The 280585-nt window shown below is 28.0% G+C and overlaps 2 protein-coding genes across 4 annotated transcripts; one reads left to right on the top strand and one right to left on the bottom strand.

The window, feature by feature from the left end:
• The first annotated feature begins 41926 nt into the window (after positions 1-41926).
• Positions 41927-165964, top strand: LOC129963506 (protein lin-28 homolog). The gene is made up of 4 exons (XM_056077933.1): positions 41927-42207; positions 119226-119353; positions 155913-156085; positions 165290-165964. The coding sequence occupies exons 1-4, from the start codon at positions 42114-42116 to the stop codon at positions 165525-165527; spliced, it is 633 nt and encodes a 210-aa protein (XP_055933908.1). The 5' UTR covers positions 41927-42113; the 3' UTR covers positions 165528-165964.
• Positions 165965-186296: 20332 nt separating this feature from the next.
• LOC129962509 (PR domain zinc finger protein 1-like) lies at positions 186297-269593 on the bottom strand. 3 transcript variants are annotated; one of them, XM_056076254.1, is made up of 7 exons: positions 269236-269593; positions 240259-240363; positions 207866-207934; positions 205120-205298; positions 192233-192352; positions 189737-189989; positions 186297-188694 (listed from the first exon to the last, which is right to left on the bottom strand). In XM_056076254.1, the coding sequence occupies exons 4-7, from the start codon at positions 205288-205290 to the stop codon at positions 186527-186529; spliced, it is 2712 nt and encodes a 903-aa protein (XP_055932229.1). In that variant the 5' UTR covers positions 205291-205298; positions 207866-207934; positions 240259-240363; positions 269236-269593; the 3' UTR covers positions 186297-186526. The 3 variants fall into 3 exon arrangements, with proteins under 3 accessions (XP_055932229.1, XP_055932230.1, XP_055932228.1); XM_056076255.1 differs by having other exon boundaries at positions 205120-205291; XM_056076253.1 differs by having other exon boundaries at positions 205120-205315; positions 207867-207934.
• Between the last annotated feature and the right edge of the window lie 10992 nt (positions 269594-280585).

Below are 280585 nucleotides of genomic sequence, written 5' to 3'. Positions count from 1 at the left end.
TTAGAACCAACGTTTCTTTCTTTGTAAACATTTTGATAATCAATTTCATTTTGTATTCAAACACCATACAAATATAGAGTGTAAATTTTAAGCTAAAGGATCTGCAAAACAATTTTGATTCATTAGAAAATTTTCATTAAAATAAAGTTGCATCTAAAAATGACTAAGCTAAGAAAAATAGACAATTTTTTAAGTTATAAAGAAGAAATTTAAAAAAAATATTTAACAGTTTTAATAAATACTACTTAATTAGTAAATAAACAGAAAATTATTTTAATAATTATAAGAAATAATTAAATTGATAATTAAAATTTAATAATTGATATAAGAAATAAATAAATAGTTCACAAACAATATAACATCACACAAAATACAACAACTGTGTAATAAAACTTCAAAATAAAAATTATAATTCACATCTGAGATATATAATTTTTTTAATGAGAAAATTTTATTTTAATTGAGTACATGATATAGAAATAAAGACTTCTAGTGAATGAAGCCCTTAATTAACAATTAATTAAGTTAAATTATGTACTTACGATCTATGACAGTCAAGATACGATGTATTTGACTGCCGAAAATAATTACGAGGGAGATAAAATTCAAGTTATAGAAGATGCTTTAATATTGTGCTAAAGTATTTTCAAGCAATCCGAGAAAGAATACGAACTATCGACGAATTCGAAGTAAAAACTTTGAATTAATCCAGTTTCAATGCGCAGTAATTTATATTTGTTGCTACATAAAAATATTGTGGTTTTATTTTAAATTTATAAGTATATTGTTTCAAACAAAACTTCTCTACCTTTAAAAATTAAAATAAAATCATAAAGGATGAAAAGCATTAAAGTATTAATATACAGACAGTATCAATACGCTTAAATTTATAAGTATATTGTTTCAAACAAAATGTTCTCTGCTTTTAAAAATTTAAAAAAAAGGATAATAAAAGTTTAGGGGGTTATTTACAATACTTTTTACATTTATTAAATGAGAAGAAGTAAAAAAAAAAATCATTTTTTTAAAATTACAGCTAAAAAAATCCTAAAATCTTAAATTTTTGAACATCTTTCTTAAAACGAAGGTTACAAAATTATATTTGTCAAATTAAGTTTAATCAAAGCCTTGTTCTCTGAACTATGGTTATTAGTCTTTTACGTGAAAAATGTCATTTTAAGAATTTTTTTAAATTTATTTTTATCGAAAAGGCAATGAAATAAGAAAGAATATTTTTTTCAACCAGGCCTTTTCCGAAATATATATCCTAGAAACGTTCATAATTTGCATGGTATGTTTTTAATGTCTACATTATTTAACGAAATTGAATTTATTGTATAACATTTTACTATACAATAAGGCTTACTTTAAAAAATAATGTAGGCAATATAATCTATTGTTTGCTTTATGGCATTCTTCATCTATTTGAGTTAATAACAAATATCAACAATTCATTTTTTTTTTCTCTTTGCTCTAAATCTCTGAACATCTTTTGATGCAATAGTGAATTTAATCATATGCTATCATTTTCAAACAGATTAGTTCTTTCTATAAATAACTGAGACATTAAAAAAACACTTCATTCCAATAATTTCTTAAATTATAAGATTTCAGAATAAAATGAAGGAAAAGATATGTTCATATGCATCATAAAAGATATAAAACTACTAATATTATTTTTTCTGTTTAATTTGAGAAGAAAATACTGAGCATAATAAAAAAATGTTTAATCATTATTTTTATTTATTTATCGTGATTTTATTTAAAATAATATTTTTATTTGGATAATAATTTTTGAATTATAGAGACACTGAACAACATCGAAAGAGTATATAATGGTTCCCCTTCCCCATCTTCTTAAAATTCCAATCTGTAAGCATTCATAATCAAAAATAATATATCACTGTAACATTATAAAATGCTTGACTGACCAAAAAATGCGCAGAATTTTTTAAAAAAATTTTTTATCTTGGTATTTTAAATTATTAAAAATTATCAAAATAATCCCTCCCCCTACTATTTAAAAGTGAATGACGTATTTTTATTCTCATTTCATAACGAAATATTGTAATGCAAGCTTATTGGAAATAAGATTTTTTTTCATGCTTTGGTATTCAGTTTTGTTTTTGTGCAGTACCAAATACGATGTCTAATCTTTTGATATTCTCATCCTGATGTGTGGAAGTTAAAACTGTGACAAGAATGAAGTTTCTGGTTTGAAGTAAGGAATTTTCAATCACACAGAAAAACACTTATTTTTCAGAAACACTTCGTATTGCTTTTTGGATGATTATATTTTTTTAAAAAGAAAAAAGAGATTTTGGGGAAAATAATTTTTGAAACTCTATCTTGTTGCCAAAAATTTGTATCTTTTAATGTATATGTACAAATTTTTTTAATTATTTAGCATTAATTATTTATAATATAGTAATTAGATAATCAAGTTACTGGAATTAAAGTATTAAATAAAGATAAAAAAAAACAAAGGTAGAACAATTCCAACAAAGGTAGAGTAAGTCCAATTTTTAATATTTAGAAAGTAATTTATTTATGCAAATAAATTATTAGATAAAATTTTTCTAAATTTGTCAGAAACTAACATTTTTTCCATTAAAAAAAACATAATGATGTAACTCTCTCTATAATTATCGAAAGTTCTGTTTCAACTTAACCCTACGATGCACGATTCTTTGGATTTCAAATTAAGAAATATTTTTGGCAAGTGAAGTTTAGATACGAAATCAGAAAATACGCTACAAAATCAAACTAGAATTTTGAAAAAATTTTCGGTCAAAGCGAATTATCTTTTTAAAACTCTGCTTTCTATTTTACAATCTATCCTAAACTTCTATTAAAAAAATTCTTTAAAAAGTTTCTATTAAAAAAAAACTATAAATAGAATTTGATGCAGTATGCAGCGAAGGGTTCAATTTTGTTAATAACGTTAGAATTATGTACTTTTTATGAGTGATCTTTTTACGAATTAACGAGAATAGCTTTCTTAGAATTTATTCACTTATATTCACTTTCTAAAATTCAAAAACAAATAAACTCTACTAATTACTTAGAAATGTTTAAAATCCTTTAAAAAAACTTCTATCTATCTATTATGTGATGAACAAGAGAGCATGCTTAGAATATATTTTATGTATTAGAGACGTAGCAATGGTAAGGAAATCCATAACTTACCTTTTAGGAAAAATAAAGTTTATATGTAAAATCCAATAAATTATTTACAAAATTTCTATTTGTTCTCAAAACCTGTTCTCAAATAACTGTCAAAATAATTTATTTTTCTATTAATATTATTTCCTGTAACTCGCTCATAATTATACAATCTAAAGAAAAGGCCTGCTATTGGACATAATTAAATGTTATCAGAAATTATCTTCTCATTGCTCTCAACGAAAATGTTCAAAATTTGAAGAATAAATAAAAAAGAAATGATTTAATATGTCGTTTTTTTTAATTTTCGATTAAATTATTCAATGGAAATAGTAAACTTTTAAAAACTTAATAATAAGATAAATTAATGCAAAAATAAAAAGTAAATAAATTTTAGTAAACACTGTAGAAATAACAAATGAAGTTACTTAAATGTTATTTATTTTCAAGAAGTAATTCGTTTGTATATATTGAAACCAATGTGAAGACAGTTTCTTAATTCTATCTGTTATTTATAACGACTTTTAATTCAATTATTATTTTTAATAATAGGTTTGGCTACTATTTTTAGTATATGTTCCGTTATGAAAACAAATATTCAAAACACAGTCACTATATAAAAACATCTAACATTCATAATCATTATGAGTGCGCACGATTTTCTTTCATCAGACCTTATTTAGATTGTTTAAATACACGAACATATACTGTCTTAGGAATGGAAATTAAACTGTATGGTACAATAATTTCATAATGTTGCAATAAAAGCGTTTTTTCTCCCGTTTTTTTATTAAAGGCCTGCTTTTAGCTGCTTAGAATCGTGCTAATTTTCTTAAGAAAGAAAAAAATTAAGTATAAATCCTCTGTCACAATTATAGCGAATACAGTTTTCTTGGATAAGTAAAGTCAGTTCGTGATCTCTGAATATAAATCGAATGTGTCGAATCAGTTAAATTTTAAAGTCCTTGCACACTATCCATGAGGAAAAAGATGATGTGTTGTCACAGTATTGCATAAAGCAGTCAAATGCAGATTACAATATATTTGTCTTGTGACTGTATTCCACCTGAATTAATCTATTCGTTTGCTTATGATATTGCAATTACTTCTGGTATTTCAATTACATTTCCTAAAAAGAATATTAAAAATTATAAAATAATTAAAGTTTTGAAAAAAGCCTGTGACATTTCGAAAAGCATCTTTAATCCCGAATCTTAACTTCGTTTTGAAGTCACAATCTGTAAACAAATATGATCTTATAAATATATAATCTAGAACTGATCAAAAAATAAATATCAAATAGAAATCTGTTCTAAAGAGAGTCTGAAAAAGATAATCCAATAGAAGCTTCTTATACACGAGTTTTCTCCATCCTTTTTCAGTTAATTTCTCTAAAAATAATCGGCGATTCAAAATGGCTGCCTCGAAACACTCCTCATCTCTGCGAATGAAAAGCTGGAGGGGGTGGACGGAGCGGTTTGGGAGGAACGCGACAAGGAAGGGTAGGTGAGCAAAATCGAAATTAAAGCGATACCCAAAGTATCCAATGGGAAGCTCAAGATAAAAGGGAGGAGAGATGCTGATGAATCAACCCCGAATTCATGTGTTGGGTGGGGGACGACCAATCGATATGACACCATCGACAACAGTCCTAGTATAGCCCAATCACGATACGGAGGGATTCCGAAGGGGGGGGGGAGATTTATTGAAAGGATTTCCATGACGAAGGGAGGGAGTGGAGAATTTTTGCGCTAGAGATAAAAGAGGGAGTTTGATGGGAAATTTCTCTCCCTTCCCATGTCTCTGTCTTCCTATAGCCATTTTCGTTTTTATATTAGGTTACCGGGAAAGGCGACTTTATCACTGAAATAAATGATTTCCTCCAAAAAAATTGTTCTCTAGATGACATGAGAAAATATCAATTTATATTAATTTATCTGACAGAAAATAAAAAGAATTATAAATCAATTATTCAAGGTATTAAATTTATTCAACGAAATATACAGTTTAAAAATTTAATCCTATCGAGCCACTCACCACGAGCATTTTTTAATGAATTCATTTTAATATCAATTAGTGCTTAGCTGTAAAAAAATAAGTCATCTGAATTAAAATTTAAGAAAATGTTCATTTAAAACGTATGATTGCAATAAATTACTTATTTTAAAATAATTTGTTATTTAAAAGAAAATTAAAACATCGAAAGCAACTATTAGTAAAAACATGCGATAATAGTCTCAAGGCATAATCCTTTTTTTCATATATCCATTATAATACATTATTGGATATAAATATTTTAAAAACATATTGATATAGTGTTCTTTAAAATTTAACTGAAATTTTTCCTGGCTTTATTTAACACTGAATATTGGATCTTTTCTTTAAATTTATTTTTAATTTGAAGATTAAAAGCCTATAACATATTTTTTATCTATATTATTTTGATAATGAGAAATATTGCAAAGATTAGTATGCACAGATTTTTTTTCATAAAGAATATTATATAAAAAAATGTTATTTTTTTAAGACCGAAATTTTATTTTGAGCAAATTAAATTTTTTTGGATGTTTTTATGCATGCTCATTATTATGATTAGAATCAGAAAAAGGTTTTTATTTTCAAACTGTAGACATTTCAAGCCTAACGACAACAAAACAAGAAAAGAAAGCAGTATTCAAAATTAAATCACAGTTTTTTTCATTACGATCAAGTATAAATTATGGAAATTGATCATTTTGTTTTTGATGCATGTAGTTGGTTTCACTGTAGTATATCAGAATCATTGGAGAATGAAAGGAAGTGATTGCTATTAAAAATTGAAACCACTTGAGATACAGGAAAAAATTCAAACAAAAATTTACAAATATTTTTAAAACTCTTATAAATGTATCAGATTTTTTTTTTTTTTTTTTTTTCCTATATGTAGCTTGCTTTTTTTTCCACATTTTGTCTGCAACTTTGCCAAAGAGACAGCTTTACAGGTTTTAAATGTGTGATTTCTTTAAAGTAGAATTAGACATGTTTGCTTTTCAAATAAAAGCAGCAATGATTCTGTAAATTTTGCGAAAAGAATATTGGTCTCTTTTTTTTTTTCCTTCTTTTTTCTACAAAATTTCCAGTACAATTTGTTACTGTGCACCATGGATTATAACAAACGATTTATTTTTATTAACCTAACGACATTTCTTTTAAGGAATAATGTCCTTCTGTGCTTCACATATCGTGTATCTGTAAAGACTGTTTTACAGGGTTAGAGGTGATGGTTTTTTTTTTTTTTTAAATCTTATTCTGATTTGTACTACACTTTTAACATATTTTTTAACAAACATTTATTGTTGCAAAATTTAAAGAAACATTTTTAAAAACTTAAGAAGTTTTCAATTCTTTTTTTAAAAAAAATCATTTTACAGAAGTAATATTTACTGTCTTACTAAACTGTAAGCGCAATACGCATGCAGAATATTAACCACGTTATATCCTTGAAGAACTTCGAACAAATTTTAATATAATTAAGTTAATTTAAAATTCCCAATGTCATATAATATCAACATGATATTAGATTGCATCTTACTTTTGGAAATAATTTGTTTTAAATTTTTATATGGAATCATAAAAAAATAAGTAAGTTTAAGACATAACTTTTTTAAATCTGTATTTTTATGAATCCTGGAATCATTTGGCGAAATTCAAAATGTTCTTAAAAAATCTAACAGCTTTTAATTGCTCAACAAATATGGTAATTAATCGACTGCTAAATGTAACAATCTTCTAAAAATTTATTAATATTTTTTTATTTAATCACACATATAGTAACATTATTCAAACAAAATGATAGCAAAAACGTTGAAAAGGGCTTAATTGCCATAGTCTTCATAAGCACCATCACACACTGAAGGGGAGCCATGAAAAATCTTCTTTCGTTCTTTTATTTATTTATTTACTTTTTTATTTCTGAAAAACGTAATTTTGATTTTAATATTTCTTTTTTAATTTCTTGAAGTTTTCCCTTAACTAATATTTAATTTTTCTTTATTTTTCAAATTTATTTCCCTGCAAATCTTTTAGAATGAAAATGTGAGTATAAAACTCTATAAAACTATAAAAAGGCACTCGAGAAATAAAAGTTTTATATACAGAACTCTGTCACTACTGGACCTAAAAAAAGATTCGGTTACAAAATAAAATATTAATTAAAAACAAATTTAAGCATTTCGTTCTATTTTACAAAAATTATTCAATTTGAAATTAATAAATTATTACAAATTATTTGAATGACAAAAAAAAAAAAAAAAAAAAAAAAAAAGACAAAGTGATACAATTTAGATTTCAGTTCTGGCAACGAAGAGAATGCCGCCAAAACGTTCCTCCTGGCAACCATTTCGTTAAAGCATTCATTGGAAAGTGAGGAAAGAGAACGGCACTAATTAGAGTCTACGCTTCGAGTAACTGAAGCTAAGCGGATATTTTCTTTCTTCTTATAAAAGGATTTAGGCTTTTCCTTCGAACAATGGAAGCGTGAAATTGAAAAGGCCCGCCTCAGATCGATTGCATGATCGATAGGTAGCCGCGAAACTAATATCTTTTCGTGAAGCATTTTTTAGAGAGTTATTAGTACTTTGATTAATTTTTAAGAGCTATGTTCCATAATACGGTTTTATAAATATTAATCAAAGAAAAGAATTATAAGATAAGGAAACATTTTACAATTAAAAAAATATTATAAAGATGTGGAAATTGAAGAAAGATGAGGTATTTCTGATATGTTTCAGATTATCACTAGATGAAATACTAAAATATCCTTTAAAAGCGGAGATTCTGACAAAAAAAACAGGGTATTACCCTTTCACTTTTAATATAATTAAGAGATCTGTAGTCTCTTTCGTTTGCCCATCAGGTTGCCCAATCTTGATTTCTTTTTAGTTCTCTTGTAGATATTGTATATTGCTCTATTGTATTATCCGATCAAATTTCGAGTAATACAATAAACAAGCCATTAAAACTAATTTCAGTGTAATTAGAAGACAGATTAATTAGTTCACTTGACGATTAAAATCTTTATTACAATTTTATAAAAAAAGTGATGAAGAGTTACTTAATAATATACGTATATACTATATAATCAATTTACTAGAGCCTCAAGCACAATTAAACTGGATCAATTAATTTGAGTTAATTGATCCAGTTTAATTGCTTTCACAAAATGAAAATAAGAATAACAGGAATATTATTGATTTTAACTATTGAATTGGCTATCCAAAATAGGTCTTTATAGGTCAAAATAGGTCCCGTTTTCCCCCCTCAAGATTTCATCCGAGTATGTTATCGAATAAGAGGGTGGTGGTGGAGGGAAGAAATGCCAGTTCCTTATATTAAATTACGAAGACATTTATTTGAGTGGAAAGTTCAAATTAATGCTGTTAGTGTTACGCAGACTTGTAAAATGAGCTGTCAAACAAGCGGATAGACTAATTAGGACACGATTATGTTTTAAGTATAAATTATTTTGAGTAAATTTTTTTGGATTTCATTTAAGTGCGCAACACATAATTACGCCTTTAAAATATTGGTAAAAATTTCAGATCGCTTTATTTTTGAAAAATTCGATTTCCTCAAAATGAGCAAAGTCATCAAAAATGCCGATTTGGAGTTTTTTATCAATCAGAATTCCTGGATAGAAAAGAAGTCCAGTTATAAAAGTGTTATTCTAAGATTTTAAATCATGCTATATAATGGCACAACTGTCAATTTTCCAAAAAAGAAAAAAAAAAAAAATGCTGAAAATTATATTTGAAAAAGAAAAAGAAAAAAAAGTCGTACTTTGTGATGACAGATTTTCGAAAAATATTACATAGTAGTTCTGGAAGAGTAACGGCTATTAAAAAATGAATTCATACTTGATAAATGAAACATAATTTTAACGCCAAAATTTGCTCCTTTTCTCTCCTTATTTTTTAATACTACAATTTATTTCTACAGGGCCTTCTTATTATTTATTTATTGAAAAAAAATAAGAAGAATGTCGATTCCCTTCAATGTAATATATCTTCAAGGGAAATTCCAAAAATTTCCCTCAAATAAAAAACAAATTAAATTTATAAAAAATATATATATTCTTAAATTTACTTCTAATCTAATTTAACTATCACAACGCTCTGCAACTCATTTTATAGGTTTGCTTAATAACAACAATTTATTCATTTAAACTTTCTTTTTGAGTAATTAAATTAAACTCAATTAATAACTTAATTAAAAGCAGGGAATTATTATTTTTAATCAGGGGATTTCCTCAGAAACATAATTTTTATTTATTTAGTTCAATAAATAACTACATTAAACATAAATATAGACGTGTAAAAATTTCATAAACAAAAGTATTTCATTATCAGACATTCTAAATAAAATATACAATAACTTCCATAGAAAATTAATGTGCTTTAAGGAGCATTTTTTTTTTCAGGATGACAATGAGGAATAAGACGAATGTAAGAATAATGAAAAAATTTTCCCCTTTTTGCTTAAAACTTAATAAAAATCTTTAAACTTAATAAAATTATCTTTGTTTAAGAGTGTTTACTTAAACTTAAATAAACTCACATTTCAGCATTATGACTAAGAATGATAAAGTCCTCAATAATCATGGAGAAGTGTTTATTGTAATTAATATTTACTCAACGATTCATTTAAGAAGATTTAAATATCCTTTTTTTTTTCAACCCATTTAAATTCTAATTCCTTTTCATTTTTATTTTACTTTGAATGAACATTATAAGGAAAATCCATTACTTACAATAACACTGTATGTTTAATGTCTTTAAAATACAATTTAATTTAATTTGCTTCTTTTTTTTAAGTATTTTGCATATTATTCATTCATAGAGAAAATATTGTAAGCATTTAAAAATATTGTAATTATTGTGGAACTTCTATGTTTTAATTCATCCCGAATCTAATATAAAGCGTTTGTTGAAATTAATTGTGTTTTTCTTTATATCGACCCTCGTGTATGCATACTCGATAAATCAAAAACATATTGAAAGTAAATCAAGTTTATATGTAGTATCAATATTAAAATTGTAGATTTGTATCGAATTTTGAGCCAACTTCATCCTCAGTAACAGATTCTTTCTTCACTATAAACTTGGTTTTTCATCAAAATATAAACACACTTGCACGCATAATAACCCTGCATATTGCAGTTTATAGCCAAGGAGAATATAAACATCTGAAATCATTGCGTCTATACTTCACTTGATAGATCCTATAAAATATTAACTTTTAATAATATTTGTTTGAAATGTTATATTTCTTTATAATTTTTTATAATAATTAAATGTTTATATTTATAAGTAAAGAAATTACTGTAATAATTATCTAATAAAGTATCAATAATTTTAGTTATTTTCATAGTTAAATATTAATTTCATAATAAATTTAATTTCACAATAAATTTAATTACAAATTTCATTAGTTTAGCTATTTTTTTATATAATATTAAAATGGAAGTAAATAAAAAAGTTACTAAGCTAATAAAAAATGAGTAACAATATAAATTATTAACACGCCAATTAAAATAAAAAAAATGTTGAATGTGAAAGTGTAGAGGACTGGATATAAAAAAAAGGGGAAATGCCTAGGATCGCTAAATACCTAACGTCACTGGTTTTGGTCACTGTCAAATCCCTTTGCATACATTTTCGATGGAAGTTGGAGAACATTTATTGTTTTAGATTCATCGTCAAGTCTTTTATTCAAGTATAATTTCTTTAAAGTAATTCAACCTAGTCTTATGCTTGATTTGTAATTAAAATATGTCTCTCATTTCACTGATGATATTTTAAATTTCACACAAGCATTTTATAAATTACTATGTCAGCATGAAAGGGTGGTGAGATACTCCTTAACGCTAAGACCGATATACACAAAAGAAAGAGAGAGAGAAAGAGAAATTATTATTTCTGAAGTTTGAGTAGGTTATTATCAAAATTTAAAGATGTAGCAAAAGAAATTTAGTTTCTTCTAAATTATATATGTTCTTTTATCTGTGAGTCACATTTGTCAATAAAGAAGGTCTGAATTTGCTATCAGACTACTTAAATACCAAATTTATGTAAATTATGTAACTTAAACCATTATTATGTAATACTTCGACAAAAATTACAGAAATAAATGGCGTTGAGTGAAAATACTTTGTAAATGACTATAGAGGATTATTTTTCACGTATTTATATATTCTCATTACTGAACTTGCGGTTAATACAATTTACAGTAGTTATTCTAGGCAACTATTTAAATATATGACAATAATAAATGAGCTACGAAATACTTTTTTTATAAATATATTAAACTTTTAAATATTTGCATGGTATATAAAAATGTTCCATGGTCTCGAAAAAGTATTCCAATTTGTTATAAAATATTCGTTTGGATGTTCATTGTCACCTAATCTTGTATTTCCTGAAAAATATCTTGCCTGCCTAAATTTCCTGTCGGTAAGTTTAAAATCAATCTGCAGCCGTCAAACCCGTGCGGGTGTTGTTAACAGATGGCCAGAGACATTCACCCGTTACCCCCCTTGGAAAACAAACCCCTCTTGCTAGCTAGGAAAAGAGCCAAAAGGATGTTGGTAGCCTTCTACTTGCGATCTTCCATCCCCCCTTTCATGCTGCCCACCCCCAATCCCTTTTGTTGACCTTTCTTTGGAAGAGCCGGAGCAGCTGGACGAGACTGCATGTCGGGCACCGGTACTTCCCAAGCAGCTCGGCCGGACTCGCAGAAGCAATCTCTCGGCTGTTTCCTCCTCGAATGTTGCATTATAACGAAAAACTTGTAGATGATAAGAGCGGTTGGTTGATAAATTAGTTCTATTTTTGAAGGTATGTGGCTATGTTCAGGATTAGTTTTTGAAAAATTTTATAAAATATAATTTTGGAACAAAATAGATTGAAAAAAATTGTTATGGAACAAAAATATATAAACCAAAAAAAAAAAAAAAAAAATGCGTTTCGAAAATTGGAAGAGAATTTTTTTCTTGATATAAGTATAAAGCAAGAACTTTCTAACTCAGAAGTTTATCGAATGATGCATTCAAAAATAGCCACATTTGACGACCAGCTTGTTCGTTCAGAGTTTTTAATTTTTAGGTTACTTAACTCTTCATATAAAATGTATTTAAAAATTAATGCGTTATTTGATAAGACTGAAAAACATGACTTTAATTGAATCAAACTATTACAAATTAATCAGAGTGAAAGTTAAAAGTACATAACTATGAAATAAAAGGACAAATGAAAATCATACTTTATGCCTAAGGAAAGGAAATTTTTTTATCTTTATTTTAACTCTGGAAGAAGCACGCGATTTAATCTCTCGACGCATGACTTAGAATTTCATTATAGCATTAAAAACTTTTTGACAGATTGTGTATCCAGTCAAATTTTAAAGAATATCAAAAATAAGGGGGGAGGGGAACTGTGCTTAAATAAAACTGATATAATTTTTTTCTAAGTTTTAAGATAATACGAAAAGATATGGACATCAATTTCCGTAGATAAGTTATAGTGGTTATCGGTCTAGCAATAGTGAAGTCTATGTTTGCACTCGATTTAACCGTTAGTTTAGCACCTGTCATCTTACTTTCATTTTCATCTTCTTTCCTCCGTTTGAATGGAGGTTTGGTGACATGATAAGTCCTCTTCCGATAATTTCTAATAATATTTTGCCATTACTTTAAGCGGACCGTTGTATTAAGTGTTTAATGGAGTAGTGTGAAATTTTGTAAGATAGTTTGTTTACACTGACTATCGCCATTCGACAATAAGCAATCAGAACGATTTTTGTATCGTGGCCGTTAGAAATAGAGAGAGATCTTGTAAAAACGTAAGAAGCATATTGTTAAAATATATTAAGAATTATATTTCTGAGCTAAGAAATAATCTGTATTTCTCTCCAATTTTTAAATATTGCGATTTAACTAGAAAATAACATTATTTTTTCATTTTGTTCACACCATGAAGCATAAAAACAATTAAAAACCTTTTTGAATAACAGATTGCTTATTTTGTCCTTTAGGAACTACGAAATATATTGTGAAATTAATGAATGTAGTTTGAAAAAAATTTATTTGTCAGTGTTTGCATAAGCGTATTTTATCAAAATTTGAAATTTGAGAAAATAATCTTTAAAGATATAATAGAATCTAAGTTACGAAAATACAGATTCGATGTAACTTTACAAAGAATATATGCAGAAACAAAATACAAAAGGTTTTTATAAAAAAGATTAAAATTATTTAATGAAAATACTTTCGACATTTTCGCAAAAAAATTGATTTTTTATTGTTGTTATCAACTTAATAATTAAATAATAATTCAGCTTTCTATTTACCTTCTCCAGTCGAAAAATTTTTGCCTATGTAATCAATATGTCAGAATATCGAATACATAAATGCGCCAGTTTATACAACTACTAAACAATATAAATATATATATACACATAACAAAAATATGAAAATAAAACAAAGCACAAAAATGAAACATAAATAAACAATAAATTTAAGAAAAATTAATACTTGTGTTTGATATATTGAAATATATGGTATGATTTTCCTTTTATATGCCTGTAAGTTTGATTTGGGAAAATCGAACAGAAGCAGTCGATGAAGTTTCTCTTCTTTACAACTAACCACCTTTAGAGTGCCGATTCATAGCTTCAACTGTGTAATGGTTAAAAATAGCGGTTGATTTTACCCCTTTATCTTTTTTGCTTGCAGTCTCATTAAATATTGAAGCTCATTCTCTCTTTTACATGACTCTTGTAACTCTGTTGCCATTAAGAGAAGGCAAAGAAAAAGTAAAACAATAAATAAAAATGAGACAATCACTAGTGTCTCGTTTCAAAGCTTCAACCATGTAATTGTTAAAAATAGTGGTTCATTTACCCATTCACCTTTTTTGTTGCAGTCACTTTCCCCCTTTTACATGACTCTTGTAACTCTGTTACCATTAAAAAAAGGGGAGCAAATAAAAAGTAAATACATAAATAATAGTGAGGCAATCACTATTGTCTCATTTCATAGCTTCAGTTGTTTAAAGGTTAAAAACAACGCTTGATTAACCCACTCATCTTTTTATTGCTTGCAGTCTCGTTAAATTTTGAAGCTCACATTCTCCCTTTTATATAATTCTTGTCAATTTGTTACCATTAAGAAAGTACCAAGAAAAGTAAATCAATAAATAATAGTGAGGCAATCACTACGGTCTCGTTTCATAGCTTCAGTTGTTTAAAGGTTAAAAATAGCAGTTGTTTTACCCATTCATCTTGCTTGCAGTTCTCGTTAAATTTTGAAGCTCACATTCTACCTTTTAAAAGACTCTTGTTACCATTAAGAAAGGGCCAAGAATAAGTAAATCGATAAACAAAAGCGAGACAATCACCCTTCATGCTAGGAAACGAGTCGACGGTGCATGCTGTCAAACGGCGGGTTGTAACCGGACGCTGGCTAAAAGGTAGGGGGAATCAATGTTTCAGAGGAGGAAGATTTATTCTCCGCTTCGAGTTGCCGTCACCAAGTCATCCGCCATCTTGAAAGCAGCAAAAGGATCGATAGTCTCCACCCCTACCGATTACAGGATGACTCTTCTGTCTCCTCCTACTCCATCATCGACTCTTTCTTTCCGCCTTCCCGCTGCACTTGAAATGCGAACCTGCAATGCCTCTGAGGAGAAACTGGGGAATTGCGGCGAGCACTTCCTCCGGAATGCTTCATCCATTTTCTTGTAGGGTTCCTTTTTTTAATGAATATGATTTATATAAATGTTTTATAAATTCTAAAGTTGAAATTTCTGATGGATTTGAGGAAACAATTTAAATTTTTAAAATTGATGCCGCCATTGAATTGAATGACATTTTAAGAGGAGATAAGTCTCTTTGAATAAAGTTAAATTTTCGCAAATTGCTTATGTTGAGATTAGCAAATTTTTCAATGATTAAAATTCATCCCATTTTACAGGACGTAAAATGACAGCTGAATATTTAAGCAAATTCAAACATTCCAACAACTCATATTTCTAGTGAGATTTTGCAATAAACAACAAATAATATTTAAACATTAGCTAAATATATATATATTTTTTTCTAAACAGAAAAATTCAGAACTTTAAAAATGTTAAATTTATCTTATATTCAATAAGAGATGATTATCTCAATGTACAAAAACTTGTAGGTTTTTTTTTTCCATTACATCATATATATAAATCTAAATTGCTTCACCTTGCCTTTTTTTGTGACTTAACCAATTTTGTAATAATTCACATCATATATTTTAATCATCACTAGCTTTTCATTGTTTGGAGATAAGGTTTAGCCAGAACTATTTTTTTATATAAATTTCATTACAATTGGCTTTTGTATTCAAGAAACATATTTTTCAATCATATGCAGATAAAAAAATTTAAGATATTTTCAAATAAATTAAAGAATTACATACTTTCTATAATAGATGATATTGTTTCTTTTTTCATAAAAATTTTAAGAAATATCAGATTTTAAATTAACAAACGCAATTTGCCCTTTTTTAGAAAATTTCCTTTTCTATAACAAAAGATCAATAGGTTTTAATAATTATTAATAACGATCAGAAATGACACTTAAATGCAGTTTCGAAAAGCCTCTATCATGTTTGCAAACTTTTCCCGATTTGTTTTCAAGCAGTATGAGATCTTAAGTCTACAATGCAATTGCTCCAATATTTGATTTTCGTTGAAAAGATGTAGCGAAGCTATGCTATTAAAATTTTTGTAAATTTCATCGAAATAGTTTTTCATTTCAACAAGTTTTACTACTTCCAACGCTTTCTTTGCCGGCGTCCTGGCATAGTGGTAGCGCGTCTTCTCCGTGATCTGGGCGTCCCGGTTTGGGCATGGTTGTTATTCCGTTGTTCTATCTGTGAGATGTGTGAATGTGCCCTCCTGTAAAAAGGGGTTGTGCAAGCGAATGAGTGATGCGTTAGTAGCTAAGTCGTACTCTTGGCCCTAGTTGACGCTACTATAAAAACAAGAGACGCTTCCCCTCAGACTTAAACCGGCTGTTTTCGAACAGCGGACTTGTCTGTGGCAAGTGCCATAAGAAACAACAACAACAACGCTTTCTTTGACGTCTCCAGGACTTTTAAGAGATTGTAATGGAGAAAATATTCAAATGCTTGCATTTTCTATCTTCCAGCAACTTATCCCGTAATCACCACGAGTTGAAAGTTGGAATATGTTTCATCTACTGCTGCATTCCATTCTTCTTTCCTTAACCCTCCCCCTTTTTTTTCAATATTTAAAATAATTATAGTAATAGCTTGTGAACTATCTGTCAGATAATTCAAAATGATAAAAAAAAATATTACTGTCAAAAATAAATAGATAACCGTTGTTTTTAATATAATCCCTTCCTTGAATGCATTTTTAAAAACCCTGCTGGGAATTACCTCCTATTTTTGTATTTTAATTTGAAATCCAGACAGATGCCTTCTAATGTATCTACATTAATTAAAATTTAATTATTTCGATTATGCATGAGTGAAATGCTGCTTTGAAAGTAGTTATGATGAAGGCTTATTTTCTTAAACGGTGTGATTTAACTAGACTAATCTATTTAGGAAAGATATTGGTAAAATAAATAATAATAATAATAAACAGAAGTGATAGCAATAACTCGTTAAATGTGTATTATTAGTTCAAAGTTTATTTTATTTCTATAGCCTTATTAACTTCATTCATAAAAAAAAGTAGTGATAGAAATAACTTTTTAAATATGTATCATTAGTACAAGACATATTTTATTTTTAAAGCATCGTTAATTATACAAAAAATAATCGGAAATATTTCTGCAATTACGTTCATAAGAAGCATTTTTTTTTTTTTTTTTTTTTGCAAAGCGACTGATATTTTATACTAAATTGAGAAATTTTATAAAAGTTTCATTTCTTGGGATACCATGTTGTTTTATGTTATTTTCTAAATTGAAAAACTAACTAATATTGTCAACATTGTGCTTATAGTACAATAATATATGAAATTTTTTTATATATAATTAATCAAAAGCATTTCTATTGGTTTATTTATGAAAATAAAACCGATTTTGATTGCAATTTGTATATTGAACCAAACTTATTTTACATTTGTTTCTCAAAAATATCTCCTTTTACTCCAAGATGCTATGCATCATATTTGTTTCTTTATTGTTTTGGTAAATTCAAACTGCTTCTCAGAAAGAGCTGATTATCACACGCCCTGAGCCTGCTGAACTTGAAACCGCAGACGTTTCACTAAACTACTCTCGGCTGTCAGCGTGAGGGCGTACAGAGTACCAGAGATATGAAGAGCGCGGTCTGAGTCAGCAGTTGTTTACCAAACAGAGAGTGGCACGCGCCTTCTTTGAGGGGCTAGGGGGATTGCGCGCGACTTCAGGTGTTCCGAGCGAATATCGCGGGGGCGGATTGTGCGAAAGGGGGCAAGGGGGAGTCTTTGTTGGATGGGCTGTTATTTCCGAAATAAACAAATCCCGCTGCATCCATAAAAAATAAGGCTGAGCTACATATGGCTATTTATCGCTAGTCTGAATTCAATTTAGCAGAAGAAGAGTAAATTTAATTGGTTTATTTTGCAAGGAATCTGTTAGAAACGATCAAATTAGAAAATTTAGAAAATGAAGGAGAATAAATAAATCTCAATCTTAAGAACATATTGGTAAGATGTTAATTTTGTTTTATTTTGATCCTTTTCACTTTTTAATCATATTCGCACACTTGATTCTGCAATTTACTTCTTGGCATGCATTTATATTTTGCAATTTATAAAGTTAATTTCAGTGTCATTTTTTAAAAAAATTGATTTCTTTTTATTATTTTATTTGTAATGCTCTCGATGCAATTTGATTTGTTTTATTACAATAAAAATATGCAAAATTCATATAAAAATTAATGAGAAAATAATATTCGTGATCCAACTATTTATTTTATGATAAAGCGATTAACAAATATTAAATATTTACTTAGTTCTCCTCGTTGAATTTTTGATATGCAGAAAAGATCTTGAGGAATTATTAACTAAATATGCTTATTCTAGTTGCTGAGCCTTCATCCTAGATATTTGATTATTACTTATACTTGTTACTGAGTTCCCCCCTTCTTGATGTTTGATTATTACTTACTTTCTTTTAATGAAAATCAATCCATATATTTTTGATTCACGCATTTTTAAGAAAAACAGGGAAAGACATTATTTGCACTATCTGATTTCAAAATTGAAAACAACGGAACGTGTCTTCTTTAGATAAGAATGACTATGAACATTATTAGATAAATCAATCAATAGATAGATTAGTTTGCATAATTACGTGTATCGGAGGTGAACTACTACAGTTTTAGTACTTTATTGGTGAGCAGAGAAAAACTTCAAAGTGCAATATATTGTAATGCGCAATTTAATTTTTGAGAGGGATTAGCTTTCAGTCCGTTCGTTCTATAGGTGCAATTTGTAAGTCAGAAGATGCTGTCGGAATAATGCAAATATGATAAAAACGTAAAAATTAGCCAAATTGGACTGAAGATAGTTTACTTCTGAGAATAGAGAATTGAATTCCAGATTTCTGCCAAACGCTTTTGACAAAAAAAGGAATGTAATGAGTTATGAAATTAATAGAAAGTAATTTAAATAATCATCTCATTTAATTTCAAACTGTTATTCAGAAATGATATCGAAATTTATATCTAGTATTCGTAGAATAAAGAAACTTAGAACAAAATTATAGGCATCCATGTGTCTATTTAGTAAAAGGCCCAGTTTCTTCATTTCTGATAAAATAACACACACACACACACAAAAAAAATCAATCAAAAAATATTTTTTAGAAATGCATTTTGGATAATATTCTATCTATTCAGCTTATATTCTGCTGCAGGCAATTTTTATTTTCTAATGAAACACAAAGAATTAATTAAGTTTCGCGTCTCAAATCACCCAATTTTAAATTACAGTCTTCAGGACAATTTCTTTCTTTCTTTCTTTCTTTTTTTTCTTTTTCTTTTTCTTTTCTTTTTTTTTTTTTTTTTTTTTTGCAAGAATTTAACATTAAGCTAAGTGCTTGCTTTTACTTAAGTTTAAGAAAAAACATTATTTATTTTTGTATAATATTTAGCAACAACAACAATAACAAAACACTCTGAAAGAATGGCCGAAACTTACTATTAGTTTGCATTCCTAAAATTAGGGATTTAAAAAGTGAAGAAAATATATAAATTTAAAACTTTTAATATTTTTATATTGAAATTTTTATTTGTGCTCCTCTAAAATAAGTTATAACTATCTATAAAACTGCTAGTTCAAGACTTTAAAAAGTACTATTTTCTTTGTTTTATATTGATCTCAATCAACATTTATTTTATCAAAATTAATATGATTCAAGGAAGATACATTAAAGATTTAGGTTTAAAATCAATTTACACGTTGGCGAGAACTTTTGACGAATTTTTTTTCTATATCCCACATTGTGATCAAATTTGAACAATAATTCGGTAGGGAGCTGCTAGTATGATTCGAGCCAGGCACGCATAGGAGAAAAAAATATATATTTCTTTGTGTATTCTTCTTTTGATGGGTAAATAAAAAAGAAAACATCACTGAAAACTGGGGCAGTTTTCTTATGAGTTTTCCACACCTATTTTCTATAGGGGAGAAGCGTGGGCGTGAGGCTTAGTGTGTGTTAGTCCTGTTTAGGCTCTTTTAAATCGAGGCGTTTGCTATTCTTTTGTCGGACTTGTTTGCTTAAGAAGCTTTCTCTGTGACCTACAATTCTTTTATGTTTTTTTCCCTGGGTTCCCCCACCCCCTTTTCTCTAACGGTATAACGCCTACTCCGAGGACAAATCACGCATAATATAGGTGAGCTTGTTATTCTTTGGGTGTATAACACTGATTTTTATTCCTTTATTGAAGATTCTGCACCTTTTTTCCAATGCAAATTTTGAGGCCCGCAGAGGGTGGAAAGACTAATCAATCATAACAACAAAACAGTACTGTGAAAATTATTTTGATATATCATTGGATGTTGGCGTTTAATATGATTAATTAGGAAAAGGTAAGTGTATCTTAAAAGATGATAACTTTATTTTAGAGTTTGACGAGGAAGAAAAATGAAAATCAAAGAATTTTACTAAATTTATATCATTATTCCGTTATCAACTGATGCTGTTTTATGTTTTCTTCATAATATAAATTCTATTTCAATATTAAGGATTCATAAGATTGCAACGTTACTATTTTAAAATGTTCTAATTTAAACATTCCAGGATAAAAAAAAAAGATAAAGTTAGAAAAGTACTTAATTTTGGAAGAATATATATATATATATATATATATATATATATATATATATATATATATATATATATATATATATATATATATATATATATATATATATATATATATATATATATATTTAAGGAACTATTGTTACATATGGTTTTCATTTCAAACAGTATTATTTATCAATTCTTTGCATGATGAGCGATATCAGCCTAAACTGTGTATATATATATATCTTTTGAATATCATAAAGATTAACAAGAATAGTATCAATCAGTGAAAAAGAGAGAATTTCATATAAGAATTAAATCATGTGAATAAGTGAAAAAATTTGGAAGATACTTTTAAGACCAATTCCGTCTTATCGTTCTCCAATATATATGTTGAACTTTTGATTGCATAACATTTTCTGCTCATTATAGGTAAAACAATGGTACGTTGATATAGTAGTGCCTGTGTATTGAATGTAATCTGCTCTTCGGGCCATTTTTTCTCCCAACTTTAAACAATGAGTTTCGATGAGTACAGCTAACAGTGAGTTTCAGTGAGTACAGTTAACAATGAATTTCGATGAATATATAGTAAACAATGAGTTTCAATGAGTACAGTTAACAATGAATTTCGATGAGTATATAGTAAACAATGAGTTTCGATGAGCATATAGTAAACAATGAGTTTCGATGAGTATATAGTAAATAATGTGTTTCGATGAGTACAGTTAACAATGAGTTTCAGAATCAAACGCTGTTTTTTTCTGAACTCATTGTCAACTGTATCCATTTTCAACGAAAAAATCTTTTGTATCGATCGATGAGGTTTTCTTATTTATTAGTATAAATGCCCAATGTTATTAATTAATTTGTTTTATAATATTTAATTAAAATGTATATGCATTTTTGAATTCTTTTTAAATGCACTGAATTTTTTACATTATGTACATCAAAAGATTAAAAAAAATGTATGATAATATATTAGACATAAAAAAAATAGAAGGAAGATAGAAATTAACGGAAAGGTGAAAAATAATATTACATCATTTAATTTCACTCTAATTAAACTGAAAAATGATTACATTTCATGCTCCAATTTAAGCATATTCTTCCAAAATTAATTTAAATACTGCATATAAAAAATAAAGTTAGGAGATTCGTATTATTATCTGCCAAAAACAGTAAAAAAAAAAGGAATTAGAATAAACAAATTGAATAAATTAATAAATTGATCAATTTAATTTTTTTGTCTTTATCTAATTCCTATTTTATTAAGGTCATAATGGTGAAATATACAGGCGATATAAACAGATTTAAAAAAAAGCTTGTGTTTGACAAAGTACAAAATACAGTTAGAAAATTCAAAGCTTGAATAATACCTTTTTTCTAATTACACATACTTTACTGAGACCATTTACATATACAAAACAAAATAATTCAGAAATGGCCCAGAGAGAATGAAAAGGAAAAAAAAAAAAAAACTATATCATCCCCCATCTGGAGCCATCTTCGAAATAGCGCTGTTTGAGTAATGTTAAGTACGTCTCTTATGACACGAAAAAAAAGCAAACCTGTCATTTAGGAGACACGCACGCAACGGCCGCTCTCCTCCTTCCTTGCTTTCCCTTTTCGCACCCATTCGCCTTATCAGAGCAATCTAATCGGAAAAATTGTGTCACTATTCATAAAGCAGATCAGCTGTTTTTGACGTCTTACTCATTTGCCCAAAAAAATCAACCTGATCTGCTCATCACCTGCGTTGATAGGCGGAATAAATATAATTACTGCCTTTATTCTTATGTAATGTATTTTGATATGAAATAATTGGCATGCAATCTTGAGGGATGAAAAAAATGTAAGGTTCTAAAAAGGGTATCTGAATAGTAATATTAATGATATTATTATATATAAACAAGCGGAATTCTCCTATCGGTTTTGTCGATAGCTTCCATTAACGATGTTATGGAACTGTAAGATAAAACAAATGAAATGGCTAGCTTCGTAGCATAGAGAAAATAATTAAGTATGCATATTGTATCTTTGCTTTTGACCTATTGAGCATAAAATTTTTGAAGCTATCAATATTGATACGAAGATTGCATATCATATTTCAATTACCCAGATCGTGGGTTTTGAGTTATCATATTCTCATGTATATGAATAAACCCGACAGAAATAGTTAATGAATTATTTCAAAATTTGATGCAAATGTACAATTCTAGTGATTGAGTTATGTATTCATTTATTTAATTCAGTTGTTGTGCTATCATGTTCACATTAATTTGCTTTAGACATATTTCATACGAATTTTGACGCAGATTTACAATTTTAATGTAAAGACCACATACAAAATTTTATTCATCTAGCAAATTCTATTTTGTTTTTTATACAAAATGTTGTTCTTCTAGCAAATTCCATTTATTATGTTTATACGCATGTGGATTAATTTCAAAAATGTTATTTTTGGTCTCAGAGGAGTGAAACAAAGGGAATCATTAAAGTCTCGAATGTCAATGTTTTAGCAATTACAATATTTTCTTTTTAAACTTCGTTTTATAGAAAATAAAATTTTACCAAAAGAGTAGGAAGTGACTCTTTATGGATATGAATGGAAATAAGAAATCTTTTAAAAAATAAAGTGATATCTGTTGCTATTAAGGTACATCAGAGTCAAAATTATATTTTTTATTTTCCTCAACTTAATTTTATTTTACATTTGCAAAATTTCTTATCTTTTATCTATAAATACAGGAAATTGTTTTGAAGCAGAGAAAATTACATTCAGAAAAGCAAGAATCATTTGTTTTTGCCATCGGCATCGAACAAAATATTTTATCTTTTTGCTTTCATTTTTCTTATTCTTGTGTTATTTGTTAAAATTTTTATAACTCATGTACTAAAAACGTAAGTAAAATGAATATTTTCCACATTAATTCAGTTGGCGTAACATTTATCCTCATTAGCATTTTTTAATTCTATAAATCATTTTATATGCCCAGCAATAATATAATATTCCAAAATTAATGTTTATAAACAATACAAAAAGCATATAATAAATAATAATACATAATAACAATATAAAACAATATAATGTTGAAAGTTATCATTATTATTAGAAATTGGTTCACTTTACTTTAAATTGCACATAATTATCCCGGGAAAAAAGATATTTGATATGAGTAAATTCCAGAAGTACAACAAATTTCGCTATGTTGAGGTTAAGTTCATTCTTTTCACTTAAAGATTGACTTTTTCCAGCTTTGAGATGAATTTGAAGGAAACTTCATATCTATGAAATACAAATGGCTTTATTCTGTTTATTTACGTTTTATTTATTTTTCTTTTTGTCTCATTAATTATGCCCATAGTAGTAACACTGCATGTAAAATTGCAACAAGAAAATCTGATAAACCAAAAGAGAATATTAAGGCAGCGGGAATGTGAAAAAGCAAAGGAAGAAATGTCAGTTCCATTGCTCAAAACAAGTTTTTGTTCTCATTGTTACATATTAATATTTTATATGCATAGTGTATTGTTGAATTGATGTTGTTTTTGAATATTTTGAAATTTTAACCATTTTATGCTTCTTTTGAGAACAGCGCCAATCATCTCAACTTTTTCCGGTTAAAATTTCAGAATAAAATTCAATTATTTAACGTTCCAAAAAATTTTTATTTTCTGATAATGGTGATCAAAAGGTAATACCGAAAAAAATCGTTTGTTTAAAAAAGCACAGATAAATACATACATCTGATACATTCTGTACAATACATACACAATATTCATACTCGTGTATACATACATACACAAAAACATTTTGATTATGTCTATAGCGGTTAAGCAGTAAAGAGAATCTGGTTTAGCATTTAAAAATACTCGTGAAAAACACAATATCAAATATTTTAGCTTTCTAAAATAATTTTCTTTAATTTATTTAACTGATATTATCACTAATAAATTTCAGAATAATCATAGATTATTTTTATTTTTAATTAATGATTTATTGAATTATAATTGCTTATTTAATTTAATTTTATAATTTAAACTGATGTAAGAATGATAAAAATATAATTTCAAACTTCTTTTAAAGAATATTACTTACATGGAATGTCTCGATAGAAGATCTCGAAAAAAAGTTAGTTAAATCGCATACAATCAATTATCTGCAGAAAAATTAAACACATCTGCGAGTTCTTTCCGATTTGATTTATATTTATCTCGAATCACCAAACGATATATTTAAAAACGCTGAGTTGTTTTCGATATGCATTTATATATGAGCATTTTTTTTAGATATTAATATAATTTTTATTTCGAATTTGCAAACGATTTTTCGAAAATGCTGAGTTACTTCCAATATGTATTTATTATTTTGAAAGTTTAGATAACTAAAGAAACGTCTGCTCTCATTCAACAAAACTAATATGTTAGATATAAATTTATATATTTAAAACAATTCCATAGCTATTAAAAGTAAATTTATTCCTTTACCATTGCGGTTATGAGCAAACTCAACTAAATTCTGAAATTTCATTAAAACATATGTTTACGAAAGTATTAAAAGAAGACTAAAAATAAGAGTTTTAAAAAAGCTGCAGTTCTAATCCCCATTTTATTCAACAAATAAATTCATAGATGTTATTAATCATTTTTTAAATTAAATTTTAAAAAAAATATTGCATGAAAATTTTAATGAACTATTTTCTATAATTAAATTATTTTTACTGTTTTCAGATATCACCTAAGAAATGGTTTCCCATATTGACCATAAGACCAATTTAAATACACTTTCTCAGATTTGTAACGACACTTAAAATACAAATCTCAAGAGACAAAAATAAATAAATAATAATAATTGTATGTAGAATGCTATAAAATTTCTCAAACTAATGAAAGTAGATAAAAACTAACATTTTTCCAAGCATCATCTTTCATATAGTGATTCTTTGAATGGTATGGAACGATAGCGATATTCTTTAACAATATGTAGCATTTTCAAAAATAGAAATTTGATTTTTTTTTTTTTTTTTTGAATTCCAAAACTAGCTATGATTTTTTTAAAAAAAAGAAAGGATGTTGATATGATTGTAAAATTTTATTTTAAGTACTTTGATTTAAAATTAAAAAAACAAAAAAAATCATTTTTATGACTGATGTAGAACATTCGTTCGTCATTAATTCTATCGTTGGAAATCTCTACATTGTATAGCATTTACTTTTTTGATTTCTAACAATGAAAAAATCTGCAGAACACAATAAAACTGAAAAATACTAGGGCTCACTATTTACAAACCAATTCTGCTGAATTACTTCATCTATGATAATTTCCCAACTATGCCATATGTTACTCGAGCAATAATTATACTGCTAAACCAATTTCATCTTCGAATGTGAATGAATATCCCATATGGTGACATGCTGGCGGTACATACTAACAGAATGCTGCACAAAGGGAGATACAAACAAAAATAAGTAATACTAAGAACTAGGAAACAATACATCAAATAGAAACAATTTTTCAATTTAGGTATTATTTCCGTTGCTTTTCAGGCTGTAGGAAGAGAGCGAGAGAGACATAGCTAGAGAAAAAAAAAGAGGGGTGGCTGAGTAAGTGGTTGTTTACGAAATGCAGTAACCGAATCTCTCAAGGTTGAGTAATTTCATTCACTGTTTACAGGATGTTCTCGATCCAGTGTCTACTGGAGCTTGCAAAATAAGTCAATCATTTGAGGGGCCTGGCCCATGAATGTCCATTATATCGCTCACTGTCCACGGCTTCTGTTCACTTAACAATGTATCTGTTTCTCTCTTCAATCTTTTTAGTCACTTACAGCAATGTGAATGCTTTAGGTTTACTTATTTATTATTATTTTTTGTTAGTTAATAAATTACGCAGTGGTGAAAAATGGGAGAATTTCTCACTAGAACTACCGCATTTGACAAATTAGACAAGAACTTCAGACTTTTTCTCTACCTATGGCAAGAAGTTTTCATTTTGTAAAAAAATCTAGCTTATATATATATATATATATATATATATATATATATATATATATATATATATATATATATATATATATATATATATATATATATATATATATATATATATATATATATATATATATATATATATATATATATATATATATATATATATATATATGTAGGGATAGAGACCGATAGAGATATATTGTAATTGCTTCAAACCGGTTTAAATTAGTTATGACTTAAAAAATAATAATGTTCTCACATGATAACTTAAAATTTGAGATCGTACATTTCATTAAAAATTTTTAAAAAAATCAGTAATCATTTTTTTTTTTTTTTGCCAATGTGCATTTCTTGCGAAAGTTTCTGCAGTATTGTAAATTATATCGAATTTGGATACCAATTAACACAAGCTGAATCAATAGCGTTCAACCATTCACTCGCTTTGTTTCTTAGCTTTTCGCATTCACGTGATACAGTGTAACGCAAAGCGCCAAAATAATTTTGAAATCTATTTTTTGTGGAGAAAAAGTGTAACATAAAGAGCGCTTGGATGTTAGATGACATATGCATTTATTTTTGACGCGTGGCGTTAAAGGTTAACAGTCTTGATAATAATTTCAATATGTTTCTAGATTTGTAGCAGACCTGAATAAATTTTTATGATTTGAGACAGAATTATTTGAGAGAAAATATTAAAAGACGAAATTAATGTTCAAAAATATTCAGATTCTTTTCTGCATCAACTTTGTCTTCTTGAAAAGGTAGAATTTGTAAATTCAGAAGAGACATCAGTCATAAAATGACTGCAAAAAAACGATTCTGGCTCATTTCTTTTTTCTTTATTATGGTTGTTCCATCTGCTTAGTTTTATATCTTTTGAAATTATTCGAAGCCTTTAATATATATATATATATATATATATATATATATATATATATATATATATATATATATATATATATATATATATATATATATATATATATATATATATATATATATATATATATATATATATATATATATATATATATATATATATAGCATTGGAAAACAGTATTGTAAAAATAGATATCCAAATTATATTTGGGAGTTGGCTCACAAATGTATAATTATGTCCATTGAAAAGAAAAAGAAATGAATTGAAGCTAATCAATTGCAGAACTGATATATATATATATATATATATATATATATATATATATATATATATATATATATATATATATATATATATATATATATATATATATATATATATATATATATATATATATATATATATATATATATATATATCAGTTCTGCAATTGATTAGCTTCAATTCATTTCTTTTTCTTTTCAATGGACATAATTATACATTTGTGAGCCAACTCCCAAATATAATTTGGATATCTATTTTTACAATAGTGATATTGTAAAAATCACTGTGCTCCCTAGTGATATTGTGATATTTAACAATGCTGCATTTTACAAAAGTAATTGTTGACTTGTTAACAGTCAACTGTAGGATGTGGTTCGATTTTACACGACATACTGGATACCGATATAATTCTCATTTGTGAATTCCAAGTTCAAAGAATGGTGACTGATTTCCGATTGCATGATAATTTTGTTTAGTTCGCATTTTTTCAACAATACTTATTCTGAACATTCTCCATAAGAACGTAAATGGGTTTTCTGTCATATATATAGACACAACTTGCAAAAGATTAGTTAACATATATATAAAAAAGGACTATTTTACTTAAGAAAGAGAAGCAAATGTATATAAGACGAATAGAGTTAAATGCCATAATTTATGAGAGTAATCCGCTTTGAAATGATTCAGTATAAAGAATACACATTCAGTTCATACGCAGTTGAAATAGAATAGAATGCATACTATTTCTATAAATTAAAACATTAATTTCCAGATCTGGCTTGCATCTGCCTCTTTCATATGACGTATTTCAGCTAGGAAAATTTTATTAATCATCAAAAATTGAAGTTTTTTTCTGCTTAATGAAACAGAATAATGCCAGTTCAGACCATATTTTTCATGAATTCTTCTGAGCACTAGAAATGGAAAACGTTTCAACTTTCATATTTTGATCATCACTCTTTGAGGGCGTAAAATGTAGCTTCTATTAACACGATTTAAAATGCCTTATGTTTATATTAATAAAATAGAAGATTTCAAATATTTTTGATAATAAAAGTTATTTATTTCAAATCTTTAGCATTAACCCTCTTGAATTTTTAATAATTTGAATAGTTTCATAATACAGTAAAAAATATTTAACTTGAATATTTTATATTCATATTCTCTGGTGAGTTTTTTATTCATATAATGTTAAAATATCATTAGTAATTCTCATTTGGGTTGTAATGAATTTGAAATTGAAAAAAATTGCTTTTATATCTAAGTTATTTTTGTTAATCCAATGAATCGTTTCTTGTTTCTGCAATGTTTATAAACTAATAACTTTTGGAACCTTTGATTCACTAGAGAAATTTACTATTGTATTATATTCAATAATGATAACAATAACAAAAAAATAAATACATAAATAAACAGAAAAAAAAAATTCTAACTAAAAAAATCCTTTGAATACGTTTTATGTTCATTGTATTGGTTATGTTTATATTTTATTTAAAATACAGCATGCTTATTTTATAAAATTAATTAATATATATTTAAATTATCATTTTTAAAATTTTAAAATAATTTTTTAATTTGAACTATAACTTTTAAAATTAATGAAAAAGTTTAATTATAACTATTTAGTTTTATTTATTTATGGTACTTACCATTTATGTATTGACTATACTTAAATTATTAAAATTGTAAAAAGATATTTAAACATTGTTAATTTAAAAAATTATTGTTTTTCTCTTACTGCATTCAGTTTTAGACTCATTTTCAAGGTTTCCTTTAATTCTAATTCTTAGTTAAAATGAATATTAATTGTAATCTCGTCAATCCTACTATATACTGATATATTATGTATTCTAATATTTACTATCCATCTTATTAAAAAAAAGGAGAATTTTTTCTCCCAAAATATATTAAAAATGCAATGAAATATATATTTTTTAATTTATGAATTAACTCAAATCTTAACCTATTAAATAAGGTAAAATTCTGTTAGTATCAAAACTGAAAAAGGAAAAAAAAAAAAAAAAAAAAAAAAGCTGGAATAGCTGTATTAGCGATATCAGGGAACAAGGCATTAAGTAAAGCAAGAAAAGGGTATCTAAGAAAGAAACGATACTAAAGAAAAAGAATAAACTATTCCCCTCCTTTTCTTTTGTTCGAAGAATAGAATGTCTCAAATACGAGAATTAGGAGGCTGAACGCAGTGGGGGTATAAAATAGATCGCACGTGTAGCTGACAGCGAAAGAAAGATGCTGGTTACATTGAAGAGATGCGCTCTCCAACCAGATTAGGCACCAATTAGGGTTGCCGTTTCCAAAATGTCAATAAAATCGCCAAAGAGATGCCAAGGAATTTCAGAAACCATTTTAAGATAACTGAAAAACTGTTCAAAATTGTGCAAAAACAAAATAGGCCGGCATTTCAAAACAAAATAACACTATAGGATCATTTCTTATGTTATCTAAAATATTAGTTTCAAATAAGGAATTGAAATTTAATTTTACGGGATTTTTGATTATTGAACATTTCAACATTTCATGTCTTTGAAACTTCATTTAAATTTATTAAGCATCAAAGATACTTTTGCTGTTTAGCTTCCCAAAAGAACAAAAGAAACTGAATAAAAATTCAATCGATTTGAATTTTGATCAATTTTTAATCTAAAAATCACTAAATTCCCTATTTTTAGAAAAATAGATTTTTGAAGACTAGAAAACTTTCTAAAGACTAAATGAAAGGGCATATAATATGTTTTCATTTATGCTACACTCGTATGCTTGTATTGTAAGCCTTCAACAATTATTAAGGGAATCCTATTTCTTCCCTAAATATATGAAGTTCTTTCAGATTAAAGTGAGTTCTTTTATAAATTTTGTTTAAAATTAAAAATTTGTACAGATTCGCAAACAATTGAAGCTATCTTAATACATTTTCCCTCTCTTTTTCTTTTTGTTTAAAATTAAAAGCTGCAAGTTTGTTTTAAAAATTTGTTTATGTTATTTAAAAAAAAAAAAAACTTTCTTAGAATTATTTCATAATGGATAAAAATAAAATCAAAACCTAAATACGTATACAACTGCAAGAATTGCTCGTCTATTTGTTCCTCATTCTGGTATACAGTACTGGATTTAGATTTTATGAGGCTTTATGCTATTTGAGATACGGGGCCTTTTATAAGTCCATTTAATAAACCATTAAGTAATAATAAGTAACTCATTAATATAAGTCCGTTTAATAGACATTTTCTCAAATATGAAATATCAATCGCTTTGTACTTTATTTGAAAGTCCCTGAGAAAATAGGGCTGCTAAGCGAAAGCTTGTGTAGCTTAAACATAAATCTAGTTGCTTGTAAATATTACAAACCACCAGAAAAAAGAAAGCACTTTTGTTGCCAAATCATTCTAATTTCAAGTGAATTTATTCTAAAATACATTTCCACACACTCACATTATCCAAAAATATTATTTTATGCTTGATTTTAATTCATCTTTCTTCCCCAGTTTTTTTCAAAAAGGAATCGCAACAGATCCCAGCTTAGTTTCATCTCGGATCCGAGAAAGCTGAATTATTCTGAATACTGTCCAAAAGCAGCATCACAATATGCGGTCAGCTGTTCCATAGAGAGCACCGGGACTTCAGTTATTGCATTAGTATCAATTGGGAACAGTCCATCTGCACTTGCACGGACCCTCTTCCATTCTACCCCGCACGTCAACTAGAATTGGCACTGCTCTTCCATGGGAGAGTGTTGAATGTCAGGCGAAAACAAAAGGAAAAGGCGTTGCTGTTTTTTTAGACAACAGTATCTTCTCGCGTTTCCTTCTAGTACTAATTTCTCTTGTCTTCGGAAAGATAATTATTTCTTGGAATCCAACAAAATTTAATGCAGTTTATTGCCAGGTTGCACACTAAGTTGACAAAAAGACGAAATAGTCAACTTAGTACGCGTATTGAACTAGTTTTGAATTTGGTAAAGATTCATTGTCGGAGTTAATTAATTTGTTTTGAAGATGGTATGCCAATATTTTATCTTCATTATCAATGTAATAGAATGTTATAAATTTTATTCTTAATGCGAATGTAATTTAATTTCCTGAAATTTTTTCTCTAGCTCTGAAATACATCGAGACATGTATTACGTCAACAGTTAGTGATTCGACCTCTCATACTTTCCATAAGATACTAAATTGAAATATTGTCTTTGAATTTAAGGGTGCATACTATAATTACTGATGTCAATTATAGTTCATTTTAATGCAATAATAATGCTCATTTTTGTAATGTAATATTTATTTTTAATGCTTTAATATGAATGCAATAGAATGTAGCAATTTTTTTTAATGCGAATCTAATTTTCTAAAACATTTCATATAGCTCTGAAAAACGTAGAAATTGTATTACGTCAACATTTAATGAAAATCATTAGCGACAGCTCTTAATTTTCCATAAGATACCATATTGAAATGAAATATTATCACTTAAATTAAAAATATTATAGTTCTTACGTTAACAGTGCTATAGATACCGATGTTAAAGGTTCTATAGTCACTGCTAGTAGGGTTATTATTGTTAATGATTATTTTTCAAGCATGCGTACTGAAAGTTGGCAATAACATTACAACAAAAATGACATTGTTTACTTTTAATGCAATGTTCGTTTTTAATGCTTCAATATAAATGCAGTAGAATGTAACAAACTTTATTTTCAATTCGAATGTGATTTAATTTCCTCAAACTTTTTTTGTAGCTCTGAAAAACGTAGAGACATGTATTACATCATCCGTTAGAGATTCGACGACTCATAAATAATCAGTTTTAAATAAAATATTGTTACTGATATTAAAGTTATTATAGTTACTGATGTTAAATGTACTATAATAACTGATATTAGGGTTATCATGATTAGTGATCCTATTTCAAGCATGCGTACTGAAAGCATAGAACAATATTGCAATATAAATTACATTATTTATTTTTAAAAAGTTTTACACCGATTTTAGAATTTTTATTTCTTATATACGAAGCACACATAGAGAAAATATCATAATCCCCAAATAATTTTTGCTCAAATTTTCGATGAATCTCTTTCTTTTCAGACTTTCCCGAGTTAAAAGAAAAACACAACTTTGGAATTATATATGTTTCTCCATCTGTCTGTGAAAGCTATAACAAAAGAAAACATTGTAGTAATCAAGAAATTCGAACTTAATATTTTGACGAAGCCCCACTTTTCAGATATTCCTGATTAGGAGAAACACATTTTTGAGATTATGCCAGTCTGTAAACATAAAAATGCTTTGAGCTAGGCAAATGAAATGTATTATGCTGATTTTACACCACATTTGCTAGTTTCTGTCAAATTTTGAAAGAAATCTAACCAGAAGAAGCTCGTCTGTCCTTACCTGCGTTACCACGGAAAGGGGTTGCAGTAGCTTCTGAGGGTAAAGATCCCTGAGCACCCGAGGGCAGAAGTCTGACTTCTAGCTCATGAAACTCACACACGTTCGCTTGCACAACCCCTTTTTACAGGGAGGCACATTCACACACCTCACAGATAGAACACAGATGAAGAACAACCATGCCTGAACTGGGTTTCGAGCCCGGGACGCCTAGAACACAGAGAAAACGTGGAATGATAAATGCTTTAATTTAAAATTTTGGTATTATGTGAATTCATTTTTGATCCTATTTAAATCTAAATTTTTGTATTTTTTCTTAATTTAATATATATATTCTTCATCAACTTTTTTTTTTTTTTTTTTTTGATATCCTGTTTTTGTCTACGTCCTTTATTGATGTAGCATGGTCAAATCTACGGTCTATTTTCAGTTGCGAGAAATCACCGCTCTTTTGTTCAAGCGCCAAGAGGCTTTGATTTCATCAAAATAGGGATGAATGAAAAACGGAGTAGGAATTGTTTACATTTTATTGAATAAAATAAAAAAAAAACTGATTATCAACGAATTTTGCTAGTTTAGTTATCGTGGATAATTCGGATAAATGAACTAAGCATATGAACAATAAATAACGAACTTGGAATGAAAGTAAAATAATACGCTCAAAACAACAAGCGCTGAAGAAAGAACTGAAAACAAATACATCTTAAGAAACGAATATCAAAGAGAAATGTGCTCATTCTTCTAATTCGTATTGAAAAATACATGAGGCGTTTCCAATTTAGGTAATATAAAATCTTCAAAGATTATAATTTATTCATTTTTATGCTGATTTTGAAAATTTTGGACTTAGGAAGAAACTTTTTTCCCAATCATCAAGTTTGACTTAATGATTATTTTACTAGCTAAATAGCTAGTAAAATAATGATAGCTAAATAATGATAAAATAATGATAAATAATTAAAATATCGTCTTTGAATTGACTATTTCGCTTAGCTTTAGCCTGACTATTTCGATTTCATAAAATTTTATTTAATTTTATTTATTAAAATTTTTCATTTAATTTAAAAAGTGATCTATAATAATATTAGATCAAAATTTTTCTTTCTAAATGGAAAGTTCCTACTACCACAATCAAAATATCAACATTTTGCTTGTTTGCAAATTATTGAGTTTGACTGATTGTTTTCGTTGGAACTATTCTTAGCAGTTTATTGATTGACACAACATCCATTTCTTCGATCATCAAGTCTTGTCTTGTAATCTTCTTTATGATCTAAGTAAACATTGATCGGAGATTATGAAGCCCTTACTTTATAGCTTTAATTTTACTATTTAAATTTCAAGGAATGAACATTTAATTTAATAATTTATATATAGTAATATTAAATAAAAAATTTCATTGTAAACGTAAGTTCCTATTCCTACAATCAATATATATATATATTGCTTGTTTGCAAATCATTGAATTTGACTGATTCCTCTCCCTGGAACTATTCCAACCCGTTTCCATTATTTATGGATTGACAGAGAGTCATTTTCTTCGATCATCAAGTCTTGTCTTGTAATTTTCTTTATGCTCCAATTGATCATTGATCGGAGACGGTATAGCCAAACCTGCCCATATTCATAAAAAAAAGACTGGAAAGCCATTAATATTATGAAGAAATAATGTGCTAATTGTACTTTGAATTCAGCAAGAAAAATCTCATAATTTTTTTATTTCTCGTTTGCTTTAGCTTTAACGAAAAGTTTGAACCTTGCAGAGAGACTTTCTGCTTGTACGCAGAAAATCTGACAAAATCTGAGTAAATTAATAATAAGTAAGACACAAGTGATTTGTTTCTATAATATATTTTTAATATAACTTATTTTCGAAGCTGATAGTTAATGCAAATATATAGAAAAAAAATGTTTTGAATGCTAATTGTGTGATAGATGCGTTAGAAATGTGTTTGCATGAGGATAGAACTGTTTATAGAGCAAAATATATTTAAATAATTTTAGAAATGCGTTTTAATTCATCAAGAATACAATATGGAGAAGATCCTTAATGTTACAAAGCTTTGAGAAGGCTTGAAACATAAATAAAACTTCTATAATAATTATAACATGATTAAAAAATTTTATTAATGAAATTATGATAATTTTATTTTAGCTTTTACTTATAAATGACATTTGATTCGTGATAAACAGTTTGTTGATGCCGACCGAAAATTAAAAAGATGAATTACTTTAAGAGCAAGGACGGTTAAATTTTGTAAAGAAGATATATAATATAAATTTCTTTTAGCAATATAAATTTCGGGACCCATTTTATTTTTCCAAACCTGATTTTTTTATTGATTTTAATTATATATATATATATATATATATATATATATATATATATATATATATATATATATATATATCAGTATTTTGTAGGTAAAAATTTTAAGTGTAATCTAAAATAAAATAAGCAAAAAATATATAACTAAAGGCTTAAATGCACAATTTCCGAGAGTTGTAAACTTATGAATCAGCCATCCATTAAAAAAAAAAAAAGGCTGTATTGATACGTAAATGAAAATTAAAACGATAAAAAATAATGAAAGGAATAATATTCTATAATTTAAGCGATTGTTTCTTTTAAATTGAACAGTTTAGAACACAAGGTCCCTATAAATCAAAAGAAGCACAAACTAAGATTAACCTGAAAATACTACAATAAAAATCTAGGATTCTCGGAGGGAGGAGGCATAGTCAGCTGCCTATTTGGCTATCCGGCCTTGTTTAAAAGTTGCCATTTACATTTGTTTTGCCGGGATAGATAGCCTGGTTGGTAGGGCGTTGGGTTAGCATCTCTTAGGTTGTGAGTGCGAACCCCGCCGGCCGAAGACTCTCCGTGTGTATGGTGACTGGCGCATGTATAAATCTGTCATGGTCACAAAGTCCTCCATATCGAGAGTAATTCCACTGGGGGTACTGGTTCAGAGGTGATCTTTCTTTGATTCAGGTCTAAATTACGATCTGTGGATGAGTGAATGAAATGCATGAATGAAGTCCGTCCCATAAAAAAAGGTTGTGGCGCGTGAGTAGACGTACTCTTGTCCCTAGATGGCCCTACTGAAAAAGAGAGACGCTCTCTCGGCTTAAAATCGCTGACCTCGTCTACGAAAAGTGCCATTAGAAACAACAACAACACATTTATCTGCATTTAACCTTTTTTTTTTGTTTTAGTTGAAATCAGCTGCATTTTGTCCAGTCTTATCACCGTTTTCGCATATTTTGCCAGTCTGTTGAATAATTAATCCTGATTTGGTTATTCGATCTCAACATTGTCCTATCTCTAAAAAAAACTTAGTAGATTGTTCAAATTGATATTAGTTCAAGCAGTCACTGTATCAGATAAGATACAAAAATTAGACAAATCCCTCTAAAATTTTCATTTCAGAATTTTTGCATTCTTTGTGCAAATGACCTTAATGTTCAATGCTTCAATGTTAATTTTTACAACCAACGTTTTTCTTTTTAATCTTTAATATATTCACCAAAAGATTGTTGACCCTATCAAGAGACTTTTGTTATTGCCAATGGATCACCTTTTGTTTGTCATAGTTGGGGAAACAGGGAGATTTTTGTTTCGTAGATCGAGTACAGTCCATAGGAAATGTAATGCGACAATTTTTATCGTTGTCGATTGAATGTTATTAAACAGAATCTGGGCTATAATACCTTTAATCTCCATTCCATTCCGTTAAACTATTGCGGTGACAAAGTTTACATTGCAATAATTGACTTGATTGGAAGCAATATTAGTATCTATAAATTCAGAAGGATTTGAATTTAAAGTACAAGAAAGAAATGATAACGAAAATGGAGGCAAAAAACACTTGTTTTATGTGTAAGTATTTCGTTTGTGTTGTATTTGTTTTATGTATAAGTTGTATACATCTGTAATTGTATTTTGAGGAAACTTGTGTTTTAAAAGGAACAATAATGAGAAGAAATAAGGGAAAGGAAAAATTAAGCTGTTATTCTGCAGTTTCAAAAAAAAAAAGTTACATAATACAATTCATTAAATTTATCAAATATAAGTAATGAAATTTGGAAACTGAAAATTACTTCTAAATTAAGGAATCACATTTAAGAATTGAGAGAAATTTGGTAGTTTAAGATGAATAAAAGGTTCTTCATTCTAAGATTTCTTCGAAATTAAATTCCAGTGAAGTTTAGTTTATTCAATTTCTTTTCATACAAAAAAGTCAGTAATTTGAAAATTTCTGTAATACTTTTAATTTCCAGGTTAAAATTTTTTTTAAAAATATATATTTATATTCAGAACTTTATTTGATTAGTTCGAATTTGAAACTAGGAACTATTATTTTTATTTCATTGCTTAAATACCTAATAATTTGTATCCTTGGTGAATAAAAAAGATTAAGTTTTGTAATTCATTCGAGATTTTTGATGCATAATGTGTTCCCGTAAAAAAAAGAAAAAAGAACTAATTACACTTATAATTGTGCTATTTATTTCGAGCTTTATTGCATAAATGTTCAATTCCAATTGTTTATTAAGATATCTTACTTATTTAATGAAATTTATATTTTCAAAGTTATTATAAAATTTTCACTATAATTGCAGTCATTTTATTTCTTAAACCACTTTAGTACTTACTGCTTATGTATAACAATCTACTATTTTTTTAAAAGGATCAAACGTTAGTTACAAATATTTATTGTCGTAAAAATTGCTGCTTTCTTTTACTGTACTTTTTTGTAAGACGTTTTCTTGATCCAAATTTTTGGATAAATCCGATTTTCACAATGTTACCAACTTCAAAGTAACAAAATTTTGCAATATCTCGAAATTTTAATGTGCGTTATTGATGAAAGCAAAAACCAATTTATCAAACAATTAACAGTCTCTTTTTGCTGTCATATTTTCTGAGACGATCTCGATGTTCATCATTTTTGACAAAAGTCCTCGGTGAGTTTCATTGATCTCGTCCAGAATCCATTACCTATGTTTGTGACTCAAATATGGCCAACGTTTCTATCCCTGCCTCCCCCCGGAACAGGACATGGGTCAGGCCTCCTATTTTTGGAAATTCTCTCCCCTGACCATCATCACTTCCCCTGTCTTCCCCCTTTCTATTTTTCCACCTTCAGACCACCGAAAAATCCCTGCAGGGCTTGTCGGGGAAGCAAAACAGCGGAGTGACCTTCACACAGGTTTCTGTTGACCCCCATCATGTCTGTCTCTGGAACCGCAACCGAAAACCGGACTGGTTACCTTTCTTTTTTTGGTGCATTTTCTAGTTTTCAAAGTAGTGCAAATTTTTACAGCAAGGTGAATTAGTCGTCTGGTGCTTGATTAAATTGTTTAAGCTATTTTTTAATGTTATTACAGAATTAAGTATTATCACAATAAAAATTAAAAATAAAATTTGAAAGATTTAGAAATTTCATAAAATATTTGAATTTTTTAGGTGATAAAGCCATTTTTCGCGTTTATAAAATATTTCTATCACTGATTAAGAGCTGTGAAATAACTGTATGGTACATTACTTTATTTAAACAAGCAAATGACTTGAAAATGGCGACCTCATAGTATGTGATTTTTTTAAATTTTTTTTTGAAAGGGGTCCTACTTTTCACACGTACACACATATATATAACCTTAAAGTAGGCGATATGGCCAACATTTTGTGAAAAAAAAATATACTGGGACACCAATGTCGTATAAATAAATAATGAATTTTGACTGTTTTCTTAGCCACTTTCGATGATTAGCATATTTGTCAGGAATATTGGTTATATTTGACTTCAGTTAAATTGTTTAAATACTATTTCATGGCATGCTTCCCTCAAATTATCAGGCATTAGAACCATATAATTTAATAGTCTTCATTTTAATAAGCATGTTCATTGTGCCCCGGAATTTTCATAATGGAATCAGTCCCGTGATATCCCAGCATTGTTAAATATGTAAATATCCGATTCATCAAATGTTCACGGTATTGCAAATTCATTTTTTATTTGTCTTGTAAACTGCACAAATATTCAACGGAATCCTTAGCTTCAAAAATGGAAAAAAATCTAGCTAATAAGTAGTTTGATAAACAAGGAAAATGGTTTGAATTTCAGGTCAAGGTATTCTGTTGCTGGATATTAGACAACATAATTTTTTTTTAAAAATTTGCCAAAATAAAAAAATAATAATCTTTGACTATTGATTTTTTTTTAATTTTGAAATTGTGTAAAATTTATTTTTATGCAATAATATTTTTAGAAGTTGCCGCAAAAAAAAATCAAAATTTCTCTAAATTTTTTATTATTTATAATTTCAGAAAAAAAAAATGCCCAGTCTTGCGCATTTTCACTATTCTAACTATATATGTGCTAAATGTGGGAATTGTGCCTCAAACGATCTGGCTTGCAGATCATCAATACACACATATACAAAAATTCCTCTTTAATCGGGCCGCGGTGGCCTGGTGGTAAGGTCTCGGCTTCGGAACCGGAGGGTTTCAGGTTCGTGACCCGATTCCACCTAAGAACCGTCGTGTAAGGGGGTCAGTTGCACGTTAAATCCGTCCTGACCAAACGTCCTCTCGTGGTGTGTTGTGGAGAGGGGGGTGCCAGCTCAGGCGTCACCCTCGTCATCTGACTGCGGTTCAAAATGACGAGGTCCGTCCCAAAATAGCCCTAGTGTTGCTTCAAAACGGGACGTTAATATAACCAATCCAATCTCTTTAATATTAATAGAATTTATGCTTTATGATATTAGATTAATTGTTCCCAAACTGTTTAAACATTTGAAGTCCAAATGTGATTATGAAGCATTAAATTGAGATTTCTTCTTAAGATGGTTAAAAGTTCGATCAATATTTTGGGGCGCAAATATCAGAATATTCTATAAAATTCGGCAATGCGAATAATGTGTAATGTATCACCAAAATATTAGACAGAAATAGATATTTTTTATTTGAAATTTCTTCTCCGATCATAAGATTTTCTACTTTTCATATATTATTCCTTAAGTTAGCAATAGTACGTGATTTTTTTTTAATTTTTTATTGACAGTTTATTAAATTTATTTCTGTCGAAATCAGACACTATCAGGCAAATTGTTAGGCTCCAATGTGAGTTTTCTGTTCCAAAGTTCTGGTGATTTGACGCAATAGAACTTGGTATCTTCCCAAATGAAAAACAGAGATAGAGGCGAATTAAGCAGAATATCGAACGCTCATATAATTGGAGGCGGGGAAGCGATGTAGATATTTAAGTTTCATTTCTAGTTAAAGGGGAGTTTGACTTTGCAGTCCGTCTGTCAGATCTAATTATCATTAATTACTTTTGGAAAGGTGAGGAAAGAATGCGTGAAAATTAAAGTTAAGTTAATTAAGGTTGGCAGAATTTTGAATTTTTTAAAATAATTTAATTTAGAAAATTCATTTTTTTAATGAAAACATGTATTTTATTTTAAATGATACGAATAAAAAAATTTCTAATGATTTTTTAAACTAAACAGGCAAGGAGCACTTTTGTAAAGAAGTTACTGATATGTATATTACATTAGGTATCCATTATCACAAAATTGTGTACTGATACATGAAGAACAAATAATGTATCAGGGATTTGTTCCTATGAGAAAAACAGGGAAAAATCCTATAGAAAAAAATTCTAGTCTTCCCAAATTATAATCAAATTAACAGTTTGTTTTCTAGCTTGGAGGAATATTAGAAATTTTAAATATTTATTCGATAATTTTTAGTTGTTAATCCTAAAATAGGGTTTGAAAAATTTCAACCAAAAATAATAAAGTGGGTTGTCATACATACAAATGCACTAAAAATTAACCTTTTTTAAATATAAAGATAAAGTAATAAACTTGGAAATTTGAAAAATGCTGTTCATTACGAAATACTTTTTTTAACAATCTGTGTGATTTTTTTATATCATTTTTGCGGATTATCCATTGTTGCAAATTCCGATTCCGCCGAATAATTAGAAATGACTGTATTAATTGTAGCAATTATTAAATGAAATAGTCGAATATACATCTCAGTACAATAACAATTATTTCAACCTGCAAAATTCCTTCACCTTATTTTCAAAATTTAATTTAACATTTTTTTTTTTTTGAAAACCCATAATACCTTTACTTGAAATTTAACTTTGTGACAAAATTTTCATTTGCAACATTTTTTTTCACTTTGTATTTTAGAAATAAAGATATTTTGCTCTCTTTAAAATCTATTAATAAAATCCTAACTATTTTTACTTTATATTTAAATAAATGATATTTGCTTTAAAAAAAAATTTAATTTCGAGTTAAAAGAACATTTGAACAACACAAAATACAAATGCTAAATAGAGGAGTATTCAGACGAAAAGGGGTTGAAATATTAACACAAAAAGAAAAATCTATCAAGCCTTCCCCCTACCATCCTCCTTAAATAAGCATCTCAATTCACTTCTTCTCAACCTGTTACCAGAAACGGTACACTTCACGAAACCCTCAAAGCGGGAAAAGAAACGCCGAAAGAAAAGAGAAAAAAAAAGAAGAAAGAAACTCCTCAAATAAAATAAATAAAACAGAATAAAGAAAAGTAACGGGGCCTTAAAGTAAAGAAAGAAACACCCCAGCAAGTGGAATTTTCCACTTTCCCTATTTCAACCCGCCCGATCACTCCAACCAATCACGAACGAGCGGCTCATCAACCACTCACAGGACCCTCGCTCCAATGACCTATAGGAAAGTATCACCCCCCTCCGCTCGACCAATCAAAAGGAGGTATGTATCCCCTTCGTTCGTTTCAGCTAGTTGACGAAGATATTTCGGACGAGGGACACTTCACGTTCTAAAAATACTGGATTTTCCGGTCGTTCAGAGAGAACCGTTAGAAAATACTTTTTAAACGATTTTAATCTGATTGTTTTTTTAAAGTTCGCGATTGGTAATTCATTTTTTAAGACTGCTTCGAGGACTGGAATACGTTGTGAAGCAGAAATGGTCGCATGTGATCATTTTCTGTAACTGCTGTGCTTTGTTTATATTTGTGGATTACTCTAAAAGACAGTATGACTCGCATCAGCTCGTCGAGTCCCACACAGATGAACGGAACAGAAACGGTGCACGAGGTGGTTTTGCCAATGTCCAACGGTAAATCGAGTGGTACGTTTGATTTAATATTATTTGTGTTGTTTTAGTTGCAAGTTTAAATTTATGAAATTTTTAAAATTTCTGTTGTTTTTGTTCTGGTTTTTTAAAAGCAGAAGCATAATTTGGTGATTATTCATTAAATACTTTTTTATGATAATAAAGATAAATAACTAAATAAACAGATGTAAAAAATTATGCTGTTTTAAATTAAGTGACACTTTGACTGTTTTCCAAATACCTATTTGCGACGGCTTCGTTTTTTTACATAAGTTGTTGTAACTAATAATAAATAAAAAAAATTAAGTTGTCTATAAAATTAAATTTTTCATATATAACAATGACAGGATAGACATTAATTTTTAGGAAACTTCACTTTCATTTTTGTATATGTCAACATTTATGATGCTGTAATCGCATAATGAAATTGCATTTTTTTTCCCCAACTGTCATACATTTGTAATTTTTAGTATCTCGCAAATTTATATGCTTTCATTTTTAACATTTTCTTTAACTAATTAACGACATTCTTCGATTTCTACGATATAAGCTCGCTAAAAGAATGATTATTTTATTGTTAAGGTTGCAGTACTAATTTAACTGAATTTCTGTGGTCAAATATTTAAAATTCAAGAATATGAACATCCACTGAAAAATTTCGGATGAACAACTGATGAGATTAAAGATTTAAAAGACCAATTAATAAAATTCCAACTAATTTTTCTAAAATACCATTTAAAGAGTTCGAATTATGTATTTTAAATTATTGATATTATATAAGGCTCTTAAAAATATTTTAACAATTGTTTGATTTCGGGATTTTCAATCTTTGACTTTTGTCCTCAAAATGAGTTAATATACATTTTTATTGTAAAAAATATAATAGAAACCATAGGGGAGGTAAAAAGTATAATAATGAGAGTAATGATAGAGACCGTATAATTAACTGTAATAACTGATAATTTAGTTTTAAAAAAAAACAAGGCATCATATGAAAAGTAATATTTCGCGAAAATAATATTATATGCATAAATTAATTCGAATGTAATTTTTATATCGATTTCCTAAGCAGAACTTATTCTTAGCTGTATATCTTAATAAAAATATATAATGTGATTCTTCAATTAAAAAATAACAGTAGAATCAGAATCTAAATGTTGAGTATTAAATAATACAAGGATAATTTATTTTCTCTTATTATTTTTAATATATATTTATTATATAAGAAAAAATTCGTATAGAGCAGCAATTAAAATTTGTTGCAAAACTGTCTCGATATTGAAAGACAATACATATAAACCCATAAGGATTTTGCATTTCTTGAAACAAGCTAACGAATACTTCATTTTTTTTTTCTTTTTACCTGAAGAAAAGCGCTTAAGCAGTTGGAAATATACTTGCTTAATTGTTGTCATTTCATTTTTTGAACTTCAACTGATTAAAAACTCATTGAATTTAAATGCATCGTTTTAAACTTCCGTATCATGACGAAATCTGATTCTTCGCGATTAAATCAAATCAAATTAACTAAATCAACCAACCATTCAATATATTTTTTTTTCCCATCCATGTTATTTACCATTGGAAAGCGCTCATACAAATCTCGGAAACGACAATCTGAGTTAAATTTGATAAATCAGTGAAGTGCATTTTTATTTTAGAAAATGAGCAGTTTTTTGTAAATTAATTTTCTGAAATAGCCATTATTGTTTTAGAAATCATTAAAAAGTACCTCTGAAACTTGTGAGAAATCATTTTGGTTTTTTACTGATTGCTCAATGTTTGCTTTCAATTGACATAGTAGTAGTAGTATAAATTCAGGGGGAAAACATAGGATAGGTTGTTCATTTATATTTCATACATCTTTAATTTATTTAAAATAAAATATCACGTAACCCATGCACTTAGAACGATCACAAGTAAAATATAATATATCTGCTATGACATTTTCTGTCACCAAAAATGTTCTTGAGACTGAGGAGTGATGAATTTTGGATTTCCCACAAAATACTTTGTTAAAGAGTATTTTGGAAATAATTCAATGGTCTTAAATAAATAAATAAAGCATGATTTTTATGAATCAATTGGAAATGAATCATGAATTTTATTCTGCGCAGATATAAGCCACAAAAATATTAAGTTAAATTTTTAAAGCTGATAATAAATTTGTGAGGATGGTTAGTAAGATTTAATTTAATATTGTTCCAAATTATATATACGTTTTTTTTTTTCTTTTAATAAAACTGATGTGAAGACAAATATTTTTTACTAAATTCGTAATAGGACATCCATTCTTTTTGTATTGACGTTTCTTTTGTTCAATCATGCTTTCAAGAACAAAATAAATCCATTAATTATTGAATTTTGAAACCTATCGTAAAAGACACAATATTAAACAATATTACTTTAACTTATTAGCAAAACAAAACTTTATTTATTTATTTATTTTACCCTCAACATTTTTCTGCTGAAAATGGATTACAAATATGATTGACCTTAGAGTTATATATAATCTGAGTTATAGATTATCGTTATAGATATAGATTATAGTTATAGATTATCTGATTAACAGAATTTTGAAGAATCGCTCTCATAATAGGAATTATAATTACAAACATCTAGGTCAAATCAATGTGCAACTAAACGAAATCAGTACTTATCAAGACGTTCGCAACCATCATCCATTTTATTTTTTTAATTTTTGATTTATTTATTTACTAATTACTGTAATCGACCATTTGGTTCGTCCAGATTAATGGTTGCTAAAAATTTTAATTAAATATTTTATGTAAGTCTTAATGACTGTCTCAGAAACATGTTATTAAATTTAAAATTTTGACAGACATATGACAAGTTATTTTAGAAGCCTTACATTTTTTTTTTTTTTTTTTTTTTTGTTCAACCTGCTGTGCATTTCCTTAATTTTCTACCTATATTTTTTATATATATTTAATTGTTTCACAGAAAAGAGCAATAGTGTTTAAAAGTAGTTACTGTTTTAAGAATTTTTTACCATCACTTGATTTTGAAGTTAAACTTTAATTGCAAGCGTAATTGCAATTTCAAAATTTTTGTTGACAGCATAATTTATATTTAAGCATACTTAGTATAGGAAAATATGCCGAATCTTTATATCTTGATTATCAACAATGGGTAAGACTCCAGAATGAAATATTAATAGCTATAATGAAAACAATTGAACTACAATCCAGCAATTGTTATTAAATATTTTTAAAATAAATTTTAAAAAAACCAATTAAATATGATAAAGTATAGAATAAATTGATATCGTTAAAAAGATGCATTTTTTAAAAATTTTAAATGACGTAAAAATTATTAGTGTTATAATATTTTCTAGTTATCATCAAAAAGGTACTAAAATTTCAAGAGAAATCTTTCTGAGTCCCGCATTCCCACCTTCCAATGCATATATATATATAAACCATGTTTAATAATCCCAGGTCAAACGGTCTGATTGATAGAGCACCAACACTATCACAACCAACAATACAACATCAGTAATAACATCGACATTATTGGTAGACATAATTTATTTTATGCTTTTGAGAAGAGGACCTTAGTTTATCCCTTTCAGAATTACTTTACAAATGCCATTCTATGATATTTATTTCCGATCTAATATTTAATATAAATATTTATATTGTCTATAGTAGTGCTAACACAATTAAAATTTTTATAATTGCAAAGACACAAAATTGTTCCGTGATGGAAAAACAAAAACCATATTTTAACAACTGTGAACTGAATGTATTTATTTGAAATTCCATTAAAGTAGATATTCCATCATACTTATTAGAAATTTAACTATTATCAAAAATTTATCATCGATAACTGAACACTGGAAGAATAATATGAATTCTCCTATAGTCAGTAACAACTCAAGATAAAAGGCTATAAACTGTGAAAGCTGTCAACAACTGTATCACCAAACCGTGCCAGAACAATGTGTTTCTACGTTATTTAAAACTGTAGAAAAGTTCTTTGAGATATCAATCTTTAAAATATAAATTTTATTTATACAAAATAGAGATTATTAATTAGATAATTCTATTAAAATAAATCAATTACTTTTAGAGTGATATTCAGGATTACTCTACTGCGCGGCGGCATATCCAGCAAATCTCTTCGTACAATCAATTTCAACTGTTTTTTTTTAGCTCTACTCATTGCTTATTCGAAATGATATCTGCTCCGCTTTCTATAAGTTGCCTTCATGCATTAACGAACCATATAAATCGCTGATCTCAACGACAGGCCATCTCCTGCTGTTTTGCTCCTCCCATGCTTATGATATTTCAAGCTATGTTTAAAATATCACAACTGAGGAGCAATAAATACTCTATGGAGATTTTGTAAGCTAAAGAGGGAAATTATTATTATTACTTCTGTAAACTATCCTACGACACATAATTTTGATAACATGTTACAGAAATTGAGATAACTGCAGCCCGATATTCATGTAGAACGCTTAATAAATTTAGAAATTCATCATATATAGTAAATTCTGGACTATCCGAGGGATCTGGTGACATGGCAACGGCGGATAATCTGCAAAAAGACGAAAAAATGTAAATCGATACGAAAATGGTTTGAACAATTTATTTAAGGAAAGGGATCCACGCATACAACAATTATGATTCAATAAACAGTATATTTCTTTATGTGCAAGTTCTGCGTTTGCTTTCTTCAGAAAAATAAATAAATGAAATAGTTCTTTTTATTTATTTGGTTGTTGTTGTCAAAACGTCTCTTTTTTTAAAATTTGTAATTGAACTTTTCTTAGCATATGGAATTGAGAATCCTTATGAGATAACAGAGAACTTGGTATACCAAGAATAATTTTTGTCATTTTACTCCAAGGGATATCGTATCTATTCGAAGTTTTAGACATTTTTTTTTTTTTTACTTCTAAAAAAGTAATAAAAAACATGTTAGAATTTCTTTAAAAATTGCAGTTATCTGTTAGCATTCAGTATACAATTAAAAATATATATCAATAAAAGTTTTGAATACAAAATAATTTTTTGTAGCATTCTGCATTTTGTATAAATGCTTATAATTTTATACAAATTACTCATAATATTGAATTTTTATTTAATTTATTTTAATACATTAAGTTCTGAATTTTAAAATTCGATCTTACAGTAAACTTGTGTTATGTGCTGCAGTCTTATAAGACTTAATATCATATAATATGGTTCCAATATATCTCAAAGCAGATGCTCTAATCCTTTTCTTTTTCAATTTTTCACAAAACTATTTAATTATGACTCGATTCTCCAATAGCACAACTTTTACATAAGATGAAATACATTTTTGTCTGTTTGCATTTAAATGAAATTTGCGTCTAAATGAATTCATGTTCTTCGATTAAGAGCTTCATAAAAAGTTAACATTCTAAACAACAAACCGGAGATCAGGCGTGTTCCATAGTCTGATACGAATAAGGTCGCGTATACAAATTAGATTTCTGATATATCATAGAATTTGAAATGTACGAAGGAAATAGATTGAAAATATGAAGTAATGTGTAAAAGATGCGATTATGAAGTTGAAATGGTTTAATAGCAAATATTAAAGCTATTCTCTTCATAAACGGCTGTAAAATTGGCTCCCAACTCGAGCTTCGACGTAAGATTTGACAGAAATTTCGAAGAGACAGCAAATCCATACTAAAATGAAATGTAAGCTTACTGACTTAGAATACAAATCACTGCCTTGGAATTCTAAATGAATTCCAAGCATTGAATTTTTTCGCAGTTGTATTCTAGCGCATTTTTAAAAATGGAGTATCTTGTTAAAGGAAGAAAAGAAGATTTTAAAAGGTTAGGTTAGAATTAGGCATTATTATCTTAGATAATTCCAAAATTATAGAAATAAAAGATGCAATTTTGAAAAGGGTATGCTATGACGAAACACTCCTAAGAAAATTATTAATGACCGTAATAAACAATAGAAAGGAAGGAAAGAAAACAGTTGTTCCTGAGAAAAGAAAAAAGAAAAGAAAGAGAGAACGAGAGAGAGAGAAGAAAAGCTGTCGAAAATGATGAAGTATTGCAAACGAAAGAGTAAAAGAGAAGTCGTTTTAGTTAGAAAAACTTAGATTATGAGAAGTAATTTAAAATATTGATATAAATAAAGTTAATTTATTGAATGATAACGCTGATTTTTCTAAAATAAAACCTAAGAAATCGATTACAGTATGTATTTATCTGCCTTTCTTGCCTAAAATATAACACTGTTGAATGAACAGAATCTAATAAAATGAGGTTCTATACTTCTGGTAACAAAATGTATCTAGATAATGCACCATAAATCTTTAATGCAAATTAGTGATATCTTTTATTTTGAAGACATATTCTCTAGTGTATTTTACGACCAAAGAATATTTTGGTCGAATCTAAAGAACTCCGAGACAGATACCATCGCATTTCGCACTCTTCAGGGTACACATTTTTCTTCTTTCTTTCACGGCCAATTGCGTAGGATCCGTGCATCTCGAGGGAAACGAGCTGGAAGCTGATTAATATGCGCGAACGGCAGTGCGTCTCTCTCTTCAGACTATACGGTGGTCAAGGGCCAAGTAGCTAAGGCAGTTGGTCACTAAGCCGCCTTTATGGTAAGGAGCACGTTGCCTACATTGGGATCTTTTTCGTCGTGTATCATTCAGGTAACATTTGCATTCTTGTTTTGAAAGAGGTATTTTAATCGAATTTGCAGTCAAAAGTTCCTTTATTTATTGAATTCAAAGGTCTTCATTCTCTTTTTTTCCTACATCAAAATCTTTAGATTTAATAGATATATGTAACGTTTTACTCAATTGTTTTATATGCGGATGCGTAATACTGCCTGAGAACGTTTCATTAAATGTATTGTCTTTCAAAATATTCTATATCAAACTACTTCTAGGAAAACATTGTTTGAAAAGGCAACCTTCATTCTTGTTTTATTTTCACGAATAGAAAAATTGTAATATTTGGTAAAAGTGAACTTTGACTTGGGGCTTTAGTGTAAAATAAGATCTCCTTTCAATAGTAGTTAAAAATCAAAATTTTAATTTTTTTTGTGCATGGTCGAGCTAATATATATTTAAAAGAAGAAAAAAAAAATGCATTACATTCAAAAGTGTTTTTGTTTATTCCTCGTTTTTTTTTTTTCTTCTTCTTTTATTTATTTCTCAGAAATAATGTAATATATTACAGAAATGCTGTAAAATCATGCAGAACTCTCTTCCTTGTAAACATTTATCTGCATACTTTTTAAAAATATATATATAAATATACTTCTCTTACCAATTTTGTTCTTTTTAGTTAATTTGAACTGCGCTTTGAAAAAGTATGTCAGATTATTTTTCGGGGCTTGATCAGCTTTATATTTCATTAATTTTATAGCTTTCATATAACTAATTACTTAATATAGCTTTTACAGCAAATTATGGTAGGTAACTACGTTAAAAAGTCAATTTTTTGCGAAAATATGATTTTTTTTAAAAAAAATTTAATATTCTTTACACGTTTTTTTATAAAACCGTTAGAATTTGTTTTTAAAATTTGCTTCTATTTTTTTTTTTTTGAAGTTACATTGATTTTTATATTTGCATTTACATACGTTTTAATGCCTTTTTTTTTTTAACATTTTTAGATGGAATTTTCTAAAATTTTAATATTTGTAGAATTTTCTTACAAAAAACTTCATAAATTAAAATCTAATGCATACTTTTTGTTGAAATTTGGTATAATAATTTCTCAATATGTTTTGTAGTTTCTGAATAAGAGAAAAGGAATCTATTCATTTAAAAATATTATCTTGCTGTTCCTTTCGAAGAAGTTTTAATCAACGTTTGGAATTTGAGACGCTAATAGAACTATGCAAATATGGTATTTGTATTTCAGATATACACGGGACCGTTGTTCTTTTTTTTCTTTGTTGTTTAAAAAAATAATGTAGCTACAATCAATAGCTACATTATTCATTTGATATACAATACAGAAAAGCTACTTAGATTTAAATATCCAAGGCTGCTAGCAAGCACTCTTACGAAATATATGTTGAGCGAAGACATCCAAAACCATTACGAAGTGAGCTAAAGTTTAAAGCATTGAAAAGAAAAACAGAACAATAGATTTTGAAGAAGTGAGTGATATGTTATCAGATAAAAACGATGCAATTCTGCCAAAATGACATTAGAGTCACAAGATTTAGCTGTGAGAGTTACCAGAAATTTATGTATTTGCAGCATATTTGCAATTCAGAAATTTATGTGTTTAAATGCACAGTATATTTGCTCAGACAGCAACGATGCAATGAAGTGACGAAACAGACTTTCTGTTTAGTATTTAAATTTCAATTATTTTTATTTCCATATTGTTTTTGTAATTTTGTGTTACAAATATAAAGACTTCAATTAAAATATTGGCAATTTTATTTAATTTACTTTCAAATCACCCAATTAATTCCTTAGACATATAAATATAAAATCAGAATATTAAGATAACTATTTAAGACTAGATACTAGAGACTAAGATAACTAGAACTATTTAAGATAATTTTCCTTAATAGCATTTATTCCAATATAACTTAATTTTAATAATTAATCTCTTAAAAATTTATATTTTATAATAGTGATCTGAAAAAAAAAAGCTACTTTTTATGTTTATACAGAGGGCACGCCACCTGGAAGGTTCAAATTATAGATCTAATCAAACTTTGTACCATAATGATTAAAAGTTGACGATATTAATAAATTATTTTTATCGATTTTTTTAAAACCAAATTTCGTAAGTTTAATAAGATAAGCCACTTTTAGTTAAGTATGTACAGATCAGTTTTGAGACACATGGTTACTTTTCAAATTTAATTTTAGCGTATTTCCTAAATTCTCAGTTTAATTTTAGCGTAGGAAAACTACAAAATTTCCTAGGAAAATTCATTACCAAATGAGATTAAAAAATGAATATAAATCGAGTAGTTTCGAATACAAATTCAAAAAAAAAAAAAAAAATTTTTTTTTAATGAAATCTACGATCGCAAATTTCAAGTTACGTGAGAACATTATTATTTTGTAAAACATTATTTGTCTTAATTCATTTAAGTCATTAACCAGTTTAAACCGGTTTGAAACAATCCACAATCGGTTCTCTCTCTCTCTCTCTCTCTCTCTCTCTCTCTCTCTCTATATATATATATATATATATATATATATATATATATATATATATATATATATATATATATATATAATTTTTTTAAACTTCCATTTTCAATTTTTCTAGCTGGCAAACAAAATTTTGGAGCTCGACCGATTTTGAGATGAAATAACAGCTATGATGTCATAGTTTTATGTCGACTTTTTAAAAACGCGTCTGCTGTCAAAGAAACATACGTAATAATAAAGCAATACTGGTAAAAGCAGGTCAACCTTTTAAAAAAGACATATGCTTTCAAAGAAGCATATATAATAATAATGCAATACTGGTAAAAACAGGTAAAAAAATATACGCGATTAAAAGATAATGATGAAAATTGCCATTTATGCTTTATTCCTTGCCTACGCGATTTCGAGCTTCAGTATTCTTTGCCTACGTGATTTTGAGCTTCAAAACCCTCTAACCAAAACAGCATCATGTTCTCACTTGATAAAACTATTAGTATTTGGCGAAGCAAATCACTGAAGCTATAAATTTGAGAATGTGCTTAAAAAAGACTTTTTAAAATGCGATTCGTGATCCCAAAGGTATCATAAATCAATCCTAGGGTAAACAAAACTTTCACAATATTTTTTTCACATTTTTTTATATTATTCATCGGCCAAAAAATTATTAACAAAAAAATCATAATATGCAAAGATATTTTTTCTGAATTTACAGAAACGTCGCGTAAAATTAAATGTTTTTTTTTTTTTCGAGAGCTGTCACATTTTTATTTATAAGTATTATATTTTTATTTATAAGGTTTTTTTTATTGACAGTTTTGAGTAGCGAAACAAAATGCATGTTTAACGTGGAAATATTTACTTTGTTAAATAATTTCTCTCATGTAATGACTAAAATGTACAAGAGGAAATGAACAAGATTCCACACTGGAGATTTTTTATTGCCTTAAAACTCTTAATTATTTTCTCTTAAATATTAGTTTAATAATTAATAATCTTTTCTGTGAATTGCTTAAGCCTTGATGTTACATTCCTGTTAACACGCTCACTGTCATGACTCACGCCTTCAATTCATGCCCACTATTTAATTAGATGGACTCTTTTCTATTATCTTCTAACTGTAGTAGAGAAGGGGTCGTCTAATTTAGTAGATGAATTACAGGTGTGAGTCAATGGGCGTGAGCGACAACTAACATGTTAATAAATTCTTATCATTTTGCCCATCCTTTTTTTTAAAGAGAGGCGGGTTTTTTTTAACCTTGATATTTATTATTAAAAATCAGAGTGACAGAAATTCAGTTGGATTTATTGCATTGACTTTTCAAGATATGTTAGAATGATCAAAGCTTACCTTTGAAAATACATCAGGAATGAAAAATTCAAGGTATATAAAGCGTTTTATTTATTGGATTGAATTGGAATTTGATTGCAGTGACATATAATAACTCATTTATCAGTTTTCCTTAATTTGCAGCACATAAGCAGTGTTGGGACAATGTATAAAATAACAAAGTAATGATTTTTTTTATAAAGACATGAAGAAACGGAAGGATTTTTTATAATAAAGTGCTTATTTCCAACATTTTCAAGCACATAAGGAATTTTGCATGTCGATCAAGTGACTGAAGGAGCTATTGATTAGATAGTGAAAAGCGTTATTATTTAAAAAGTAATAATGCTTTTCTAATTTACTCTTTAATCATTTTTGTTAGTACAAAGAGAGAGAGAGAGAGAGAAACAATAAAGTAATAAAATATTAAGTGTTAAATAGAATGCATCCTTTGAATGCCAACGCATCATTTAAATAAATTATGTATATTTATTATTAAATGCTATTAGAAGTGTAGAGTTTCATTTATGCAGTCGAATCATTTACTTATGCAACATTGTATTTTTATTACATATGCACACATATATATAAACGATGCTTATGTAATGTAAAAGGCATCTTTATAAATACAGTTGTAAAATACATACTTTAAATCAGACATAAGGAACCAACTGGTAGTTATTTTATTGCATAGTGGGTATTTCAAACAATAGATAGTATAAGGTGATATATATATATATATATATATACATATTTGAAAATTTTCCTTTTTGAATTGAATTTTGCTATATTCAAAGTGCAAAAGAAGAAGAAGGGGGGGGGGGGGGAGACTATTTAGGAGGAAAGAATCTTAAATATAGAAATCTCTCATTATATTTATTTATATTTCATTAAGCCGAATGTAACTCGTGCTGTAACAGAATTCTCCTTGCACATAAATATTGAAATCTCTCATTATATTTATTTATATTTCACTAAGCCGAATGTAACTCGTGCTGTGACAGAATTCTCCTTGCACATAAATAATCAATTTTGATTATTTGTTTTAAAATTAGAATATTTCACAATTCGATTCAAAAATGAAAATTTAAAAAGGCCCTTAGGAGAATATTACTAATATCAACTCGTGTAAAATGGAATTTTCCTTAAGAGAATCAACAAATATAATAGTAATAATAATAATGATCTCTGAAACGATGCACCTTAGACGAACTTAAAAGTCGATTCCGAGAATTTTTGAAAAAGAAAGGAAAAGGTTGAAAGTCATTGCTTTTCCTCTAAAAGGTTTGCAAGACCTTAAACCAGCTTTCACCATTTCGCAACAATTAACGCGAATCTTTACACAGAATACTAGTCTCTCTCCCCCCTCCCCCAATTCTTTTCCATCCAGGCTAAAAGGAAACAACGTAGAAGCATTTCAACATGACTTTCTATCTGTAAAATAATTTATTCTCCGAACTATAAAGATGTGAAGTGAATGCAAAGTAGCATGAAATAATTACAGATAAGAAATCTGATGCTCGGTATAAATTTAACTAATTCACTTTTAATGATGTATCTGACAAAAGCATCCAGTTATATAACGGTCGATACTGAAAGCTGTAATTAAGTAATTAGTGTCAATTTACACATTCACTGCCTTGAGCGGAATACTTGCAGCATCGAATATACTAATTTAACAAGTGAGCGGGTAGGAGTAGGGAAGCAAGAATGTGCTTAAATATATCAAATATTTTTGGGGTTCTTAAGCGAAGCAAAATCGAATTTAATATCCCAAGTTGGGTGTGTGTTGCTTATTTAAGAGATAAGGGAACATAAATCGTATCACAAGACACTGATAGGTATAACTTAAACATTCATTTTAGTATCAAAATAACTTCATTAATTTATAGAGTGAATCTCTAATTGGGCATAATAAAACGGATAGAGATAGGCATATTTTTTTTTATGTTGGAAGAAGGCTTTAAATAACATAAATAATTAGATTTTAAAAAAATATTTTGAACCAATAAATGAATTACTGAACAAATTCTGAAATTTGAAATTCTTATGCATGGTTCTGTTAATCATAATTTGTAAAACATTCTTTTCACTTAAGATTTTAAAGAAAAAGAAAATTCCATTCGCCACCAACAACAGCTGACGGTAGTGTAATGAATTTTTTCATTTTAAATTGATCAGTGTGCAATTAGAGAAAGTTCAGTATATTGATTAATGGCTTTTTTTAAAGACGAATATTAAAAGGGTATAAAATCAGATTGTGATATTGAAATTTTCCTAAATCGGCAAGGTTCAATCGCAAAAAGTGGGGACTATTTTGATTAAAATTTTAATGGGTCAGAATATAATATGTTATATTGGAAAATATTTTACTAAGAATGATGTACCAGATAAAGAATATGATCATTCCAAATAATAGCTTATTTGGACAGATTTCTTCTCAAATTGTAGGCTTTGAAAGTCACACATGTCTAATCCAATTCTGGATCGTAGTCTGGAATCGCTTTTTATCGAATTATAAACTGAAAAAATACAAGCCTTCTTTCTTTTCTCTGAATCTAACAAACCTTTAACTTTCAAGAAGAAGATAAATAATTTATTTATATCAAATATTTTATTTCCAAACATATTTTAGGACTGGCGGATTCACTCCTCCCCCTTAACTGATTATTTCTAAGGATTCCATTTGTTTTTCAACTCATAGGCATTCAGATTGAGGGTGTTATGCTCGTATGTAGTTATTGATCCGTATAGCTGCATATTAGAATGAGCATATGATTATAAGATGTTAGATAATTAAGCGTTTTAAAGATTATACATGATTTTAATTAATTAAACATCTGATCTTGTAATATTTATTTAAGCTAACATACAATAAACTTTTATTTTAAAGAAATTGCTTACATTGCTACTGATATTTAACCTTTTTTTCTTTCATAGATAATTTTAAAAAATCCGTCTATAATTTATAATATTTTGCTTTGAAAAGATATAAAAAAAACAGATAATTATCAAATTTTAATGGAAGTAGGATGATGATGATAGCTTTCTAAAATATATGAATATAAGTCACATTTCAGATGGCTGAGTTCTTAAGAGCGATTCTATTTTTCTCATTTTGTGCTTTTAGAACTAGATTAGGTAAATATAAATTTATTCCATTTCAAATATATGGATTTACCGCAAGTTCAATGCTGAGCCAAAGCATTTATTGAGGAATAAAAAGGTTTGTCTTACTTCCCTTCGACAAGAAGACATCGAAAAAAATAAACAACTGTTGCGCGAGAAAATTTAAAGAATATCCTTCTTACCCGGAAATAAAAATAATAAAACAAGCAGCTGGATTTATTGTTGCTAATTCATTATTCTTTGCTGTTAAATGATGGGAAAGAGGGAACTAATTATAGTGTAATTCATTCATTAAGATTTAGTATTTAACATATATATATATATATATATATATATATATATATATATATATATTGATTAATATTTTCGAGAGAATATAGGAAAAGTTCAGTATTCTAAATTATATGAATTAAATCCCTTTATTTAAATCTTTTTAATCGTATTATCCATTTTTGTTCCTGTATCAAGAGTCCATATTTCATCCATATATATTTAAAATACATAAATATTTAAGATTGTCATTGGGCACTATAAAATACAGTATTTTAGTTTAATCATACCTAAAGCAAAAAAAGTCCAATTCATGCATTCAATTTTTTTTAAAAAAATCTTGTAATAATGCAAAATTGTTTTGAATCAATACTTTTTCAAAACACGACTTAGTATGATTTTCAGTACATTTTCAAATTGTTGAAACTAAGTTGTAAAAAGAAAGTTGTTATTGAATCGGATTTGAAACGTCAAATAGCTTTGCAAACCAATAATAACAATGGCCATTTAATGATTCTTTTTTATTCTATTCAATTGTGGGTATAATAATAACGTTTTTTAAAATCTGGATTTGACTCATAAATCCGGAATGCAGCGTTCAGCATTAGATTTAAAAAATAGATTCTTCAATTGCAATGTTCGCTCCGGAATATTTATATTACTCATTTATTTCATAATTTTCATTGGGTTTACCGAAAGTGTGGGTGGAGTTTCAAGCTTAGATAATAGGAGAGCTTTGTTAGGATATATAGTCACTGCTAAGTGACTATAAAGTCAAATACTGAATTTTTTTTCCGCCCTTTGTTATAATTAGGATACACCTAAGGCATTTATGGAGACACCCAAAATTGTTGGTCACAAATTTGGGCAAATGTTTTCACAAATAATCTGTCTGATCATTTTTTTTTTATTTGCATGAAAGCGTTTGCTTGAAAACAATGCTTTTCTTATTTTGCAGGACCATGGCTGCATCTAAAGTTAAATCTTGGTTTTAATTTTATTATTCATATTTATTATTGGAAAAATGGCAGTAAAAAGATTGAAATACTAGATTCCTGTTCACAGAGTTTATGTCTTATATATTTATGTGATTGTGGGGAAGTGGTGAATCGAAGAGACGGAAAATGGAAAATGAAATTTATTCTAAAACTGCTGATGTGTTTACACTTTTGTTTAAAAAAAGAGGGCTAAGTAAGAAAAAAAACTAATCCTGAAAAAAAAAATGAAATTTTGATGTAAGAAATTATGGTAGACAGTTTTTATATCAAAAATGCAGATTCCTCTGAAATTTTGGCGAAACAGATTTGCCCGCAGATTTTCATGCCTGTGGATGGAAACGGATAAACAAAAAAAATTTATATTTGTTTATTATTATATGAATTATTGGATTGTATTAAATTTTGGACAGAATCCATTAAAATATTGACTGTCTGTCAATCTTAAAATTCTTGCATTTACGAACGCGATAATTCAGAAGTACAACAAATTCGCTGGGTGAATTTAAATGATTTACATCAAAATAATATATCTGCATCTAATCTCGGATTCAATCAGCCAAAAAATTGCTTTTCTATTTGTTTTTCTCGAACTTTGCACTAAAATTATATATATATATATATATATATATATTGTAAATTAGTATCAAATTTACAGCCCAACTGGGGAATTGTCAGAAGTCCCAAATGTATTCGTGATTTTTTTTTTCATTATTTAGGACCTTAGGCACCCATAGACAATGCAAATTTGAGAATCTTTTTTCCTTCTGAACTTTCAAAACCAAATATTCTTTTATAGCATTTAATTTCAAATCTATATAAGAAGCATTAAGCTGTAAATTTTGACAAATTGAAACCAAAAAAATATTTAATGAGATATTATTTTCCAAAAAGTTTGTTTCAGTACCTAGCGTATAAAAGAAATGCATATCTGTAATTTAAAATTAATTTTAAACAAAATAATAAAAAAAAATTACAGTACTTCTCTTTTTTTAATCTAAATAATATTTAATAATAAAATTGGTCACCTTTTAAAAATTATATAATATATTTTTTTTCAGAATTATAAAATAAGGTAATATAAAACTTGCAAGTAATAATTGATTATAATTTTTATTAGAAAACATTTCGAAATTAATTTAAACAATTCTTGATTTTAATTTGGATAAATGGGCTTTCTGATTTAAAACGTTCAAAAGAAATGAAAGCTTGAAGTTAAGTAACTTTCAAAATATTGTAAAAATATCTCAGAGCTCGTGTTTTCCTAGGCAATTGCCTACTTTGCCTATTTAATAATCCGGCACTAACTATAATACGAAACTAGGCTCAAAATAATTGTGCCGCGAAGTATTAAAAAAAAAAATCGGGCAAAAACCACACAGACTACTCCAGTGTTACTATGTTTCTTTTTTCCCAAGTTCTCCTAAATGTTAAAATGATAGTGTTTCGATGATGTTAATTATGTAAAGATGGCCTTTCTGTTTTATTAATTCCTTGAAAGAATTAGACCGTTAACTTTCTTTGAAAGCTAAATAAATTATATTTCCTTGAAAAAGGAACTGTTGCATATTATGCAAAGACGCTTTTAAAAGTTTAAAACAAATTTCAAGAAAAAAATTATATCGTGTGGTTTTTCCGGAGATACCCGGAGTCTCTAAGTTCAAATAACTAGAACACTTTCAGCTTCCTGCACTTGAAGAGCAGCCTAGTGCACGTGGTTTCTTGAGAAAAGGTCTTTCAGCCGCACCCACCTTTAAAAAGAACCGGGGTCTAGGGGAAATGAGCCCTTCCACGTACTCCATCAATAAGCAGTTAGTTTTGCGCCCGAGGTGTCCTGTCGTAGTTCGGAGAAAACGAAAGTCGGCTTTCCCTTTCACTTGCTGGGGAAAGTAAATCTTCACCTTGAACTTGTAGGCGCCTGTTCTGTGAGAGGGTCATTGACTAAGTTCCTTTCTGTTTCTAAAAATGGTTCTGAAGAAGTTCCAGATGTTTGCTGTGGTTATTGTTCTATAAAGAATAATGGTTTGTTCCTCAGAGAGCAAGCACTTGGCGACTAGAGGTCGTTATTTAATGTCATAATATTTTTACAATGCGAATTACTATTAATTTTCTACTGTTAATAGTCTTGACTATTTATACTTTTGAAGGTAGAAAACAACAACACTGAACATTGTATAGATAGTTACTGTTCCTTTCAGTATCTTGGGACAACCATTTTTCGACGATTCTATCTCTCTAAGGAGTGAGACACGGAAAGTTGTTCGCATTTTCGGAATTTACTTTATTGTTAAATGTAAACATCTAATCTTTTCATATTTCTTCCCAACCCTACTTTATCGAATTAAACTTATCCTAACACATGCGCAAAAAGATCGAAGGTTTTTAGAATCCGTTGGTAAACAATAGATAATGCTATTCGACATTGAATAATAAAAATGAGGTAAAAAAATAAATGAAATGAAATAAAATAACCATTAATAGCTAAAAATATATTCATTACAATAGTTTTTAATTATATTTATTTGAGTTCCTAAATTGTAATATTTTAAATCTCCGTTACTTGTAACATTTAATAGATTCGCATGGACAGTACTTTTATTAAACGTTTTTAAAGCATGTTATTACGTTCAAGATTATTATTATTATTTTAAGTAAAGGAAGTATAAAGCAAAAACTTTTCAGTTCAGAAATTTATTAAATATTTTGATCAGAACCCCGCAAATAAAATAAATATATTATCTAGTTCCTGAATGGAGGAATAAGCCTATCTCTTTCCCGTCTTTGAATATAGGGATTCAACTGATAAAGAACATGAAAATTTATTATTATTATTATTGCATTGTGAATCATTAAAATAATTTGTTAAATCATTCTAAATGAATAAATTGCTTATTTTGTAGTTTAGGAATTGCAAAAAATAGTTTAGGAATAGATAAATTATTAAATCAAATTTAAATTTCAAAATTTATTTAAAACATAAGATTTTACTAAAATTTTAAATTTGAGTGAATAGTACTTAAAGATGCAATATATCATTAAAACGTGAATTATGCAAATATAATAGTTAATCTAACTAATATAATAAGGACTTGGAAACAAATAGTAATAGTTGAATAAACACGTCGAAAGAGAGAGTAATTGAACGAATTTTCTACGAGCGCTTTGTGCGATTGCGGTTTAATAGCGATTAACTGCTTGTGTGCTGCTGTTCGCTGTAAATTCTGTTCTTGTGTATCTTTTGGCTGTGTTTTATTGCGTATTTATATTTTGTAGAATAAAACGTCAGATCCATTATTGAGTTTATTGAATTTTTCACCATACACCCCTGGACAAATTTTTCTATAACAATGCAACACTTTTTGCCAAAATCGAATTGAATGAATGTAAGGTTTTATATTCTTTGTTAGATATAAGAGATTTTTGATTCGTATTCTGGCAGGCTAACTAGAAAAAAAAAAAAAAAAAAAAAAAAAAAAAAACATTTTCTTTTACAACACTTGAATTGCACACTGTCATTTCAATATTATCATCAGTTATCTTGATGAGATATTTGTTTTTTTAAAGCTGTAAAATCCAATGGTTTGAATTGATATCCTTTTGTAAATAATACCCTGAAACAATATGTCATACATAAATAAAATGATACTTGCAGTAAACAGTACACTAAACGACAAAACAGTTGCGATTCATTAACTAATTTATTAGTAGCATGTTCCACATACAATTTCTTGAAAATCACTTATAAGTACTTTTTTTTTTAAAAAAAAATACAACATCTTTCTACTAAAAATTCCTGATGATAAACTTCAAGATGACTACGCACGCTAAAGCAAGTCAATATTACGCAAGAACACTTAAGCAAGAGTGTCATGTAAGCAGGAACTCATGTATGCATGTACGTCGTTGTCTCGCTATATCACAAGAGGGGAATATGAGTCATTATCTTTCCATTTTAAGACGTAAAGGTAATATGAAATTGTACAACAGATTTGGATTTGGCGTCAAGTTTCGGGCCTCGCAGTTCCCAGTGATAATTTGCATTTTGAAAATCTTCAAACCGATGCGATTCCCAGCTTTTAACGAAGTGTCCGACTACGTTAAAAACACTGGTTATCGACCACATTGGCGAAATCTTTTTTTTTTATATTTCTTGTAGTTCTGGCTTTTCTCTTTCCAAAATAGTATTTTCTAGGAAAAGGAAGGTCTGACTTATCATCCAGGAGAATTTTAAAGAAAAATTTTAGCCAAAATATTGTTTAACTTCAATTTTCTCAAACTTTAATTTTCATAAAAATTATTCACCGTTAACATGATATCTCAAAAACTAATAGAGGTATTTACATAAAAATTTCAGCGTGTGTTTTAAATACTGTGGGCAATAAAATGGATCAAAAGTTTTATTGTTGGTGAAAAACTTTTTCATTTATAGGTGTTTTTAGAAAAATTAAGTTGTAAATTTATGGAAAAAATGTATATATACGTATATTTTTACCCATAATTTCTTTGCATCTCAAAATGTTTCTTAGATTTTGGTTCATTTCATTCATCATTATATTCCATAATTTGTTGACAAAGAAAAATAAGATTGCTGCATTACAATTTTGTGTAGAGTGTTAACCGTTCTGGTTAAATTTCATTAAAATGTACTACAAATTTTCCTATTTCTCAAAATATATTATATTTCCAAATAATTTTTTTGTATTTATAGTGTTTATAATTAAAAATACATCTAAAAACCATAAATAGTTTTTAAAAATTCCAATTTTTCAAAAATATTCCTTCGAACGTAGTCGGTTACCTTAGGCTAAGAGTTTTTGAAACTGCCTCGCTATAATCATCTACCATTAAACCTCGGTATAACTTTGGATTAGTGCATTATGAGCACTTTTTCAGCACTATTCCCATGTTTCCAAATAAGCCTGTTTTGGAAATTACATAATGTTCGTGAAATGATGGGCAGATTGCAAAATTATGTTAAGTAACAACTATAAGAAAGAGAAACAGAATGCTTTTAATTACACATACTAAAACTACTAAATTTAACAAATTTTAATGTGAGATCTTTTGATTGAATATAGCATGTTCAAGTGATATTCAGCATGGATTTGCAAGTACACGAGGAGTTACTGACAGAATAGTAATTGTGATATGTTGTTTTAAGACCTGCAAATGACTGTAAGGTGTTTGATAAACACAATGTTTCCATAACACCATATGAAGAAAATTCTAAGGAATTTTATTTTGTAAATCACATAGTATGACTATTCAGTAAGATTTTTTTCATTAAATCCTCATATATTCATACACAGCGCTATCTATTGGATTTTGAGAAATAACAGTACAATGAAATAAGGATACTTGATAAAACTTGATTATAACATGCTACTAGCATCGGAAAATTGCCATCATTTCTCATTATTCTTTTACATAATTTTGCAATGTCTCAGAGAATTCTCGGATATCTGCATATCTTGATTTTTCTACTATAGATAACTTGTACATTAAATGTAGCAACATTAAAATGTTATTAACACTGCCCACCCTGTTACGTTAGAGGGTGTATACATAAATCGATCTGTAGTCTTCAGAGGTGATGATCTTTAATATTAGCTAGTTTGTCCCATTTTTAAAGCTACTTTTAAAGAAGGAGATGAAAAATAATTGCCATCGAATTCTTGTTATGGCGCAATTTCCTTCTGCCTTCTTCAACTTAAAACTGATACATTCTTAACTTCAACTTACTGATACATTCTTAACTTCAACTTACTGATACATTCTTAACTTCAACTTACTGATACATTTTGCCTTCTTCTGATAGATTATCTCAGAATCTGTTTGAATTATCTCGTTCATTTGTATATAGACGTGCTTAAAGAATTATTTGAACAGCATAACTAGATCTAGTCCAATCATTGCTGAAGTATATATATATATAATATGCCAAAGAGTTAATCCCTGCTTATATATATATACTAACTATTACCCGCACCTTCGTTCGTGGAAATTTTGATATGTATGATATATGTATTTGATATGTATTTTTTGTATATGTATGAGAACTGATCTAGGCATCTTGCGCCTCAATCAATACCTAAGCTCCGTTAATGATTAGGTCATTGTGAGTGCCATCCAGCCTATGCACGATATCTTCTGATAAAGCGTCCTTGTATTTATTCCACAACTGGAGGGGGTTTGATAGTCCGCAAGTGCTCACTAAAATTGCAAATAGGTCATTGTGAGCAAAACGACAACACCGCCCATCACCGGCTGGTTGCCGCGGAAGTCCTGCAGGTTGCGGTTTAACGTCTGTAATGCATGCTTGTGCGACGTTGAGCACTCGTCCCATAATATTAACTTGCACTGATGCAAAAGGACTCCCCGGTCGCTGTTTTTGGACGCTGTTTTTGGTCGCTGCTTGCAAGATGAAGCGACAATTTGAAAACGGAATGTGCCGTCCGGCCACCATTAAGCAAAGTTGCAGCAATGCCCGAGGAAGCTACGGCCAGAGCTATATTGCGGTCCTTGTGGAGTTGGGCTAGCAGAAGATTCAAATAAAGTCAGTATTTCTTTAAAATCAAGTAAAGTCTATTTTATTTATCGATCGAGATCGAGATAGCTACAACACATAATTTTTAAACTTTTAATTAAAATAAAAATACAGTTGTCAACAATAAGAACAAACTGCGCATGCGTGAATTTTCAACGCCAATTGGTGTAACGCGAATGCGTGAATTTGCTAACCAGTTGGCGCAACGCAATGCAGATTCTTCTATTCTGTTTTATTTTAATTTAAAAGTACTTCAGAATGAATCCGAAAGATCGATTAATTAACAATGTTTAATTTGAAATGCATCAAACACTAAGAAAATAAAACAGAATCGGAATAATCGGTCGAAAAAATTTTAAACCTAACCTCGTTAGCGTGGGAATAAAAAGATGAAGCCTTACTCATTTGGCAGTGGGGAAATGAAAAGATTTTTGGCGGGAAAGTTAGTTTTTAATTAATAAAAATAAATAGTAGAATAAATAGTAACCTATGTCCTATTCCAGACTATAATCTATTTCTGTGCTAAATTTCATCCAATTCCGTTCAGCCGTTCTGACGTGATTGACTAACAAACAGATGCAAACAAAGAAATGTATCGCATATGCATACCACAGCTCTTGCTATTTGCACATGCGCAGTTTGAGGTTTTCGTGCGTGTACGGAATAATTAAAACCGCAATTATAAAACTCCTTTTTTATTTTGATATGACTTTAATGTACTAAAGCTTTCCCCAATAAATGCTCTACAAAATGGTATAAATATCTCCAATATCTGTTAACTATTTCTCGAGTTTTTGTGGTTCAAACATACAGACGCTTTCAGGAGACTTCATTTTATACTATGTATAGATATATACACGTTTAGATCAATGTGATTAATTGGTTTCTTATAAAAATTGATTAATCAGATTAATTGTAACATATGTATTTGAATGTATCACCTTTTCCTTACTACAGATAAAAGATGATTATGTAAAGAGTGTAAAATTGTTTCAATAACATAAGGCTGATATAACTTACGCCATATTGTTGGAGTAGTGATTTTATAGGGCTACCAGTGAAGGATGAAATTACTTAAAAATCATATCTTAACACATTTGTAATATTATGCACTGACGAAATATCGCATAGTTACCTTCATGTGCATCAGAGCTTTGGCCATAATTTTTTAATAAAATTTCGAACAATTCTGAAAAAATTAAATAGAAATTAGAAAAAAACTCCTGCAAAATGAAAGAAAATGTTATATTTTTGAAAACTATTTGCACGTTAATTCTTATATAGAAATGAAATTTAAAGTTTTCATTAAATGAAATTGTAATAAAATAACTTATCCGTCTCTTACACTTAACTAATATTTTCTTTTATCAGTTTTAATATACACTCGCTAAGTATTTATGCCATTTTTTTTTTCATGAAGTTTCTTTTTAAAGTGTTTTCTCCTTTGCTTATTAATAATAATACTTGATGAATGCATTCAAAATGATTGATATAAAATTCGGAAAGTCTACAAGGAAGTAAAAGAATTTTTTAAAAAAAGATCGGTTGAAAAAAAAATTATAATGTTTAATTATTTTATAAATTTTCAAAAAATTACCGAAGGATTTTTTTTTTTTTTTTGGTTTTCTGCTAAAAGTAAAAATAAAATTTATGCTAGAAATACCTACTTTAATTTATCTCATAAACGTTATAATTTGATTTTTTTATAGAGAGGTAAAAAAAGAAATTAAAAAAAAGATTTGATGAGGAAATATTATTATGTTTAATTATTTTATAAATTAAAAAAAATTATATGTTTTAAAAATTTATGAAAGAAATTTTTTTCTACTAAAAGTAAAAATAAAATATATTCCAGAAATCTTCACTGTAATTCTAGCAAAGGTTAAAAAAAATTTTTTATTGCCCCGCGTTTCGGTAGATGGCGTTGTATATTCATTCTTTTTATTTTGAAACGATACTGACATTTGTAAAGGAAATAAAATAACTAGTTTTCTGTTTGTGCTGCCATCTATTGCTGCGATTTCTAAGCGGTCATTTTTCTGCTCACTAATTTAAAAAATAATCCTAGAAAAATGTGCAAAAAATGAATGCAATTCTTGAATAAAATTAAATAATGAAAAAGGTTGAATATAATTTTAACTGTATAATATATTTTGTATTTTTATGAAGTGATTCGAAAAATTTGTTCACAGATGCCAACAAATAAACATTACAATCTTCTTGGATTCAATGAGACTAGCTGTGATTGGGAAAAGATTTTGTTCTAACAATTCAAAAGAAAATTAACAAAAATTTTAATTGCAACAATAATAAAAAATGAATGACATAAACAGTGTTTTTAGTGTTTCAGGAAAATAAGAATGAAAAAGTTACTTAGAATAAATTTTAATTTATTAGTAATTTTTTTTAACCGAAAAAAAAAATGTGAAAACTTTTTATTTGCATATGAGAAATATTTGAATACTCGATTAGATGTAATATTTTTCTGAAAATGCGTAAACTTCTGAAAAAAAGTAAAAACATAATTTTTTTTTTTTTTTTTTTAGTTGAATGATAAACCTTAAACTTTTTAGAGTAATGATATCCGTAAAAAAATTTAAGAATGGACATCAAGGAGAAAAATGGAAGAATGTTTTTAGTTATTATATGTTTTACATAAATTTCATTTACTATTATGATAAAGGCACAACTTATTTTTATCTTCTCCATAAAAGAATGTATCAGAGAAAGAAAAAGAAAAATTTTAACTTACAAAACAAAAGAGACACTAACATAAGAAGATACGTTAAGTATTATTTTAACAAACTTTATTGTACTTTTACTGGTAGTATGATATATAAATAACGCTTTAGCAAAATATTAAATTATTACATATTTTATTTTAATATTCTTTAAAATTCATATGGCAACGTACTTTTACTAACAGGAACACCCCAGAATAGCGTGATAAGTAGGAGCGATGGAAGTCAGGGTATGTTTGTTAATGAATTGGAGATAAGGGCCTGATAATCAACTGCTTGGGAAAAATTTTTGTAACAGAGAATGCAATTTCCAAAAATAAAAATATAAAAAAATTATATTAAAATGAAAGTTTTGCCTAAAATAGAATTATTTGAATGTCAATGACTTCCAAAAATATGATAACTTTTGCTCTTCCCTGACGTGAAATTTTTTTGTGATAAACACACATATGAATTTCTTTTTCCTTATCTTGTCGATAAAATGCGCTATTTCTTAAAAACGATTGTCTTCAAATTTTTGTCCCCTTTTCAATTAAGATATTTGGTCAGATTTCACAATTTTTATATGCTTTTTTTTTAATAGGACTAAGTTGTCATCTTCTATAGTTGCGATTTGCTGAGGCATCTCTATGTTTAGTTACATTTGCATCTAGTTTCAATTTAATACCAAGATTATTTTGGAAAGAAGGTCTTAATTTTTAACGCTGGACATACGACGAGGACGTCACTAAGCTGGTAACCCTCTGTTCAAGTTTCTCTGTTTCCATTACTATTTCAATGTTAATGAATGCTAATTGAATGTATTTGTGAACATTCAGTATTTTATTATACAAAATGGGACCATTAAAAGAATTTCTGAAACTATCACATCGCCAAATTTGTTGATGGATCCTTTGATATAACTTAAAGTAGCATTCTTTGATCCAAATTCATTTCTGAGGCAAGAAAAGTTTGATTCTTTTCAAAACACGGCTTGATTGTAAAATTCAAGATGTTTATGTTAATGATCTAATTGTAATCCATAGAGTCCACGACTTCCGAATTGTTATCAGTTATTATATTAAAGTCTTCACCGTCATGTTAGGACGTTGATATCTGAACTGACTGTTCTTATACTAACATGAGAGTCTATGAAAAAATAATTCAAAATATTAATTTTAATAATTTTTTTATTTTACTTCATACTTCTAGAGGAAAAAAGGAATCTGTAATTGTAATTACTAAACTATTTTCTAAATATTCTTTCTAAAAATATGCTTGCAATTGGGAAAAGAATGTTTTTGTACTTCTACGAATAAGCCAGCATTACTTTTACATATAGCATAAATCTTAAGCAATTCAAAACATTCCTCATTATCGAACTATGCTCTTCTTTTGGAAATATTAGTATCACCTACACTATTGGGAACAAAGAATTTTATTTATTTATTTATTCGGTATTTTGAGATATCTTAGATATCCATTTCTGAAGTTTCGATTCTATTCTTTATAAAGTCAAAGTTGTAGCTGCCGACCATTTAAAATTAAAACAGTATGTATGGTTACAAAATTTTTTTTTTAGGAACAAGTATTTTAGTATGGTAGTTTTTCTGCATCGAATAAATTCGCATTTATGAAATAAGTGCTTTTATCTTAATTTGTGATAAGCCCCTCTAAATTTAAAAGTATGAATATATTAGCAAATTTTTTTGGATAGAATTTTTGAAACTTCGTGAGTTGATACATGATTATAAGAAAAATATTTTTGTCAGTATCATTTTTTTTATAGTGTGTGTACCGCATAAAAATTTAAACTCAATACAGTTTTCAACAATTGTCCACCTTATTTGATAAAATTTCATAACTGAAAAAATATATATCTAGGTGTAATATTTAGAAAATTAAAGGCTGTTCTACCTTTTTGGGATAATTTGTATGGATGTAATTAATAATAGATACAGTTTATTTGCTTCCTGCAATCTTACTTTAAAATCTCTTTAACACTCTTTTCAATTAAACCTATCTCAAGCATCTTCTTTTTATTTTGCATATAAATATTTTTGAATTGTGATATTGTGAAATAATGCAATAAAGCAAATACTTAAGAATATCAATTAGCTTAATTTTAAACAAATATTTACTATTCTTATTTATAATTGAATTCGTTTTATGTGAATAAATCCTTTTTTTATATCTTATTTCATTACTATCTTTTGTTATTTTTACTCAAATTGTATTGCATAATTAATAAACAATCACAACAAAGACTTATATATATTCAATAGACTTATATTTATTCAATAGACTTATATTTATTCAATAGACTTATATTTATTCAATAGACTTATATTTATTCAATAGACTTATTTATTCAATAGACTTATATTTATTCAATAGACTTATATTTATTCAATAGACTTATATTTATTCAATAGACATATATATTCAATAGACTTATATTTATTCAATAGACTTATATATATTCAATAGACTTATATTTATTCAATAGACTTATATTTATTCAATAGACTTATATTTATTCAATAGACTTATATTTATTCAATAGACTTATATATATTCAATAGAGTTATATTTATTCAATAGACTTATATTTATTCAAAGACTTATATATATATATACTCGAATCCAATTTTTACATCTCCTGTAAGAGAGTAGTGAATAGTTTAGAATATATGTCGGAACTCGGATCATAATGAAGCTATCGCTAAGATTCTTGAATATTCTGGATCCTTCATTTTGTCGTCAAATTCGTCCCCAAGACCGGAGGTCATTGATTCGGCTCCCATTGAGCATACATTACTACATCTGTAAATCCATCTTCCTTACCAGGAGACTTACTAAGCTGGGAAACAATATTACAAATTCCCCGTTCTAGTCGATTTGTAACAACACAAGTAGAATCAAACCATATAATCTGTCGTTGTCTAAGGAAGCCTTCCTACAATAAAACTTTTATGTTGCTAGTTTTTACTTTACTTTTTTCTACTAATTCTACAATTCTAGTTATCAGTATGTTTTTCCAATGGCATTAAATCAGTTATAAACGAAATCAAATCTCTATTTAATTGTGCGTTGTTTTATCTTATGCGTTGCACGAATATTCTATGTAAAATTCTAATTTATTTCCTGTTCACGTGTGTAAACGGCTTCAGAGAACTATCTGAAATTATAAACTCTTATATAATAAAATAATAATAATGTAAATCTAAAAGATATTTTTCCATATGATCATTATATTTATTTTTCTTTTATTAATAAAATTCATTTATTAATATTTTATTTCTTAATACTATGTTGCTTAGCATTTTAAAGTTGTAAAGATATTTGACCTAGTAATAGGAGTTTTTTTCCCTTGTTCGCAGCTGTGTTGGCAACTCTTTTGAATATTTGACAGTTGCTTCTGAAATAAAAAAGCTTGAAATATAATATTTTTCACATGTCAATCTGATTGAAGGCTTCTAGTAAAAAATATTATCAAATACAGTTCCGTTCTTTTTATTCAAAGTGAAAGTTCTGATTTTAGTTAAAAATCAAATATTTCATGCATGAAATCGATAAATGATTTTCAATAACAAATCGTTTTTCTTGCCAAAGGTAGAATAATTTATATGACTGAGATCTTCTCAGAAAAATTCAAGCAGCTTAAGCTCTTCAAGCTCTTGAATTATTAAGTTTAAGCTCCTGAATTATTATTAGCGTATTCAATAATTTAAGAAGAAATTTTTTTTACGGATAATCTTCGATATCAATATCAACATTAAATATGTTGGATTCTACTTTATCCATTTTTTTAGAGTATTGACTAGTTACCTTTGGCGACAAGTTGGTTCACTAACATAAATATTTGTTAAAAATGTGTGTGTGGTTTTTTTTTTTTTTTGCATAATTTGGTTTTAAAGGTTTTTCTAGCAAAATATTTTTATACTCGATAGTATTTTTAATAGACATTTAATTTTTAATTAAATATTTTTTTTATGAATGCTTGATTCTGAAGGTAAGTGCAAGAAAATTTCATTAAATTTTATAAAATTATATTGAAGCATAATTTAGCATTGAAAAATAGGCTGAATTTTCATACTTTGATCATCAACATTGGAAAGAAAGTTTCATAAGAAATATTAACCATAGCAATATTAATAACTCAATCAGCAATAATATGAATAAATATTAATAACAGTAAACAATTTGCATTTCATTTCATTAATGAGACATACTGTAGAACAAAATGTACTAAAAAATACAAAATGTTAAAAAATGAATTAAAAATTAAAAAATATATACGACAAGGAAATTATTATCATTAAAAGGAAAATTTTATGATTTTTAAGATGATATAAAAAAATTTTTCCCGTTGTTATTTTTTTGTAAGCTGAAGTGAAAAGGCAATAAAATTTCGCTTAATTTTTTTATCAATAAAATTTTTTAAAAAAATCTGTCTGAAATGCTTTCTTTTTCTAAAGTTTATATATATGGCAAATTTGATAACCGTAGGTCAAATGATTTTCCCTGTAAAGCCCCAACTCTCATGCACAGACACACACTGATCTTCATTATTAAGAGAAATAAAACTTTTTAGCATACCGCAAATCTAACTGCATATTTCAGTTGCCTCTCCCCTCTTTAAAAATTTTAACATGATTTTATATTCATAACACTGGAGCTTAATGTAATAATTTTTATAGTTAATTATCAGCAAAATACTTTCACGTCAAAAATTTATTTTCAATTTATTTTCAGTTCTTAATACTACATTATACAAAAGTGTATATAAATTTGAAGTATACATAACATGAAATATTAACAGCAATATTAATAACTCATGTAGTAATAATATCAACAAATATTAGTAACAATAAACAATTGGCGTTTCACATTAAGGTTGAAACCTATTGTAGGAAAAAATATAAAAAACATTTTTAAAATTAATTAAATATATATATATATAACTGCATTTTTAATCGATTTATTTCTGCTTTTCTTAAGCATACATATACTAACTTCTTTCTTAATGAAAAATAATAAATATAATCATGAATAAAGATCATTTATAAAAATCATGAATAAAGCTAAAAAGAAATTCTAGTATATAATTCTTATGACAAAATAAGCAACGAACAAACGTTGCTTTAAAAAATAAAATTGCCTTTGAACTATTTAAAATATGTTACACTTAAAATTAAAAAAGCTGTTTTCTAAATAAAAATTTAATTTAATAAAATAAATTATTACTTACCATATTCTGTTAAACTTAAAAAAAAAAACAAAAAAAAAAAAAAAAACATCATTCATTTTACCACGTTAAGCAAATTAATAATTATAAAAATATTCAGCAATAAAATCATCATTTGCTTGCCAATTACGCAATTATTAGTATATCTGAAAAGTTTGTAGACAGTGGCGAATTCAAACTTCATGAGGCTCTAAGCTATTTCAGATGCGGAAATCCTTCATTAATCTAGATATCCTATGTCAATAACAAATACGATTTTCGGAGAGTTAGAGAGTTAAACTAAAATGCAATTGGGAAGTATATTGATAGTAAACCAATAAATATTTATAATAAAATCATTTTTGTTCATAACAAACTTAATAATAAAAATCTGGCCAGAGCAAAAAGAAAATGGAAGCCATAAGCTACAAATTCTCTAATAGCGCACAAATATCGTACAGTATTTTATGACATTGATCAATATTTGCAATATTGTACAATACTGTGGAATATATTGATTATTATCATATAATATCTCACAATATTGTTCAATATTCTGGTATACATTGATTAATATCATATAATGTCACACACTATTGTACTATAATGTGTAATATATTGATTAGTATCATATAATATCGCACAATATTTTACAATATTGATCAATAGACTGTGCTACCTGAATTGTGTAGTTAATGTATATATCAATCACTGTTTGTACCGCAAAATAAATAAATAAATAACGGATGAAGTCAGCGAAAATGATATTTTATTAAATCCGCGACACTGAAATTCTTCTTCCATTTATAATCATTCATACAATTCACTAGAAATATCTAAATACTGAAATGAAAATGCACGAAACGAGAGAATTTCATTCAATTCCATTCCGTGCCAGGTTAAGCCCCTCCGACTTTTTATGCAACTTGAAAGCTGTCCAAACGTTTCCTGTCTCTGAGTTAGTTTTATCTCTGTTATGCAAATCAGTCCAATGAAAACAAGCAATGTTAATGCTACGACGGAAAGGCTTGAATGTAATTGGTTTCTTCCATCTGTCATGTTTGTTAACGTAGTTAGAGCCAACCTTCGAGTGAGATTCGTTGATAACAAAGAGATATTTTTTTCTAAACAAAATTAATATTAAACATATTTTGCTTCTTCTGAATTTAAAAATAATTTTTGTATTACTACTGTGTAACTTGCTAATTTCAATGATAAACTGATGTGAGTGGTCTCACCTAAACTTTTGCGCCTTTTCTGCAGTTAAAGCTTTATTCCCCTCCTCCTCCCAACATAAAATTAAGGTTCTGAGACAAAGACGGGAATGCTTTTCCACGCATTGATAAAAAAATATTTGTGTCATCTTTGGTCTGAATCTAGCCTTTTTTACTGAATATGAATTTTGAACATTTTTTACCGAACAATTAAAACCAAAAATTGATATAAAAGTACAATTGTAAGTGTAGGATCCTATACAGAATTTCGCTGATTTACGTCATTGCATTTTTGAATTATTGAGTTTACATGCATGCAAGAGTACAGGAAGACAGACGGTCAACTCTTTGATATATTTGATTCAAAATTTGATGAGAATCTACATATTAGAAGAATGAGAATCATATGAGAATCTTCACATTAGAAGAATGAGAATCATATAAGAATCTACACATTAGAAGAATGAGAATCATATGAGAATCTACACATTAGAAGAATGAGAATCATATGAGAATTCACACATTAGAAGAATGAGTATCATATGAAAATATACACATTAGAAGAATGAGAATCATATGAGAATCCACACATTAGAAGAATGAGAATCATATGAGAATCCACACATTAGAAGAATGAGAATCATATGAGAATCCACACATTAGAAGAATGAGAATCATATCAGAATCCACACATTAGAAAAAGGAAAATCATACGAGAATCCACACATTAGAAAAAGGAAAATCATATGAGAATCCACACATTAGAAGAATGAGAATCATATGAGAATCCACACATTAGAAGAATGAGAATCCACACATTAGAAGAATGAGAATCATATGAGAATCCACACATTAGAAGAATGAGAATCATATGAGAATCCACACATTAGAAAAAGGAAAATCATATGAGAATCCACACATTAGAAAAAGGAAAATCATATGAGAATCCACACATTAGAAGAATGAGAATCATATGAGAATCCACACATTAGAAGAATGAGAATCATATGAGAATCCACACATTAGAAGAATGAGAATCATATGAGAATCTACACATTAGAAGAATGAGAATCATATGAGAATCCACACATTAGAAGAATGAGAATCATATGAGAATCCACACATTAGAAGAATGAGAATCATATGAGAATCCACACATTAGAAGAATGAGAATCATATGAGAATCCACACATTAGAAGAATGAGAATCATATGAGAATATACACATTAGAAGAATGAGAATCATATGAGAATCTACACATTAGAAGAATGAGAATCATATGAGAATCCACACATTAGAAGAATGAGAATCATATGAGAATCCACACATTAGAAAAAGGAAAATCATATGAGAATCCACACATTAGAAAAAGGAAAATCATATGAGAATCCACACATTAGAAGAATGAGAATCATATGAGAACCCACACATTAGAAGAATGAGAATCATATGAGAATCCACACATTAGAAGAATGAGAATCATATGAGAATCTACACATTAGAAGAATGAGTATCATATGAGAATCTACACATTATAAGAATGAGAATCTACACATGAGAATCTACACATTAAATTTCCATGCCAAATTTTATAAATTTAATTCTACACGTTTTCTAGTTGTAGAGCTCATTTATTAACAGATATCCATAAAAAAAACAGATTTCCTCTGAATGAATTTCGTTCAGATTTTGATTGAAACCTACAAATTTGGTCTAAAATCCATAAGCCAAATTTCATCTGTCTAGCTTGGACGTTTTTAAGTTTTCGTGTTCACAGGCAGGCAAACATAATCCCGAAAATATTTTTCTCTTATTCAAGAAATTCTAAAGCGTGGAGATTTATCAACATCTCCAGCTCGAATTTTTTTGCAGGTTAAAATAATTTCTGTATATTTCATATACGAAGATTTAAAAAGAAGTAGATTTGAAAGCAATTATTTTAATATATGACTATTAACAAATTAATAAAACAAAGCATTGAAAACGCAATAATACCATACAATTTAACATTCATTAAGAATGATAAAATAATTAATAAGAAATGTGGCTATCATGAAAGACAACAATTCATACATATAGCAAAATTATTTAAAAATAATTATATATTATCTATAATTATATATGAATTAATGTTATCCATAGGCACCAATAAAGATCTTATCTCCCTCCCTTATGTTTAGATGTCAGCATTTCCTTACAAAACACCTCCTTGAAATTTGTTTAATTTTCTGCTACAAAACAGACTGAATGATTTTTTTTCTTGCTTAGAAGGTTGTCATTGAATGATATGAAAGTTACTTTAGATGATAGATGCATATTCTGATTGCTTTTTACTTAGATAGACAGGAGAGTTCTAAAAATACGGAACCTGCAGGAAAAGAATGGAGTTAGAAGTAGGATAAAATGAAGCCTATGGGGATTGCTCAGTGTCAACATTTAGGGGTATGGGAGTACGCCAGGTTGTTGACGCTGTGCAAGATAAATAAGTGATGAAATATTTTGTCTTTATTTGCTAAAGATCCCACCATATGACTTAATAAAGAAATGTAAAAGAAAAATTGAAAAATTTTCATTCTAAATTTATTGATTCTAATATTGTCGCTTTTATAAATGAATATTGACCTAATTATTTTTTTTACTGCAAACCATATTTCTTCATTAGAATTTCAAAATATGATCTCATTTATATCGAAGTAATTATAATAATTTACTCTGCAACAAAATTTTGCATTGTAGGAAGAAATGTAAATTGCATATTCGTGTTGAAATATATCGCAATTTATTTCAAGAAATAAATTGCGATAACAGATTTCTGCTACTCATCGACTTAAACCTCTCAGTCTTAAACAATAATCAAGCTACTTATGTCTCAAAAACCAATGGCACCGCGTCAGCTCCTGACATCACTACAATTAACCACCAACATGAACAGCTTACCTCTTGGAATGTTCTTGACAGTGCTGTCAGCTACCACTTCCCTATTCTCACTAGAGTCAACTTGACACTTGAAATGCCTGTGCAAAACAAAAGCTCCTGGAACTTTAGGAAAGCAGACTGGCCTAAATTCACATCTAAACTTGAAGAATTCTGTGACCTTATAAAGCCATGTTCTCTAAACCACATGGTTTCTTCCTTCAACTCTTTTGCACAAAAATCCGCAAAACTTTCCATTCCTCGGGGAAAGAGGAATACCCTTCTGGAAAGATAACCACATTCAGGAGCTTATTTCGGAGAGAGATGCTCTATGTGCAGAGGTTCAGAGCAATAACACTGAAGATAATAGAAGGAAATGCGTCAACAGCTGTCAAAAAGTTGAAGAGGAAATATCCTTGTGCAAACGTCAGAAATGGGGAGACTTTTGTGCTACCTTAGATCCCAGAAAAACATCACAACACTGGAATATCATTAAGACTCTGAATAATCGAGTTTCACAACCACCGCAAAATGCTCAGGAGACGAACTCCATAAACCGCCGTGGAAAACTAGCTTGCACGAATTCTGAAAGTGCCAATATATTAGCTGAATTCTATGCCAACAACAGCAAACTCGCTTTCAGCAAAACAGACAAAGCCACCCGTAAGACCCACAAGAAGACTAATTAAAGGCTCCTTTAAGCCTCCTAAGAACAACATCTTCTCATACATTTTCACAATTGAAGAACTTGACTCTGACCCCTTAAAACTTGATCCAAAGAAAGCTCCAGGCGCCGACCTCATCTTCGGCAGCATGATTCAACACTTCGGCGAAAAAGCCAAGAGAAAGTTACTTGATATCTTTAACCTCTCCTGGATTTCTGGCAAGCTCCCAAAAATTTTGAAAACTTCTATTGTTGTTCCGATTCTGAAGGCGGGCAAAAACGCCTCTGACTGCAAAAGCTACAGGTCTATATCACTCACCAGCACACTGTGCAAGCTTATGGAGCGAATGATTCACTCTAGAATCATGAACTGGTTAATTCGAGGGAGAAATTTACACTTCTATCAGACAGCCCACCGAGCTCATCACAGCACAGTGGATCAGCTCTTTTACCTTTGCCAATCAATTATTGATGGACTACAGAAGAAACCTCATGAAAAAACAGTCGCTGTTTTTCTCGATCTGTCCTCTGCTTTCGACCGTGTTTGGCGACATAAACTCGTCCACATTGCCCATAAAGTCGGCATCGAAGGACATGCACTTGTTCGGATAAATGACTTCTTGAGGAACAGACATTTCTCAGTCAGATTCAATGGAGAACTCTCTAAGACCCGTAGAACATATGCTGGTGTACCACAAAGCTCTGTCTTGAGTCTACTACTCTTTCTTCTCTACATGAACACAATCGATGCCTAAATCCACAAGAGTACCAAGATCGCCCGCTATGCAGATGATATTGCCATCTGGAGCACAAATCATGATCTCAAAACTTCTCAGAAATTCCTAAATTTTCAGTTTGAAAGGCATTGCAACATGGTCTAAAGATCTCAAACTTACTATAAACCCCAATAAGTCTAACTACTGTGTTTTCTCAACTGATAGAAAAAATCGTAGAACCTTTTAACCGGTCCTAAAAATTCAAAACGCTATTATTAAACGCGTTGAAAATCCTAAATACCTGGATCCAAGATCCAGAATTGAGATTTACTAAACATATGAAAACCACGGCGAATAAGGGTCTAAAGAAATTGAACATCCTCCGCAAACTTTGTGGCACAAACTGGGGCTCGAGATCATCAACATTAAAAAATACTTACTGCAGCGTCATCAGGGCAGTACTTGATCATTTCTCCCCCATTTGGGCACATGCGTCTGAATCTGTTAAAGACACTTTGGACTCAGTCCAACATAGAGCATCAAAAATCATCATTGGTGCAATGTCCTCTACTAACAACACCAAGGCTGAACTTGAAAGCGGTCTTGTTTCTCTTGAAAACAGACGGAAACATGCCACTCTAAAATTCACTAAGAAAATCAGAAACCACAATACTCACAGAACTTTTGATATTTGGACAGGTAAGTCAAGGTTTCAGAGATCATCAATGCTGCAATTTGACAGAGACATCAGAAAGGCCATCCATCTTGATCACTCTTCTCTGGACATTACTCAAGAACCACTTTTTCCTTCCAAGCCCTCTTTGAATACTAAAATCAATACTAACCTACAGGAACCATGTTCTAAGAAAAAAACCATCCCAAGTTTTATTACAAAAAGGTGAAGACACTGTTCGTTCACTTTCCAGTGAAAACAGCGCTATAGTCTACACAGATGGTTCCTCTGATATTGACTGTAACAGAGGTGGTGCTGGTATCTCCATCATTTACCCCTCAGGATATAACGTCAAACTCAAAATGCCCACTGACCAAATTGCTTGAAACTTCACAAGCGAATGAATCGCTATTAAAAAGGCTCTTACCCATTTTCGCTCTCATTCTCTAAACGACCCCATAAAAGAAATTGTGATTTTCTCAGACTCAAAATCAGCACTCGAAGCCATACGTAACGGTAAAACAACAATAACGCAAGAAATTAATATCCTTCTCCATTTACTAAATATACCTTGCATTCTCCAGTGGATCCCAGCTCATGTTGGAATTGAGGGGAACGAATGTGTTGATGCCCTTGCAAAGGAAGCACGCGACGAAGACCAATCTCGAGTAGTCACCTGTGCAGATGCGAATGCTGCCGCCAGTCGAAGGATCTACAACCAGCATCTTAGCAAGGCAACAATCCCCGATCTAAACTGCCCAAGAAACCTTTCCTTTGCAATAGCTAGGCTACGTACTGGACATTTCAAAGGCCTGAAGATCTCACGAACCAATATAAAATCCTATCCCATCTGCAAGTACTGTCCCCATTCGCAACTAACTCCAGATCATGTTTTTGACTGCCAGGCCATTATCGGTTCCCTCTTTCAACTTGGAGCACCCCCAATCGAAATCCTCCATAGCCATCGTGCTCCAGAACTTGCAGATCTTGTCATCAAGGCTTTTGGAGGACTCTAATCTTTTGCACTAGCACTGTATGCATAGACACGACAACAGCAACAACAACAGATTTCTGTTAAGGTTTCATATTTCCGCATGCGCATCAGTTACAGATTCCAAAGGAATCTTGTATTTTTATATTAAGTTTTTAGCTAGTTTTTTAAATTGGAAATTGTGGTTTATCTATTCAAACTTCTAAATAAGATTTCATCCACAGAAAAATAATAATCCGTATTAATAATAATTCACACCATAAAACAGATATTATTTTTTAGGGAATGCAAAATGTATTATTTTTTTATGGTGAAATATTCTGACGATAAAAAGATACTATTAATTTTTGTGTAATTTCTATAAACCCTCCACAAGTACATTAATTATAGTCTACAAGATAATCACGCTAAGTTAGTATGAGATTCTATTTCATTTGCGAATGTACGTGTCCATCTGACTTATAAAAAAGTTTTTCTTAATATCTGCTTAGTATTCCAACGAATTTTTGCAATAATTTGAAAGATTTTTAATAGTTTATAAAATGTAATGCGGTTCTTATTATTCATAGCAATGAAGTATGCTAAAGACAGCCTAGATTAACAATAAGAAAGCTTATGCTAATGAAGTGCTAGAGCTTATGCTTAAAATGCCAGAGATTATATAATTTCTTTAAAAGTTTCTGTATGGACATTAATTGTCTGTCAGCAACAACAACAAAAAGGGGTATACAACATGCTAAGATAGTATGCCCTCTCCCTTCTATATGTGCGACTGACCTACAAAAATTGAAGTTGTAGTTGTTTAATATTCCAAACAATTCTTACGACCATATAAAGTTTTTCAAAAGTTTGTAAAGTGTGATGTGGTTTTTAATATTCATAACAATGAAGTACACTGCGGACAACTTTAAATAACAACAAAAACTTCCCAAAAAGAAAACACTTTGCAGTTTCGGTGCACTTTTCAGAGATGTTGGCTTTTCACTCAAACGGGCCGTCCAATAAATCAGTCTTTGAACAAGCAGCATTTTCACGACAAATTGTATCAAATGGGGGAAAAGTGAATAGAAGAGATCGAATATTATTAAAAAAAAACTATGGGGGTAGGAAAAGAAAAAGGGAGTTTTCAGCGAAAGTAGTGCACCCTTGCAACCCCCCTAGTACACCATACGCGGGGCAAGTCTCCATAAGTATCTGTGGGACCCCTACTTGACTACACTTCCATGCACCCCCCCCCTTAGGATTAGTCCCGTGCAATACCCCCCATCGCACGCGACTGTATGACATCATTTGTGACGTAATATGAGGAGGTCAACGAACTTGATGATGGTTTTCTCAGGCCGCTTTGATAATGGCTTGATGAACTGCAAATGTTGACGGGATTGAATTTTACATTTCCAAAATTACACTTTAAAATTGTTTTTGCAGTATTATTTGGCATGTTTTATGGCGTATCACATAAAAATAAAACTTTTTACAAACCTTTTTGCTTTGTTAAGGAAATAATAGTTGATAGTTTTTTTTTTTTTTTTTTTGGATTGTCATTCGTAAATTATTACTATAGTTACATTTCAAGATTTAAAGTCAATGAATTTTCAGTGAAATATAGTTCGTTTAAAACTTTCAGGTTGGACAGTGAACTTCATGCAAGTTCGTAAAAAGTAATAAATAAAAAATAAAACGCAAATAAAATGAAATCACTGCAACTATACCTTCAATTTAGAAACTTGTCATAAAAGTAACAATCAATCTAAAATATGTCACAATCATCTAATGAGTTTCTTAATTTATACTCAGTTTTTTTTTTCACTATTTTATGAAACGAAACTAATAATGCTATATTAATCACTCACTCTACAAATTATTTCAATTTTTTAATTACATGAAGCATTTAATTTGGAATGTTTATTTTATTTTAATTCATATACTAACATAAAATGCACATGATATATTAGGGCGTTTTTACATGACACAAATCATGATATTGTAATTTTTGAATTAAATGATCCTTTGATATAATTGTAGATTTAACCATCGAAAATTCTTTAATTTGATGTTTGAGTCAAGAATGACATTCTATATGAAGATATTAACAAAAAATTTGCATGCGCACAGGCTTTCTCATTGGATGAAAGCTTTTTAACGTAGCAACGCACAAATAAGTGCAACAAATGTTGCACTTACTTTCCATTTACGCTTGAAATAATGTTTATATAAGCCCCTTGACTGTACCCAATGAATATTTGAAATACATTTGCGGTTAGAAAATTATTGTGACTATATTTAAAGATAAATATTATAAAAGAAAATATATTTTAGCAATCAAATGACATCAAAAAGTTAACAATTTTCAATATAGATAAAATATAAAAATTATGACAATAGAAAACAGCATTGATAAGTTTTGAGAACTGTGATTTTAGATATATTTGAAAGATTTGATTGATACCAATATAGAATGTTTAGATCAATTTTAATTTTTGTACGAAAAAAAAAACAATATGAAATTTGTTGTTATTATGAGTTAAAAAACAAAAGAATGTCAAAATATGATAAAGGCACACCCCCCCCCTTCTATTTCTTATATATTCCGTTATGACTTTTAATTTACCATGGAAAATGTTTTATATGCTGTAAAAGTAACGAAACATTCTGTGAAAATATAATTAAATATTTTAAACGTTATAAAAATTCATTGTGAATATCGAAATATTTTGTTCCATATGTTTTTATTATAAATTTTTTTTTCGTTTTTTGTTCACTATGATGCAGTAGAAATTATCCATATATGCTGAATTATGTTTCCCACAAATTCTTTAAGTTTATCTAATTTTGGTTCTATTATTCAAAGTAAAATTTTAATTTATTGTAATTTCGAAACTTTAACCTAAATCATCATTAAAAAAACCTACTTTTGTGTGAGGAAAAGTAGCTTCCAGATTGACTAGCAAATATCACATCTTTACTGCTCTCCGTTTCTGATTGGTTCTTGTGAGACAATTTATAAATATAATAATTTCTAATTATTGTACGTTCGTAAATGACCTATAATTTAAAAGAAGAAAATATGTATTTAGGTAAAACATTCTTTGAGGAAACGGGCATGGAGTTATTAAAAACTTTTATACTTTATAATTTTAAAGAGAAAGTCAATTTATTAAAAATATATTATGAATATTCTTTATCAAAACCATAACGAATATAGCACAGAGAATCAAATAGGTAAACAGAAAGAAGTAAAAAAGAGATAATGGGAAAATATTTCGCACTTATATAAATTCAGAAAGGATTTTGCCGACATAGTATTTTGGTTCTTTGGGAACAAAATAGCCCACACAACGCAGAAATCAAAGTTACAGTGAAGTTGGAGATCGAATGATTAAGAAATTATTTTACGAAAGTACAATAATTTGAAATTATTGTATTTATATATTGTCTCATAAGATTTAGATTTCTGGATTTCACTGGCACAAGAGCCATGATTTTGGCTATGCTGCACCAAACTGTATTTTTCAGAATTAAAATATAAAATTTCAGTTATAAAAACAATATGAAAACTTTTGAGAGAGATGAAGAAAACTTAAATATGTGGATAAAAACCTATTGATTTCAAAAATGCAAAAACATGTGGCTCATAAGAACCAATCAGAAACAGAGAACAATAAAGATATGATATTTTCTACTCAATCTGGAAGCTACTTGTAGTCTTATTTTCTACTCACAAAAAGTAGCTTTTTTTATGATACTTGATTTAGATAAGGTAAAAAAATATAATCAATCATTAGAAAAATCCCAATTTAATTGAATTAAAAATTAATTTAATTGAATTTAAAAAGATAACCATGCAAATCTTCGTATTTCTGATATTTTTCTATATAAATATATCTAATCACGAGAAAATGTTTTGATGGTGTGTAACAATGTAAATATTTCCATTGCTAGTGATCAATCAAATTTATTCATTATTTTGATTTCAATTGCATGACAACAAATTGCATCACTGAAATTAGCGATGCGACCGCATTTGGCTAACAGTTGGTTCACCGATATTAATAGCTAAAAATTTCAATTAAATATTTTGTGTAACTTTATCTTATTAGTTTCTTCAGCAAAATATTTTTAAACTTCAAATTTTGATAAATATATCACTCATCCTATTTTAAAGTTTTACATCATTTTGTTCATCTTAATATGCATTTCCTTAATGCTTAATCTATATCTTTATGCTTCCAATTACATCACAAGACATAAGTGTAGTATTTAAAAATGAGCGCATTTAAAAAATATTTCATCACTGCTTGATTGCGAAATTAAAGTAAAATAAGATTTCAAAAATTTTATCAAAGTCCTGTCTTATGCTTAATCTACTTAACGTATATAAATTAACCGACTATTCATATTTTGACTATCAATATTGAAAAAGAAAAACCAGTATGAAATATTGGCTGTAAATAAATATATTGTGATAAAATGCAGTAAAAATATTTTTCGGAAATTAATCACTCATAGAAAAAAAAATTGCGCCAAAAAATGAATCATTGAAAAGATTATGTTTTTAATTTTAAGATGATATGAAAATTATTTTTGTATTATAATTAATTTGAAAATATCGTTTGCAAAAGATAAAATTTTGCTAAATATTTAATGAACTAAAATTTCAAAAAAAAAAAAAAAATCGTTTATTTATTCTTATTTTATTACTAGCTGGTACCTGGCGCATTGCTGTCGCAGAAGAAATAATTTTCGAAATATAGTTTGAAATTTGAAATAGCTATCTTGTTTAATTAGGAATTATAGAAAGAATTATATTTATTTTCTTGTTTAAGCAATAAGCTGGCAAAGTTTTATCGCAATCAGATGAATGGCACGGCAACGCATACAATACGAACAAACAAAAATTCATTTTTATCTCTATTAGATTAATAGAGATAATCAAGTCTTGAAATAAATTTATAGTAATAGGATTAATGCAACCATTTATAATGAATAAAAAATAAATTAAATTGTATCGAAGGCAACGCTGTGTAATAAGGCTTTTCTCTTTATAATAAAGAGTAAGGACAAGCTATTTTTAATCGGTAAAAAATAATAATAAAAAAATGCAGCATTATAGATTCCCTAGGGAAGAAATTCAAGAACGCCTAAGTGCCAAAACAAACTAAAAAATACGACTTCTTCAGAGCCAGAATGAAAAAGTAAACATTTCAGAAAAACTCACGAATTTGGTGACAAAAATCACTCTACGATCATTAAAGTTCTCAAGTTCCCGTGAGAAGTCCATTACTCGCATAAATAGTCTCATTCATCGAGATGGCTTCTCTAGACGCTGAAAGACGTCCCCCAAATTCGTGTATGACAGCCAGTCGAGCGTCTGAATCCGTCCCATGTTTATCTTGAAGCGCATTCCCAGCACCAAGTTACTGGAATTTTAACAAGGAGAGCCAGTTTTAGATAAATAAAGGACAACAATTCGGTCCTGGAGGTGATTTTTCACAGTCTACCAGAAGTGCCGAGGCGATCCCTCAAAAAATGCGTCCCCGGCTCCAGAGAGGTAGCTGGCTGCTCTTAGGGAGGGTAAATAATGATGGTATTCGATAATGACAAACAAAGCTATAATTTAGGCCAGCCCTGCAGACGAATTTATGACCCAGAAAAATGTAATATCTGTTCTTTTTTGAGAATTTCTGGTCGTTAAAACAGGCAGATTACGAAGTAAGAATTTAAATGATAGAGCAGGAAAATAAATGAGACATTCTTCTTATTAGTTGAAATTAACGAAGACTGAAACAATTTGCAGTCAATTCATTATTCATAAGGTTATCTGCTCCTCTTATCAACATATTCGAAATTTTTTTGAGTAAGATTGATAATTTTAAAAAAATTAAAAACAAACAAACATACAATCTGGATTTTGTTAAATGAAGCGCCGACCTAATCGCCACTTTGGCAATTACTTGCAAATTTCGTTATAAATAATAAAACAAAATTCGTTAATTAGAAATTGGTAAATTACAATATAAAAACTGGAATAAATTCAAAGATATTTTTGTGAAATTGATTTATTTATTTAGGAATTCAAATGATAGGCAAAATAAATAAATGAAAAACATTCATCCCATTAATTAAAATTGTTAAATATTGAAATCAATCCATGATCCATGAAAACTATCTGCTACTATTTTTACATATTATTTTACGGCAAATATTCATGAGAAATTGGAATTGAAAAAAAGAAAAAAGAAGGGGAAAAATGCGTATAGTCTGGCCTCTCTTTGACAAAGATTCATTGTACTACTTATAAAACTCGTTATGAAAGAAATTTATTGCATAAAAATTTATAAATTAAAGTGCAAAAGCGATTTAAAAAAATAAATTTCTTGTTGGGAGTTATATCTCCATTTTATTGACTTAAACATTTATCCTAAACTGAAAAAACAGCTATAATCCTGTCCATTTAAATTTATTATTAAAAAAAAATTCTTGTTTCCAAAACATTTTCACACTTCTGTTTAGATTGAAGCACATCATTTGCAATACTTGCTATTATTTTTGTCTCGCATCAAATGACGGTAGCAGTTTTCTCTTGTAAAGATGTTTTTAAAAGCATTTTCAAATTTATCACTCACTGTAGTGATTTTAAAAAAAATTTGTAAGGTTTTTCAACGTGTCATGATAGAATATGTGGCAATATTTTCAGCATTGTGTACGATATTAGACAATTTCATACCTTCTTCAACATTCGCATGTTTTAGCGATATGTTGTAAAGAGAGAGAAAAAAAATTCAGTATACAGAAATTGCTTTTCGTAATATGGTGATATATATAAAAGGTAAAGATCTTTTAAAGTCAAGATTTCATTGAAATTTTTGTTCAATAGAATTTCGTCGAAGCGGGAATTTATTTAACTCAGATGATGATGAAGAAAAAAAATTAATTTTAATTAAACTTTTGAGTAAGCTAGAAATTTAATTAATTTTATTTGAGACAAAAATTAAGTCGTCATCTTAATATAAAATAAATTCAGAAGATAAAAAGGCCTTAACTCCTCTATTTTGGAGAATTAATCGTAGTTAAAATACGATCTTTACTTAACAAGAATTCAAATAATGGGATAGAAAAATAAATAAATGTTATTCCTTACCAGTAGGTAAGATAATTAAATAAAGAAACAAAGTGAAATAAACATATGATTCATATAATTCAGATAAATTTATTAGACATGATTTTTTTTTTTTTTTTTTTTTTTGCAACAACAACAACAAAATATTCTTAAATTAATGACATTCTAATCCCTATTTCTGATTACCTGTGTTATAAATTAAGCCCAATTTTTAGCTTCTTAATTGCTTTATTTTCTTTATTCATTAATTGATATATTCTATTTTGGGAATGTTTAACTGTTTTCATTCAGTCACAGTCAGAATTAATTCATATTATCTATATTATTCGTTTCTATCGTATCTATCACATGTTATTTGTATTATTCGTTTCTATCGTATCTATCACATGTTATTTGTATTATTCGTTTCTATCGTATCTATCACATTCATGTTATCTGTATTATTCGTTTCTATCGTATCTATCACATTCATGTTATCTGTATTATTCGTTTCTATCGTATCTATCACATTCATGTTATCTGTATTAATCGTTTCTATCGTATCTATCACATTCATGTTATCCGTATTATTCGTTTCTATCGTATCTATCACATTCATGTTACTTGTATTATTCGTTTCTATCGTATCTATCACATTCATGTTATCTGTATTATTCGTTTCTATCGTATCTATCACATTCATGTTATCTGTATTATTCGTATTTACATGTATTAATTCGAATTATAATATTTATAAATGACTTAATTTTAATTTAAAATACTAACATCTGATAGGCACATGAAGACCTGGGCGAAAAGATTTAACGCATAAGATTAGAATTTAATTGTTGCAGCATTATACTTTTCTTATTATTAAAACTTCCAATAGTAGATAAATAGTTGGAAAGTGAAAAGAAAAAGATTTTTCAAAAATTTCGATTTTATACATAAAATAAAGACGAAAATTCATTTGTAACATTTGTTTCAATAAATAATGCATAATCATAAATAACAGTAAGTAATATTTGATGAAATATTAATATTTATAATTATTTTTATAGATATAATTAAATTGAAAATTATAATTAACTTTTGAAAACATGAATTTTTTTTTATGTATATTTTGGTTCCTCGAACGAAAGAATAGCTTATAGTTTCCTTACGATTACTGTATCAGTAAACAAAAATGGTATTTTGTTATGACGTCAAATTAGCAAATTAGAATTGCACACGGTATTTCAACATTATGTTTGTAAAAAGTTTCAAAGAATTGGACAAAAATTCGAATTGCAAATAAATTCGAGTTCTTAAAAAAATTGCTCAAGAGCATCTAAATAAAAAACGGCCTTTTTTTAAAAATACTTTTTATTTTATTTGATTAAGAATACAAGGCTGTGAAAATAATTAGTTAATAAGTAAACAATTTGTTTTCATGTTAATACAGTTATCACTTGATTGTGTATACAAATATTGCAATAAAAATTCTTTATCTTTGGTAGTGGTATGTTAATGCGGAATTTACTTTCTTTGTTATGAAAAATTGTTTACTTTTATTAATCAATTCATTTTCTTTAAATTTTAGAGTAAGTCAATACTGAAAGAGAAAATATACGAAAAATATTACACAAAAAATTAATTTATGTTATTTAGAAGTTATTATATCACAATGAGCCAATTAAATATCGTCTATAATTTCACAATGAAGATTTTTATAAACATACAAGACATAATTCTCCAACGATATTTTTTAATAGAATTTTAACTATGAAATTAATAGAACAAAGAAAAAAAAATGTCGCTGCTTACATTAAATATGAACTATTAGCTTTTTCTTTCGTTCAATTCGGTCAATAAAGTGAATACAATTTCATGAAAATATTGTGTGTCGAGATCTTTTTCTGCTGTTAGAAAAAAACATGTTTGGTAAAGAAATATTTATCTCCCTGAAGTATAAGTATGCAAAAATGAAAAATTCTTATTCATAGTATTTATTTTACAACTAGCAGTTTTTCCTTGAAAGTATGTTTAATCACAAAAACTGTATAATTACAAAAAAAAAAAAAAAAAGATTGAAAAATAGTGAATAATATTATTAAGTTTTGGACTCAGAAGTTAGATCATAGAGAAAAAAAAATTGAGCATTTAATTTTCGTTTTGTTCTGAGTGTTTAATTTTACTATGTGCAAACTATTCCAAATTGGTTAAATTTTCTCAAATCTAAATGTTATTAGTCGATTTAAAAATTAGCAAATAGTATTTAAGTTTCTAATTTAATAGCAAAATATTTTCGAATTACAGAACTCGCATATTTGTTTTTAAATATTTTATATTTTGCAGATAGAAGAGACCGGAGAATTCTGATAAGCATAGCAAGATAAAGAAAGACTTAATATATGTTCATATTACTTATATTTCACCACTTTACAGATAAAAGCGCTTTATGATACTAGGCGCTCAAAATTCGTGCAATAAAGCCACTGCTACCATTTCATTGTTAGTTAAATGACCATGTATTTTGATTAATAAGTAATTTTCAAAGTCTGCAACGTAGGATTTCGTTGATTAGCAAGGAATATATTTAATTATTCTTTGTTGCACATGACTATCTTAGACAATACACCTATAATCACTATTTATCTTTATCTTATTCTTGTTAATTTTACCTAAAAAGTTCTTGAGTTAAATATATCATTGTTTCCAATCGGAGCAAGATGAGACAAATTAATGTTATCTTCGCATTTCCTTAAGTGCTTCTTATTGCTTTCTATTTCATTTTTTATATGTATTTATTACTTATTTCGCAGGATTTTCTTAGATTCATAGACTGTTTCAAATCATATTGTAGGTTGAGTAGACCTACATTTAATATTTTTAACAATCTTACTGTTTGAAGATATGCTAGCTCCAAATGAAACTCATGAAGCATAACAAGAACATTTAAAGCAAAAACAACAACAAAAAAGAGGCAAGGGGTGCCGGATAAAGTCGTTATTAAAAAACTGAAATTTGTTTCCTGACACTCATGACACGAGCTGAAACGTCCTAAGAGAATACAATGCAGTTTTCGCATGTTGTGAGATCTATTTTCACTCTCCATCTGGCAACCAAGCTACAATGTTGCAAAAGCTGTGCAGGGATCAAGAAAGGATGCTTAAACTTAGGAAGGAAATTTGTATTTGCTTTTTGATTGTAAAAATAAACACTGATTTTAAATTTTCTTAATTTGGTATGAGTTAGAGTTTTAAACACAGTAATCTTTTAATTATATATTATTTCAGAAAATGTATTTAATAATATTTACTTAATTAGTGTACTGTTTTATAGTTTCTAAGAATAAAAATATTTTCAATTTTTAATTATTATTACCTTATCTTCTCAAGTCAAAATCATCTTATCCCAGTGCTGCGACATGATGATATTTTGGCATTAGTTTTTTTAACCCAATAAATTAATGCCCATTAAAAGGAAAATTTACCTAACTAAATACAAGAAACTCCCATTCAAATTATATATGAAAAGAAAAATTGAATTACTCAAAATGGTCGATTAATAAAACCGTCATCTCGCCTCTGTACAATAAAACATTGTACATCAAACTTAATTTTAGCTACAGCTATGCTCATCCTACTGATTCCAGCGCCTCAGAGAAGTGGAAAAGAACAATAATCATAAGGTTCATCTACGGAAAAATATTATTGGAACCAAAATATAAAATGCTGCATTATTTTAATACCAAATGAAATACTATTCTTAAAAATCTCTCAACAGTTTAAGGCGCTGATAAGATATTAAAATACAATGACATTTGTGTGATTCTAACGTTTATAATTCGAATTTTTTTCTTTTGTCTTTTGAATGCTGACATAAGATTGAATATTGTTTAGAATTCAACTTTATTCTGATTCTTTGGAAGGCAACTTTAAAAAAAAATAAAAATTGTTTGCATTTTTAATTTGTTTTTGTTGATTAACGGTACTCATATATAAGTGAATGATTTTTAAGTCATTTAATTCACTAAAGAACAACAATAAAAAAAAAGCAATATAAAATGTCTCAATAAAAGTGGAAAAAATACTTGCACACACCTATGGATATGTTAGATGTAAATTTTGCTGTTTATTTTAGCATTTTAATATATAATTGTTGCATTCTTGGTGCTGGGCACTATTTATTTATTGAAATTATTTTTTAAATGATTAAATCACTCTGTCACATTCATTATGACTTTATTTATCAACTTCCGATATTTTCTTACTTTATTACTATTTTTTCTTAATTCAAATTTTTAGATAAATCGAATTTACATTGTGTTCCAAGTCCGCTTTGAATTAACCAAGTTCCAGTAGCGAAATTATTGAAGATTCCAAAAATAATTGAAAAAAGAGCGTATTTTTTTAAAAGCCGTGAATCATTGCCTAAAAACAAAATGCTTGCAAACAGAAGCACTAAAAAATAGTAATACATTAAATTCTTTATCCTCATTATTTTAATTTCTTACTGGCAAATTAATATATTACTCTGAATTTATTCAATATAATATAGAATGGCAATCGGAGGATTTTCTGAGCAGAGAGATAGTGCCAATATCAATCTTCAGTAAGCAGCAAATAAAAAATTGTAACACCTTCATTTTAACGGCCCATCCCAAAACTTATGAATTGAAATCTCGACAAAAAATGGTGACCAACTTTTAATTCTAATTGTTTTCTTTTGGAATTTTATTTTACAATATTAAAAAGGGGGGAAAACACAACAATAATAGTAAGAGTAGTAATATAAGTAGAGAAACGATAAAGGTATTTTTACCAAAGATAATTTATTAAAAGTAATTTTGTTGGTGGCAAAAGATTCTTATAGCAAAAGATTCAATTATATTCAAATCTACTTCATAGACAAGATAATGTACAGAAAAGGCAAGAGGATTAATCTGGGATATTTTTGATACTGCCTAATTGATGATGACTTTAATTTTGTTCGTGCTAACTACTTTTTTTCAATTTTAATTAACGGCGAATCTTTAAAATGATAGATAAATGTATTGTATAACATGACAATGAATTGATTATCAAAATATACGTCATTAATTGGTATCTTTTAATCCTTTATACGAGAACTGAATTAAGTCTATTAAGAGATTATAGTCAAAGTAAATTCCGCCAATGTGCATTTTGTAACTTAAAAAAGCGAGTTTTTAAAAAAAAATTAATTTTAGTTTAATTTATATATAAGCGGTTATTAAGCAATAATTATGATTAAGGATTGAAATTTTTAAAAAAGCAAAAACATTCAAATGCAGGTCACTTTCAAAAGAATTATTTTTGTACCGTATTATTAAAAAATATTAGTTTAAATTTGAAAAGTAATTTTAAACAAAATATAATTTTTTCAACCAATCAAAATGCTCTTATACATAGTTTGACCAGACTTTTTATTTTTATGGCAGTGCAAAACCAATTGGAACAAATTAACCTGCAAACGAATTCAAAAACATTGAAATAAATCCTACGTTTGATATCCTGAAATCAAAACGATTAATATAATAGTAAAAAATGATATTAATTTGAAATAAACTTCTGTCTTTTAAATTAAGTGAAAGCACATAACTAAGTTTCCCTGACAGAAAAATTTGAAGTATCCAAAATTTTAAGACACCTAAGTAATTAATAATTGATAATCCAGGTCTGATGGTACTTGGGATTATTTACCATTTCCCGATTTAAATTTCCAATTTATTTTTAATAACATATATTTTACTGATATCATCTTTATTAATAAGTACTTTGGTTAAACAGAGCAATTCATCAAAATAATTCTTATAAAATCTCACCGATAACCGGCATTGTCATCTGCCGTTGGCGCCCCCACGCTCGTCGCCAAGGGCGCCACAAATGGCAAATTTCTTCCGCCACCTTCCATTCCCAGTGCACAGCGTATCGCGCGCTCAATTCGCGAGGTCTTTACCGATGATGATGACGAGGAGTGAGCCATGATCAGCTGGGATCATGATCGCTCATCAACAGTGAGGAAATGTGCTCGTGAGGCTGCCAAGTGTGCACACTGGAGCGGCCTGAACTGGATGCAGGTGACCAAGTGCAGGAGATACAAACCGACCAAGACAGCCAAGACACACCGCATGCCGCCGGTTTCTTGATACCAGGTAGGCTTAGCTACCCGCAGGTTTTGTTTACGTTTTCTGTAGAGATGCCGGCCATGTGTTTTTAGCCCCTCGAACGTAGGCTTTAGATCATGCAATTATATGTAAAACTCATGATTCTGTACATCATGATTTGTAATGATGAATGATATCATGTAAACCTTCTCAATCGAAGGAATGTGTTTTATCCTGGAAATAGAAGAAATTTTAAAGTAAGAAAAAGAGGAAATTCACGTTTCTTTTGATGTCTCTGGTCTTGATCTATTTCTAAAATTTTTTAAAAAATAATTTATAAAATATGACAAATTCTGGGTTTAAATGAATTGGAAGAAATCATAGAATATATTGATAAGAAGATAATTTATTCTGTAAAAATGTTTTTTTTTTCTTTAAAATAATTCTTTAAAACAATATCGTAAGATAAAGTTTAATTTTCTTTATTCTTTATTATGTAATTTTATAGTACCAATAAGAAAGAAATTCTGTCTTATTTCATAAAGCAATAAAAGTGGTAAATATATATATATATATAAAATCCATTCTTTTCCCTTATTTGACAAATAACAGAAAAGATGCTCCAAATATTTAAATTATTGTATTATTGTATTTATTTCAATATGATTTGTTTTTAATTTAATATACTCTTATTTTAAATGTGAATAGCTAAGCTTCATTTATTTATTATAATAGTTTATTTATTAATTATTATCTACAATTTGATTTTCGTTTTTTAATTTGATTAAATTCAGCTACTATTAAAATTATTTAAAACTTTTTGCCTTTGTCTCAAATACTGAGGTGCTTTCTTTTTTTGTCACCTTTGCGTTTAATATTGTTTATTTTTATTAATCTTATTTTATAAATCTAAGAATGCAATTTTATTACAACATATTTTTTTAAAAAAAATCATAAGTTTAAATATCCTGTTAAGCATCATTCATTACTGGTTATGATCTGCAGAAACTCGATGAAAATTTTTATCTTATTTAAAACTAAAAACGTTTTCTTCCCTTCTAAGTTTTGAGAAGACTTTGCAAATTCTGAATTCGTGATAAAAATAATAATTAATTCTATTTTATTTATTTCATATTTTGATGAGATTATTTAAGATTCGAAACTGTTTTGTCTTATTTAAAACTAAGAATATTTTTTTCTTCTAATTTTTGAGAATTCATGTTCTGAACATTCGAAATTCTTGGTGAAAAATATCTATCTATCTCTATTTTATTTACCTCATATTCTGGTTTACGAAATTATTTAAGATTAAATTTGTTAATCCCATAAGATTACCTCACTTTCATAAAAATTTATTTCATCAAAGTAAGTTTTTTCAGTAGCTATTTAAAAAAGCAGGAAAAGATATGACTAAAATGGAGCGTAAATTTTTGAATTTTTCAATCAAAATTTGTAATAAGGTAAAATATTTTTATTTAAATTCATTGAGAAATACAAAAATATTAGTAATAGAATCAATGCAAAGATAAGAATCAGTAAAGATTGTTTCAAAAATCATGACGAAAATCTAAAGAATATTTTTGCCATTTAAATTAGATAAGTTTGGCTGTAATAAAATGTCAAAATACTTCTTGTAAGAATCATTTTTTTTATTTGCAAAACAAATCTGAAATCCAGATATTCTTATTCGAGACCAGATATTCTTATTCAAGTGTCTGACTTTTATTTAAATAGGAATCAAATGGAAAACAAAATTTATGAAACAATTATTTATCCAGTATCCATTATTTTACCAAACATTTACATAGAGAAATAACAGAATACATAAACAGCATGCTATGGAAGTTTTTGAAAAATACTATTGTATTTCGTTAATTTCTTTTAAAATGCGATTTTATACGATTGAAGTTATTATGAAACGGATTCATAAGATTGATAAGATTTTAATATTTTTCAATTGCAGAATAAATAAAATTGTGTTATGGATAATTTATTAGAAAAGGATTTGAACAAAAATTTGGCCATTGATTTGGTACAATTCTTTTAAAATATGTTTATCATTGGAAATTCTTTTCACTAGTTAAATGTTTTGATACCTTACTTTAGTGCACCTCGGGCTAAACCGATTTAGATCAAATTGACCGGCTACATAATTGTTATTATTTGCAAGTGAAATTTGAAATTATTGACATATTATATTCTAAAATTAAGAGAAGAGTTTTTATTCAATTATTTGTGCTAATATTTATATATAAGGAAAAGAATACAACACTGAAGCACACAATAACTGGATCTTCTTTTTGGATTTTTACTATACGTAACTGATTATCTACAGAAATGGTATGTTTTTAAATAGGAAATTGCACTTTGAACTAACTTAAAGAATTAAATATAAAGGATTTTTTTTTTAATTTCTAGAACTTTTCCTTTTAAAAATGCTTTATGATAAGAATACTTAAAGATGAAAGACTTAGACATGATAAGAATATGATTAGTATACTTATATAATAAACTTAACTTTCATGACTATAAAATGATAGAAAATATACCTTTTTCCCCATAGAATAAAATATTGTAGATGATTGTTTCTAGATATAATGCACATTTTTCTTTTCATATTTGTATTTTTAAATTGTTTTATTACTAAATATACAAGAGAAATTGCTTAGATTCGGGATAAAATCTCTAAAATTTCGCGAAATGATGAACATATTTTTTGTGCAGTAATGAAGCCAGCTAACTTGTAAAGAAATAAGTATTTTGAATTTAATATGATGTATTTAACTGATGTGCAAAAAATGTGATTGTGCAATCAACTCTGCCAAAACAACTGCTTTTTAAAAAAAATTAAAGAGTTAATAATCACCAATTTACAACAAAACAAATAATTGCAATTATGTAACAAAAAATGAGCTGTGTAAAATTGAGAGTATAATTATTTTATGTAGATGAGATTCTGAATTTCAAACATTTAATTTATATTAAGAATGGAAATGGATTAATTTAAAACATTTGGAATGAATGGGGACAATAGACAAATATACAAAGAAAGGAAAATATAAAATATATGCCGAATTGAGGAAAGTAGCATATTTAATATTTTCTCAAATAATAAAAGAATATGAATGAAGAAAACATCTTGTGACATCTTTTAATTCATAAAAATTAAGAATTCTTAAATAAATTAAAAAAATTACAAAATGATACAATTTTCTCTCTCGCTCTCTCTCTTTTAAATATTAGATATTTAAGTTACATAAATTTTAAGAAGGTTTAGGCAAAAAAGAAAAGCGTAAAAAAAAGACATAGAGATTATTTAAAAATCATATATTCCAATAATCCAATTCTAAAGAATTATCTTGCAGAAATCATTCAAGTGTTACGCAATTTTATTAACTTATTTTTAGATATTCCAAGCATGTATTCAGGGACAAACAAATATTGGATAACATGTAGTTAATTAATGTTGCTAATTTATGAGGCAAACAGAAAAGAACTTTCGTTAGAAAAATATTCAGAAACAATTCAGCTCGTTTAAGTGAAAACAATAAAAATTTTTCATTTCATGATTTTATTTTAATATAAAATCAGAAATAGATAATATCATGCAATACAGTAACTTTAAAATATCCATTGCCTAATCTTAGTTATAAATTATTATATTCTGTTACATTTTAACTGTTAAGACAGAGAGCTATTTAAAGTGTAATTGGATATCATAGTTAATTGAGTACAGAATAAAACATCAAGAGTGCATTATAAAATTATAGTCGTAACATGCATATGTATATCACAAAGCTTTTAATTTTTACAAGAGTATTTTTCAAAATGTTTCATTTTAAGTAATTCAAGGAAATACAAATGTATTCTTGTTAGAATAAAATAATTCTGTAAAGATTCCCAAAATTTTTTGTGTTTAGTTTGTTTAATTTTGGGTTTATTTGCATAAGAAAGTTCATTAAAGGCATTTTTTTGCTGAATATATATATATATATATATATATATATATATATATATATATATATATATATATATATATATATATACTTCAGAATAATTCCTATATGGAAGCAAATAGAATCTAACTTATGATATTCTCACAATTAACAAAAGACTAGAAAAAAAATAAATTACAATTTTTTAATTTTTTTATTTTCTGGAAATTACATCTAACTTTTAGCACCAATTTAAAATATTACATTAGAAAATGTTACATTTAAATTATTATTAATGAAGACATAACATTAATTTAATATACAAAGCTGTATTTAGTTCTCATTTTATAACTGAAAATACTGAACAAATAATTTAGTCAGTAAGTTCCAAAACTGGCATAGTCGCTATAATGATGAATTTTGTCAAACATTTATTTATCGTCAAATTAAATCAGATTAATCAATTACAAAGGATAAAAAAACGGGTTTGAATAATTTTTACAAAAAGAGAAAATGATGCGAAGATTAAATTATCAAGATTAAAGTGAATCCAAACGAAAAAGAATTAATTTTAATGAGAGTATCACGTTATCTAAATCATTTTTCAACTAATTATTTTAAATCAAAATAAATTTTAAGACTGCTAATAGATATTTTTAATAGAATTATATTTGTGTAATTGATATTAAATTGAACTTGAAAAAATGATTTTTCAGTTATGCAATTTTGTTGTAATTCTATTCTTAGAATATTTTATTAAGTATATTTTTCTCATTATTCGAAATACAAATAATTATACTATTTCTTTCACAAATCATTTTACATTTCCCTCTTAACTTAATAAATAAATAATCTGGATTTTCTAAGAGGAAATATTTCATTAATTGTTGCCATACCATCAAAACTATTTGATCGTGGGAATTTAAAAAAAATAACATAAGCTGTTAAATTGATAAAAGCATTTTAAATCACGGATTTCGAATTAATGGAAAAAGTTTTCTCGATGCAATTCATTAAGTAATTCGAAAAAGATCGGTGAATATTCACTATTTTCATTTTAATCCTCTGGAAGAAAAATTCGCGCCAAATAAAGTTCGAAGACTTGTCGTTTGGCAGTTATCTAAATTATTCTACAATTAAGAAAAGGCAGACTTAATAAAGGAAAAGAATTCCTTCTTCCAATTCTTGTAACCAGTAATTTAATATGAAGGTATTCTGCAATTCTATATAACGAATTATTATGGTTACATAAAGTTATTTATTTATTATAATTTGACTTGTTATTAATATTCTTTATAAATTAATTAGAGATGTTTGATCTTAAAAATTACCTAATATTTCCTATATAAATTTTTTTATATTTTTTAATCTAATAGTGTATTTTTTATAGGATATTGCAACATTTTTTTTTAAATATTTAAAAAGGTTTTATAAATATTGTGCAATAATTGTGATGAAAACTGTTATCCTTGTAATTTTTCACACACAAAACTTGATTCTAAATTAAAGCAAAAAGTTGTTTGTAAACAACTTGAAATTAAAAACCTTACTAAATTGTATTTGAAATTAATTTTTTTAGCATGTCATATGGATTATTAAATTAATTATGTATATTCATTTTTGTGATCAATCGAACATTATTTAACGTTATTAATATTTAACATAATATTTTAACTGTTCTAGAAATTTATAAACTTTTTATTTCAATTTAATAGCTTGGCAGTAGAACTGTATTTATTGATATAATCCTACAAATTCAGTTTTAATTTTAATTTTTAAAAATTACAAATAATTTGCACCTTATGTTTTAATTATTCTCATTCTGAATTTTTTAATCTTTAATAAAATAGAGCTATTGGATTTTTACAATATTAGCTAACATCTGACTACCTAAAACCTCACTTATAATATTCATTATTTGTGAATTAAATAAATTTGATCATATAGAAGTATTTCCAGATTTCTACTAAGAGTAATTACAGTTGATAAAAAAATTAGCCCAAATTAAAAATATAGATACATTTATTTGCATGTTAATGATTTTCTTTTATCACTATAATTTCTTCCTTAAATATTTGATTCAAGAAACTATAAAACTTTTGTTTGATTTCTGATTGGAATTTCATTTGCATCAGAAAGGATAAATCAGCAAAAATCCGGCAAATGATTGGTATTAAAAACATTTTGAAAATGTTTTTTCATACTTGGTATTTTTTAAAATTAGAACCATGATTGAAAATTAAGCAATTCTTCCCGAAACAGTTTCTTTAAAAGGCAACAGAATTTTAACTACACTAAACACAGCAAAACAGTACCTATCAGCAAGCTATAATTTGAACATCTAATCTACCGGATTAAGCAAATGACTCTTTTCCGCGCATGATCGGTGTCGATACATTGAAACATTTGTATTTTTAATAAGTTTGCCAGTACGGTAATCTAATTATAAAGGACATTTACAGTTATGATAATAAACTTATAGTTGGAATTATCACTGTCACATCTCAGATTTAATTAACTCTTACACGAAAAAAAAATCCCGTTGCTCCAGATTTTCTCAAATCTATTGTGTTATTTTGTTATGTTAATTTATGTAGTTATTTCGCTAAATTACCAAATAAACTACATATTTAAATTCTCATAAATAATAAATGAGATATTTCAATATTAATGCAAAAATTATTAACCACTAAGTATTCTTATGGTTGAATGAAAATGAAATATAAATTTGTTTCCATTAAAATTATCTTAAATCTGAAAAATTTAGGGTTTTGATATTATTTTCTAAAAAAAACAAATTTTTTAATATTTTCTTGAAATTTGAATGTTTTTTTAAAATTTGAAATTTTAAAAATAATTTATGTAAAAGAAAAATTCGAAATTAGTATTCAAAGAATAAAGAAAAGAATCATATTTTTAGGTTTTGTAAGTAATTATACATCTTTTAAAGTTTTGAATTAACGTTTTTCAGAAAACCAAATTTTATTCAGCATTATGTTAAGTTAATAAAATCGTAAGTAGAGTGCTTTATAATCCAAACTAAAAAAAAAAAAAAAAAAAAAAAAAAAAAAAAAAATTGAAACTCTCTACCCAAATGCTCTCATTGTAATCATTTTTTAAAAATTTTAAACAGAATTCTGTGTTCCATATTTGTTAAATAAATATTAATTGTTTTTAAAATTCGTAATTAAAAAATCAAAATTCTGTTACCTAACAGATTGTGATATTGTGAGAACTTGTACTCTCTTTTCTCTTACAATGTTGTGGTGGTGCATTCGCTTTGAAAGCTAAAAATTTTTTTCAAAAAAAAACTCGGGGGTGGTTCATTGTACCCATTGAGGGGTCGTTCACCCCCGAAGCACGTGCAAAAGGATGGCAGACGCTGTGGGGGTGGAACAATAGGGAATCTGTTAGGTCCAGCCTCTACCCCACTGTAGGTTCCGACCCATCTCATTTCCACCCCCATCTTTTGCACTTGGTATTGCAGTACCCCCTGGTCCTTTTCAACAGTAGTATTCGAAATTCGTTTCCGGGTTTTGTTTGATCTGAGCGAAATACAATTAGATTTCTTAAATTCAAATTCGCACTATTTTTTCACACACTGGGACGATGGGAAATTTGGAAAACTAATCAGAAGTTTTGATTCGTTGTCGACGTAAAAGTACTCTGACAAATGCTTTGAATTCTATAAAAATATTTAAAAAATAAGTTACCTTTCGAAATAATTATCAAATATACTAAAATTCTCTACCTGGAATTCTCTGAACTGAACTTAGGAAGTTTTACCTATAACTGTGGGAGGTTTTGCTACTAATCTTATAAAAGTATTTTTAAAATAAGTACACTTTTAAAAATAATTATCAAAAATATCAAAATTCTCTATTTGCAATTCTCCAAACTGAACTTAGGAAGTTTCATCTAAACTTCACAAATACAATTGTGGGAGATTTAGCTATTTTTTTTCAAACTTTGGCAATCTTTCGACCTAAAAGTTCTTGATGCATTGCATTCTGTAAAAGTGCCAAAAAACCTATAATCCTAAGAAAAGCTCACTTAAAAAAATTACCATTCCATAAAATATTAAAATTCTCTATTTTTCTGTTTTCATGCACTGAATGCATAAAGTTTTATTATCAATTGTAGAAGGTTTTGTTTTGCTAATGATTTTTTTTAAATTTTGCTAAATTACTGACGTAAAAGTACTTCCATCGATGTATTTCCACTCTATTAAAAATATTTAGAAAATACATGTACGTAAAAATAATTTTAAAAATTATCCTTCCATTTAATTTAAAAATTTGCTATCGGTTTGTTTCCTATAGTGAATGGATATTTAAAAAATCATTTTGAAAATTACCATTCCATTTAATATAACAGTTTGTTATCGTTTTGTTTCCTACAATGAATGCAAGAAGTTTCATGCAAATTTGTGGGTGGTTTTTGCTAATAATTTTTATGAAAAATGTGACAAATTGTGAATCATAAATAATTTCTTTTACATTTGGAAAATAAAATTCCAATCAAAAACACTTTTCAAAAAAATTGCTACTCTTTTAAATTCTAAAAATCACTTTCTGATAACAAGACTTTTGAATAATGTGAAAAATTTTGCTAATTCATTTGAAATGTCTTTAATTTGTTAAAATGGAAATGCTTTAACTGATGTAATTCACTTCTTTAAAATATCACAAATTTTATTCCCGATAAAATAGATTAAAAATTCGTTTAAACAATAAAATTGGTTATCTTTTTAATTTAATGTTTTTTTTTCCCCTTCACAAACTGAAAGGCCGCATTCCCTCAAGCACATATCAGAAAGTTTAAACGATTCTCTGAGAAATTGTGAAATCTCAGTTAAGGGAATAAATTATCTTTCAATTCAATCCACTTAATACTTTCCAAATGTAAAACGTTGACAAAATTCATATTTTCTACAGTTACAATAATTTAAAAAGTTAAAATTCCGAATCCTTTTTCATCCATGTATATTTTTAGCTTATGCTAAAAATATACATACAATACAAAAGTACAATGTATATTCTTAGCTTACGCTTATTATTGCTTATAAATTGCAAGCCGTCTACACATTGAGCCTCACTGATTCAATATGTATGATTAAAAATCCTGTAAGAGACTCTCTACAGCAGATAATGGGACTTAGAATCACTATATTTGACATAAAATTATTTCTATGATCGCCAACCAAAAAAGGTTTTAAATTACTTACTAATTTCTAATCATATTATTTTTTAATTTTTTTTATCGTAATGTTACACTTTTTTCTAGTAATACAAAGCATGTTAGTGCACTAAAAACATTTTCACATCACTTTTGAATTTAAAAAAAAAAAAAGAGCTTCTTCTCGTAAATGTTTTTTTTTTCACTAAATTTGAATACATTTTCAAAATAATTTTAATCATCTTTCACAACAAAGATTTTCAATGTATTAGTCACTGGATTTATCCTCATAAGCGTAAGGAGGTATTAAATACTTCTTTTGTGTGCATGTTTTCGCTGCTATATGATTAAAAAAGAATTTAAAAGTAAAAAAAAAAAAATTGTGCATAAGTCTACAATATTATATTACGACGTCTCGGACTAGAGATTTAAATTTTTTTTTTTGCATCAAACTTATTTATTTAAAGCTTTTAAAAGGTTTCAAAAAATTTATATTACTAAAGAGAATTATCCTTTTTAAGAACTGCCACTTGATAATGTACTAACATTCATTATCTTTTTTAATTGATACACAATAATGTTCGAAACTACTTAGACTTATGTTATTAACTCCATTAAAATAACTTAAAAGCTTATTCATGATAGAATACAATTTTTACTAAAACATTAATAAACATTAACACTAGTTTCCTAATGCTAATATTTTAATTTTTAAATATTTTTCTAATCCTAATTTTTGAAACACCTTTTCTCTAAAAAAATTATGAGATTCATATGGAATTCATAAAAATATTTTTATTGCGATTCATATTATTTAAATGATTCACGAATTCAAATCTTGATATAATTCGTATTTTTCTATCTTTATAATTGACTTATTGCTGAAATTCCCCGTCTTTTCCATTAATACATTAAAAAAACAAATAGTGATAACTATGGAGTTCCGAAATCAATTTAGAAATTCTTTTAACTTTCTGGAATTTAATTAAACTTAATACAAAAAGTATTTATTTTAATATAATTCGTTTTATTAAAATAATTCGAACAGAATATATTGAAAATGAAATAAAATGTAATTAAAACTGGCGCTAAGACAATATTTTACAGCAATATTTGAAAAAAAAATCTGTATACCAAAAGTGATATGAATATATGAATGAACAAATTTTATTTATACAATGTTAAATTACATGATTATATTACATACATATGAACTAAATTTATAAAATCATATGCGTATAGTCAAATAGATATCTAAAACTTCAATAAAAAAAGCTGCGTGCGATTTACCGTGAAATAAGTTTTTGGACTTTACTAGAAAAAAAAATCGTTATGCTTTTAAGAATTCCAGATTTTTAAGCACAACAAACCCTTAATTTTATCCGACTGGATGGAAATCTTTTAAGTGTAGCAATGGTTGCTAGGCAACGACGTATTTCTTGAGTTAGAATGAATTTTGTTTTATATAATAAGAATTTTTCTTGAAAGCAGAATTTATCTCTTGAACTAATTTTATAGGATTTTGTATAAACGAGTAACTTTTTTTTGTTATGATAAGAAAACTATTTTGCTATAACATTTACTTGAAAGCAGTAAGGATTTTTTTTTTAAATTCTTATGCATCATTAAAGTATTAATTCAGTTTTCTATGTTTGAAAGATTTATAAATCTGTAAATTAGAAATATAATTTAGCTTTCATACTTGTGACATAGTTCCTAATTTTAATTTCTTTTTAATTGAATTATGTTTTAGTAGGGAAATAAATTGCATTCAACTACTTTTATTCAGATTTTCGTTTTAATAATTCAGATTTTTCTGAATTATTTTTTAAAATTTTAAATAGCACTTTTTTTTTTACAATTCTCTGGAATAATCTTATTTGTTAGAAATAATTCCCAATATTTAAAAAAATTATCTTTAGGTTAATAACATAGTTTAATTATTAATTAATTTGTTCCGAATTAATTATAATTTTAAAATTGAAACAAATTGTAAAATTCAAATTCTAGATAAATTTTAAATATCATTTTTTTTTGTTTTTGTTTTTTTACAATTCTCTGGAATAATTTTATTTATTAGAAATGTTTTCCAATGCCGAAAAAAATATCTAATTATCTTTAGTTAATAATATATTTTAATTATTAATTGATTTGATCCGAAATGAATTATATTTTTAAAATTGACAAAAACTCTAAAATTGGAATTCGAGATAAATTTTCTATAAATTCATGCATAAAATGATCTAATAAAATCTTTATCTAAATATTATAAGAGGTAACACTTGTGAATATGCCGCGTAAACATGATATTTTCGAAACTGTTATCTCATTTTCTAGAAAACACGCTGTTATTAAAGAAAAATATCTTTTTGTGTCATCCTGCGCACACAATGCAAAAGCATTACGCCATGTTATCATTTAATGTTTTTTTTTATCTCATTTGAAATTCATTTTTTTTCTTTCAAATTTTTTAAAATTTTAAACAATTACTTGGAATAAATGCATGTTGAATAAAAACACTTAATAATCTGAAATACTATCACCACTGATAACCTTGTGCGACCGCTAAAGCATATTTGTCAAAGAAATGTTTTTTTTAATAAATAGCTTATGTTACAGTTTCACTAAACTGTTATCATCCTTTTATTTGTTCCGCTTATAAAAAAGGTTAGTTCATTATTTTTTAAACAAAATTATATATACATGCAATATTAGTTACATTATCCAAATTGGCATTAAAATAATTTCACATATTGCAGAACTGTAATCGCACCGTTGTACTAAGTACATTTCAACTAAGAAAAGAATACCAACCTTCATATTTTACATTTACATTTAATTTTTTCCCTTTCGTGCAATTTCGCAACAAAACAAATGTTGGAATATAAGATTGAAAAAAGTTTGTGCCTTTTTCTTTGTTAAATTTAACAAAGATTTCCTCAGAATTTTTTTCAAGCTAATTAAAAATATTTTTTTAAAATACATTCAAGTAATACTTTCTTGCATACTGTAGAAGTTTAGTGATACATAGAAAAATTCATAACAATCGAATTTAACTAAAAAATCTTTTACTTTTTTGTATGGCAGTAACAGCATACAAACTTATTAAAATATTTTGCCAATATATTCAATCAATACATGCAGAATGTTTTTATTTAATTATAAAAATAATTTAGATTTTTCATAATTTTTTTATTTATTTCTAAATATAGTTAACCCTTTAATATGATAATAATTAATCATTCTTATAAAGATGTTAATTTTATCAATTGAAAAAATATCCCGAGTTTTTTATTTCATTTATACCTTCAATTTATTCTATTCTAAAGAATTAAAAATGCCTAGTTTTTTTTTATTTACCACCAATATATTTTTCCAATATACTTTCCACCAATATACTGAATTTTTCAAAATCTTTCTATATTTAAAAGATTTTATTTTGAATTTATAAATCACGTAGGAAAAATAGTTATTTCGAACAAGGTTTAGAGCATGGCATCTTAGATCAAAAATTTTTTAAGAGACTTGCAAATTTTTTCTGGGAATTTTTAAAATGAAAGATTAATATGTACTTTTCAATCTAAAAAACGTTTTTTAAAAGAAATAAAAATAATTAATCAATTTTAATTATTTTAGAATATTACAGCTAGTCGTTGAACTATTCTAATGTAAAATTTTATTTCTATTAATTAATTATATTCAGATGATAATTTAAATCTATAAACAGGTTTAATTAAGTAATTTATCATTGAAAGTAAACAAATGAATAATTTTATTCAAGCCATGATTTCATCCATTTTGAAATCATTTTTTTATTGAAATCATTATATCAAATTCAGAATGTTAACAATTTCCATCATTGATTTAAAAAAAAAAATGAGTATTTTTTTTTAAACAAACCACAAAAACGTAAATTTTTAAACTGTCTGTTGCTGTAAACTGTCTGTAAATTTTTAAACTGCATTATTAATTCATTAATGATTAAAAAAATACAAATCAAGTTTGCTTCACATAAATTTATTTTTATCTACTCGTTAAAAGAACTTAACACTTGCGGTGTTTTAATATGTTTATAATTTTTATTTATCAAATAGCTCAGTATATCTCGTCATTTTCAGAACACTGAATTTCGTTGGAAGCAAAACTGAAACCCTTCTATTACACCCCAAGCGCAACTGTGAAACATCATTAGAAAAAAAAAAAAAGAAAAATCTATTCCACTCGCATGCAATTCCAGTGAGAAAAAGATCAATTCTATCTACCACAACCACCAAGCGGAAATACCCTTTCGCACACCCCTTTCCGCACATCTGTCTGTCAAATTTAAATTTTACCGTTTAACTCTTTCCTAAATGGAGTCAGGAAAAGGTCGAAAAGACCGGAAGATGTGGAGGGAGAGAAAAAAAAATCTTAACCTTGAGGCATTGACAGTGGCCATGACCTTCGGTTGCCTCGAACTGCAAGCACGGGGACTGGCATGAGGCAGAGAGGTAAATGACTACTGTACATTGCAATCATAATAATAACCTCTCGCGAGCGCGTGCCCGGGAAGACGTCGGGAAGCATGCCCTCCCCCTTTCTATTCTTCTTCGGGGGCCTTTCAAGATCGCCTTCTTCCGCCTGTGGCATCCCCCAGGTGAAGGAGAGTGAAAGGTGTTGGGGGAAAATGGTTGTTCGGCAGTGAACAGGAAAACGAAAGTGATAAAAAAAAAAAATGCCACCCTGGGTCCAAAAGCGACAGACGCAGATATATATTGAGATTTCGAGAGGGTAATGCGCAAATGTGCCCGCTCTCAACGTCTGTTCACGACAATGCTTCTATTTATAAAGGAGATTTTGAGCAATTTTTACAGACTTACTTGAGTTGTGGTAAGAGAGTTCATTGTAGATCTTAGAAGGGAGCATATTGTGAACATGGGTGCCAAAGAAATTTTTTTTTATAAGTTTGGGAATTGCCACGTTTTTTTAAAGAAACCTCGCATTTTCAATATTTTTTTATATGTATATACATTAAAAAAAATTTTTAGAAAAGGAAAGGAATGTAATGAATATTTTTTTTATATTAAAAGTAGTTTTTAAAACCCATTTTCATTAGTACACCAAAAATATTTTTTTATTACTAACCAATTTTGATTATTAGCTAGTTAGCGAGGATTAATAGTTGCTAAAAATTTTAATGAAATTTGTCGTGTAGCTTGGTTTTTATGACTTCCCAGCAAAATATTTTTAAACTTCAAATTTTAATGGAAATATAACTTGTACTATTTTAGAGCCTTTCTTCCATTTAGCCACTATGTTAAGTTTAAGTTTCTGCTTATTTCTTTATACATAGAATTTGGTCACTGAAAAAGAAAGTAATTGTGCTTGAAAATGGACTATTATTAAGAAAATTTTCCCACTTTTCATTCTGAAGTTAAAAACTTACAAGCTGCCAGCGCAAGAGCATTTTAAAAGTTTTATTAAACCATTATATCGAAATCTATTTAATTTTACCATTTATCGAAATCTATTTAAAATTTTGATCATCATGGTTAAATAAAAATCGGATAAAATTTTAACAGGGACAAAGAAGACAATTTTAGTTTCATTTTAAAATTGAAATTTATTGTTGTAAAGTAGCTTAAAATACTTTTAAAGAATTCATAAAAAAACACAAAAAATTATGCGGCGAAAAAGAAGCATAACTGCAAGGGTAATTATTACAATTTTAAGATGAGGTTTTAAAAAAATGCTGTAGCATTTTTGGAAGTTACAGGCAGAAAAAAGCCAAAACTTCTATTAATTTTAATTCATTAAAATTCTAACTGAAATTTGAAAAAAGTATCTCCAAAATGTACTTTCTCACCTTCCAAATTGCCAAGATTGGTAGTTCTCGTTCCAAGGTTTGGCCTGCAGAATGTTTACACTCACAGATACGCTCATTTATCTTTATTATTTATCGAGATAGAGATTATTATAAATATTATAGACTTTTGAAATCAGCATGCATTGCTTAAGCAAATAATAAACTTATTACCAAGTTCGGTATGGAATCAAAATTTAGTTCAATCAATTGATTAACAAATAATTAAATATCAGTAAATATTAAAATATAGAGAGAATGATAAAATTTTAAAAAATTGGCAATCAGGAAAGAAAAAAAAAACCTTTTACAAACAGGAAATAAGATAAACTAAACGTTCGAACGTACCGCTGGTTTCTACAATTACATGGTGGTAGGCACGGACTTTCTGTAAATGAATAATATGAATGTTTTTTTTTTACCGATATGTATTCTTTCCTTAAAACAAAAAGTGGGAGAGAGATAGAAAGAAGATTTAGAAATATTTTTCTTGATTGATTATAATTATCACTTTTTAACTCTTTTTCATTTAATTTAATCCGACTTCGTAAAGTTGGAATTTTGCTCTCTTTAGAGTTTTACTTTCAGATCTCTCTGCAATAGAGCTCTGAAATTTCATACAACTTTGCATTTCAAATGGTAATGTAATGTTGAAATATTTTCAGAGCTTCTTTAGAAGTCATTTAAATTAAATTTTGTTTTAATTTCAAATTTATATGAATAGAATCTGATAATGAATTTGATAAAAAATATATGATAATATTTCTAATTATGAATCGTGAAGGTTATCAAATTAAAAAAAAATCTCGGAAATTATTCGTTATTGTTATGCTAAAAATTATAAAATAGATTTTTAATAAATAATTTGAAGTTAAACAAATAAATAAACAAACTAAAAAGCACTGAAAGCAAGTCTGTAAGGATATTAAAGTACTACAATAAAAAGCATTGAAAATTCTTAAGCTTTTTTTTAAATGTAAAAATCTATTTAAATGTGACTCATATTCTTATGTAATCATATATTCTTAATTCTTATGTAACTATGCATTTGAAATTTAATTACTAGTTATTCGAGTCATTTTAATTAAATTCTTGATCCATATAACATCAAACAAATAATCCATATATTTGACCAAAAAAAATGACAAAATTTGTAATAATTTATCATGAAATTTATTAAATATTAAAAAGTTGAAAATAGTAATAAAATAAAGTTTAGAAATATTATATTATTAATGAAGTGAGATACAAAAAAAATGATTTTTAACAAAAATTTAGGGATTGGTACTAATTTATAAATACGCTTGATCATTAAAAATAGTATTATAAAGAAGTTAAACAATGAAGAAAGCCCCTCCCCCCAAAAAAAATTAAGGAAAAGAAAAGGAGGATGGAAAAAAAGCCCCCAAATATTTATTAAAAGTGAAAAATGCATTGTAAAACCAGATTAAGAAACTCCAATTTTCTAAGAGAATATTTTTCAGCATCTCACGTTTTTAAAATTTTGTTTTAACCTCCAGATTTTTGGCATAAAAATATTTTCATTTATTATGATCTAATGAAAGCATACTCAAAATATTTTAATTTTATCATCTAAATTTTATAAATCCAGATTGTTAACTGTCGTGTATAAACATAAATCATATTTGCTTAAACAATTTCTTTTATCATACACTAAATGTATTTAGATTGTTATTAGATTTATAAATACGCTCGAACAAGAAATAAAAAAAAAAGAGTAATGTCTTGAAATTAGCGCGCATCAGAATACCTGGCAAGAGGCCAATTTTTGTAAAATGTAAAAAAATGCTTTCATTTATAAAAAAAATTAATTCAACATTTTAATGTTCAAAAAAAGATTGAAAGAGCGGCAGAATTAAAAGCAGTTGAAACTAGTATATCAAAAAGAATAATGTAAAAGCTTTTAAGTAAGAAAAAAATTTATGTTAATTGGTTTTCAATTATAGTTCTTCGACGATAACTTCTAAAAGCAAATTTCAGTTCTGTCACTAACTCAAAATGGATTTAATTTCATAGCTGACTATCTTATTAAAATATGATGATTGCTATTGCTTTAATATGGAAATTAAATTCATAATCAGATTTAAATATACCAAAAATTGTTGTTGATGCTTGATAACCTATTCATTTGACTTTTATATTTTTAATGTTTTGTAGATGATGAACACTCAAATATAGATTTCAATTTAGTGATGGATTTCCAAAATTTTTATTCATGCGATGATGATTACCATATGCCGAACATGGTCAGTAAATTTATAACCGAATTAACATCTCTCCTTAAATTTATCCCAGCATATGATATACTCTAATAATTCTGTTACGTTACGGAGACAGTATTAACTAAGCATGTATGATAAACAAGAAATCATTGAAATAAGAGTATAAAAAGCAGATTTAAAAAAATGCAAAAAAAAAAAATTGTTACATTTTACTTATTTAGTATTATATATAAAAAAAAAAGAAGATTTGTGACAAAGTAGATCAAGTAATTTTTTTTTTTTTTTTGTCATTTTATAACAAATCTTGTAAATTTTCTTTTTTCAGGCCATTCATATAATCTTTAAATATCATCTGAAATTTAATAGACTTATCTTACAATGTTATTTCGATAGCAGTGCTATGGATTTCTTATTCCAATCAATTTTTAAATATATTCGAAGAAGATATAGATACTATTCCCTCCCCCCCCCCTCGTTAAAATGGATGAACGTTGCCATGATGACATTAATATTATTTTAAATTCGACATTTTTCATTCCTTTATATTTTTTAATGCTCAGAATAAACTGTGAAAGACTTTACGCTATATTTGGAAAGGATGAACACCAAGCATTCTTGAGTTATAATATTTAAAAAGGCCTTGTTAGTAGATGTCAAAAATTTCAGTGTTATTATTCTAGTAATTTTATATATGATGATAGGTAAATCAAATATTAAAATATAAGAAGTCATAAAATGATTTTTAAAAAATATAACGCATTAATGAAAAACAGTTATAAGAATTTCTTGATTATGATTAGAAAATAATAAGGAAATTCTTTCAGTTGAGCTGATGATTTCGAACAAAATCAAAAGTAAAGTTCTTCATGTTTGTTTACAACTCGACATGTTACTTGTACAGTGCATACAAAAGTAAACTTTAACTCTATAAAAATGTGAAAATTCAATACTCCATTAATATCTTAATACCCCTTTAATAAATTATTTCATTCGCATTTTGTTACTGATTAACTGATTTTTGATTTAAAGTAAACTTTAAGTGGTAAATAAAATGGTTTGAAAATCAAAAGTAAGTTACATATAAAATTGAATTCACTAGTTTTCCCATGAAAAATAATCAAAATTCAGACACTATACAAATTCAATTCTTTAAATGATATTTTCTTAATTTATGGTCTTAAAAATAAATTTTTATATTATAGCATGTCATGAAATATTAAATAATGAACTGGTTTTCCTCTAATAAAATATTAAAATAAAATCTAATGACTATTCTTTCCTTCAATAGAATAAAAGTATTTGAATTCTACCTAAGATCCGAAAGTAAATTCACATTATAATGAGATTTGAATAATTCGAGTTTTTTAACTCATATTCTTTGGTAGTTTTAATTCCTTATCAAATCTCTTGAATATTTTATTAAAATACTCCATAAAGATAGTTTATTTTAGTTTTATTAAATAAAAAAAGAATTGAAGAAATTATTTTGATTTCTGAAATTACATATTTCGAACCTTGTATCCATCTTGTTTGTTTTATTTTCAGTGAAAATGTATTAAAAAAAAAAAACTGAAAGCAGATTCGAATTATCGTCTGAAACATTTTGCATAAGAGTTTTTTAAATGTGATTCGTCTGTTTTCACATAATTTTTAAAACTAATCATTATTATGGCAAAGGTAAGGAATACACAAAAAATTGTATTCTAAATCATCGCAAAGCGCATGCGCCTTAACATAATTGCTAAAGCAATGAAGTTTTGTTATAAATATACTTTTATTTTATGTAATATCTTAAGAAAATGATTAAAATTAACTAAAAATATTACCAAAATTAATTATTTTATTTAAAAAATTTGAATATGTTTTTTAATAAAAAATATGTTTGGAAAATATTAACTATAATTGTAACTGTTTTAATTGATTTTCAACTAAAAAAAATCTAATTAAAATGAAAAAATAAATAAATAAAAAACCCTTTTCTCTGTGATTATCTACTATCTAAAAAGTTACTGTTCGCCAAATTTGATGCCTATAGATTTCATAGAAAATCTTCACTAATTTAGTATATTTGTTAAATATGGTAGATACTATGTACTGTAGAACAATGTTTATATTTCGCATTCTGCCAGTTACAGAATACCTAACCTATAAGTCCAATCATTTTAAAATATAAAATCTACCATTTGTTTTAAAGCTTTAAACATGTTAAGTGTCAATAATACGATTTATCTCGAAGTTTTATCGCATAATCATTGTGTATAGAGGAATTTTTATCATGTATGGAATTTTATCTAATGCATTAATACATTTATATAAAATATTTTTCACCTAATTAATTTTTCCAGTTACAACGGCTCTCACTTTATGTTCAAAAAATGCTTGATTTTATTTTGCTAGCATTTTTCCTTAAAACTTGTATTGTTAACTAAACATATTTATCTTTAAATTCAGTATTTCCTTAAACGGAATTTTTATATTTACCACATAAATTTGCCAAAATCCAATAAATATATTTACTATAAATTTTTTTGTATTATCAGTTTTATGGATATTTTTCACACTTTAAGGGGCCTTATAGGACCTTTAACGGCTAAAAAGACCTTGAAAGTTGGTCAAATCCGATTCTTCTTAACGTAAGAAAAAAATCTAAACTTAATAGATATTTTACTCCAGTTTTATAAAACATTTAACTTTATACTTATGAATTTTTAAGTCAGAGAAATCATTTTCATTAATTAAAATATATGTAAAAAAAACATGATCAGTATAAATTATCGAAGACAGAATTGGCTTGCGCACAAAGTTTTTCAGAAAAGCAACATATTTTAACAAATATAACACCAATTTACTCCCAAAGAACATAACTTGATAATAATGCAAAGAAATAAATATTTTAATAGATTTATTGGAATTGTTTAATGTTTAATTTTATTAAAACATGATAACGCTTTTTTAAAAGAAATATTTTTAGTATATTAACAAGCACTGAAAAAAAGTATACATAATAATGCTTTAATTGTGCAAGTTCTTTATTATGTGTGTTTAAGCATACCTGGAAAATTTCGTATTGATACGATGGACCATTTTTATTTAACCCTGAGCACATGCTCTGATTAAGTAGTACTGATGGCTTTAAGTAAACATTTCTGAGTGAAAAGTCAACAGTGACCTTCACTCAGAAATGTTCAAATATAATGCTTTTGACTATATCTTTTAAATTAAGTAACGTACACACCAAAGCATGTTCAAAAGAGGTTCGGCTATCAAAAGAAATCCTAAATTTTTTTTTTCGAAAAATTAACATTTTAGAGGTCCTATAGCCCCTTGAAACAAAAAACCAAATTCCGATATTTTCCAAATAAAATTAAATTTATTGAACCAAAATTGCACAAAATTTCATTACAAATGAGAACGTTTCATGTCAAGTTTAAATCTAGCTTTAGAAAGAAAAAAAAAATTAAGAAAAGCGAAAGAAAAAAATAAAGTGACGGGACCCCACACTTTGATTTCTGTTCCTTGAAAACTCGCCCGAAGAAAATGACAGCGGAATAAGAATTTCGTTTCAACAGGAGGAGGACAGATCTTCCCGGACGTGAGTTAAAATTTAAGGTGCTCTTTAAAAAAACTTCAAAACATGTGCGAAAAGTTTGTTATATCAATAAAAAGAGCCACTTTGGCCAGCAATATTTATTCCGGGAGTTTGTTAAGATCTCAGCTACGTTTCCAACTTTTTTTTCTTTTCTTTTTTTTCAAGCAGAAGGCAAAAGATTTTTTTTTTCTTGCTTTTTCAAAAATATTAAGATTTCTCAGATTTAGAAATTTAGTTTCAATCTTCGCAATAAATGATTTTTTCTGATATTGTTGTTCATCGATGAAAATAAGCTAACGGTGTTTTTTTTTTTGTTAAAATTTTTGATGGTTTTTAGAATGGACTTTCGTTTTTATTTTATAAGTATTCATATATGTTTTTTGAAGTTTATTTTCTACTTTTTTTTCCTTAATAAATTGAATTTTTTAAATATTACATTATTTAGGAGCTGATATATTCCTCTGTAAATCGTTGGTTTTTATTTAGTTTATTTATATTAACGTCACACTTTAAAGCAATTACAAGGGCCCTTTTGGGTTGGACCTCGTAATTTTGAACCTCAGTTAGATGACGAAGAGATATCTGAGCTGGCACCCCCCTCTCCAAACATCCACACCATATCAGCGGGGAGATTAGATGTTCGGCCCCAACTGATTTAACGTGCGCCGGACCCACTTATACGATGGTTCTTCGGTGAAATCGGATTTTGATCTTCAAACCCTCCAGTTCCGAAGCTAAGACCTTACCACCAGGCCAGCGCGGGCTGTAGATGGTTGGGTGAAGGATGTGATATGTATTAAGCAAATATTGATCTAAACATTGATAGGGCAATCAATTAAGAGCTAACAAATTGGCATAAGTACCCGTTAATATAGGAATTCTCAAATCTTTCATTATTTATTTTTATTTAAAAAAAATTATGGGATGTTTTTTTTTATAGCTTTGGAATATCTTATTGCACAGGCAACATTTTAAGCTACTTTAAAATCCAAAACGTTAGTTTTTCAGTGACTTCAGCTTTATTTCTGTTCAATTCTTTCTTCAAAGTTTACTAACTTTTTCAAAACAATTTCAAACATATTTTGCAGCAATGTTTTTTATTGTTTGAGCTATTGTATTTATGCCAACGTGTTGCGACGATAACAAATATATATCGTTAAGAATTCGTAATATTGTGTCCTGCGTAACAAGTCTTCTGGTAAAGGAAAGTAATCTTATAGAGATAGTAACAGTTGCTGAATAGATGCCAGGTCTATAACTCCAATCATTTGGCGACGAATTTGGTGACAAAAAGGGAAAATCCAGAATATTCTAAAATTTGGGAATATCCCTGTTAAAACCCGAGTTCTGTTATTTACTTTAGAAGCTTTTTTGCTCTCTCACAGAAATTATAAAAAGCCGTGAGATAGAAATCAGTCTTGGGGGCAGACTCAGTCATCTGAGCTGAGCGCAACCGAGAACTGTCTTTTAAAGATCCCGACACTCGCACTTTTCGACTTTTGTACTTAAGAAGTGATGCACAGAAAAATGATTGGTTATTAAGCTTCCTTATTCCACAAATAACATGCGTTCACCCTATTGCTAAATCTAAATATTTTCTCTTTTTAACTTTCTTCTCCATTTTTTTGTCGAAATAAACACATGACGAGTGCGCAAAAGAGCGGAAGATTTCTGAATCCGAGAATAAACAGTAGTTAATCTCACCGGCTGATTCTCTCTGAGCGCTTTGTGCTATTGTGGTTGTTTATTTTGTCGTTTGTGTGCATATGTTTATTGCACATGCTGTTATGTGTCTGCTTCGTGTTTTTTTTTTTTTTTTTTTTTTTGCTATTGTATATTCGGGTTTTTGTAAAGAATGAAGTGTCGTTATTATTGAGCTTGTTGCGTTTCTCACCGTACAACTCACAGGATAACTTATGGTTGTTTTTTATAAAAATAATTTGTGTGTGTATGCACGTTATTTTTGCTTTGATTAACAATATATTTCATCTACATTTTTTTAAATGTATTAAATCGGATGAATCAAGCATAAAATGTTATCATGCTCTTATACCACAAATGACACGTTTTAGAACATTAGAACCACATCAATAATTCAGAAACCAGATAATAAAGGCAATATATAACCCTTATCTAATTGCTGTTGGTAGCAATATCACTACATGCTCTTTAACTTGAACGCCATTTTAATATTTTCAATCTGGAAATAAAGTTTGTTAGATTTTAAAATTTTAATTTTGTTTTTCAAATTCAAACTTTATAATCAGAATAGAGGAAAAAAATATGTATATATAATGGGATAATCGTCATTGAGGTACATTGCCATTTAATATTTCCTGCCTTCTGCGTTCTATTTTAAGATAATGATAATTTCAAATATTTCATTTCGCTTCAATATAACAGTTTTAACAATTAAGCTAACTCAAATAGGAAATTTTTGTCTTCTATTTGATTTGTATTGAATTTTGCGAAGCATCTATTTTTCTCGCCCGTATACTTAAAAGATTGTAACGTATAAACACTTTTAAACGCGAGGTTTAGTTTTTATTTATAGAGACTAGAATTATCTAGGAAGGCATGAAATTAGAGATTAATTAGCTTTTAATGTGAAGCTTGGCGTATGACGTTTTATTCATTTCAGTGCTGTTTAAGCTTTGGATGGAAATCGAATTCTAATTGGAGTTACGAAAATCTGTGCAAACCTTCTTCTTACAGCTTCTTTGGAAATTTACTAGTCATATTGATAAGGATTTCATATTGACTTAAAAATTTTCTAATGAACTATTTCAAATTGAAAAATGCATCGCCTCATTATTTATTTCATAACGATGAGAATCACAGGATAATTCCAGGACAAAACTGGAATGACAAAATTATTTTTTACCGGATCTACGAGTAAAAATTTATTATGAAAATCTGAAGTGTATCAAATCGATTTATTTTTTATGTATTATTGTGAGGAATTATTAAGCTACTTGCATTTGTTGTCATTTTCTTTAAACAAATATCTTCCCTTAACACATTACATTATCAAATTCAATCACACTTTCATTGCATTCATATAATATTGAAACAAACACATAAAAATAAGTCGCTAAAAAATTTATGGAATTTTACTTTATTAAATTTACAGAATTTATCATTAATAGAACCTGAATTTGTGTATATTCATGAATAATTTTTTCGAAAATTCTGTTGAAAAGATATAATGACGGAGTTAAAAAAAAACGTATGTTGCGCAGATTTGAAAAAAATGTTTAAATGCATTAGTATGGAAATTATCCATTGCACAGAAACAATACAATAAATAAATAATCTTTGAATTAATATAGGACAGAAATGGCTATCTGTACTATTTTGTTAAAATAGAATTAAAAACTTTCATATATATATAGACTTTCATAGATATATATGAAAGTTTTTAATTCCCTCTCCATATATATACCAGACAACTACAATCCGTGAGTTACAAGATTCATCTGATCAAAACTAATAATCCTAATAAAACTAATAATCCTCCACACTTAAGCTCCCCACCCCAAACGAATTTGGTGGGCTATATACATGTTGGCTGAGCATTTCACAAAACAAGCATTTAATTAAATTTTAGAGGTATTAAATGAACTGAAGACCGGACAGCTAAAAATAAGCAAAATATCTCCACTACTAATAAGAGTATGTGTGTGTGTGGGTACTCTACTGAACTGACACTATGACCAAAGTTACCGAATTTGTTATTTTGCAGAATGGAAATTGCACATTTAAAATTTTTTAATTATTTAAAAATTGAGCGAGATTTTGGCATTTCTAAGAGATAACTCCTAAGAAAATGATGGCACACAACTAATTTTTATACAATTTTAAAATTTAAAAAATGTTCATTTTATAATTATACCAATTTAATTGTCCTGTAACGTTTCCCTCAATTTCAGAGAATTTTTGCAAATACTTTTTATTTAATTTATTTTCGATTTGTTTAGTTTAATTCAATAATATATTACATTATTGAAATGAAATTCACTCCATTTTCATTATTCTAATAAATATTTAATCGCATGATTTTCTTCGATTGTTGAAAACTAAAAAAGAAATAATCTGCCTAATATTTATACGATTTACATAAATAATAAAAAAATTACAATTCTAGATAATATCAAGTTTATATCTTCCAGATAGATAATTGATGAACCGGGAAATTACGTTCTTAATGCAGTACAATTAGGATGGCTAAAATTCAACTTTTAAAATTTTGATGGATCATTTTGTTTTATGATCATAAAATAGAATTCCATAAACATTTCAGATTTTAAAAAGGGTTTTTTTTTTTTTTTTTTTTTAGAAGTCATTGCCAAACTTTTAAGTTCTGAAAATTCAAAACTTTCCCAGAGTTGATTTTAATTTATTAATACGTAATAAATACTTATTTTTGTATCTGGGCATGGTACTTTTCCTTTATATTTACATTGATTTCATATAATAAATAGTCCGTTCTGCAATTTCAGTAAAATTTATATTAGACTTATAAACACATAAATGCTAATCAATAGTAACTACTGAATGCAGTGCAGGTGAATACATTAAAAGAAATTTTTTTTTCTCATGTCTCATCTTTTTTCATAGTAAGTTTAACCCACAGTGAGCTTTTATACTGAGATAGGAGTGTTTACTGTCCAGATGTGCAAGTCTTGGTATTCTGTTTGGAACTAAAAAGTAATTATTGGTATCATATCAAATGAATTCCGTTTAAAATTAAGAACTATGGCGCTGATCAGAATCATTTATATTCAAAAGTTAAAAAAGAATAAATAAATAAGGCCCTTCAATTAAAATTCGAACAGCTGAATTTGAATCTCCACTCACAATGCTTGTTTTGGCCCGAGAAATAATTCAAAGCTCTTATAATAACGTGGCGAGAATATTAAATTATCATGTAAGTGATTATTGAGAAAAAGTGTAAAGTATTTATCCTAATCGATTAAAAGCTTCACTTTCTTAGTTCCAAATAAATAAGATTGTAAAAGACAAAATTACTTAAATCTGTAATTTTGTTTTAATTAATAATTACTTAAATTTTTAATTCGGTTTATAATAAACCCTTAGAATAACATCAAATGTTAGATTATTAATATCAACTTTTAACTAAATAAAACTTGGAATACTATAATACTGCAATATAAATTAACACTGTTATTGTATTAACACTGTTAATTTATCTTGCAATATAACATATCACTAACTGTCAGATTTCTATATATTTCTTTACTTTTACTCAGTTATCAGAACTTTTATAAAATCTTACATCTGCTTTAGTGCTATGATGCACAAAAGTAAATGTCGGGTTGCCTTAGTAATGATAGATAAATAAAAACAAATATTGTTCATAAAATTCATAAAAAAATATTAATCTAAAATAATTTATTAAGTTTTTATAATGTGCTGAAATACAAAACTAAATTGATCATCTCATTATAAGAGAGATTTCATACGGCATCAAAATAACCTAAATCTGCTGCTGGGAAAACATTCTGATTCTTTTAATCTGGTTTATGTTGTAAAGTTATATAGTAGAGTTAAAGAATAATTGAATAGAAAGTTAAAGAATATTTTCATCACTTCTTTTTGTACTTTTTTCATTTTTATATTTATATAGCATATTGATTTGGTGCAATATATACTTTCTGTAAGAAACGTAAAAATTATGTTAAATAGCCAATATTATACTTTTCCATGCATCTGATATATATGCAAATAATTTTTTTTCTTAAAAGGAAGTCTATTATATACTGTCTGCTATTCGATTATTTATTGTGCCAATAATATTCGAAGAATTTAATGGCAAAGTATAGTCGAATCAAAGCATTTCTGGTGCTTCAAAGTTGTTTATAATTAGTTTTGAACTGAAAATTGTCTATGTATTTTGCTATCACTATTTGTCACATAAATGTCTTTACTATTCATATATATCTTTAGACTAAAAAGAAACAAATGAGGGGGAAAAAATTAACAGATATCGAAGACAAGAGACGTTAAATTGCATATTGAATCCATCGAAAACACTAATCAAATCCAATCTCTGAACTTATTCTTTGCTTTTCTATGAATAATTAGATATATGTTTGTGCAATCCGAACCCAAATGTCATTTTATGAGTTTCATATGTTTATTATTGTAAATTAGACCTGAGTACATATGGCATATTATGCAAAACTGATGTAAATACCATTTTATTTCTACTATTCTTATACAGTAATTAATTTCAAAGTAACTCAGCATTACAATTCTTTCCGTAATATGTAATGAAAACATTTAACTGTAAAATGTTATGTTTATGTGTATCTCAAAACATATATTTTAGATATGATACTGCATTAAATATCCTCTTTCAACTGTAGTATCCTGCTAACATAAAATTATTCTGAAAAATTGTATTTGTTAAATCTATCTTATATATATGTTACACGATGTTTATTCCAGGGGCATCCTCGGAAGGGGCATCGGCTTCATCTCACAGAAGGAGAGGTAAATGCAAGTGGTTCAATGTCGCTAAAGGCTGGGGCTTCATCACACCTGTGGATGGGGGACCAGACGTCTTCGTGCACCAAGTAAGCACAAATGTTGGCTCCTTTTTTCTTCAAAACCAAACCGATCTTTTAAAGAAAGAAGAATGGAATTTCTTTACAATAATAGTGTTTTTAGAAAACAGTAATAATATAAATGTTTATATATATATATATACACACTATTTTTTATAAGCTCTAAGGAACAGATATGTAGTGTGTGTTTAAGCAATTTAATATTTAAAAAAATAACAAATTTCGGAAAAACGACATCGGGATTTTTTTTATGAACTGCTGATTGCCATTCAAATCAAAAATATTTAAAGCCCCTTTAAACGAAAAAAAAAAAAAAAAAATCAACTGAATTTAATTGGAATTTAAAAATTATCTAGTGTCACCCATGAAAGATTTGAGATTTAAAATTATTAACGAATTCACGTCTACAGCGTATTAAAACAGTTATATAATTTTATATGAAATTCATTTGGAAAAATAGCCTACAATATTCATTCAGTCTTTAAAGGTAATAAATGAAAAAATAACACTTAAGAAATTTAAAAGAAATTTGTTGAAATCTCATCTAAATCAGCATAAATTTTTAAAAGAAATATTGAGTAAATCTTGCATTTAAAAAAATTGTACTGAGTTAACTGAGCTCGACTACTAATATGATTTAACTAAAAATCAGATGCTTTATTTACTCATTTCTCTCTTTAAAATCATGCTGGTTTGCTGCATTTTATTTTGAACTGAGGGGTGTAGTGTCAGAACATTTTTTTAAAAAATAAATATCGCAAACAAAAATTTATATGACAAATTGAACAGTTCTTGAGGAAGGTATCAGAAATAAAGGGATGATATTTCATAGGGGTTGGAAATGATCATTAGTCATTTTGTGGCTGATCAATACAGCTACTCGAGATGACACGATTCTTCAGATATAGTGAAAGGTTTTGAACTAAGAAGAATAATATCTTTAAGAATAGCAAATACACACAAAAAAATGTTAAAAATGGCATATAATTGGTTATTATACCACTATTACAAAATGCAGTCAACTACAAAATGTATCTTATGACAATTTTCGAGTATTTAAATATGATATCTTCATTTACGTCGCTATGTGCAAATAGAAATTGTGATTTGATTTTTATGAAAGAAAAATACGAAGTTTTCCCTTTGGTGAAAATAATAATTGTAGAGGGACGCGACTCTCTATGACTTCATTATGAAGTAGATGAAAATAATAGGCGAGTTTCAGGAACAGTTATTTAATTATTTTCTAAGTTCCACATTTCATTAAATATGATATCTTCATTTACATCACTATGTACAAATAGAAATTGTGATTTGATTTTCATGAAAGAAAATTACGAAGTTTTCCCTTTGGTGAAAATAATAATTGTAGAGGGACGCGACTCTCTATAACTCCATTATGAGGTAGATGAAAATAATAGGCGAGTTTCAGGAACAGTTATTTAATTATTTTCTAAGTTCCACATTTCACAAGATAAAGAAAACACGAACACGAAAACATACGACACTCACTAGAATACAATCTAATATTGACCCCAAGGAGGATCATGGGTAATGTATCTTGATATTAATAAGGCATCGCTGTCTATTGTAACAAAAGAGAAAGTATAGAGTTTTGCAACTGCTACATAATAATAATAATATTGGGCTAAAGTTGTAAAAAAATATTTAATGTCTTTTGAAATAATAAGAATCCCAGTGAATTATGTCATGGATGTTTTTGTGACTTGAATCAACATAAGATATATAAAGCATCAAACTTCCTATTTATAGGTGCTATAATTCATCAACAGTTCATTTAATGCCCAGTGACTTTGAAATCTGTTCTTATTTTTTCATATATGCAATAAAAAAAAGTATATTTTAAAGATAAAATAATTGTCTGTAGATCCTTTCTTCAATCTAAAATTTGTAGAAGAATTTAAAATACATCTACTTCAATAGAAATAAATTAACTTCTAAATCAACATTTTCATACTTCCCATCTTTCTTATAATCTTTGTGGAGTCTTATTTATGATTGCTAGTCATACCTTCATCACCTGTTGCGAGTGCTGAGAGGCGAGATTGACAGGTCGTTCTAGTTTCGAGATCATCTATTTATCTATCAGATTACTCGTAAGGTGTAATTATCATTTCTTATTCCTTATCCATCATCTATTTGAACTTGATTGATTACCCTATCGTTATAAAGTACTATGAAATTCAACGAAGTAAGGCTTCAACTCAGTTTTTCGTGTCGATGGTTTGCAATGGGTCGCTAGTTGGATAGCTTGTATCAAGTCAATTATAAATGAATGATTTTGAACGATCCATCACTTGAATTGTGGTTTTTAAAAATTAATCTTCAGTCGTATACGCCACAATCAATGACATCATAGACGATAAAAATTCTACCCATCAAAATTCCTGTTGCCATTTGATGTCATGAAATTTGTGTCACTGAATTTAAATTTTTACCCCGTGCGATTGTAACATTGATTTACGCATGAAATCAAAAGTATTTGGATACAAAAAGAGAGTCAATTCATTCTATAAATGTGTGGTTAGTTATGCTTTTTTATTAAGGAACAATAAAAAACTTAAGGAAAATTATCAATATGACACCTCTTTTAAGCATGATAATATTTATAGACTGTCATATAAGTTATGTAATGGGAATGTATGATGAAACAATTGTTTAAAATGCTCCATCGGCAGATCAGTTTAGCAGGATGTTGCTAGTAAATGTAGATTGGTAGCACATATACCAAAAAAGGTTATTAAGTAGGTTACTAAGAAAGGATTTTTCCACATCCATTATATTTACTTAAAAATTAATCAATATTTTAATGCGAGTTCTTTAATAAATTCGGAGTATATTATTTCGCAAAAATTTTTTATAACCCAAAATAATTTTAAGCTAATTTTATAAAATAAATACCTTAGAGATATCAATTTTATTTCAGTACATTACTTTTCTTTGATTTTAATAAATTTTTGAAAATATTCTGAAGTATATTTTACAATTCTTAATATATTTAATTAGATTTTTATTAAATATACTATCTATTAAATGTACTTAAAAATTAATCAAAATTTTGATGTCTTTCCTTTAATAGCTTTGGAATACATTATTTTAACAAACCATTTTTATACTCCAAAAACAATTTTTAAACTTCTATAAAATAAACATTTTAGTGATATCAATTTCATTTCAGTACATTTCTTTTCTTTTGATGCATTTTTAAAAAATATTTTAAAGTAAATTTTGCATTAATACCCTTCATTGTTTTAATATTTATATTCATGCGCGCTGATTTGATATTAAATATTTTTTGTGTGTGATAGTTTTTTTTTTTTTGCAACTATATTAGTAAGATTAAATTAACCCTAACCTAAATAAAGATATACGAATCCAGCATGAAAAGACTATGACACGATGTTTGTCAGAGCTTTTAATTAAAAAAAAAATTCTTACATATAAATTGTACGAATGTATTTTAAAGAAAATATATGTAGATTTCTTGATAAATCATAATTTAGTTGCTTGACCTGTCACTATGCACATTCAAATTTCGGTCACTTGTAGCTCCATAGAACACCTATTTCTTATTAGAGGAGAAGTTTACTTAAAGGCATATTCTATAAGAACATAATAATAAAGAAACAACAAATTTCTTTGGAACATTTTTCACCTTTTTCTTAGTACGAACAACCTTCACTCCAAAACTTGTAATATGAGTGATATCATGTATTCTAAATTTATTTCTAAACCCTTTATATCTACTATCAAGTTGTCCGTATTTCCATTATACATAAATAACATCCTATTTTCTAAGATCGTAATAATAAATTATTGCAAAAAAGTCTGTAATTGCCATTATTTTTTTCCTCAATGCACTCTATGGGAAAACCTCTATTTGACATATAGATAGATAAAAAATAAAAGTGGGGAAAAAAATCAATGCATTTCGAAATAATTAGGGAAATAATGAATGAGAGCTATTCCATTTTTTTTTCTATGGTGCAATACGACCTACCTTCAATTCAAAAACCTTCTATGCCCTCAATTATTATCAGTGTTCCCAATTTAGCTGAATAATATCCTAGTTTATATAATAGAAATAATGAGGTATTGCACAGAAATCCATAATTGGCAAATATTTTCTGAGTCTACTTAGCCGGAGAAAAAAAAAAAATGTTTTGATCTATAGATAACCGATAAAAAAATAAAATTAAAAAAAATCTAAGCATAGCCATTGGCCACTATTGTCCATTATTAGATAGGAAACGAAATGATGTGGCTACACATAGAAAAAACATAATGACCATTTTTTTTGTCTGCATAGTTATAACACCAAAGCATGTATGAAAAAAAAATAAAATAAAAACCTAGCTTATGACGTGATAAATCCGGCAGATATGATGGATAGTGATTCGTGCATTATTATACGTGGAATTGACAACTGTAAGATGATTAGCTGTAGAGGTGTTTGGCTATTGGGTGGGCGTTGCTTCATGCATCACCGTCCAAGCGTTAATGACAAAGTTGGAAACGTCATAACGATTCGTTCATTTTATACGCCCACCCAGGTAGAAGTGAAATATTATCGGAAACAGAAAGATGAAAAGTGCTATTCAGTCGTCTGTTTGATTTAGTCAAATTGAAAATAATATTAAATAAATATTGAGAGAGAATTACGATAAAGAAATTAAAAAAAAAAAATTTGAAATGAGCATAGAAAAATAAAATAGATTGTTTATTTTAAAAGTGGTCCAAGTTCTTTTTTTTAAAAATGAAATATCACATTTTTGATTAATTTAGTGCAGTTCTTATTTATAACTATTTAGTGTAAAATATTATAATGGTTTGTTTAATTTAAAGCTGAATAATAAGAGAAAATGTGTAGTGATTGATTATGAAAGAGGAAGTAAATCTAATTTCCATAGACGTAGATTCTGGGGTCACGTGGTTAAATTTATCTTATTTCATACATTGGTGGTAACCTTACTTATTTTATTTTCTTCCAAAAATATATAATTTGATATTTTCAGTTTTTTATATAGATAATAATAAATATAATAAATCAATATTATTTTAAAATTATTGAACACAAAATAACAGCAATATCTTAATATGTTAAGTTTAACAATAAACAAACTTAATTAATGTTCAAAATAAAATAAAAAAAACATATTACTTATGTTTTATTTTTTGCCATGCTTTATAAACAATATTGGATCAATGCATTTCATTTTTCATAACTGAAATGAGTGATTTTTACAATTGACTAATAATGAAAATGATATATGTCCCTTTGTAAACTGTAAATATCTATTATTTTAAAAAAATTCATTCAAAATTAATTTATATAATTAAATTCCATATTGCTAATTTAATTAAAAACATTGCCAGACTTGAAATAACATATTTTTGGAGATGAATATTATGCTAAACCTTAATTTCCTCGAAACAAGGGGAGGAGGGGAAATGAACTTTTAACATTTTCAAAATAATAGGCGCCTGAGTATAATTCGGACGTACTTATTTGAAATTAAAATTTTGGTAATGTTGAAATAAGGGTAAAGATAGGGTTAATTGCAATCTATTCTCTTTAATTTTCAGAAAGAATTTTTGCTTTCATTTTTGATTTTATCTTTAAATCATAACATTTCTCTTAACATATTTTTTTAAAGGGATGCCAATGAAAAAATTTGGCTACATCCCATAATTTCATTTCTTTTTTAAATTCAACAACAAAAAATAAAGGATCGAAAGGAAAACGTTATCATTTTCTTTCAGAAATTAATTTCTATTTAAAATAATTCAAATGCCAAAGAAAAGAATTAAAAAGAAATCAAAAATTTTCAAAATATTTGAAAAAATTCAAACGATCAAAAAGTTTAAAACCATCAATAACAATAAAAAATGAAATATATCTAAACAATGATTTCAGTATTAAAATTTCTTGAATTTTGAAATGATAGTTAAACTACTGAGACCTTAATTTTCGACACCTAGGCTTATAAAATCTTTTGCAATTGCAATTTATACAAAATAAATAAATATTTTGGTAAAATTCCTCAGATACTATTGAAGAGCATTATTTGTACTGTCGGATTCAAGATTGAATCATGTTTCATTAATTCCATAAATACACGGAAAAACCAGTCTAGATTTATGAGATCAAAATAAGAGCCTCAGCTCTAAAAAACAAGTAAACGCAGATAGCCTCATTCTCAAGAAATATTATTAGATTGATTCAACTGGGAGCACTGAAAAGCTTTTAAACTGCATTTTCTAAACTCTTTCTTTTTTCCCCTTTAAGAGCATACAAAAAGGAAGAATTAAAATCGTCAAAAAATTCGAATTCGAGATTTTGATGAATATTCACAGGAAAACTGTCTATTTATCTGATTGTCAGAACATTTAAAGGCAATAATTGCAAAATGTAAAGACATAGAAAAAAAATTGTTGCACAAATGTACCACCTGAAATTTAAACCCATATCAAATTGTGAATTACATTTGTCAAAAGGTTGACCGTCTTTCGGCTTCTATCGCATGCTTGTTAGGGCCATAATTCAAAAACACAATGACTTAGATCAATGAAATTTGTTATTTTATTACAAAAATTGTAGTTCTGTGCCAAAGGAAGCATCCAAATATTCAGTTTTCTTCTTTTGACCAGGAGACTGAGGATGTTTTATGAGTGGGACTCAGAAAATAAAAATCGGAGCATTCGTGGTATTCTCAGTCTTGCTGAATGTCCACAATTTTTATATTCACGGAAGTGAGGATTTCTCATATTAGAGAAAATTTCGGGGCAAAACACAGGTTTCAAAACATATATATATTTTTTTTTTTCCAAAAAAGTATAAACAAATGCTCAAAATGTCCAATGATTGAGTTATCCTAAGATACCTTTTAAAACTGTCTACAAATTAACTGAATTGTATTCTTTTTTCATGGCTGTTTTTACATTTTAAGAAAATATACTTTTCCGGTTTAAATACATTTTATAAAAGCTAGAATGGGTGAATGGGTTTCAAATTTCTTGTATTAGTAGGCTTCCTGTATTCAATAATAATTAAAAACTCTTAAGGAGATCTTTTAATAGAGTTTTTTTTATATATATATATCTGCTTGAATACGAGAAGAGATCGACTTTAAGTAAAAGATTTTTTTTTCAAGTTTTTCTTCGTCTATTTTTATAATAAAATTCAATTAAGGAAAAACAATGTGAAATTACAACAATTTAATTTTAAACTTTTTTTTTGAGAAATGCTTTATTTTATTTTTGAAAATTTATTAACACTGAACTGTTTAACCAGTTGATTGTCAGCATTTTTTAGATAGAGGAACTTCATTTTATTTCGATATTTTATGACTTTGCGTAAAAAGTTAATATGTTTTCCCAAATTCTTAAAATTTTTTCATTCGGCATATAATTAATCTCCTTTTAGCCGGATTTTGAAATCAAAATGCACGTTATTTTGGATTTTTTTTATTTTTGTTTTTATTTATTTTCAAGATAATAAAAGAAAAACGAAAATAATATATATATATTTTTTTTGATATTTTACTATATTATTAAACCTTTTAAATAGTTATCAATAAACGTTTTTAAATATATTTTTTACTAATTTTTCAATCAGTTTTTTAGAAAATAAATAAATAAATATTAAAAAACACATTAGAATATACATTTACATAACAGTTATCATAATTTTAATTATTTCAATTTCATCCTTAACAATTTACCTTAACAATTTAATCTGAAATCTGTGCTGTAAATTAAGCTGAACGTTAACAATTTAAAATGATTTCAAGCAATTTTTCTCGATTCAAAACCGAGATTTAAAAACAGTTAAGAATTAACTGATTTAATAATTCACAATTCACTCTATTTTCTACATACAAGTACTCATTTTGAAAATTTAAATATGGTGAAAATAGAAGAAAATAGTATGAGTGTTCTAATCCCATTTTCAGAATACTGACATGGCATAAACATGTTTTATATTAATTACATTGCATGACACATGTTTTACATTACATTGCATGACACATGTTTTACATTACATTGCATGACATAATATACACATGTTTTACCTTACATAGCATGACATAATATACACATGTTTTACCTTACATAGCATGACATAATATACACATGTTTTACCTTACATTGCATGATTTACACATGTTTTGTGTTTTATATTACAGTGAATGATAGCAAGCATGGATTTTGGATCTGTTGTTTTGAAAAGTTTAAACCAAAACATTTTTGGCAATAAAAAAGGATTCTGAATTTATAAATTATAATATTTTTGAATTATTGAGTTCTCATATGCTGCAATGACAAACTGATCGAACCGAGACAGATATGGATGAAAGATATGGTTTAGATTTGTCGTGTGTATGTTATCACTGTTACAATTTAAAGCGATTTTTAAAAATAAAATAAAAACAATACAAATATCAAATATTGAAATTTTGAGATTTTTTTTAAAGATTAAATGTTTGAGATTTCCTTATAATTTTTTTCAATCTTTTAAAATGCGCAGATAATTCCAAATTAAGTTTACATTGTGTTATCGTCATGTATCAAATGAATACAAACTATCTTCATTAAAAAAATTATCAAGATATATTTTAATACGGAATTCTGTCGCTCTGTCATCTTTCACGAATTCTGTCATTTCTAAAATAAAAAATCATTTACAAGACATTTAATGAATTACAAACTATTAACGTTTCAGCAGATATTTCCAGTTTGAAGTGGTTATTGTTTGGCAATCTAAATGCTAATGAGCTGAAATGTCAGTTTAAAGTACGAGACCTCTTAAACAATTCACTACTTATTTAATCATCTAAACAATAGAATTTGGTCATGCATTTTGAGGTTACACAGGAAAAAGTCGTTAATAATGATTATATCACCACACCTTAAGTTAACATCCAATTTTACTGAAAAAGATTTTGGGAAAAAAACTGAATATATCATTTAACAGCTGTTGGCGTAGCCTTATTATAGGATCAACTATCATTAATTAGGATTATGAGTTGAAAATTGAAATAAGAGTTGCTTTGCGTGTTTGTGAAAGGCTATTTTTTGAAGCATTTTGAAACTTCGCGTGACGTTATTGCATAAGAGCTATCCGGGTTTCATCTTCTATTTCTCTTTTAAACAAAAACTCAATTATGAGGGGAGAAAATAATTTGTTCTTTACTTTTCAGATAGCTGTTCTGAATAATAACACATTTTTTAACAGTTGAGTTTGAGCATTTCTGTATATAATTGAAGACATGACACGTTTCTGCTGAAACGCAGATTTCAGCGTTTTTGGAATCCAATTTTATAATATATATTTTTTTATGTAATAATTCTATAATATTTTTAAAATTTCAAACGGTTTTTGTGTGAATTTATTCGTTCTATTATTCGAACAATCATACTTATTTTATGAAGTTAAGCATCTTTTTTTTTCGTTCCAAACTTTGTCGTGTTTGTAATTGTAATTCTTAATTTTATCATATTTAAACAAAATTTGATAATAAAGCTTTCTAGTTCACTTTCTAATAAAAATAAATTTATATTTATTTTTACATTTAGTTGGCATATACACTCGAATATTAAAGCGCATCACCAACAAGAATATTAGAGTTGTCAAAACAAATTCCAGAAGAAACTAAATGATAAGTTTAAAAGCAGACGATTTGTAGATGATAAATAATATTTGTCTGGAAAAATAATTTTAGCTGGATAATTTCTCATGTCTTTTCTTTTTTTTTTTTTTCATATTTGATGTTAAAAATTTGTTTTTTTAAACATTTATTGTTTTTTATTTAAAATATTGTTTATTTCGTGATTAAAATAAATTTTAAATCTTGTAGTCTGTCAGCAGTATGGTGTAATATCCTCTTTTATCACTTTTGTTCAAAAGTTTGTATTTTTTTCTACTACAACAAGATTTACTGCTGAGAAATTCCATTATAAAATTTTCCACTAGAAAAAAATTCAAAATTTTATGTTTTAGAAAAAAATATATACAATGTGTTTCAAAGATCTTAGTTTTAATACAAATCTAGAAATAATGCTAGTCTCAATAATAGTAACAATAATGCTAGTCTCAATAATAGTAACAATAATGCTAACAAACAATAGCAAACTTTTTAATGATGTTTACAGGAAAATAATCATCATGTTAAGTGAATTTGATTTGATGGTTGAGTAAATATGATACATTTATGGTAAAAAGAACCTTAGATCAATATATTACGTAAGAAGAAAAAAAATTTCCATTCGTTAAAAGTTTTTTTTTTTTTGCAACTGATGTGCAAATAATCAGTTAAAACGAAACAAAAGAACGAAAGTATAAATTGTTTCTTTTCAATTCCATTAACAAGTATTTGTCAGGCCACTGCTCATAGTGACTTAAATTAGCTTCTTCGAATATTAATACGTTCTTGAGATGAAGTTGAAATAATTTGTTTAAAAAAATTCATTTAGCGACTCAGAAAAAGAAAATTGTTGCATCAGCTTTTAAAAAGTGAAAAAGCAAATATTATTTTTTACAAGTGTACCTTTACTGACATGAAATACAAAAATATTGCAAGCATTTGTTAACTTAGTATATTTAGCAAAATATATTTTAAACTTTCTTTTTTTTTATGTTTCTGTATGTTTATTTCATTTGCATCATTTATCAAGTGGCAAAAATAAAATGAAATAAATAAATAAAAATTCGAAAATAAGCTGTGAAAGTATCTGTGAAGAAGAATTAAAGACTTTTTTTTTTCCTTCTTTTGCATTCTATTCTTTCACTTTATTGAGTACTGTAATGGATTGTTTTATCAAATGACAAATTTTCAAAATGAGTTAGGTTTTATAAAAGCAAATGCTATTCAATCTAAAATTAGCACATAAGTTCGAAAAAAAAAAATGTTCTGAAATCTAATTTTAAGAAACCCCAGACAAAAAAAAAAAAAAAAAAAAAAAAATCAACCATAATTTATTGGATTTTAGATTTTTTTTTTTAACTTAGGAAAAAAAAAAAAAAAAAAACTTTTTCTGGATATTTTTTTCAGATCTCATCATGAATGCCGAAAACTTTGACATTCAAAATTTGAGAGCATTTGCTTTCATAAATTTTTGAAATCTCGCATCGACAATTGAGAGTATTCCTGCTTCCATACAAGAAATAAATATTCCACGAGGCCTAGTAAAGAATTCCAATCTTCTGCTACCGAGTCAATGACCTACCAAATCAGTCGTTCGCATTCTAAATTTTTCTGTTTGTACTTCATCGCAATTTCCTCGGAAACCTTCGAGCGAGCCATCATTCCTATGCAAATCGCCACAGCTGACATTAGAATCGAGCCCTATTGTTACTCTTCTTCCTTTTTCAAGCCCCGATCCTCCTTGTTGCACGGCTTATCGATCCGATAAGGAAGAGGGTCTCTTCTCCAAGTCACGTGGTACGTGCGACGTCACCCATATCTGCTTCCATTTCGCCCCTTATTGTCAAACTGCAATGCGCCCTCAAAATCAGGACCATTGCAGTCGTCGATCTCAAAATACAAAAAGCCGAACGTTCGGCTCTGCCTTTGGGGAGTCTTGGCACGCATTCATCCACACCAGGGTTGAGGGAACTCTGTCTTGGCGAGTGAACCGTCGTTCGTACAAGATATAATGTGTGTGTGTGTGTGTTTTTTTAAATCTTTTTACTTACTTTCATACAAATTTCATATTGTATGTATCGTAAGTAGCAAAATACTTTGGCCATGAGATTTTAGTGAATTTGGATATTATCGAGGCATCTAAAAACGATAAAATTCCAAATTATAGCTTTGGAAACTATTATCGAGTTCTCTCTTTAACGAAGTCCAAACGTTCCAATTAACGTTAAATGTTCCAATCAAAATTTTGTGATAAAAAAAATTAGTTAAACAGAAATTTGTAAATAAAGTTATAAAAATGAGAAAAATGAAGTCTGAATTTAAATTTTTCTTTACGGTTTATTGACTTTACTGCATATGCCAACTGCAAAAATGTCTGCTTCTTTTTGTATAGGTCTATAAAAATTTTAAGAAAATTAATATAAAATCTACATTTTTTAAGAGTTATATATATATATATATATATATATATATATATATATATATATATATATATATATATATATATATATATATATATAAGCAACCAATCTAAAGTAAGAAATAGTTTGAAAACGAAACAAAACAGTTTCGAAATCGCAACTAAAATTTATTACCTATTCAAACTAAAACCAAAAAAAGAACTTCATAGTATTTAGAGAGCGCAACTGCAGCTACTTCTAAAACTCAGATGAATTGATACAAAAGTATTAAAATCAAGTTAATAGGAAAATCAAAAAAACCAAATAAAAATTAAACCAAAAAAAATATAGAAAAGAAAGAAAAGTATATATATATATATATATATATATATATATATATATTTACATTTGTGTAAAGATTGAAGTATAACATCTGTAATATTTTATTATTCTTCTTATTATTATTTTCGTATCAAATGATTTTAGAATTTCTTCTTGTAAATTTATTTTAATAAGTTCTTCATTGTCATCTTCATCATTCACTGAAGTGTCTTCATACACTTCGTAACATTTTTGCTGTGTGCCTACTCCAGGATAGCCAAAATTCATGGTGTCTTCGTCAGAGGAAAATTAGACAGCTTTTACTTTATTCAACAGCTCCCATATTTTTCAGATGCTGCCACTTTAACCGCAGCCTATTCGATTGACTCTATTAAACTTCAACAAATGAATAATTGCAGAAAAAGAGAAAAAATTATTATACAAAAATTTTCTTTTTTAAATCGACAATCAAATAGCATACGAGATTGAAAATGATACTCCAATGTGTAGTAGAAATTTCTTTTAATAGAAAATTTTGTTTAATAGAAGTTTGTTAAACTGATACTTTTTTGAATATTAGCGAGTATGAAATGGTTTTCTGAATTCAACTTCCATGTATCAAATACTAGATACATGGAAGTTGGAGAAGATAAATACTTTATTGACTTAAAAAATGTTTCGCTCAGTTCCAGCTGATTTTCTTTCCCCCTCTCTAATTCATTAATTTGTTTACTGCAATAAAATAATGTTTGCATAAACAAATATTTATCAACAAAATATGCTCCTTCTAAAAATGTTCAATTCTTTTTTTTATATAAAAAAAAGTACAATGTTTTGCTACAACTAAGTTGTTATCACTGCTATTTAGGGTAGAAAATTGTGTCAAAAAAGTTACTTCCCATTCCTTTCTAATACCCAATTTAATTTAAAAAAACATTCAATAAATTTCTTTTAAATTATATTAAAATTACAAATATTAGGATATTATGTAAAATTTAATTCCAATCTTAATAAAAATTATCAAAACGTCGGTAAAGAACAGTTTTATAGATTTATGTCAGAAGATGGTAAAATGAAAAAACTTAAAGATGGCTTTCCAATTATTTGTATTACCCTGAAAATAAATCATATCAAAATGACTATATTTTGACTTCAAAATCTGATTAATGGGTGGTATGTTCCGGTTGAAAGCTGTTTAGGAGTTTGAAAATACATATTAATTTGCAGATAAACAAAACAAACAAACAAAAAAAAAAGAATAGAAAAAGAAATGACTGCTGAAATTCTACAGCGAACTTAAAAATATAGAAAATTTCACACAGAATAAGATTAATTTTTCTGTAATTGATCCATGATCCATTAAAGAATGTATTAAAAAAACTTTTAGAGTAATCCTCAAATGGTAACTAGTCCTTTTCTTGGTGACTACTACTCAGAAAAACTAAACTAATCTAAACACTACTCAGCTGGGGGGGGGGGAGAATAGTTTAGTGAATTAAAGTCGATAACTTGAAGGTTACAGAAGAATAGTTATTTTTATTATTATTTGTTATGGCCGATTCGTTAAAAACTGATAAAAATATTTATTTAACTATTTAAAATATTTAAATGAAATATTTATGAAACAATTTTTTTCAAAAGTAAATAGAAAAAAATCATGAAAAAAAAATACTAAAATTTAAGCTTTCCGACATTTTGTTACATAAATAAGAATATTTTATTATATCTACAATTTTTTCTAATAAAATAAATCCAGAATACAATAATAATAATAATCACTTTATGTTTGAGATTATGCTTTTTATTGATACCCTTTTTTATGCGCGTTATAATATAATAATTATTAAGTAAATAAATAAAAATCTGTTTTTTGTCCTTTCTTAATTCGTTGGAAAATTTGTATTTTAGTGTAAATAATTATTGCAGATACTGAATAAATTATCTAATTTTTATTCAGTATATGCATTATTATCCATTAAAAATTATCTAATTTTTATTACTAATTTATTGTTTGCTTCCAATTATAATAAAAATATTTTTTTTAAAAGTGCATTTCTGATCAACAGCGTGAGGTGTGTGTGTTTTCCCTTAAAAGGGGGCAATCATTTACTTGTTGTTAACAATACTAAATCCCTCAAATAGACATTGTGTCCTATCTTTTATGATAATGTTTCGGACCACAGGGTTGCTATAAGATGATGCAAGAAATTGAAAAGTAAATAATATAATAGTAAAAACAAATCGTTGTACAGATAGTGTCGTTTCGGATAATAATAATATGTATTAAATAATGAAAATTTCTATTTAAAATACACGAATAATAAATATAACGAAATCGAATATTAAGATAACGATTTAGCAGCAATAACTAAATACATACACATTTTGGGTGTACTAAAAATAGCAAAATAGTAATCGGCATTCAATTAATTCCTTTTTTTTATTAATTAAAAGAAGGTACAGCTAAAGTGAATTTCTAAAATTTCACTCATTTGCAATGCTAAATAAAATTTTAAAATTTGAATTGAGAATTAATATGAAATCGACACAATTAGGAAGAAAGTTGACCATATTTGCAAAATCTTATCTGGGAAGACGTTACTTGAAACAAATTGCCGATTTCTCTCTAACCGCCATGAGATATAGCCCAATCATCATCTAATCTGTCACCCCTCCCCCCTTCTTTTAGTACTTTTTTGCTTATAACGAAGTAAAAGAAATATAGAAAGGGTCTGAGATTTAAGGATTTAGATCTTCCCCTAGGCGAATCTAAGGTCTATTTTGAAAACCAAGCGAAAGAATTATGTAGTAAATTTATGTTCTTTCACTTGAATATAAATCCGTTATATGCTTTAATTTTGTTCGCAAAATAAGAAGAAAAACTATTTATTTTCCATTCTAATATCAAAGTATAACTTTAAATAAGAAAAGTAGAAAACGAAAATAATAATAATAATAAAATGTAATGATTTCATACAGTAAGATAACAAGGATTTTTATATATTATTTTCATTATTTTCTGTAAAAGTCACTCTGAAGGCAATCAATTATTATTCAAAAGTATATATCTAAGCTAGATTTAAGAGGGAAATAGAATGAATTGTTTTCCAAATTGCTTAGAATCAGATAAAGGAATACACTGGACATCAACATCATGGTTAATATAAATAAATTGATTTTAAAATGATTTTTTAAGCGAAATGGCAAATCCTCATTACTTTTAAATTTCACTGTTTCATCAAAAATAATTTTTAGACCCCCACCCCCCCATTTTTATCACATACACACACATGTATGCATGTATGTGTGTATATATATCTATATCTACACACGCACTCACATTAAAGAATGTATTGTCTATTAAGAAGATTCGTATTAAAAAATGCATTCAACTTTTTAAAAAATTATTATAAGCTAAGATTTTATTTAAAAAAATTATTTGCTCTTATAAACAAATGGCTTATTTGTCTCTCACCAATTGGTTCCAGTTATTTGAAGATGTAAAAATCATTTATTTTGACTTTCTTGTATACGAAATAAAAAAAAAAGAAAAGAAAGAGAGAGAGAGAGAGAGAGAGAGAGAAAACGCCGTAAGAGCAAAAAATTCCACTTTGAGGTTTTGACGAATCTTCATGTTTTAAAACTCCTTGAGTCTGAAGAACACATTCTTGAAATTATGACTGCATATCACTCTGTCTATGACTCAAAATTGTTTGAGCTGGACGGATGAAATTTGAAATTGAGTCTTTATACCGAATTTGAAGATGCCTATCGAATTTTGAATGAAATCCATTCATAAGAAATCAATTTATCCGGTTGTCCGAATACAAGGAAATACGGTATTTTCAAAGCTCAAACAAAAATGATTCACAAACAGATTCAGTGCTTAAGATGTTGACCTGATTCAAATTTTGAACCAAATCTGTACAAAGGCTGATCGTTTGTCGGTCTGTATTTTTGTATGCATATAAACATGATAACTCAAAAACCGCAGCGATTTGGATAACTTAAATACAGTTCTAAGCATTTAATGTACAGATTATTTTTATCAAATTTTAAAACAAAATTATCCAAGAGTTGAATGCCTGTCGGTCTGAACATTCCCTACGCATATAAATGCGATGACTTGAAAATACAACAACTTGAGAAAAATGTAATTTGGTATGCTATCTTGATATTGAAATATTATGTCTGAATTAAATTTCAATTTCACTCAGCCGAAAAAAACGTCTAACATGCATATTCAATTTTCTTCGCTATTCTACAAAACACAAAAATGCTCATAGGCAAGACCTGGAGATAAAAATCTGAGCACTTGTTACATTCATGGCCTTGGTTCAAAGTCCACACTTTTGAACAAGGCCATATAGGACATGGAGGAAGGAGGGATAACAACTTTATAACTTCGTATGCGTGAAAATTTGTGGAAGACCATTCCCGTCAGTTAATGACAAAATATCTTACAATGAGTTTTATGTGGAATAAAACTAGTGGGAGTTCTTTTAGGTTTAGATATTTTTTTTTTCATGGTAGACTGGATAAAATTCGCAGATTATTTGAGTTTATTTTGAGAAGAAGAGTAAAATAAATAATTTATTCATCAGAGTGGAAGGAAGCAAAATAAATTTAAAAAGATGTAATATCTTTATTAATTTGTATGCAAGAAAGTTTGTGGAAGACCATTTCCGTCAGTAAAATACAATGAGTTTTGTGTGGAATAAAACTAGTGAGAATTCTTTTAATTTTAGATATTTTTTTATGGTAGACTGGATAAAATTCATATGTTATCTTAGTTTATTTGCCGAAGAATAAAATAAACTAATTCATTCATCGGAGTGGAAAAAAAGCAAAATAAACAAGTAACCGTTCTAGATAGTTTCTTAACAAAATTAAAGCACATAAATAAAAATCCTTTTTTACTTGACGTGGTTTTACGCTGTGTTGGCTTATTTTCTCAAGAGTTAGAGTAATCTCAGTTCAATTCAATAAGCTATTGCCTTTTTGAGTTGAATTGTATGATTTTTTACTGGGGGTGGGGATTCTTCCAGTATCTTTTTTTCAATATTTTCAAGATTCAACGAAGATTTATACATGATTTAATTCTTTTCAAATTACTATTAAAAAAAGGGATAATGGCTCTCAATAATACAGCATTTATCAGATTGGAAGACTGCCAGAATAACAAAAGTGCTTAATTAGTGGAGATTAATTTAATATGTTTATACATTTTAAATTTAATATATTATAAAAGTTAAATAAAATTTATTATAAATTTGATATTATATTTTATATATTATAAAATTTAATATATTATAAAATATTATAAAAGTGCATTTACATCGCAAAGCTTATATTTCTTATAAAAATACTTAAAAATGTAAAAAATATTTGCAGAAAATTATTCAAAAAGTAATTCAAAATTCTATTGTCTATTTAGTGGCAGGGTTACTGGTAGCCACATGCATTAATATTTTTCTTTAACCCTATATTCCAATATCGGGGGGGGGGGAGGATCAAGCATTTAGAAAATTAATTACTGATTATCGAAGAGTGTCATAACATTATTAAATAGTTCCACTTAGTCTTTCTAAAAAGTGCAGTTTAAAAGAAGGGTTTGTCTGTAACAGTCAAACTTGTCAAATTACTGAGTGGCTACTACAATTAATTTGTCAAATGAAATTCAGCTCCGTAATTTCACTTCTGGATTGAATTTTTAACTATTTGACAAAATTGAAATTCATTTAGTTATTAGCTTCAAAACGAATAACTTTAAAGTACATATTTTTATTTAATAAAAAAATGAAAAAAGACATCAAAATTCCGATATGATTTTATATATAATTTCATATTAAAATAGAAGATAACTTCATTTAAGTTGATATTACTTGTTAAATGAAATAAGATATGAAAATGTTTTCAGAAACACTACAGTTGTGCTGTGTTAAAAAAAAATCTCTGTAAACAAATGCGTTATATCTGATGCCATATTAATTTAAAGATATATATAGAATGTTTATACATGAAATCCTCTTTTTCCGGATTATTAAAAGAAAATAATATAAATTATAACCTTGTTCTGCATTGAAAATCAAAAATAACAGTTGAAAGTTTAAATTCAGCACAGTTATATATGAAATACGAACGATATCAAAACAATACAATAAGTCATTCCTAATTTTCTTTTGCATGTCTGGTGTGAAGCTTTAAGTATGCCTGTATTGCAATAGTCATGTTTTTTTTTTTTTTTTTTTTTTTTTTTTTTTTACTTGGGTACTTAATCTATCACCAGCAATTGATATGGAAGAACTTAAGGAAACGGTGAACTAATTATTAGGCAGTTTTGCGAATTATTCACTCAGGGTGAAGAAATTTTTCTGTATATGTATTAAAATATAAATACTTTAAACATCTATAAAACAACTCTTTAAAAAAACATATTATTTTTAAAAATTTCAAAATATTTCAGACAACTTACTTTTTAATATTTTCTATTATTTTTACTTTATAGTTCTACATAAGGTAAAAATTTGGGACAAAACTGTGTACAATTTTGTAATTCCAATTAAAAGCTAATTTTTTAGAAATATTTTTATGCAAACGAACTGAGTTTTCATTAGAATTTTGTATTTTTCTAAACTAAAGTTTATTTTTAGTTATCTAAAAGTATTCGAAACATAAAATTTTTTTTTAATGTTTAACAGAAATCTTCATTATCAATTTTATTTCATTTCCTCAAAAATTAAGACACCCGAAATATTTCAAAGGTATTTAATTATAATTTAATTATAATTGGTTTTGAGAAAAGTCATTAAAATGCACCTACTTTTTTCTATGCCCTTCAAATATTTATTTTATTGATCGATGCATTTTATAACGCTATTTTAGTTGAATATAAACTTGTACTTTGATAAAGAAACAAAAAAAAAAAAAAAATCATTTTTTCGACCATTTTTATTTATTTCAAAGTCCACTATTCCTTTAAGACACACATATTTGTTACTTCTCAAAACATTACACCAAACATGCAGAGGAAAAAAAATGTGACGAGTTATCATACCGCTTCGATATCGTTCGTATTTCTGGAGGTATCCATAGTAAATTGATAAATGTGTTGAATTTAAATTTTCAATTCTATTTTTGATTTCCGATAAACAACAAAGTTATACTTTGTTTTGTGTTTTTATTTTATAGCAAATTGGGATATTTATTTTTGAACAACCTGCTTTGCAAATTATAACCTATTTTTTTTTTTATATTTAAATACGACAATGCTTTAAGCTGGCTTATGTGCAAAGTGAGAATGCAGTAAGAAAAAGCATAATTGCATACAGATGAGTTATCTCCTTTGTGAAAGAGTAAGAGGACAGGTAATTTTATTTCTTGAAAAGAAATCTTTAAATGGTGTATTACAAATGTACATTTAAGTATTACGGAAAGTATTAGAACTCTTGCAGATAAGGTAATTTAACAAATTGCATACCGATTTCTGCATAAAAATTGAGTTATTCGAATTTATTTCATCGATTGCAAAAATTGCTTGACAGCAACAACAGGAAGCAACAAATTTTAACTAAAAAAAGAAAGAATTTGAAATCTATAAGAAGTTGAAAGTCTTTTTTCCTTACTTAATTTCTCATTATGACTTCCCTTTGTTGATTGGGCAACATTCGTGAAGTAGTCCTGTTATTGCATGATGCATTTTCTTTGAGCACCTGCAATTCGTTCCTTGTTGCACACAAAGGATGCGTTAAAATAAAGTTTACCATATATCCGATTGAAATGAAGATAGAAACAATTTCATAAGATTTAGACAATCATATGTAGAATATACATGCAGCTATCGAACATGCATCAATTTGCTTTTTAGCTTTTGGCATGAAATAGACTGCTGCATGGATATGACGTATAAAGAAAACTTTCTAAGGCAATTATTTTATAAGAAAGCAAAACTTAAAACTTTTTTTATACTGGCTCCAACCTCCTTTTTTATAGTTGTCTACTTTGCAATTATAACCATTTTCAACCGGCGTGATTGATTTGAATAACTCTGAAAATGCCAACAATTTTTAGCCTAAATTACGTTGTAGTGATTATCGTACAATTCGTATTGATTAATCTGTGACAAAATAATAAAATATATTATAAATACTGTTTTCAGATCAAATAGCCATTATATGCGTTCAACTAAAGTCTGTTTTATATAAGACATTTAGTTTTTAGCTTATCTTGGATGGCCGATACTTTCTATATATTTTCTTTCTAAATAAAATCTTTGAATATGTAAATTTTGCAATTCATTTTGATTATTTGAAAACAATAATCGTCGGTTAAAAAAAGTAGGGGCTGTTACATTTTTTCCCTTTAGACAATATAATTTGATTTTTAGAAGGTAAATGACAGAGAGAGACTCTAAAATAAGGAAATTGTGCTGAATCAGATCCTGACAAGTGTTTGGTATTCAAATTCTTTGGATTTCTGTGTATCTTTTGAAAACTAGTACTGCAGTAAATTATTCATTCAAAAGAATATATCATTATACCACATTTAGTCTTAGTATAATTATGATACAGTGAAATATATCCCAACTTTCTTTTTAAAATTTTAATTGCTGAAACGTTTTATTAATTACTATGCCAGCAATGTTGACTGTCGGACTAGCTTGAAATAAATCAAATGTATTATGACCAGACAAAGCTCCAAATTATTCGTCGAGGAGTAAATTGACTGATTTTCTATAGAAAATAATGGAAGCATATGAAAATATCTACCGATAGAAAAGATGATCCCTTTTAAAAATATTTTCAGTCGATATAATTGAAAATTAATAAAGAAATTTAAAAAAAAAATAAGATGGATGCATTCTTTTTTAAAGGGAGTTATTTCAGCTATTTCGGTCTGCGATGCAGACCTTGCAGTAGAAAATATTTTAAAATAAAGGAAATGTTTAAAATAGGTATAATGTTTGCTTTGTAAAAAAAAAAAAAAAAAAAAAAAAATAGAGAGAGAGACTGCGTTTTTTAAAAACTTTGCTTAAGTTGTTTTTAAAAACTTCGTTTATTTCAATTTCTACTATGTCATTTCTATTTTGTGTAAATTAAATCCGTGGAAATAATGACATATTAAAAAAATAAAAAGATTAGTGTATTTTGTATTCACACGATTTTCATAAAATATAAACGCATTCGCCTGCTGTTTAAAATACGCATGAGATTACTAATTATGGTATTACTAATTGATATAATTTCTGCATGTGCTTCTTATTGACAGAATAATATGTAACATGCTTTTTGAACACCGAATGAATTGTAAAATAAATTTATTTAATTTCAGTCCTTCCTGAAACAAGCAATATTTTGTATCCAGTCTTTTTTAAAAAGTTTTTCAATGTATGTTTTCTTTAATAGTTAATAACAAAAGAATAAATGTTTTATCTTTTTAGATTAATTGCAATATTTATAAATGCAAAGCAACTCAGTCGATTCGAGGTCAAAAGAATTAATTTTAAAAAATTGGATTTAACAAAAAAAAAAAAAAAAAAAAAAAATTCTTATTAAAAAGACTGGATATAAAAATAAGTAAAATACAATTTTTAAATTAAAAATGGCATTTAAGATTTATTTTTTAATTTAATAGTTTGTTTCTCTTTCAAAACAATATCTATACAATTAAAATCTTTTTTAAAAGTTCTATAAATGTCTAATGTCTTCAAATATTTTCAAACAATCAGAAATTTTTATTTTATTTATTTATTTACTTGTTGAAATACCAAGTATTGCAGTAATGTCCTGGATAAAATAGAAGTCTTTATGATATTCATTTGAATCACTGAGGACACAGATTAGTTAATTACACTTGATTAATTAGGGTTAACAATTCATATATAGAATTTTTTTAATTATTAATATTATTATTGATTTCGGATTAAAATACGAACCACAGACTATAATTCAATTGTATTTTTAATATTCAATTCAAAAGATTAAAGTAAATGTCGAATTAAACAGTCCAAATTATCCATGTTCAGTTTCTAAATCTCATGTCATGTTTTGCATATGAACAAAAAATGAAATATTATTTGCTAGTAATATTATTATTAACTTCTTAGAAAATAATATTATTATTAATTTCTTAGAAAATCTCATGATTTCGTTTTGCTTACTAGCATTGTTATTAATTTGTAAAAAACCCGTCAATATTTATTTTTTCATATTTAATATTTCGTTTTGCTTTTAACATTATTTTAACTTGTATTTAATATTTAACTTGTATAACTTGTATAATATATAACTTGTATGTAATATTTTGTTTTTTATACTCAATATTTCGTTTTGCTATTAGAATTAGTATTAACTGTAAAAAAGCTTCAAAATTTCGTTTTTCATTTTCAATTTTTGTTTTGCTATTAGAATTAGTATTTACAGTAAAAAAGCCACAAAATTTCGTTTTTCGTATTCAATTTTTGTTTTGCTACTAACATTAATATTTACTTTAAAAAAAACCCTAATTTTTCGTTTTTATATCAAGGCAAAATAAATAAAATACCCCTCATTCAACATTTACAAAAAATCCTATCAAACGCCTACGTTAATTTCCTATTGTACTACATTATCCCCTTATTTAGATGCACGCTAGTCATGTGAAGCATTTTTGTGGTTTTTGAAGGTTAGCTTAGATTGTGGTTTTTCAAACAGTTTTTTTAAATCTCTTTTCCTTGACCTCTTTGTAAAACTTCTGAAATGATAGAAACTAAGACAGCCGAAATAGAAATAAAAAAAAAAATATTAATAATAAACAACTAAGTACACTGAGTTGTAAAACTTCTTTTAATCGTTTGTTTTCTCCGGTTGGAATTCTTGCGGTTTTCATTCACTGATATGAAATAAAAAAAGATCTTTAACAAGATTGTAGATTTCCGCGAATTGAAGGTCGTTGAATTTAGAAGTATTTTCCGCATTTAATATCGTGTAGAGCAATAAAATATATAGCTGGCTTGAATCAAAATTTACTAAGAGTAAAATTTTTTAATTTGACTTGTATCATTCATATTATCATTCATTCTGCGCAGAATATTTTAATTCGTCGTGTACGAGTTATATAAAAAGAAACTTTTACAACTTTTTTTATTAAAAAAAAAATTGGGCAGCGAAATTTTGATTGCATTTTTTAAAAAATCCTGCCTGTTTATGATTATTATATCTCAAAAATGCAACAAACTAAAACTATGAGTTTTGATACATTATCTTTATTTTTATAGAGCTTTCTATCAAATATAAATTTAATATATCAAATCAAGATTAATCAAAATCAGATATAACCTGGGGCATAGGCTATAAATTCTTAGTAAAGGGTAAGGGTTAGTAATCATAGGGTAAAATTCTTAAAAAAAATAATTATTAATTAAGATTTTAAAAACTGGTTACTAAAAAAATTCCTGAAAATTAAATTTTTTTGTACTCAGTAAGGTCACGATAAGCAAGTTTAGAATATTTTTTGTTAAATAGAGTAGATATGCAAAAGATGCATTAGATTGCAACGAAAGTTTCTAATTAACAACTAATTTTTAGAATTTTTATGATTTTCTCTCAACGTATATATGGAGACTTATATCAGTCAGACGTGACGCATTTTTGCTGAAACATGGAATTCAGCGTTTCTGGTATTCAATTTTATCATTTTTTTTAGATCGATTCATTTTCTTTTATATAATAATATTAGTATCTCAAGCACTTTTTACGCAAATTTATTTATGTTATTGTTCATTTAATGTGCTTATTTTACTTGTCGGTGCTTGTTTGACACAATTTATTATTTTATAAAGTTCATTTTTTTTTTCTTTTGTTTTGTTTTGTGTCCATCCTGCATATGTCTGACTAGTGTCTTATCTCCATTTTCAACAGTTTCGGATTATTCTTAAAACCAATAAAAGAAAAAAAATGAGTATCAGAATCGAATGAAAATGTCTTAAATTCTTAGTTGTTTACATACACTGTGTTATTTTCTTTCGTTTAATTTCAATGAAATGGACAACAAATGAATTATCTGAAGTTTATAAAAGGAAGTTCTTCACTGTTAATATATCAAACATGGACAGAAAATATGCACCAAAATATTATTTTTTAAAAAAGTGGTAACGAATTTCAATATATGAGAGAATTTATTTTTTTAATTAATAATAAATTATGACTCGAAACGATAGTGTAAGCATACTTTTACTGCGACAAATTCCTTCATTTAAGAGATATGCTTGAAATAATAGTGTAAATGAGAGTTGTAGCTTTTATCTTCTCTATAAATTCGTTTTTCTTCCTTGAAATAGTTATCGAAATATTTTGGTACTTTTACATAATTTTTGGTCTCCTTTTTGATAAAAATGATAAAATTAAGATATAAAAATATAAGTTTCTTTTCTAATATTTCTTACATCTAATATAAATAGAAGGAGAAAATACATTTAGAGAATATATTTCATTTCTATTTCATAAAAGAACTACACATTGTTGAAAGTAAAATCAAGGCCTTTATCTTTTGACTCAATATCTCACCAACAGTGTTTTCTTTTCATTTTATTTCTATATTTTTAAAAGCCGTTTTTAAATGTTTTTACAATGCTCAGTGTATATTTTTATATTTTTAAACACACGCACATGTTTAGTCATAGATGGTTATTGATTTTATTAATGTATAAAGCTATTACGAAATCATCATTTTTCCCCCCCAATTTATGTGAAATACTGAAATATAGATTTTATCTTCCATTGGCACTTTTTTTTTAATCTTCAAGAAATAAATTTTTTATATATTTGAAATTTAGCATAAATTCTTCTGTCAACAAGCTTTTTAAATCTTAATACATTTAAGCAATTTTTAATGACATTTAAGAATTCATTATCCTGCTGTAATTTATCTTATTTAAAAAAAATTGGAGAAATACCGAATTTTTTACTATACTTTTTTTTTTCTTTTGCTTTTAAGATAATAGATTGATTTCATTTTTAACATCAGTTTTAAAAAACACGCATCATATTTTATAGGTTTTTAACTAAGGAAACTAAGTTTAATATAATTTTCACCAGAAATGCCACATAGATAAAAGAGGGTGGGTGGGACAGATTGTAAAAGACAAATGGTGACTTTATCATTGATTTCGTAAAATTATTAAAAGACTTTAACATTGATTTCGTAAAATAATTTAAATGCGTATTGAAAACCTAAGATTGTAAGAACTATTTGGTGTTCGAAATATGATTTAAAATAAAATATTCTTTAGTATTATAAAAATTTTGACAAAATTTTATATTTATGAAAGTTTTAACTTTTTTCCGAAAAATAATTTTAAATGAATGTAAAATAAAAATCAGAATACACGACTAGTTTGCTACTGTCATTTAACTGTATTGCGATTTCAAGATGGACTGAATTTTTAAATCTATGTGTATAGTTAACACGGATAAAATGAATATATTTGTATCAAAAAATTTTTAGTAGATTTTTTAAATATATTTTTGAATTAATTTAATCAAAGAATCGATCAAATTAATTAATTTTGATTTTAAATAAAAAAATTTAATTTCTATTAAATTTCTGTAATTGGTAATAAGTATAATTATTTGTTGTATATATGTTTCTTCCTTAACTAAATAAAGTTGAGCAATCCTCTTTTCACGTCTTCTCCTTCGCTTTTTAATTTCTCACAAATTTCTTTTTGAAGAAACAATTTTTAAAAATGCGAATAATTCTCCTTCGTAAATGAACTTGACTTGTCGTCCGGATGCTGATGTTGGAGCAGACAGGCACAAAATGAAACATGTAAAGGGTGGAGTCACTTATGAGTCCCGCCTCGTTGCTATGGTGATGCATCCACCCTCGCACACGTGATCGGTAAACAATGGCGATTGTGAAACTGAAATATATTATGCGATGGCGATGCATATTTCTTGAAAATGATAAAATCGTGGATTACTCATTCTTTGTAGATTAAAAGTAATCGTGTTACTGTAAATATGGTTTCTTACTCAATTAATTTAATCAACTTGGATTTTAAAATTCACGTATCATACGTTGAGAAAATAACATAAGTGAAAACTTTTAATTACTTAATTATTAATAAAATAATATGCAAATTAAACTCTTTTTTCTCTTGGGAAGTAAATAATTACGTGTATGATGATTTTAAAATAAATTATTTGGTAAAATAATTTGAAACGAATAGGAATTAGATGAACTTCAAAATAAATATCAGCTAGTTATCTAATTCAGCATATGTTTAATAAACATTTATAAGATTTTTATTTGATAATATGGAGAAATTTTTAATTTAATTTAATTTTGATAAATGTGTAAATGTTTTCTGTTGCATAGAAATTAAAAAAATAGCCAAAAAATAGCTGAATGGATTCATTTTTGAAGCTTGTTAATTCTTTTAAAAATATATAAATAACTTTTGTAATATTTTATTTAAATTTATTTTTTGTTTTTTTTTCAATTAAAAATTAATTTTAACTGATTTTAAAAAGTGTTATTCAAATTTTACCTGTATAAAAAGATTTCAAATTTTCGAAAAGTGTTGAAAGGATTTTTTTTTTTTTAATCATATAAAAGTTTTAGTAAAATACTTTGAAATAGAATAACTATTCCATGCTAATATTATTTTTAAAACTGAAATTGTAGTTTTTTTTCTTATTTACTTGCAATTTTTTTGATAAAATGAAATAATTTCTTAAATTAAGAAGAACAAAAGTCAATAAAAATTTTAATTAATCTTTTAAAAATCTAATCTTCAGATTAATGCTTAAATCGCAGCTTAATTATAATTTTTTTTTCAAAATTTTCTTCTATTTATAAATTTGTATAAAATGCTTGCAAGTATTAGCATATTTGAAATGAATTGCAAAATAATGAAATAAAACATAAACAAATTGAAATCTGTAAATATTAAATTATTTCATTGATTTCTTGTTTTGCCTGTGACATCCGTATTTTTTTTTTCTGTATTACATATTCTTCGCAACGGAATAAAACTTTTCCATTATTATCAAATATATACATTTATTTGTTCTCAATAATATCAAATTTGATTCAATTCAAAATTTTGCGCAGCTAGTTGAAATTTGAAATACCAGAAACACAAAATATAGCGAATATGTTTCTTGACCAGTTGATCATTGATTGGTTTTTATGCAACGAACGAAAAACAAAATGATTGTTAAGAAAAACAAAAATGAACTTCGAACCATTTATTCCTTCCTATCGTGGAAAATGCGTTATTTAAAAGGGATAATCTTTTGGAAGTTCTTGATATTGACTTCATGAGAAACGAAGAGCTGTTCAAATAAATTTTTATAGATTTTTTTTTATAAATTTTTATAGATTTTAATCTTATGGAAAACACGTTTTTCATATTAAATTAATATCTCTTTTCATATTTACTCATTTTTTCTCATAAAATTAATTCCAAATAAATAAATAAGTTATAAAAAGGTTTTCTGAAATACAGGGTTAGCCTAACAAATGATGGGATTTTAAAAATTTATATTTTTAAAAAATTATTTCTCATAATATAAATAGTAATTTATGAAAATAAAAAAAAATAAAAACGTTTCTTTTTCTTGTTAACATTGCTCAAAAAGTGCCAATTATTTAGTTTTGTTGGATAAATGCTTATTTCCACTACTATAAGAGGAAAGCACGAATTTTATCTTTCTACAAAAGGAGACCCCTTAGGGTTTAGATGTTTGCAGTCTATCTAAAAGATGAACTTTCAAAAGCTGTATTGGAAGTGAAGTTATCACTGATTTATCTTTCTTCACATGGCCTCCAAGATCTCAGGATCTTACATAATGTGATTACTGTATGGTGTTATTTATAAGGCAGCTTTCTCAAAAATAATCAGTGAACTTAATGTGTCAATGCCACATTAAGCACTATTGATAGTGCAAAAGTTCGAAATGTATTTGACGAATTTGACTATAGATTAGATCTTCCCCATGTTATAAAAAGTTCAAACATTGAACATTTTAATTGAAAATAAATTTATTGTGATAAATTTTTATTTTCATGTATTACTGATTATATTAGGAGTAATGGTTTTGAAAATATAAATGTTTAATATCCAATCATTACATGCTAAACCAGTATATGTTAAAGAAGGAAGTAATATATTTTTTGAAAATAAAACTGAATGCTTAAACAAGAGGCCAAATATGTAACCAGATTATACATTTTTTATGATTGTTGTGTAGCAACAGGGCATCCCCCCCCCCGTCTTGGTATTTGACATTTCTGATAATACATATTCATAAAATAGGCACAAGAAACATTTTTGAATTCTGCACAGGCAAGCCGCATATATAACTTAGCAGACAATTTGCATAATAATCCTCTTATTAGGATGCATACGATTTTGAAATCAAAGCTTTATTAAATTATTGGTTCTGAACCCAAAAGATATTTCACATTTGAATTCTGTGGACATTTTTAGAATGTGTTTTTGTTGCACATTTCAGTAATAGTTAACAATTTGAAGTACCAAACATTTCAAGAAACTATATTTCGCTAAATGTCTCTTTGTTTATAGTCATTTCATGTTTTATTCGTTTATTTGTTTTAAATAATTCATATTTGGATTCTTTAATTTTTTATAAGCATTTATGGAATCCTATGAATTTTGTTCTGAATATACTAGAATCATTCAAAAAGTAAATTTGCACTGCTCAAGAACACAAAATAGGACTCAAATGTGTCAGTTACTTTATTTGTACACTAAAGTGTCATGCAAAATCTACGTTTTGACGTAATCATCTTCGTTATTTAAACATTTGTCGAGATATGACACGAGTTTTTCAATACCTACTGTAAAATAATTTGATCCAACATCATTCACGTGAACAGTGATATCATAATCTGTCGCAGCTGACGAACTTCTCTCACTCTCAGAGTCGTCAATATCTGTACCTCCTGTTCAAAAATGCTGCGCATTTCACAATAGCTTTACCGGGCATTACATTTTCATGATACATTTCATGCGATTGACTATAAATTTCAGTGGATTTTGAAACATCTATATTTCGACGTAATCACTTCCATTGTTTAAACATTTGTCGAGATATGGCAGAAATTTTTCAATGTCTTCTGCAAAATAATCTAATCCAACTTCTTTTACCCGAGCAGTGATTTCAAAATTTGTCGCAGTTGATGAGGTTCTCCTGCACTCAGAGTCGTCAATATCTGTTCGTTCATTCTCAATTATGGTGCACCGTTTCACGGTAACTTGACCTGGCATTGCATTTTCACCATACACTTAATGCAATTACTGATAAATTTCAGTGAAGTTACATCTTTTTGCAATAATAAGAAATCACTCCAGGAATTTTCAATTTGGACGCCTCCAGCATTTGCCGAAACATGTTTACGATTGACTATCAGACAAACTAATTGTCAAGTGAGAACAATTATGTTACATGATCCAGAAAAATCTTTAAATTGTTGCCTTAAAATTTCATCAAAATAACCTTTCACCTGAAATTTTTACGAATGAATGAAACTAACTTTTTGATTGACGCCGGAATTTCAAAAATGCTGGCGATAATATCTTACAAACAAACCTACAACTTAAATAATAAGATTGTGACCATTTTTTTAAAATTATACTCTGCATTCTATTAGATCTAAATTGTTTCATTCTGTATACGAGTTCAAAAGATGCCTGAAGTGCTTAAGCAAATTCCAACGATATATGCCTTTTAAATTAATTGCCACCTTGAGTTGATCACTAATTTAAATATCAACTGATCTGTGATTGGAGGCACGAGCCAAACACGTCATTATATTCGAAGAAGGATGTCTCACAGATCACAATTAAATATTCAACAGTAATGATATAATTTCCTCAAATAAAAAGCAAAATAAAATTCTGTTATCAATCAAGATTGCTGACTACACGGCTACCTCATCACTACCACGGATATCTCAGATAATCTCTAATTTAAATATCAACTGATCTCTGATTGGAGGCACGAGTCAAACACGTCATTAGATTCTAAGAAATTGGAAGGATGTAGCACAGATCACAATTAACTATTCAACAGTAATGATATAATTTCCTCAAATAAAAAACAAAACAAAATTATGTTATCAATCAAGATTGCTGACTACACGGCTACCTCATCACTACCACAGATACCTCAGATAATCACTAATTCAAATATCAACTGATCTCTGATTGGAGGCACGAGTCAAACACGTCATTAGATTCTAAGAAATTGGAAGGATGTAGCACAGATCACAATTAACTATTCAACAGTAATGATATAATTTCCTCAAATAAAAAACAAAACAAAATTATGTTATCAATCAAGATTGCTGACTACACGGCTACCTCATCACTACCACAGATACCTCAGATAATCACTAATTTAAATATCAAGTGATCTCTGATTGGAGGCACGAGTCAAACACGTCATTAGATTCTAAGAAATTGGAAGGATGTAGCACAGATCACAATTAACTATTCAACAGTAATGATATAATTTCCTCAAATAAAAAACAAAACAAAATTATGTTATCAATCAAGATTGCTGACTACACGGCTACCTCATCGCTACCACGGATACCTCAGATAATCACTAATTTAAATATCAACTGATCTCTGATTGGAGGCACGAGTCAAACACGTCATTAGATTCTAAGAAATTGGAAGGATGTAGCACAGATCACAATTAACTATTCAACAGTAATGATATAATTTCCTCAAATAAAAAACAAAACAAAATTATGTTATCAATCAAGATTGCTGACTACACGGCTACCTCATCACTACCACGGATACCTCAGATAATCACTAATTTAAATATCAACTGATCTCTGATTGGAGGCACGAGTCAAACACGTCATTAGATTCTAAGAAATTAGATGGATGTAGCACAGATCACAATTAACTATTCAACAGTAATGATATAATTTCCCCAAATAAAAAACGAAATTGCCTGAAAGCAAAATAAAATTCCGTATTCAATCAAGATCGCCGAACCACACGGATACCTCATCAGATGCCATTTGTACTACTATATTTTCTCGTTTGAAAACTTGCCGAAAGAAATTAAAAATCGCGTCGCCTATCATCATCCAGACGTTGGCCACACTCCTGCTATAACAACCTTTTTAATATTCGCTGTGAATTCTTCTCGTACCTCCCCTCTCACCACAATCTGCTCCTGTAATTGGCCCTTACACGCTATTATCTCGATTAGCTACAACTTCTGCCGAAATAAATCACGTTTTTACACACATTTCGTTATTGCCAACAACATGAAGGGATTTCACACCATCTGCTCTACTCGCTTTGCCATTTCGGCCGCGCGCATTTTTTGGTCGAGACAATGATTGTAATTCCATCCATTTTCTATAATGACGGCTCTGGGCAATTATTCGGGAAGGGAGGTCTGTTTAGTTTTTCGAAGATTCATCATTTTTTTCGTTTTTGGTTGGTGAATTTTATCATCCTTGAGGGTTTAAGCGATGATGCATCGTTAACAGCCTGCGCGTGGCAGTAAGTGAGGCAGTTGGAATTCTGATGATGATGACAGAGAGCAATTTGATTTACCTGGATCGCCTTCAGAAAGGCAATTTTGTTAAAAAGTCGAGGTTGAATTGTTGATAAAGTGAAGTTCGACAAATTCGATGCTGAAAGCAGGAATGGAATTGTCTAAAAATTTGAGTAAATAAAAATGAGTTCAAAAACTAAGTACAGCAGGAGAATACGACAAGTACTAAACTAAAAGTGACAGCAAATATGGATTTTTTTATTACTGAATTGTTTCAATAAATATTAATTAGGTGAAATTTGCTTTATTTGGATGACTAGTACTTCTTTTATATGTAATGACAAAAAAGTAGATTTAATAATAATTATAAAAAAAATACTAATTTTTTGTAGTTTATTTTTCAAAGTGATGTAATTGTTTTTGATAAGAAGCACACTTTAAAACTGTAAAAAAAAAGCTCCAATTTAGATTAATTTTTATTATTTAATTGTTTCAACAATTATTGAATAGAGAAAGGTTACTATGCTTGGATCCTAAGAATTTCTTTCATGTGCAGTGACAAATGAGTAAATTTAATAATAATTATAAAAAGTTATAATTATTATTAAGTTAATTTATTAAGTTTTTTGTAGTTTATTTTTCAAAGTGATATAATTAATTTTGTTAACACGCTTCAAAACACGCACGCTTTAAAATTGTGGAGAAAAAAAGAGTTACGTAATGTAATTCTTCAATTAAGATTAATTTTTATTTGAATTTTGGAATTATTTCAATAAATATTAATTAGGAGAAAGCTGCTTTATTTAGACCACTTTTTTTTATGTACAATGACAAAGAAATAATTTTTATAATAATTATTAAAAAAAAATACTAGAGTTTTTTTGTAGATTATTTTTTAAATTAATGTAAATAATTTTGTTAAAAAAACACTTTAAAGTCGTAAAAGGAAAAAAGAATAATGTAACGTCATACTTCAATTACCGTTTCTGAAATTGGAAGATTAATTGCTTTAAGAGCATTTAAAGTAAGTGTAGTTTTTGATTCACAAATGTTTGTTTTACACCAACACATAATGCAAGAGCCGAAATAGGATATTTTATGCATTATTTCTGTTACTTTATGCGTGAAACAAAACCACATATCTTTAATTCTCATTTTTTGAATCAGCATATGATGTCCTTAAGGACTTTTTCATATTTTATATTGTTATAATTTATTTTATAAATAGTAGTTTATAATTCATATAACTATTAGTTACTGTAAGTACTTTCCGAGCAGTGGTTTGTGATCTAATATCAACTGCTACTTTCACAATTATCGGGGGGGGGGGAATCATTTCATTCTATTTCTAAGTCATTTCAATGAAACTAATTTCACAAATTTAAATTAACAAGTTTTCTCTTTAAGGTTACAGTAACATATTTTTCAATTTAGTTAAAATCAGGTTAGAGCTATCACTCTTCATTGTTAAATAATTTCATCGATGATATGTAAATGTAAAATAAATTTTAACTAAAGCCAGGTAGCGTTATTCCATTAAAAATAATTCCACAAAACATTTACATCTTAACTCTTTGTAGCTTTCCCTCACTTTACGTAATAAATATTTGTCAGATTTGTGGTCAAAATAAAGGTTCAATCCTAACCATAGTCCAAATAAAGCATAATATTTTAATTAATTACCAAGAAATAATCAATTTAATATAAAGTAAAAAAAGTTAAATATTTTAAAATAAAAAATAACAGTAAAATTTCAATTGTAAATTTGTTAATATTTTAAAAATTAATAATTTTAATAAATAAACAACTTCAATAAAACTCTCTGGTGGATTTTGAAAACAATAATTACATATTAAAACCTTAAAAAATCATTTCAAATAATTAATGTGACAAAAAATTTTTTTAAATGAGAAAATTTTGTATTATTTTTTCTGAATAAATCGTTTGTTCAATAGGAAATTCCTTAAATTAATAGAGAACCTTAAAAATTATTCGCTTCAATTCAATAAGAAGACGAAGTGTGATCGAATTTAATTTTAAGAAAAATAGTGAACAATGGAAAACGCACATTCGTTCCTTTCTCCCGTTTAAATATTCAATCTAGATAATTTAAAAGATGTCATTTAAGTAATGATTATAGCTCAATTTGTTTTTATCTGACAGATTTTTTAATACTAACTCTATTTATTTTTCATGAATTAATTATTCTTTTATAATTTAGTAATGTTTTCTCAAACTATTCCTAATAACATTTTGAATTATTTTGATATTATTTACATTGTTTTAAAATATCCAGGGAATTAAAGATTATCTGTCTTGATCAGTATAAAACTAGTTATTCTCAGCAATTTTATAGAATCCAATTCAATAAAATACAAAATAAATATATAATGATTAATAATATTGATAAAGCAAGAATTTACTGTTGTTTCTAAAAAAGGATTTATTATAAAGGCAACATTTAATAAAATCATCATTTATGTCATGAAACATTTTACATTGAGATTTGTTTATGTTTATATCCTGCAACGTTTGATTTACCTTAAAAAAATTTATGCAAAATGCAGTTAGTTATGCTACTTCGATTATAACATTTGTGTATTGTATAAAAAGGTTGTCCTAAAAGGAATCAACAATCGTATACTGATATTTTTAAAAATCTTCCTTAATATTATATATAGATTTTGAAATTTTTCTGTTTCTTAAAAATATTTTGTCAAAAAAAAACAAAAAAAAAATTTCATAAAATAATTTGATTTGAAATAAGTAATTTAGTACAAGTACTGAAAAAGTTTAACACTAATCGATGTTTTTAATTTTTTAATTTTTACAATACATTTGTTTAAAAAAATGTATTCCTTTTCCTGTAGAATAAACACATTAAAAATCCGTACAAAAGGTTTTTAATAACAGGACTATATAGAAAAAAGTAATATTGCTTTTACTTCAAATTATTTTGCATTATATTTGCAGAATAATCTCACATTTTTGTCGAACTTTAATACTTCACATACAAAAAAACTTTCAACTATAAATATAAAAACTGCGGTGTGAAAACGTGGCTTTAAATTGTATTAATTTCTTTCCTAAAGGTCAAGGAATTTTATTAGGAACCACAAAGCTCCTTTCAAGTGACGTCTGTCCCTCTGTTTCCTGTTTTAAAATGGCAATTTCCCCCTCTTCTGGCCTACCTGTTTTCACCTAAATTCTCCCGAATTTTTCTCCCTCCACAGTTAAATCCGAAAACTGTGTTTACTTTTTTTCATAGAGAAAATTAGATTTCGCCCACTGTCACTTTTTAAAAGGTTCGATTGAAACAGATGGGGAGGTAGAAAATGTCTAGAGAGTGCTAAAAATAATAAAAAGTGCAATTTCAGTTAAATATAGCAAATTTTGCTATTTACAAACTGAATATTATCTAGAAATGAGATAGAAGAATGGGATATCAAAGTATTATGAAGAAATAAAATAAAGTTTAATAAGTATCGATGCTTTTATTGTAACTGTAATAGAAGCAATTTTAAGTTAGCCCTAGAAGAAAAGTATTTTTACAATGACTCTTATGTGAAAGAAGAGAGCACTAACTGTTTCACAATCACGTTTTTCATTACACTTTTTTGTTAATTCCATTTCTTTATGCTTGTGTTAGTTCTATTTCATTTCTTTTCTATTAGTTCCATTTCATTATGCTTATGATATATGTATTTTCTCTCTTTGTTTATTTTATTACATTAGTTCTTTTTCATTTTGTTTTAATTAATTTTAATTCATTGTGTTTCGCTTTTGTTTCCATTACGTCTATTTCCTTACGTTTCTCTTAGTCTGTTTCATTTTGTTTATATTAATTCTATTCCATTATATTTCTTTTAATTCTATGTTATTATGTTTACATTAGTTATATTCCATTATGTTTCCTTTAGTTCTATCTCATAATGTTTTTCTTAGTATGTTTCATTATTTTAATGTTAATTTTATTTCATGATATTTCTCTTAGCTTTCTTTTGTTATGTTTACCATTGTTCTATTTAATTTTGTTTCTTTTAATTTCTTTTCATTATGTTTCCATTATGTTCTATTTCATTATGTTTTTCTTAGTCTATTTCATTTTGTTTCCATTAATTCTATTTCATTTTTTTCCCATTAATTCTATTTCATTTTGTTTCCATTAATTCTATTTCATTTTGTTTCCATTAATTCTATTTCATTTTGTTACCGTTAGTTCTATTTCATTTTGTTTCCTTTAGTTCTATTTCAATATATTTCTCTTATCCTGTTTCCTTATGTTTCCAATAGGTTATAATTCATTGTGTTTTTCTTAGTCTATTTCATTACCTTATTATTATTACCTATTTCATCAGGTTTACATTAGCTCTATTTCCTTTTTTTCCATTTAGTTCTATTTCGTTATGTTTCTTTTAGTCTGTTACATTATAATTCCTTTAGGTTCTATTTCATTATGTTTCCTGCTGCCTATTTCATTATCTTTATATATTAGCACTATTTCATTATGTTTTTGCTAATTCGAAACAGCTTTCATTTGAGATTTCACTTTCTGAAAACAGATTAGCATTGGTTAGGTTCCTACTGATTCAATTCTGTGACGTTTCTTTCACGTTACTAATCTCAGTTCTTTTTGGAACAGAGTGTCATCCAGATGTCGGGCTTCCGCAGCCTGGGTGACGAGGAGGAAGTGGAGTTCGACTGCAAGGTGTCGGACAAGGGCCTGGAGGCAACTGTCGTCACGGGCCCCCAGAGCAGCGATTGCAAGGGTTCCCACAGGAGACCCATGTCCAAAAAGAGATTCAGGAAGATCAGGTGAGTACAATCCGAGTTTTTGAATCCTTCTGTTTAACGAAATCTCAACTGACTGGTGTACAGAACCTGTGGAAGTAGAAAAAACTCTTGATTGAACGGACTTCGATTCAACGAATTTTGTATCTAAGGGGAAGAATTTAATTAAGGTAGTACAGTACCATTTAAACAAATTTTTAAAATTTTTATGTTTGGAATTATATTTTAAGTGTATTTTATGTAGAATAATACACTATAAATGTTTCCCGCAAAAATTTTGTAAAATTTAAATTTTTAAACAAATTTTGAGTTTTTTTAAAATCCCTAAGGCCTTTTTAAAAATTCAGATTCTTTTCAATTAAATTTTTTGAGGTAATTTCTAATATTCTACATGAAACTTGTTATGGATTTCCTTTTGTTTCTGATATTTAATTTTTTTATCTTTTTTTTTAATAATGAAACAAGTAAAAAATTTTGAAAAATGCATAAATTTTGACTCTGAACTTAAAAAAAAAAAAAAATTACTACATGTCTTAGAGCGAATTCCATAGCAAGTTTTATAAAGCACATTCTTCACATTTTTTAGAATATTCACAAAAAATTTCACACCATTTACTTTAATTTTTAAAAAAGCCTTAGTCTTCCGAAAAATAATATATAAACAAAATCACAACATGGAGAAAAATAAATTTAAAGTTTTCATTCATCTATACCATGATATAAAATCCATCCAATTTGTTTGTAACTTTTACAAATTATTTATTAATATATTGTTAACAAATTGCTAACTTGTTTAAAATAAAAAAAAAAATTCAAAAAATTCATTGAAATAAAATATTATGTCTGTTTAATGAATATATAAAGAAAAAAAACTTACGAATGATCAATATTTCAAAAACCTTAATCATAACAACTTCAAAAATAAATGCATATCTCAGAATTGATTAAATGCATGCTTCTGCTACAAACATAAATTAAAACATATATAAAAATAGGAACATCTTTATTTTCATTGTTTTGGAAGCCTTAGGGTGTCAAAAATTGTAAACAAATCAAATCTCTATCAAAACATTTAAAATCTCTAATCAAACTCTTTTATTTTAATAAGGAACTTATTTCATTTCAGTTCAATTATACTAATTTTACAATTGTAGGAAAATATAATAATAATTTTTTTTATCGGCCCCTGTTTTAGCAGATAATCTGAAAAGTGGGTGGGGCAACATTGTTTTCTCTCTGCTGGTGCATCAAAAGCAAGTGCATTCAGCAATTTGATAAAAAAAAATACTGATATACAGTTCTAAAATTTTACAGACACGTTTAGAAAGTTCAATTTATCATATGAGCCCATATAATTTTTTCGGCTTTTTTGATAATTTTTTAAGTACTGTGTCGCCTTAATGTAACAAATGTAGGAGGGTTGGTTGGTAAGGTTACATATTCGATCAGGAGTTCTCACGCCTCTAATATCCATTTAAAGAATTTTTTCCCTTAAAGTAATATTACATGTACGGATAATTGAAATATTTTTAATCCACATTTTACAACACATTTTCAAATGTAATTTTTTATTTTAAATATGATTCATAACATAAATGAGGATTTGAATGCGTTGTGATTTTATCTTTCTTTTCTCTCCAATGAGGTCGTTTACTCAAGGATTTACTGTAATTAAAAAAATAAAAAAATCGTGGAGATGTAAACTTTAAGAATATATGAACCTGAAGAAAATCTGATAATTTTGATTAGAGTTTATGCCGCACTTCTGATATGCTTTCGATTTAGAAACATCTTTATGTGATAGGAGAAAGTTTTCAAAATGACATCCTAACTTTATTTCTGTTATGTAAGTCGTAAAATAGATTATGTTACGAACAGGTAAGCGTGCTTCTTAGAATTATTTACAGAGGACGTCTTTTTTTACCGCGGTGAAAAAAGAAATATTTATATTTAATCATTACTATTTAAATATAGAGTGTCTTGAAATAATTTTTCCTGTTCGAAGGCATATGCGGGTAATGCCGTTGAAATCGATTGTAGAAGAAATAGAGAAATAAATGCTGTAATGAAAAAAAAGTATGCAATATCTTAGAAAACTGAAATGTAAGTCACCGATAGGAAAAAATTTTATATTATAGGAGCTAAAACTGTTAAAATGAAAAAAAAAAAAAAAAAAAAAAAAAAGCGGCACAATTTTTAAAAAATTTTCAGTATCAGAAAATTCACTTGCAAGAAAATCCACTGAAAACAACTTTTTAATTAATCAACACTAGCATCTTCTGGTCCTCCAGATATTTTTCAACTTGCCGATCTTCACTGTACACAAGATATCCTACCAGTAACTATTAGTACTTTTTTATTCTGTCGCATACGTAGTATAAAGAAAGTATAGTAATCATCAAAAAATTCGAACTCCAGATTTCGACGAATTTCCACGTTTGAGCCCTCCCTGAGTTCAGGAGACATATTTTTGGAAAATGTCCGTCTGTTTGTCTATGACAAAGACAATTCAAAAATTCTTTAAGCTAAACTGATAAAATTTGATATGCGGTGTTTACATCATGAAATTTGGTATGCGGTGTAAAATATGTTCAGAGGAAGTCCGTCTGCCTGGCGGTTCATAGATTTAACATCTATAGTGTTGACGCCTATCAAATTTTGAGCCAAATCCAATTACGGGTTGACTATCTATACTTTCAGAAACATGTAAAACGTAATGACACATCAAACATCAATGATTACATCAAAACGTAATGACTTAAATATATCAAATTTGGTACGTCATTTTGCGACTTTAAGTGCAGTTTTGTGTCAAAAGTTTTGTTTCAATCGGTTGGGTAGAACACGTCTGAAAGCCAAATTCGATTTTTGGATACTTTTGACCGCATGCCATGGATTAATCGCCAAAAAATTCGCCAAGGATCTCACAATTGGTAAAGTAAAAGTTCTAAATGTACACCAAAGGTTTATATTTCGTAACTATTGTACGCCAATTCTACGGAAGACGTTTTTGGGAGTGTATGCGAGAAAATTTCGGGGAAACCATTCCCTCTGATTTCTTTTGCAGAATTCATCTTTTCATGCTACAGTCAGCATTTGAAATTTCGTTTCTTTTCTTTCATTAGTTTTTGCTGCAAATGTCTCTCAAATATGAAGAGTTCTTTAAGAGCATCCTGCTAATGAACAAAAGTGTATTATCATCCAATGTATTATAATATATTGGTTATAATATAATTTGCTGTAATAATTTTATTAAAATGGATGAAATATAAAGCTAAATAAATTTTTATTGTTTTTCAAAGCTTATTAAGATAAAAACCATAAACAGCTGACTGAATTAGATTAATCAATCGATACTACTTGGTGGAAGTAGATAATAATCCAGAATGCATTAATAACTTTCATAAAGTTTAGTTTAGTTATAATAACGTTCCGTTGTAAAGCAACACTTGGGCTATTTTGGGACGGACCTCGTCATTTTGAATCGCCGTCAGATGATGAAGATGATACCTGGGCTGGCACCCCCCTCTCCACACCACACCAGCGGGAGGACGTTTGGCCTGACGGATTTAACGTGCAACTGACCCCCTTACACGACGGTTCTTCGGTGGAATAGGGCCTCGAATCTGAAGCACAACCGCTCATGAGCCAAGACCTTACCACCAGGCCACCGCGGCCCCGACTTTCGTAAAGAAAAACAAGTAAAATAAATAAATTTAAAAATATAAGCAATGAAAAGGCATCGAAAGCTTTTAGTGTTAATTCATTAGCAGCAAAAACCAATAAAGCAACACTAGGGCTATTTTGGGACGGACCTCGTCATTTTGAACCACGGTCAGATGACGAGGACGATACCTGAGCTGACACCTCTCTCTCTACGCCACGCCAAACCAGCGGGAGGACGTTTGGCCTGACGGATTTAACGTGCAACAGACGCCCTTACACGACGGTTCTACGGTGGAATAGTGTCTCAAACCTGAAACACAACGGCTCATGAGCCGAGACCTTACCACTATACCATCGCGGCCCCAATTCTCGTGAAATAAACAAGCAAAATAAATAAGTTTAAAAATATAAGAAATGAAAAGTCATGGAAGGCTTAGAGTGTTGATTCATTAGCAGCAAAAACCAAGACTACGTGATTTTGTATCATAATCTTTGAAAGTAAAGGAAAATGCAATAATATAATGCATAAAACAACATACTTGGGACAATCATGATGTTCTGTTTTTTTATCGATAATATCTGGGAGACCAAGCTTTGCTCGGCAGGGGTTTGTGTGTGTTTGTGTGTGTGTGTGTGTGTGTGTGTGTGTTTAAAATCATGTTTTCCGGGAAAAATATTTAGATACGAATCACACACTGGTTACACATGAATATTTTGCAATCTTACCTGCATATGACAACCTATATTAGGGTCATTTAAATAATAATAATAAAAATAAAAATCACGAATGTACTTAGTTTAACATGTCATTCGAGACCATCTGCTCTATTACTGTATTCATTTTACAGTTTATCTATTCATCACTTCTATTTTTGAGCTTATACTCAGTTCTGTCATGGTGAAATCGGATCCGAGATGGCGCTATATGACATTGTCATCATGGGAACAGATAGAAAAAGGCTCTAATAGTTAGTCATAAAAAATTTTTTTTTGTTGTGCTTGTAAAATTGCGTTTTTTCTGGAAAGACACCTATTATTATTCGGTGAGAGAGCGCCCAGATGCCTATCGTGTAATGTTGATTTCACTGTTGCGCATATCCTAGCTGAGTGCCCCAACTTTAATTCTCATCGCATGAAATATTTTAACTCAACTTCACTTAACATACGGGAATGAGTGGGAGAACCTCCCCATCAGTATATTTTTAACTTTTTAAAAGCTATTGGATTTTATTATTTTATATAGATGTTCTTCGATTATAAACTTGTTTTTCTTAACTAATCTGTCATGTTTTGATTGTTGCTGTTTTACTGATTCTGATCTTTAATGTACTTTTAAACTTCTCACGTAATATCATCTCAACTATATGATTGGCGCAGTATAGCCTACCTTTGGCTCTTGCGCCATTAAACCTGAATTAACCAACCAACCTATATAGATAAACTTAAAAAGTAAAAAGATTAAATATAAATACATAAGTAACAAAAAAAAAGACGATTCGAACTTGGATCCGCAACGCACTCGTCATTTATGTTGTTAGGACTATTATGCTGCCCCCATTTCGAAACGGAAATTAAATGTATTTATTCTAATAGTTAGTTATAATTTTTGTGTGTGTATGTGTGTGTAAAATCACATTTCCTTCCGGAAAAACACCTTTATAAAACATTAAACGTAAAATATAAAATTTGATCTTTAAAGCCGTTTCCGAGATACACGAAATAAATTAAATTTATGTATTTATAAGAATTGCTCGATTAAATTTATAAGATATACGAAAATTAAATTTTATATTACGTTCTTATCTTTCAAACAGTTTGGAAGATAAGTGTTTCTCTCAGTGAGCTAAAATTCATCCAAATTTGTATACAAAGTTAGACCTTGATATCCGTTCTTTTTGCCGGCTTCACCCATAACTTCTGGAGTATTACAGTATTCAAAACAATCATTCTTCTGAATATTTTTTCTCTCCATCTTATTAGTGACATTTTGCAACTCCAAAAATATATTACACTGCGAGGGGTAATTTTCATTTAATTACACCCATAACATGAACGAATTTTAAATGTCCTGCTTATTTGCCATTTGTATCGTCATCATCAAGAATCAAGGGTTGAATCGAATCAAGAATCACTCCCTTCGACGTGCCCGAAAGGAATCTTTAGAGCATTTAAAGCAATTAGCATTGTTTTCGAGCAGGTGAAAAGGGCTCATCAATTACCGAACAATTAACTTGAACGGATTATCGTCTGATTAACATCCTCGGCATCCACAGTTTGGGACGGCTGTCTGCTAGTTTGTCTGGAGGCAGATAAGCATTTCCTGAATGGAGCAAAAAACGAAGAGAGTGAAGAATATTAATTTGTTTTTAGGGAGGAACGATCTTTTTTAATCGTCTGCAGTTATTTAAGACGTTAACCTTGAAATATCTGTAACTTGCCGATTTGTTCCGTTATAACTAAATATTTCCGAGCATATTTAATATCTGCTAACGTGTATAAAAATTATAAACGTGTATAAGAAATAGTATGAAAAATATAAACGTGTATTTTAGTATGAAAAGCATAACCGTATGTTAATAGTATGAAAATCATAAACGTGTATTATAGTATGAAAAATATAAATGTGTATTATAGTATGAAAAGTATAAACGTGTATTATAGTACGAAAAGTATAAACGTAAAAAGTAAGCGTAAATTTCACTTGTACTAATCAATATGTTTCGCTTCAAGGATTCATTTTATGATATGTCAAATTGGGACTGTTATATTCCTCTTTGAAGGCTGCTGTAACTGATGCATTTGAGCATTTTGTAAAAAGTATTGGGTTAGTTTAAGTAAGTAAGCTCTATTAAAAGTATTAAGTAAAGAAAAATGTTCATTTTTGATAATAATGAGTTTTTTTCATTATAAATATGTAATAAATTCAATTTATTTGCATCTTAAATTTAATTATTTCTAATCAACCATTTGAATTTAAACTTCACTTTAACTTCTGAATTGAGCGGGTTTTTGGTTTTCTCAAGAGTTTAAAAGTCTTAATTTCTGTAACTTTTAAATCTTGAATTTGAAGCTGCAATATTACGTGTGAATCACGTGACTAAAATAAATATTTGCTTAAATAAATCTCGGTAAAATCCTTTTCGGACACTCATAAGCTTAAAATACTTTTCCGTCTTGTTCATCGCTTTGGTAGGTCGAGCTCCTGTATATGTTTTAAACAAAGAACTTAAAAAAAAAAAAAAAAAAAAAAAAAAAAAAAACTCCTAAAAATGAAACTTTTACTTAATCATGAAGCAAGATAGAACTTAAGATTTAAAAAGAATTAATCTCCTCTCCATTTACTAGACGTTTTATCACAGAATCCTTAAATATATGACATTAATAAATTAAAATAATATTTGTTCGAAATGTTTATAATTTTTTTTTAATTTTTTAGATATAAGATTAATGCCTTATTAGTTTTTTTAATTAAATGTTCATAATCAGTCGCTAAAGGCAAGGTTTCCTAACTTTGACTCTTTGTCCTAAGATTTCTTTCACTTTCAACAAAATATAGCAGTTTAGAAAACCATTTAAATTTTTTTAAATTTGAAATGGTTTAGAAAAATCATTAAATTTTTTTAAATTTGAAATGGTTTAGAAAAACCATTAAATTTTTTTAATTAAAATTTCCAAAAATAGCTACTTTGAATTGGATTTCTATTCTTTATTGACTATTATTAATCCTTTTAATCCTTTGTTTTCTGATTATTTTTAAAAAAATTGTTAGTTTTCTCACCCACTTAAATTTACTTGAAAGGGGAAAAATATCAAATTTCAATACTTTTTTTTTAACCAATTGTAAAAAGGCATCCATCGGGAAGTCTCTGTATTATGCTAATCTTGCATTAGTTTATTTAACACTAGTATTACCGATGTTAAATATATACCTAGTTTTACCACACCCGTCAAATTTACTGGTTTTTGATCATCATAACTTTCATTGCAACTTTTGGCTTAGTTCATGTAAATAAAAGAATATAATTTAACAAAAACAACATTTAATATAATAATTCATTAATTATTAAATAAAAAAAAACCAAGAAAAGCAGTTTATATTTGCATTTATAGGATATCCATTTTGAGATTTTAGTCCTAAACTAAATCATAATCGGAATAAAATAGATCCCATTATAACGGCTGCCGAATACTTTGGATCAATCAATACAATTTCATATAAAAAAATGTAATTCAAATTTTTCCAGAAAATTTCTGTAAGTGATGTATGAAAGTAAAGAGGTATTGCTGTACGTCATTGCATAGATGATCCAAAAAATACTATAAGCTCTGAAAATGCTAAAGCTTCCATAAATAGGTATAGGTCATACTGATTATGGAAATTAAAATGACCGAGTGGAAATTGAATAGGAATATGCAATTATTCTTATATTTCATTAAAAACTTCCATGAAGTTCTAGAATAATACATAAATTATATCAAAATTTTTGAGCATGAAATTCAAAAACCGTCAAAATGACGTTCTTGGTAGTTCTAGTGTTAAGAAAACATTAGCTTCTTACTGAATACTGACAGGAAAGAAAATAACTTAAATATTTTTCTGGAATTTGAATCCACGTCTATTGAATGTCATTCAATTTTAATAAAATTTCGAAACATTTAGCAAAAAAAGTAAAAATTCATTAAAAGAAAGAAGGAAAGATTTAACTTTTCCACTTTATTCATTTTGAGGTACTCTTTTTGCTCCATAGTTTTATTCCAGAATAAGAACACTTATAACCCCCCATGTATTGCTGAATAGTTACAAACCGTCTTCCAAGGTCCGTTCATTAGTCTGAAATGCTTTATCAGTCAGTCTGTTGCAAAATGGTAAATTGCACAACTATCTGTAGAGTGATTACAGGAGAGATAAAAAATTTTTTCTAACGAATGAATACAAGCGATTTAAAATACAGCCATCTGTACTCTGGTCTCTTCAATGAAAACATTTCTGCTACTAAAGCATTTTTAAAAATGATTTACGCGGACATAAAACATATCGATAAGGCCCTTGTGTGTTTTGAGCGATGAAAATTTAAGTATTAAATGGAACAATAGCATGTCTGACACTCCATTATTTAATATTTTAAGTGCGATTTATATCCAGATTAATGCAAAGTGATACTATTTTTGATTTGGCGGCGTTCATTGTATTAAACCAAACATTTTGTCACTTTGGTCACCATACTAAGCCAAGCTGGCGATCGATTATCTGTTCAACAACAACAACAACAATATATTCAAGGACAAATTCAATATTCTTCCCACTAGACAGATAGACGAACATCTGTATTTACAAAGATAGTAAGTACCATGTGATGGGAACTTCAGTGAATCAGTTTCAGATTAAAGAAAAATCAATAAAAATATACTCAGAAACTCCAGACTTGTTTTACCACTGATTTATTGATAATCAAATTGATTAAATCTTTTAAATGTCTGTCTTATGTGATTAAATCATTTGAAAAAAATCTGATGATGTCATAATTTCAAAATTGCTTCAGAGTTGCTTTTTCTTGTTTGCAGGTGCTACAACTGCGGCGAGTTCGCCAACCACATCGCGGCCAAGTGCAACCTCGGCCCCCAGCCTAAGCGCTGCCACAGCTGCAAATCCGATGACCACCTGATAGCCGATTGCCCCTCTCGGGAGAATAAGGATTCCGAGACCAAGACCAACGGCACCTCGCACCCCGCCTCAGAGACCCTCTCATCTATCACCCCTTCCTGCTCACCGGAAGCAGAAGACACCAACGACCAGGACTAAAGCGACCCTGGTCTTCTCATCATTTCTCTAGTCTTCACACCGCGCGTCGGACTTTCGCAAAGAACTCTTGGACTCTTGACCACTGTAGAGAAGAGTGTGCGCGCTAACACCTTTTTTTTAACACCTGAACAGATACGTTTTATCCCAGTGTTTCAGTTTTTACGTGTCTTTCTGGTCTGGTTTATTACTCATATTACATATATCTTACGTGTTTATACTTCTTATTTTTAGCATCAGTTCTTTCTTTTTTTTTCCCCCAGCTTTTATTCGGCCGCTTAAATTTCAGGAAAAGAGACTCTGGAATTTTCTGTGGCGAACAATGTGTTGTGGTCTTTGATATGACTTGGAAATAATAATAATAAAAAAGAACTTTTAATCGTAATAGTGTACATTGGATGATGTATTATCTGAGCGCAATAAATTTGAAAATGTCTTAATGTGTCTGTTTTATTGCTTTGTCTTATTGCTTTTGTGATGCAAACAGCAACAACAAAATTATAGGAGTATATAAAAGAAAAGACAGAAAAAAAAAAGCTATGTTGTTTCTTATGGCACTTAACATAGGCAAGCCCGCAGACAGTCAGCGATTTTCAGCCGTCAATTTTTGCGTCTCTTGTTTCAGTAGTGTCATCTAGGGTCAAGAGTACGATTTAGCTACTTATGCGTCACAACCCTTTTTACTGGTTCATTCATATATTTCATTCACTCATCCACAAATCGTAGACCTAAATCAGAGAACAATCATCTCTGAACCAGGACATCCAGTGGTATTGTTACGACTTGGAGGACTTTGAGACCACGACAGATTTATACGTGCACCAGCCACCTTATACACGGGGAGTCTTCGTCTGGCTGGGTTCGAACTCACATCCCAAGGGATGCGGATCCAACGCATTACCAAACAGGCTATCCCCACTTAAAAAAACTCTCTGTAATACAATGCACAGGCATAAATTTACTTTTATCATCTCTATCCCTACTACTAATGAAAAAGAATGCGTCTATGTCTATGACCGCCCATATATATGTGTATAAGTTAGCACTATAAAGGCCAAATCGCTTGAACGTAGAACTAACAAATTTGATACATATATACACCAAAAGACATTTAGCAGGGTTTTTAAAAAAATTTTTTTTTTCTCTAAAATTACAATTAAACGAAATTTTGGCCTTTTTTTACCATAATTTTCAAAAATATAATAACAGAAATTAAATTTTGTATAATTTTAAAGTAGAAAAAAAAATATTTTTTAATGTTATCAATTTATATAATATGGTTTTTTTTTGTTTTTTTTTTTAACATTTCAACAATTTTTTTTCTGAAAAACATTTTTTTACGTAATTTACAACAGTATATGACATTTAGTTAAATAAAAATCGAAAAACTTTTAGTTTTCCCATCAGACATTTAATCATATGATTTTCACTGTTGATAGTCAAAGAAAGATTCTACTTATCAAAAACACTGTATTCATGTAAAATATCAAAAATAAAGCTAAGTACCACAGCATGTGATGTATAATCAGACAACTAAAAGGGCCGCGGTGGCCTGGAGGTAAGATCTCGGTTTCAGAATCGGAGGGTTGTAGGTTCGTGACCCGATTCCACCGAAAAACCAGCTTGGAAGCGGGTCTGGTGCATGCTAAACGAACTGGTCAAACGTAGTGTGGCGTGGTGTGGAGAGGGAGGTACCAGCTCAGATGTCGTCCTCGTCATCTGACCGTGGTTCAAAATTACGAGGTTCGTCCCGAAATAGACCTTGTGTTGCTTTCAAACGGGACGCTAATATAACTAAACTAAACTATCATGCAATTTAGTTCGTAATACTATTATGATATCGTGAGATTTGATTGCAATAAGATGATTAATTTACACTATAAATAGAAAAAATATAGGGCTAGATAATAATAATATGACAACTTGATACTTAAAATTATTTCATTAATGGAGTCATGAGTATTAAAGTCATGTTTAAGAGAATTAATTGGAACCCAATACAGTTAACTATTTTATACAATATCTTACTAAATACACATATAAAGGATAAAATTATCGTTTAGCAAGCTCAAACGTTTCATCAGATATTCTATAATAATTTTGTTTCGAATTTGCAATACAGTTTTTCTTCCAAGTCCTGCGTCATGATTTCAATGATTTAAATCCGTTTTTAACGGTTGCTGGATAATTACCATGTCAGCGACCCCCAACTTTGATGGCAAAATCTGAAGTCGTGAAGAATACAAGAATATCACTATTAAAAGCCGAGATACAGAGATACTTCGGGAAAATTCCATCCCCAGTCAGGAAACTTGAAAAGGCGAAGCGTCCACATGTTGAATTATCTCTTTAGACAATGGATCGCTTTGCTAGTGGGTATTCTGATCATTGTTGTCCTGTTACTGTTCTATACTTGTTGATTCGCTGTTTGCTTATATGTAATTAGTATCTACAAATGCTGTTCTTTGTGTACCATTTGCTGTTTTTTACTACAAGCGCTTCTTGTTTTATTCAGGAATGATGACTAGTCATTATCCGTTATTTAGCATGTTAGACTTCTTGCATTTACATCCACTTAACACTTTTTGTAACAGCATGTTTAGAGCACTTTGATAGGAAAAAAAAATATGCATTATCAACAAATTTTTTAAATAAATGAAAACGCATAGCTGAATTTAGAAATAAAAATTTAAAAATGTCAATATAAATAAACACTTGTAAATATTTAAAATATAAACTGTTTTCCGTTTTGTGTACATTTAAAAGGCGGCAAATACCTTCAAAACCAGAATACAATCCATGGTTTCTTAATTGGTCTATGCTTAAAGCAATCTATTAAGGAAAACAGCCCCTATATTACTGTATAATTTCAGAAAGATTTTGAATGGAAATGCCCCCCCCCCCTCCTCCTTATTACCACATTTCTCAATTAACGCATGGTGGAAACTTATGAGTTTAAATTGGGAGCTCGCAAGTTTGTACATTCAGGAAGATTAGATGAAATGAGAAATTTTCGTTTCAATTGTACCCACAACGCCAATATATCATTACCATCAATAAGTACTAGATAAAATTTAAAATCAGTTGCGAGTTATAATTCAGTGTCTTTTTCGGTTTCATTGAAAAAAAAAATGTTTTTCCTATGTTAAATTATGTTTGATAAAGCATTGGCGGAAAAATAACACAGTATCATTAAAAATATGAACTAGAAATATTAACTTTTAATTAAATGATTTCATCAAAATATCTAAGCCAATGAAATTAATTTAAATAATAATGATAAATATGTCAACAATTTATTTTAATATTCCAATTATTATTATTTGAAAAGCATGCTCATCCTGCACATTTCTTACTCACTATCGTTTTTTTTTTTTTTTTTTTTTTTTTTTTTTTTAAAAAGAAGAAATGAAAAAACTCTTTTCCTCTGAAAAATATTGAAATAAAAATCTAAAGTTCTTAATGTATTTTAGCACGTTTAGTCTAGAGAGTTTTTACTGTGAAAGGATGCATCCTAACTTTTTCAATTGGGTAAAATGTAAATGAATAATGAAAAGTTTTTTTTAATTAATTATACTTTGTTAAATTTTTTTCCTTAATAAGAACAATCGAAAAAAGACAAAACTTGGTGTATGCCTAATTTTTTTTAATGCTGAAAAAACACTGTCTGGAATTATTAGTACTGCAACTTTTTATTCCCAATTATCGATAATTTATACCATGGAAATTAAAACCCGTTTCATATGTGATAATTTCATGACTTCGGCGTACTTTCGACTCAGTTGCATCTAATTGTGAACCTAATCATTTAATCTTCGGTGATATGATTGTCGATTGATTGTGGCATGTGGTTTATACACAAGTCTCTAAAATACAGCATTCATTTTTATTTGTAAATATTTTTTTGACAATTTTAATCTTATAAGTAACGTTTGAAACAAGATATCGACAAAGGAAATACTCTTTTATTAGATTACACCGAGATATAAATACTCGTCCCGCAAACAAGAACTAATTTAAATCCACCCACATAAATAAAAACTGTGATACGCTAGATTGGGGAGGTCATTATTGCTATTATTGCATCAATAATGGTTTCAATGATTGAAAATTTCAAGAATATTTCATAATATGAAGCTACACATAGTATTATTATAACTGCATAGTGTGTATGTATTTTTTTGTCGTTGCATTCATTACGTAAGGAATTTTCATTTTGGTATCAGTTAAAAAAAATTGATTTTATCTTTCTCACGTACTGCAGATAAATATTTAATCCCTTCCGTCATATCTTGTTTATAAGATATGACGGCCTTGTTGTTTATATTGGCTCATTATATCAGGCTGAAAATGTTGATATCAATAATAAAGGATGTCATCTTCTGAACTAATTGACAAAAACATCATTTATGCTGATGAAATTAAATTCTCGAATATTTTTTTATTCTAAACTCAGTTAGTGGCGTAATGATGAGAAAGGAAAACAAGGTATTGTTGGTTCAGCTAACAGTCTTAGGAGAAGCTAAAAGGTAATTTAGTGGAACATTGATTTCTTTCTAATCACCACAAAAGACAAAACAGGAACGAAAACGAAACGACGCCCGATCATCTGTAAAAGGAGCAATATATTTACAAATAGTAATTCTCGATTATAAGGTTAGAAGCTAGAATGTGTAATTTGAATTAATATTATTAATTAATTAATTATGCAGTACAAAATATCTTATACCTAATTGCATTGCTTGGAAAATATTTAAAACACCTATCGCATTTTAAAGTTAACAAGATCTCGTGCTGCCATCTATGATATAATTTTGAAACTAACAAGAACTGTCCATAATAGTTCAGTTAAATAAATCATACATTTACCTCATATCCCGATTACATTAAATAATAGATATTGTTTCAGAAATTCATAAAAAAAATTTTCAGTCACTTTGTTGATGCTAAGTGTACTTCTAGAATTTAACTTTAAACATTTTGCTTTCCTTCACAGTTTATAGAATTTGAGAACTTTAAAAGAATTATATTTTGCGTTTCCACTGAACAACGGCTTTATGTAAATTATTTATCTGTTAAACAGTAACAATAAAATTTGAATCGATTATTCACGTACGACACTTTGAAGTGTGCAAAATTTTTTAAAATATTACTTCCAAATATATTTCAGTAATTTATTTATTTATTTTTAAGAGGAAGAAACAGGCAATTCAAATTTTTATTCCACAATGCGGTATTTAAGATCAATAATTTATTTTATTTTTAAAATTTATTCTTAATTATATGGTAGCCATCATGTGCATACACATAAAAAAAGTTTTTTATATTGTCTCAACAATCATGTATTCTAAAGTAGTTATTAAAACAATGAAAAGTATGCCATATACTTAATATTTAAAAAAAAAATTTTAACTTGAAAAAGACGTAAAATGACACTGAGAAATTTATTTAATTTAATTAATTTATTTATTATTTTCTTTTCGTGTTTCAAAATGGTGTAAAAATTATATTTGTCTAATAATATATTCCGAAGTATTTGACGAATAACTTTAGCATTTAAATTATATTTTAGCCAAAAATCTAAATAAAATTTCGAAAAAAATTACTTTTTTATGCACAGGTACTCCCAGGAAATAGCTACTTGCCAAATTTAGAGCTTCAGACACAAAAGTCTGCCCCATAAATGTTTTGAATCAGTTTTGCATTATGCATGCAGCAATTTTTAAATAGAATCAATGCAAGGAAAAAATATTTAAAAGAATAATTATTCATTTTACTTTAAAAATAATCATTAAACTTTTTAAGAATATAAATTACCGTGACTATTAAACTAAAAAGTGAATTAAAAAGAACTTAATAAAATTCTTCAAAACATTTATCGCTCTTTTTGTTTGAGAATAATAGGCAGATATCTTTAAAGCTTAATATAAATTTGCAAACTTAGATAAGTTGAAATAATACTGTTTTTTATTCTTTTAAAAGTGGCGAACTAAAAGTAAACACTGCACAAAGTGAATATTTTTTTAAATCTAAATTCATGATTTCAACTGTGCTGCCATCTATTAACTAAAAATAGAACAATCCTATTTTCAATATCAAAAATGAAATGCTTGGTGTTCAAGTTTATTTAAAATTGCGAATGGTGTGATTTTCTACTCTGAAATGAGAGAAACTTTTATGACGAAAAGATAACACAAAATAAAATCAACTTTGAATGGAAAATCTCAATAAATATTAACATTAATTCTATCCATAAAATTATGATCAAGAAATGTTTCGCACTCAGCTTTTAACACTGAATAGGAGTGTGTGTGGGGTGGGAAGTAAATAATAAAAAATATGGATGCGCTTACTAATTTCTAAATTTAGCAATTATTACTTTTAGTTCGCATTTTTTAAACCTAATACTAGAAAAAATGCATCATTTGAAAAACATTCGAATTGCATTTTTGTAACATAAATACAATAATCAAATTTTTTAATTAAAAAAATTATTTTGTTGGTAGCTTTTATCTACAACTGAAATCCACACAGCTATTTAGAAAAGTGCCACAGGACTGCGGAGTTTATATGAAATGTTTTAATTCGATTAAATGATTTGAGTTGTTGAAATGATATTAATTCATATAAATTTATCAAAAAAAGTATAATCAAAATATCTTTACCGGCAGTTTTTTTTCTCCCTTTAATATACGGCTCAATGCTGAGGAAGGTTTCAAATTAATCTACATTTTATGAAAAAAAGTTTCTTAAATTTATTATATATGCTAAAATTCTAGATTTTTTTAAAAAAAAAATTATAATATGTATAAAATTGTTAATATGTATAAAATTTTTTTATTAATACGATTTTCTTTTAAACATGAACTAATTTTATGAAAAAAATGTACTTGTTAACAGATTGCAATCAAGGTTATTATTGCTTTGGCATTCAAGACTACTAGTTCAAGCTTTTTCTCGGACTGTTTTTTTCCATAGACAAATTTTCTTCACAGATTTGCAAAAACTACAAATCATCTATAAAATATGATTTTAGAAGAATTGTTACACTTCTTTCTTTCTTTTATTATTCTTTCCAGTAAGATTATTCTTTTTATTTCACAACAGTTGTTCTTGAAAATTCTTATGTATTTAATTAAATGAGTAAATTTCTAAAACAAATATAATAAAATTTAAGTGATATCCTATTAGATTGTTTTTTACTTATTACTTACTAGTGGAAATCTTAAATAAAAAATATGTTTGTCTTATATTTACGATGTCACATATTACGATTTAGGAAAATAGTAATGAAATTATTATGCAAAAATCTTATATCTGCTTTTAAATGGTAAAAACTTTATTAAAATAATATTTAATAATAATTCACATAACAACGGTTTTAAAACAATTTTCAATTTGTTTAAAAATTTTACAATTTTTTAACAAATAAGGTTACTAGGAACTTATACCTTTTTTTTTCTTTTCAAACTGTTTACATTTTATTTGTTTGTTAACCACCGACTAGAAAAAAATGTAAGCTAATAATAAAATAAATTTTGTATAGAGTTTGAAAAACTGCTTTTATTTTCAAAATACCCCTACCCCTCAAAATAATAATAACTATCAGAATGAATTTTCAAATGTTATGTGGAATAGCACGAAGAGAAAAAATATTAATGGCTTGATGCAGAAAATATTTATCTCATATTAAGCATCAGGTACCGATAAAAAAGTATTATTCGCATATTGAATAGTATTTTTCGTGTAAAACACATCCGAGAAATAATATTTCAAGCATAAAAACTCACCCTAGACTTTTACGCAAATGTACGCTTTAGGTTATTAGTTTTATTATGCTATAAGAATTATTTAAATGTATGTGTTTTACAAATAAGAGATATTTTTTTTGTAATTATTAATATGTTTTTAAAAGCATCAAAATTTACTTCTTTTTTTTTTTTTTTGCTCATATTTTCATCATTTATATTTTAAATTTTTTGCATGCTTTTTCCTGTCTGATTTTTTTAGAGCGATAAAATTAAGAAACATTATCCGATTGCAGCGCAATTTGAAAATAAAGATTCTTTTATGCAAATTTGATTGGAGTTCTGTTTTTCTTTTATTTCTATATTAATAAAAGATTTTTATAAAACAGGGAATAATTTAGAAAGTTTATTTGTATTTATAATTATGATAATTTGTTGGGAAATAAATATATTTATTAAATGAGTAGTAACAATTAAAATTGAATGCACTAAAAATCGGATAAAAATTTATTTATTAAAGGCAGAATTGGATAAATAAAAGCAAATTTTAGAAATGTATGTAAATTCATTCATATTGATTTACTAGTCACGAGGTCTTTAAAAAACTTTTGATAAAAATAATAAATTATTTAATTTTACAGATCAATGATTTTACGAAATGTATTTTTAGGAAAATAAATCTTTCTATTTCATCTGTTTTATTCCAATTTTAAAACAGAATTACAATTTTTGTATAAATACTTTTGTATAAACTTCTTCTTCCAAATTCTATTTCTTTAGCTTGTTTTATTTCTCAACTTTTCCTTCCCTGACAGAAGTTTATACATAATTCAAGAAATGGTTAGCTTTCAGACTAATGGAGGTCTTAAATATAGAAATACAGTAAATTTTTATACCACATGGCGTAATGCATGGGAAAGGCAGTAATATTAGTTCATGTTTTCCTCATTAGATGGCAGCAGGTGAGTAAACCTTACTTTAAAAAATTGATTAATGACTTAAATAAAATGCTGTATGATTTTCCTAAAAGACAGACTAGTACAGTTGTTTCCTTTTTTAAAATCAAATATAACTGTAGTGACAAAAAGGTGATACTGAGCCCAGGAATTTTTTAAAATCTTTTTTAAAAAGATGTAAAACATTAAAAAATTGTTTTCTTAAGGCTCTAAAAGTTATAATAAGTAAAGGCAGTTTACACAAATACACAAATGTAATATACACAAATATAAAGAACATTTTATTTTATTCCTAAATAACATTGAAATTATTGAAACCAAATCAGAACAAAATTCAAAGTAATGTAAATTATTGAATTTTTGTCATTTGATATGACAAAAAAAAAAATCCATAAGTGGGGCGATTTATCGATTAAATAAATATGACTTGTTTTTTTTAATTGTGTAATTATAAAACTTATTTTTTTTAAAAATTAAAAAGAAAATTATTCTAGAATTCTTTAATTTTTTCCCTTCAAGACATGCTATAATATCTAACAACTGCTGTGAGATCACAAATGGAATCAATAATTGAAAAAAAGTGTATCTTTTGAAATATGAAAAAATATTATTATTCCCAAGGGTTCTTTTATCTTATTATTATTCCCAAGCTTTTTTTATTTGTTTAAAAGCTGGAAATTGTTAATGGAATAAAAATAATTGTTTCTTACTCTTGAAACAGATACTACAAATAATGAATAATGATTGCTACCGAACATTTCAAAGTAGAACTTTTTTTATTTAATTATGTAGAAGAAATATTACACAAAAGTTATCTATTAAAAGAGGGAAGAACCATGTTCGTAAACCCAATATATTACGAATAAATGTCATGCTAAAATTCAAATGAAATTGTGATATACAATTCGTAACTAATATAATCAATGTCTTTATACAGGTAAATAGCACAAATACTAAATTGTTCATTTTTTTTTTTTTTTTTTTTTTTTTGTTCCTCGAACAATTTTACTAATTAAGGCTTCTTTCATTTCTTTGTGTGTTTTTTTTCTTGTTTGATTGTAATAAAGCCCACTGATTGTTGCACATTCTATCAACATATTTTATTCAACAATATTTTTAAAATTTCTTTATTTTTTCATTTAATTAAGATGAAAGTACACTCCCCCCCCCACTGGCATCTACCTTTTTGATGTATTGTTTTGTAGATGTCCTTTTTATTTGCAAGTTTAAGAACAAACGATCACTTAGAAAATTGATATACTGATATCCCTCTTTCATCATATTTGCATTTTATGCCTATTGCTATTTTATAATGGAAATATGGAAAGTTGCAGAAACAACTTTTAATGAGAAATTCAAAATTCTTCTTATTTTAATATTTTAATCCTTTTCTTATGTTAATGCAAAATTATTGCTCACTTTTTATCAGATTTCTTAATTCTTGATTTGCAAAGAAATTCTGATTCCCAATTTCCAATTTTACCTTTATCTAAAACAGATATTTTACCTAAGCCACGAAACTTTAGTTGATTTTTCTTTTACTAGATGGCAGCAGCATCTCGTCCTTACCATCACGTAGTATTAGAGGTTTGAAATATATCTTCGCGGAAACAAGGATTTGCAAGGTCAGGTCAGGTCGTAATATTCTAGAAAAGGCTTTTTCGTAAATTGAAATAATTGAGAGGGAACACTAGCGTAGGTGTTACGTATATGTGACGTTACTGTAGTTCACGCTATAAATTATATATACATTAAAACCGTTCCTACATTTGGTATGTTGGTGGTCTTAGGTCAGAGGGTCGGGCATCCAAAGACGACCATTTTATTTATATATTTTTTTATAGTTCCTTCTTTTATAGAGTAGTGGTCTTTTTATACCTCTAAAGAAAAAATAAAAAAAGCAAAGAATGGTGTGGGTTCTCTGAAAGTTAAGGGATAATCAAAAGATACTTAATTATTTGAAAAGAATCTTTATTATGTGGATTTTTTTTTAGGTTTTGAGATTTATGTTATAAGGAGCAAGCTTACAGCAAAGAGAATTGGTAATACATTTCACTCAATTAAAAATACTATTAACACAAATATTTATTACATGCACAAATATATATTAATATTAACAGGAACTATATGACTTTTTTATAATTATTATTTAATTATAGCCAGTCACCCCGTTACCATAGTACTAACTTGTATAAACTGGGATTACTGTGACTGTTTGTTATGCTCATTAAGTATCACATTTTTGCTTATGAAAACAACGCTCAACAAAAGTTCAAAGAATCTTCAAACTGTTGGTAAAAGGCTAGAATCTTTTTCCATCATTTCTTTTATTATCTTTAAATTTCCATGTAATATTGTGTTAAAATTACTATCCAAAATGAGTCTCTCTCATTTCTTTGAGTTCGACACATTCTGTTATGTGGTGCTGAACTGAGCCTATTTCCACACATATACATGTGTTGTCTTGCATAGGAACCCTAGAAACTGACTGCAAAATTGATAAAAGACCATAAATACCATACCAATTCCAAAATTACCATAAATGTGCTGGAAGGGAAAATCAAAGAAAGATTGTAGCATGCAATATATCGAACAATAATTTGGTTATTGCGAAGAAAAATTTCCTTACTCGGCAAATATCATAAAATAGCAAAAAAAAAAAAAGCATGAAAAATATATTTAAAAAAAGTCCCCCCCCCCAGATATACCAGTGCGGTAAAATATGACCGAAATATTTAATATTTTTTCCAGGAAAAAAAATTAAAAAGCTAATAACTTATAGATCAAATTAATTTTGGGAATCATTTAACCAAAGAATGGAGAAAGAAGGCAATTGGTAGGCTTCAAGCTAATGAGTTTTTAGATGACATCTTTAAGGATCATCACATTTTAGACATCACCACCAAAAATTTCATGTAAGTCTTTCAAAAATCACGGCACTTGCAAATGAGTGTCGTTTGGTATTAGATGCATGTCCTAGACAATTAATGGCTAGAGAATTTCCTCTTTGTATCGCTGCTGTTTTGAAATAACATCATTCGTGGAAATTGTATGAAGACTTCAATCGAAGAAGGAATATTCACACAGTAGAAGAAAGCACAGCTTTCTTGAAGCAAGAAAATTATTCATGAATGGTATTTTTAGATTTTGAGATTCGGTATTTTTAGTGATTTTCAATTTCATCTTTTAGCAGGATACTTTTTTCAGAAAATATGCCAAAAAATATCCATAAAGACGTAAAACCAGCGAGGGCGATTTTACCTTAACTTTCTCCCATATTCTCTAATAAAAAGTACTTATATATAATTAATTATACGTTATTGGCGAACAATAGTTGGGAAAGAGCCCAACAGAGAGAGACCTTTGGCGATTATTGGCTGGGATGCGGTTAACACAAAAGTATAATAAAAATTGGCATTGTATATTGAACTCCTTTATCTGACCGATCTTTGACCAAAATTTGGATAAATTGCATACATTTAAATCATTGAGTTTTTGAGTTAATGCATTCAGACACTTTAGAAAGTACAGATCAACAGATGATTAACTCCTTGATAATTCTGATTCAAAATTCCATAAAGTGTTACACTTTTGATTTTAAAACTATGGGCAAGTTTAATTAATTATTATTTACTAGGATTTGATGGTTTTCAAACCCGGTTTTAAAAAACCGGTTTTTTAAAGAAAATTTGTTACATTCGAAAACCGGTTTTTAAATTAAGAAAACCAGTTTTAAGAATTCATATTATTATGTAAAAATTAATTTTGAACTTATTCGATTTGCTATTCATTCTATGCAAAGGGCAGCAAATGCATTTTTTCAACGTTGCAAGTTACGTTGGCCAGTGCTTGTGCATTGCACAGTTTGTATTTGCCAAGAGAGGCTTTTAGAGAACTGCTAAACTTTACAACAGCCAAAAACATATTGCCAAGCAGAATTACGTTTTGCCGTCCTCTCTATTAGAGAACAGAGATTTCGAATTTTAACTAAAAGTACATGTTTCTCATTTTAAAGCAGTTTAAACGAATAAACAAGTGCAGTTCATAAATAACAGCAAAGCGTTTTGATTTTGTTGTTTCAAGAATACATGATTTGCTTTATTTTTAAAGGAGTGCTTTTCATTAAAAGAATTCCCTCATTTTCTGATTTTCTTTTCTTTAAGGGGATCTCTTTAATTTTTGTTAATTGGTTTCCAATTAAAGAATTTTTGAAATAATCATTGCAGTTAATCTAAGTTTTACTAAATTTGCATGTGCAAAAAACCTTATCCAATAAAACTGCAGACCAATAAAAAAAAAAAAACATGCCAGGAATGAATACTTTCTTTGTTCCTTTTTTGGTCCTTCCAGTTAATATTATTATGGTCAAATGAATGCAATTTTACTTGTTTTTGCAGGTTCATGTCTAAAATTTTGAACGGTTATTTACTGTTAGTCTTTCATTTTTATTAAAATTCTATAGAATTTTGTTGATTTTAGCAAATCCCATCAAGATAAGTATATTGTCATTGTGTGGTATTGAAATCTGAAGAAAATATAAAATCTGTTCAGATGATATTCGTGTAAATTGATCACAATTCAATATCACGACTAGGGATTGCAATACCGGTATACAGGGATACCGAATACCGGTATTTTGAGCCATTTGTACAATTTTGTAATACCGGTATTCACAAGTTTAAACACCGGTTTTTCAGTATTTACTAGAAATTTTTTTTAAATTGTCTCCACTATATGCTCAGGGATCGCCAACATAGCGAAATAGTGTACGTTTTTGTTTCTATGTCTCCCTAACGGTCGAAATTAATTAGCCAATTAATTGCTGAATTAATTGCTAAAATCTAAATTAGCGAAACATGGATTATCCCTGAAAGAAGATATTGTATCCATAACGACTGATGGAGCAACAGCTATGAAAAAAGTTGGAAAGTTGATTGGTACAAATCAGTAATTGGGCTATGCACATGGAATTCAATTAGGAGTAACAGATGTATTATACCAAAAAAAAGAGAAAGAAAGAACAGAAGAATCTAAATACTATGGATATAGAAACTTCAGATCCCGACTTTGAAGAGAGTGAGAGTGATATTGACATTGAAGGTAATGACAATGTAATTGGTGAAGAAGATATTGCTAATGAGGATGAAATATTACCCCATCAAGAATTGCTTCCTATCATTCATAAAGTTCGAAAAATTGTTCAGATATTTAAACGTTCCCCTATAAAAAATCTCATATTACTAAAATATATACTAACTGAAAATAAAACAGAGTATATGTTAATATTAGATTCTAAAACACGTTGGAACAGTTTACTCCTAATGATGGAACGATTTTTGAAACTGAGAAATTCAATTCAAAAAGCAATAATCGACTTAAGCTTGGAAATTAATTTTTCAGATAGTGAATTCGACTTAATATTCAGAACTGTATTAGCTCTACTTACAATAAAACTGACTATTGAGGCATTATGTCGGAGAGATTCTAACTTATTAACAGCTAATGCAACAATAAATTTCATTTTGTAGTCACTGAAAGAACAGCACACATCACTATCTGAAGAATTATATATTACATTGAAAAATCGCATAGAAGAAAGGCATAACGAAATAGAAAATGTCTTATGGTATTTACATAATTATAATGATTTTAAAAATGAAAATGAAAAAAAAAGAAAAAAGAAACTAACCAACTGAAATTTGATTAAGTTTATAGTAAATTGTCTTAAAATTTTTTACCCACAAACCTATTCACATTCAGAAGAATTCGGTTCAGTTATTGAAGATTATGATGACACTAATGTCGATAGTGAAAAGGAATTGTCTCTTGAACAAAATTTAGAATTAGCGATAAATAAAAAAATTTCAACGAACCAAAATACAATACAGAAATCAACTATATCCAAAACCATCCGACGAGAAATCGATTTATTTGAAGATGAGGGATTTAGAGATAAATACTTGGAAAAAGTATATCACGCATTGCTAACAGTACTACCAATTACCGTAGATGCCGAAAGAGCGTTTTCGACTGCTGCACAAAATTACTTTTCAGGTTTAATGACAGTACAACTGATGCATTATGTTTTCCAAGATAACATTTTCAAAACTTGTAATAGTATCACAGACTGAATGGTGATATTTACACTTTTTTGTGATTTAAATAAATAAGATGTTCCTTTATTTTTTGTGATTCTTTATATACTGTTATAATTTATAAGTTACAAATTATTTTTTCTGATATTTACATTAATAAAACTGGTAAATAAAACAAAGAAACACCTGTGTTTTCTTTCTTTTTCTAAAATTTCTAATACCGGTATTGAAGTTTTCTCCCGGTATTGCAATCCCTAATCACGACATCAATACCTCAATAATCCTAGAGTAATTTCAATCTCAATCGTCCGGAAAGTTTCTCGAAAACAATTATTCGAATTCATTATGGATTCGAAGTTGTTCGAATTCATTGATTCGTCAATATATCTTTGAATTCATATTTTGCTAATTTCATCATAAAACATCTGATGTTCCAGAATTTTATAAATAATTATCACAAATATTAGATGAAAAAAAAATGAAAATACAAATAAATAAAAAGACAAACAGCTTATGATTTGTTCGAGTTTTATTGGCTTTTAATCATTTCACTTTAAGAGAAATACAGGAAAAAATGACAGAAAGTATTTCAAAACACCAGTATTTCAAAATCATATTCATTATCATGCATTTAAATCATTACACAGAAACCAAAATATATATATTCTAGTTTTACAACCCTATTTCTTTCTTTACACATAAATGCAACTACGAGGAAAATCAACTTTTAGGTAAAAAAAATATTAGGAATAAAGTAAAAAGGAATAGGAAAAAGGAAACATTATCTTCATTATCATCACTTTCTTATAAATTAAAAAAAATGGTTTAAATTTTAAAGGTTTAATTAAATAGTTTAAAATTCATTTCAAAAAGCTTTGTCCATATTTTGTTAAATTTAAGCAAACTTTAAAATAATTCAAAATAGTTATACAAAATATCAAATCATAAAAAACAAATTAGCACATGCATATAGATTTTAAATTAAATCAAAGTAAATCTTTCTTTAGTGTTTGAAAAAGACAAATGCTTTGATACACATAGTTTGGACATGATAAAAATTTGATTTCAAAATATAAAAACACATTTCCTTTCTTTGCATATATACATTTTAATGTCACCAAAGTTTCGTCATATGCATTCAGAATAGGTACGATAGCTAAACAAGGAATTATTGCTCTTTACAAACTCGACAAAATTGTACCTTTTCACTTGAAAACGCTACGAAGAACAAATTGATGGGCTTTAACTGTCTACAAATTTTATTAACAGTCATTCATTAGTTGACATTTATGAAATTTCTTCTTTATGCATCAAAGAACACATTTTTTTTATATACACCGCACTCTTATCTTTAAATCTATTTATTTTACTCATTCATGAACTTTTATTTAATTTTAGACCAATAATATATAAGTAATCTCAATAATAAGAGAATTTAATAATGAACCATGGAGAAAAAAGGGGAATCGAGGCTATCTCTATACTTCTTTGGATCAAGTAATAGATAAGCTTCAAAGAAAATTTATTGATTTAATATTTAAGTAGACATTTTCAAAAATTGAGATTTTCTGTTTTTGAAAAATTATAAATTATCTGATTATTCATATTTTGTTAAAAAAAATTAGATGAATGAGGGGAAAAAATGAATTTTTGATGCATTAGGGAGAAATTATATATTTAGGTTCTTCGTCCACAGGGTTCGATATCACAAATATGAATATATACAACTTTGGCAAAATCGCGCTGCGTTTTCAACTATCTGCTTGCTGATTTCTTGATTAAAATTACTTTGGAGAATTGAAATTTATTAAATATTACAAATCCAGATATTCTAAAAATATTCAAAACTCCATTTTTTTCCCCTTGAAAAACAATTTTGAAGCAAAAAATGTTTTAATCAAGATTAACTAAAACAATTAAGAATTTAAATCAACCAATTTAATTAATTAATTAAGATTAATTTTTTAATAAAAAAGATTTAATTTTCATTTCCTTTAATTCCGGTTTATTATTAGAACTGAAAACTTTAGAATTAAAGTAACGAAATTTTCATGAAAAATACAGTTATCTTCCTTTTCTCTATGAGTGATTGATGATTAGAACATATTAATAGTTTATGAAAACAATATTTAAGAAATATTATTCTTTCAAGAAACAATGAAAAAAAAATTGTTAAATGAAATTGTATGGAAAGATTAAAATTTTTAAGATGTACCCCGTCCTCCTCTACCATATATAAATTTAAGTATAGCAATGTTTGAAATGCATGGAATGTTTTTAAATTATATAAAATAATAATCCTATTTATGTAAATAAGTTTAAGTTGTGACAGTAAAAGTTAAAATCAGTGCAGATTATATACAACGTTCAATGACAGTACTAGAAATATTTTTTTAACTTTTAAACATCTTGCCAAATGAGGTAAATTTACTATCACGTTGTATAACAGCGGTTAAGCATTAATTTTGAAATCCAGTACCGACTATTTTAGGTGTTTACTCTTGAAACAGAGCAGAGGGCAATCTTTTCTATGAGTATAATACTATTTGGGATTCCAGAATAACATACTTTTTCTAAATATTTCCATTTTTAATATGGTTTGGAGTTTGTTTGGTGGCGTTGTGATGATAAAATAAACTGAATACAAGTATAATTTAATTATTTTTAATTAATTAATTAAGAAATTGAATCCCTATTAATGAATGAAAATAATCAAACGCGGAATATTTCTAAGTAGTTTATTTATTAATAATTTAAGCTCTAAAAGTTTTTTAAGAAAGGAAAATTTGCTTTTGTTATGCCTGAACTTCATGCACATGATTTATCTGGAATAAAATGTTTTCCTATTTCTAATTAAAATCAAGTTAAGGCAAAAAAATATATAGATATGCGATTTTGCATGCAAGAAATCATCAAACAGAATCGAGAACTCCCTTCATATGCTTTATTATATACATCTCAATCCATCCTTTCGCTTTAAAAGGAAAAAAAAAAAAAAAAAAAAAAAAAAGAAAGAAAGAAAGGAAAGGAAAAGTAAGGCACGAAATGACTCAAATTTTATACAGGTGACAACAAGTAGAAATGAATGGAAATGTCTACTTGCCGCAAAAGTAATGGAATGTATGAGCTAAGTGAATAAATATAGAAGCTAAGAAAACTGAGGAACAAACTTCTGGCTTTCAAGAACGCCCTTTCCATTTTATTTTCAATACAAATTCGAATGTTTATTAGCAAACTATCTCTCCAAGTCTTTCATAAACTATTTTCGAACAAAAAACAATCAAATAAGATTTCAATACATACTCAGTTAATTACAATACTCTCTGTCTTTTCTTTAGTTATGTGGAAGAGAAATGGGCAAAAGACACGACTTTGGATTTTCCCATGTGACAACAAACAGAAATAAATGGCCCAGTCTTGCTTTCAGTATCATGAAATGTGATAAAAGTAAAAATGAAATGTAAGCAGTTTTATGAAAAACATATCGAAGTTTATGTGACTATGGATCACTGTTTCAGAGCCCGAAGTAATAACTTCTGATTTTTCTGAAGAAAAAAAAAAGGGCCATCGAAACATTTGAGCAACTACATAGTATATGACTATTTAATTAAAAAATGCCATCTCTAAAAACTATTAAAAAAAGACTATTTTCAGAACCGTTCAAGGAATAGAATAAAAATAAAAATATAATCGGATTAGAATTTAAATAATCAGGATGATGTTCACAAATCGATTTATAATTGAATTTCATTTATTAAAGAAATGAATAAATATTACAATTTAAATACTAAAATCTGCATATTTCTTTTCTATTTTAAAATCCTTTATATTATTAAATTTTTTTAAACATATTTATTTAATAATTGACAATCAAAATTGTAATGTTCCTATAAAGATTATAAATACATAAACGAATTTAAATAAGGAATTTTTGTTAAAATTAATTTACAAACTTGATATTTTAGATTAATGCCATTTGTGTCAGATCATAAGGCTTTGTTAAGATATTGAATTTGAAAATTTAATACTAGGAAATATTTTTGATAAAAATACATATGAGATATTTTTACTTAAACAAAATCTCTCCTTTTTAAAAAAAAAATTAAATTTTTTTTCTGAAAAATAACAATAAAAAATAGCAGTTTATAGTATTACATACTGAATACTGATATATTAAAAGTATAAGATAACGAATGTTTTGGATGAATATGTGCACAAAAAAAAATCAGAAATAATAAGAAGGAAATCCCTGAAAAACATATTTTAAGCAGAAAAATTGTTGGAGTTAAAACTTACGAAGACAAAACATTCCGAAGATAGATTCCGTTGAATAAAAATTTAAAGATAAAACATTACTTTTTAACATTAAAACAATTGGAGTATTTCTTTAATTTTATGAAATGAATTATAACACAAAAAAAAATATTTATTTGTGATACGAGTAAAATGAAAATAGGCAACTTTTTCATATGCTTTAAAATTAAACAACTTCAATATATCTTTTTTTAATTTTTCATATGTCAATTCATATGTTTGATTTATTTTAGAGATATGGACTATATACTTGCTAAAAACAATAATAGTAATCAAGCATTTGCTATACAGAAATTTGTGTGAAAATGAAATTCCTTCATTAAAAAAAGAAATGAAATAAACACAGAAAGTATGGAACCAGCCCTTGTAGTCATTTGATATAAGTAAAAAATACGAACATAGAAAAAAAAACAATAATTTATAAACTAATAGATGGCGACACAAAATACTTCATGATAGGAATACGTAAATACACAAAAATAATGGCAGTGGCAATGGATAAATTCTCTTTGACAAACGTAATATTAATTAAAAACAATTATTAATAATTACAGAAATAAAACATAATGTGAAAAAGATATTTAAGTATTTTAATGTTACTATTATCCATGAATTTACTAGCTATAAAAATGTATCGGTTTGTAGTTTTGCTTATTTACTGGAGATGTATGACTAAAATAGTTTTTTAAAAACAAAATTCCTCCTAGTATTAATTATATGAATCAACAGAGAAAGACTTAAAATGACACTTTACAATGCACTTTAACGATGAATAAATATAATTTTTGTATTTTAAATAGTGTGTTTGATTGTATTTTTTTCAACAAAAGTAAATGATGTGCTGGCAATCAAATATTCGAATTTGCGTTTATGACAAGTGCATATTCGAATATAAGGTCTTCTAAAATTTTTAGGATATATATAATTTTAGTTCTCAAATTTCATTTCAAAATACAACATAACACAATCTTTATAATTTATCAATATCTAAGAAAATAAATAAATATTTTGATATTCTGAAGAGTGTTTCATGTGACATTTTGTTTTTTAACTTTAAGAATTAATCATAAATGGTCTCAGGCCCATTTTTGACGGCATGAAGAATAAGAAAGATTAATTTCAAAGCATCTTATTGATCTTAAAATCTTTTCTTTTTTTTATCTTTAATTTTCTAATAAATTTTTTGTAGTCTTATTTCTTAATCAAAATAAATTAACCTATAGAGGCCTTCAAGTTTTTTATATATATTTTAAAAAAATTACAACAAAATCCTATGACTTTTTAAAAATTTCAAAAAATATTCATTTAGCAGTGTTTTCATGAAATAATTAACTGAAAATATAAAAATTCTTCAGATTTAGCTGCTTTTTAATATGGAACTATTGAAAAAAAAAATCCTTAAAAAGTGCTATATTAACTGTACAATTCATGCCGTGTTAAATATTCGCTGTTCAATAACCCCAGAGACATAAGAATAAAAGTACTACAAATCTATCCCAGGACATAGATACCAACACAACTCTTAGAGATAATTTATTAGGAGATGGATATTACTTTACTTTAAGCTTTAAAATCGTAGTCATCTGAGAGTTTAAGTAGGGAACCAAAAGAATAGATAAAAACTCAATGAGCCCGCAATAAATAAAACAAAACTATATCTAAGCCAACACAGACACATTCTTAAAATTATGATTTCAATAAATAAAGGAAGGTTCTTTTTTTGTACATTCGCTCATTCATTCACACATCCAGATGAAGAAAAGAAGAAGGAATAACAGTAACAAATACATAAGTAATCATTCGTATCACTTGATAGTTAAGCTGGAAAAAGTCCCGCTTTCCCCACATAAATAAGTTAGTTCATCTATCTCCAGTTGCGAGTGTTTTTTTCAATTAGCCATCACACATTCACCGGAGGAGCGAGGGATATGCATGGTCATAGAGGAATGACAGTCTTGTGATGGCGATCGCTCCTCCTCCCCATGGTCAATAATTTCTGACAAGTCCTCCCCTTCACTCTCGTCCATATTGCTGTAGTCCTCAGACGACATGTAGTCGTACACCTTGTCCAAGTCCATACCCTCCAGAGGCACCTCATTCGGCTTGCAGCACGTTGTCTTCCAGTGAGTTCGCAAGCCTGAAGCGCTGATGTACTTTTTCTTGCAGGTCTGGCAAGTATACGGCCGTTCGTTGGTGTGCAGTCGCTTATGCAGTTTCAAATGCACAAACTGAGTGAACTTGGCTGGACATAAATCGCACGCATATGGCTTCTGGCCACTGTGCAACCTTAGGTGGGTTTTGAGATTGCTGGTACTGCTGAAACGCTTCTTGCAGACTTCGCATTGGTGTGGCTTTTCTCCCGTGTGCACTAGATGGTGTTTCTGGAGATGTGCCAGCTGCGTGAAGCTCTTGGTGCAGACTGTGCACTTGAAGGGACGCTCTCCAGAGTGGGTTCTCAAGTGAACTTTGAGATTTGATAGTTGTCCGAAGGTTTTCAAACAGATATTACATTCGTAATGCATTTTTCCATCCTTCTTTTTGAGAGGATATGGCAGAGACCGATATCCACGAGCACTAGATTGACTGCCTGTCGAGTCGGTGGGACTACTCAAGTTGGGATCTCGCATTTGGTGATAACCATGGCCATTCATTGGGAAACCTCCATTATGTGATGGGGATTGCGATGGGCTTTGGAGGTGATGATTATGATTGGGAGATGGTAGGCCATTTGCATAGGGGGATTTCGGCTTGAGAGGAACGCGAGATAAAAACGATGGCTGGGTGTGATGAGGATTTTGAGCGTATTCAGATGGTTTGGGGCCGAAGCCATTGGTCTGTCCTTCTGCCGATAGGGAATAAGCGTACATATTGAAATGTGCCGGGGAAAACATCGGTGGCATGCTGTATACGTAGCTTGCGGATGGAGCTGCCAAGGGATAAGGTGGGCTGTGCCTGTTCATAGCAGCGGGGGTTTTATCTGTGGAATCAGGACTTCTCATCTCTGGGCTAGAACCTCCTGCATATGGCGCAAGAGCTCCTTTTTTTGGTGGCTGGTAAACTGGCATTGGCTGCTCAGAACGCGATGGTGATTGATGGGTGCTGCTGATTTGTGAATCTGCTCTTGATGAGATGTCGTTGGATACAATTACGCGAACGGGTTCAGTAATGGGCGGTGGGCGTGAGTATGGAAGATGCGGTGGACCTTCAGGAGGAGTCCGACCAACGTCATTTCTTTGCCTTAAGAGTAAGTTCTCTAAAATTCCAGGTGGGGGAACATCATCCTGTTGTGGCAAAACTGGTGGAGGTAAAGGTAAACTGCTGGGCATAATGGATCTTAATGCCTTAGCGGAGCTACTTTCATAAGCTACGAACGCCGATGATTCACGCTTTGACAGCCCATCTTGAAGCAGATTACTAGACGCTGGTTCTGATGCGCTTTTTTCCTCGATGTGTTCTAGTGGTTTCATGGCATGCTCTTGCCGTTGTGGTATAGGTGCAACGATAACAGGTTTCTGGAAGCTTATCAATTGTTTCTCATTAAGCGTCGAAGATGAAAATGGTGCTTTACTACTATCTTCATCAGATTTATCTCTATCGTATGGCTTCTCTGTTCTGTTTCTGTATTTGAAGGCTTTGCACATTTTGAACTTAGCTTCTCGAAATTTACTGTAATCTTCATCATCTTGATCATCCGAATGAGCATCATCATGTTCGCCTTGCTTTTCTTCACGACGACCTGCTCCTTCTTGGAGTAAGGTGAGTGCAGACACCACTTCTCTTTCTTTCGTGCTGAAGTCCAAAGCACAGTCTTCGTCTGAGATATCACCTTCTGGGGGAGTTAGTGGATCGTCGTGGCTTCCATGACTGTGGTAGCCTTCGTCACTTCTAGCACAACTATCTTTTTCACAACCTTCCCCACTCTGTGCGTGGTCATCGTGTGGGAGAGCAGGTAATTCAGGTGGTAAACGTGGCATTTTATTTTCATCGTTGGGAATGTATACTTCGCTGCTGCCATATTCCAGATTTTGGCTGCCTGATCCTAATTCCATATGCTGACCTAAGAAATAATAAAAAGAAAAGAAAAACATCTTAAAGATTTATTTGCATGTTTTATAGAAATTTTAGTATGCAAGGAAAATTTACGGTTAATAAACTGTTATAATCATCGTTTATGCAAATATAGATATTAATAAATGGTACTTTTTGGTTAACCGGGTTGAACTGAAAAGTTTCCAAATAATTTTTAAAACACGTTGACAAGACATGCACCCACTTGTGTACAAACCTAACACTAAAATGATTTTTTAGGGGGGGGGCGTCGTTTTCTTTGGCTTATGCCTAAATTATGTTTTTACTTTTTTTCAATTGTCGACGGTTAAACGAAAAATAACTGATAAGTAATAAAATTCGGGGGATTTAAGTAGAATTTCAAAATATAATTTTGAATCATTTATTATTATGTTTTATATAATATTATAACTTCTGCCGCATAAAAGTTATTGCAGTTTAAAGCTGATTATTTTCATTAGGGGAATTAGGACGATTTTTCTTCTGAAAATCCATTTCCCAACTTTAGTCTTATAAAATTGAAGGCATCTAATTGGCTGCAGAATTTTATAATGTATATAGGTTTAAATATATCCAAAAGATTATAAATTACCTTTTAAAAATGTAACTTAACATGATAATGAAATACATTCTCTCCCCTCCCCCTTACAAAACATGTTTTTTTTTTTTGAGTTTTTGATAGATAAAATTCTTTATATTACAAAAACATGGAAATTTAAACTATAATATATGTTCAAAACCTATGCATCTATTAAACCTAATTTTTTTTTCTCTGGATAGTAGTATATTTTAATAAAGAAAAAGATTATGCATTTTTTTTTTTTTAGATTTTTATATTACATAGCATCCAATATTGTTTTATTTTTTTTAAAAAATATTAAAATAAAAGTAATTTTACTGCAATTATTCAACCTATTCCACATGTTAATTGAGTGTTGAATAACTTTATAATTCTTTTTTTTTTCGTGAGCATATCGATTTATAGTTAACCAGAGCATGAAAAATAATAAAAATCCGTAATTAGTACTTACGAATTCTTTTTAGCATTAGTTCTCCAGTGAGTGGATATCCCAGGCGCTGTGCAAATTCTTTGCAGTACCATACCGTAAGTTCTTCATCGGGTAACACTGGCCTACATGTATAGAAGTAAATCTGCCTTTTGATCTGGCAGGCCACTAGAGTTTGGCCTTTTGTGGAATAGGCGGGGTTGACGTACCTCATCCAATTAGATTTCTTAACGTCCAAGCAATCTATATAGTAAAAGTCCTCTTCGGAGCAATACACCTGAAATAAAACCAAGAAAAGAAATGTAGATTTAATTCATTTAAATTCATGAATGATAATTACAAAATATTGGTTTAGGAGTCTTCTATGAAATTGATAATTATCGACTTCCCTTGGTATGTTCAAAAGGTTTCGAAGGACTCTTTAACTAAAATGCATGTATGATTCATCATTTAAAAAAATGATTAGTTGCTTCATACTGAAGTTTTCTTTAAAATAAAATGTATATGCGATCTATTATTTATAAAAATCATTAATTGCTTGATACCGAAATTTTCTTTACAGTAAAATGTAGATGCTATTCATCATTTATAAAAATCATTAGTTGCTTGATACTGAAGTTCCCTTTACAGTAAAATGTATATGCGATCCATTATTTATAAAAATCATTAACTGCTTGACACTGAAGTTTCCTTTACAGTAAAATGTATATACGATCCATCATTTATAAAAATCATTAGTTGCTTGATATTGAGGTTTCCTTTGCAGTAAAATGTAGATGCTATTCATCATTTATAAAAATCATTAGTTGCTTGATATTGAGGTTTTCTTTACAGTAAAATGTATAAGAATCATTTGTTGCTTGGTAGAGAAGTTTTCTTTACAGTAAAATGTATAAGAATCATTTGTTCCTTGATAGAGAAGTTTTCTTTACAGTAAAATGTATAAGAATCATTTGTTGCTTGGTAGAGAAGTTTTCTTTATAGTAAAATGTATAAGAATCATTTGTTGCTTGGTAGAGAAGTTTTCTTTACAGTAAAATGTATAAGAATCATTTGTTGCTTGATAGAGAAGTTTTCTTTACAGTAAAATGTATAAGAATCATTTGTTCCTTGATAGAGAAGTTTTCTTTACAGTAAAATGTATAAGAATCATTTGTTGCTTGGTAGAGAAGTTTTCTTTACAGTAAAATGTATAAGAATCACTTGTTCCTTGATAGAGAAGTTTTCTTTACAGTAAAATGTATAAGAATCATTTGTTGCTTGGTAGAGAAGTTTTCTTTACAGTAAAATGTATAAGAATCATTTGTTGCTTGGTAGAGAAGTTTTCTTTACAGTAAAATGTATAAGAATCATTTGTTGCTTGGTAGAGAAGTTTTCTTTACAGTAAAATGTATAAGAATCATTTGTTGCTTGATAGAGAAGTTTTCTTTACAGTAAAATGTATAATAATCATTTGTTGCTTGATAGAGAAGTTTTCTTTACAGTAAAATGTATAAGAATCATTTGTTGCTTGGTAGAGAAGTTTTCTTTACAGTAAAATGTATAAGAATCATTTGTTGCTTGATAGAGAAGTTTTCTTTACAGTAAAATGTATAAGAATCATTTGTTGCTTGGTAGAGAAGTTTTCTTTACAGTAAAATGTATAAGAATCATTTGTTCCTTGATAGAGAAGTTTTCTTTACAGTAAAATGTATAAGAATCATTTGTTGCTTGGTAGAGAAGTTTTCTTTACAGTAAAATGTATAATAATCATTTGTTGCTTGATAGAGAAGTTCTCTTTACAGTAAAATGTAGATACTATTCATCATTCATAAAATTTATTAGTTACTTAATACTGAAATTTACTTTACAGTAAAATGTAGATACTATTCATCATTCATAAAATTTATTAGTTACTTAATACTGAAATTTACTTTACAGTAAAATGTAGATACTATTCATCATTTATAAAATTTATTAGTTACTTAATACTGAAATTTACTTTACAGTAAAATGTATATATAATCCATCATTTATAAAAATCATTAGGTGCTTGATATTGAAGTTTTCTTCACTGTAAAATGTAGATGCTATTCATCATTTACGAAAATCCTTAGTTGCTTCATATTAATTTTTTTTTTTAATTTAACTTTAAAAATAGCATTTTCTGTTTACAGCTACATGTTGCAATTATTTTGCCAAATTTCCTAATACTGACAAATAAGAAAAATAATTGATTAAAAATATCAGACACGGCAACAAAGCTAAAGGAGAAAGTTCATAGACGAGCAGTTCATATAAAATATATACTCAGTTCCCTCCTGATTCAAAAGCAGAAGACATGATTTTTATTGTTCTAATTCCAACAGATATGAAAGAGCACGATCGAAAATTCGTATGTATTCCTTAATTCGAATTATGTCTGGAGTGATGATCGATGTTAGAAACTGAATTCACATTTTGAACAAAAAACCCTGCTTTTAAATTGTTTAATTTTCATTAATAAGTAAGGACAAGAGTGGAAAAAAAATCAGCACTTACCCTCCAGAAGAATTTCCGATTAGCCTCGGGTGGCACTTCGTCTTGTCTGTAAATTTCGCCGACCAAAGGTCCGAAGCGGGTACCTCTGGGTATGTAATCAGTGCTCCAAATGCCCTGAACCTGCTCATGCAAAAAGAAACGGTTTTATTAATCACAACGGGAAATGAAAATATAATAATCGGTGTTTTGTAAAATACTTTTAAGTTTCAACATAAAGAAGAGCATTGTGTACTGCGTACTAGGTCATCTTTGAGTCTGGAACACTCCACATTTTTACACGCAAAATCCTCTTGAGTGAAGAAATTCAAGTTTAGACAGATACGAAACCACTTTTGAGTATGCGCATTAAGTGTATTGTGTATATAGTCAAATTTGAGTTTTGGCACTCAAAATTTGTATAGTTGTGGGGATATTCAGTGGATACATAGTGGGAACATTCAATCTCTAATGCATACAAATTCAGTTTTGAGTATGCGCATTAAGTATAATGCGTATGTTACTGTCAATGTGAATAATCGGTTAGTATTAATACTAACCGATCATTATTAATAATAATCAAACATGTTAGTATTAATACTAACCGATTATTCACATTGACAGTAACACGTATATGGTCAAGTTTGAGTTTTGACATTCAAAAATTTCATAGTGGTGGGGAAATTTAGTGGATACATAGGGGAGAATTTAAGCTCTTATGCATACAAAATCCTTTTTAAGTATGCGCATTAACTGGAATGCATATATGGTCAAGTTTGAGTTTTGACACTTAAAAATTTTACAGTAGTGGCAACATTCAGTGGATACATAGTGGGAACATTCAAACACTAATGCATACAAAACTATATTTGAGAATGCGCATTAAGTTTAACACATATATGGCCAAGTTTGAGCTTTAACACTGAAAATTTTTATAGTGGTGAGGATATTCAATGGAACATTCTAGCTCTGATGCATACAAAACCATTTTTGAGTATGCACATTAAGTGTAATGTAAAGCGCATACAAATCCGCCTTTGAATGTCGACATTCAAAACTTCCATTCATATGAGAGTGGTTTCCTATATATTCCTTTGAGAGTGGGTACATAATTTCTTTAATAAAAATCATTTTGATGCAGGACGCTCATTTTTTTTTTCAAACTTTGTTTCAACTTTGTATCCTGATACAATACTGAACGCTATATTTATACCATTGAGCTGTCATATGTAGTAAAAAATTCTGTTTAAATTTTTTTTTCTTATATACAACAAATTGTCATGGTTAATAATTAAAAAATATATATTATTAAAATAAAAAAAGTATTCTGAATTTGATGCTTCCTGGGATTTCAACATAGTTGAAAATTCTGAATTTGAATCGTGGATATTTGAATTTCAATATATTCCATTATAAGTAAGACTTAAAAACATGAAACAAACGCAAAAAATACAAAAAAATTAAATCAAAATATAGAATACGTTTCATCAACATGAAAATAAACTGTCACTTTTAAAAATAGGTAAATATATAAATGATGCATATCAGAAAAGTTACGTTGATATTAATAAGAATTCTAAAAATCAGCGGAAAAATTGAATTCTTGAAAGGGATATACAAATTCGTTTCTCGAGTACATAGAAGAATAAGGCCTATTGCATAGAACTTTTTAAATATTTTAATTAGTAATGATGAAAAAAATCATTTAAATAAATAATTAACTCTATAAATGAAGAATAACTCTTACCTATTATAGCGATACAAACAACAGTCGAATTTTTAGTTAAAAATAACCTAAATTATTTTAGGCGAAGGTGGTTAACAAGATAACTGAAGAAATGTCTCAAAAATATACTGCGAGAGCGAAAGGAGAGTTCACGATATACTTTTTATCGCTCCTGCTGAGAACGACAATTTTTTCGTTTTCAAGGCCAAGCGGAGCACATGGATCGGGAAGCCAGAAGCTGTGCGAGAAGCAAAAATACCAAAACCAAACATCATGTTATCTAGGAACTCCCTTATCAGAGGAGGGTATTTAATTCGCAGGATCTCATTACCACAAGCGGAAGATGGGCGGAAGGAAGTGTTCGCAATCATATGGGCGAATTCTGCATCCATGTGAGAATATGCTGCGGTCATTAACAAGCTATCGAGAGAATTATTTATATGTTTGAAGAAAAAAAAAATCGCTGCATATTGTTTCTGAAAATAAATTATGGCATTATATACCTATTTAATCAAAAGAAGGAAATAAAACATACATGAATTGTATTTCGAATGATTTTCAGTTTTATTCTAAAATGAACTATTAATTGATTCTGCATTTTTATTCAAATATTGATTGGATAAGGACTCATTAAATTTTATTCTTCGCATATAAAGTTTCAAGTTTAGTTTAGTTATCTTAATGTCCTGTTTTAAACCAATTTTGAAACAGACCTCATAATTTTGAACCACGTTCAGGCGATGAGGGCGACATTTGAAATGGCAACCCCTTCTCCAAACTTCTTCACCAGACCCGCGAGAGGGGATTTGGATCCGACGGATTTACAGTTTCTTATTACACATAGGTTATTCGATGAAATTGGGTCTCACACTTGCAACCCCCTTTCTTCGTGACCGAGACTTTACCATTAGGATACTGCGTCCCGGTTGACGCTTCAAAGATCGTACAGAAATCGTCGAAAATATGGATCGTGAAATTTTTATGTATTATCGTTCTGTGTCCGTATAAAATCATTTATGTAATCATATCTTTCCTCCGATTTTTCCGGCAGTCTGTCTGTGAATATAATAATTCAATATCCACGAGCTAGATGAATAAATTTTGGTGAACTGAAATACGCAATAAGCTAGACAGATGAAATTTTTCTTTGTTCTTGTCACTAGAATTGAAGATCTATATGAAATTTTGAACAAAATCAGTCTATTTATGACTGTCTCTCTCTATTCGTATGCATGTATGAAGGCAATAACTTAGAGATGCAGATGTTTTTTTAATATAATAATTGAATTTTGAACCAAATTTATTAAAGAGCAAGCAGTCCGTTTATTGACTTGTACGAATGTATATGAATAAGATTCAAATTACAACGAAGTGGAAATTTCTAAATGATGTTATCAAATTAATTTAACATCAAGAAAATTTGTCTCAATCGAGAAATGAATTTTATCAATTAAATACTAAGTAATAATATATGAAAAAAAATTGAATTTTAAATTATCATTTTCAATCAAAGTAACTTTTTTTACTATTTTTTTTGTAAAAAATTTGTAGAGCTGAAGAATCTCCGCAATCGGCATAAGTTTCTGGCAATTATGTTATTACACTGAGAAAATATTTTATAGATTTAAAATAAGTCGCCATTGTTAACCAGCTTATTTGCATGGAATGTCGAATGTCTTGAATTTAAATTGAACTTGTTATACATAATTTGATATTCTTTAGCAAGATACTATTAAACTTCAAGCATAAATTGTTTCATTTAATAGACATGTGACTGCTCTATTCATTGGATCATAAAAGTTTCTAATTGAATAAGTACATGGCGTAATTTCTTGCCGCCTATAATATAAAATTGTAAGTTGACAGCGTAAACTTTGCTTTCATATTGCTCATTCAAAAGACAAAACTGACCCACAACATTAAAATGGAGCAACATTTATTGTTATTATTATTTTGTCCAAAGAGTATTGATTGGATTATAACAAACTTTTACCGGCTGCACCGACTCGCCAGAAAGCACAAGGAAAAATCTGAATGACCCGACAGCAACAACCTGGCGAGAACTATGGTTGAGTCTTAAGGGTCATCACTAGCCCAAGTACAACCCTTTCCATGGGAAGTACGTTCCGTCATCAATAGGAGGTATCAGACCCCCATCATTTCTGTACCGGCCAGGGTGGTGAGAACCAACCACCATACCGGAAGCTTCTCATCCTCGTTTCTGAGGTGTCCCCCGATGAGAGTTAAAAAACTTATAAAAAGAATAATAACAGTAATCAGTAAACTTGATAATGTAGTAATAAATGCACTTAAGATCTTAAGAAGTCTTTAGATTCGGCAAAACGTTTGGTGAAAATAAAATAAAATTCATTGCAAGGAAAATTGTTTGAATTTCATTGCAAGAACAAACCGACGGCCATGGTCTCTTCAAAATTTTCTCACATATGCTCAAATACAATCGTTATTCTTTTTTCCTTCCATAAAACTGTAAAACTTAGGCAAGAACATGAATGCCTCGAGTGCTCAGATTTTTATTTTCATATCCGCCATATGAGAATCGTGTGTCTCGCAATATAGTAAAGAAGACATGAACATGTGTATTAATTACATGGCATTGACCAGTTATAAAATATCGAAACTTGACATAAATCTTGAGTTTTTATAGAATCTAGCTTGCGATATCTGATGCTTTTTTTATGGCGATTAATCGTCTGAAAACCATACTTTGAAACGGAATTAAAATCGTAACCCAAAGATCGCATATCAAATTTCATTCATTTTATTAATTGCATTTACAAACATGCGAAAATGCAGATCAACACAAGCTCAATCTTTTCACAGACCTGATGCAAAATGTGATAAGAATCGATTGACAGACGGCCAATCCCTGAATGGAATTTGTGCCAATATGATACATTTTTAAACTTTAGATTTTAAATTTAAACACCAAATTTCATCTCTCCAACTCTTTACATTTTATAGATGTCGTGTTCAGTTGCATTAGGACAGCATGACAGACAGACTTTTTGAGAATGTATTTCGTTTAAAATTCAACAGAAATCTACAAATTAGACGTAAAGTCTTAAATACCAAATTTCGTTCGACTACTTCAAAGCATTTTTGAATTATCATGTTCATAAACATATATAATTCCAGAATTTTTTTTTAATTTTTAATTTTTTGTTTTTAAGAGAGGACAGGGGCATAACAATTCGTCAAAATCTCGAATTCGAATCAGTTGACGATGACAACACTTTCTCTTTATATACTTCTTAATATTTTCCAAATTTATCGTCGGAAACACCAATATTTTTGTTTGATTGTAATTAATATAAATTATAATTAATATTTTTTAAAAATCGCTAAGAATAGAATATATATGTATATATTTGTGTATGTGTGCCAACTAATTTATCCAGAGTATACATATATATATATAAAAATACAAGTATATATAAAAATACAAGTGATATCTTGAATTTTAATAGGCCAATAGCTACACCCAAGTACTAAGTTCAACATATAAACAACATATTTTTCTGAATAAGCACAAAAAACAGAAAAAAGCTGATGGCACGGAATTCTTATCTAGAATAATAGTGTTCAGATATCAATTTGCGACAAACGAAGGCCAAGGACAACTTTTACTTTTCCCTCCTTTCATATCATGTCCCGTTCTTTTATTTACATTTCTGCTCAGCACATTTAACTAGATAGGAGAGGACTTAAATTTAAAATGAAAATGAGACTTAAGTGAGACTTGCGTTTGAAATGAAATGAGACTTAAATTTAAAATGAAAGGAACAAAATAATTTCCATTCAATAGTTTTGGCATTACATTTTGCAAATACATTTTTCTTTAAAATACACAGACTTGAACTGTCCTCGTTGGATTTTCTTCTTTCTTTCTTTTGGAATATGGTATGAACTCTAAGTAATAAATTTTGAATTAAAAGGTTTCAGTTGAGAAATTGCGGAAATTGGGAGCGTGAGATACTAGTTCAGATTTTTATTATCTGCTCACAGTTAAAAATTGCGAGATAAGTTCCAAAACTGCTCTGGCGTAGCTTCAAAAATACAATATCTCTTCATTCAGTTTCTATAAATAGAGTAAAAAAGATAGATAAAAACTGTACAAATAGTGTAAAAATCTGTACATTATACAAATGATAGATAAAAACTGTACAAACCATGTACAAAACTGCACATTCTTTACAGCTTTGAAGTTTGAACTGCCCTCTATGAATTCTTTTTCCCTTTTTTTATTTTATAAAGTATTGTATCAACTTTAAATAAAAATAATTGAATTAAAAGAGTTCATTTGATAAAGTGGAGAAATTTGGAACTGGTGTCCTGGCTTAAATGTCATCCTGGTTATCTGATGAAGGTTAAAACTACCAGGCTCGTCACAAAACGGCTCCGACTCAAAAATGATAAATCTAATTAAACTTAGCCGAATACTTTTTAAAAAGAAAATAAAGAAAGCTGCAGGAAAAGTTTGAAATCTCGCTATATTTCGCTAAAGCGTTTATTCAATCAACGTAATATTATCTAGTATGTTGTCATTTGACTCTCTCAATGTTTTGTGACATCTGTTGACAGTACAAATGTCACAAGGATGTCGAAGTGATGACCTTCTAAGGAAAACAGCAGTTTCCCAAGATAATACGTCATGCATCTTATTTAACAGTGGCGCCATCGGCAGTAGAATTGATTTTGTTCTCCAGATATTTTTCTTTTTAGTTTTTTATCAATTTTGTTATGTTATATGTATTCGTATTTTGTCATTTGTATTCCAATTCCAATTGATTTCAGTGTAATTTTCTTTTTTTTCTTTTTAAATAAAGTCTACCTACATTTATACCAAACCGGAAAGGGGTCATATCAGCTCTAGAAATGGAAGTGTGGTGTGGTATTAAGTGTTAAGGTATTGACAGAGCTTAAAATCCATTTCAACTGAATTCAGTTTTGTTGTTGATCATAATATTTGCATAATTTTTTTTGCAAGTACAAAAGGAAATTTTTAGATCATAAAGATCAACTTTAAACAGCCGAATAATATGTTTATAACATCAAAGAAAATTTGTAATGATATTTCAACCAGGTATAAGAAACTGTAAAATTTTATTACAAAAAGAACCTATAAATCTTTAGAATTCTAAGAAATTTCAATGAAAATAAACGAGGGAAAGGGTATTTTGAATAATAACAAAAAGACAGAAAGAAAAAAAGAACGCCCAATAGTACTCTTCAATGGATTCTTTTAAGACAGGTGAAATTTATGTTTTTCAACTACATAATATTAGAATTTTCCTCTGTATCCGTATTTTTTAACAAATGGATCTTACGGAAAGCATATAAGGCTCTGATATAGCCAATATCTTTTCTATGATAAATAACTAAACTGAGTGAAAAAAAAATCCTTTTTCTCTTGAGAGAAAGATAACTACCAGTTTTAGATACTGACTGAAGAACATGCGAGAAATTTCAATATTCAAAAGAGAAAGATGGAAGATTTTAACACTCAGAAAAGGCAGCATGAAAAGTAAAAACACAATGCATCTACATTCAATATGTAAGAGCTTAAACGCACAATAAAGATTTATAGAAAACACAACAAAGAACTTTCGTTTTGTTATTCAAATTCTGCTCCTCAAAAAATATTCAATTTTTCCAATTCTCTCGCCATTTTTTCCCCATCCTAAGCCAAAAGCTTAATAAACTCTCGATCACTGAAAGCCTCTCACAGGCAAAACAACTTTTCCTGCCGTTTTCTCATATTGCATTGTACAGAATGTTTTATTATTCGGATTTCAATACCGCATTTTAATTAATTCTTTCCTTTCTGCACTTTCTGCTGCTAACAATTAAGAAGCTCAACCTATCTTTCTTCCCCTATGCGATAAAAAAAAATGCTTGTAAAGTAACCAGGATTTGTGACAATGCGTTTAAAAACAAGCGTGGGAATAATCAATAAGAGGAGCTTGGCGAAAAAGAGATGGAAACAAAAATATTTCCCGCCAGATTTACTGTTGCCAGATGTACTAATTAAATTACCTAATCTACGTTTTTCATACCGAATTTCAGTTTTTACATTAATAAACAAGAAGTGGCTGTTTTTGCAATGCTAAATTTATTAAAATTGAAAGTGAATTTTCCAAAAATCAGGTATCGTGTTTTCAGAAAAATTCTTTAATTGTTTCCTTTTTAAGAAGACTTCCTTCAAGTTGGATTCTTTTTAGACTCTTTCCAAGAATTTTAATATTCTGATCATTTTGAAAAACTTAAAATCAGGTTTCTTGAAAGGAACATTTTCTTATAGACATGTATTTTCTCCGAATTAACAAGCTTCATTAATGAGCCTTCATTAGTACAAAAGAGGAAAAATTAAATAGGTTAACACTTGCGCTTCAGATGTTTTACCATCTTTTTCTTAGGAATAAATAGCTATAATCGTCTAAGATTATTTTATGAATCTTTGTAAATCAATTTTTTTTTTCAGAAATATACATTTTTTATGTCATTAGAATCATAGAAGATCTGTAACTTATTTATTTGATTGTATAAAATGTAACAGACGAATGTAACAGAGAGCGAATAAATGTAACAGATAAATACGCTTATTTTTTCCTTCGAATTAATGAAACATATTATATGTAAAGTGACAATAGTTTTTGAATGGGTAGAGAAAATTTAAATCAGAATATATTTGCTCCCTTTTTATATAAAGATCGTCGTAGATATTCTTTAAAACTAAATTTTAAAAATCCGTTTTTTTATAAATAACTTTTTGTTGCATTGAATGTTATAAAAACATCTAATTATACATTAATCTTTGTAAATATACTAATTTAAGATTAAAAAATGATGCCCCTCTAAAAAGCTTTTATTTTATGATATTTAATAATGATATAAGGTTGGAAATATAGGTAGTAAAGAATTTCCTATCTTAAAACATTAAAAATTACTTTAATCATATTTGAATAAAACTAAAAAAAAAAACTTTTTTTAAACTTTGTAATTTTAATTATTAAACTTCTTTGAATTACTCAGAAAACATTCTGTCTCAGAAACATTTTACATCGCAGACGACGGTATTCAATGAGTTTTTTCCCTTGAAAAACAATTTTAAAAAGTCATGTGATATGTACATATGACTCAATCATGTGTACATGTGTATATGAAGTGTCTTGATGCGACGACTTATTTTCTACTTTTTACCTTTATTATGCCGTATACCATTTTCCATTATGTGGATAGTGATGCGAAGGCTCACAATCAGATGAAATAAAAATTATCTAAATATGCCAACAATTCTAAAAAATTTTCCACACGATTTATGTGAAAAGAACGAAACTGTAGAAGATTTAAAACGAAAATATAGCATCAAATGATGAAAATGTAAACAGGATGAAAGAATTGATGTATGCCTACTCAGATTATAGCAAAATAAAAGACCAGAGATCATACGATGTTAATGAGAAAATTCATTCTTAATTAATAAAAATGTTATCTTCCCATGGACAATAGTTCCAAGAAAGCTCTGCAATAGTTCTGTTATTGAACAAAAAATAGAATCTTTGAAATGTAGAAAAATCTCATACCAAAAGTGTGTTATTATTAAAGAATCTAGTATAAAGTGATTGGATCAATTCTCTACCAGACAATTGTAAATAAAGATCCGTGATTATATGAATATGAGTTAAAAAATTTCATAAAATATGGCCTTAAGTGACAAGAAAAAGAAAGAAAAAGAAAACGCAGGAAAAGTTAATCCAGGCAGACAAAGGCCATATTCGTCTGAGAACTTTTAAAATTAATTTTAAGATTAATATTAAACATACCAATTTAATTAAAATTCGGATATTTATGACAAGTATTTATATGCCTTGCATATAGTCATCAAATTTATATACACTTAAAATTAGTAACTCTTAAATATTGAACTATGATTAAACTATACGAGGACAATTCTATTAGTAGTAGGAACTGTGATATATTTTTAAAAAAAATATGCAAAAGAAAATATTTTTTATTTCGAGAAATCGGAGTAATTATTATACCAACAAAAAAAAAGCCACTATGAATCACAGTTTTTAACGATATTCTAAAGTAGATTCTTATCAATTTCGAAACTACAATTCGCCAAAGATGGTAACCCTTCCAACTGGTGTTAGTAAAACTACACAAAAGGGAATTATTTATTAGAATGAGATAAATCAGGAGAATGTAAATCTACTATCAATAAAAATATGAATAAGGATAAAAGGGGGGTTTCCATTCTAAAAGGGAAATGCCTTATCTCTTTTGTGATGAAAATCAGACCCGTTGTTGCTGAAAGAAGCAGGGCTTAGCGGCAATTAAGTCTTGATTCCTGACTCTTTTCAACGAGTTTTTGCTGAGATCTTAATTGCATACTCAGGTAAATTAGCTTACGCTTTCTATTTGGTTTTTATGAGTCTTTTCTTTTATCAGCCGCGCTTTTCCGCCTCTTCCCATTGTTTTCATTCCTCTCGGAAAAGAGAATACATTTGATCTCTCATTGTGGTTTTAATCCTTATCAAAAAATGTAAATGAAGGGATAAAATACCTTTCGGAGAAATGATTCCGGATGAAAAAAATAATTATGCAGATTTTTAGTCCCGAAAAATGGCGTTTATGATTCTGGATCGATGGAAAAAGACGTTATGTGAAGATAAATGGCGCTCTAAATTATTAAAGAATCTTAAAATATATGGAAAAAAAACATTGGGACTGTGGATGATGGTATTAAACTGGATGATTTACTTTCCAAATATTAGAACTAAATTTTCATTTTTGCGTGTTGCATTACAGCACGTGATTTAATTTAAATAATTCTCCAGCAGGGATATGAGATGATAAGTTTGCTTTCATTGGTGGTATCTCACTTCTCTGGTGAATACACTAATAGTGCAGAGTCGATTTACACCCACTCTAATGAAAAGGCATTTCGCTCTACAGGAGGAATTGTGCCGTGCCCGTTGATGACCCTTAAAAATAAACCATAGTTCCAGCTTCCGTGCTATTCTCAATGGTGTTCATTCAAACACATATACGGACATGTGGCGGCCTGGTGATAAGGTCTCGGCTTGTGAGCAGTAGGGTTTCAGGTTTGAGACCTCATTCCATCGAAAAACCTCCGTGTAAGAGGGTCTGTTGAGCAATAAATCCTTCTGGGCCAAACGTCCTCCCGTTGGTGTGGTGTGGAAAGGGGGTTGCCATCTCAGATGTCGTCCTCGTCATCTGACAGCGGTTCAAAATGGCGAGGTCCGCCCCAAAATAGCCCTAGTGTTGCTTTAAACGGGGCGTTAATATAACTAAACTAAACTCAAATGCATATGCTTAGGCGGGATAGGATTGACTCCAGCGAGTTAATTTAAACAACCTGTATGACTTATGATGTAGTTTTTCAAGCTTTGTTAGTACGAAATATGAAAATTTAAATTTCGTAGGAATTCGATTTGGAAAATGTTCAAAATAAGTGAATTCATTAAAAACAAAAACTAATGGCTCATAATTCACATCATTCATGGCACTTTTCTGCAGGGGTATTTAAAATTTAATTTTTCTTGTCGATATGTTTCATCAAATTTAAAAAAATAAAATAAACAACTCAAAAATAAAAATTTAAAAAATAAAATAGACGTCTCTGTTTATTCATATGTATTAAATTAAGTACATGATATGATTTTGGAATAGGGGAGAAAATGACTTAATGATAATGATGTTGCAATCAATGTGATTAATCAGTTATTGATCATTATCGAATGCTCTATTGCTGATTCAGCGTTTTGATGTTTATGCAATTTCTTGAAGCAACTATCGGTTTAAGAGGGTATCGTAAATGGATTTTGTTAAATTCTCTCACAATTTGAATTTATTTTCGTGAATTTTTCCCCATCATTAACTTAGTTATGGCTTACCTCGAATAACAGTTTTTTTATTATTATTTCTTACTATCTTATTTGGAAGTACGCGAAGAAAAAATATTGTAATCGTCAAAAATAGAAATTTGAGGTTTTGACGAATCTTAACTGTTCAGAATCCTTGAATCCCTAAAACTCATTTTTGAGATGATGTCTGTCTGTCCTCTATCCGTATGTAAACATGATAAGTCAAATATGTTTTGAAATAAATGGATGGAATTTTGTAAGTGGTGTCACGTAATTATTGCTCGCTACTGAGTTTTTTGCAAATGGAACTCTGAAAATAAATATCTGAGCATTCATGGCGTTAAGCGGAAGAAGGAGGAGTATTATTATTAATATGCGAGAAAAATTTGGGAGAATCACTGCCGTTGGTATAGAAAATATACAAAGTGAAAATATTGTATTTTTAAGAAAAATCGGTCTCGAGGCTTCTATGAATTTACATTTTTAAATTTCCTTTAAAAAAAACTATTTTTGTATCATGTTTTTTTTCCCTTTTTTTAAAGGAATAAAGAGATGATGAATTTCATATGCAGTTTTTATATCAAAACTGCAGACATGTACAATCAATTAATGGATGAAATCTGTTACTGGGAAGTTTGGTTTGCATATCTCGCAGTCAGTGGAGGCCGCGGTGGCCTGGTGGTAAGGTTTCGGCTTGTGAGCCGTAGGGTTTCAGGTTCATGAACCGATTCTACCGGAGAACCGTCGTGTAAGGGGGTCTGTTGCACGTTAAATCCGTCAGACCAAACATTCTCCCGCTGGTGTGGTGCGGTGTGGAGATAGGGGTGCCAGCTCAGGTGTCGTCCTCGTCATCTGACCGCGGTTCAAAATGACGAGGTCCGTCCCAAAATAGCCCTAGTGTTGCTTTTCAACGGGACGTTAATATAACTCAACTAATCTAAACAGAAACTCGCAGTCAGTGTGCACGTGAACAACTTAAACTTAACAACTTAAAAGTAAAATAAAACTGTGTAAATGAAATGTGCACACCGCTTTGTTTCTAAACTTGTAGATCTGTTGTAATGTTTGAACTCATATATTCGCTAGAATAAATACAAAAATTTTCCTTCAGCTTTTTCTTTTGTACCACGAAACTTAAAACAAAACAGCCATAATGTGTAAGGAAAAAATCGAAAGTTTATGCACCAATTGTTTTCATTGTTTCCAATCAGACAGAAAATCTAAAAATTGATTTTTAAAAATCTGAAAGGAAGAAAATAATAATAACTTACATTTCCTCCGAGGGAGGGTGAGGCCTTGAGAACGAGATTCCTGGGCAGGCTGGCCTCTGCCCTGTTGGGACAGTTGTCGTCACATGGCTGGTCCCTCACCAGGTAGACGGCCAACTCGTCGAAGGTCTCTTCCCGGATCGAGTTCAGGTCCCAGCTCTCAGCATCTTCCATTCTAGAGACTTGATGAGGTCATACCAACAGGAGCAAAAGAGATAAAAACGCAAATAAAATATCTGACATTCTCAACGGACCACAGAATGAGACAGATTTTGTGAGACTGCACAGAAATGGTTTATTTGGGAGGGAAATAAAGGGGATTTTAAATAACACAGTGGATGTAATATGAGTTAACAGCAAATAATAACTTTACACAAAAATGCTAGTTTTTAATATTATTTCAAGAAGTTGGTATAATTTGGGAAAAATTAGAAAATATTTGGGGGTTTCCTAACTGTAATCACGTGCTTGAACAAGATTTTTGAACACTTTTGATAGAATGTTAGCATAAAGATCGATCAACAATGGTGTACTAACATAACAATTAAACGAAAATTAATATGATTATAATTATATATGATTAAAAAATTTAACATTTTAGAAAGTAATGCATAATTTTAGTTGTAAGTGCACGATTAGATTAAAAGTTTAAGAAAAACAACTTTTTATTATACAATGTATAATTGTATGCATTAGATTATACTATAATTTTAAAAATACTTTCTTGCAAGTAATGTATAATACTGTATGTTAAGTCATATAATGATTTTAAAAATATTTTTAGAAAGTAATAGGTAATTCTAAAGTAGTTGTATGAGTTAGATTGTACTATGATATTTAATATATATATATATAATTTTATTTAAAAGTGATATATAATTCTAATTTTAACTGTTAGACAATATTATGATTTTTAAAACCGTTAATTTTTAACAAACAATATGTAATTCTATTGATAATATTCGATCATATAATGATTTTTTTTTTTAAAAAAATGCAATTTTTCAAAGTAATTTGTAATCCTAGGTAAATTGTGAAACTATAAAAGTACTAAAAATAATTAATATAGTTCTTTTATGGCATCATAAGCATAATAAAGCCATAAATAAAGTAAAATTGTTGAAATTATGTATTAAGATATATATGATGATCTAGTATATAAAATGGAAGATAGGCAAAAACATAATACATTCTTTATAGATATTTCCTGTTACTGTTTCAATACAGATAGATACAAGAACTATCACTTTATATACTGTATAACTTTATATTTAAACATATACTGAAACATAAATTCATGAAGAGTTATTTAAATATTATGTATGAACTAAATATTACAAGAGAAAGTAGCTTACCATTCTTAAAGATGTTAAAACTAATGCTAATATTAATAGTTATAAGGCAAGTTATTATAGTTAGTTATAAGCTAAAAGACTAGTGATTTTACTGGACGGCTGAGAAGGATTGAATATTAACCATGAAAATTCAAATAAGGTCTATTGAAATTATAAGCTATGAAGTCATATCTAAAGAATTTTAAGAATTTCTAGAATCTGCATTTTATAAATAGCTTTATCATAAAAAATCTGTAAAAATTCAGTTATCATAGATTGTAGACATAAAAATGTGACTTCTAAGCATGATAAACGAAGATTATGTGCTCCCTATAATTAGGCTACTTGAATAAATGCAGTTTGAAGCAAGAATTATTATATATAAGATATTTTTTTAATTGAAACTTTTCTAAAAATGGATTTAAATAGCATGGCACTAAAGTGGAACCTTAAAAGGAGATAAATTCCAACAAGATATCACAGTCTATTTTTCTTTTAAGAAATAAATGTTAGCATAAGCTTAAATCTATATTTGAAAGAGCGATTATTTTAGAATCTTTCACATGGGATCAAATTGTAAATTGCAAATTTTAAGCATAAGTATAGCATTTTACTTAATTAAATATCAGTTTCAGTAATTATATGATATATGAAAATTTTCGAACAGTACCTGGGTAAATGCTATAAATGTAATTCAAAAAATGTTTTGCATATTATTTTTACTTTATTAACAATAAATTGACCCCGGTTATGTGAAATATAACGGATTATTACAATTTTACAACCTTAAATTTTCTTATCATTAATATTTTATGAAATCTTATTTTATTCGATTGAAATAAAAAGCAATCGTTTTATTCTTGGCTTGGATGTCTAATTCATTACTCATTGAAACGATATACAGAGACAATTAACAATTTCTTCACAACGATTTCACCTTATGTTACTTATGGTCAACCTATGTTATTTCTGAAAATAGTTTAAAAATATGCAAGTCGGAATTCAATACAAAAGGCATGCCGCATACTTCTTAGCCAATCAACCATCTTAGAAACGTACAGGTAAAAAAATGCTCTATATACACAAAAGAAGAATTATTAATTGTTGATTTTCGCGTTAATTAAGCATGTAATTGCATTAATCATTTAATAATTCCTACACTAATAGTTAGCTCAAAATTTAGATAGTATTATTAATATCAGATAAATTTATGAATTTTTAAATTTTATCAGGAATTTATTTAAAGCAATCCATCTCTTAATGTGGTTATTTAATTTCACAATCCAGCACAACAAACGTTATATCCGGAAAAGTTTGTGTATGGAAGTTTTTTTTATGAAGAAATGTTACAAAATTCAATCAAAACCTTGAAATCATAAGCACATTTCTTTTCAGTTAAGGAAAAATAGACTCACCTCCCTAGAAGAGCGTCCTATCATCCGGAGGATGGGGTTCTATCTTCGTTAGATACAGCATTTTCGGATCTAAAGGAAAAGAAGAAATCCATTAAAAAACATTAGGCTAAATTTTAAATCAAACATTAGGCTATTTATACATAGAAGGAAAATAAAGATTATATTTAAAAGAAATCACTACAAACAAACAAAGAATATATTTGATGTTCATATTTGAATGTCAGGAGTGGCGCCTTTGCTAAAAATTGCAGTTCCCAACTGCCCGCATCTCTCTAAACCATTGGCAATCGTTTCACTGTACTATTAAGTATACTGTACTATTGTATCTCCGCTACCTCCCCCCCCCCTCATCTTTAACTCAAAGAAATTTGTATTAATAGTAAAATCATAAATGGCATCATAAATGCTTAGTATTGTGAATTTCCGTATTTTATTCTGCGTACGAACCTTGTGAGCAGTTCTTCAGAAGTAAAGTATTTCTTTTCTTTGTCTATAAATTGCAAATCGGTTTAAATTTTTGCTTATAAATATTACTTATAAACTATTATTGAAAATCTTTTTACTAGTTTTATGTTCAATAATTTAAGGTTGTTATTTAAAACATATGTTGCTATTAGCGATAGGCGAGGATCGAACTCGCAACCTTTGAGTTCGTAGCCGAGTAACAAGACCACTAGACAAAAGAAATTTCTCATGTCTCGTAGCTGTTATCTGGCTTATAAAGCGTCACCACATTACTCATTCTTATATTATAACTTATTTATAACTTTTATTGCCAACTAGCTGGTACCTGGGGCGTTGAAAAGAAATAACTTTGTAAATATCGTTTGAGATTTGAAATAGCTATTTTGCTTATTTAGGAATGAATGAAAGAATGATATTTATTTTCTTATCGACAATCAATACATTCATTGAAATTGAATGATATATAAAGAAAGGAGAAATATAAATGATATTTATTTTATTTTTTGATTTTATTATTCAAGTGCTTTAGGGTAGATAATATTTTTTTTCCGTCTACAGCAAAAACAAATAAATTTCTTGACTGCCCGACTCATGAGCATGCAACATACAAGTGTCCATGTGGAAAGTATGGAATTTCTAGGTTTAATATTAGATGCAATAATTTACTATTCCTATAACCTTTCTGCAAGTGCAAACAATAAATTGGCAAAACTTTATCGCAATCAGAAGATGAAGGGTACGGTAGCGCATAAAATACCAACAAGCATTCATTTTTATATATTAGATATAATAATTGTACAATGCCTAAAAAATTTGCTCAAGTGTCAGCAATAAGTTGGTAAAGTTTTATCGCGGTTACTTTACCAAGTTATGAACGGTACGGTAACGCATAAAATATGAAGAAACAAACATTTATTTTTATGTATTAGATTTTTTTTGGTCCAATTCTAGAAACTCCAAAAAGTTGCATTTAAAAATTCCCCCTTTCATCAAGATAATATTAATTTGGCAAATACTTTCTTTAAGTGTGTAAAAGAGATTTTTACTTCTTCAAAAGTATCTACTAAACATCTAAAAATGAATAAATAAACTTGTCGGACTACAAGAATATTCTAAGATCCCAGAAACTTAATACGGTTTAAAAGATACGTCTTAAACTAAATAAGGTGGCCTCTTAATCATCAAAAAGAGGAATTAATACACTTTCAGACTAATTACTAAGTTCTTTTCAGAAAGATATCTCACTTTCGCACTGATTAAGGTGAACTTTGCAGTTTCATTAAGATAACGTTCATTAAGTGCTGAATCTCCAAAATATTACTCAATGGAGAGTCCAAAAGGAAACTTCATTGGTAAATGAAACGTAAATCGTAAGGACTTGAGATAAGGCTGAAATTTGAACTTGGCGGTCGGTAAAAGTCAAAATCACGCAGCTAACCATGCGATTTTCTTTGAAGTTTAAGCAGTTCAAGAAAGTGATTTTTTTATTTATTTACAAAAATTAATGTAAAGAAAGTGGCGTTTTTGTTTATTTAGTGAAAAGAGTAAATATATATATACAGACAAGTTTTTAAAAATTGCGCAGTTTTTCTTAATCAAGATATTTTTACAAATTTAGCTTTGTGCGAGTTTTTTGGGCATTATTTGGTAATATTTATACTACATTCTTAACGAAAAATAAACAACTTATAGAAATTGAGTAGATTTCATTTAAAAGAAATTTAAAAAATAGTAAAACTTATCATCATTGCGTCTGTCTTGAGACATTGAAATTTAATATTGTATATAACTAAATGGTCAGTTTATAATTTCGACAGTCATTTTAAGTCGAATTGAGATATTTTTTCAACATAAGTGCGCATTATTTTTTGAACCATTTTTTCGACAATTATTAATTTAAAAATCTAGCGGTAACTCATGGTGCAAAATGTTCACAATGAGATAAAAAAATGATAACAAATTTTATTATGACACTGAATTCACTCTAAACTCTTATTTTCGAATTTTTTTATAAATGTACCATATTAGACAGATACAATTAAAGACTAATATTCTATGTAAAATTTCATAATTATTTACGTTTTCAAGACAAATGGAAGTAGTATGGACAACAACAGAAGTCAACTTTATCAACAAACTCATCCATCCAACGAATAATGCAGTGAGGGCAATGAAGATCTTGTACAATTTTTCATATTTTCGTGAAATAAATATACCATACTTTTAATAAAAATTATGCAGTACTTTTTCATAAACGATTCACTTTTCGTGAATAATGGATAATCTTTGAATAAAGCTGAATCATCCGAAAATGGAATAATCTGAAAAATGTTATAGATTCTTAGATTTAGTAAAATAATTTAAATAACTTCTCTCTCTCTCTCTCTTTTTTTTTTGTTGGACGTAATCACGTGTAAGAGGTTAGAAAAAAAAAAGATCTTAATTTTGTCATTTTGTCAATTTAATTTCCAGTCAATTGATTAATAGTTTTAATGGATCTGAAAAATGGGAAAATCCATCGAATAATAATATTATGAAATGGAGACAGAATCACTGCATCATGTACTATTAATATCCATTTTGCAGAGTCGTAGTATGTTCATTGCTTTCAAACATGAATCGGTTGGGCTTGTTGCTTACAGTAGAAATTATATTTGTGATTTATATTTTTTCTGGTCTAAAAATTTAAATGTTGGTTGTTTTCTAAGTAGACTTTATTGAATTTAATGTTTACGAATGGGTTGGAGTGATGCTTACCGTAGAAATTATGTTTGTGTTTTACCTATTTCCTAAGCTAAAATTTAAATATTTAGTTGTTTTCTTAGCTGACTTTATTGAATTTATTGTTTATGAATCGATTCGGCTTGATGCTTAGGTAGAAATTATGTTTGTGATTTACCTTACTCCTGAGCTAAAATTTTCATGTTGGTTGTTTTCTAAGTTGGTTTTATAGAATTTAGTGTCGTCCTTGTGGGTTTAAACCGTTTTCTGAGACGAATTTTGATTATGGCTATATTCAAAACTAATCTAAATGGGCTGAATATTTAAGACGGGGGTCATTCTTGTAGCTGAACATTTAAAGCAGAAGTCATTCTTGTGACTAAGCTGTATCCTGCGGGAAATTTTTAATATTGGTAATTTTTCTTAATTGATTTGGTTGAATTTACGTTTAGAGCAGAGATCATTCTTTTTATTGTGATCAATTTTGCAAGCTGATTACTTTTGGAACTAAATTGGATCGGTTTTAAGGTTCTCTTTGAGACAAACTTTTTTTGAAGAAAATTGTAAAACACTGCATGACATACATAACAGGATACATATTAATATAAGACAATCTAAATAAAATCAGTTAAGAATTAAAAAAAAGGAAATAAGCAACAAAAAGGTGAGAAAAGTGAAACTATGGAATGATTGCCAGCAAATAAACCGCAGTTTTATAAATAGATATTCAAAGCATTTGATAAAAGTACAAGGTAAATGGATTTTAATTATATGTATAGGCTTATATGATGTAGCTTCGTGCTTGTCAAGTAAGTGATTACAACGCTAAAATTCATCTTCTAACGTAACAGGTCCAACAAGTAAAGAAGATCTCAGGGATTCAGCGGAGATAACAACACTCTCTCTCTCTCTTCGCTTCAGAAGGTCATGATGAAATGGAAAACAAGAAAAGAAAAAGTATTTTGCGAGCCAAGTGGAAGGGACCACAGCCCTCACAGCCTTAAGTGGATCAAGGTCAGAAAAGCGAGAAGAAAGGACCTTGAGTTTACTTGAGTCTACGATTGAAAAACTCGAGTAGGAAGTCCAGCGGAGATGCACACACTAAGTGGTGAAAGACCGGACAGGCATTGACTTGAGCCCACTTTTCAAGTCTGTTAAATGAATCCTAGGAGCGATAATATTAATCAAAGTTGACCATTAACTATATAACATGGTGACGTACAATGATGCTCATTATATAGATCTAATTTAGAGTGATTTAAAAATGAAAGAAAATAAATGAAATGAGTAAATTCTGCCGAAGTCAGAAATTTAGGAAATAGAGTGCTTAAATCACAAATGAGTTCATTTTTACTGAATCGTTATGAACGTTATTACTCCCAGTTCTTTCTTTTATTTAATGAATTTTTTATATAAAACATTTCGCATTTCCAAAACTCCAATGTCTTGACCCTACCTCCACAATATTCTTCTTGTATACATCCGACCACCCCGCCACCACTGAACGAAGCAGTATCGATAGAATTTGTTGTGACCGACTGCTATCCCAACCACATCCTACTAGAAAATGATTTGGATTTCACGTCCTTTATTTGAATGTATGTTAAAATTTCAAGTATATAAAGGTAATTGTCTTAGCAGACATTTACTTCAGGGGAAAAAATGCCGTATAATACGATCATGCAGTAAATCACATCACGTGTTTATTTTAGCTTTTCTCCTGCTCGCTCCAATGCAACATGAAGATTTTCATGATATTTGAATACTGAGTCGTTTTAACAATACCTGATACAAGAAAATTGCCACATCTGAAAACATTAAAATTGTTGAAAATTTTCAACCTGCATTTTTTAAAGCATTTCTTCTACAAATGTTCGACGCTGAGGCTTAACATCAGGGTTTAACTCATGCAAAAATTGAAGTTTATAAAATTGAAATTTTTCATGTCCTACATCATCCCGATTATAATTGCTGGACGTCTCTAAGATTCATTTATATTTCATTGATTTACGAGGACTACAGCGAAATGTTTCTTGAATTCGTGTAACATCATCTAAGCTTTTGCTGGAGCGACCATATTTTGAATTTGGCAATACGCTGCTTGTCGACAAAAATATTTTATGCTAATCATAAATTGAAGGTGAGCTTCGATTGTAAGTAATTAGAAATTTAAACTCAACACTCAACCTATACTGAAAATTTAAATTAGATAAACAACCACTCTACAACTAACGCTTTTTTTTGTTGTGAATATATTTTGGAACAAGAATATTGCAAAACATTGACGTTGTATCATGATTTCATTTTTTTAAAAATTAATATTTACTTTATGGAATATTTGTTTTTTATTATTTATTTTTTAAAATTTTGTTTTTAACGCATTTTTAGAAATTATAAAGATTTATTTAGGAGATTCTGTATATTAAAAATAAGACATCTTATGAGAGTCATTATTGTTATATATTGTAAAAAAAAATCACAGATCCAAAAAATAAGGATTTTTTAAATTTTATTTTCAGTTTCCTAAAAACATATATGATAAATTTTAGGCTGAAAATTGCGTTGAAGATTTGAGGCTGACGATAGGATTACAAAACTCAAAAAAAAAAAAAATGTGCAATTTATAATACTAGTTGGTTTTTTTCATTGATATCCTAATGGGCTATCTGAAGAGAAAGACTTTATATGTCACATAATACCTCTTAGTAGCGATGCATTTTTACTATATATTAATAGGATGTATTATATTTACACTATTGAGTATATTTTAAAATCTAAATTTAAATGCAAAATTTAGTAGAACCGAATCTAAATTTTCAAGGCTTATTAAAACAACGGATAAAATGATCAACAATAAAGGGTTACGATAACAAAAAGTGTAACTTTATTTCCTCCTAATAGTTACAGGCGAAACAGATTTATGGAGAAAAAGTGTTTGTTTAACGCCTTTAAGAAATGGTATGAATAGTTCTCATAGGGAAGACAGGGACACCCATTACTGGTATCTGGCACGAGAGGCGTCAAGGCTTTAAAGGTGTTGTCAATGATGCAAATGTTACATATTTAAACAGAAAATCACGATAACTTAATTCTCAAATAGTCAATTAAGTCAATAATCCATACCGACAACATTATTTTTATGCATTATTAAACATCTATAGTTGGTGTTATATTTTTTATTCGAAATAAAATTATTCAGAAAAATATATTTTTCTTAAGAAACTGTAGGTAGGGATTATTTTTGTTTTATTTATAAGAGAAGTATGATTATCATTTAAAAACGTAAATAAGAAATGCATTTAATATCATCGCAGCATGTATGATTATAAGAGCAGTAATTAAAACATTGAATCGAATTGTTGTAAAATATTCTTCAAAATGTTTTTTAAAAAATTAATTAAAATTAAAACATTGTACGGACGTTCGAATGGTATCATTCAAATGTTCACTTTTTGAATTTTGTAAAGACGTAAAAATAATTTTTGTGCAATATTCTTGTTTATTTTTTAATTAAAAATCTAATAGAAATGTTCGGAAACTCTTCTTTATAAACCTTTAGTAAACATTTTTTTTCTTAATGAACTACTAGTAAACCCTCGTTTTTTTTTAATCATCCAATATCTTATAACATAATCTTGTTAAAATTCTTGTTAAAAACATTGTACACATCTCTTCAAATAACTTTTCTTAAAAATTTCTTTGGCTTTATTAAACCCAGAAACGTTTAAACTGTTTACCTCCTAAGATATCTTAACTATAAATATATAGCATGTTTCTATTAGATGTCTTAACTATAAATGCACACAGGCTTTACAACCACCATAAATAACCATCAAACCCAACAAGATTGCTTTACTTCGTTAAGATAAAAGACTATGTTTCGAGATTGGTTTTTTTCAGTATATCGATTAATTCTGCTTACAAAAAAATTCGCCAATAAAAAAAAAAGTTCTCTAACCCTCTCTTTCTCGCCAAAAAAATTCAGAATATGATCTATAAAAAGATAAAAGACGCAAAATCCCAAATCTGTCTAAAGAAAAAGTAAAAGATAAGACGCTGAAAAAAAGAGTGAGAGAGATTATTTTGGATGGTGCGATGAGAATGTGTTATGGAAACAGTTACCAGAACTCCACTTCTTAATCTTTTTTCTTCACGGCACTCGTCCCTAAATCCTGTAGGATCACTCCACACCAATACCTGCAAAGCTGGGACTATTCGTCATTTTTATCTCCCCACCTAAACTAGAGGGGTGGTGGGTGGGCTGATACAGATACATCCCAACACAATGGAAGATCCGATTCACTAGGGGAAAGTCAAAGCAATCGCCAACAATGTAATTCAGGTGGTTTGGAAAAACGCGCTAAATCCTTCTCCTTTTCATTTTACTTCGTTGTCCAGGGGCGAGGAGAGTCTGTTAAGTTCCAATCACGCCTTGGCGCGTTTTTATAACAAGTCCACCCCTGGCGATGAGGGTGGCAGTGAATGAATGAGAAGGGTTGTCGACTAAGTGACTTATCCATGTGGATACCGTTTGAGCAAATCTGCTGCAGTGACTCCAGCAGGTCAAAGCGGGATTAGCAATTTCATTGACACAGAGCTCCGCTGTTGCGTGTGACATGCAAGGGAGCAGGAGGGGGGGAATTTTAATAAAATGGCTTTTAGGATTGTCTTCAGGGATTGATCTCCTGGTGGTAAAGAAATTAGAACGCAATGAAGAATTTGTAGGAGTGGATGGAGAGTTCTGTAAATTATGAACCATCATTTCAAATTCAAGTATAAAAGGTTACTAAAATTTGAAATTTATAAGCGTTATGTCAGAATAAACAAAAGCAAATCTTTGAAGAAGCGAACGTCCATGCAAATTTCTCAGATGAGTTAGATTCATTGAATTAAAATATTTTTGAGCTTAGAATGAACTAAGCGATTGTCTAATTTCAGATTCCCTATCTTTCATTCAACCTTGAAATGGTATGAAAATCTTTATGAATGAAATGATTTGAAAATCTTAAAAATATACATACATTTAAATGTTTCAGTTGCTTAATAATATTTAAGAGGTTTTCAGACTCTTTGGAAGGAGAGAAACTTATTTTCGCAATTTATGTAAAATTGGCAACTTACTAAATATAAGATGATTAAATGCATAAGAATTAGATTTTTATTTCGTAATAACAGTTATAAACAGGAAGAAAATATCAATGATTTTAATGTGCTTAGAAATTGAAGAAACTTTAATTTTAATAAAATATTTATATTGCCAAAACTTGTTTCATTTTAACTGAAAAAGAACTGATATTGAGAATTTTGTAGTGAATAAATTAAAATATCAGAACAAAACGCATCGAAACTTTATAAATAAGATAAAAAAGATAACAATTATCAGCATTTTGAAGAAAAAAAATAAATGAATAAAATTCGAGCATCTCCAAAGACGAAAGTATTTTAGGCTTGATCGTTTATCTTTATTTTATTTCTAAAATTTGCTATTAATTAAAAAAAAAAAACAATGTATTTAATATTATTTGTATGTACTTTTCCAAAAAATATAAATGTCATCAAATACACTTTTATAATAATATACTATTACAAAAATATAATCATACATATTTAAGTAAATATAAGTAGAGTAACTAAAGAGATGAAAAATATTCTTCCAAAACTTACTCGAAAACATTGTTTAAAAACTCCTTAACATTGTCAAAAAATTGCATGGAGATATTGTTATTGTTATTATTAATTGTTTAATTAAAATTTTGAAAACATTTCACTTAATAAGCACCAACCACCCAAGAAGTAACTACGTGCCAAATACGGTAGCTCTAGTTTAAACTGTTTGCCCTGTAGAGTGTTTCAATCATATTTCTATTTAGGAATATTACAATTTATAGATAACATTTAGTCTATAAAGCATTATTATCTTAAAAAATATCACAAATCATTATTTTAATTCTTCAATCCGATCTCAAAGAAAATGAAATTATATCCACAAGATTGAATCTACTTGAAAAATTTCAATTTTTTTTCTTCTGAACTCCATTTTATCAGGACATGTTTTCATATAAAATATCCATAAAACAGACGTAGATAGAAATTCTTACAGAAAATCCACTCGAGTAACTAACATAGGTCAATGCCAATAATACCAAGTATTCAAATGTAGCATGCAATATCCTTTTTGACATAAAGTAGTATGCGTAGTCGCATAAATTTATTTTATTGATTAAATGTCAGTGTACCCTTTTCCTTAAAATAAAAATTTTAGAGAACGGAGGGACCATATGCAAAGCTAACTAAAATCCAAATTTTAACGCTATTTTGTGTAGGCAAGAATAAAATAAAATTCAGTGACGATATTTTGGTATGACATAATCTGTAAAAGTAGACCTTGTTTATATTACTGAGTTCTTTTTTAAATTCAACGGCTTTTTACTTTCTGATATACGAAGTATAAACAAAGTATTTAAACTCAAAATTTTGACGAATCTCATTGATTCGGACTGCCTTAAGTTAAAAAAAAAAAAAAAAAAAAAAAAACCTCATTTTTGGCATTATGTCTGCCTGTGAACACAATAACTTAAAAACACTTTTAGCTGTACTGATGAAATTTGGTATATGGTCTTTACACCAAACTTGTAGATTTCTTTCAAAAGAAATCTGTCTGTCCAGCTGTCTGAATATAAGTGAATAAAATGCAGATGATGCAACTAATTTGATGTGCAGATTCCACAATTAGAGTTTAAGTACTTATCAAATTTGGAACAAAATCCATCAAGGAGTTGATCGTTTTTCGGTTTGTACTTTCACAAGTATGGGAACGTGGTAATTCAAAAGAATGCCATGACTTAAATATATAAAATTTGATATGTGATTTTGTAATTACAATTGTAATTCTTTGTAAATTTTGATTTCTCGATTGGAAAAAGTGTGTCTAGTAGAGAAACTCGACTTTCGTGTATTATTAACTTCATGCTAGGGAATAATCGCCAAAAAAATCGCCAAGGATCACATGATAAGTTCAATAAAAATGTTAAATTCACGTCAAAGATCTTATTTCGTAACTATTGTTCGCCGAAGATATGCAAAGAATTCAAAGGTTTAATGAAGGTCCGCAATAATTTTATTCGGAAATGGGTAAAGAGATAATGTATTTATTAGAGAATATGAGAGAAAATTTCGAAAAGACCACACTCGTGAATTTTCTTGCATTAATCTCATTAAGGAGCTAATTTTGTTTCATTTATAATCACAACATTTATTTTATTCATTCCAGCTATTTTATTCAGCATTAGGAATTATGATTGTAAATAAATTCTGCAAATTAATTTATAATTCTATTACTCATTTATAGTTTTATTGTTTCCTGCAGCATTTTTTTTTCTTTTCTGTAAAATATAATATGAGAGATTATGAAAATACATTACAATTATCAGAGCATAAATAAATATAATCACATTATGAAACTGAAGTTTTATTCCTTTCTAATCACAACAATTATTTTATTCATTTTTGAGCATTTGAAATTATTTTCATAAATAAATTCTATAAAATTAAGTACGAAATGATTTTTTTAATGCTTTTCCCAATTTTTTTAAAAAAATGTCTTGTGTTCAAAGCACAGAAAATGGAAGTTTTAATGACCATCTCTGGTCCAATGTTTGTGTCCAAGTGTAAGTGGAGAATGGCAGCCAAAAAGTTACTGATTAGTAACGCACTGCGAGTGTACTTGGAAAGGCGACTTTGTTAAATGTGATTTAAAATGGAGATATGATCCGGATAAAAGCTGACTAGATGGGTATGCAGTGGTATTTCAGCCCCGAAATTTTTTATGTTTTCAAATCTGTGAATACGATGAACCCATGCTTGAAAATTATAAATGATGTCTATGCAATTGTATGTCATTAAACGTTTATTTCAGATTCATTAGCTAAGCTTGGTGAACGAGTACCATACTATCTAAGCACTCCATAATACCTAATTGTTGCTGTTACATAATTCGACTACCTTCTGTATTGATATAATAGATGGCGTTACCTTATTAATATCAAGGTATATTTCCCATGATCCTTCTTGGGTCACTATTAAATTGTATTCTAAGTTAGTGTCGTGTATTTCCGTGTTAGTGTTTGTTTTGTCTTGTGAAATGTGGAACTCAGGAAATAATTAAATAACTGTTGCTGAAAGTCGTTTATTATTTTCATTTACCTCATTATGAAGTTATAAAGAGTCTCTCTACATAATTAATTTCCTGCTCTACGACTTTTTCTACAAGCACTGAATTTTAATTAAAAATTTTTTCAATATTTCAAAAAAATGTCAATAGGTACCCCGATATATATAAATACCAAAATGGAACCATCGACTTATTTGAGATACAAGCAGAAATTAATTTCCTTTGTATGAATCTATCCAAAGAAAGCAAAAAAAAATTACATGGCTCTTTCCTGGCAAGTCTAGAAATTTTGGAAACCACCCCCATTTACATAAAATCCATTCCAGACAGGTATCTCACAATGGAGAAGAATACAGGTGACCTAAACTTGGAAACTCTCGCCGGATGATATATGAACAAATGGGAAATTTTCGTTTTCCATGTACAAGAGTTGACGCCTCTATTCGCAAATATTCTGCTTCTTCTTGCATATCCTCCCTTCTAGAAGAAGGATTCACCGAACTCTTTTCATTATGCTTGAAAGTAAATCCTTCGTGTTTTCGGAATTCGGGATTAGAATTGTGCCCCGAGAAAGTTGGAGCGAGCGAGGCGGATTTGCCTCTCAGAGCACAAAGGAAGAATGACATGCGGAAAAAATTGTTTTCTGTTTTCTTATCATTCTTCATGAAAAAGTGAGACATTCGGGTAATCTTCGGTGTAGTGCATTCATTTTGATATTCCATGCTTTTTTTAAGGTAGAAGAGAAAGCTATAAATATAATATTTATTACTTTGTTGTGGATATTGTGTGATAATTTTGATGAATAATTTGGATCTCATTCGTATTTGTCATTTTTTATGAATTAATGCATAATTTGCTACGAGAAGAAGTTCGCTTGTTTCTTGTGATCAGTAAGCAGCTCTTAAGCTCATTTATTTCTTATGATCGTAAGTAACTCTTACGCTTGTTGTTTCTTATGATCAGTAAGCGACTCTTAAGCTCGGTTGTTTCTTATGATCACCAGAGCGACTCTTAAGCTCATTTGTTTTTTATTATCAGTAAGAAGCTCTTAAGCTCATTTGTTTTTTATGATCAGTAAGTGACTCTTAAGCTCGTTTGTTTCTTATGATCATAAGTAACTCTTACGCTCGTTGTTTTTTATGATCAGTAAGTGACTCTTAAGCTCGTTTGTTTCTTATGATCAGTAAGCAGCTCTTAAGCTCATTTGTTTTTTATGATCAGTAAGTGACTCTTAAGCTCGTTTGTTTCTTATGATCATAAGTAACTCTTACGCTCGTTGTTTTTTATGATCAGTAAGTGACTCTTAAGCTCGTTTGTTTCTTATGATCAGTAAGCAGCTCTTAAGCTCATTTGTTTTTTATGGTCAGTAAGTGACTCTTAAGTTGTTTGTTTCTTATGATCAATAAGCAGTTCTTATGCTCGTTTGTTTCTTATGAGCAGTAAGCTACTCTTAAACTCGTTTGTTTCTTATGAGCAGTAAGTGACTCTTAAGCTCGTTTGTTTCTTATGAGCAGTAAGGGATTCTTAAACTCGTTTGTTTCTTATGATCAGTAAGCGACTCTTAAGCTCGTTTGTTTCTCATGAACAGTAAGTGCCTCTTAAGCTCATTTGTTTCTTAGGATCATTAAGCGATTCTTAAGAACATTTGGTTGCATAAAATTTCTGATTCGTCCCCTCCTCTCCCTTTAAAATATTTTTTAAATAATTCTTTTTTTTTAATGATGAAATGGTAACGGTACTCTTAGATAACTTGGAAAATTGTAAACGTAAGTATCTTATTTCATACAAATTAAAACTATCTGTTAAATTTTTGTTCATTTTGATTTAGTTATTCTTTTTTCATTCATTTATTTACTTTCTTGATAAAGAAAGGTTTAAAACAATCTAAATTTAGATAAAAAAATAATTGCTATAGTAATTATATTGCTGTTATAAATAATATTAATGTTTCATTTTAGTTTTCATGTTTTTCTTTGTCCTTTGGAATTTTTAGGACATCTAATTTAGAACTGACATTTACATTTAACTATTGGGGTGAAATATGGAGACATTTCACGAATCATTTATAGTCATATGATAAACATAAAATCATTATATAAACCAATTTTGTAATTTTTTTTACAAAGTCATGTGTTAATAATAGAATAATAGTCATGTGAAGCATGAATAATTTTGAGTTATAAAGGAAAAGTGAATATAAATCAACGACAAAAGTTATCCATGAATTCCCGGCACAAGCTAAGAATCCGTTCAGGAGCATACGCCGGAAAACAAACCTCATTCCTTCCTATCCATGAATTGCAAAAAGAATTTACTGATGGTAAAAGCACTTTAAAAGATGTTTACATATTTGTGAAGGAAAAATTTGAATCAAAAAAGGAAACTAAAGAGGCTATATCATTTCCAGAAGGATGAAATTGTACATGAGAAATCAAAGTAAACTAGGCTAGTTTCATATGACTTCTTGTAACAATTCAACTAATATTTTCTTCAAAAAATTTTTTATTTGTATAATTTTATGTACTTTTAATAATTTTCTGCGTCAATAATTTTGTATACATTTCTATCAATAATTCAAAGAATGAGAATTAAAGGTAATTGTACTATTTTTTCAGAGGAAGAAAGTCTGACCTGCGTAGGAATTCAAGGTGACTACACTATTTTTTTTTTCAGATGAAAAATGTATAGCGAGTAAGAGAATTGAAAGTAATTACACTATTTTTCAGACGGAAAATGCATAACAAGTGAAGAAATTCAAGGTAACAATACTGGTTTTATATATCTTTTTATAACAATTCGGCAAATATTTTCTTTATAGAATTTCTGCTATAATTCTATATTTATTTATCCATTTCTCTTTCTATCTATAATTCTAGAAAGTTCGTTATAGATAAGGTAATACATAGATAGAGAATAGTAACTGTTTTCCTAAAGAAAGAATGTACAACATGTAAAATAATTCTAGGTAATTATATTTGAATTTCCTCACGTATTTTATACATATAAACCTTCTATTGACAATAAGATCTAGGTGATTTCTTTATCTATTAGTAACATTGAACTAAAGAAAAAGCGAGCATATAATCATTCTTAAAAAGGAAAATTCTAATTGTCTTTTTCCGTTACATTGGTTCACTGCATTTTATTTATCGTCCTCGTCTTTGGAAAGTTGTAACATTTCGGACCGACACAAACCCATCATAATCCACTATTTACATTTAACTCTCCATTACTGCATAGCATTACACTTGATAAAAATGAAAGCAAAAAAGTGAAATTATTGACCCACTTTCTCGGACGGCGAAAGCGAAGTGGGAACGGGTTTTTTCAAGATCACTCTGATCAAAGTCGGCGATAATAAACGGTTAACTTCCTCATCGTCTTCAGAGGCAGAAATTCCACCGGTTTCGTTTTTATTTGTTGACTAACGCATTCACTTTTTAATCAAAAACCGCGAATTTCAACCTTCGCATAAGGCCGAGGGATGCACGTGTTTGCGACTGCTGTTTGAAAATGCAGGGACGAAAGTGGCGGGGGTGATTTAGTATCCTTGCATTCTAAAGTTAGGAATGCTGTCTTTTATAGATAATTTAAAACATCCCACTACAAAACGTGAAAATATTGAAACACGAAATTATGCATATTTGATGCATTAATTCTTATATTAATAGTATATACAGCCTATTACTGACATAATAGGTTCAGGCACAGAGCAGCATGCCCTAGAAATACAAATAGGCGATAGAAAGTTGCAAATTGTATCCTTAGTTTGTGATCTTAACCAGAATTAATTAAAACGTACTAATAAAAGTTAATTATTAACCAAAATTAATAAATTTAAACAGTACTAATAGAAGTTTTATAGATTTTTCCCTCTCATATAGTTACAAATGTGGATGAGTTTCCCGAGAAGAATCCTCTGAGGAAGATATTCAGTGTCTCATATCTCGGCTATCTCTGGCTTTTACCTTAGATGCCATATGGATTTCCAAGGTCGTGTTGCTCAACAAAAGATCATACTTTTTTAATAGCTCTCTATAACAAAATTGCAGGCGAGAAGGATATGTTTAAAGCTTATATTGTGTATTGCCATATGTATATCGTAAAGTTCCATGGAGCACTTAAGAATATGGATTATGCATCGAATTTTGTTTTACATCATAACATTCATGAATGATTTAGTCTTAGATAATAAATTTAAAATTACAATAATTGAATGCACGAATCACACCCATCAATTGTAGTTAAAGGGTTAAAATCATCAATAAAATAATTTATAGTAATCAAAGACCAGAAAATGTTTGGATGTCAAATCTCATCAGAGACTCACCGAAAGTCATCGTTGAGTCTCATTGAGAATTAGAAAGTCCTAGATTCAATACATCATTTGAACTGAATTTTGGAACTAGATCCAGTAAACGTTAAATTTGTCTTCGTAAATCAAACATCCTTACGTTCTGTGGTACGGAAAATATTCATTCTCGTTATTATATATTTCATTCCCAAATGATATCGTGTAATTTTCAAAACTGCAATTTAATCTAACAAATGAATAATTAGAATCAAATTTAGAGAGTAATAAAGAAGAATTCTTAAAAGGTGGAACTTCCAACAGTTTCAGGCATTGTGACTTAAGGCACAATTCGGTATTTGTGAGTATCAACTGATCGTTACTTTATTTCTCTAAAAATGTTGTTTATGAATACTATTCAGGAAATTATATTAAGAGAACTAATAGCCTTGAAAATTTATGAAATATTCACACCTATACGGAAACTGTTGCTAAAGAGTACACTGATGTAAGCAGATAAAGTAAATTTATATCCAAAATTAGCTGAATATTGTAATAAGTCATCTTCTGACTCTCCAACCCTCCACGAAGGCACACGGATTTAAACTATAAAACTGAATAACCGGACCGCCGCAACAGCAACACTGTTGGGAACTGTTGTTGAGTTCTAAGGGCCATCACCGGCCACGGTACAACCCTCCCGAAGGAAGTACTTCCCATCATCGATGGGAGGAGTCAGATCCCCCACCTATTTGTGTACCCTCCAGGGTGGCGAGATCAAACCACCATGCCAGAAACATCTCATCCTCATTTCGAGGTGCCCCCCCCCGGGGGTTTGAATAGTGTAATAAGGTGGTGGTAATATTTATCATTTATATTGATGATAGAACGAACTTATATTAAGGATTTTTTAATATTCAAAGAAATTGCCATATGCAATTGATATTTAATGTATTAAGTTAATTAATGCCATTTAATGCATTAAAAATGCTTACTGCTTTAAAGGAGCATTTTTTTCTGGTAATGAAAATTACGATACATTTAAAAATTCAGATTGATTTAGGAAAAGAGATTCATTAAGCCTTTTAGATAAAATTTATTTGATTTTTAATTAATTTAAATAATTAATTAACAAATCAAGACACTTTATTTTGGTGTAAGGCAGATAAGAAATTCAAGTGCCTCGTTTTTAATAGTTTTATAGTTTTTATCTGCATAATTACATATAAAAAATCATGAAATTTGAAATAAGTAAATTTACCATGGTCCTAAAAGTGCTAAAGCGAAGTGACAAAGTGATTTTCTGATACTATCACCTGTATGCCAGGGATTAGACACCAAATACCTCACCAAGGATCACATGATAGATTCAGTAAATATGGTATATTCACTCCAAAGATTAATATTTCGTTACTATTTACGCTGATGCCATGTAAGGCATTCTCTAGGATAACAACTTTATTCGAGAATAAGCGAGAAAATTTTGGGGAGACCACACCTTCTGATAAAATCCTAAAATTAAATCTTTGGTTTACTCATCTCTTCAAATTTAATTGGGGCAATAAAAATGATAAACTTTGGATAAAAGCTGATTAAAAACTTAATATATTAATTCCTTACTTTACTACCAAAACAATTAACAAAAGTGAGAAACGGTACGTACGTCTTGCTTCTGACCGTGAGCCGTTGAAGTCCTTCTTCAGGCTGAATTTCTACTTTTACTCATTGCTTTAACGTATTCATAGCAAAGCCTATTGTGCTCAAATCATGCAGAAAATTGGACAAAAACTTTCGTTTTCATTTTGTAATCGGCAGTGACAACAGTATATAATGAAACCAACCGTATCTATGTGTGATTTTAATTTACTCTAGACACTTAAAAAAAAATTCACATCAAGCTGAGGATTGTTTGTGTCTACTGTAATGCAGAAGCTCCCCCCCCCCTCCTTTCCTTTATCAGTCGTTCTACCACATTCTCTTTCCCCAGCACTTTCCCTTAATCTATCCGAGCTCCACCCTTCTATCAGATGTGTTGCGAACCGCAATTGTTTTCCCTCTCACACAGACGGAAGGAATCGAAAGCAAGGACAAATTCGTACCCAGATTTCTCACTTGGACGAAGGAGAACAAAGAGTAAAAAACTCCATTCGAACCGAAAAAAAAAGAGAAAAAAGACGTAAGATAGATTCGAATTTAGCATTCTAAGCACAAAACCGAGAGTGGATCAAGGACGAACTCCGCCTATCTTCGATTTCATTACAAAACTGAGATAAATTTAGTTATTTTTCCGTATTAATGTGCGTTCTCCAACGTAATTCTTCCGTGTTTCATGGTCTTCTACCCCTCCTTTTCGTTAGGTTCGATTTTTAAATTATTATGATTGTCTATTATAGTGTTCCGACAGTGTGGGAAGCTATTATCAAATGCGTGTCATCGACTAACTAAATGACTCATCATCCTATGTAGCTCCTGCAGATCACAAATATTTGGTGAACTAATAATCCTACAATAAATACAAATTTATAATGAGGCTTAGTTGTAAGGTATAAAAAAGCCCCATTGTACAACAGAATGTATTGTTTTCAAACGGAATTCTAGAACTTAATTATAGTTAAGATCCATTTTGAAGCAACATTTAGATTTTTAAACTGGATCTACGCCATGGCTGTTTTGAGATAAATCTCGCAGTTTTGAACTGCGATCAGATGATGAGGACGAAACCTGCGCTTACATCCGATAATTCAGAGTTCACATATTAACCAATGGTGGGGCATTTGACCTCTGACAGATTCAGTATTTAACAGTCTCGAGCACATTCTTACAGTTCTTCGACGGCATCGAATTTTGAACTCTCCCACCGAAAGTCGAGATCTTTTCTCCAGAATATAATAACCCCTTTCCATACGATATAACTATATTGTAAATTCAGTGGCAGATGGTGAAATATGAAAATTTAAACTTTCCGGTAATTCTCCAACATTTGAAATAAGTCTTTTGGTAATTATTATACCAAATTTGGAAGATTTAAAATATATTCAAATTATTTGAGATTTAAAAAAAAAATTCTCTAAAATTAAAAAGAATAAAATATGAAGTAAAACCAAATAATTAAAAAGATATCATCCTTTATAGCTACATTTTAGAATTACCTCTTATTTCTTCTTTAAATGAAATAATTTGTAGAATTTTCTGCTGTAGTATCTGATAAATAAATTGGCAATAACAATTTCGTAAATTTATATAAAGAGATATTAATTGTAAGTTTGGTTTGAAATATAATTATGTTTAATAAAATATTTTAATATTTTTCATGGATTTTTTTTATAAGGTAGTATTATTACGTACAATTTTTCCAACATTAAATTAAAAATTTATGAAAAAAATAATAGTTCAAGATTTTTACAGCGAAATCTATAAGGGGGAGCCCTTTTTTTGGGAAGCAATAAGTAATTCCCATCACTTTCTATGATAAAAAGCTTTCATGTAGTACACACATACATAAAGGAGTTATTCCATTTCATTAAATGCCCTAATTAATCCCTGATCATCAAAATATAGTTAATAATATATTTTTATTTCAATTACTATCTCACTGAACATTTCTTCATTTTTCAATATTATTCTGGTTTAAGCAAATCATTTTTAAGAATTTAATTAACTAAATGTACTTTTTAAAAGTGAACTGGCTATGTTATTAGGAAATTGATTCATCATTTTGTGTCTTCAGTTCATGCGTTTATATTATTAGAAATGTGCACAATACTTATTTAATATTAATAATATTTATTATTAATAATTTAAATTATTATTAATAATAATTTTAATTATTAATAATATTTCAATTTTTTATATTTAAAATTTGTATTAATAAATTAATAATTATTTTATTTTTTAATGTTAAATATTTTTATTAAGAACATTTTATTATTAAGAATATTTATGCATAAGTCATACGCAAAAAATATCCGAAATGACAGTTAATTGTCTAGGCCAACAGGTAATTGAATAAAAAGAAAAGCCCCCCCCCCCCAAAAAAAAACCCTAATTTTAACTTGCCAAATAAATATGTTAAAAAAATTCAATATTATTATAATATTTTATAATTAAATTATGAATTATAAAATATTAGAATAATATTAACATTTTGTGAAGCATAATTGGCCACGTTGATAGCTGATTTCAATGTCTTATCAACCACGAGCATCTGCTTAAATAATAACGTTAAATGTGTATACTGTAAATTCATGAATCGCAATAAGGAAATATATATATATATATATATATATATATATATATATATATATATATATATATATATATATATATATATATATATATATATATATATATATATATATATATATATATATATATATATATATATATATATATATATATATATATATATATATATATATATGCACAAAGTCACTAAGATTTAAAAAAATATTTAAAACAAATCATTGGCATGGTGATTAAGTTAAAAACGCATTGAAATGAAAAATAAACTAATCATTATATTAAAAGATTGGCCTCATAATACCCTCTGGCCAAGGTTTCAAAAAGCACAAATCTGTCACTGGAAAATCGAAGATATAACTGATTTAATGAGGGAAAAGCTCTTAGCATGATTTCTAAGTTTTGATTTAACGATTAATTTATTTGTATTGATTTGGAATTTCTGCAAAAAATTTACATGTAATTTCTTGATTAAATCACATTTATCGTTAAGTTTTGATACCGTATCTATGTATATAATACTATACAAAACGTGAATAGGGATTTTCAATTCAATTTTTACAATCATCAAAACGTTTCTTTAATGTTTAAATAACACAATAAAGTTTTTATCAACTAAAAACAATTCATTTTTAGTAATAAAAGTAACAATAGCGAAGTGTCTAAATTTGTTCATAACATTTTAATGCTGTTTACTCATGGCTATACTTATTCAAACTCTCGTATATCATATATAGATCCATGGAGATTCATTTTTTATTTTTAAAGGACTTCTATATCACATTTAACTATCAACGGTCGTTCTGAAACAAAAGGTATTCATTGTAAGACTTCCTTTTACCTTCACTTCTTTGTTCTACCCACCAGGAAGAGTTCTCGGATATGAAATATACATTCACATTAAGAATGTGGAAAACAGATTTCGATTTCTTTTATCAATATAACGCATTATTCAATAATCCAATTAATTTTCTATGTCTTCATTTCACCTGTCTTGGAAAATATTCTACTATTCTATGTATTTCGTTAAAAATGGATCATTCGTTGCCTAAAGAACATGTGAAGAAATATTGGGCTCAGGGGAAAATTTGGGATTGGAGAAATGGATGGGTAATAATTTATTTAGAATAAACCCTGGAAAGCAGAGTACAGAAATGGAAAGAGGAATGTTTATCAATTAGAGGGAATTATATTCCTTTGCAATATACACGTTCAAAATGTTTATGCAGTAAATATCGCAAATAAACTTAAAATATTTCGCAAAATAAATCGAAGATGAAATATAAAGAAATTCGCTTAGTTAATGAATAGAATGAATTTTATATATGCGCAGTATATTATTTACCAAAAAATCTTTTTTATATATATTACTTTCTTTTGCAACACAGCTGATTGAATTGATATTTAATTTTCAACCATTTGGAGCAGAAAAATCGCTTGTGATCTCTTGAATAAGAAATTTTTTTATTGAAACACAACATAATCGAATTTGAACGTAATTAGGATACTACATGTCATCAGAAAGGTGATTTTACAGTGATGACAAATGCTACTTATGTGATAAAATATTCAATTGTACATTGACTTATATTGAATTAAGTTATCGTGTCTTTTTTTTTTCACCAGCAAGATAAGGAATTCAAAATTTACATCGATTCTACTTACTTCATATATTTTACGCAAGCATAAAAATGATTTCATTAAAGCTAGTATACCTGGGGAAAGTTATAACTATTTAGACTGAATAGCAAAATATATTTTCGAAGCGAATTTATTGTTATTATTTATATACTGGAGAATCTTTAATTTTATTCATACAAATTATATTATCTATTGTTCTTTACAAGTGAAAAAAAAAACCTTACATGCTAGGAATAAATTTAAAAAAATTATTTAATTTAGATTGAATTAACTTAAATCTTGCAAATTTTCTTAAATCGTATTTGTAAAGTAAATAACAATATTGTACAGATAATCATCAGTGATATTTCAATTGTTAGATGAATGAATTTAAATTCGATTCAGATGAAATTTAACCTCTCGACGGATCCGACTGCAAAATAATTTAATGTCTTTAGTAAGTCGATTAAAAGAAACACGTTAGGATAAATTAATTATTCGTTTTACTTCGAAGTGTTTAAAACAATTTGATATTTAGTTTTCAATTTTAGTTTTTTTTAGAATTTGAAAAGGTTAGATTCTTTTTAAATCCAATTCATAGAAATTAAAAAGCATATCTACAGGAAAACTGAATTTATAAAATGTAAAAGACGTTTCCATCTAAACATTCTTAATGTATCAATAAATAAATGCTATATTGTTAGATCTCAATATCATATTTTCTTCTACATTTTTAGATATTAGTAACCATACCCTTAAATTCAAATAAATTTAGAATATATCCAAGGATCAGAATAAAATTCCTTTCTAATATATATGATTATAGTGTAAAAATGGCAGAAAAATATATAAGTTTCAATAAAATAATTGTTACCTAAAGAATAAAATCAGTAGAAACGCTTAGTATAATTACTTACTAAAAATAAATTTTTCTGTATATACTACGAATTTTAAATATCAGCTGAGGTATTCTGTCAATTATCGCATATTAGTAAATGACAATTTATAATCATTTTTTCTTTAATGCAATCGATAAATCAAATGGGCTGACCTTTACCACAATAAAAATTTAATTTGATTACCAGGCATTAGAGTTAAAACAATTTTTGCATAACATTTGTATGCATGAAATAAGTCTAACTTTATATCTTACCAATTTTTTTTTCTGTGATTGGTAATTTATATTCTTTTCAAAAGAAATATCATTTTTAAGTACTTATATTCAAAATTACAGACAAATAAATCTCTTTTTTTTTTAATTTTAAATCAAAAACGAAAAAGGGAATGCATAAATTATTAAAATTATCTTTCCTCACATTATGATATTTCACAAATTAAATTATTGATGCTTTTTCACGCTTAATTTAGGATTTAATAAAGCATGAATAATGGGCATGACGGACACATAAAATAAAACAAAATATAAATTTAAAAAAAAACCATTTTATAATCTTTTTTCAATGCATTACCTTTTTCATGAATGAGTGTGACGAAACAAAATTCATTAGCAGAACCAAAGCGCATCTCAGATAAAAGGCTTGAAAGCGGCGAAAGTGAAATCGAATATTTCAAAAACCGTAGGTCAAAACTCGATCCTAACACATTTACTTTTTTTGAGCAAACACATCTTTGTAATTAGCATTTCAAATCGAGGCAAGACGGAAAGAAGGGCAGGGGGGCTGAAAAATCCAATGGTCTGTGTTAAGGGGGGGGGGGAGTCATGATGAAGTATTTAAAGTGTTTTTGTAGATTGAAGAAACCCTTCTTCGCATGTTGTTGGCCTTAACCTACACCGGGAGAAATTTGAATTTTTCCCCCCTTTCCTGTTTCCGCACCCAAGGCTGGTGGGTGAAAACCGGTGCAGAAATTTTTTTAATGATTTTTTTTTTCTTTAAATCCAGTTCTAAATAGGCCAATCTCGAATACTTTTTTTCTTTTGCATCTTGTTGATAACTTTTTGTTCCGTTAGCTCTTTTACATATTAGCGTGTTTTAATAGTCATTTGGGTTTCACCACCGCGGTTTTGACAAGATCGACCTTGTAGTTTGGTTGCTTACCCTGTTTGTTTTTGTTTGTTACCCTTTGCGCTGTCTTCATTTGTTTACACAAGCGTCAACTTTCGCTGCTTCTCTTCTTTTTTGGTTGTTTATTTGTGCAGTTTACGGAAGTGTATATGAGAGAGAGAGAGATAAATCGTGACACAATGAACAGAAATGGAAATAAATACTTCGGATCCAATGACTTTATTTGATTTTTATATGTTTTGAGTGTTGCTGTTTTTATAGCTTTCATCATCGCTTTCAATATTCAATTTAAATATTTGCGTTTCGAATAAATACTTATTTTGAAAAATTAAAAAAAGTTTTGAAAATTAATTTTTTAAAAGTTTGTTTTTATCAAAAAACTAAGTGCTACAATAAAGAGAATATTTACTAATTTTAGTTTTTAATGCAGTATCATCTTTTACATTTTTCAAGGATTTGGAGGAAGAATTATGTAAATTGGGAGAAAGTGTAAATGTTAACAAATTATTTACATAAATTAATATTTAAACTTCATCTGAAAAGATAAAAAAAAATGTTGTAAACAGTGGAAAAAAATATTAAAGATGGCGATATAAATGTGTGTGTCTTTTAAGCAAATAAAATGGTAAATGCAACATTTTTTCCAAAGACGGTATCAATATTACGATAATTATAATATTGAGATTAATATTTAGTATAATTTAAAAAAAATATTATCTCAAAAAGCTAAAAATTTTATTTGGCAGCAATTCAGCAGAAAAATAGAATGGTTTTAAAATTGCAAGTATTCAATATTTAGATTTTAAAATTATTTGAATTGTTTTTCCTGAAACTATTGTAATTACAGTCTACATTTTGTCTATAAGGTATTTGTTAAAGCTACCAATTGCATTTTGTTTAGTATTCTGAATACTGTTTTTATTTAAGAGACAAATGTTCGTTCTTTGCAACTTTTTCGTATCTTCAAATATTCAGTTATATGACAGTTTCAGTTTCCGGGTCGGATGATTGAGAGCTTTCAATTTCTGATTCCACTTAAGATCGGTAATTATGTGGGCTTGGAGATGTTAAATCTGATAGGGGTTTGTGCATTCTTACTTTGGTATGGCTTTGGAAATCTGGACAGCTGAGCAATCATCTTTGTCATTTCAAGTTACCCATAACTATGAGATCTGTGCTCCATATCCTTTAAGTAGTTACGCTAACTAAATTTACTCAATCAATACTATTTTTCTGAAAATACATTTAAGAATCTATAATATACTTAACTGTATATTTAAAATAATTAGCAAAGGCAAAGAACTATTGCACCAATTTCGGCAATTTTTATTTCGTATGGAAGTTTATGACTCCTAGTACATAATCAATTGTTGTCGCTCCTGCCCCTTTTATTTTCGTGAAAAAGCTGAAAAAAATAATTTCACTGTACATTCTTCATGGAGAAAGATACCCTGTCAATCTCCCCCTCCCTCTCGAACCATTGCACCTATTTCTTTCATCTTTATTTTATATAAAAGCTTACGAGTCTTAGATATGTCCCCAATGGTAGTCTGCTTCCACCTACCACTGTCCTCATTTTCCAGATATAGAGTAAAATGAAATAGTATATTCCCTTAGTCTCAACAACTGCATCAATTTCGCTATTTTTTTTTTTCGCCATTTCGCGAAATCAGCACTAATTAAGAAAGTTTTATATTTACTATACAATTGCAATTTCAAAGAATATTTCCTTTTCTTGAAGAAGGAATTTGGTTTACATGGCTAAATAAAGACTATTAGTATGGGGGGTGAACAACTGTCCTCCGAAAATATTTTTTTAAGAAGTTGCCAGAAAGTGAACTAATCTGACAATAACTTTGCTTTTTACATTATTGAATTATTTAATGATCTATAAGAAATCAAAGGAAAAAAAATCAGAAATTGAAAATCCTTATAGAAACATATGCCAGAATCGAAAATAATGGATCATAATATAGTTATGTAAATCGAGAATGGATCCTAATAATGTAAATTCGGGAGTAATGGATCATAATAGAATAATGTAAATCAAGAGTAATGGATCATAATGGAATAAAGTAAATCAAGAGTAATGGATCATAATGGAGCAATGGATCATTTCTAGAATTCTTAATTCCAATTAGTGTACTGACGGATTCAAAATGAATAAAGGAATTAGTTAAACGCTTTAGAAGTAAGATAACTTCAGAATACTTCCTAAAGGTCCAAAAATATATACCGAGAATAGGAAGGAAAGATCAACAGTCAAATTTATCGATATTTATTGATAGATTAAAATATACATTATTTCAATGATTTTTTTTATATAAATTATATGGTGATATTTCACTCGCTTGAGATTTTCCTCAAAAAAAGAAAAGAAATTTGAGAAAACTATTTTGAAAAAACTTTGCCAGTACTTTATACATTTGTGGAAAAATAAGTTACATGCTGGCAAAAACCACAACAGTAAGGAAAACATTTTAAATTTTGAAACTACAACTAAAAGTATCATGTTAAAGACCATAACAATATTAAACCTTTGAGAAGCTTATTTGTTTCTCTTTTGGTAAGATACGATCTGAGCCCAACCCCTGCTGCAAAGGGGTAAGCCAAAGTGAGAGTTTGTTATATCATCTAAATCTTCAACCAATAGTGGTGCCAGTGCGGCGCCATGATTAAAATGGTATCTACTTGGTTAGAACGAAGGTCAGCATGTAAACTGGTGCCCGGGGCAAGGACGGGTCTGCATTTTCTGGTCATTTGAATGCGAAGAAAATACAGACCAGCTTTTTTTTTTTTTTTTTTTTCCTTCTTCTTCTTCTTTAATTTTTTTCCCCCGCGTGACATTGCGGTCGAAAAGCAAGAAAATAGTGATTCGACTTTTCAAGAGGAGATTATGATATGTCGTGTAACAATGATAGTATACGAGATTAAGCTATAATTAATGAATGCCGTTATGTGATTAAGTGAAGGATCAAGGATGTAAAATGGTAAATTAGTCCAAGGTGTTAGCTTTTTTTGCAGATTAGGGAGGAAAATATTGAGTCTTCAATTTGCAAATGTAATGCGAATAAAAAAAATCGTTTTATTTTTTTTAATAATTAAGTTGCATGATGAATAAATGAAGCTACTGAATTTATATCTTAAATTCATGAAATGGAGAAAAAAAATTTAATGATGTATATTTAGCATTTTACTTTAAAAAAGAAATAACTGGTGTATAGTATTTGAAAATTCTGCATCAATAATTTTATTACAGTCTCATTGTCAACGAAAATTACTTGTAAAAATAAATTTAAGTACAAAGGTGTGTACAAAGAAGGGAAAATAGGATTTAAAAGTACTTATTAAAAGTAAAAATAGCGGTAACTGGAGGTAGTTGTAGCAATATTTGAAAAAATGCTGTTATTTTTTTTCCACAGATTTGCGATTTCTTGAGTATAATTAATTATTAATTATTCTCAATTCATTCAAAATTATTCATTTATAAAAGGCGTCAGAAAAATTTAAGAATTTTGTTGATTTTAGCATCAGAAATATTTTTTTAAAAACTTGACGGTTGTTACAGTTTGCACCGAATGTGGGACCACAGTGGTCTGTTTGTAACATCTCAGCACTTCCACACTTAACTCCAATTTCACACACACACACACACACACACACACAAAAAAAAAAAAAGTCATATAAGAGGGTGCCATGTGCAATAAATATATCTGGAACGTATGTTTCTTTTCCCCGGTGTGGCGCGAAATAGGAAAGAAGGAGTGTCTATCCAGACGTTTTTCCCATCTTCTGATCCAGCCCTAATATGCTATAAAATAATAATATCGATAAAATAAAATGGTTTTGCTTATGAAGACTGTAAGCAAAATCATTTTTATTCAGAATTTAAATGCCACTTTAAAACCCTCATCTACGACCATTTTCTTTTTAGGTATGTAGTAGTATTCTTTTCGCAATGCTTCTTTATAAGGTTTGTAAGTTAGAAATTTAAAAAGATGTTTAAATTTTAATTATTATTCTTTTATAAAATGAATTTGTGTTACACAATTAAAAATATTATCTTTGAAGTTGCTCGTTGATATTTAATGCACAATGTAAGCTAACTAAATGAATCAAACACAAATCAAAATAAATCCAGCAATTTATAATATGTTACAACTTCTCTCATTGTATAGTTTCGGACATTCATGCTAACTTATAAAAAATATTGCAAATAATAATAATAAAAAAAAATTAAGTAGACTTTTAAAACTTAATGCATAGACAAATAAATTATAAAAAGCTTTTTTTAATGGATTTACTATCTTATCTCAAATCAAAATTTACAAAATATTTTTTTCCTCTATTTAAATCTAAAACGAATGACATATTGACAATTTCTTAATAATGATTTCAACTGGCCATTGACTGCTCTAATGTGATAATACCATCATAAATACCATATCTAGCAAAAAAATTTATTAAAAACTTTAAAAAAACCACCGCACAGCTTGCGTGTTACAACTTGCCCCTGTTACAACTAGCCCCTAGTTTCCCTATTAAATAAAAAGTCAAATTGTATTTACTAAAAGTAAAAATGTTAAGTAAAAATTGGAAAAAATTGCTAATAATAAGTAAAGAATAAGAAAGAATAAATGACACACAAATTTTTAAAGAAGCATTGTAAATTATATGCTTTTTGAATAAGTTTTCTTACTTTATTTGAAGATACAAATAAAAATATATAATGCCTGTATTTCTGTATTCACAAAATTTATGTACAAAATCTCATACAGGATTGTTGTTCATAGTTAAAGCAGCTACTGAGACGGCGTCCTGGCATTGGGGTAGAGGGTCTTCCCCGTGATCTTTGCGTCCTGGGTTCGAGTCCCGGTTTGGGCAGGGTAGTTCTTCCATTATTCTATCTGTGAGATGTGTGAATGTGCTCTCATGTAAAAATGGGTTGTGCGAGCGAATGAGAGGCGTGAGTAACTAAGTCGTACTCTTGGCCCCAGTTGGCGCTACTGTAAAAACAAGAAACGCTAACCCAATGGCTTAAAATCGCTGTCTTTGTAACAGCGGGCTTGTCCATGGCAAGTGCCATAAGAAACAACAACAATGGGAGTTACCGATATTGAAATTAACTTTGAAGAATAGACTTCCAATTATTATTTCATCATCTGATGACAATATATTTTCAAATGACTACTTCAATCCAAATATCAGATTAGAAACTTAGTACTAATAGATTTTGTAACAATAATTAAAGAGAGTTTTCAGACATATAATAATATATGAGTCATTAACTTTTAAAAATGGTTGTGAAATATTTTGAATTGCAAAAACCGATTGCTCCAATATCGAATAATAATGGCAATGTAAACCGATTCAGTGATAACATACGGAACTGTATAAGTGAATAGGAAGAAATACAGTTCCAATGAAATTTTGTAATGTATACAGGACATTATTAATTTAATGTCATGAAACAGTTTCTTTCGACTTAATCTGTAATTTAGTCTAATTTATAGTCTTGATGGATTTCAAACGGAATAAATTCTCTATTAAGAAATAGTATGTATCTGCAATAGCTGAAAGAGTCATCAAATTTCATTTTGAGAAACATTAATTTTATATTTACATATTGATTATACAAAAGGTGGACTCTAATTGTAGTCTAAAGTTTAATGAATAGGCAAATAAATATAATTAGAAAAAAAGGTGAAAATGATATTAAAGTGATATAAATAATGATAACTTATACTATTTTTAGTCATAATAAGTAATAATAAAAATAAATTTATCACTATTCGACAATCAAAATTGAGTAAGTTACGAAAATTTAAACTTTATTACTTTCAACCATTTTAAAGGCTGCCTCAAAAAAAGACCCTCCATCCGAAAAATATACTTTCCCCTAAGAAGTTATTGATTTGTGTAAAATTCAAGAGGTTATAGATTTGTTTGAAATTTAAGATTTCATAACTCGATCAGTTTTGATCGAGTGAAAGAGTTTTTGTTTAAAATTTAGAGAACCATGAATACTTTATTTTAATAATAAAAAGGAATTATATAAAATTTTTTAAATTTGTAATAATTTTAGCAGTATATTTATTGGATTAATTATTATAAAAATAAATGTTTTTACTTCATTTAAAACTTTTTTCCGAAATAAAAATATATGCCTAAAGATTTAGAGATTAACTTTCGGGACACGCTTAGAACGGGCATCTCAGATAGAGATGTGTCTGAGCAGTGAAGGATTAAAAACGTTTACTCATTTTCTAAACAAAAGAAAAACCTCTCGGAAAGCTTAATCTTTCAAATGGCTATAAATTTTAAAATCATCATAAATACAGAATTGGAAGTTTAACAGTGATAGTCCCATAATAACAGCCACTGACTTGAAACATTTCCAATCTTTTGATATAGTCACAGCATCATATACATCTTGTATCCATTAATGTTAAACATAAAATACCTGAAGTAGTATCAGTTCTGTTAATGATCTTGGCAGTTCTGTAGCAACCTATGATAGGCCTTTGCTCGCTGAGAATGGGAGAAACAATTCCTCGAACTTCCCAAGTTTAGGCCCCTGTGATTACTTGATACCAAAAATGAAGAACGATATAAGAAGAATATAGCATCCGCTACAATATTGGTTCAGAGAAGATTCTTAAAACCGTAGAATCCTGTTATAAAAACGTCAACAAAACTGGCCTTTTTTCAAATATTATACGATTTCCATGTCGCTTCAAAGTAATTGTATACAAAGGTGGTGATTGCATCGAAGAATTATAAGTGTTTAAAGCCAGTGCCATCAATCTCTCGGCTATAATTGTATGATTACCGTAGTTAAGTTTTTATATTTTATATTTCAAATAATTTTAAATAAAATAAAAGGGGAAAAAATAATGGAAAATGTTTTTCCATTATGAAATCTTTTACTATTTATTTATTTATTTTATTAATTCACTAAATTTATTTAATATTTAAGGTGAAATGTCAAAAATATTTTAACAACACTAATGTTCATTAATATCTGAACTTCAACAACAAATTCTTTTTTGAATAAAATAATCTAAAATTTGCTTTGGAATATTATTAATGTTTGATGAAGAGACTTTTAATTCCATGTATTCAGATAAATAAAAAATTGAAAAGCGCCTTTTGACTTATAAATTAAAGGCGCAGTTTTACCTCAAAAACTTTGGCCAGAATAATATTATGTCATCATCATTATATAAATTTATATTTCGTTTTATTGATTATTCATAAAATAACGTGACATTTCCTCAATCATGTTTCGTTATTTTCTCCTTCATTTTCCATAAAATCATAGCTCAGATTTAAACGAATTTATTTAAATGTAAATCTTATGCATAGAATTTTTTTTTTTTTTTTTCGAATTCCAGAATTATCAGAATGAAGATATTCATAAAATTCTTTTTATGTAGTGTCAACCATAATTCATTATTTTCTGTAATGTTTCAATTAAATTATTCAAATATAAATTATCTTTATTAAATTTTTTTCTCTAAAAATGTCTTATACATAGAATAATTTTTTTAACCGAATTCTAGAAGGATCGTAAAATGAACGCTGCATTTTATGTCAAATCAGTAGTTCACCTTGAAGAGCAGACTAAGCTTAGCATTAAAATCAGTGTCTTGCTATCTCAATTACATCATAATCTGCATAAAAAAGGCATTTCGCCAGTAAACAAGGATATATTGTAATAACATTGCATAAAGTAGCGTTACAACTTTGCTAATAATATGATGTCATTACAGAACTAAATACTTATTTGACAGATATTAGCTATGAAAAAATTACATTGGGAGATATTATATATTATCTCCTTGCACTTTTCAAAACACTGCAACACCTAAATTACTTAGATTTCATGGGTATTTATTTTATGTTAAAAATAATATATGCCTTTACCAGTCGCCTTTCACGAACAGTTGGTTCTCTGAGATTATTATTTGTGAAAAACGTCACTTAAATCTTTTATGTATAAGTATTTCTTAATGGCTTCTTCGGCAAAATGTTTTTAAATGTTCGATAATCTTGTAACTCTTACTATCACGTCATATCGTCATTGCAAGGAGCCATACACTCTTAACTTCATTAATAAACGATGATATAAAATTAAAACAAGAAATGTTTTTCTGGTTTTACTTATAATATAGGAGACGAAAACCGAATTTTTTTTTATCGTTACTTACTTCTGAAGTTAATATCTGTAATATCTGTAAGTTAATATCTGTATTAAGATTATTAAAACCATGCTTTAAACAGAAACATGCTCATCATGGAAAAAAAAGGGGGTGGGGGGGTGAGAATCCGGTTTCAGACCTTGATTATCAATAAAAAGAAATATCCAGTATGAAACGTTTGTAGCAACAACAAAAACAATTTGAGTTTTATTCCAACTTTGAAAGTATTGCTGTAACGTATACTGAAAAAAAAATTAAAAATCAGTTAAAATTTGACAAAAAACTTTATACCCATTAATTTGGTATATTAAAAAGTGTTTTTTTTTTTTTTTAATGTTCATGTGTTGTAAAAAATTTGGACATATTTTATCCCTTTCGTATTAAAATATTCTCAGAATCATAATGAAAATAATTCAAACTTTTATTAAATTTTAATTAATCAAAGTTCTGATTAAAATAAAAAAAAAACATTGTTTGCATTCTCACTCACCAAACTAGACATGTGTGAAAACAAGTTGCTATAAGTTAAACAGGCGGGCTTGTAGAGCACACAGACACATATACTCTCTTATTAGTAGTAGAGATATGTATTGCTATGTTCAATAATTTTCATTACATAACTAACTTCTGAATTTCAAGTTCTAAAGTCATGAACTTACCAAATTGTGGAGTAAAGAAATTTCGGACAGTGGTCTTCTAAGCCATTTTGCACAAGTTGTAGAAAGGAAATCTACCTGACTAAAGAAAATTTGCCGCTCTTCTTTCTGCAATGAAAAAATAAAAGAATTTAATTTATTATTAATTATAGCAAGAAAATATAACATTTTAAAAAAACGTACGATCGACTTTATTAGACACTAATCTTATTTTTATATTTTTCGCTGGTATATTAAATCCATGTAACAGTGAATTTATTTCATTTTTTATATCAAAAGTTTGTGAATTATTCACTTGTGAATCTACTAATTTATAAGAACAAACATTTTTTTCTTTTGTAGGAAAAAAATACCAAAATATCGGTTGGGTTGAAGCTATTTTAGAGCTGGCTTTTAATGAATTTATTTATAGTTTTTAAGATAATTTGTTTCTCAAAACATGTTAATAAATGTTATTTATTGAATAAAATTTAAACGGTAATGCAGAATGTTTTTTAATATATAAAATTTCGATATCCTTTTTTTTTTTTTTTTGAAAAAAAGAAAATAATTTATTCTTTTTTTTTTTTTTTCATTTTTTAGTCATAAAATTCTGTGATAATAAGAAAAATAAATATTCGTAGGTTCACAATATGAGTAAACAAACCACTAGTTAACTATGAATAATAATTTCAATGCAATCCTTAACTGCAATATTTAAGAAAGTAGACTTGATAATAAATGAATAGTTCATAATAAATTTTTTTCATCCATATCAAATCTTTATTGGAAAATTCAAGAACACAAATTCTTTTTGTCCGCGTAATCGCCCTGCACCCGCCCACCAAAATCACTCCTTTATTCCCAAAATTGTCGCTCGAAGTTTGGATATCATACATTTGTACCCCTCGAAACATCGTTCACAGTATGAGCGATTCAATAAGCAATTAAACTTCATTAACAAATAATAATAATAATAATAACATATTTTTTCTTTTCATTATAAATTTTCAGAAAAAAAGGCAAGTGTTTTGTTTCAGAAAAAAAAAAAAAATTCTATAGAGAGTGATTGTTATGAATATTTTTGCAAATTGTTCAAATAGAAAGAGTCGCCAAATTTTGTTAAAGTGAGTGCAAGATTTTGATATTATGAGATATCGTTTCGATTTAAATCTTACCATTTCGAATATGAATATTCATATCAACGTGAAATAAATCATTTTACAAAACTTTAAATAAAAAAAAAACGATATTGAACTAATATCTAAGAAATGGTATTAAACTTAAGCAGGATTATTTATTTTAAGAATACTTAATAGATTTTTGCAGTTTTCAGTTGATTTGATTTAAATTAGCTTTCCCAATTAAAAATAGTACTAACTATACAGGAATGCTATTTAGCGCTTTTGTGAACTTATTTTATGATCAATAAATCGCAATCTTTATTTTGAATATTTTCTTTTTATTTATGTGTATTTTATGTATTTTCGATTTGGTCTTGACTAACTGGAATAAGATTTTTCTGCTGCGAACATTCTGAAACAAGCAAATAAATAAATAAATTCACTTCAATATTTTTTTAAACAAGATAATAGAAATTACATTCAAAGAAAGGACAATATTCCGTATTAAGAGCCCATTACAAAGACCATTTCTTAATAACGAGGAAGTTTTCTGCTACTAAAAAATAAGCCGCAGAATACAGTTTTATGCTTTGCACAAGTAATGCTTCCGCCGCTCTTCTTTTCAGGTGCAACAACGACTCTCAAAAGAGGAGGCATTAATTACTTGACCATTCGTTGGTAAGTTGAGATATCGAGATAACGGGACGGGTCGGTCCTTCCATTCACTACAATCAACGGGAAAGAAAGGGAGAGAGGGGGAGGGGAGGGAAGATACCTCATCTCAGCGTGAACTTGTCCTTTTGAACTCTTCACGGTCACGAGAGTTAGGGCGTCTTAAATTATTTCCCTCTGCCTACTCGATACAAATGAGGGGAGGGTAGAAAAAAAGAGAGAGGGAGGGAGGTGAAAAAAACGATGCAATCTTACGTCTGAAGTATGGTGGGGAGGATAAAAAAAATCTGGGGATATACCTCGCTCCTGTATTGAACAATGACGCATATCTATAGGGGAGACTTTCTATAGAGCTTGCATAACGGTACATGCAAGCTTTTGCTTCCGCATAGCTTCGGCTTACTTTTTATGCACTTTTTTTGCTTGCCCTATCCCTTATTTTTGGACAGCAACCTGCCGTAAGCTGTCATTTTTTTTCCTTCCGTTTTTTCTTTATTTATTTTTATTTAAACGGCAGATGTGAATTTCGAAGAGGGTAGAGGATGAGGGATGATAGATTGGGGTTGGTAGTAAACAGCAAACACTAAGTTGCAACCTGTTGATGGGTATCTAAAAATAGATTTTATAGAGCCTTTTCTATAGATAACGGTACTATAGAAGTATTCAAGGGGCCTACACATTTTTTTTTTTATTTACGGGTTTTTATTCCACCGTTGTTGATTGTGAAGTGAAAGCGTTTGATAATAGAGGAGAGAGAGTAAATAAAAGTCCCTAGACGCATTTTGAGATAGAAAAAATCTGCTCTGAAAATAATGCCTCTAAAAATCTTTTCCAATGCACCTGTGAAGCCAAATAAAGAATGTAAACAATTTTCGAATGAGGTTTAGCAGCTGCTAGCCATTCACCTTCAAAACACCTTGCTGCACCAGGTGAGTTAAAAATTCTAATCAAAAGCCAGTGTCGGCTATAATCGATGAGAAATGCCACCTTATCAAAATATTGCCGAATAAGACTGCTGTACAAAATTTTGCCGAAACACATTGTTACACCAAATCTGTTCAACAAGATGTTGCTGACTGATGTTGCTATGTATGAGTTTGAAAATAAAATTGCTCTACAAAGTTAGGCAGAATATCATTGTCTTACAATATTTTGCCAAATAAGATTGCCATACAAAAGTTAACCTTATGAACCTTTCCATAACGCATCAAGCTTAACCTTATGAGCAAAAGTTATTTCAATTATGTTTGCACAACCAGAAAGATTAACATCAGTTTGAATTATGTCTGTCTGTACATCTCACGTTTTATTTCCTTTTATATTAGTTATCTAATACTTCAGACTGTTAACATATTTTTAAATTAGGCTGTGTATAATTTTATTTAACATTGTTAGTATGGTATCGAGTATAACATGGAGCGAGAAAATTTTTTTTTGATTTTATTCAGCATCTTTCTCTCTCTCTTTCTTCCTTTTTTTCGCAAGGGGAAAAAGCGATTTTCGATCACAAATGTATGTATGTGAAGATTAAAGTGTTTATGAAAAATCATAAATCAGTTATCAGAAATGATTTACTAAGTTACTTTTAGCTTTTTTTTTCCCCTAAATGTGACCAATGTTTTGATAGATGAACTCAAGTTGATGATGACAAAATGACTGCTATAACCGATTCGGATTGTAATATTTTCAATTCAAGAACTTAGATAAAGGCTCCAAATTTATTTTTGAAACCATCACCATATATTTGAAAATGTTCTTCTTTTTAAATTAGAAAATTAAGTTCCACATTCATTGAAAGACACTCAATAATACAGTGCAACAAATTTTTGGTTTACACTATAAGTACATTGTAAAACAATTCACTTCTAAAACGATTGATAAATGGGATTGGAAAAATGATTTATTTTAATTTCAGTGATAAATGTCTCGAAATAGACAGGATGAACCAGCACAAACTAAATCGACTATCGAATTACTTCAAACGAAGATTATGTCATTAAATCATTGAAATCAAGAACCTGTTTAGCATTTTTAATCACTTCCAAGCTACTAAGCACTGGCTTAAATGTGTACCATGCAAAACTCGTGACGTTAAACTAAGGAATCAAAGAAAAGAGAAATGTATAGGGAAAAAGCGCAGAAATAATTTTTTTTCTTTGATAGAGGATATTTACACATGTTAAGAAAAATAAAGCAAATTAATATTGGTTTAATTGATAATGCATCCATTAGAAAAATGGAAAATGCACTTTCAAATCATCACCCATTTATTTTTTTCCCCTCAAAAAATTGAACGGTAAAAGTTACAAGTATAATAAGGCAAAGAAATTGCTTTTGGTACAATGTTTTGTTAACAAAAGTCAAAGCCTCTATATATGGAGAGTGTTTGTAATGACGATGAGGGCAAACAAAAAAAGATGGTAAATTTTTGTAGCACAAAATGGGAAGTGTGTTATTACTAAAGTTCATATATTGTTTCAAAATTAGTGAAATATTTTTTTGGGAAAAAAAAAGCGCAAATATTCTTCCTCGAGTAACCTTCTATAATATTGAAGGTTATTTAAGGTTAAATTATAAAGCATATTGCAATACACAAACAAATTAATATATAAATGATTTCAAAGAATGTTTTTATTTAGAATATCGTTAAATATGTAAATGATTAATTAATAACCATCAGTTTGAAAATGTAGTAAGTTATTGATATTTGAGCTTATATAATTTGAAATGCACGAGCGAACAAAATTATTTTTACTGTTTGAAATGTAGCAAAATAAAATATCAATATTTCGAGTGAAGTTTTTATTCGGAATGTTACAAAACAAAATATTTGTAACTTTATGCTATGTTTCTGTTCTCAATACAAAACAAGATATTAATAATTTCCAGCAGTTCTTTTCTGAATGTCATAAAGCAAAATATTAGTAACTTCGTGCCAAGTTTCTTTTCGGAATGTTACACAATAAAATATCGTAATTTCAAGCAGTTTCTGCTCTGAATGTTATTAGTAATTCTAAACGATGTTACTGTTCGGAATGTCACAAAACAAAATTTTAGTAATTTCGAGCAGTTTCTTTTCGGAATAGCACAAACAAAGTATTGGAAATTTCAAATGCTGGGATATATTTAATAAAACGTGTTGTAAAACCATAGATATCACAAGAGAAAACAAACATGATCTTTCAAAATTGCAAGCCATACCATTGCACAAAAAATTTATAAATCAGTATCATTATAATTAAATGATTTCTTGTGAAAAAGACTCTGTTTATAAAAACTAACAATATATAAATAATAATGCTAGCTATTTATAGAGTTTTATTCCTTTCTTTTGGCGATGCTTATTAATTATTCCTCGCCAAAACATTACATACATTTAAACTTTTGATCTTTTTTTATTATAATTAAATTTTTTCTTATCAAACAGATTCTGTTTGCAAAAACTATCAATATATAAATAATAATGCAAGCTATTTTTTCAGTTTTACTCCTTACTATTGGCGAAGCTTATTAAACATTACTCGCTAAAACATTACATACATTTAAACTTTTGATCTTTTTTTTGGCTAGTTAAGAAAAGGGCAAAAATTTACATCAGCATGCCGGATATTGAAACGCATCCTGACAAGGAAGTCATCAAACAAAATTTAATCGGAAGCCACATAAAGTCCGACTGAATTCATTTAATTAGCGAATAAAATAATGCAGCGATCCTCTTTTGCCGGCAGAGTCGCAAGGAACGGGCAAATAAATAACGAGGCCTACCAGCTTCAAAGGAAGAGACACGCACAAAGTGGAAGTCCGATTGATAACTCGTCTTTTACCGTGGGGCACGCTCCCACTTAAATTTCGGCCGAAAATGCCTTGTTAGGCGGTGCAGGAGAGCCCCCAAATTGGCTTGTTAGAGCAAAATATCGTTTTCTATATCGGAAGAGTGTGTGTGTTTGAGGTTAACCGAGTGTCTGATCTCAAGTGCCTAATTTTCCTATTGAAGAGATGGAGAATTTATAAAAGAGGTATTCAACCGGCAGGGGTGACAGGGGTGGGTCAGGGGGAGCGTATGGAAAGTGGTGGAGAGGGACCGTGCACTGGATGCGCCGCTAAAAGTACAGAGAACCCGGTTTATCGGAGATAGCGGCAGGAAAGCGCGCTTCTTTTCTTGTATATCATCCATTTGCAGTTTAATAAATAAATCGAATGTTTGAAAAAGATATTGAAATTTTAAAAACTTCGATTCGAACACTGATAATACTGTTCGAGAAAGTAATTTTTCTACAAAAATATCTGAACATTTTTGAGAGGAAAATTTTCGATATTTGAGAACTCGATAACTTTTCCAAATCATCTTTATTTCCATTGAAAATGTTTATCTTTCAGTAGGAGTTTTTGAAGTAAGCTTATTATAACTCTGAAAGAAATTATCATTTAAATTTTATGAATTTAATGGTACATAAAACTGTCTTTTAACGATAAGATGAAATTTTTTTCTATGTTATGTAAAAGAAACATAACAATAAAATGCAATTTTAGTATTGCCAAATATAGCATTAACTTATTAAACGATATTTTATTCTTGTAGATGAAGATAAATTAACAAAATAAAAAAAAATCGATGCAGTTTTCAAATGCTTTTGTAATTAACAATATTAAATAATTTATTAAAATTGTAATCATGTAATTATTTTATTAAGAGTTATATGATATTACAATTATTTAAAGAAGATATTTTTTCTGAATGTAGAAAGAAAATTCTTTAGGTTTCCTTTTTTTTTTAAAAAAAAAAAAATTTATTTATATTATAATAATTCTGTTTATAAAAATATCATTTATATTCATTTCTAATTATGTCTTTGTAATCCGTCTTCATTTCAATGATCAAAAATGAGCATTAATTAATTTTTTGAGAACTCATAATTAGGACTTTTTTTTTTTTTTCAAATCTTCAACCTTACTTTACCTATATTCCGAAAATTTTTCGGCATCATGACACACTGATTTAATTAACCACTTGATTTAATTAACATTATGCAAATTATTTCCATCCAATTTTATTATCGTTACAATATTCTTTGTTTCCAGACACTTTAAAATAAATAATTAAACTTTTATTCTAGAAAGTGTTCCCTCTTTACAGTATTCCTAAGTCCCCCTCCCTAGCTCGAAATTATGTAACTTCCAATGGTTCCATTTAAAACCAACTTGATGCGTAAGTGCAAGATATTTGAACTGGAATTTAGCATTTTTGTCAATCCATTTCTCGAGAACATTTCTGTTATATTAGAAGATCATTTCGCACTATGCAACGCACATAAATTGTGAAATTATCCAACATTTTCCTGACACCAGATAAGAAAGATGAAATATGAAACTTTCTTTATTCTCTTAAAAGTTGTATCAAAATTTTTTCTTATTGTTTTTAAGGTAAAATATAAATATATTTAAAATGCAATAATACAACACCATTAAAACGAACAACAAGTTAAGAATCTTTTTTATCATCGTCAAATGAATTTATTTGGCTGCTTAATTAATTCATATCTTACTTTGGACACTTTGTGTTCTTTCCATTTACAGAAAAACGTAAAGAAATTTCTATATCTTTTTAAACAAATCGAAGTCTAAGGATTTTGTTTTTCCAATTTTATTGCTCTGAAGCTAATAACAGATTATACTACCGAAAATTCAGTAATTTGATACATATGTCAGACACGATTTTGTAAAAGAAGGGGTGTTAAATTTAAAATTACATTTTCCCTCCTAAAATGTAATGAAATTGTTTTTTTGTTTTTTTTTTTGCTTAAAAAAATTTAAAGAAAAGAAAACTATTATGAAACATATGCATGAAAAATTATAAAATTAACAAAAATGCTATGAAGTCATAAAAAAAAAATACATTCGTAAAACGAATCACATTTTGAGAATTGTTTTATCACTGCCAAATGAATTTATTTGGCCTCCTAATTAATTCACATCTTAATTTGGATACATTTTGTTTTTTCTATTGATAGAAAAACGCAAAAAATTCTAATATTTTTAAACCTGTCTGAGCTTAGGGGAGTTTGTGTTGCGAATTTTATTGCTATTGAAGTTATTTCTCTATAAAAAAAACTCAGTAATTTGATGCATAGATCAGACACGTCGTTGTAAAAGAATCGAGTTAAATTTGAAATTACATTTTTCCCTCCTAAAAAGTAAAGAAAAATTCTTTTCTTAAAAAAAAATGAACCTTAAAACAAAAAATAGCTATTATGATACATATCCGCGGAAAATTGCAAAATTAACAAAGAAAATAATACAAATTAACAATTTTTAAAAAAATAAGACTCCAGTGAATTATACTCAACAAAAAATACGTGATTTATTCTTTGGAAGAAAAAAAAATATCGGAACCCATCGGAGTATATTATATGGCCGACCCCCGAAATAATTCAAGATTTCCCCTTCCAGAGGCCGTGTTTCGCAAACTGGAGTGCACTTCACTTTCCTATCGGGTAGCTCGAATTATTATTATTTCCGTTTCATTAGCTTATTTAATAACGCCAGTTTATTTCACGAAAGGAAAGTCTGAGCGAACTGGTTCAAAGGCTGCCAACACAAAGCAACGGGGCCTTTTTGAAGAAAATTACACGATCATTGACGGCTTTGAAAAGATGTCTTCAAAGTCAATTTCAAAGGAATTTCTCCTTTGGGTTTTTTTTTCTTCCTGGGATTCAATGGGTATTAATTAAGAAATAATGAATTCAACGGATAAATTTAGATATTTTGGAAAATCATAAGAATATCGCTGCATCTTGAGAATATAGAGAGGATTGTGATATGATTAATTTTCAAAAATGAATTAAAAGAGTTTATATTTCTTTCTAGAAGAAAAAGGTGCAATAAAAAAATGTATGATTTCAAAATATGCTCAAATAATCCGTTTTTTGATCAAATTCTTGCAAAGTGAATATTTCGAGATTTTGAAGGATTTCTGTTGAAACTAATGAATCATGTTTTTCATTCTGTAAGTACCACTAAGGGTTCAATCAAATTTTGTTTTTATAGGTAAAAAAGGCTAATTATAATGTAATGGAATATCGTCCATTAAGTTTTTGAAATGTAAACGAGGAAAATAAATGAGTGTTTGCTTATTTGTACAAAGAAATATTTGATATAATTTATCAGTTCTTTGATGTTCCTTTTCTTTGGTTTAGTTAATATTAAGGCCGAAATATATTTAGTTTTATTTTATGAGCTGTTATAATTTATTTTAATTTGCAATAAACTTTGATGTTGCAAAATATACGCTAACTAATGTATATTTTAAAAATTATTATTTTCTTGTGCAAATACGATCGTTTTTTGTTTTTGTTTTGTTTTGTTTTTCATGATATAAAATTTGAAAAAGACATGTAAAATGAGAAATAAAAATTTAAAAAATATGTGATCATTCCCAGATATATTTTTTACTGACTTTTTGATCAAACAGAGCAAAAAAAAAAAAAAAAATCAGGCAGCTAAACATAAGAATTTCACAAGAGTTTTGTGTGGATATAAATGATTTAATCTGAAAGAAAATATTTTAGTAATCTATATTTCAAGAGAAAATTATTAAAAAAAAACATACTAAGTAGGGTCAATTCATGGTTATTTTACGCTCTCAGACAAATAAAAAATCATACGCCTTTTATAATTATCTACTTACATATTCATAAGCATAGCCAATCAAACTGATATAAAATTGCTACGATTTTTTATTCTTAATAAATAATTATTATTGATTAAACAAAAATGCATAATTAATTCTGTTTGTACACAATTTTTTTTATATACTTTTAGTTAACTCGTATCATAGATTCTCATAAATATATAATGAAATTTAATATTTATTATAAGAATTAATTTTTCTTGTCTTTGCTGCTGGGAATGTTTAACGACACCTAAAGAAAAAATGCCGGCCTTTAAGATGATTCTAGGTAGATACTAAGGAATATTAACTGATAACCATGCCCTAATTGCCCAGAAATTATAAGAAAAATTTTGAATAAAAAATAATTTTATAGTTTTACACTATGAAAATTTGAAAACTTACTACTTTTATTATTAGTAATTTATTATATGTACTGCCATTTACAACATTAATTATAAATCTTTCAATAAAGGAAGAAAGAAATCTTTTATTTTATTATAATTAAGATTCTAAATCTTAGATTTATGCATTTCTTTTTGAAGACTATTCAATATAAACTTTGAAGGTATCATTAATTTATAAGAAAAAATTTGAATTGGAAACATTTTCATAGTTTTTCACTATGAAAATTTATTACTTTTATTAATAGACTATTCTGTTATCAACCATTTTTTTATTTTATTATATGTACGATCTCTTATCTTAAATTTATGCATTTCTTTGTGAAGACTATTCAAAATAAACTTTAAAGGTATCATAAACTTGCTCTTTTTTTTTTCCTTCTAAGAACTTGATGCCTTGCTTTTTCTAGCGAAGCGCAAACATTCAAATGAAATGTCTGAGCACACAAGCAAAGCAAAGAAAAAGATTCGAATCTGGCCGTGAGGTGTGGGCCATGTGACGCTCCACTGAACGGGCCCTACTCATCTTTCTCTGTTTGGGAATTTTTTGTTCTTCCGATTTGGTGAGGTGAATGAACTCCGCTGGCCCTGGTGGCCCACTGCCCGCACTAGCGACGCGCAGCGGTGGCCTGACGAACTAAACAAATTTGAACGAGGAAATTGCTTTTTATTTCCGATTTGAAATTTTATTTCTGATTGAAACCTGCTTTCCTTTTTTTTTTTTTTTTAATGTTTTGGGAAAAGGTGAGAATATGCAAATTGTTTTGGTGAAGACTTTTTATTATTATCTTCATGCTCTTATTACGTAATTTGGTTTATATATTTTTTTCATAAAATTTTAATATAAGGCTCAACTTTTAAATGTTAATTATTAAATTCAATAAAGAAAAAGTTGATTTTTTTCTTTTTGGTCTTAAATAATTTTTCCCTGTTAAATTTCAGAATTTATGAATTTTATTTTATAAACTAGAAATTGTTTTAACATTTTATTAATAGTTTAAGTAATGATTTAAGTTCAGAAGTTTCACATGATACTTTCACACACGCACAAAAAAAAGTTTGCAAGACATAAATGCATTTTTAAGCAATACTTTCGCCAAAAGTAGTACCATTAAAGTTTAATGAATTTCGCAAGTCTTTAACTTAGAATGTCTTAATTATAAGACGAAAACAAGCGTTTCTTAAATTAAGTATTGCGTACTAAAATATATGCTCATATAAACGAATTTTTATGATAATTAAATAGCTTCAAAAAGTTAATTACAGTATTTTATCGTAAAATATCATACGACAAATACTTAATATCCAATTATTTATTTTAGATATAATTTTATTTTTACTTTGATTTTGTTGATATTTTTTCCAAGTCATTTTCAAAACTTCAAATTAATTTTGCAAGATTTTCGAAAATTCTTCAGCATAAACATTTTTTTTTTTGTTATCAACTAGCCCCTTATTCATTATTATAATATCTTATACTTATATACATAACTATAATAATCTTATTTTTAAAAAATAAGCTTTTTTGTGAAAATTTCTTTTCAAAAAAATAAACGAATTAAACATTTTTTTACATCAGAAATTTCTTATAATTCTATATAAAGCAATAAAATTCAACCCTCGCAGAAAAATGTTCCAATCTTTTCCGGCAACAGATGTTTTACATATGACCTGACTGGCAGTCACGTGCAAAATCCCCCCCCCCTTTACACTTTGATGGGATTTTCTCTCCCCCCCCCCATATGCACACTAGAGCAAACTGTGGGATATTTTCTTCCTGGAAGTTTTTTTTAAGTAACATTTTTTTTTCTTTCCATGATAGAAATAAGGGATAACACTTTACGCGGAAGTGTGTTACAAGTAGCAATTTTGTAATTTCAGAGCTAGGATTAATATGTTAGATTTTGTAAATGTCTTTTTTTTTTCAGCATTTAGTGTTTAATCTACACCTTTAAAAACATGTTACTATTGGAACAAAAGTTCAATGATTATAAATATTGTAATAACTAAGTGAGCATAATGAAACACATAGACCTGTATATGGACCAAGTATACTGACAAATTATACTTGATAAAGGACTAATATTATCACAATATTTTAAAATTTATAGAATTTATTTCTTATGATTTACTTATTTAACAATCAGTAAAATAAAGTTTTTATTCCATCTGCTTATACCCCCCCCCCTCCCTCTTATCTTAGCGGCCTTCCGCCATTACGTAGTTTAGCTAATCGGAAATCTAAACTTTAACTGAAATGTGGTCTGTTTGCCCCTATTTGTATTTCTGTTTTTAAATGCACCAACTCAACATCAACTATCAGTCGAAAGTAATAATTATAATAATAATAATACAAAAAAAAACTTACGTGCGAGGTCTCGCCCCGATTTATTAGTATAATTTCTACAATACGGTAAATTATATTTCGTATTTCACTTCGACATTCAATGGACTGAATATACATTTTGAATATCTTCCCATTAACCGATTGGACCAAAAATTTCATATCAATCTATGCCTGAGATACTATGATATTTTTCATTTACTTTATGTAGAGATTTTTTTTATCTCATACCAGAGGCGAATTTTCGATTAGGCAGCTATTTAGGACAATAAGTTGAGAGGCAGCCAATAAGCAAGAAATCAATTAAAAAACTTTATTTTCCTATTTGACAAATAAATAGATTTATAAAAAATATATAAACTCTAAGAGTTATAAAATGTTAGGATAACTTCAAGACTTTACCATGTATTATTGGTTAGGCTCTTTTATGTTTTATTATTATTTTATATGTAGCTAGTTTATGTTTAATCCCTCCTCTCTCTTCGTGTCCCTCTCTCTATATATATGTATATATAGAGAGAGTATATATAGATATATATATATATATATATATTGCAAAACTATTATGTATTATGAGTATTAATTTCTGCATATTTTTGTATGTATTAAAGAATATATATATATATATATATATATATATATATATATATATATATATATATATATATATATATATAATGAAAATGAATCAATAAATGAATAAAATTAAAAAAAATTAGCTTAAAGTAAAGCATCAATATGTCGATTAAAAATGTGCTGACATATGAAATAATACTGATCAGCTTATTAAAGGAAGAGCCTCATAATATATAGTGCTTAAAACTTCTGAATGATTAAATTCTTCTCTGTCGCTTTCCCATACTCAGTTATGGACAAGCCAATGAAGAGAAAGCAGTTGACAGCATTCATCTGAAACTTGACAGAAATCTACAATTTTACTGACAAAATCAAGCACCAAATTTTATTAAATAACTCATAGCAGTTTTTAATTAGCAGTTCGCAGAATATATATTCCTAAGCATATATATATTTCTAAAATGTATATTTGTGGAATATCAAAATACTTTTCGAGTGTGAATTTCGTTTACGGCAAAAAAAAAATCATCCAATCATTTTATTTTTGCTTTCAATGTATGCAATAAATAAATTACATGATCATTGTAGTTAAAAAATTAAACAAAGAAGCAAGACAATTCAATGATAAAATATTATGTATATCAATTTAATTATAAAATTTGCATATAATTATCAAATTAATAGTTTTGTGATTGATAGAAAAATATTTATTAAATTTGTCAACTTTCAATGAAAAAAAATCGGAAAGTATAGAAAAATGTTTATTTATTGCCCGATGTAATAACAAATTCTTTATTTAATTTAATGAAAATTCTATACTTTTATCCCTTTTTTGTTAATTGTTTGAGAATATTTACTTATATAAAATATTTATTAATTTCTTGGCATTATAATGCAAGCTCTCTCAGTAAGTCATAGATGTTTTGAAAAGTAACATTAAAATTTTGATTAAAAAGTAAAATGTTAAAATGTACTAAGAAATGTCTGCATTTAAACAAGATGCATTTATTTTATCCATTTTTCATTTATTTTAAGAAAATAACTCCATTGATATTGTTTAATTCAAAAAAATTTTCTAAATTTTCTTTCCTAAACATACAAAAAATGAAAATTAGCATTTTAAAATTTAAAAAAAATTCTAAAATAACTTTACATATCAATCGATTTTTTTATGGTTGCTGAAATCAATTTCACAAATAGAAAATAAAAGATAAAAAAAAAGAAATCACCATTAATTTATTATAAACAACCTTTTATTTGAAAAAAAAAATCGCTGCCAATTTTTATGCCAGAGAATTTTATGGTTCGTTTTTTTAAGTGCACATTTACTAATTGTGATATAATTTTATAGTTGCATACATGCCTGTCATGGATGCCGGATAGATTTTAGTCTTAATTTTTTAATGCCTTTTCACTATTAAAACAAGAACATAAATAACCTAAAATAAATCGCTAGCGTGTTTATTAACTTGAAAATGTTTTAACATTTGGGCAAAATTGGCACGTTTATTAGAGGAGGGGCTTCATATGGATGCAAATTGCTTAAATTCGCCCGTTCTTAAAGTAAACTCATTTTTAATATTAAAATATGTAAGAATTACTATTGATAAGAAACAAGAATGCCTTTTAGAACCGACAAACTCAAATTTTTACCCCCATTTCATTTGTTACAGAATGAGGACAGGAATACCATTTTTCAAGACGTAGAATAACACAGAAGGAAAACGGAAGATAAAAAAAGGGTTGAGCGATTACAAGCACGTGTATCTTCCTGCCCAACTTTTCGAAAAGTCCTCCCGTTCGCAGCAGATCCCGATTTCCGCGGATGCTGTCTTCATAACAGCAGTCACCACTTCAAGAGAAAATCGAGCGTGCTTTGCAAGAATTAAGAGCGGAATAGTTGTTGTGATGCAGCTGTCACAGAATTCGGTCAGGGACAGCATTTTGGTGCAGAAGGTGCAAACGAGCTCGACATGCTCAAAAAAACGGTGAAGATGGTAAATTGGCGACCGATAAGAACCCTGAGATTTAAATTATAAGATTTAATATAATTTAATTAATTGGTTTCCATCCACAAACTTATCATTACAGTGTGAATTTTAAAGGAGGTTGAAAAAATATTTTTGTTGTATTTAACTCCTTGTTTAACGTTACATTCCATCTGATAAATTCCAAAATAATTAAAAGTAGTAATAATAAAATTCAATAATTAAAAAATAATAAGTTTAATATAAATAAATTAATTAATTTTAATCACTTTTCTTCCATAAATTTATCATCGTTGTGTGAATTTCAAAGATGATGGATAAAACAGTTTTGTTGTATTTAACTCCATGTTTAACGTTGCATTCCATTCCAAAATAATTAAAAATTTAGAATGAAATATCAAATAATTCTGAAGCTATTGTTTCGGTTGTTTTGTATTTCTAAACATATTCCGAAATTTTTTATGGACATTTAAAACATTCTTTATTAAAAGGTTTTGTGAAAAAAAAGCATATAAAATTAACAGATATGTGTTTAAAAATTATTTTTATTCATTGCTTACTGATTTACAAATTGTGTCAGTAAATAAATGCATACAAGAAAACAGTTATATAAGAGGTGCTTTAGGTTACTTATTAATATTATCTTGAGGACCTTTTTTGTTAAATTTAGTTTAAAGCATTCTCTAATTAAATGTAGTTAATTGTTAAATTTAGTTTAAAGCATTCTCTAATTAAATGTAATTAATTGTTAAATTTAGTTTAAAGCATTCTTTATTAATATTAGCGTGAGGACATTTTTTTGTTGTTAAATTTAGTTTAAAGCATTCTTTATTAATATGATCCTAAAGACATTTTTTTTTTTGTTAAATTTAGTTTAAAATATTCATTATTTAAAGGCTTTGTGAAAAAAAAATGCATATTAAATTAAAAAAATTGATTTGCTGACAAATTATTGTCAGCAAATAAATATTTATAAGAAAACAGTTATGTAAGAAATGCTTTAGGTTACTTATTAATATTATCTTGAGGACTTTTTATGTTAAATTTAATTTCTCATTTAATAAAAAGCGTTCATTCATTTCAAAATTAGTATTAAGCTTAAAAATTTTGTATTTTTACAAGTTTTTTCCTTTATTTTTATATTTCTGTTTTTTGTTATAGTATATTTAATGTCAAGAAAAATATCGTGTTGCACTGTATTTAATGGAGGGGAAAATGCAATCTTGATACTAACGCAAGTTGATTGAAAAAGTAATTTTACGAAAACTAAAATTAATGCAAAGAATTGCTGACCCTGTAGATAAAGAAAACATATCTAAAATGTACTTTACTAAACAAATCAGGCGACATACATATATATAGCTGAAAAGAAATATTTAGGGCGCACCATCTCTGCATGTCAACTAAAATTACTTAAGCTGGAATGATCGCATTCTTATACACTTTAGAGAAGTTAATGGCGAGTTTCATATGAATGCCCCCATCCAACAACAGACGCTTTTTCGCTCTGAGAATATCGCAGCATGGAATTTCATTCATAAATGCACTCGAACTTAGGAGCGTCTGGGAACCCATTCCTGTTTTCATACTTACAACGGAGAAGAATATCAACCTACATATATTGAGGTTCTTGCTGTATTAAAGAATGAAAATAGGTATATAGTGTTGGTTGGAAGATACTTTAAAGTTGTTTTTTTAGCATTTTTAATGTGATTTATAAATATTTAAATCAAATTTTTTGAAAATATTTTGCATAGCAGTCATTTAAAAGATTTCTATGAACAATGAAAAAAATTAGAATGAATATAGCATCATTTTGATCGGAAGATTCTTAAGAATAGTTCCGATTTTTTTAGCATTTTAATGGTATTTACGAACATTTAAATCAATTTTTTGAAAATATTTTGCATAGCAGTCGTTTAAAAGATTTGTATGAACAATGAAAAAATTTAGAATGAATGTCGCACCATTTTGATTGGAAGATTCTTAAGAATTGTTCCAATTTTTTTAGCATTTTAATGGTATTTACAAACATTGAAATCAATTTTTTGAAAATATTTTGCATAGCAGTCATTTAAAAGATTTGTATGAACAATGAAAAAATTTAGAATGAATGTCGCACCATTTTGATTGGAAGATTCTTAAGAATTGTTCCAATTTTTTTAGCATTTTAATGGTATTTACAAACATTTAAATCAATTTTTTGAAAATATTTTGCATAGCAGTCATTTAAAAGATTTGTATGAACAATGAAAAAATTTAGAATGAATGCCGCACCATTTTGATTGGAAGATTCTTAAGAATTGTTCCGATTTTTTTAGCATTTTAATGGTATTTACGAACATTTAAATCAATTTTTTGAAAATATTTTGCATAGCAGCCATTTAAAAGATTTGTATGAACAATGAAAAAATTTAGAATGAATGTCGCACCATTTTGATTGGAAGATTCTTAAGAATTGTTCCGATTTTTTTAGCATTTTAATGGTATTTACAAACATGTAAATCAATTTTTTGAAAATATTTTGCATAGCAGTCATTTAAAAGATTTGTATGAACAATGAAAAAATTTAGAATGAATGTCGCACCATTTTGATTGGAAGATTCTTAAGAATTGTTCCGATTTTTATAGCATTTTAATGGTATTTTTGAACATTTAAATCAATTTTTTGAAAATATAACAGTCATTTAAAATATTTGTATGAATAATCAGAATGAGTGTGACATCATTTAAAATTGGGTATTTAATATTTCAATGGCATTTTAAGGAATACTTCTTTTTGAAATTCTCTAATAATATTCCTTAAAAGCGTAAAATCCCAAATAGTAAATTTACCTTTATTTTAAAAATGTCTGCAATTTGTTCTTTAACAATGCATTATAATGTCGGTTATTTTCTGAATTCTCTAACTATTGAATTCTAATCATGATTGGAAAAATGAAATATTTAAATAAATTAATTTTCTTATTTGCAATTATTTATGTAATTTTCTTAATTGTAAAATTCGAATGTTTTTTTTTCTGTAGAAATATTTATTGAAAGCTTCATCGAATTAATATTTGAAATACGATTATCTTTAATATGAACAACGAATTACTGAAAACTATACGAACTTAATTGTTACAAATTATACTTATTTTTCCAATTTCATTCGGCGATCGAGATCAATTGTTTTATTTTAGTTTATCAATCCATGGCAAAAGTAAGAGGATAAAAAGAGAGTTTTCAAATAAAAATTGAGTTGCGATTATACAATTGTTGATACATTAAAAGGAAAACGAAAAGAAAGCGGCAGAGAGATACAATTGTAATAGCTGAAAAAACAATACAAGCACATTGGATTGGCAGCATAAAAATTTGGAAACGTACTCCTATAATCAATTGCCAAGGTGAATTTTACGCTAATGTTGATTCTTTGGAAAAACAAATCGATGGACGTAAATGCAAAGATAATGGAGGAAAAGTACTTGAAACTCTGAGGCATATTCTTCTCAACAGAAGCTCATTGTTCCTCTCAACATTATTAGCTCATTGAAGTTCAGAAATCTACATTATTTCGAATTTTGAAAAATAAGAAAATTCATAAAACGAGTTTAAAGACCATCAAACCATCTCTTACATAAAAAGAATAGGTAAGCTAAGGTATCCCACCTGGATGTTTAAAATACAGTAAGTAAATGATTGAAAAATCCCAAAACTATCTGAACACTCAAAATAAAAAGTAAGAATTATTTTTTAATTTATTATTCAATTTAATATAGTTTTTTGATGATGAATTCTGCGTTTTACATTTATTTTCTTTTGTTACTATTATTTTAAGACAAATTAATCAACTGCTACTATTATTATAGAACAGAGAGAGAGTAATAAATTTCAAAAGAAATATTTCATGATTTTTCTGAATTTTCAAGTATATTGAGAACTTTATAAACATCTATTCAAAGTTTACACATTAATATACGAAAATAAAGCGAAAAATACAATTTTTTTAGAAAATAATCAATTGTGAAAATTTGAAAAGAAACAAAGCTCAGCAAAACCATAAACCACTTAATCATCTCTCATTCAATATATTCAAAAGGAAAACATCTTATTTACATTACAATAAATTAAATTAAACTAAACAACTGTTGTTGCGATGAGTCGAATAAGAAGCAATGTTTATAACTTCATCATTGAGTCATGATGTTTATTTTTACGAAAATGATTGTCATCTGATTGAAACTGGCTTGATGATCAAGATGATCTTTGCCAAAGTAATTTACTTCCCAAGGACAATAACTGCGCAGTAAAAGCTAATTTACAGAAATGCGAAATAATAGGAAGCGGTTACTGTAAAGCAAGCTTATGTTCACGCAGATTTATTATTAAGTTGTATGAGCATAATTTGCTATCTGTCCTTTCATAGAATTATAAAATATATTGAGAATATATATATATATATATATATATATATATATATATATATATATATATATATATATATATATATATATATATATATATATATATATATATTATTCAATTACAAATATTTAATTTTCCAATTTTGTTCAACTTATTTAGTTCTCTGAGGCTATACTATTCGATGTATTCGAATCAAATTATAAGCATAGAATCATAATATGTGGTTTGCAGACCTTGACCAACCTGACGCAGTCGTTACATTCATCTCCTTACAACACTGCATAAGAATGTCCATCTCTCTTTGAAAATCTATGATAATATGGTAGAAGCAAAAAACTTGGTGTTTATTTAAAATCATTGTAAAGTTTAATTATGAATGATATGTAAATTTGTTTACTTGAATCATATCATGTGTTTCATTTATTGTTAAAATCTTTAACCCTTTGGAAAGTATTTTCGAATCAGTTTTAATCAGTCCGAAGGAGTTTAATGTATCCAGTTATTTTTAATGATTCCGAAAACAAATTTGGAGTTTATCTCATTTAAAACATGAATATAATGTTTTGCTGTATAGTTTTCTGGATGGTATCCTTAAGAATAAACCAATTATTTTTGACAAAATATTTGCAAAACATACTTCTAAAAATTAATGAATTTGTAGTAACATTTAAAAAAAGGTTTAAAGCAAGATTATATATTAAAGCAGGGTTTCCTTGCGTTTTTGACAACTGATGTTATGACGCGGTTAAAGAAAGTCGAATTTTAGATTTGATAAAGTACTTAATAATTTTTTTAAAAATACTAAATGCTTAAATAGATGTCATGAAATGAAAAAAAAATTGCTAATTTCAATCCAAGAGATAAAATTTCTAATTTTAATCAAGAGAGGCTAATTTAATATTTTGCTAATTTTCTAAAGATTTGCTAATTTCAATCAAGATATAACATTTTTTCAATCTCCTGATAAAAATCTGTAAAGAATCGTATTTATAATTATTCGTTGATTCAATATTTTTGTAAAAGGAATTAAGGATTCTTTACCAATCTTGGAAAAAATTGTTCCCAAACAGTTCAATAAACTATTTTTAGAATGAAAAAGCCTTTAATTTACAATTAAGTCAATGGGATTTTTCTAACAATCATAAAGTTTGTAATGTTTATTATGAATGCCACATAAATTTTTAACTTCTGTTATGAAATTATGCAAGTCTGAAACATATATAAAAGATTTACGCACAAAAAATGCATATTCATTATTACTTGCAAGTTAGTAAATATATAAACTTAACATTTTTTTAAACTTTCATTCTAATTTTAGAAAAAACTGCCAATTTAGGAAATATTTTGTGTGGTGAAGTATTCTTTCTTTTCCCTTTGGAAAATAAATGACCTATTCACCATTTCATCAAAGTTAACATAAAATTCTCAAGACATATTTCAAAGTTAACATAAAATTCTCAAGACATATATATATAATTATTTAGAATTTTTTTAATCTATTGCAATAAAATAAGAGGAAATTTTTTTTACATTCTATTTAAATTCGTCAAAGGTTATTTATTATAATTTTTAAAAAATTAGAACAGAGTAAATTGGTTTGATTTCTGGGATGAGGAATTATTAAATTTGATGAAGCAGGATGTTTTAAAATGTCAATTATCATTAAAAAAATTTCTTTAAAAAAACTATAGGTAATACATCTAGGCATCTATTTGATTAATGAAACACAGAAATCTGTTTATTTCTGGGAAATAATAAATGAAAATATAGGGAAGAATGGAGAGAAGACAGGAAAGAAAAATAAGGAAAAGAATATTTATAAGAATATGTCTATTAATTCAATCTTTTGGAATTCTTTTGTTTTGAATGAACAAAAAAACTACTAAGAGAATAAATTCACAATAAATAAAATGAAGTAATTAAAGAATATTGTTATCTATTAATTAGTAATCGAATTACTTTTAATGTCTGATGACGCTATTTCGGGATTCGACTTATCAGCCGATATTCAAAATAGTCTATTGCAAATTCAATTTGTTATTTTAAATTCGATTGTATTATCATAAACTAAAAATTAAATTTTTCAGAGAAAGCGATACAAATTAAAGCTATTTAATATTATGTGTAATAATTGAATCTGAATATCTAACGCTGAATTTAAACATTTTAATTTATGCCTTTTATTTCATATAAAAACCAGCATAGACCAATTTCCAATTAGGCAGCAGCCTAGGGCTGTTAGACTTAGAAAGGACCATTAGAAAGTCGATTCAAAAACTTTATTCCCTAGCAGCCAAATAAATAACTTTGCAAGAAACATAATTCTGTGAATGATAAAATATTAGGATAATGTTAAAGTTTATGTAATTAGTCATTGGTAACCTGTTTAATTGTTTTCTAACAGCTTAGCTGTTAGAATATTTACAGCTATGAAAACATTGAATCTATGCTTGAATAATATTGCATAAAACGTAAATGCCGGACTTTCTGGAATCTTAACAGGCAAAAATAAATGTCCACAAAATTAGTAAAGTAAAAAAAGATTAATTTAAAACAACGCATTAACATTTTAAAAATGCGCAGAAATGTGAAACTAAATTGATCTTGTTATTAAAAGAGAGGTTTCATAATGTGCATTTCCTAGGATTGCAAATTAACTAAATCCGCCACTGAGAACTAAGTATGCGTTATTTTCCGATACCTTCAGAACTATGAATATGAATGCTTTAATTTTTACCAGACAGAAACGTATATAGCTTTCTCATATGATTTATGAAATAAAGTCTTAGAACTGAAGAGGTTTTTAATAACGAATGAAATTTAAATAAAAGTGATCTAAAATCTCGGTTTAAATTTGAAGTTATTTTTCGCAGTATATCGCTTTTAAACTAAATTCTTTCCTTTTCGTATACAAATTCTAAAAAAGTAATACGCTCGGTTTTCGTAACAAGTATTTTTCTTTATCTCTTTATTATAAGCAAGCTAAATTAAAAAGCATTCCTTTCAAATTGCTATAAAACTTCTTTTTTAAATATAATATAAAATTATTATTTATGTAAATTTAGTAAATACGATTATTAAATATTCGCGTTAACTTAGTTATTATAACCAATTTTCAATAGAAAGTATATTTTCCAGTCTATAAAAGCCTCCTTTGATGTTCGCTTTGTAGTATTTCTAAAAAAAGTTATGAAATCAGTTTTCGCAACAGTATTTTCCTTTATCTTTAAAAAAAACAAGCTGAAATAAAAAGTCTTCTTTTCAAATTATAATAAAATTTCTTTTTTGAATATAATATAAATTATTGTTTATAAAAACTAGATAAGTTCGATTTTTAAAATAAATATTCACCTTAATTTTTTATTATAAACAAATTACAACAGAAAGTATTTTTTCAGTCTTTAAAAACCTCGTTGAAGTTTGCTTTAAAACCAAAATCCCCCTCTCAAGAAACTGCAAAATCTACAATGAAATGACAGTACTTTGAAGATAGACATTTTTAAACAACCTCATCAAAAACGTTAAAATCCAACTGATAAATCACTTCTAAATCTAAGAGAAACAGTTTCAAGTATAAGTGGAAAGATAACTTTAAAAGAAAACAACAAAACAAGAAAAGAGCGTCGAAAAGGTTAAGCGATCTCTTCTTTTTCCGCTTTCTCAACCTTTACTAGAAGTATCGAAACAACGCGGAAGACAACAAACCTGCTTTCTTTACTTTCAACGCCTTGAACTTGCATAACCTTAACGTTATGAGATATGGATAAAAGAATGCTACAAGAAAGGAACTGACGCCCATTTACTTAACTCTGGAAACTCGAGTTAACCCCGTTAAACTCGGAACTCTTTTCTCTCTATCTCCTTATTTATTATTCATGAATTATAACAGGAAACAGATTCAGGGTTTATTGTGAAATGAATTGGATATCGCAGCTTTGAAAAAGACATTGGCGGCGATAGAAATTGTAGCCCTTTTTGCCGGGAGACAATGCTAATGGGAGTTTGTTTGGTAGTATTCAAAGAATCAAGTTCGTTTTTTAGTGCAAATAAGAACTGTTAATATTATTATTTTGAGAGATATATTGTTCCGTGAAATCTCAATGCTATCAACAGAAAATGTGAAGGATTATGAGCATTTTATATTGTTGGGTTTTTCAGGGAATTTCAAAGCTGCGTAGTTGCAGACTATAGTTATTTCTTTAATATTCCAGACTCAATTACAGTTTATAATATCTGCTTTGTATTTGAAATAGTAACAAATATCTTTAAATATTTATTTAAGTATTTAAAATACTCTTAAAGATATTTATATTTTTTGAAAATATATAAAGATTTATATATTTTTAAGATATTTAAATATTTAAAATATATTTTTTGGTTTCATGTTTGCATAACATTTAATCTTTAAAAGAATAAAGGGTTCATGTTTAAAATGAGCATTGTAAAAATTCCGTCTTGTATTTTGTATTTTTAAAACTATGTTTAACGATCACAACATGCCAAGGAATTTTTGCTATGAAACTAACTGAGTTACGCCATTACCTGGATTATATTTGAAAGCTAAATTAATAATTGTATTCTTCATCTCGTACTTAATTTTAATTTAAAGGCTTGATGCCATTTTCAAATTTATCTCTTCTGGGCTATTTCAAGAAAATTGTTATTCTTAATGTTAAAAAGGATTTGTTAAAAGGAATTCAACGAATATAAAGGTAATGATTTGAAAGTAATTACGCAATAAAAAATAAAATCAAAGAAAAATTTGGAAAGCAGCAGTAAGTCTGATATCTTATAACTGTAAACGAGCAATTCTTGTATGTATAAATTTATTTATTTCGTGTATTTCGGAAACCGCTCAAACGAGTTGGATCAAATTTTATATTTAAATAAGGTTTTGCTTTTTAGATTTAACTCTATATGTGGACTATCTGAAAAAATGCGATTTTATACATTTTTTTTATTGCTAGATACTAACATGTGGCTGCACATGACACCTGTATAAGCGTCTCAGAGATGGATTAGTGGTTAGAGTTTCGGGCTCCCATGCGTTTTTCTCATGTTTGATCCCGAGTTTACAATTCAATTCGATTTCGCTTAAAACTTTAAACCAGCCAGAGAATAGGATTTTATTTACGATTTTACAATAAAAAAAAAAAACTGTCGAACGAAGCTCGATCTTTCACGTTCTTTGAAAATAAATTATGCATACTTAGGAACTCGATAATGAATCCAGAACTTATTGGATATTTTTTCATTTCATAATCATGACTAGAGAAAAAATTCCAGCTAGCTTTAAAAGGGTGGGAAAAGAATAATTTTTTTAAATAAGGAAATATTCTAAAATATAACATTACCATTATCAATAATCCTACAAACTAATATACGCTTTCATGATCAATTTTCTTAAATTTAATTATAAAGTTCACTACAATGCTTAAATACTAGAAAAAAAATTTAATTTTTCACGCAGAAACCTCAAAGTGAGGTGTTTCAATGATCAACCTTCAACTGTTTAACATTGTTTAATATTAAAGAATAGATAAATATTCCAAGTGAAATAAATATATTCATTACATAAAATGAGCATAAATATAAAAGGATGTATTATCATTTACAACTCTTTATTTTTCTCGAATATTACAGATAAAAAGTAATGATAAAAACTATTGGATTTTCTATAATAAAGTTAACTGCGAAATAAAAATTTCAGTAAGTTTAAGGCTTCTCAGATTTTACTACTTTTTTCAAGACAATTAAAGCGAATGGATTTAAACGCTTAATTGCTGATTAACTTGTTTTATACGATCAATCTTTAAAGCAAATTGTTCACTTATATGACTAATGATAAAGAAAGATAAAACTTATTTACAAAGGAAAATTTATAAACTATTATGTTCTATATTTTGTCCGAAATGTAAGCAAATTTTCTGAAAATAAAAATATTTTTGTTAAATTTGTGTTATCATAGTAGCTCTTCACAAATACAAAACAATCGGCTATACGTGTTCAATTGCTTTATAGCATTTGTCATAAAGTTACTGACGTAAATGAAATGGACATTTTTAGAAGCAAAGTGCACTTTATTTCGTTAGATTAAGTTTATTGCTTCGAAGATTATTTTTATTGCTTTTGAAGAAAGCAAATACAAAGTAGAGCGCAGGAGGAAAAATAAGCAATGAATTTCTCGGCTATTAAAATTATTTAACGCATGTTTCAAGAGCGAATCGCGATTTCTTAAAAAGAATAAGCGGATGTTTTAAGCTGAAGAATACCAAAACCTCTTTGACACAAACCGAATCACCTTCCCGTTTAAGCGCCTACTCATCTATCGCACCTGAATGCCAAGTGCTGTTTAACATTTCTCGGCTGACCCTCAGCGAGCGCAAATTAAGAAGGCAGCCCAGCGTATCCCATGAACATGCATACATACATACATCCACGCAAAGTGCCTCACTGGATGATTCGGTCACGACTCACTTTTGTTTTGAAAAAATACCAGTTTGAGTATTTCACTCCTTCCCCCACCTTAACCCGTTCGCTCTTGTACTTCCCCTTCCTGGCGAAACGGATCGGGCGACTTTTAACGGGACGACTTCCGTCAACTTTCCGCAACTCGCTTCACTTCGCCCGCTGGCAAGAGCGCGGGAACGGGAATCGTTTGGTTTTAGCTAACGGCGCGTTTTCGTGAATCAATTCATATAAAAAACGAATAAAATTGGCTGGATTTTGATAGTTCTTCTATGGTATTTGGTATCTTATAATTCCAAATAAATGATTGAGGAATCTTTTACGCAAAGTTATAAGAGAAAATCATATCATGCGGTTAAAATTTGAGTTTAAAAATCTAATCTGCGGCAAAATTTATCCTCAGTTTTCCAAGAAATTTAATTGATTTGCCGAAAATAGGAGAGAAAATTTATCAGAAATATGGAAAAATAAAATCAAAAGAAAAAAAAACATTTTTAACATAATTCTATAATAGCGAGGGAAAAAAAATGTAATGGGTAAAGAGAATGCATATTTAGTTATACTTTTAGAACAGATTCGATATCAAAAGCTCTTAAATGATCTTAAAATAAAAGACATGCAGTTTTTGAAGATTCAATCGTATCTGTACTTTTTGTTCTTAAAGAATATTTTAATGCAGGTTGATCGGTTTTATTTATTTTTTAAATACAAAACCAGTAAAAATAAAGGGTGTTACGTGTTTCTCTGTTCTTAATTGTTAAATGTTTAGTATGGTATAAAGATTTTAATCATGTTTCAAAAAATAAAATATCAGATGGAATTATTCTTATTATATTTATGCGATAAAACAAAGATTTTAAAGGATCTAATTTAAAAAATGAGAGGGATCATTCGTTCATTCTTTTTTAAACGAAATCTTTATGTTTTGCCTCTTTTATTTTGCTTATTTACTTCCAAATTTATTAGGATTATTCAAAAAGAATTGAATTTCAGAATTACAGGGTAGCAAAAAAAAAAAAAATTCGGTGTATTTCAAAGAATATTTAAATAGACCAACTACTTTTAAAATAGCTTAATAAATTAATTCAGGATAAACATTTATATTATATTAATTTATAAATTAGTTTAATAAAAACTTATTATATAATAATAATAATAATAAAAGAATATGAGAGTGTTTTTTTTTTAATTTATTACCTAAAGAGAAATTTTTTACCGGAGAAAAGGAAAGAAAGTTACCGTAGAAAACCTTCAAGATTTTTTCACTGTCTTATCAAACCGATTTTATCATTGTGCCCAGTTTCAGCATAAACAAAAAAAATATTAAAACGTTTGGGAATTCTTGAAACATGCAATAAAATTTAATGAAGAATTTTTCATAAAACTAAATACAGAATTAAAATGAATAGCATTAGCTAACCAAAATCTGAAATTCTAATATGAAAGAAAAATGGCAATTTTAAATATTCCCATCATAAATTTTCCTTCAATTTCATCAAAAAATTTTTAGATTAAAAACTGAAATGAAAGAAATAAAAAATAAAAAAGGTACATCATTCAATGTTGTAAGAATATTTTTCCCTTTAAGAAGAGCAAATATTTTTGATCGCAGTTATACCAAATTACGAATAAGATAATTCATATCTTTTTTTTGCTTTATTTGAAGACATTTATTTACAAAAGGAATTGCTTTTTTTGGTTTATTTATGGGAAATTTGAAATTAAATTTTTTTTTTATCTACAACTGCTTTGATATGAAACTATCCTAATCACTGCCACATGATTTAAAGGAGACAATGCTAAAAAATTTTGACTTTAATTATGCGTCATGATTTTGCTATATTAGGAATATCTTTTTTGAAAAATCAAGTTATCTTTATGATACTTCTACTTAAAATTAACCTAAATTGGGATTATTCACTTTTATGGCATATTTAAGCTACAAGTATGATAATTTTTTTTCTTTTTTGCAAATTAAAAAAAAAATCTCTATCCTATTTAGTTCAAAGTTTATTTAGATAAGTGATGTGTTTAAAGTTTTCTGAAATTGTTCATGTTATTTAATTAGATACATTTCACGTAATACATTTACCGTAATTAGCAGTATAAAAAATCCAAATTATTAAATTACTTTTATTATTTAATGGAAAAGTTTTGCTCAATTCAATCGATTTAAAATATATATGTTAAGATATGCATCCAAATCTGAGCTATCCAATTTGAATAAAAGCTTCGGAATAGAGACTTTTCTAGAAAGAAAACCAAAAGAATTAAAGAAAAGTCAGAATTTGTCGCGTGTTTTATCGTTTTATCTGAACAAAAATACATCACAAAACTCAAATATCATTGTAGAATTAAGATAAATTTAAAAAGTTTTTATAATGAAATTGAAAAAAATGTTGATGAAAATGTGCTCAGAAAATTCAGTAGATAAAAAAGAAGCAGAAAAATCAGACTGTAAAAAAATCTTCATTCTTTCTAAAATCTTAATTATGCTTTCACTTTATAAAACTATTTCGGTAGATATAGCTAACATTATTAAAAGTTGGAATCTTATCATAAGGTGAATATAAGCAAAATCCCTGAATGATACGATAGAATTAAATATAACTATTTAAATTTGGATATTTGTAAAAAGAAAATCCACGCGGAATTCAAAGAGCAATTTACGAATCTTATTATAATCCGATAAAAGCAGGAATTTAATTTTCATATCTTATTAATATATCAATTATAAGGTCATATAAGGATTCTTCTAGTTCATTTAAAGAAATTTTCCTCCAGTCTCATGATACACGAGATATTAACAACATTATGGTTAATAATTCGAAAAATTTAAGCTCACTAAATTTAAAATTAAAAGGCAAAACCTTCGGAGAATTCTTTTGAAAAAATGTAGAAAATTGAGTAAATAATACTTGGAAAAAATTCAAGTATTTTAAATTCAAAATTGAAAATTTTCTGCCCCAATAACTTGCATTAAGTTTTAGTCTGAAAGAATTCTAAATTGAAAGAAAAAAAAAAAAGCACTCTTTTAAAACTTGATTGAACCACAAATTTTTGATTACGTTTGATACCGGCAATTTTTATTACTATATAATATAGCCTCACCATAAGCTTTTAAAGGAATTTTGGTCTACCAATTCTATACATAATTAAACAAATTTAATTGAATTATATTTTTTCAAATTCAAAATTTATTTTGGATGAAAGTATACTTATATTTTCATTTCATTCGCTATTTCATAGCAAAGAAATTCCACAAATTTTTAAGAAACATACAAACTGTATTTGAAGAACTTTCATTCGTTTAGAATTATTTAAAAAGGAAATTCGGAAAAGATAAACTTACGTGATTTTGCAGTATTTAGTATTAAGAATAGTCCAGTCCTTTTGATATTGCACGAAAAACTTGAGTTCGAACCTCAAAAGTCACATAAAGCCGTATACACATCAAATCCTTTTTCTTTCTCTAAGCGAAAACAATTGCAGACGATAATATAAAAATCACACATGCTGCCAAAATTATTCTCGGAAATTCATGGAATTTTCTTCAAAATTTCTCAGAAGGCTGGTAAAACACACCACAAAATATTGTAGAATTTTAACACAACTGACCGATGTCCGATAGTGCGTCAAAAAAAAAAGTTCAAGTTCATGCGGTCAAACGCTGCACAGGAACAGTGCGATTAAAACGTGTTTCGCTGATGAACTCGTGGAACCAAGTGTTGCTCTTAACCTTGCCGGGAAAGCCTCGCTTCCGTCACACATACACGCACTCATACGGGTTTCGTTTTTGAACACCCCAATAGGGAATGCGAAACCACCTGTCTCCAGGTGGCGCTTCCGACGAGCTCTAACCTACCTGCGTTCACTAAGGTAGAAGCGCGGGGATTTGAGAAAAGTTGTGGCGAATTGAATCGCCGGTGATTTTCTTTCTTCTTTGGCATCATACGTTCGTGTTCGTAGAGAATTGTTCTTCACGAATTGCTATGATTCCTATTCTTAGTAAAGTTAAATGTTTTACAAAACATTTCATAGCATATATGCGTAATGCCTATGCACATACGCAAAATCAGTTATGCCAAATGTATTTAAAAATTACATTTTCTTTAAATATTTCATTTGAGATATCCGACTAGTTCGGAGGGGATTTAAAAAAACATACATTTTAAATAAACGTTTATATGATGTTTTTTTTTTATTATTATTAATATAAGGATAAAATAAGGAATGAAGGTGAAATTATTTAAATATGTATGTAACTTTTGCAGAAAAAGCGTATTTTGATGTAAATTTTAGCATTTATTTACAAAAACTGGGATTGTTCTAGAGTAAAAATGTGTTACAATTTTGCATTTTTCTTTGTAAAATTACATGTGTAACTAACTATTATTTAAGAATTATATTCAAGCATAAAAATTTTGTGTGCTATGTGCGAAATTATCAATGAAATTTTTGAATTTTTTTAAAACAACATTTACATTAAGCAATCACAAATCCATTTCTACAGCATTCAACATCAAATTAATACTTCATTTACATTCTGTATAACATAGCGGGCACTAATTATAAATTTCGTTAAGATATCTTGATTATTTTTTGAGATATAACAATACTCGTACATTAGAATTATGCAAAATGCGTTCTTCAGAAAATGCATTTAAAGATTTTAAATGCTTATAAACAAGCATCACTTACATGTCAATAAAGTGTTACAACTTGACTTCAAATTTACATAAACACAAAATAACAATAGAAACAGAAACTTACCTATTTTTTTAAAACTGCAAGTAACTAAATAAATAAAATAAAAATAGAATTTTCATCCCAATTCCTGCTTTCGACCTAGTCGGATACCTTAAGCATTTTTATTCTCAGCATAATCGTGCAGATTTAACAGATCTTGTCAGAAATTATGAAGTTGACACTCCAAGAAAGATACAAAATAAAAAATAAAAACCAAAGACATAACCAAAGTTATGGCGTTAAATTATATTGAGACTGTCAAACAGACATACTATCTGTGAATGCACTTCGTTCACAGGTAGTAATTGACAAAAATGTCAATTCATTCGTAATTGACAAAAATATAGGTACTTGGTGTAAAAATTATTCCGACTTTCATCCGTTTAACTTAAGACTTTTTTTACTTACCGTGTTCACAGAAAGATATAATTCCAACATGAGATTTTCGGAAAAATGACGATTCGACAAAATCTCGAGTTTGAAATTTGTATTTCTTTTATTAAATTACTAATGAAATTTGGTCCACATCTCTTCAATACAAGAAGAAGATCATTATCAACTTTTCGTAACCTCAAAGTTAATTAAAATTTAAATTATGTAAAAATTAAATAAAGTTTTTTCGTCTCTTTAAGCTCTATCCATTGAAAATATTATTCCACAAAAATAATTTTTACATTGTCTTAAAATTCTAAAACCGACATTTTCAAAAGCATAAAATTCTTTTCCGTACATGTTTTCCTTATTCTAAAGTTATATATATATATATATATATATATATATATATATATATATATATATATATATATATATATATATATATATATATATATATATATATATATATATATATATATATATATATATATATATATATATATATATATATATATATATATATATATATATATAATTTGATAAATATTTTCTAAAAATGTTTTTATCATCGCGATGAAATTCAAGCTAATTGTATTTTGTTCCTCAAATCGTTTAAATTTTGTACTTTTGCTGATGTTAAAATTAAGATAATAAAATTGCTTTCTTTAAGCATTAGCACTAAGTTAGAATTTTAACCTCTGCTTTTATTTCGTAAAGCAATAAATAAAAGCAATTTGAAATTTATAGTAGACTGACTGCACAAATTCTTATTTTTCAGCCTAATAAAATAACATATTGAAATTTTAAATTAATAATTCAGTATGGATAGTTTATCGGGCAGGAAAGGCAATATTCCGGTTAATAAGTTGGTCGTAGCAAGTTGTTTGAAATTACTGATAATAGAAGAATGCATTCATCTTCGATATATATCGGTAGATTAAGATAAGTACAATTTATAACCCGACAAGAAAAAACTAATTATGCATCCACCAAGTTCTATATTTTTAAAGAAACGTATAAAAAGTTGAACCTAAAAAAATTAAAAAAAAAAAGTGAAACGACTGAGTGTTTTTAAAAAAAAGTCTGCTTAAAAAATCTAAAAGAAACTTTATTATGTTTTTAAACAAGAAATGCGAAAATTTACAATCAAAAATAATATGTTCAATTTCATTCATGATGAATGGCTAAAAATTATTATTAATGTTAATGAGTTTATTTCTAATGCTGTTTGAATTGTTTTTTTTTAATTTATCATATAAATGATATGAAATGTTTGAATGACACATGTTTATGCAAACCTAATGATAGTATAAATTACCTGATAATATTAAGACAAGAAAATATTTTAAATTGAATTTTGAAAACTATACATTTGAAGTAGTTATGAAATGGAGAAAAGTTATATTTTAGAGATTTCGAATTAATTATTGTAAATTGTATCAAAAATAAGTATTGATTGCTATGCGAAATTTATTTAACTTCAATACATAAACGAAATGCTTATGGTGTGATAAGTAATTTTATAGTTATTTTTCGATATTGTTTTGTGTAAATATCTGCTGTTTTTATCTAAAAATTTGATATCCCTTCAAATATTTTTTAACCGTATTTATAGTATAAATTTGAAAATAATATTTATATCAGTTAAATAGGGTAAGTCTTCTAATTAAACTAAATTAAAATGTAAAATAATTTGATTTGATTTGGCCGTGCCTAAGCCATCTTGAAAACATATTGATTTCAATAGTAGCCTTATTTCATCATCAAGTTTTCTTACTTAATATGAGAAATAATCTGAAGTATCTGATAGGAATTTCTGTGCATTTTTATAAAAATTTCGCACTCCTTATATGCAGTGCATGATATTTTATTTCATATACTATATAATGCATGCGGTGTGATGAAACAAAATTATTTCCGTTTATAGAATTAATATTTTTTTCAAAAAGTTAAACTCAAATTTAAAAAAACACTTTAATTCCTGACTTGCAAGGATTTCTCTCTCCACTCGGGATCTAATAGCTAAAACTTTAACTGTCCTAAACTGCTGCACAAGAGATTGTTTAGTTTTAGCTTCATTCTCACTTCAAAAACAGGGAACATCCCTTCCGAGCTGTTAAATAATGCCAATTTCCTATTTCGTCTTCTTTTTAGAATATCTTTATAACATCCGATAAAAATTAATTTTTATATGAGAGATACTGAATATCGCCTGCATTAATCAGTATGAAAACAAATGTTCTTGATTAAAAAAGTAAAATATTTATTCAAACTGGAAGTTCAATTGCTAGTTGTTATGTAAACTAAATACAATTTCTTGAGCTGAATTTGAAAATTCAAAATGTTTTTGTTGCTTTATAAAATATCGCCAAAACTTTAAATTTTAGATGATGGCAATTTTCAATGAATATTCATTTCAAGTATTTATCTTAAATAATAGTTAGGAATGTTCGATTAGTTTCTTGGAAAATAATTTTAATTGGATGGAGTTTTTTTTTTTCTTCTTTTTTTTTCTTCTTTTATTGCTTGCTTTTCTATGCTCAATGAATTTCAGAATCTTAAATAATTCTTTTTCTCTATATTTAGAATAAAGAATGATTATTTACTTTTAATTCGATATAATTTTTCTTTCACTACAGACTTTTTACTCTTTGTTTTAAGTAATTATTTTACTTTCTTTATTAAATAATTTTTTATTTTTTTATTTACCAAATAATTCTATTATTTATTTACCGAGTAGTTCTTTTGCTTCTATATTCATTTACAGAATAATTCTTTTATTTCTTTATTCTTTTACCAATTTGTTTTTTTTTTTTTTTTTTTTTGCTAAAAAGTAATTTTTGTACTTTTTTCTTATGTTTTTTTATTTGAATCCGATGGATTCGTTTAATATTTTATAGGAAATGCTTTTGTTTGACAATATTTATTGAAGATGAAAAAACTCAGAGATCAATAATGTCTCTCAAGTTTGGAAAATAGAATGAAATACATAATCAATTGGATAAATTTTTCAATTTTTTTTATCAAACTTTGTGCCAAAAGTTCCCAACTTATGGTCTGCAGCCTATTTATAAAAGCTTGAGAATGCGCCATTCCACCCTTGTTGGCGTTGGAACGGTCTTTTCATATTTGTTTTAAGTTCTGCTTTCCTGAAAGAGAATATAAGAAACACTAAATCAGAAATCCTTTTAAAGCAGACGACATAAAGTAAAAGTACCATCAATTGAAGATGCCCCTATAAATAAACTATCATGTGATCAGACTCTAAAATAGTTTTTTTAGTACAACTATAAATATCTCAGAGAATCCTGCACAAAAATACTTGAAGAGGTTCTCAAACTCTTATCTGTACGATTATGCTTTATAAATTTAGGGTTTTTTTAAAAAAACATAAATAAGGAATAAACTGAATCTAGAAAGAAACTTTAGGTTAAAATTGTCAAGTTGAAAAGGGTTGAAAACCACTGCCCTGAACCAAATTTAATTTGTCTTGTTAATTGCGAATTTGGATTATATGCGCTCTTGGCGATTTCCTCCAAAGCTTTATGAAAAGCTATGAGTAAATATACAGATATAATTTCAGAAATATTTTTTTCTTTCACCTCGAGGGAGGGGGGGGGGTAATCGAATATTTATTTTAATAATTATTCATATAATTCACTAAAACTGCTGGGTTGAATCTTAATTAATAATCATGATACTTTCACTTTGTATATTTCGTATATGTAAAGTAAAAGAATTTTAATATTTCTGTGGATGGACATGACATTTAAATTTAGATAGGCTTAGTAAACAAAATGGTGAAGAAAGAAATTATGAATTTCACGAACTACGATTAAAAGTGAGAAGAAATTTACGGAAAGATAAGAAATTGTCTCTTAAAGAAGTAAAATGAGTAAATTGTAAAAATACTTTCATGTTCAATATGAAAGCATCATTTTCAAAGATTTCGCACATAAGCCAGTATTTGGTGTTAAATTATGACTTAAGCATGGAATCCTGCTTTCATATCCAAAGACACTTTAATGGACTTCATTTTCTTTGTTTCCTGACAAGGTTTTAGGAAGTAAAATGAAAAAAAAAAAAAAATCGTCGATACTCAAAATGAAACGTTTTGAAAATTTCAATACTTTGGCTTTGTATATTTTGTACACTAGAAACTAAAAAGAAGCAGCATTTTAGAGAAAAAACTATAACCAATTATGCTTTATTTCATAACATCAACATAAATTTATGAAATATTAATCCTAAAAAGACAATTAGTGTGCATAGACTCCTGAAATGTGAGCTTAAATGGTGGTATCTGAAGCTTTTAAAGTTATTATAAGCAGTAAATAGGGTTTCAGAAGGAATTTAGCAGCACAAATGAATCTTAGCTTAATTCAAGTCCCTCCCACAATAACGGAGTGCCTTCTCATATATCACGCTAGGAAGAATTTTACTCAATTCTTCGAATATCTGCGCATCTGACGTCATCACTTGGTACTCCCTCGATTGATCGCACCGCACCAAAGGCGGTTGTTTCATGGTTGTCATGGAAACACAACTTATGCTTCAAAAGTAAAATGCGCTATCTTGAAGAGGATGGTATTAGATAAAAATTTCCTTGTGGAATAAAAATGTTAGGGTTTTTTTTTTCAGTTGAAAGTGATGTAATGTAATAAGTGTGTAAAAGTTTTTGAAAGAAAAGCGAAAAATTCTGTAAGCATTCTTACAGATTTCAATGATAGTAAATGTTATTCATCTCGATTTTTACAATAAATTGGATTAAGAATAGGTTTTTAAAGAGCTTTTTAAAAATGAAATGGCTTAGAAACGCTGAAAATGAAACTTATTGACTTACGGAAAATTGAAATTTTTAAGAATTAAGAAAGAAAAAAATGAAAGATAGACTAAGTCATAAGCAGACGAAGAAAGTTACGTAAAGATAATAAAAGCATTATGTTGAAAAATGTCTGAGAAGTAGAATTTTGAAATGAGATTCTTTGCCAAACCCTTACTGCATTTTTTGTTTTGTCTTTATATGACTTCTTTATTTTATTATATAAAGTCTGTCTGAATAGATGGTATGCTCAGTGCAGGTTTTAAAGTTTCTTAAAAACAATCCAATGGCATTAATACTTAAATTAAAAGCAGAATTCCTTATAATTCGTGAGACTATAAATTTCAAAGTATTAACATATTCTTAACCACTTCTATATCACTTTAAAATCAGTAACAAATTTTAAGAAAAACAAAAAAAAAATCCGTATAATTGGTTTTAGACAAATTTAAATTTAAATTTCAAAAGTCAAAAGACTTATAACTCTTTAGGCAACGATTTTTTTTCAAAAGAAAATGCCTATCTTGTTCTCAAATTACCTTTAATGCAAATTAATTTTATTAAAATTTCTAATTTTTGACAACATTTAAAATTCGAAGTATAAATTTGTAAATAAAATTATAAAGCTAAGATTTCTTCTTCAAATCTTAAAAATATTTAAAATAATGTCAAAAATATTTTTGCTATTGCCATTAAGAATTTCTTATTTTTGAAAGTAACGATAAAATATATGCTGATTTAAGAATACAGATAACATAAAAGTTGAAAAATATTGAAAAGAAGAAAAAAGTAATTGATATGATGAAAATTGTAGCTGATTAATGTAATTTAATCCTTGAAAATGAAATATTTCCCCGGACAGTTGTCAACAATGAAAGGTTTTAAGTTTACATTCTTGTTATTTGCAAAAATAGAAATGCATTTCTTTTAACTAAGCTTTAAAAGATATTAAAAGTAATAAATTAACGGGTAGTAAAAAAAAAAGGAAAAGCTATCTTGAAAGTGTTTCTGCAAAACTAACTTCTCAGCCAATATTTGCTCCACGTTGGAAAGACAACAGGAGGAGTGTAACTGAATTAAGAATTTTATCGGGTTCTTCCTTTATATAAATTTCAATGGATGCACCTAATAGTCAGGGCAGGTTATTTTGGCATTCAAGGTCAATCATCTAAGAGGGGCACCAATGAATATTAAGATCTAAACGCCCGCATTTGGGGCAGGTAAAAGTGTAGCTTTCTCGTAACCTGTGACACTAATTCCAGTACGGTAAAAGATATAAAGGATATTAGATAGTGTTATTGTTTTGGAATCATGCAAAAATATGGTTTTAAAATCCCCAATGACTTTTACAGAAGGTCAGTCTTGCTGACCATAGTAACTCATTTAAGAGATAACTGGGAGCATTCTACAACCTTTACACATTTGGAAAGGACCATGCAAAATTTTTCCCCATCATGAACACGAGGGAAATTTTTATGCGCCAAACAGAAGAAAAAAAGAGGCGTTTTTTGAAGTCAAACATTCTGCCATTGTGGTCCACAGCTTTAAAAGCAATAAATGATAATTTATAAAATATATATACCGCAAGTACTCCCAAAATTTAATACCATAATTATCCTGGCTCATGAACGTAGTCCAAAATAAAATAAGCATATTTAAATTAATAAAATTTTCCTCAAATATGTTTAATGTTTATATCGAATCCTTTATTTTTGTCTTTTAAATATATTTTAGCACTCCCTTCTCCAAATATATTTGTACCCGGATCATTTTATAGATATGGCTGATTCTGGATGTAGTTTAGTGATATGACTTCGATTTCAAGACTGAAGAGTCCTAAATCTGATTCCGGTATGTAGTATGTGAACCTGATACACGAAAAATCTGATGTCTAAAAGCGAGAAAATTTGCAAAGAGGTATCAACTTAGGTGCCGCCTTCGTAAGGTCATAAAATTCCAAAATTTCAAAGCTAGTAGCATAGGTTTCAAATTCTTTAAAAAGAATCATGTTAATAAAACTAAATTAAATTTCAATTAAAGGATATTGGCAAGATTATAACTTTTGGTTGTTGGTAATGAAAAGAGGCGTCATATTCATAATATCGTATTTTAATTTAAAAAATATTTTATTCAAATATGATAACAAATTGATTGAAGGCTAGATTAAATATCCTTAAATAGGATATTCGAGATTAAATATCCTGCTCAGATGTCTGATATGCTGCGTTTGTCTACCAGACAAATTGATTAGATGCATCATTTTGACAATAATTCTGCTGTTGTTATCTTTGATTCGTTTTTTCTTTCGATAGAAATTATGTAACTATTTGGTACTTAGCTATACATTATCATGATAAGATACTTAATTTGAAAAACACAGGTAAAATTTTAATTTTTTATTTAGAATTAAAAACTTACAAAAGCGATGTAGTTTAATTATTTACTCAATACAATTCCTAACTTAGAGAACTTTCTTAGTTTACTGTCGAAGCGTAAATTTAAAATTCTCTTAACTTTGAATTTTTCAAACTACTCAGTAGGATTAATTGATGAAAAAAATGATGTCATTCATCATTAGAAATACAATAGATAATCAAAAATAAGTTATATTCAGGCATAACATATGTAAATGGAACAAAAAAATTAAATGACTTTACTGATTTTTTTTTCAATTTAACGATTTTTTAAAAGACGCGATTAAGTTCTAAAATGCTGCTTCTAGAACCTTTAATTCAAAAACATAAAATTTTTACCTTTTTCTCTACTATGTAAATTGAAGAACTTAGGTCATAATGCTATAATTAGAACTATCCTTTGTTTTGAAGGTATGCAAAAACCATTTGGGATTTTTATAAATTGAATTTGCAAGTCCTAGAATGTCCTTAGCTCATCATCAAGTCTTTCTTGCAAGAATTCTCATATTTCTTTACAAATTATTTTAAAATGATTGATGAAATAATGTTACATCATTTAGAATGAGTATGAATTCATTAATTTTGCGCATAGGCGTCTTATATATTATTCGCACTTTTGACGAAAATATGTCCTAGCGCTAATACATTACAAACATATAATTATGAAAATACATGTGTACTTTACATTATATTTCTATCAACATAAAAATAATAGTTCTAATATTGTAATAATATTTATAATGAGCTATGATCCCAGCCACACAATATCTGATTTCGTGTATTTAAGTATGTATATTTGACAAGAACCAGTCAAATGCGCAATTGATAAAATAGATTTAGTTACAGATTGACGCTTATATTGCTTACCTTATATTTAATAACTCACAAATTTATTACAAATATCACTTTCCAAATTTTTTAAAATTATAAGTTATAAAATAAAGATCTTTTTTTTTAAATTAGAGCATTTATTTTTAAATTTTAGAATAAATGAAATATGAGCATTTTAGACTGTACCAGGATTGCTTTGGTTTACTTTCATTTTCGCCTTTAAAAGGTTTCCTTGATACTTAATTTAATGAGAAACGTTTAAATATCGAAATCTTTCTAGAAGTTCACAGCACTCCAAGATTTCAGGAAATGCGGCCGCTATATTCTAACAAACTTTCGGTGATTTTATAGCAATATCCATTTAGGGAGAAAAATTTGTCTGAAAAACCACAAACTTACATAAGCTATTACGCTTATAGCACAAATTCAGTTCGTCACAAATAAGTAATGCATGCAATTACGAAATGCATTCATTAAAGAAAGAAATCCCTTGTCTTCATTAAAAAAACGTGAAAGTAAAAAGTAACGATTCAGATTTAACGAGCCATCTAATTACATTATCGGACAATGGATTTCGTTAGAATGAGTCAGATGTTTCCCCAGTATCTTCCGCTTGTTTTTTCTTCCTGTTTGGCCAAAATGTGAATGGCTTGCAATTTAAGAGCTCGCCAAGGGCCTTTAAAAATTGAAAAGACTTTCTTCTTGGAATTAGAAAAAATGAATTCGGTATTAAAAAATATTGAAAAGAAACAATGAAGTTGCGATTTTCTGTTTAGTCTAGTTATATTAACTCTCGACGGCGTCTTGGCATAGGGGTAGCGCGCCTTTCCCGTGATCTGGGCGTCCCGGTTCGGGCATGATTGTTCTTCGTCTGTGAGGTGTATGAATGTGCCCCTCCCCTGTAAAAAGGGGTTGTGCAAGCGAATGTGATACATGAAGTAGCTAATTCGTACTCTTGGCCCTTGTTGGCGCTACTGAAAAAACAAGAGACTTTCACTCGGCTTTAATCGCTGACAGATAACTGTCAGCGGGCTTGTAAAGTGCCGTAATTCATAATGGCAAAATATTAGCGTCCGGTTTTGAAGCAACACTAGGGCAGTTTTGAGAAGAACCTCGTAATTTTGAACCACGCAAAGATGACGAGGACGACACCTGAGCTGGCACCCCTCTCCAAACTTTTACACCACACCAACCTTAAGGACGCTTAACATAAATCAATAAATATTAATTTTAATATTAGTAGTTTCAGGAAATTATAAATTATACACAAATAAAAATGAAATTTCGAAGGAAATGCATCTAAATTGGCTATTACTATTTATGTGGAATATATCATTATTGCAACATGTGAAAAAATTATTATTTTTATTTATTTATTAATCTGAATCAAGAGTTAATTAATCTCATTTTTAATGAGATTAATTAACCTTTGAGATCCTTTTAATTCCTCATGATCTTTTTGATTCCTCATTCCTAATGAGATCCTTTTTGATTCCTCATATTTTATTTTG

Source organism: Argiope bruennichi, chromosome 3 (assembly GCF_947563725.1).
Source record: "Argiope bruennichi chromosome 3, qqArgBrue1.1, whole genome shotgun sequence".
NCBI lineage: Eukaryota > Metazoa > Arthropoda > Arachnida > Araneae > Araneidae > Argiope > Argiope bruennichi.
This window is presented reverse-complemented; position numbering and strand designations above follow the sequence as displayed.

Excerpts from the sequence above, each read along its gene's own strand:
- LOC129963506 (XM_056077933.1), top strand. The coding sequence starts at position 42,114 with ATGACTCGCATCAGCTCGTCGAGTCCCACACAGATGAACGGAACAGAA. Across the intron at positions 119,354-155,912 it reads CAGACGTCTTCGTGCACCAA|AGTGTCATCCAGATGTCGGG; the intron begins GTAAGCACAAAT and ends TTTTTGGAACAG. Across the intron at positions 156,086-165,289 it reads AAGAGATTCAGGAAGATCAG|GTGCTACAACTGCGGCGAGT; the intron begins GTGAGTACAATC and ends TCTTGTTTGCAG.
- LOC129962509 (XM_056076254.1), bottom strand. The coding sequence starts at position 205,290 with ATGGAAGATGCTGAGAGCTGGGACCTGAACTCGATCCGGGAAGAGACC. Across the intron at positions 192,353-205,119 it reads CACCCTCCCTCGGAGGAAAT|GTTCAGGGCATTTGGAGCAC; the intron begins GTAAGTTATTAT and ends TTGCATGAGCAG. Across the intron at positions 188,695-189,736 it reads ACTAATGCTAAAAAGAATTC|GTCAGCATATGGAATTAGGA; the intron begins GTAAGTACTAAT and ends ATTATTTCTTAG.